This window comes from Stenella coeruleoalba (assembly GCF_951394435.1).
Source record: "Stenella coeruleoalba genome assembly, chromosome: 11".
Lineage (NCBI taxonomy): Eukaryota > Metazoa > Chordata > Mammalia > Artiodactyla > Delphinidae > Stenella > Stenella coeruleoalba.
Genome location: NC_137157.1, coordinates 21029117 through 21266131, shown reverse-complemented (window position 1 = coordinate 21266131; position 237015 = coordinate 21029117). Strand labels below are relative to the sequence as shown.

At 39.5% G+C, this 237015-nt stretch overlaps 3 protein-coding genes across 6 annotated transcripts; all 3 read left to right on the top strand.

Moving 5' to 3' along the window:
* The first annotated feature begins 13344 nt into the window (after window positions 1-13344).
* SLC17A8 (solute carrier family 17 member 8) lies at window positions 13345-64591 on the top strand. Its single transcript, XM_079935995.1, has 12 exons — window positions 13345-13962; window positions 31737-31989; window positions 39633-39751; window positions 41547-41661; window positions 43084-43171; window positions 48016-48102; window positions 48461-48600; window positions 48731-48880; window positions 49857-49989; window positions 56709-56819; window positions 61483-61610; window positions 63221-64591. The coding sequence occupies exons 1-12, from the start codon at window positions 13862-13864 to the stop codon at window positions 63563-63565; spliced, it is 1770 nt and encodes a 589-aa protein (XP_079792121.1). The 5' UTR covers window positions 13345-13861; the 3' UTR covers window positions 63566-64591.
* Window positions 64592-71880: 7289 nt separating this feature from the next.
* On the top strand, window positions 71881-191828 carry NR1H4 (nuclear receptor subfamily 1 group H member 4). Of its 4 annotated transcripts, XM_079937172.1 has the most exons (12): window positions 71881-72342; window positions 110790-110913; window positions 141755-141919; window positions 142581-142715; window positions 157572-157937; window positions 171657-171809; window positions 173740-173873; window positions 175372-175470; window positions 175796-175895; window positions 180709-180855; window positions 188292-188405; window positions 190362-191828. In XM_079937172.1, exons 4-12 carry the CDS (start codon window positions 142637-142639, stop codon window positions 190598-190600), a joined length of 1431 nt encoding a protein of 476 aa, XP_079793298.1. In that variant the 5' UTR covers window positions 71881-72342; window positions 110790-110913; window positions 141755-141919; window positions 142581-142636; the 3' UTR covers window positions 190601-191828. The 4 variants fall into 4 exon arrangements, with proteins under 4 accessions (XP_079793298.1, XP_079793297.1, XP_079793299.1 ...); XM_079937171.1 differs by lacking the exon at window positions 110790-110913; XM_079937173.1 differs by lacking the exons at window positions 71881-72342; window positions 110790-110913 and adding an exon at window positions 125949-126187 and having other exon boundaries at window positions 171657-171797.
* A 4968-nt stretch (window positions 191829-196796) lies between these two features.
* Window positions 196797-228419, top strand: GAS2L3 (growth arrest specific 2 like 3). Its single transcript, XM_079935994.1, has 9 exons — window positions 196797-196884; window positions 208229-208274; window positions 213221-213389; window positions 214549-214664; window positions 216934-217075; window positions 221141-221204; window positions 222127-222265; window positions 224692-224799; window positions 226325-228419. Exons 2-9 carry the CDS (start codon window positions 208251-208253, stop codon window positions 227648-227650), a joined length of 2088 nt encoding a protein of 695 aa, XP_079792120.1. The 5' UTR covers window positions 196797-196884; window positions 208229-208250; the 3' UTR covers window positions 227651-228419.
* The last annotated feature ends 8596 nt before the right edge of the window (window positions 228420-237015 follow it).

Genomic DNA, 237015 nt, shown 5'->3' with positions numbered 1-237015 from the left:
GTATGCACCAAATAAATTTCGGCTTTGACGAAACTTTCCACATTAAGTTGTGATTTCATGCTTTGTTATTTACTGGTCTTGAAATAATTTTAGAACAAAACAAATCTGTAAGAATTCAAACTGTATAGGATCTTAAGAGATTATTTATTTTGCTGGCTTTCAAGCTATAACTGTGACACTCAGTAAGAAATATATCTTACATTACAAACCCAGTATATGAAATTTATACCTGAAACAAAAGTTTCAGAAAATCTTTGATACATATAGTGTACTCTGTTTTTTTATTATATCCTACTAATTAAAAAAAAAAAAAACTGGTTACAATCCCTAACAAGACTTCATGATATAGTTTGAGTAAAACTGAAATAATTCAACACCATGCAGATGTAGAAACAGAGGGTCAGAGATTTACATGCCCTAACCCAAGAAAGTTAGAGCCAGGAATAGAAGCTAGATTTTTTTTTTTTTTTTTCTGATCTGCAATCCCATGCTTTCTACCATTATATCTTTTATTGTATGAATTCTGGAGTTGCTTTTGTCAAAATGGTTTAATATAGTAAGTATTATGTGTTCAGTACTTATTTGGTACCATAAATATATTTACATTGGAAAAATTGGCATTGAAGAGGAAGAGGGAGATGATAGAACGGAAATGTTCGTGGTCAAAATCAGCCTCTGGGCTGTTTCTCTGAATTGTGGATGAGATGGTTGAGCCAGGTTAGCAGTGCTTGCAGTACCCAGACATGTAGTAGAATTAAAGCATATAACCTTGAGGAGGGGGTGGCATAGTGGAAAAAGCCATTTCACCAAAATGGAGCTTGTTAGATATTAGAAACTTCTATCCAAAGCAGCCAAGTTGCTCTAGCCACTCAGAGAGGACTTAACTACCTGGAATGCAGAACACATACGTAATTTAAAATTTCCTAGTAACCACATTAAAAAATAAAAATGGGGCTTCCCGGTGGCGCAGTGGTTGAGAGTCTGCCTGCCGATGCAGGGGACGCGGGTTCATGCCCCGGTCCGGGAAGATCCCCCATGCCGCGGAGCAGCTGCGCCCGTGAGCCATGGCCGCTGAGTCTGCGCGTCCGGAGCCTGTTGTTCTGCAACGGGAGAGGCCACAACAGTGAGAGGCCCGCGTACTGCAAAAAAAAAAAAAAAAAAAAAAGTAAAAATGGATGAAATTAATTGTAATAATATATTTTGTTTAACTTAATAGAGCCAAAATATCTTTTCAACATGAATTGATACAAAATTTAATGATATATTTTACGTTCTTTTTTGTACTTAGTCTTGAGATCCAGTGTATATTTTACACTTAGGACATATCAATTCAGGCTGGTCACATTTTGAGTACTTGATAGCCACGTGTGGCCAGTAGCTCCTGTGTTAGATATGTAGGTATATATGGAAGGTCAGACGCCAAAAGAGTGAACTCTGGCAGTTATCAGTTTACTGTCTCCCAGCTCCAAATCCATCCTTCTCTGCCCTGCTTTGTGATACTCGAGCTGGATCCTGTAAACGCATCTCCCTTGCCAGCTTGGCAGAATGTTAGGCTTCGTCGGTAGAGGGTCCTGAAGTGGCACTGCAAAGCAATAGCAGTAAGAAGTCGCTTCTGGATTCTGCTTCTCCATTTTTGTTCACTGCAGGAGCCTGGCAGCCCCAGCAGAGGACCCCAGCTGTGCCTCAGTCACACTCCCCCACTTGGGAGCAGCTCCAGTGGGCTGCTTTCGGCCACTCCCTCAAGCAGCTGTCTCCCACTCTGGCCCTCTGACAAATGTCTTCACCACTGGTGGCTGAATGTACCTGTGGAAACCACGCCTTCGCCAAAGAAGGCGCTCAGCTTGAGGGATTGGAGTGGGGAAGAGAGCCTCTCCTAGTCTTTAGTTTCTTAATTTTCTTTTTACTTTCTCCTAGCCTAGAGGTAGTAGCTGCCTTTTTTTTTTTTTTTTTTTGCAACTGCTACTTCTGAACTCCTTAGAGTCCTTTTTTATGCCTTTTAAAGGCATAAAAGGACTAGTAACTTCTACTAGTTGACAATTCATTAAAATTTCCCTGTTCAAATGTCTGGTTTTGTCTCCTAAGCTTACCTGCACTGATAAGACTCCTCAGTCTATTAAGCCATTTAAAAATGGGGCCAATATGAAATAAGTCAGACAAAGACAAATACAAGTATGATTTCACTTTTATGTGGAACCTAAAAGACAAAGGAAAAAAGAAAACAAAACTCACAGAGAACAGATTGGTGGTTATCGGAGGGGAAGTGGATTGGGGTAGTTGGGCAAAATGGGTGAAGGTGGTCAATTGTAATGTGACACATATTAACTAGGCTTATTATTGTAATTATTTTTTAGTGCATACAATAATTGAATTATTAAGTTTTACACCTGAAACTGATATGTTATAAACCAATTTTACCTCAGTAAAAAATAAAAAGTTGTCCAAAAAAAAAAAAATGGGGCCATAGGATGGATATATGTGCTGCTAACAAAAGCTATAGGGAATTGTATATATGTAGCCTATATTAAAACTTTCCTTTCTAAAAGTTCTTTTGAAATGTGCCTTGAGTGGAAATATAATTTAGCTACTCTATACCTATTTGAGCAGTTCCAATTTTCATCTTTCTTTTTTTTTTCCTGTATTTTGGATATATGTTCTTTCTGTGGTGGCCTTGGCTTTCATATGAGAATGAGACTCTAATGTCCAGAGTTTGCATGTAGGAATCAGCATTCATGCAGGTCCCTTCCGAGTCCCTGCCAGTTTTACTAAATGCAATGATCAAACAAAAGTCAAATGTGGGGCTTGTCCACGGGCGTATTAGGAGCATAGAGTGCATGGACTTTGGAGCCAGATAAAGTTGGGGTTTGGTGGGGGGCATATTTTTTTGGAAATTTCAAGCTAAAATTATAGCATTTATGCTCTATGGAGGTGGGATGGGTTGCTTTACACGTTTGTTCAGTTGGAACAGATCCAAAATAGTTTTTAAGAAAATCTTGTCTCTAACAGTGGGTGCTCTTAAGATCACTTTTGTGGAGAGATGGAAAGGCCTCTCACTGAGTGGTATTCTCCTTAGACTGCTCCAGTGTCAGAAGGGGATGGCATCTTTATCCCCAGCTCCAGTGATCATACAGACCTGCCCCTAATCAGCAATGATATCTGTACCCAGATACTTGTCAGAGAACAACATTTAACTCTCTATTGCCCAACATTCAAAACCTCATTTTTGAGAAAGTTTTGTGGAGGAGGCCCAAAATTGAGTAATCCATCCATTTCTTTAGAAATTCTGAATGAAATTAAACCCACTGTGGAGACCTTTGTGCCTGGGTTGCGTTATTTTGGCCACACATCAGTTTCTGTTACTGCACTTGGCTTTGGGCTGTATTATGAAACATATTCATGCCAAGGATGACGCTAGTTCACTCTAACATAAAATAGTTTCTTTGAGGATCCACAGGAGAAACTTCAGGTTTCAGATCAGGAGTAAATGTGCTTCTAAGCAACTAGTTTGCCCTTATCTTTTAAAGTCTGAGTAATGGAGCAAATCACATATTAACAGCTTGGAGGTTCAGGCAAATTTGCAGTCCATCTGTAGCAAATATATAGGACATTAATAGTATGCATTGTTCAGTACTTCTGGCTTTATCTGATTTTTAAAATTCTTATTTCTCCTTTGCTCTGATTTCCATTTAAAAAAAAGTTTTGTATTATGTTCTTAGAAATTCTCATTTTGGAACAAGGTAAAGTGTAAATAAGTATATGGAATGAATGAGTTTAAATCTTGTCTCTTTCACCAACTGACCAGAATAAGTTTTCTCAGCTATAAAATGAGGATCACGTCTTACAGACTCATTGGGATTAAATGAAATAAACGTGTGTGAAGCACCTGACAAGGCTCCTGACATACTGTAAGTACTCGATAGATATCTTCACCTGGCTTATGATGGACATAGGCCTCTAAAATAATATCCACTTGAATGAAGAGCAGATACCTCACCGTGCGTGATTTGAATACGTTTATTCTTCAAAAAACAAGCCAAAAATAGGTTATAGGCTATGAGATTCTTGGGACACAAATAGTAATGAGATGTAGGCCATGTCATTAAGGAATTTGCACTGTGGTTATAAAAGGTAGCTGAGTAAGCTGACAATTACAGGACAGTGTGGTATATGCTGTGATAAATCTTAACATAGGGACGGCCAACCTAGGCTAGGGGAGTGGGGAAGACTTCTTTAGAGGAGATGGGCCCTGAGCTCAACCTTGCAGGGAGCCTTTTAAAAATTGTTTTTGATGCTATCAAATGATTAGTTAGGAATTACATTTTCCCAAATTAAGCTGGACACACTGGGGAAAGGATTAGGGTAGGTAACTCCCAAGGTCCTTTTGAATTCTGAGATTACATGAAAATTGCTTGAATTAAGGAAAGTCTGGTCAAATGACTTGATGACCAGGAAAAGTGGAATTAATGTTGGCTGAGTAAGCCAGGGATGACACCAACACAAGAAATAAAATAAGTGAGGAATATTGTTATTTTTAAAGTAATTTATGCTTCGTTGAACATTTCAGAAATTTAAGAATCCACACGTGTGAGTTTAATAAACCTACTTTAAAACAGTGGCTGGTGGATTCCCTAGCAGTCCAGTGGTTAGGACTCCGCTCTTTCACTGCCAGGGTTCGGGTTCAATCTGTGGCCAGGGAACAAAGATCCCGAAAAATAAAATAAAAACGTAAAACAGTGGCTGGCTTCTGGGGGAAAAAATGTCTGGCATAAATAAATTTAGTCTATAAACCACCAGGAGATGTCACTATCTCCCAAGTAATAGTCCATTACATTAGCTCCTTTTCATGTACATTTTTGAAAACTGACAGACTGTGATAGATTGATGTCTGGCTTGTAATATTGAGTCTATGAGAAGGATAGGACCTCACAGGAAATACTTGTCGAAGGTGTGTAGGTTTGTTCCATCTTGATTCTTGATGCCCTAGATATGTGAACCCTGTTCTCTACTTCATGTATTGAAATTATCTGGACACTCTGGATTTCATTTGTGCTTTCAAGAAAAATTAAGGTGGTGAAAAATCCTCCAAAATATACTCTCTGATCTTGACTTTCTCTCACATTTTCAGGTTTCTTTATTATTATCCAACTGCATTTATTAAATTATCAGATTTTCTGTGTTCTATCTTGGACACAATCTAAGATATCCTTGAATCTTTTTATTTTTAAGTCAACTTTCATGGTGTGTAAAGCAAAACTGGAACATATTTCCACACTGTAATAATACTGGATGAAATGAACCAGTAGTTCCCCAGTTACTCAGAAGTAAGGATTTCAGACTGTCTGAGCCAATATATACCAATATATAACAGGAAGTAACACATTAAAGAAAAATAAATTATCTTTATAGCAAGAAAACAGGCTCAAAAATTGATCATCAAGTGTCTTGTGCTGGGGGCTCTGGGAGTGGGATTCTCCAAGATAAAAGGTTAATAATTTGTTAAAGGCAGCCAGTGACAGCCAGAAGATGAGTAGATGGGTGTGATTTCTGCTTCAGTTCTGCCCCAAACCTCAAAAAAACTAAATACAACACTTGTCTTCTCCATGCCCGTTGGTTTCAACAGTAAAGTGGAATAGTCTGCCCAACCTCATTCTCTAGGTACTTATAACCTCAAAGGAGCAGTGAAGAGTGAAGTTAAAGTGTTTCATAAATATAAGGAATTCATGTAAATTCTTCTATGAAAAATACAAAATACTCAAATTATTCCATGCTGTGTAAAGACATCCTATATTTCCATATTTTGATTGTTTGACTTTATTTAAAGTTTTCATTAATAGGGAAAATTTGGGAAATGTTTTTCATTGGGAAAAATTTTAATTTTCATTAATTGGGAAAAATATTTAAGCAGTTACATTGATGAACTGAAAATAGAACTTGATATGTTTCTAGGGTGTCCATGTAGGCAACCTTATGTTTGCAAAGAATTATAGACACATTTATTTAATAATGGTATAAAATTATGTTCCTATAACTTAGGAACATAGAGCCAAATTAATTGAATTCCAGTACCCGGCTCACAGTGAGCTGAAATGTAATGGGACTAACTATGCTTTATTGTGGGCTGGAAACAGTGCTGTATAATGAAGTGAGCATTTGTAATTAATTGGTTTAAATCCTGGCTCCACCAAAAAACTATGTAACTTTGTAGTTATGTAACCAAAAACTATGTGACTGTGTAACTTCTTGAGTTTGAGCCTCAGTTTCCTAATATGTAAAATGGAGATAATATCTGTTTGGTCATTCTACTTTGTCATTTCTAGTTTTTCATTCTCCCTTGTGAGTATGAAATGAGATCAGGAAACTCAAGTCAGCAAGACAGATAAGGAAGCAATGACTGCAGAATGGGATAAAGGTACCCATTAGCCTCCCCTTAGAAGGGTGGTCTTATTATCAGCCTTGGGTGGATGGTGGCAATTTTAATCCAGGGGCTGGTACGTCAGTGTTATATGTTAAATTCTCTTTATTTTGCTATTGGTTTGCCCTATTTTTTGGTGGAACTTTTTAGTGAAAGCAAACAGATTAGTATGTAATCTCAAAAAACAGCGCCCTGTTTTATTTCTAAAAATTTCACTCTTACTATCACAAGCTTACCTATACAGTCACACCTCTGTATCTGTGTGTGTGGGGGTTCTAGCCATCCCCCCCCCAGTAACCCCCACAGGATGCCAAACTCTGGGACGCTCAAGTCCCTTATTGGCCCTCTGTGTCCACAGATGCAGAACCCATAGATACGGAGGGCCGACAGTAATTAGGTGCTCAGTGACATTTTTAAAGACACAAGGATTCTGAATACATCTTTCCTGAATTGTTATGTTAAAGGCAGTCTTTAGTACCCAAAGTGGGACTTATAGGATCACAATGTACTGTGTATTGTGGTGACACAAGCTCAGGAAATGGGTTTAAGGACCTAGTCCCCAATCTCCACATTCTACTGGCCAGGTTACCTTGGGCAAAATTGAGTCTTGGTTTCTCTACCTGATTATTTGTTACACAGGTGGTTGGGAGAATCAAATGAGATACTTGAACGTGCTGTATGCACATTTGACTATTAATAAAAGAATGTCAAAAATAGAAGTGCAGTGAAAAAAATCAAGTTTTATATACGTTCAGATTAGTACTAATGATAGTTATCAACAATATACAAATTTTAAAGGATTGGGAGAAATACTGGATAAAATAGAAAGTTTTATGTTGGTATTAGTATGTTCTGGGGACAGGGGGAGAGGAGTATGGAATTGGGGTGTAGAATGGGGCTCAGAAAAGCTGCCACAGAATTCAGGAGAGAAGGAGCCTCAGAAAGATTAATTTTCTTCATTACCTCTGTTTCCTTATGAAGTTTCTTATCCTAAAAGGTGAATAATTAGGTCATTAGCTTTGAGCCTGTTTAAAATTCTCCACCTAACACTTTGATTGGGTTTGATGAAACTATTTTCTTGAACAAATTATATATATATGTGTATATATATACATACACACACACACACACACACAGAAACACACACACATATATATATATATATATATATATATATATATATATATATATATTTTGTCTATGTAGATTAGAATGACTTGGCTAACAACCAGCTTATGAGATCCACTTTTTTCACTGTTGGGAGACTGGAGTCCTACCTAAAATTGAACTGGACGGTCAGGCTTGCCCTCATGGTGTTAGGTACAGGCACTATTGGCATTTCAGGATTTCAGGACTAAATATCAAATAAATGTTTTTATTTTACTTTAAATTTTTATTAGTATTTTCACTGGGTATATAATTTTAGGTTGACAATTTTTTCCCTATTTTTTAAAGAGATTATTCCATTGTCTTCTGACTTTCAATATTTCTAATAAGAGGTAAACTGTCATTCTTATCTTTATTTCTCATCTAATAGAGCCAGAGCAAAAACCTTTGGGCTTTTTATCTCTTGGGTTTTAAATCATTGATAAAGTCAAGATTATCAGTGAGGAGCAGAAACTATCTTAGCTAGAGTAAACTAAAAGGAGGGCAATTTGTTATAAGGTTGGGTAATTCATGAAACCCAAGGGTAGGACAGCTGGGTCTAGACAAACAGGAATTGGAAGGCAATTAGAAACAGACATCCTCAGCCTGCTAAAGTTTCATTGTGTTTCGTTCCTCTTACTCTTTGCCAGACCAGTGTTCTCTCCATCTCCAGTCCATAATGTGAATGTAACCCTCCCCCCGCCAGCTACAGTTCCAGGGTTCTGCAAGATTAACTAGCAGTCTTTCAATTCTAAAGTTAAATTACAGGAAAATTTGGCATCTGACTGGCTCAGCACAGTGCAGGTGCCCATCGCTGGTCCATCCAACAGTGGTCAGAGGAGATGGGAAACATTATAGTATATACAGGACTTTGGGGGGCCTGTCTCCATAAAAGAGGAGGGGGGGTGGTAGTGAGAGGGAAGTTCCCTGAGAATGAGGAATTGCTATGTTCTGGGCAATCACCTCTAAAGATGTCCTAGTCAATCTTATTTTCTCTAGGGAAGAGGCTCTTTCTGTACAGGATGATGGGAAGTCATCGAGTACATGCAATGGCTGGATTTTTTTTCTAATGCATATTCAGTCTACATATCCTAAGCATAGACCAAAGCTTTAGTTTCATGGCCCTCAGGGGTTTCTGTTCCATACATCATTTCATCTATCTTTGCTGTGTTTGTTACTTTGCGATGGGGAGCACATATTTTAATGCTCTTCTGTAACCACTAAATTATATAAAGCTCATGATCATTGTTCCAGTCTTGTTTTCTACCACATGGTAAACTCACCCAACTCTCTGAAACTATGCAAATTTCCCCCAGGCGCCATGCTCTCTCATGCAAGTTTTTGCTCCTACATTTTTTTTCTTTAGTTTGCCTCGCTCTTTCATCCCTGAAAGCTTATACTATCATCCCCTCTTCTAGGAAACCCTCTCCCACTCCCTTAGGAAGCTAATTTAGGTGTCCTTACCTTTGCTCCCACTACCACATGTGTCACTCACCACACCATATGGACTCATTCATTTTCTGGTTTGTTTCTTTAAGGGAAATATCACAGTTCAGCCTATACCACCAGTGTCTCAAAAAGGCCTGCCACATAGTAGGCCCTCATGAGAAGGAACAAATGAATAAAACGAGCCTCGGTTCTGGAAAGTCTGGCTTTATATTTTCTTGTGTCTATTATCCACAGCTCTAGTGTAGAAGTTAGGAGTTCAGGCTCTGATGCCAGACTTCCTGGGTCTGTATCCCGTCTCTGCCTAGTTTCCTAGTTGTGCGAACTTGAGTAAGTTGACTTAAACTCTCTGTGCCTCAGTTTCCTCATCTGTAGATGGTATAAAAACAGTACCTACCTGAGAGAGTCGTTGTGGGGATTAAATGAGTTAAGTGCATAAAGTTTGGCACCTAGAGGGTGTTCCATAAGTGTTAGTTATTATTATCATCAAACATCTAAATCACTGCCAAAAAAGCCTTTGCAGATTCAGGTGTGTGTCATGAGCAATACATTCTGCAGAAAAGGTTTGTGCTCCTAGCAGTCATTGACCCTTAAAAGAGATTCACATGGTCTTTGCCTAGTGGTGCTTCCATTGTGTGCTCTAAGAGATTAGTAACCTAAAGTTATCTGGGGATTGAGGAATGGGTTAGAAGCTTCACCAGGGGATGTTTTCTATAGCAAGAGAGTGTGTTTATCATATTTTATTTTGATTGTATTTGATGAATGATTGAGCTTTTTGGAGACAGGTGAAGACATTTTGGTGGAGTGATTAGATATGTGATTTCCTGGAGTCTTAGCATTCTCAGCCTTGAGGAGTTGTGGGTGGCAATGTTGGTGGCCTGAAAATATCCTTTTAAGAGCACAGGGCTGGATAGGGTTTTTTTTTGCAGAAACGGATAAACTGCCTCTGAAATTTGTATGGAAACACAAAAGACTTAGAATAGCCAAAACAATTTTAATAAAAGAACAAAGTTGGAGGACTTTCATTTCCCAATTTCAAAACTTACTCTATAAAGCTACAGTCAACAGAGTGTGATATTGGTAGAAGGATAGACATAAAGATCAATGGAACAGAATTGAGAGTCCAGAAATAATTTTTTATATTTATGTTCCATTGATTTTTGACAAGGGTGCTAAGGCAATTCATTGGAGAAAGGATAGCCTTTCTAACAAATGGTGCTGGGACAACTGGATATCCACATGGAAAAAAGATGAACTTAGGGCTTCCCTAGTGGCACAGTGGTTAAGAATCCACCTGCCAATGCAGGGGACACAGGTTCATTCCCTGGTCCAGGAAGATCCTACATGCTGCAGAGCAGCTAAGCCCATGTGCCACAACTACTGAAGCCTGCGTGCTCTAGGACCCGAGTGCTGCAGCTACTGAAGCCCATGTGCCAGCGCCCGTGCTCCACAACAAGAGAAGCCACCGCAATGAGAAGCCCACGCAATGCAATGAAGAGTAGCCCCCACTCACCACAACTAGAAAAAGCCTGTGCACAGCAACGAAGACCCAACGCAGCCAAAAAAAAAAAAGACGAACTTAGACGTTTACCTTATACCATACATAAAAATGAACTCAAAATGGATCGTAGACTTAAATGTCAGAGCTAAAACAATTAAACTTTTAGAAAACAAAAAAATTGGAGAAAATCTTCAGGACCTCAGTTTAGGCAAAGATTTCTTACAAGACACAGTCTATGTAAGAACAAAAACTGATACATTGGACCTCACCCCATCAAAATTTAAAATATTTGCACTTAAAAATGTAGCATAAAGAAAATGAAAAGACAAACAGTAGACTGGGAGACAATATTTGCAAGTCGTATTATCTGATAAAGAATTTGTATTGAGAATATACACTCATACACCTCAGTAATAAGGCAAAAAACTCATTTTAAAAATGGGCAATATATTTGAATAGAAATTTTACCAAAAAAGTTACACCAGTGACAAATAAGCACATGACAACATGGCCAATGCCATTAGTCATCAGAGAAATGCAAATTAAAACCACAATGAGATACCATTTTATACCCACTTGAATGGTTATACAAAAAAAAAAAAAAAACAGACAACAAATATTGGTGAAGATGTCAGAAATGGGAGTCCTCATATATGCCACTGGGAATGTAAAATAGTGCTGCCACTTTGGAAAATAATTTGGCCGTTTCTTAAAAGTTTAAACATATACTTGCCTTACAGTCCACCAATTCCACTCCTAGGTATTTCCCCAAGAGAAATGAAAAGATTTTTCCACAGAAAGATTTGCACACAAATGTTCTTAACAATTGTATTCATAATAGCCAGAGATTGGAAGCAACCTAAATGTCCATCAATGGATAGACACAATGTGGTATGTCCATACAATAAAATATACCACAGAAAGCAGAAAAGGAGGCACAAACTACTGACACAAGTTGTGACATGGACAAACCTGAAAATCATCATATTAAATGGAAGAAGCTAGACACAAGAGACAATATATTGTATGGTATAGAGTGTGTTGATGCCATTTATATGAAATGTCTAGTAAAGGCAAATCTATAGAGAGAGAAAGATTGATGGTTGCCTGGGGCAGTGTGGGGTATGGGAGATGGGGACTAACTGTGAATATGAGGGTTATTTTGGGGATGATAGAAATGTTCTACCTCCTTTGTGCTTTATGGTGATGCTTCCACAACATGGTAAATTTACTAAAAATCATTGATTGTCCACTTGAAATAGGTGAATTGTGTGATATGCAAAATATACCTCAGTAAAGTCAGAGGAGGTAGTTTGGGGTGGTGGGGGGGGAGGGGGTGGAAGAAAGGAGGAGGAGAGAGAGACAGAGACAGAGACAAAGACAGAGACAGAGAATGAGAATAGGACTGCATGGAGCCAGGCTGTGTGGATCTGAAATAGCAAGTCTAACCTCTCTTTGCCTCAGTTTCCTGTCAGTGAAGTTGGGGAGAATAACAATTAACTATCCACAAAGTAGTGTTGGAAAGATTGTGATAATATGTAAACAATGCTTAACACAAAGTTTGGACCATAAAGAGAGCTCAACAAATATTAGCCGTAATAATAATAATTATTATTATTGGTGGTAGTATTTAACCTACGGAGGATCCAGCTCTGATTTATATCAACTAAATTCAAATCCTGGAGAAGGATTTGGACTACGACTGCAGAGGGCAGTGACTCATCTTGTGGAAATGACTCTGGGGGAATCTGAGGGTCTAAAGCACAGGATTTGCCAGTCACCTGCAGGCTGGGGGTTGGAGCCCTGGAGCCTCACAGATGAAGGCTGTTTCTTCATGGCGGCATCATTTATGGAGGGGTCATCCTGCCGCCTATCAATGTGGGAGCAACACGTGCTATTTCTACTCCAACAATGATTTATGTTATACCACTACATTCCAGATCCTATTGGCTTGGAGGACAGGTGATTTGGGGGCACAGAGGAGGGATACCTAACTTTGTGTATGAGGGTTTCTAGAGGAAGAGATATCCCTGTGAGACTTAAGAATTCCTTGACATCGGGCTCCCCTGGTGGTGCAGTGGTTGGGAGTCTGCCTGCCAATGCAGGGGACACGGGTTCGTGCCCCGGTCCGGGAAGATCCCACATGCCGCGGAGTGGCTGGGCCCGTGAGCCATGGCCGCTGAGCCTGCGCGTCTAGAGCCTTTGCTCCGCAACGGGAGAGGCCACAGCAGTGAGAGTCCTGCGTACCACAAAAAAAAAAAGAATCCCTCGACATTTCCCAGATGAAGGGTGAGGAGAGTTATTCAGACAGAGGCTACAGTCTGAGTAAACCTCAGAGGTGATAGGGAGCTTGCTGAATTCAGTGAAAAGCTGACATAAAGAGCTGAGTGACAAGAAACAAGGCTGGAGCCCCACAGAGGGCCTTGTGTGCCATGGTAAAGAATTTAGACTTATCCTGAGGATGAAGAGCAGTAAGCAGGTTCTAGGACCTGCTCAGTCATCTTCAGTTCAGTGGTCCCAGTGGCACTCACACACCACAACTTGAGTGATCCTGCTGTTGATCAGGACCAGATAAATGCCCTCCTAGAGGTTTGTGGCCTGGGTTTTGCATTTAGCCTCCTCAAGTGCAAGTGTTCCTCCAAGGACCACATCCATACTGGTGTCTCACAGAAAAAGTGTTTCACGCCTCCCTCGAGAGGCATAAGAGGCCATAATGTGGTCGCTGAGAGCCTGTCTTAGGGGCCAGACCTCAGAAAAGCAGAGGACTTGTGAATGTTTCACACACTTCGCCCTGGGTGCCTGCTCTGGCTGAGAGCGCATTAAAAGCCCCAGCGACCGAGGGGCAGGTATTGTCCTGGTTACTATGGCATCACCTTGGAAAGGATCGCTCAGGGAAAGCCACAGCTGAGCCGAGTGAGCCAGGAGGGGAATGTGGTCTGAAGCAGCAGGAGGGGCTGGAGATAGGCTGCAGATGCTGTCGCTGGTCTCGGGACACCTCGTGGGCTGGAGCCCACTTTAGCTTCTCCAGCTGCAGCCCAGGGCAGGAGCCGGGCTGTGCTTAGCCTCAGAGTGGCTGCCTGAGACAGCACCACAGGCTGCTGCTGAGCTGGGAGCTGAGAGGGGCCGAATTCCCGGTCACACACCACTTGGCCTCTCCTTTTTTTGGCAGGGGGTATTGTCTCATCTTGAAAGATTTGGGCTGGGTTTCATCTTCTTTTTGATTTTTAGTAGTCACCTGTACGAGAACTGACTTCCAGGTGTTCATCGAGGAAAGCAGAGTGGTCCCCACGCTGGAAATGAGAAAGGATGACAATTTCCGAGACTGACTGTTGACGGCTTGGAGATACCCCCTTTTCAAAATGCCTTTTAAAGCATTTGATACCTTCAAAGAAAAATTTCTGAAACCTGGAAAGGAAGGAGTGAAGAATGCTGTGGGGGATTCGTTGGGGATTTTACAAAGGTAAAGTTTGAATGCAAACTTTAGGTTTCTTTCTGAGTAGCTTCACATTGCTGGTGTTTGAAAGAGTGTGCCTCATGTTTTTAAAGCCACATTTAAAAAAGGAGTGAGTGGGTCAGATTAAAGGGCTTCTGGAGCCCCTTCTTGCTCCAACAGACTATGTGCCTAGAGGAAAGGATGCATCAAAACGATAAGGTTGAATTAGGAAAACATCGAGACAAACATTCTGCTTATACAGTAGGATTAGCACTTATTGGAGATGGTAATATTGCATTATTGTGTGTTTGGCATTGAATTAGAAAAGATTTAGGGAGATAATGTTTCATGTTAATTCAATACTAATAACAAAATCAGGAACCACTTTATATGGTTATGCTCTGAGCTGAAAAAATTTTTAAGAAGTTTTCACTTCATTTTTCACTATAAATGAAAATTAGGTATTTGCAAATTGTGTAGCTTGTAATATAAACTATATAAAGTGGTTCTTGATTGGGTAGTTTTCAAAGAGAAAGATAATTACACAATGGTGTGAAGAAAGTAACTTAAAAAATTAGTATTTAAAGCAGAAAATCTTACATGATTAAGTGGGAAAGTGTTAAGTACTATCATTGAATTGAATGTTTTTGTCCAAACCAAAAAATAAATCTTTTTTTTAAAAAGTAAAATATATTACCATTGGAAGAGAGTTTGCCATAAATGAATGAAATGATGTGATATTTTAATTTGTGATTTTTAAAAGTAGACATAGTAAATGCCTTCCTAGGTCTTACAGATGAATTAATAAGCAGTCCTTATGTGCAAGGTAAAATGACTCCTTTAATCTCTCTGACATAAATAAATGTGAAAATATCCTTGATAGGTTTTTTATGATTATTTCTAATCCTGGTAAGTGAAAAATGCCACCTAGCATCTCCTTTTAACTTTTCTATCTATGTTTTCTGTTAAATTTAAAAACTAGCATTTGAAGGACTATTTCTAGGCACACTGAGATTCATTCCACTTCTTGTATTTTATAACACAAGGCCTCCTGTCAGTATTAAATTTTCCATTGTATCACTCTTGATGAGCTTAGCAGGAGAATTGGGTTGGGCACCTTATTATTTTGGTAATTAAAAACAAAAAACTTTCCATCAGAACTACACTGAATTATCATGTATAGATGAAAACCTACCTCAGTGACAGCAGGATAAACCAGCCAAACATAGGAAATGATTACAATAACCTATTCTTTTAAGAGTGTTTTATCCTTCCATTGAGCACTCCCAGGTAACGTTGTCTGGTGGTGTTCATTTGATTAAAAATGCAAAAGGAAGGCACAGTGGCTTAATTGGCATATTCAAGTGATGACAAAGGAATCTGACAAAGTCAGGAATAAAAACCACGACTTTGGACTAGTCACCATTACAATCACCAAACTCTGTGCCTTAGTTTATAAAATACTCAACCAAAAGTACTTAGGAGTGTTCTTCTCCAACTTTGTCTTTTAAAATTTAATCACTTTTTTCAGTAAGGGACTTATCCTAAATGCTGGTTTTACTGTGTTTGATTGGATGATCGCAAACTTGAAGATCCTTTTGTTTACCAGATTGGTTTACTTAGGGATATAACAAAATTAGTAATTTCCAAGTTGTGTGACCTCAACCCCAAATTAAGTTATATGTCTAGGACTCTGAAGAGTTTCCTCAGAACTGCATCATGGAACAATAAAAAAGCAGCTAGCCCAGTTCTGGAGACAGAGAATACACTAAATGAATGCTAGATACTATCATTGTTGTCATAATTGTAGAATGAATGTTTTTAGAATAAATAAAGCCAAATCGCACCTCTTCTTTCACTGATCCCTAGAGAGACACGATTGGCAAAGGAAGGGGAAAAAAAAGGCATTAATTGGCCGTCCATCTAAGTTGACGGATCCTCAGCTCTAGTGGTCTTTGAGCAACGCTCCAGAATTAGGGCTCCTCCAACAAAAACAGCTCTGCCACGCACTTGGTGTTAACCTCAAGTCTATAAGATAATTATATATAAAGTGCCTTGCCCAGAGCCTGGCTTGTAATGGACATTCCCTCCCCTCATTGATTTTTACATAAAACCAGTTGATGGAATCCAATGTGGAAAAAAAAAAAAAAAAAAAAAGACCTTAAAGAACTGTTTTCTGTTTTGTAAGGGGCAGGAATATTGGGAAGTTAGAAATCCTGACTTTCTAACTTAGCAATCAGTATAAATCATAAATGTCTAATAATGTTTAAGACTGAGATCATCATCTAGATGGCATTTTTAGATGTTTTTTGATCACAGAGTGTTCCTCTTGTTCAGGGGAGTGGCAGATGTACAGGAAAGCATCTGAAGTTTGCACATGGGGCTGATTAGAGCCAGGCATTATTAATCTTTCTAAAGACAGTCATTGATAAGAAGCAGCTGAACAATTCATCAGCTAAAGGTACAATAATATTTTTCAAATGTAGGAAGAAAGATGATGCATTCACTTACCGTCCAGTATTGGAACAGATAGACAGCATTACATTTGGAAATTCATGTCCAAAAACTGATATACAGATTTTTTTCAACTTAGATGATAATATGAGTACCCTCTAATTGCTTATGTGTAATAAATGATAATAATAAACACTTAGTATGTTCCAGGTACCGTGAAATTATTTAATTCTATTAACAATCCTGTGAGGTAGGGCTGATTATAATCACGGTTTTACAGATGAGAAAACTGAGGCACAGAGAGGTTAAGTAAATTGCCCACAGCTTATAAGTGGCAGAGCTGGGTTTCAGACCAGACATTTCTGCCCACCATTCTTAATCATTACACTATGCTGCACTCTAATCAACTGTCCGTTCTTCCCACTTGCTGTCTTGAAATTTAACCACTCACTTAGGCTTAGGGACTTACTTGGGCTGCAAAGTAGCCAGCAACATCTGGATCTTCAGGCAAGCATGCGCTTTTATCCTAATTAGTTATAGTATGGAAGGCTTTCCCCAAGGGAGACTGAGCGAGAGTCTGGTCTCCTTTTAGGTGTTCATATCTCCCCTTTAAAATGATGGTACCAATCCCTGTATTGTGTACATCTTCAGCATTCAGCGGTTGTGTATTGAATGTATGTACCAGCCGTGCACTGTCTGCTCCATAGACAAAGGCTAGTCTGTGAGACCAGGCTCTGAGATCAGGTGATCCTGGATTCCAATTGCCGTGACATCATTTACTTTCTGCCTGCACAACCTCAGGCAGCTTGCTCCCATGGTTGCAGTCAGGGTGATTCTATTAAAACAGATAGCATCTCTCCCCTGCTCACCACTAAGGCCTGCCCCTCACCCAGTTTCCCACCTCACTCAGAGTGAAAGCCAGTGTCCTTTCAATGGCCTTCAAGGTCCTACATGATCTGTAGGACTTTGAGAAATCTGACTTCATCTCTGACCTTCACTGCCTGCCTCACCCCACTCCAGCCACACTCTGTACTCTTACTGGAGCTCCCTGGACCCGTTGCTGTGCCAGCTTTTGGTTTTTCCTTTGAATTAATTTTTATGGGAGTATAGTTGCTTTACAATGTTGTGTTAGTTTATACTATACAGTGAAGTGAATCAGCTGTACGTATATATATATCCCCTCTTTTTTAGATTTCCTTCCCATTTAGGTCACCACATAGCATAGAGTAGAATTCCCTGTGCTTTACAGTAGGTTAGTTATCTATTTTATACATAGCATCAATAATGTGTATATGTCAATCCCAGTTCATGCCACCACCACCCCTTTCCCCTTGGTATCCATACGTTTGTACTCTACGTCTGTGTCTCTATTTCTGCTTTGCAAATAAGATCATCTATACCATTTTTCTAGATTCTACATATGTGTGTTAATATATGATATTTGTTTTTCTCCTTATGACTTACTTCACTCGGTATGACAGTCTCTAGGTCCATCCACGTCTCTACAAATGACCCACTTTTGTTCCTTTTCATGGCTGAGTAATATTCCATTGTATATATGTATCACATCTTCTTTATCCATTCCTCTGTTGATGGACATTTAGCTTGCTTCCATGACCTGGCTATTGTAAATAGTGCTGCAGTGAACATTGGGATGTGTGTGTCTGGATGTGATTTATTGAGGAGAGCTCTTCCTGGAAAAATTGGGAGAGAGGGAGTAAAGCAGGATAGGAAAGGAGAAAATGAAGCAGAGATGTGATCTCAGGTAACGCACAGGGACCAGGTCACAGTGGAAAGCTCTGGGGCATAACTGGCACTGGGTTGTCCCTTTGAGCAAAGGAACCAATCTTTTATGTCTCTGCATCAGTCAGTCATTGACTGTGGGTACCCCAGCAGGGATGGAGGTTTATAATGGAGGCCATGTAGTGGTGGGCAGTTCTCCTAAGAAGTGAGCAGCTGCAAGCGATTAGCAGCTGTAGAAGTGTGCTGGCTTGAGAAAAGGGACCTGGGCTGTGCGCTTATTGCACCATACAGATCCACTTGCTTCTCACATTCAGTTCACTCCATCCAGGTCCAGCTTCTCCAAGACCCTGTGGTCATAATTCCTGAGGAACCTTCAGGAGAAGAGTTGGTGGGATGCACTAGCTCTCTTTGCTCTGGCTGGTCCCTCCTTCCCACCCGTTCTCGAGTCCCCTCACTTCTGTTAACTTGCCTTGTGGGTTGATCCAGTCCTCAATCCCTGAGGGGTCTAATGCCCTGGTTAACATACCCTTACCAGTTATGGTTGCTGTATTTGAGTTACACTGGACAAGGCAATATCAGGAGACGTCTTAGTGCATGCCCTGAATGCCAAACATATGTCTTCTTGCTCCTGTGATGAAGCAACGGTCCTAACTCATCCTGCGGATCAGGACCAATTTCCCTTGCTACAGTGGTGACCCCTGGCCTTCCCTTTTGCTCTTGGTGTGAGGACCCCAACATGACTGGGCAGCAGTCATAGCCATATACTTAATGGGATTTTCATTGTATTCCCAAGTGGAAGAATTCTTCTTCGGGATTAGGACTTCTGGATCCACAGAGCCTAAAGTTGAAGAGATGAGGTAGCCCTCAAGTGGGTTACCAGGAATGATGGTTAGTGGGGCCACCCCTGCTTCTAACCCCTTGTTTCTCAGACCCATGTATTCTACCTATTGGGGGCAGAGTACCATACAATAATTGTTGGTTTATGGAATATACTGCACCCAGAAGGGTAGCACCCTATCCTCACAGAAATTTATCTCTAAGCTGATGCCTCAGCTGCTTCTTTAAAAGGCTTCCTCCGCTCTGGCAAGTAGCCAGCTCCTGGAAGGTGGGAGTTATGTGGTAGAGCCGGTGGATCCCATTGTCACGTACCTCTGAGATACCTCCTTTGCCATAAATTGGCTTCCTCGGGTTCTTGTTCACAGGGGGAATTCACTCATGGTCAGACTGAAAGGAGGAAGTCACTGATAGTCAAATCTACTTCAAAGATGTGCTCTGCTCAATTACTGAACCCCAAGAAGCTCTCAAGTTATTTAAAAAATCATAGCGGCCCTAATCTCTGACCACAATGCACTGATTACTAGAAATTAATGCACAATTATGTTTTTAAAGTCATCAGCCTCCTCTTGGCATCTCTACTTTGTCTAAGCTTCCGAGAGCCACACTAAGAGCTCATTAGAGTCATTTTCTTGGCCTTTGCCAGGATGTTAAATCCTGCGTCATGGGGGAATGCCCCCTGCATTAGTCTCCTAGGGCTGCTGTAACAAAACACCACAAACTTGGTGACTCCAAGTTATTCTCTCACAGTTCTGGAAGCCCAGGCTCAAGCTGTCAGCAGGGCCACGCTCTCTCCGAAGGCTCTGAAGGAGGATTCATCTTTGCCTCTTCCTCGCTTCTGGTGGTTGCTGGTGAATCCTTGGCCTTCCTCGGCTTGTAGACACATCACTCCAGTCTCTGCCTCTGTGGCCTTCTCCCCCTGGGTTTCTCTGTCTATGTGTTCAAAGCTCCCTCTTTTTATAGGGACACCAGTCATTGGATTAGGGTCTGCAGTAATCCAGTGTGGCCTTGTTTTAACTTGATTACATCTTCAAAGAACCCATTTCCAAGTAAGGTCGGGTTCACAGGTATCAGGAGTTAGGACTTGAACTTATCCTTTGAGGGCAACATAATTCAACCTAACCTTCGTATTGACAAACTCTTCCTTATCCAATTTTATTACCCCTACATCTCCCTCAGAGCCAGCATGTTCAGAAACCATCCCCAGGCATACTTTTCTGCTTCCTGCTGGTAAATGTTAGTCAGATCCTGCTTGTTTCTTGGTGTATAACCCCTCCCTTCATTGGCAGGCACACCCAATATTTGCCTAATCTTTTCCAGCCTGGAACTCGGGGCTAATTATCGGTCTGGTGGTCAGAAAGGGAGGTGGGAGCAGATCTTGAAGAGCATCAGCGTCATCTCATAAATCACCTGCTCCGTTTGAGGCTAGTTTTCAAGTAAAAGGAGGAGGGACATCTGTCTTCCAAAAAGAAGCATGGCTGCATCTGCAGATCCAGAGGGTTCAGAGGAATCTAGGGCTTTAGATGTTCAAGTGCATCTACCCTTTAACCCAGCACTCGGGTATCCTAGCATCCCAAGTTCTTAGGGTGCCATTTCTTATCAGGATCTCAGCTTGGGTGTAAGAGACCTCCCCAGCCTCAGAATTCTACCTTCTCTGGAGTTCTGCTATTTTTTTTTAAAACTAAGCTTTTGTTTTGGAATAATTTTAGATTCACAGGAAAGTTGCAAATATAGTACAGAACTTTTCTATTTACTCCTTACTTGGTTTCCTCTAATATTAACATCTTACATTATTATGGAACGGTTGTCAAAACTAAGACACCAACATTGGTGCATTACTAATTCAACTCCAACACTTCATTAAAATTTCATTAGTTTTTCCATTAATGTCTTTTTTCCTGTTCCAGGATCCAATCCAGGATACCACACTGCTCTTAGTCATCATGTCTCCTCTGATCTGTGACTCTCAGCCTTTTCTTGTTTTTCGTGACTTGAACGGTTTTGAGGAATACTGGTTGGGTATTTTGTTGAATGTTCCTCAATTTGAGCTGTCTGATATTTCTCTCATGATTAGACTAGGATTGTGAGTTTTTAGGAAGAATGCTACAAAGGCGAAATGCTTTTCTCATCACATCATATGGGGGAGGGGTACGTTGTATCAACATAACTTATCACTAGTGATGCTAACCTTGATTGCTTGGCTAAGGAAGTGTTTGCCGGGTATCTTCTCTTCCCGTGCTCTATTCTTTGGAAGCAAGTCACTAAGTCCAGCCCACACCCAGAGGGGATTCTGCCATTTTTACAATGAAGTCTTGTGCCTGATCTTCAACTTTGTTTGCCCTCCAACTGCAGGAGATGAGGGTCTCTTTAAAGGCTGACAAGGAAGTGACAGATGCTCACTTTTTCTTTTAAATTGGTAATTGATTGCCCCAATCCTGTTATTTTCTTTCTTCAGAGCATCAGTGGCATTTAACAATAGCCACTCAACTCTGTGGAGAAATTGCTATTTCTCCTATACCTCCCAAGTACCAGAGATATTGCGTGAACCACTGCATCCCCTTCCACCTGTATCCCAGCCCAGTTCACCACAGCTGAAAGTCTCAGCATTTGCACTGGTACCGCATACTGGGAACTATCAACACTCACCTACCACCAGTGTTGGGGTCCTCACTCCCAACCAGTTAGTGAGCTATCAAACTCTAAGATCTCATTCTTAGGGTTTGCTTCCTAGAACGACATTCTCTTAAGGACTCCCCACCTCAGGGGTCTTTCCAAGCAGCAGGACACAGGACCCTTCAGCTTTTAGACCCTTAGCCTCTCTCTTCTAACCACCTCTTATCTTCTCCTAGTCTGGCAGTAGATTTCCTTATCTAGGGCTTATTTTCTCTTTCCCCAATTTCCCACAAATATCTTTACAATAAGCAAGTCCTCTAAGTGCTTCTTCAAGGTTAGTGCTAGGACCATAGACTCAGTACCTATAGAGTGAAGCAGGCCACATTGTATTTTATGACAAAGACACATTTTAGATGCCAACACACAGAAATAGTCTCTACTTCCACAAAGAACTATGCGGTGTCATTCAAAGTTCTTCGTTGTAGTCAAGAGAATCCACTCTAGCTGAGGTGGAATGAAATTTAGTAAAGCGTGTTAGTAAGCTTTCAGATTCCTTGGGAGGACCAGATCTGGACACTCTACCTGCAGTAAAAAGGCAACAGAGAACATATTATGTCATATCACTAGAATGTTCTAGATAAAACAAAGCCACTACCAATGCTTGTCTCTAGGTACTAATTATGTTCCAGAATTCTGCCACAGAGTCACAGAGGAACCAGCTGCCTCCACCATTGCATGTGTCACCATTTGCATTGCCATTTCCCCTGCATACTGCATCCTCCTCTTGTTACTTCCTTTGGCACCTAAATCTCACACACACACTTCTGATTTGGCAGAGTCCGCGTCATAGCTAGCATCATAGCTGCAAGAGAGCATAGGAAAAGTAGTTTTCTCTGCTGGTAAGACAGAGCTCAAAATATCAAGTGGCAGTTAGACATTGGGCAACCATAAATGATGGTTGTCTACTTCTTATGATTGTTCATAGTCTAGTTTTTATTTTTCTTCTTCTGATAGAGATATGAGTACAAAACATGTTTTCCTTTCCTCTTAACTTTAAGGAAAGCAACAGTGCTGGTGTAATGTTAAATGGCAACTGAGCTCAGTGTTGGGGTGACAATAGAGAGTGGTGGGGGCTGTAGTTAAAAGGAGAGTCAATTATAGCCATGAGAGAATGTGGACCTAATAATTCCAGACTTTCAGTTTTCAAAATAAGCCAGAAATCCAAGCGTTTTTGTTTGTTTGTTTTTGGAGCAATCTCCTGACTTTTAAACTCTGGCAATTCATCCAAATACTGGAAAAAAAAACCCAAAACTCTATACATGCATCATACCATACAAAAAACATGTCTATGGGCCAGATGTGGCCATTGGGCTGTTGCTTCGTCACTGTAGCTTAGGCTTTTGGAATAAGCAAGCATAGAGTCTAAGTGTTTTTTCCCTGCTGTCCATTTTCCCACCGGACCTCCAACCAGCCAAGAAGACTTGTCTTCCCTGTGTTGGACTCCAGGACTGGGGCACCCAATATGTCTGCCTGTGTGATCTCCCTTTTCCTCTGAGTCCCCTCCCTGGGTCACAGGTCTTGACTTGATCACTTGTCTTCCCTTCCTACTCGATCCTATGTGGATCTTTCTTTCAGCCTTGGTTGTATAGGAGTCTTTCTGCCAGTTTCCTGTGAGAATTGTTCCACATGTAGATGTATTTATGACGTGTTCATGGGGTAAGGTGGGGGCGGGGGGTGAGTTCCACATCCTCCTGCCCCACCATCTTTATCCCCTTCTTATCATTCCCTGATTGGGTAAGGCGTACTGACTCTCTGCTTTTATGAGGGGACAGGAAAGGGTGAAACTCCAGGAGGAAAACAAAAACAGCAGAGGTTAACACCTCAAAATCTGTGGAACTATGCTGGGTACTAGGGATACTTGGTTCCTGACTTTATGAGTTTATAGTCTACTGGAAGAGGCAAATAATATCTTTAAAAAATATACCAAAACAGGTACTGTGAGAGTATTGGCTGGGTGGGAGTTGACCAGGTGCATTTTCTTGAGATCCTTTGGAATCTGGAGCACTGAAAGCCACACTGATGAGATCCCATTTCAAATCCTAACCTAGCTCTGGGAGTCAGACTTTAAGTCCCTCCTCCTTCCTTTGGAAGTTTCCATTTATCGATTATTTATCAAGTGCTTTATAAACTTTATCTTATTTAGTGCTCACAAGAGTTCTATCCTCCATTCATGGAACTGAGGCCCAGTTAGGTTAAGTAACTTGCTCAAGGTTACACAGCTAATAAACACCAGACTCAGCTTTGGACCAGGACTGCCTGACTACAGAGCATGTTCTGCCTCTTTTATTTTGTGGTATACAGGCCTCTCACTGTTGTGGTCTCTCCCATTGCGGAGCACAGTCTCCAGACGCACAGGCTCAGCGGCCATGGCTCACGGGCCTAGCCGCTCCGCGGCATGTGGGATCTTCCTGGACCGGGGCACGAGCCCGTGTTCCCTGCATCGGTAGGCGGGCTCTCAACCACTGCGCCACCAGGGAAGCCCCTGTCTCTTTTTTTTAATTGATTTTTTTAACTAAATGAAAAATTCTTTAAATTCTACTGTGCTTTATAATTTTCAAAAGTTTCACACACATGATTTCATATAATCCCATAATATCCCTTCTTTCCCTCTACCCCTATATTTCCCCTCCCCCTTTCCCTCTCCCCACTGGAACTACTAGTTTGTTCTCTGTATCCGTGAGTCTGCTGCTTCTTTGTTTTATTCACTAGTTTGTTGTATTTTTTAGATTCCACATGTAAGTGATATCATACAGTATTTCTCTTAATCCCTCTTCAGTACTGCTTCTCTAGAACCTTTAAAACACATCTATTTAGGTGACGCACTTAATATTTTTAAGGTGCTTTCTGATTAGTTCCTATGTAGGATCAGGCTTGATATCAAATCTGGATTATGTTTTCACCTCACCCACTGCCACTGCGTGACTCCTGGGCAAGGTTTTTTGTTTGTTTGTTTTTTGAGTTTTGGTCTTCTGGGCTGTAAGATGGGGATAAATCCTACTTCTCAAGATTGTTTTGAAGATCTCTCCCTCTCTCTCTCTTATGGGGTGCCTGCAGTGTAGAAGGTAGTCAATATCCTTCAACTTCCTTCTTCCAGTAGAGTAGCAGCTCGATGATTATGTGAAAAACAACCTAATGTAAATGTGAGCCTTTGGATCAAATTAGAATACTGTATTAATCTGCTCTGGTTGCCAAAACAAAGTGCCACAGACTGGGTAGAAACTTATTTTCTCACAGTTTTGGAAGCTGGAGCTCCAAAATCAAGGTGTTGGCAGGCTTGGTTTCCTCTGAGGCCTCTCCTCTTGGCTTGTAGATGGCTGCCTTCTTTCTGTGTCCTCACAGGACCTTTACTCTGGTGATGTGCTCTCCTGGTGTCTCTTTGTGTGTCCAGGTTTCCTCCTCTTGTAATGACACAAGTCATATTGGATTAGGGCCCACCCATATGGGCCCTTATTTAATGTTAATTACCTCTTTAAAGTCCCTTTCTCCAAATACAGTCACATTCTGAGATGCTGGGGGTTAGGATTTAAGTAAATAAAGGGACTTCCCTCCTGGTCCAGTGGTTGAGACTTCACCTTCCAAGACAGGGGTCCGGGTTTGATCCCTTGTCAGGGAGTTAAGATCCCACATGCCTTGTGGCCAAAAAACCAAAACATAAAACAGAAGCAATATTGTAACAAATTCAATAAAGACTTTAAAAATGATTCACATCAAAAAAAAAAACTTAAAAAAAAAAGAGTAAGTAAATAAACTTTTTAAAGTCATAAAATGATCTTTAGTTCTACTCAATTTGTGCTCCATATATAGAACTCATTACCTGCAAAACAAAACCAAATCTCAATGATTACTGGAACATTTGAATTGGAAGTATACTTCTGCAGGTACTTAAAGGCCAATTAGCATATCTTAAGCAATTATAATCCTGGGGCTTGATTGTTTACTGGACAGTTGTTTTTGTGAACCGTGGGCCTGTACTTGTCTAGTATATAAAGAGCTAGCAGCCCAGCCCACAGACTGCGCTATCTGTATTTGGAGAAACAGCAGCGATGAATGTCACCCTAGAAAGAATGAAGATTCTCTGATCTAAAAGACCAGCTGCAGGCAAACATCAATAGAAAACCAAATATGATAAGCAGCACTTATGCATGATTGAAGTCCTCTACTTCGTAAGAAGGGAGTTCCTTTTTCTCATTTATTCTTTTAACCCCAAACCCCTTTAAAAAAAATAGCTTGTCACTGGGCAGGGTTGAATAGATGCTCACCTCTGTCTGTAAAAGCTGTAAGTCAGGAGTGATGCCCAAAATTGATCCCTCAGTTTCATTCAGTTGACTAGGAATTCATGAGTCCAGGCACCATGCTGAGCCCTAGGAATAAAGATGAGGCAGAAATGGCTCCTGCCCTCAACATGCTCACAATCTATCGGAGAGAACTTCATTCATTCATGTTCTCAAATCAACACATACTTACTCCACACCTACTGTGCTGATGACAACAAATAACTAACTCCATGTGATAAGTGCACTAATAGAGGAAAGTATAAAACACTTAGGCAGGATCAGGGATGGTACAGTCCCTAACACTGAAGCAATACCTACCTGTTTACTGGTGGTAATATTTTCCTCTTGGTATTGTAGGCTCATTTAATCTGAACAACAGCTCTGTGAGATAAATATTATATTCATTTTACGGATGAGGAAATGTGAGATTCAGAAAGGCCAAGCTACTTGCCCAAAGTCACACAGCTAGTATATATGTGGCAGAGCTGCAACCAAACCTGGGTTAACTGACTGCCACAAAGTCTGGTTTGTTCTATTAAGCAGGGTGAGGTAGTTTGGAATCTTCCTCTCCGAGCAACTTGGCTGTACAAGTAATGTCTCACCATTTTTCTGTTTTTAAAACAAATCAAATCTAACTCTGGTGGAAGTGAAGTTTCAGTTGATATAGGGGTGCCCCTCCTGCCACACCCAGGATGTGCAAAGGAGTCACAAACAACTCTGGAGCTTCCTCTAGTTGTTGACCCATGCTCATTCCTGGTCCCATGGTCACGTGAAGCCTGGTGACTCAGCTGCCACTTCAGGCAAGAGAAACTGAAACTGAAGGAAATCTACTCCCATGCTGTTGTGTCCTCCCTCTGGAAGCTCTTAGGACATCCCAGGTGGCACCATGCACTCAGAGGGTGCTTGTGTTGGTTCCTCTAAGAAGCAGATGCTAAAACTGGAATAGATGCACAAGAGATTTATTGAGGGAAAAGGGGAAGGAGCTATGGGAGCCTGGGAGAGCATTCAGACCACCACACTATCTGCATAAGAGAGAGGGAAAGAAGAAAGTTTAGGCAGGAAGAGTCTCAGACTCCACCACGGTACTAGGAAGTTTTGGCAAGGCCACTGGGGAGTCCTGCCTCTTGCAGGAAAGGGTCTGCCTTAAATCACTGCTGTGCTCCGTGCTTGCTGGAGAGCAGCCTGTGACAGTGTGGTCCTCGAGCCAAAGCCCTGGTGTACTCAGAGCACAGCAGCTGGGTCTGTCTTCAGTTAAGCTCCTCAAGACCCCACAGTGCCTGAGAACGTTAGTCTGTATTACTTTTCATCCAAAGCATCTGCATGCATATAGAGAGATGCTAAGCTTGTGAATGGTAACAATTTTATTAATAGTAATAATAATACTACTCACCATGTATTAATAGAAAGCTCTTTTATGTACCAGGCACTGCACTAAATAATTTACATGCATCATATCATTTAATCATTAAAACAACCTTATGACATAGCTATGATCATTAGCCCATTTTAGAGATGGTGATTGTTATGAACTGAATTGTGTCCCCTCCAAATTTGTATGTTGAAGTCCTAATTCCTGGTACTTTTTTTGTGTGTGTATGCTGGAAAACAGTTTATTTATTTTTAATAAAGATAGGAAGGAATTACACTGAAGTATTGATACTTATCTCCATGTTATGCAATTATAGGCAGTTTTTCTGCTTCTTACTTTCAGATTAAACACAAAAGTATAAACTTATTTTTATAACCTGATAATTATTATAAAAACGGAAAAAGTGAACAAGTTGAATAGTCAGCTTCTAAAGGAGGAACTAGCTCATAAAACTTAAATGTTTAAACACACTACACAGTAAATAAGTTCTTACCATATATATAAAAACATCAGCAGATGAAATTTGTAGTATCCCAATAATTGCAGCCCCCAGCCTTCATCTAATCCCTGGTGAGGAATATGTATTTGGAGATAGGGTCTTTAAAGAGACAATTACATTAAAATGAGATAATTAGTTTGGACCCTAATCCACGTGACTGGTGTCCTTATAAGAAGAGGAAATTTGGACACAGAGAGACACAGATATACACAGAGGGAAGATGATGTGAAGATACAAGGAGAAGACAGACATCTACAAGCCAAGGAATGAAGCTTCAGAAGGAAGCTTGGCAATACCTTAATCTTGGACTTCTGGCCTCCAGAACAGTGAGAAAATAAAGTTTTGTTGTTTAAACCACTCAGTCTGTGGTACTTTGATATGGCAGCTCTGGCAAACTAATACCAGAATATTGTGGCTTAAAGTGGTCAAGTAACTTAGAGCCAAAGTCACAAAACTGGCACATGGGTGAAACAGCATTCAGCTTCTCTCATTCCAGAGCCCTTTCTCTTAAATATTCTCCTCTACTGGGTCATCCATGGTGACTGGGCTACAAAGTAAGAGATGACAAGGTGACTCAGGAAGATCTCTGAGACAGAACACAGCCTGGTGAGCTGGGAAACTCACATGAAAGGGAACTTGGCTGGACAGGCAGGAGAAAGGCTTCACATCTTGCCCCTACCCTTTACTGGCTCTGTGGTCTTGGCCAATCCACTCTTGCTTTCTGAACTACAGTTATAATTTGTGTCAAATGGAAGCATTAGATTTCCTGTCTCACTGAGCTGTTCTCACCATAGAATAAGATCATTATATGAAAGTGTAGGGAGAGGAAAGGGCAGAGGGAAAGAACTGAATTTGCTTCATACAAATATTAGTGTAGTTGTTATATATTATCCATGTTTTAGTGAATATTAATATTATTATAATGATGTATCAATATTAGATCATCAGTTTTCCATGCTATTCAAATTATATATGTTCTGATGCCAGAAATTCATGATGACCACTGGGGCTGCACATTATAAACAGTTCTATGATCCAAATAACTCTTAGACATCAATATAAATGGCAATGAATAGCATTAATGCTCAGCCCAGCAGAGTGGACTCATTGAATGGTTATGAAGATTAATGTAATAAAAATAGCTGGCATATATTGAGTTTTCACATGTGTCAAGTTCTGTTCTAAATGATCTAATATAATAATTCACTTATGGCAATCCTAAGAACAATCCCATGAAGAAGAAACTATTATTATAATTCTCAGGTTACAGATGAGAAAACTGAAGCCCAGAGAGGTTAACTAGACCAAAGTCACACAGCTAAGTAAAAAGAAGAGTAAAAATTAAAACTAAGGGACACTGGTTCCTAGACTGGACATAGATTGGAGAAGAAATGCATCCAGGATGTCACCAAGTTTTTTGCCTGAGCAACCAAAGGAACAAACTTGTCATTACCTGGGATGGGAAATTAATTCCTTTTAGGGGAACTCAGTTTGGATATGTTAAGTTTGAGATGCTGATCGTGTGTCCAAGAAGATGTCAAATAAGTCTAGATATGAAAATTGGGATCTGTCAGCATATGCATGGTATCTGTAGCCCAGAGGCAGAAAGTATAGATAGAAAACAAAAGAGATCTATGAACTGAGTCCTGGGTATCCAAGTGTTTACAGGTTGAGGAAGTAGGGAATCAGCTTAAGGGATAAAACAGAAGGAGTGGTCAGGGAATTAGGAGGAACACCAAGTGAGTGTGGTTTCTGTGAAGGAAACAAAGTAGTCAAGGAAGAAAGAATAATCAGTAGTGTCAAGTGATGCGGATAGGTTGAATAGGTGAGGACTGAAAATAGCCTTTGGGTTGAGCCACGTGGAGGGCATTGATGACCTTAAGAAGAACAGTTTTGGTGGACAGGTTGGGGGATACCTGGTTGGAGTGGGTCCAAGAGAGAATGGGACAAAGGGAAGTGAAGACAGTGACTTCCAAGTTTTCTTTTTTTATAAAAGGAAGGTGAGAAATAGGGGAGTAGCGGAAAGAGAAAGTGTTTTTACTTCAAATTTTAATGTGGGACAAATAAGAGCATATTTGTAGACAATAAGAATGATCTAGTAGAGAGGAAGAATAATTGATTAAGTATGGGGTAGGGATTTCCTTGAGTAGATGAGAGGCAATGAGATCTAGTGCCCAGGGAGAGAGGTTGGCCTTAGCTAGAAGCATGGACAACCATAGAACAAAGGAAGAACAAATTAGCATAAATACAGGTAGGTAGATAGGTACACAGGGAGGTTGCTGAAGTTCTCTTCTGATTACTTCCATATTCTTGCACATTTATTAAGCTACCACTCTGACCTCACACATTGAAAATGAAAGCTCTTTTTCCTGTTTTACTATTGCTCTTCACCTTGATTGCAACAAAACCTACATCATCCAGCAATTATAGCTGCTTGTGTATGTGTCTTTCTTTCCAAACAGCGTAAGAACTCAAGAAGGGCAAAGACCATGTCCCCTTCTTTATTGTTCCCTAACATTCAGCACAGTGCCTGACACACAGTAGGCACTCAATAAATATTTGATGAACTGAATTAAATCCAGTACATTTGCTTCTCTCTACATGTACTTTAACCTCATTTGCTTGAGTCATAAAAAGCTACCAAGATTATCTCTTCTGTGAATTGGTGGGCAAATTATTTGTGTTTCAGTCTGGTCTGTATTAGCTATTAGTGAATATGATACTCAGGAAAACGTATAAGCTTTGCTTATTTTTACAAAGACTTGGAACTTAATTGGGCGTCCTCAGAAGGGTTACAATATGTGAGAGGATGCATACAGCTCCTTTTATAATTGACAGATTGTGTTCAGTTTGCCCAATTACTCTTTTCTTTAAAGAAGGGAGTAAATTTACTGTAATAGATATACCATAATCTGAATTTATAGAACTCAGTGAGAAATCCTACCATCTGGTTAAAAATTGTCAGAGAATCACCTCCTTAGAAGAACCACCTAAGGAAGAAAGGATACACAACCAGTTTGTTGTGTGCTGTGATAGAAAATGTGTCTCCCTACCTCCATCTCGTATTTTATTAAGACTTAGAAAAAGAGGAAGAAAGAAAAACATCTGCATTAATTTTCTACTGTATATCTTTTTAGCAAGCTTCAAGTGACATTAAAATTAAGGTCAAACATAATAGTTAGCTGGGTCATGCAATGTGGATGAAGTCTATGGATACTCTTTCAGCAGGAAGTTCAGTAAAGCATATATATATTTTTTAATAAATTTATCTATTTTATTTATTTATTTTTGGCTGGGTTGGGTCTTCGTTGCTGTGTGTGGGCTTTCTCTAGTTGTGGTGAGTGAGGGCTACTCTTCATTGTGGTGCACGAGCTTCTCAATGTGGTGGCTTCTCTTTCTTGCTGAGCATGGGCTGTAGGTGCGTGGGCTTCAGTAGCTGTGGCATTCAGGCTCAGTAGTTGTGGTGCGTGGGCTCTAGAGCACAGGCTCAGTAGTTGTGGCACATGGGCTTAGTTGCTCCATGGCATGTGGGATCTTCCCGGTCCAGGGCTTGAACCCATGTCCCCTGCATTGGCAGGTGGATTCTTAACCACTGCATCACCAGGGAAGTCCCAAGCATATTGTTGAGGACACAAACTCTGGACTTGGGCTTGCATCCCACCATAGATGACTTAGCTTCCTCATGTAGAAAAGGACAAGATAACACGATCTACCTCATGTGGTTGTTATGAGATTAAAACAACTTAATGCCTATAAAGGTGGAATATGATATCCAGAATATCAGTAATTTTAGCCATTATAATTTATTTTAGTAATAATGATGATGATGATGTTAAAAAATGCAGGCTGCATCCTACTCTGGGTTTCCTATTTTCTTTCTTGGTACACTTTTTCTTCTTTTGTAGTACACTTTGTTTTTTTCCGTAATCCTGGTCTTTCTCTTTTTCCACTGTAGGAAAATTGATGGGACCAGTGAGGAAGAAGGTAACATTGAGCTGAATGAAGAAGGAAGGCCAGTGCAGACATCCAAGCAGAGCCCCCCACTCTGTGACTGCCACTGCTGTGGCCTCCCCAAGCGCTACATCATTGCCATCATGAGCGGGCTGGGATTCTGCATTTCCTTTGGGATTCGGTGCAACCTTGGAGTTGCCATTGTGGAAATGGTCAACAACAACACTATATACGTTGATGGAAAACCGGAAATTCAGGTCAGTGTCTGTCTATGGTGGGAGTTCTTTCAGCCATGGCTGTATTAATGTTTTAAATTCTTAAAATAAAACACATAGGATTATAAAGGAAACCCATCATTTTATTTATTTATTTATTTTTTTTGCTGTACGCGGGCCTCTCACTGTTGTGGCCTCTCCCGTTGCAGAGCACATGCTCTGGATGCGCAGGCTCAGCAGCCATGGCTTACGGGCCCAGCCGCTCTGCGGCATGTGGGATCTTCCCGGACCGGGGCACGAACCCGTGTCCCCTGCGTCGGCAGGCGGACTCTCAACAACTGCGCCACCAGGGAAGCCCAAAACCCATCATTTTAAAATACAGATATCGGTCTTCCCTGGTGGCGCAGTGGTTAAGAATCTGCCTGCCAATGCAGGGGACATGGGTTTGAGCCCTGGTCTGGGAAGATCCCGCATGCCATGGAGCAACTAAGCCATTGAGCCACAACTACTGAGCCTGCGCTCTAGAGCCTGCAAGCCACAACTACTGAGCCCGCATGCCACAACTACTGAAGCCCGTTCACATAGAGCCCGTGCTGTGCAACAAGAGAAGCCACCGCAATGAGAAGCCCACACATCACAATGAAGAGTAGCCCCCGCTCGCCACAACTAGAGAAAAGCCTGCGCGCAGCATCGAAGAACCAATGCAGCCAAAAATAAAATAAATAAATAAATAAAAATAAAGCAAAAAAATAAAATAAAATAAAGATACCAAAATATTTAAAAATCGAATTTGTGATATAGAAGCATATGGGCTTCTTTATGAAGATGACAAACTCTAGCAATGGGTCTAATAATTACTGTAATTTTGAAGTCTGAAGGAGAAGCAATAGTTTGAGATAGCAGCAACAACCATCATGTGATATGAACATATTTATAATTTCCACTAGTCACAGAATCACAGGTACTGATAAATGACTGGGGTTTGTTTCCTACATTCATAATTACAGGAAATGCTAAAGTTTAGTTAGTGGAAATAAAGATGCTGCTTTTTCCCCATTCGAGTTCATAGATCCTCATGGTTCCATCCACGGACTCCAGGTTAAGAAACCCCGGTAAAAAGGTAAAGCATGGGGTGAGCGTCAAGAGAAGGAGGCAGCAAGTAAAGTGGGGTTAGGTCTTGCAGAGCCTGGTAAGCCATGAGGGGAGATAGGGGTGGGCTTTAAGCAAAGAAGTGGTATGGCCAAATCCATGCTCCAGAATGATCACTGCCCAGCCAGTCATCTCCAGTGGATTGGGACTGGAGTGAGTGGAAGCAGAAGGCCCAGTTCAAAGGCTGTTGTAGTCATAAGCACTTAAATGCTTTAAACACTCTGATGTCACTTAAATAGTATTGATTTTATGAATCACTGGAAAGATAAAATCTGGTTTGTTTTCTAAATGGTAGGCCTAGAGAAGGATTGAAATTATGGGAAAATAAAATGAAAATGTATGCCCAGTGGATGCCCAACATATACGTGTTTCATTGTATTGAACACACACACAGGAGTGACGCATGTGGAAATCCATCTGTTTGCAGAGAGACATCTAATAGTTCTCTGGTCCCTGCCCATATTCGGGGAAACATTTATTTGTTTATTTATTTTTAAAATGTATTTATTTTATTTATTTTTGGCTGTGTTGGGTCTTCGTTGCTGCGTGCGGGGGCTTTCTCTAGTTGCGGCGAGCGGGGGCTACTCTTCGTTGCGGTGTGCAGGCTTCTCATTGCGGTGGCTTCTCTTGTTGCAGAGCACGGTCTCTAGGTGCATGGGCTTCAGTAATGTGGCACACAGGCTCAGTAGTTGTGGCTCACAGGCTCAGTAGTTGTGGCTCGTGGGCTCTAGAGCGCACACTCAGTAGTTGCAGTGCACATATTTAGCTGCTCCACAGCATGTGGGATCTTCCCGGACCAGGGCTTGAACCTGTGTCCCCTGCATTGGTAGGCAGATTCTTAACCACTGCCCCACCAGGGGAGCCCTGGGGAAACATTTAGATCAGAATTTTCCAAACTGGTGTCTGGAAATCATTGTTCTGTAGGCTGTGCTGTGAAGAAGGTGTCTTATGAACTGGGAGCCTTTACTGTGTCGTGTCCTATGAGAATCTCCAAGAGGGAGCTGTGGAGTGCATTGTTTCCTGGACTTGATTGCAGAATGCTTTCTTTCATGCCACATCTGTCTCTTGACAGAAACTGTTCCAGCATTACGTGGAACAGTTTCTGTCAAGCACCGGTTTGGGAAAATTTGATTTCAATTCATTAAAAAGAAGTCTTTAGTTGGCCGGCAGGTTTTTTGTTTATTGTTTTTTTTCCTTTTTCTTTTTAGCTAAGAGATTATTCTGCCAGAAGAAAAGGGTACCATGGAGATTCTTCTAACCATTCTCTTTTTGATGCCACAGCTGAATCTGTTTTAAAAGGATATCCTGGTTGTTTATTTTGAGGCGGGGAGGGAGGGCCGTAGAGGTGTGAGGGGGCATGTCATGTATTTTAAAAATAAAGAATGATGTATATTAGTGAGGTTGCAGATGTGTATCACATGCATTCTGGCCGCCCTTTGTGAGCAAGGGCAGCTAATTAAACTCGTCTGCTGAGGCCCGGATCAAAATGATATGCTGGTTTGCAGTTGTTTGTTGCCTGAAAAGATAGGCCTAGGTCAACAGAATTTGCTTGGAGGTATATGGAAAAGACATTTTGATAAACTTAAGGAACAATGCTGTGCGTGCTCTCTAGTTTCTATGGTTTTGCCTTCTGGAGTCTCAGAGAAACTGATTAAGATCTAAAATATGCTTTACATCATTTTCCCTGGCCTTATAACTAGGAGTTTAGTAGCATTTCAGAAGTTCCAATTTATAGCAGGCCATTTCTCTCTTATCCAAATAGAACAAAGCTTAGAAATCATCTGAGCATGTTCAACCCAAGGACAAAGATTTCACTAAGTATATTACAAAAGGCTCTCAATGGCTGGTATATTTGTTTGGTTGGTTTTATGGGAGAAAAACTAGGTATTTTGCACTGAGATATTTTAAAATCTTCGTTTTCAGCAGAGGGAGAGAAGTAAGCAGTGTGAATTGGTAGGTCTTGCAAATAAATGGCATATATTCTATTAGTGGTATAAAGGGTAGTTTTAGTTGATGTGTGAGTAATCATTTTTAGTTTAATAATTATGAGTTTTAAAACACGTGAATCACTTAGAACAGTGTCTGGCATGTGGTGAGCAATACATGACTAAAGTGTGAGCAACTTTGAGATTGGTTCCCATTACCCTCAGGAAAAACCCAAACTCCTTCTCATGAATCATGAGCCCTGTAGGGTTAAGAAGAATTGGGCTTTGGAATTGGCCAGGCGTGGTTTCACACTTGACTCTGTTGTTTATTAGCTCTGGGACCTTGAGCAAGCTGCCCTTCTGTCTTGGTCAGGGATTGCTGGTTGCAAAGAATAGAATTGCAGGGAAACCAGCTGAAGTTAAGAAGGAAATTACAGTGGGGCTATAGGGGATCTCACGAAAGTGAAGGGCAGAAAGCAAATCTGCTGTGTATGTTTGTGCAGTCTGCACCCTGGACAGGGGAGCCCAGCCTGAGGTGGGACTAAAATTCAGGCTGTACCCTACTGTGGGGAGGAAAAGGAGCCAGGAAGGGCAGAGTGGAGCTGGACCTCATGGGAGCTAGGAAATCCTTAGCTTAGTCTCCAACTTGCTTGCTGTGCAGTGTCTCGCATCTGCTTCTCTCTGAGTCTGCTCCATTCTCCCAGGTCTCTCCATGGACTGCTGTTTTTGTTTTTTCCTTTTCCTTTTTAAAAAAATATTTATTTTTGGCTGCTTCGGGTCTTAGTTGCTGCACACAGGCTCTTTGTTGCGGCCCACGGGCTTCTCTCTAGTTGCCGCGTGGGTTACCAAGCACGTGGGCTCAGTAGTTGCGTTGCATGGACTTAGTTATCCCATGGCACGTGGGATCTCAGTTCCCCGACCAGGGATTGAACCCGTGTCCCCTGCATTGGAAGGCGGATTCTTAACCACTGGACCACCAGGGGAGTTCTTTTTTTTTTCTTTTTCCATGGCTTCTCACTGCCCTCCAAAGCTGAAGTTCTTTGAGTCGTTGCCTTGCTGGGGAGCTGACTTACTTGGCCCTGACTCCAGCGGGACTTGTTTCAATTCAAGTGTTCAGTATTGTCTAACTAGAATCTCTGGGTTCAGATTAGAGAGAGAGAGAGAGAGACAGGTGGGCTGAGTCCATCCCATGCCTTGGCTCCCTCTACTCAGGTGTCCGGTCACAGGGGAGAGGCCCATGGCTCTGGGGGAGGAAGAGAATCCTCTTAGAAGGAAACATGTGTAGGGAGCCAGGAACTGGCATTTCTAGCAATTCTTTGCTAATCCTCATTGCCTTATTGTGAAATGGGAATAAAAGGCCTGCTCTACAGATCAAATGAGATAATCTGGCCCCAATATATTAAATACCTATATTACTTTCCTAAGGCTGCTGTAACAAATTACCACAAACATGGTGGCTTAAAACAATAGGAACTTAGTCTCTCATATCTGGGGAGACCAGAAGTCCGAATCTGTGTCAGCAGGTCCACACTTCCTCCAAAGTCTCTAGGGGAGGATCCTTCCTTGCTTTTTCCAGCTTCTGGTGGCTCCAGGCGTCCCTTGGCTTGTGGCAGCATCACTCCAATCTCTGCTTCCGTCTTCACATGGCCTTCTTCCTGTGTACCTTCTCTTAGGTCTCAAATCTCCCCCTGCCTTTCTCTTACAAGGACACATCATTGGATTTAGGGCCCAGCTAGATGATCCAGGAAAACTCATCTCAAGATCCTTGACTTTATCACATCAGCAAAACCCTTTTCTCGAATAAGGCAGCATTCATAGATTCTGGGGATTTTGTGCATATAGTGTTTGGGGACCTTTTTTTCAGCCTAACACAGTACCTGACACAGTGCTTGGCTTATAATAATAGTTCAGACATGAGGCCATTATGATTGTAGTGGGTTCAAGAGATAATGAAAGTCAGTTCTCAGCAGGCACAAGTGCTCTTCTTCAGGTATCATTTCTCAAATGGACAGAAGCACCATCTCATCAGAGAGAAAGACATGAGCAAGGGACCAGGTGATTGACAATTAGCTGCTGGTTGAAGTGGAGCTCTCTGTCTTGGATCCTTGGATTCTTGGGGCATTCTGTGACTCAAGGCAAAGAAGTCCAGTCGCTACTTCTCAGTGAGAAAGGCAAGTCTCCGCAGCAATGGAAAGAATACAGTTTTTTGGGGTCAAGTAGGTAAGAGGGCTTAGTCTTGGCTCTCTTTATAACTGGTTGTATGACCTTGGGCAAGTAAATTAATCTCTCTAAGCCTCAATTTCCTCTTCTATAAAAAATGAGATAATAATAGTTACCTCTACGTGTTGTAAGGATTAGAAGAGGAAAGACGTGGAAAGTGACTTAAAATCAGGTCCCTCTTCACTCAGTGCTTCCCTCTGTCTTTGAGTAAAAGCCAAGGTCCTTATGATGAGTTAAAGGGCCCTTCATCATTTGAACCTCTCTTATTTTAATGCCTATTATCCTCTTCCTCACGTTTACCCTCTAGCTCTACTGACATCTTGCCATTCCTCTAACACACAAGACGCATCCTTACCTCAGGGCCTTTGCACTTGCTATTTCTCTGCCTGGAAAGCTTTCTTTTCAGATAATGAACAGCATGCCTTGCTCCCTTTCTTCCTTTAGGACTTTACTCAACAATCATCTCCTCACTGAAGCCTTTCCTGGCCACTCTATCTAAAATTTCACCCTACTTCATTCCTACACAACATTTCTGTCCCCTTCTCTGCTTTATTTTTTTCTTCTTATCACTGATCACCATCTAACACAGTATGCACTTGTATACTTTCTGCCATCCCCACTGGCATCTTTGTGAAAGTAGCAATTGCTGTCATTGTTCACTGCTGTATCCCCAGTGCCTAGAGCAATGTGTGGCATGAAGTAGCATGAAATAAAAATTTGGTAAGCTGGTTTGAATGAATGATAGTTAGTCCCATTTTACTCTTGAGCTTCAACTTCCTAATCTGCAAAGTGGGAACTACAGTACAGAGCACAGGCCAATGTTACCTTGACTGTGATCTCCTCAAGGCAAAGGCAATACTTGTTTGAGTTTGTATTTATACTGTCTATCACCTGACCTGGCACACAGGAGGCATGAGGTACATGTTGAATAAATGAGCAAATTATTATATAACAATTTGTGGGAAAATAAACTGTGATGAAAATTTATGAGATGTTGGGGACATCCCTGGTGGTCCAGTGGTTAAGACTCCACACTCCCAATGCAGGGGGCCTGGGTTCGATCCCCGGTCAGGGAACTAGATCCCGCATGCATGCCGCAACTAAGTGTTTGCATGCTGCAACTAAGAGGCCTGCAGGCTGCAACTAAGATCCTGCATGCTGCAACGAAGACCCAGTGCAGCCTAAATAAATATATAAATAAATAAATATTTTTTTAAAAAAGAAAATTTATGAGATGTAGTATGTTGATAATTAAGAACCCTTACTCCATAATAGGAACATCTTGCATTTTGATATCAATGCTTTACAAAGCCATTCGTTTATTCATTCATTTGGCAAATCTTTACTTGCCTCTTCTACATTACAGGCATTTGTTTCAGGTACTAAGGCTATAAAGTCAAAAGGACATGGCTGCCACCTTAGAGTTACTCGCCACCCCATGTGGGAAGTGGACACGTGAATGGCAAGTTTGAGAACAGTGTGAGTGCCATGGCTGCAAGAACAGAGGTCTGTGGACCAAGCCTAGGAAAATGACCACTTCAGTTCAGGGCAGTTGAGGCGCTTCCTCAGAGGAGGGATATTTATAGGGAGTCTGAAAAGGATGAGTTACTATGCCTGGGGAAGAAAGTGAGGAAAGGCTCTCTAACCCTCAAGAATCATATTTTCAATGACCTCAGAGTTGTGGAAGGGTATTTTGTTGTTATCATCATCATCATCATAACAACAATAATGGCTGCTAACATTTATTGAGACTACACTATGTTCCAGGCATTATCCTAATGTGTTAAATGCAAAATCTCTAAGCAGAGGGATAACCTACTAGAAATATTTATGGTGTTTATCCCCACACATACTATAGGGAGGTAGAATAGGTTTTATTGTCCTCATTATGAAACGAGAGACTTAAGACTCTCATTCCCTTTGTGCTGTCACTAAACTGGTATCTGAATAACCTAGTAAATAGCCTAATAAACCTAGAATTTATTTTTTGTTTTCTTTGCAAGTTGTTTTATTTTCTTCCTAGCACTCATCATTATTCTGTGTGTATATATATACACACACATATATGTATATATATAATATATACACACATACATGTATATATGTACACACATATACATATATATATGCACATATACATGTATATCTATTTTTTTCTTTTTTTTAATTTGTACATAATCTCTCCTTTCTATCACTAGAACCTGAGCTCAGTGACAGCCAGGACTTTGTTTTGTCCTATATCCCAAGCACACAAGAGGCCCTCCATAAAATATTCTTTGAATAAAGGAGGGAAGGAAAGACCTCATGGGGTTATTGTGTAGGTTGATCAGTGAATAATTATGGTCAAGTGTTTTCTTCCAAACACAACTGTGTCTGATTTCTCATTTCCAGACAGCACAATTTAACTGGGATCCAGAGACGGTGGGCCTTATCCATGGATCTTTCTTCTGGGGCTATATTGTGACACAAATTCCAGGTGGTTTCATTTCAAATAAGTTTGCTGCTAACAGGTAAGATAAATTGATATAACATGAGTGCTGCACAGATCATAATATGGCTTTGTACTCTTATAAAATCTGCATAATTGGCTCTCAATTTAGGGGTACAGAATGAAAGATAGAAGCCGTTCCTAAAGATGTGATTCACAGACATTGATCTTATATGGTCCTGTTCTTAAGAGTCTCTTTTTGTTTACTTTTTTGTCTAATCTATTCTATCTTGCAATTCTTTAAATGATTATGTAATAAAAAGATCAATTGCAACCGAGTCAGGAGAAACAGTTCCTGGACCCTAAGTAACTCACTTGGTGACCTCTACTGGGTTCCTGTTTTCTCTGGGCCTCAGTTTCTTCATCTGTGAAATGAAACGGATTAGATCGTGTTTGAGTTGCCTTTGACCAATGACATTCTGTGATTCTCTGTACTATGTTAATATCGTCCTGTTCCATACAGGTTTTGTCATGTGAGTAGGAGGGGCTAGTCTCTAGATTGCAAGATGTCTTTAATGCCCTTGAGATTCTATGGTAGGTGTTTGAGCAATTAAAAGTGGGTCCAAGACAAAATGAGGTGCTTCAAGGAGTAGTAAGTTCTCTGTCACTAAAGGTATTCAAGCAGAAAGATGGCCACTTGGGGGAGATGTAGTACGTATATGTACCAGAAAAGGAGTGTACTAATTATTTCCAAGTCTCTTCTAATTGTAATTGACTTTACATATGTGGATTTTGTGAAGTGTATACTTTATAAAGCAGTGTTTTTCAAACTCTAAAACAGAACTCATTAGGTGGTAATAAAATCAATCGTGATTTACCAATGACCATTTTCTAAAAAAAAGAGGGAGAAATAGAAGAAAAGGTAATCAAATAGAATAAAATAGAATAGAAAATATCTTAGCTCATTGCACATTTAAGTATTGGTTTTTGAAACTTGTTTCGGTTACATTTGTGTGTATCAGTGTGTTGAGTTGCAATATAAAATATATTTTGTTTTATGGGTCAAGGACAAAAAAGTTTGAAGGTCATCTCGTATAAGCATGACTCATATTTACTTATGTTCTTGTGTAGTTTGTGTCCTTTATTGTCACTTACCTGTTGTATTCTTTTTAAAAAGTGATAAAATATTAGTTCTTATGGTCTCTGGGGTTACTACTTACACTTCTGCCCTAAGAAGAAATAACATATAAAGTGATTTCGCAGCATGTAAAAAGGGCTGAAGCATCACTAACATGTGTGAGAAAGGAAGAAAATGCTGCCAGCTCTCTTTTCCCAGGACACTCCTGTCCAGGTAGGGAGGAGAAGGCACACAGTACTTGGCAGAGAGTTGGGGGCTAAGACAGGTACACAGCCTGTCTTGTGCTTGGCTGGTCCCAGGACACAGCATGCTTCTCAGATAGTCAGTATCCCCGTCTGGTAAAGTGAGAGCAGAATTGGGAAGCAGGAGACACAACCCAAATGTGCAGAAGTCATGAGGTAATGGTCAGAATGGATCAGTTGGGTAGAACCAAGAAGAATGGTGGGTCTCCAGCAAGCTTACCTCATGCTGGTCAATCTCCAGCTTCAGGATCTCATCTAGGCAGGACATCCCTGTACTGCCCAAAACCTTCCCATGATTGGTCCAGGGACTGGAACTTGGGAATCAAAGCGGCCCAACAGTCTAGCTTGGAACACACCAGATCCTAACACATCTATTTCTCTTTCCATTAATTTCTATAGTGATCTTCCATAAACTGTTAGGTTTGTTCCTGATGTTTAACTAACATGCCACATCCATCAGTGGGCCTGCCCAATAACACAGTGTTTTGGTCCCTCAGGGTCTTTGGAGCTGCCATCTTCTTAACATCGACCTTGAACATGTTCATTCCTTCTGCAGCCAGAGTACATTACGGATGTGTCATGTGTGTCAGAATTTTGCAAGGTCTAGTGGAGGTAGGAGATTCTTAACACATTTTGATATCGCTGGAGACAACATGGTCCTTTAGAAATTTCAGCTTTTGAAGAAAACCTCCTTTACTCAGTTTTCCTATCTTCCACCTTGTCCTGCTATCTGAACTCTCTGGTTGTGATTATAATTATGAATCCTTTAATTAAAATGCCTTGTATGATTCCATATTTATACCCAATAAAGGACCATTTCATAGAGGGCAGAATTTCAGATGAGGCAGGAGTGATCTTAGAGATAATCCAACCCCTTTCATTTAATAAAATTTGAAACTGAAATACTCAAACTTACAGTCCACATAGCAAGGGCTCTTTCCACTAAAACAGTTTAAATGGACTTATTAATAAATCTGTAAATTTTCAAGGGTGTGGTCTTACACAGAGATTTAACTTGATGAAGGAGGTAGAATAATATAGAGCCAGAAAGTAAATATTTTGCACTTTGCTGGCCATACTATGGTCTGTTACAGTAACTCAACTCTGCCATTGTAATGCAAAAGCAGTCAGAGACAATATGTAAACATGTGGGCATGGCTACTTTCCAGTAAAACTTTCTGGACACTGATATTTGCATTTCATATGATTATCACATGCCAGGAAATATTCTTCTTCTTTCAATTTTTTTTTCTGCCCACTTAAAAATGTAAAAGCCATCTTTACTTGAGGGCTGAACAAAAACAGATGGTGGGGCCATATCAGGCTATAGTTTGCCAATACCTGATGTAGAGAAATGTTTCCCGAACTCAGTCATTCACCTCTAACCTTTGTCACTTTTGTCACATCCACACTACGATTTATACTATTATTTGCCTATAGTTTTTCCCTAGATCAATTCACTTCAAAACAAAACAAAATAAAAGAACCTATCATAAGCAACAATATCTTTGATATCATGGGCTTGATGTACTAGTTATATTTTATTTCTAAAGCATGTTATAATATATATGTAACAATTATAATAAAAAATGTAGGTTGTTGTAGCACCTTAAGTCCAACTTTAATCCTACTAGAGGGGCATATACCACACTTCAGAAAATACTAACATGGTAGAAAGAACATGATATTAGCAGCCGTGAAGACTAGAATCTAATCACTTAATGGCTCTGAGCCTCAGGTTCTGTATCTTGAAAATGACAGGATATCCCGGCTGGTTGTGGAAATCCCTTTCTACACTAATATTCTATAATAATATGAAATATAAAGACTCCTTCCCTATTCCCCACCATGCTTACGTTTGAACTAGTATTTGAATTTCAGCATCTGTGCCATGAGCCAAAATAGCTGACACATGTCATTTAGTATCTGTAAATTAGGCTTTGAATTGTAGTGTTAAAGAAGCAAAATCTGTGTTTTAAACACAAAAAGAAACTGGAGTCGAATCAAATAATCTATTTTCAACTGTTTTGCCAGGGTGTGACCTACCCAGCCTGCCATGGGATGTGGAGTAAGTGGGCACCGCCTTTGGAGAGAAGCCGACTGGCCACAACTTCTTTTTGCGGTAAGTGTATTAGAACCATAACAAGTTTCATTTAGGAATGCTTTGGCTTCAAGTGAAGGCCCTACTAAATAGAATTTATTTTTTTCACATAACAGAAGTCCAAAGGTAAATCGTTGCTAATACTGATCCTGCTGCTTCGTGATCTATCCAGGGACTACGCACATTCGGACTTTTTACTCCACTATCCTCAGAGTGATAACTTTTTACATTCATGCATGTTCCTCATGTTCACAAAATGGCTGTCACAGCTCCAGGTATCAAGTCCACATTAAAGGCAGAAAGAAGTGGGGATAGGTGTCCTAACCATGTCTGTTCCTTTCACTAGGAAAGCAAAAGCTTTCCCAAACTCCCTAGCAGGCTTCCATTTATATTTCCTTGGTTCTAATTGTGTCATATACTTTACTAACTGCAGAGAAGGCTAGAAAAGCAAGTGCCTAGTTTTTCTAGCATCTTTAATAGACAAAGGTAAGAAAGAAGGGGTTGGAGGTGTTTGTAGGATTAGCCAACAAATGATATTTTCCAAAGTTGAAAACAGAATATATATCAATAGAATCATCAAGGCCCCCACTCCTTTTCACAAATGAAGAAATTAAAACTAAAGTTTAGTTTCATTGAACTGAAACGAAAGTCCAACGACTTGCCCAAGGTCACACAGCTACTAAGTTAAGGAGCTGGATCTAGACCACCTGGTTCTTTTTTTTTTTTAGACCACCTGGTTCTTGATTCATAGAAGCTGTTTAATCCATTTTCACCATTATCTTCCAGATAAAAACAAAGTGGACACCATCCATCTTACCCGAAAGTAAATTAATGGCTCTTAAGTAGTGATGTGACTTAAATTCCTGGGTCTCCAAACTTCACCTTGCTAAGGTTGCCTCATTTGAAGCCATGTCTTTGGGACTGGCCCCTCTACGAATCTCTGAGAGTAATCAATGTTCAGAAGAGTCTACTAGGTATTGATTAACATTTGAACAAGAACAGCACATGTTGCCACCAATATTTTCAAATATTTTTTATGGGAGAAGGGGCCAAGAAAGACAAAAGTGCCTTAGGCCACGAAAGTCACAACGGGCCCATGTAGAATTAGGATCAGAATTTAGTTCTGCTTAGTTTTTCAGGCTAGCGTGTCTTTCCTAACCGTAGCTAATGTGTATTTCTTAGCTAAAGAGGAAGCTTTATTTCTCTGAATATCTTTATTTATTTCTCCCTCTGTCTCTCTCTCTTTACCTCCTTAAGTAGTAGTAGTAGTAGTAATAAAGGATCCCAGGGAATCTGGTGTGAAATATCCACCCAAAGTGTCTATTTTGTGCCTAGTTTGGAAATGCATGCACAGCAGAGATGTCTTTACTTCTTTAGCCTCTCTTGTCCTTAGAAAGTATTTCTGTCCTCTTGTTTGAAGTTCAAGATCATCTCTACCTCCACTACTGATCTTATACCACCTCTAGAAGAATATGATTCTGCCCCAGCTGACCTTGACCTATTGATATTGTCTTTTTAAATTTATTTATTTATTTTATTTTTGGCTGCATTGGGTCTTCATTGCTGCGCACAGGCTTTCTCTAGTTGCAGTGAGCTGGGGCTACTCTTCTTTGTGGTGCGTGGGCTTCTCATTGCGGTGGCTTCTCTTGTTGCAGAGCACAGGCTCTAGGTGCACAGGCTTCAGTAGTTGTGGCATGCAGGCTCAGTAGTTGTGGCTCGCGGGCTTCATTGCTCTGTGGCATGTGGGATCTTCCTGGACCAGGGCTCGAACCCGTGTCCCCTGCATTGGCAGGCGGATTCTTAACTACTGTGCCACCAGGGAAGTCCCCTGATATTGTCTTTGGATGATTTATTTGTAAGTCTTTTCATTTTGATTTGCCAGCAAAACAAGAATAACTAGCAGCTACTGCCCATTCTTAGTGTCTTTATAGACCTAGAAGGGCTAATTAAAGAAATGATTTGACTCTCAAGGAAAGTTACCTGATCAAGGTCACAGGCTTTATTACATTTCCCAGCTAAGGTGTGGCCTTGGTTTCAAAGAACAGCCAAGGGAAAATGTCATTAGAAGTAAGCCCAGGCTTAGGGATAATTGATTCTTACACTTCAAAAATATTGGAGTTGGAAGGGTCTTTAGAAAACATCTAGTCACATCCATTGTTTTATATTTTTTATTAATTTTAATTTTTTTAGAAGTAAAACTGGTTTTATTCAAAGACATAGATTTTTGTTTTTGGTTTTTTCCCCCTACTTTTATTGAGTTGTAAGAGACATGCAGACTACATAATTTTAAGGTGTTCATCATAATGATTCGACTTACATACATCATGAAATGTTTGCCCCCATAGGTTTAGTGAATGTCCATCCTCTCATACAGATACAACATCAAAGAAATAGGAAAAACATTTTTTTTCCTTGTGATGAGAACTCAGGATTTACTCTCTTAACTTTCTTTGACAACATACAGCAGTGTCAATTATCTTTATCGTGTTGTATGTTACATCCCTAGGACTTATTTATCTTATACCTGGAAATTTGTACCTTTTGACTGACTTCATCTAATTTCCCATCTCCCCACCCCTGCCTCTGATAGCCACAAATCTGATTTCTTTTTCTACCTCCATTATTTTATAGTGGAGGCTCAGGGAGGGAAAAAAGATATAAATTCCCATGGAGAGTGAGGACAGAACTGGGGACTCTCCCATCCCCCGTTCAGCCACTCCCCTCTCCCCACGCCAAGCAACAAGTATCGGAGGGCCTCCTCTGTCCTCCCTGGTGACCACACAGAGGCATCAAGGTGCAGTGAGGGCAATATGGGTGGAGAGCCCTGTTGGGGTGTGCTCAGGGTGTGATAGGAGATTACATTCAGCCATGTCTGGAAGGATGAGGAAGAGTTCATCTAAAAGACAGGGAAAGGCTTCCCTGGTGGCGCAGTGGTTGAGAGTCCGCCTGCCGATGCAGGGGACGCGGGTTCGTGCCCCGGTCCGGGAAGATCCCACGTGTCGCCGAGCGGCTGGGCCCGTGAGCCATGGCCACTGAGCCTGTGCGTCTGGAGCCTGTGCTCCGCAAGGGGAGAGGCCACAACAGTGAGAGGCCCGCGTAAGCAAAAATAAATAAATAAATAAAGACAAGGAAGGACAATTTCAAGCTGTAAAATTTCCTCAGTGAATGAATGTTTCTTACTGTGAGGAATTATTGGGTATGGTTGAGCGGAAGAAGCAGGACTGAATTATTAAGTAGTTAAGGTTAAAGGCTTTGGATTCCTGCAGACCTGGGGTCCTAGCACTCACACCTATGTGACCTCAGGAAATCTACCTCCCCTCCCCTCCCCTTCCTGTAAAATTGGGATGACACCGGTACCAATGTTACCAGGTTGAAAAAAGGGTTAAATAAAATCAGGGGTCCAGAATACTCAGCACAGTACTAGAGAGCACACAGAAAGCACCCAGTGGATCTTATAGATTGTTATCCCCCGACCCTCCCTGTTTGCATCATCTAAGCTGGAGGCCCCACACCCCCACTCCCAGGGTATTTGGTCCAGGAAAGAAGACCATCTTCTCCACACCCACAGAGGAATTAGGCCTGCAGCTCTTCTTTCTAATGATACATCCTGGAATGCTTGCCTTATTCGTTTGAGGAAGTCTGAGGTTAAAAAAAAAAAAAAAGTGCTCCGTCATTCTGTACATGACAGTAGCAGTAATAGTTGGTGTTTATGCAGCACTAATTAGAGCATCTTCATCTAATAATTTATTTGCTCCTCAAAACAACCCTGTGAGATAGAGATTTCACTTCCATCTTCTACCTAATGAAAATGATTTGGAGAGACTGAGAGACTTCTTCAGGTATTAAGATGTTCAGATTTGGGATTCCAGGTCAGGCCTTTCATAACCAGTCGGGCCCAGCTTGGAAAGATGGGATTTAATCTCTTTCACTGGAAGATCCCCGAGCTCCCATTTCCTGAAGGTTTTTCTTAGCATTGGATTCTGGGATACAGAATTTCCTTTTGTGGCTCACTTTTTCTGAAGCAAGAATTTTTTTTCATTCATACCCAGAGGGAATTTCAGATAGTAATTTTTTTTGATTTAGTTAATATTTATTGGGAGTTTGCAGGGCTCACGTTTCTCCAGCAGGTATCATGGAACTGCAGGAGATAGTGGAGGTGAGGTCACTGCCTCTAGCCCTCACTATCTTGTCTAGACAAGACAAACATCCACATATAGGTAAGTATTTACAAGGTTAGGTATTTACAAAGTAAGAAACTAAAAAATGTACATATTTAGGAGGTGGATGGAGACAGAAGCCATCCTGGTCATCCTGCCATCCTGAAATTTAACTGTTTCCTGGTATTAAAAAAAAAAAAAATCGAGACTCTAATAGCATGATCCTTTCATAGTTTGAAGTCCCTCTTTTAAAGACCTAGGTGAATTATATCTCAATAAAGCTGGAAGAAAAAACATTTTTAATAAATAAAGGCCACGGTGATAATCCTTCTGCTCTGTGAGCCCTGAGAGGTAGATACGTATGTTCCTTCACTTTCTGTCTTCTGCACCTAATATTGTGCCTGGTTGAATTTTTCAGAATTCTCTTAGATTTTTCTCATCTTTTCATTCCATTCTCTTGTAATTCCAAATCACGGTGCCTGAGCCATCTTTGTCTGATCCCTCCATGGTGTCTGGAGGAAGTTAAAGGGCATCCTGGTGAACTTTCTCTCCTGGAAGCCCTGTTTTGGGCACGGTGGGAGTTTGCCTGCTCCTCCTCGTGACTCCTGCACAGTTTGATTCATCCTCAGTTCGACCACAGAACTCTAAATGGTTTGAAAGGGCTCGCATGACGACTGGTAAGTTTCCCTCAACCTTTTCCCGTTCTAGGTTCCTACGCGGGGGCAGTGATTGCCATGCCGCTGGCCGGCGTGTTGGTACAGTACATGGGATGGGCCTCTGTCTTTTATATTTATGGTGAGTGATTTGATTTCACGAGTCCCCTTGGGTGACTCATAGAGGTGGTATTTTACTGTCTAATGGGGTTGGCTAAGAGTTTTCTGTATGAAAATAGAGATTACTAAGACAAGTTTATCATATAAATGGAATACTTGTCTAGCAATGATTCATTTAATGTTTATATGAAAGTTGAATTTAATGAGCAGAACATTATCTTTCTTTAAATACCAGTTAATAATATCAACAACGGAAAAATAAACCAAACACTTTCTCCTAGCTGAATATAGTGCCGTTTGAGAATACTTTGAAATTTGACAGATTTAGAGATGGAAGAAAATGAGACCGTATCATCAAGCCTTTTGTTTTTCAACTGCAGGTATATTTGGGATTATCTGGTACATGTTTTGGCTGTTGCAGGCCTATGAGTGTCCAGCAGTTCACCCAACAATATCCCATGAGGAAAGGACCTATATAGAGACAAGTATAGGAGAAGGAACCAACTTGGTTAGTCTCAGTGTAAGTAGAGCCGGATGGATGAAGACTTGCCTCTTTTTTATGAGTATTTCTCTCAGTGATTGTGTTATCCTCCTAAGAAAAATAATGTCAGTATATTCACTAAAAATCCCACGGTATTTTTACTCCCTAGAAATTTAATACACCATGGAAAAAATTTTTTACATCGTTGCCGGTTTACGCAATCATTGTGGCAAATTTTTGCAGAAGCTGGACCTTTTACTTGCTGTTAATAAGTCAGCCTGCTTATTTTGAAGAGGTCTTTGGATTTGCAATAAGTAAGGTAAACACACAGTTGCTTCAGATGTTCTTGAACTTTAAATCTCTTGCTTCTGAGAAAATCTTTGCATGATAAATAAGTAAATTGCTGATCAAAATTCATAACGGTTCTGTGACACCTAATACCCTGGAGGTCAGACAAGTTATACATTCTATGCACAGTGTACATAGCTATTTAATTTCTTCTTAGTAAGGATCAGAGCTGTATTAAGCTGCTTTTAAAGATTTGTATTATACCTGATCTCAAAGTGTTTTTGAAGCTGACTCAAGGACTGCATATTAGGCAAGGATCAAAAGATTTAAGGGTGAGAGATTTTTTTCGGTTTTTGTTTTGTTTTTTGTTTTTCCTGTAAATTATTCAGTGAGGAGCTGTAAGAACCTTAAAGCTCATTTTGCAGATCACGGTCATAGCGATAACGGCCAGAGCTTTGTATGGTTTAGAAAGAACTTTTTCAAAGTCCCCAGCCATTGCCATTAGGTTGTCTGTGTTTCAGGGAGGAAGAATGTGAATGGTAAAACATAAACTGTCATCATAAAAGAATTAAGCCTCCTTCCCGCAAGGGAAAGAACAGCAGCCTAGTAGAGGTAGATGTCTGCATGGCTACAGGTACTGTCAGAAGTGACCGTGGAAGAGCTAGCACAGCCCATGGTGCCTGCCATTGGAGAACACTCAGTCTGCGCCAAGTGTTTAACTACGATGTGCCGGGCACTCTGCTGCGTGCTGGGGCCTGCGATGAATAAAAGTCACCTCTGCCCTCAAGGAGCTTCCGATCTGATGGAGGAGACATTGGGTCTATCCTTAAAACCATTCATTCATTCATTGTTTATTTATTACAGAATTCAGGCCTACCTTGGTCCCGTATAATTAGATGATTAAATCTGATGGTGAGGGGTGCAGTGGAGATGGCAGGGGCAGGGAGTTAAGGAAGTACCTCTCTCAGAAGTAGCTAAAAATAGCTCATTGCTTCTTTTCATTCCAGGTGGGTCTCTTGTCAGCACTCCCACACATGGTGATGACAATCATTGTGCCTATTGGAGGACAACTGGCTGATCATTTAAGAAGCAGAAAAATTTTGACCACAACTGCTGTCAGAAAAATCATGAACTGTGGAGGTACTGTGGATTTCATAGGTGGCTTAAGCAGCTTTTATAGAATGAGATGAAACTGAATTGCAGACCATATTTTGGAGTTTATGTCTAATCACTGAGCAGGATCTTAAAGGCTCCTAAGTCCATCCCCCAGTTGAGTGTCCATCACACCCCTGCCTAGTGGTCATTCAGCCTGTACTTGTGCAACCTGAGATACGACAACTTGGGAATTCCCTGGCGGTTAGGACTCTGTGCTCTCACCGCCAAGGGCCCGGGTTCAATCCCTGGTTGGGGAACTAAGATCCCACAAGCCACGTGGCCAAAAAAGAAGAAGAAAAAGAAAAGAAATATTTTAAAAAAGAGAGAGATATGACAACTTATTTGATACATCAATATACACTGGCAACTGCAGAAATGCTTCTTTCATCTACTCTTAAGCCAAAGCAACATGATTTCCTGGTATCTATCTGTTTATTTTTTATCTTTCCCATATATCCTTCCACATATATAATCCTTTGCTTTTATAGTTTATTCCCTTATCTCTCCCTTCCCTTTCTACATATATACATGTTTTGGTAAGAAACATAAAAAAAGTATTTTCTCTGAATAGTTTTCTTTCTTCCCAACATATGTTTGTGCATGGGGTGTACACACACACACACACACACACACACACACATACATACACACACACCATCCTCTTCCCTGTGTTATTTAGTTCCTGTTTCATGTTTTGATTTTGCAAAGATAAAATATAAGTTGGGCCATTTTCCAAAAGAGGTAGGTAAAAGTAACACGAACCCTTACAATGCTTATGACAGCTCACCTTTTTAAAACCCTCCACTTTCTCCTTATCTTTTTTGTTTTGCTTTTAAAATTAGCATTTAATGAACACTTTCCATGCCAGCCACTAAGCTAAATTCTTTACACATATTATTTTATTTAATCCTCATAACCACCCTGTGGAGCAAGTGCTGTTATGTATTAAACCCAATTTACAGTGAGGAAACTGGGGTATAATAAAGTGACTTGCTCAAGTGGCAGATCCTGTGCAAGATCCCAGGTCTGTCTGAGCTCATTGCCAAGACTTACAGTCACTATTGCTATCTCTCCGGGGGACGGGGGCGGGGGGGTGTCAGGGTGGGCAGGTGGGAGGTAGAGGACAGCGCCATCTATGGGTGAAAGTTCATAACTGGGATATTAAGTTGAAAAGGAGGGAAGGGGGCACTGTGACTAGATTAGATGGGTCAGGGCCCTTTAGAAGTGAAGATCCTATGGAGGGATGCAAGAGCCAGCAGGCATGATCTCATCGCACAGCATCTCAGGAATAAAGTCTGATCAGGGAGATTGGGAATAACCTGTCAGCATCTGGGCTCCCAGGGGTTTGACTGCTGGCCCCAAGCAGGGATTTGGGGGCCTACCCTTGACTTGAACTTAAAGGTTGGCAGGTATGGGCTTGCTCTCTGATGGGCAGGAGGGGAAGCTCTGCGGCACTGCATTCATGATCCTCCCCAAGGCGGACGAGGTAGGCAGAATAATTATCAAAGATGCCTATGTCCTAATTCCCAGAACTAGTGAATGTGTTTCCCTACACAGTAAAAGGAATTTTGCAGATGTGATTAAATTAAGGATCTTGAGATGGAGAGGTTATTTTGGATTATCTGTGTGTGCTCAACATAATTGCAAGGGTCCTTATAAGAGGAGGCATGAGGGTCAGAGTCAGAGATGGAGATGTGACAGTGGAGGCAAAGGTCGGAATGATGCAGCCACAAGCCAAGGAATGCAAGCAGACTCTAGGAGCTCAGAAAGTAAGAAGAGAGTTTCCCCAGAGCCTCCAAAAGGAATGCAACTCGCTGACACCCCCATTTTAGCTCTGTAGGACCCATTTCAGACTTCTGACCTCTAGCACTGTACGATAAAAAAGTTGTGCTGTCTTAAGTCACTAAGGTTGTGGTCATTTGTTATAGTAGCAATCAGAAACTTAAATAGTAGTCAGAGTACCACTCCTCTAATTGTCAGATTCTGTTCCAGCTGAATAGCCCTCCATACCAGGCCTGAATATATCTTGCTGTCTCTGACTTTGCTCATGCCCTTTCCCTTTACTGTGAGCTCTGCTCACCTTCACCAATCAACCCAGTCCTCCCCACACAGCCTACTACATCAGCTCAAGTCTTTTCACTTGTGTTTTGTTAAGGCTACCTCAGCCTCCAGTGAATGCTCCTTCTGTCTATACACTTGGTTGACAACTCATCATGTACTGCCTTATTACAGCTCGCGCAGGAAAGTATTTTAGGCAGAGGGGATAGCATGTGCAACGGCCCTGAGGCAGACATGACTGTGACATATTAGAGAACAGAAGGAAGGAAAGTCAGAATGGTCGGTGCTTGATGAGTGAGGTGGAGCGTGACATTGAGGGGATCAGAGTGCACAGCTGGGGCCAGATCACGGGAGGCCTTGTAGACAGACCTACGTGGAGCTTGGGTTTTACTTGAGATGCATTGGGAAGCAAATGGAGGGTTTAAAGGAGGGAAAGGGACAAGATCTGATTTACGCTTTCAAATCAAAACAATAGAACTTAGAGTAAAAGAAGGGAAACTAGCTAAGAGGCTATTTCAGTCGTTCCATGGAAAGAAGATGGTGGCTTGACCTAAAGTAGTGTCAGTGGAGGTGGACACTGAAGTGGATGGATTTCTAAATTCCATGAGCCTTACTTTCTTCTTCTTTAATATCTGAATATAGTATTTACCTCAGATGATTGTTATGATTGTTATGATTGTAAATGGGACAACGTATGTATGCACCCAGCATGAGCTCAGCAAACAGAATGTTCTTGACATATTTTAGTGCCTTTTTCTTCTCTTGTGTTCAAGACACTGACAAAACAGAAATTTTCCAAAGGAAGCATTCAATAAGTATATGCTATTCAGTCATATTTCCCATGGCCAAAAATATGCAACTTCTAAACCTAGAACTTGAAAGAAAATTCTGTGTTTAAACTCTACCTGTACAACCTCTTCTAAAGACAGATGCCTTGAAGACCCTAACAACATTTTCATAGGAATGTCTTGTTCATATTTAATTTTTCCTCAATCACCTTTGCCATTGTTTCTTCATAATTAGTAGTTTAGGTGGTGGTGACAACTCTCAAATATTTTAAATCCTTGAGAGTAAATCCTTTTTTTTTCTTATTTCTTTTTTTTTTTTTTGGCAGAAACTAGAATGCATTCATAGAATCTCCCCAGCCTCTATCCCATCTTAAAAAGAAAAAAAATCTCTTCACATGTCTATTCATGTCATTTTATATTTTGACATAGCAGAACCAGTGGGATATACATAGAAAAAAATTTTTTAAAGACCATGCTTATCCCACCTTGCTTAAACACAGAGATGCTGCATTAGAGATAAACAGAGTTTTGTGCCATCACTGAATAAGCCAGATTGATTTGGATACAATGAAGCACTTACATGATCTTCTAGAGAATTTTAGTTGGTTTCATATTTTCTAAGCCAAAACACAGAGGACGTTTCTCATCTGAGAAAGATCACACATTGTGTGGAGTCTTCCGCCTCCTTCTTTTCTTTCCATAGACAAGAGATATTTGCTGCTAGAATCATTTAAAGCAAACAGATCACCTTAAGACATGATGCTCTAGTTCATTCTGAATCAGGGCACATTTCCAAGATCCTCAAAGACAGATGTCAAATCCTTATACCTCCCTCTGTATTACATGGAAAGCGTGAGTGAGGTCAAAAATTCTAGTCTGGCCTAATCAGTTGCCTGTGTGAACTTCAGGTGAGATGAAAAAATTTCTCAGGCCTTTTAATCCTTGTTCTATTTTTCTTGTCAGCTCTGAATAGGTTCACTTTCCAGGATCTCTTGATTACCCATGAAGTTCAAATTTTATCCTTCAGCTCCTGAAACGTACAGTTCTATCTTTAGCATTTTCACTGTAGATAGGAACCATTTAGGCTCTTAAATGGTTTTTCTTTCTTTGAAAGTCTACTATTTGGCAAAGGTCTTTTTTTTCCTTAGAGATGAATCAGTGTATCATTCGTAGCTTTTCTTCTTCACGTGTCTTTATTCTAATTCTTTGGGGGAATTAACTTTCTAGTACCACTTTGTTGAAAGTGTTAAAGGAAGTTTCAGCCATGTGCCTTGCTGCTTAAGACAGGCCACTTCTAAAACACAAATAGTTAGTATACAAAACACTAGTAGTTTTTCCTTATGTATAATTTAAACTGTTGAAACAAAATTAATAACAAGTAGTAATGGTATAAAGTCCACAGTTTTTTAAATTTTTATTTATTTATTAAAAATTTTAAAATGTTTTCATACAATTTTTAAAGGTTACTTTCCGTTTATAGTTGTTACAAAATATTGACTACTTTCCCCTTGTTGTATAATACATCCTTGAACCTATCTTACACCCAATAGTTTGCACCTTCTACTCCCCCATCCTTACATTGCCCCTCCCTCCCCACCCATTGGTAACCACTAGTTTGTTCTCTATATGAGTGAGTCTGTAAAGCCCACAGTTTAAAAAGCACCTCTGCACCCGTAATTGCATTGATTTTCTTTAGATGACCAAGTAAAACAATTATTGAGGCTTGCCCTATTTCTATGATAGTTTTGAAGAAATAGACTCAGACAGGTAAGCAAATTACCAAGGTTTACAAAAAGTGCTTTAGCTTGTGTTTTAACTTGTCTTGGTTTTCCTTTCTTTCCTTCACATTAATTCATCAAGCATTATTTATCGAGTTCCCACTACATACAGGCTCTGTGCTATATATATGGTACCTTCCCTGGATAATATCACAGTTTTGTCAGGGAGGCAGAAATACAAATGAAAAACTACAAGGCAATGTTGAAAAGCTCTATAAAATGAGTAAGAGTGAGATGTCAGCTTTACTGGTGGGTGAGCGGCAGGGTTATCAGGAAAGCTTCCTAAAGGAAGCAATATTTGAGCTGGACTTTAAAGAATAGTAAGATTTCTCCAGAAAAGAGAAGTGCTGGGAGGAGAGTACTGCAGGTGAAGGAACAGTCTGTGGAAATACATTATGGGCACAAAACAGTGCTGCGATCAGGAAACAGCGGATAGATCTGTGTGACAACAGGGGGCTTTCTACAGGCTACAGGTGGTGAGCAAGGAGGTGAGGATGGCTGAAGATGAAGCTGGAACCGCAGGAGGGATTTATTATACAGCATTGTACTCATAATACGTAACCATTGACAAGGGTTTTAAGCAAAGGGGCAACTGATCAGATTTGTGGTTTAGAAAGATAATCTAGAGAATGGATCAGAGGAAAAAGAGATGGGAAGACCAATACAGTAAAGAGGTTGTTGAAGTTGTCCAGGTGAGAGATAGTGGCGCCCAGAACTAAGACAATGGCAGAGGAGGGGAAAGCAGAGGTCGGATTTGACAGATATTTCTGAGGCCAAACCCATGGATTCTTATCTTATGTGAAAGCTGAGGAAGAGGAAGAAGTCCAAGATGATTCTGAGATTTCTGCATTGGACTTTTGGTTACCGTTTGTTGAGCTGTGCCCATGGCCGACGATCACGCTCAACACCTTATATACCCAATTTCACTTAACCTTCCAATGTTCCAAGGTTGTATTATGAGCTCCATTTGGCGGGGGAGATGAGGAATCTAAGAGGTGAGGTGACTTGTCCAAGATCACACAATTTGTGATTCTGAGATGGAATCTGAACCCAGGCCCGTCTGACAAAGTCTGGGTTCTAACCACAGGTGGATAGAGTTTAATTTAGAGAAGAAGAAAGAGTGTGGTGGTGGTTTGCTTTGTTTGTTTCCAAGTGAAAGTAGGGGAACAGAGACTTGATGTGGGCCTGTTGTCTTTGAGGTAACTCAAAGGACAAATGTGTGGTGATGTCTGGAATCAGCAGATGGTCCCCAGTATGAAGCATCATTTCATTGTCTTCTACCTCCCAGGGTACTTCATGTCCCTGGATATGGTATTCATATCATCTTTCGGTCTGCTATCGGCTGAATGTGTGTGTGTCTGTGTGTGTGTGTGTCTGTGTGTGTGTGTGTGTGTGTGTGTGTGTGTCTGTGTGTTAATGAGAAGGACCATCTTCATGATTTCCTTACTCTTTTTTATTGTGCTGGATTCACTTATTCTGAATGAAAGGAACAGAAAGTACTTTTGTCCTGCTGTATTTTCTGTGCAAATATCTCGTGGCGTTATACAGAGGCCTGAGAGCTTGGCAAACTTCTGAAAGGGAAGATTCTGGCTTATGCTTTGCAAGTGGTGAGACTCTGCTTTTTGTTTCAGATATTCACTACAGCTTTCTAGTCACCTTTGGCAATAATAATATTTTATTTTTTAATTTTATTTTTATTTCATTTTTCTGTGAGAGACCATCACTTATGTAATCAAAGGAGAGTCACTGATGGTTTTAGTATTTAGAAATGGCAGGGGGAACTACCCATGAACAACGGATAATAAACATCCCTCATCCCATGGGCATCATTGTACCTCCTGGGACCATTCAGTGTTCAAAGTCCACCAGGAAAATGTTGGAAGGCTCACAGAACACCCGGGTAATATTAGCATCGTCATGTAGTCAAGAAACACCCCAATAAGATTGTAGATATTGTGCCAGAATGTATGTACTAAAAACTTGGGTCCATGGAAATAAAAAGATTCTTATCTGATAAGTTCATGAACTTGGGCTGATTGACATGAAAATGACTTTTTCCCCCTGCTGTTTCCATTTGCAGGTTTTGGCATGGAGGCAACCTTACTCCTTGTGGTTGGCTTTTCACATACCAAAGGGGTCGCTATCTCCTTTCTGGTGCTTGCCGTAGGATTCAGTGGTTTTGCTATTTCAGGTAAAGTGTCTTTTGGGTTTCCCAATCTTTTCCATAGATCCAGCAAGACTTGGGAGGAAGGAAGGAAAAGATATTGTAGCATCCTCCTTTGGTAGCCAAGCCATTCCCAAGGGTCAGGGCCACTGGCTAGAGACTTTCACCTAGTGGGGATGATTTTGTCAGATCACTGAGAACCAGGCTTAGTAGCCCAGTCAAGCTGGAATTGTTGATACTTTCTCCGTCTTGGAAACAAACAACATGCAGGCGCTGCCTCTGGGGCATGGGCAGCACGTGTGTTGCTGGACGAAGTGACACCTTCATACTTCAGAACCAGGTCACCCTAACTAACGGAGGCTCTCGTGACCTTTTCAATCCTCACCTCCTATTGGAGAGCTGCTGATATTAACTCAAAAGTCAAACGATGTAGTCATTTGACATATAGTCATAGAATCAGAAGTTTTTAAGGGTGGAACTCTTCTTTAGATTTTTGTCTACTCGGAGGCTTTCATTTTCCAAACAAGGAAATTCAGGTCCAGAGAGGTGATGTGACTTTCTAAACAGGCGAGAGCAGGAAGTAAAAATAATAATGGTGATGATGAGAGCTAACATTGATCAGGCACAAACTCTGTGCCGGGGACTGTTCAAAGCCCACTCTGTGTATTAACCCCTGTCATTCTCACAGCTACCCTAAGGGCTATCAGTCTCCCATTTTACCGGGGCGGAAACCAGCCTACTGCGTGAGAGGTCACAGTGCTAGCATGTCATGTCTTACAGACTTCAGAAGCTCCCTGTGCAAAACTGGGTGAAAAAGTAAAACTCAGGGTTTTTTTCTAACTTTAAAAACATATGGTAGGACTAAAAAGTGTCATTTACAGAACACTTCACATATATTGCATCTATCTGACAAAATTATGAAGCAAATGATATTACCATTATTTTACTGAGGAGCAAATTAAAATTCAGGAAAACTGGGGACTTTCCTATTGTCACACAATTGGTAGCAAAGGAAGAACTAAGGTGCAGTCCTGCCAGCCTTCGTGTCTGTGCTCTTTCCACAATTCTGGGCTGTCTTAAAGATCAAACAGGGTGCTAACATCCCAGAACAGAAAAACATGGAACCTCTGGTCTAAACTAACATAAAACGGGGACTTGATCTTATCAAAATACAGTTGACCCTTGAACAATGTGGGGGTTAGGAGTGCTGACCCCCAGCACAGTTGAAAATCCGCCTATACCCTGTAGTCGGCCCTCTGTATAAGATGTTCCTCCGCATCCTGGGTTTTGCTGTATCCTCAGTTTCTCATCTGAGGATTCAATCAACCACAAGATCCCGTAGTCCTGTAGTATATACTACTGAAAAACGAATCCGCCTGTAAGTGGACCCATGCAGCCCAAACCTGCTTTGTTCAAGGGTCAACTGTAAATAGAGCTGATACATAGTTAAATTAGGAAAAAATGTCTGCATTAAAAGTAGCTTGCAGCTAACAACGGGTTTGGGGATGCAGAGACCTGGGTTTAAGGGCCCTCTTTACTACTTACTATTTATAAAAGAAAAAAAATGCTAAGTTATTTACATCCTCAAGCCTCAAGTTTCCTCATCTAGAGATTGGAGCAATGTAACGGCAACTTCATAGGGTTGTGGGAGATTGCAATGAGCTGAGATCATTCATTTATTCACTCACACTTCCCAAGAGACAGACGCTGTTCTTGGCACTGGGAATATTGCAGGGAAAAAAAAAAATTAAAGATTCTGTCCTCATAAAGTTTACATTCTAGTGGAAATAAAGCATTAGAAGATCTTAGCCCAGTACCAGATGCATAAGACAATTAATAAATATTCACTATTGTTGTTCAATTATTATTTAATCTAGTCCAGTGCTTCTCAAAATTTAGTGTGAATACGAATCACCTTAGGATCTCGCAAAATGCAGATTCTGATTTAGTAGGTCCAGAATGGTGCCTGAGATCCTGCATTTCTAACAAGTTCCCCAGTGATGTTGTTGCCGCTGATCAATAGTCCATACTTTGAGTAGCAAGGATAGAGCAGTAATGACTTGTTTCTAGTAGGATGTTAAGGAACACCTTTCTTTGATAGCCCTGTGATGCAAAAGAAATTCATATCCTCCTGTTCCCAGAGATACTGAAATATTCAGGCTCATATTGTCCCCAGATTGCCAATTAAGCCACAATCAGAAGGAGAGAAATCCAACAGCCCAAATCACAGCAGCTGCCACTTTTTTTTTTTTTCCCAGCACTTACTCAATGCTGGCCACTTTTTAGATATAATCTCATTTAATCTCTGTAGCAGCCTGATGAGAAGGGTATTGCTATGTTCATTTTGTCAGTGACAACACTGGTGCTTGGAAACGTGACTTAACTTACGCAGATAAATTAAGTAATTAGGATTGGAATAAAGGTTTATCTGATCCAACAGTGAGACTATGGGAGGGATTATGGTCATGGGGATGATGATTCCTTAGGATCTGCTATCTGCCAACTTTATAAGGAGTTAATAAGGATGCCAGGGAAGACTTGCTCAGCTTAGGAACTGATTCTGGACAAGAGAGCTGAGACCGGTGAGATTAGAAAGATACAAGGGATGGAAAGTGCTCAATATAAAATGTATAAATTTGTTGAAATCTTTTGGATGTGAATCTGTTATTTCAAGTGGCTTATATTAATATTTTCTCAGACGTACTTGGGTGTTAAGAGCAAACCCAAATGTGTATTTTTTGTTAAAGAGCTCTGCTTTATAACTTTGTAATAAAGTTTCAATATAGAAAAAAACAAAAACAAAAACGAAGGATGGGTGATGCCTGCTTTAGAAAATGTCATATGTAGAGAAGACTGACTCTCCCAACTTGTATGTAACTTACTTTGTGTGCCTGCTTCAAAAAAATCTATCAATGTCTCAGTTTCTCAACAATTTGCCCCCCAAACATCAGTATTGTGCAGCTAGAAACCTAAACGGCTTTTCTGACATTGTTTTTAGCTGAACGCAAATGCCTAGGCTTTGTATCAGAATATAATACTCGCCAATCATATTAATTGCTTCTTATCTCTGGGTTCTTTTCTAATAAAGTGTTTACCACATTCAAATCAACAGTAAGATTAATTAATCTTGCAGCTGTTTTATATTCTGATTTTCTGCCACTTTGACCTGAAAGAGAAGGTATGTTTATTCCAGAAAGGTTTTCTCAAAATTCTCTCTGAATGGAGGTAGGAAAAAAAAAACAACGAGCCAATGTGCCAGATTAGGAAAAATATTTTTTTTAATTCTGTTTTCAAGTTCTTTGCACAAAATAGAGAACTAAAAAGCAAGACCAAGGAAAATAAAAATATGAATAAACAAAACCTACAGCCCCCTGCTGTAATTTCAGAGCTCAAATTGGTAATTAATTAAACAACTATTTATTGAATGCCTACTATGTGCCAGACACTTTGCCAGCTCAGGGAAGATAGTGGTAAACAAGGCAGATGGATAACCAACCATAAAGAACCTATATGTTGGCTTTCACCTCTATGTATCTATATAATTAACATATATGATTTAACTTAATTCTTACAACAATTCTTTAAGACTGATTATCCCAGTTTATAGGTGAAGAATCTGAGGTTCAGAACGTTTAAATCCTTTGTCCAGGTTTGCATCTCAGTTAAGCTGCCAGGTTCGAGGTCTGTCTGACTCTAAAATGCACCCCTGGGCTATACTGGTAGAACTGGTTCCCAGTGCCTGATGCCTCCTCTTTCAAAGCCTTATTCCTCCTCTGCCTTCACTCCTCCTTCATCCCACTCATTCTTGTCTCCTGATAAGCAGATTAATAGTGAGGTGTTGGTGATTTATTATTTTACCGCTCCTAGCAGAGTTATCTATAGATAGAAGACCTCAAAGAGAGGGGCGTGCTTAGAAGTGGCGGCAACAGCAGAGGTAGTACTGGTATTGGTAATCATGAGACTAACCAGAGCCTAGCTGTCTGCCAAGAGCTCTCGCATACATATTTCCCCTGAGTCTCATCTCACAGCATCCTTATGAGTTAAGTAGTAACATTACCCCCAAATTAGAGATGAGGAAACAAAGTCCTAAAAAATGACTTGTTTAAGAGGTAGGAATAAGATTCGAATCCAGGTTTACAGACTCCAAATCAAGTATGTAAAAGTGTTTTGAAAATTGCAGAGGATTCTGCCAATGTTTGTGTAAATCTTTCTTATCAAAAAGGAGCCCTTTCCATTATGCCATGTAGCTACTAAGGCAGACCTACATATGGTGGCCTTTTGGGAGTGAGTTGAGAGCTAAGAGGGAGGATATTATGAGGCAGGGTTTGCTTCTAAGCACACTCTATGTGATCATGTGATTGTTTACTCTGAATAAATGTGATCCAGGCTTCGGGCTTTTCAGTATTGCCCCAAACACCATTATTTTGGGCTTCTAAGCCTAGAAGGTACAGGTGCCATAATTCTCCTCATGGAGAACCCATGGCAGTCATTGCTAGTCAATCATAGCATGTTTTTCTGCTATGTGCAGACACAGCCTGACAATCCTCAACCCAACCTTTCCAGTAAAGGTATCCATTAGTTACATGTAGAGGAAATAGATTGATGAGAGTTGGGGAAAGCTAGTATTTTCCAAAATGTATTTGGAATTCTGTTCTTGAGTCTGATTTTGAGGTGTTTGGCTTCACTGTAGGTTTTAATGTCAACCACTTGGACATTGCCCCCCGCTATGCCAGCATTCTCATGGGGATCTCAAACGGAGTGGGAACCCTCTCTGGAATGATCTGTCCCCTCATTGTGGGCGCGATGACCAAGCACAAGGTAATGTTTTCCTTTGGGGCTGTGGGTTACAGTATCAGGGGACTGAAGTACTGCACAAACTCTCAAGGCCCTACCCCAGTCTGTGTAAATGTGTATGTCCTTCACCTGGCTGAGTCACTTGAACTTCTTTTTTTTTAATTTCTTCTTCTTCTTTTAAAAAATTATTGTTTATTGATGGCAACAGGGCTGACTGACGTTTGGGTCTATGTTTCTTAAATTGAGAAATAAAAGGGGTCTGTGTGTGTGTGTGGAGGGGAGGTGTTAATACCATAGAATGTTTAGAGATACAAAGAAGAAACTGAGGTAATCAACTCAGGATAAATAAATTACCTGATTGCTTTGTAATCATAAGTAATTAAACTTTACAGCCCATTTCCATTTAGCATGTTCCAGCATGAAAATATTAGTGCAGTTATACTTCCTTATTATGAAGAAAATAAACAAGACATTAATGACCCTTCCTAAGAACCTAAGCGGGTGTGGCACCAAGTCGTTACTGAATATTTGTGTATTTAGACTAGGGTGGGTGGCACAGGAAGATCCCAGATCCATCCAGAGTTCAGCCACAGGCCACATGGTTTCTTAATCCCTGTCTTTGAAAGGGTTTTAGATGCTGCTGTCTGCAAATAAACATTTCTTGATACTATGGAGTTTTTACCCAACAATTTTTTGTTGTTGGATTGCCTATTGCAAATATGACTTCAGAAATTCTCCAGCTTCTTGGAGAGGAAAGTGTGGGATAACTTTTCTTATCTTTTGATAGAAAAGGAAGGTGGTCTTTGGGGATTTTATAGGCAGAGGATCCGCGCTTTGTCTGTTCATGAGATGAAAGGATTGGTAATATGATCATTAAATCTCAGATACTGTCTGCTCCTAACTTTAAACACAAATTCCCATTATTTTTGATACAGTATATTTTCATAGAAAATATGATTATAATTAAGCTATTGACAGTCAATACTGAGCATTTTCATGGCTCAAATTGTCATGTATCCAAAGCAAGAGGGAGACCTCTGAAATTTACAACGGTGGGTTCCTAAAGCAAGTTTAATTTAACCTATTATGTGAGTGGAAACCTCACTTGTATATTTAGAAGAGCTGTGAAGTGGTGCAGCAAGGAGTTTACAGGATGTTTATTTTGTAAATATTTTTCTAAATTAAAAAAATGCATATTCATTGTAGTCTTAACTTTCATGTTTTATTTATTTATTTATTCTTTTGTGTGTGTGGTATGTGGGCCTCTCACTGCTGTGGCCTCTCCCGTTGCGGAGCACAGGCTCCGGACGCGCAGTTTCAGCGGCCATGGCTCACGGGCCCAGCCACTCCGCGGCATGTGGGATCTTCCTGGATCGGGGCAGGAACCCGCATCCCTTGCATCGGCAGGCAGACTCTCAACCACTGCGCCACCAGGGAAGCCCCTTAACTTTCATTTTTAAACACTCAAATTCCATTTGGGTCCTGGGCATGCTTCTGCCGCATGTCTTCCGGAAAAGCACAGCATTTGCCTTTGGGGTGACCAAGTGCTTTTGTCCCAGTGGAGACCTCCAGAAGATACCGTTAATCTCTGTTTTTGGTTCAAATATTAATTGGTACCGTGTTTCCTTGTTTAGACCCGTGAGGAATGGCAGAATGTGTTCCTCATAGCTGCCCTGGTGCACTACAGTGGCGTGATCTTCTATGGGGTCTTTGCTTCTGGGGAGAAACAGGAGTGGGCTGACCCTGAGAACCTTTCTGAGGAGAAGTGCGGAATCATTGACAATGATGAATTAGCCGAGGAGATAGAACTCAACCATGAGAGTTTCACGAGTCCCAAAAAGAAGATGTCCTATGGAGCTACCACCCAGAATTGTGAAGCCCAGAGGAAGGAATGGAGCGGACAGAGAGGAGCGACTCTTGATGAGGAAGAGCCGGCATCCTACCAGAATGAAGACGGAAACTTCTCAGATACATCCTAATGTCTGAGGGGCACTTCTGGCTCCTCCTCACTTTAGAACCAGAAAGTATCCATACGTATTGCTTTCTATTGCCAGAGGGTCAACTCTAGGGACACTGGATGTGGGGTAGGGGAGAGGAGGTTTACCTAGCAATAGGGGAAAGATAGATATTTTCTTGCAATGACAACCTGCTCTAAGTTGATAAAATGGGTGGCTATAATGTTTTTGATTGGCAGTTGACTCTTCTCTCTAAGAACTAAACGTATCCAGGAAAGAATGACTAGAAATATAAGAAAGACAATACCATGTTTTTCAAAGAAAAATGGAAGGAAATGGGAATATTTGGCCTGGAGGAGAGAAAACAATAGTTGCCACTACATTTCTGAGAGCAGCCATGCAGAGGAGGGTTTCCTACTCCTAATAAAGGCCACGGCTTACAAAGGCCCTGTATTGTGCCAGGTACTTTATAACATTCTCATTTAATCTCCACACCACTATGACATACATTTTTTTTTTTTTTTTTTGCGGTACGCGGGCCTCTCACTGTTGTGGCCTCTCCTGTTGCGGAGCACAGGCTCCGGACGCACAGGCCCAGCGGCCATGGCTCACGGGCCCAGCCACTCCGCGGCATGTGGGATCTTCCCAGACCAGGGCACGAACCCGCGTCCCCTGCATCAGCAGGCGGACTCTCAACCACTGCGCCACCAGGGAAGCCCTGACATACATTTTTTATCCCCATTTTACAACTAAGGAAATGAAAGCAACAGGAGATTGACTTGCCCAAGGTCATTCTGCCACGGACAGTGCTGAGATTGGTGGAATCCAAAATAGGTGGCAGTTTTGGAGAAGAACGTTTCACTTCAGATTAGAGAAGACATTTTTAATAATGAAAACTGAAAATGGAGTGGGTTGTCATGTGGATAATTCCCTATTTTAGCAGGCATGGGGGATGGAAAACATTTGGGTTGATGTGTCGGAGAGCGCTCAAATATTGTGTGAGAGACTGGGTTCAAAGACCTTTGGGGCCCTAGGTGGTCTGAAGAGCCAAATGATTCTATGAATCCATAGTTTTTCTAAATAATAAGGGTTACAGACTGTATGAGAGATTCAAATAGGTTAAACAAAGAAAAATAAAAAGCTAAGCAACACAGCAAATTTCCAGGAATCTGATGGTCAGAATGGTGAGAAGAACTAAATTTCAACCCTTCATAATATCAAGAATGTGTTTAAATAACGTCCCAAATTACTTGTAAATCTTTAAGACGTTTACTAATTTAAGAAGTTGGTTCATGCATTTTATTAGGTAAAATTCTCTTAGAAGAGTCCTCTGTTTTAAAAAATGTATGTCTTTAGCCATTTCTGCTGGTGATATTAGGAAATTTGATCGAATTATACAAAATTATGATTGAAATATTCCTAATGACTCTACTTGGAATGATATTCAGTGAAACCACAATAATACAGCATTAGTTAAACAGTGAAATACTACAATGTAAACATCTGGGACAACTAGACTCATAGTGTTGAAAAATTAACCTTTGCATAAGGCAATAACATGGATACTCTCTAAATATATTTTAAAATTTAATGATATTTTAAAACTTAATGTTGGCATGTAAAAGGTTGTTTGCAAATAAAATTATTACCCTGCTCATTGTTTTTGAAAATTTTGTTTCTACTTTCAGAAGAAAAATATAATATTGCAGGAAAAGTTATAGATTTACTTGTAGTTTGTTATTGTAAAGTGGTTTTTTTCTCCTAATTTCTCTCATATATATATATTTCTGGTCCCTAACTGTATCAGCAGAATTGTAGTGTATTTTGTAAAAAGAATAATTTTGAAAAAAAGCCTGATTTTCCATTAAATAGTATTATTTATGTCATCAGTATATCATTTATGTTATATATCTTTAAATCTCTTTAATGAGTGAAACCATGTAAGTTCCTTTGAACAGTTCCTGTCATGTAGAAAATGCTCAATAAACATTAGTTATCATCATCATTATTATCTTTTAACCTTTTTGGGAACCTTGCAGTTGAAAAGAAAGCATGCTATGTCATTTTCACCCATTAGTCACAGGATTTATTGTGAAGGTTGTGTTGTTTTCTAAGTAAAAAAAAAAAAAAAAAAAAAAAAAAATTGAGAAATTTATGGTAGTCAGTGTTTTATTTTTTCTTCTGTTAATGAAGTCAAATAACTATTTGAAAAACTCATGGTAATCCTTAAGGTAATGTTGTAGATTGTGACACAAAGTTATATTTACTCCATATTTGACGTCAGGGTCATATGTAGAAATTCCACATTTCGATAAATCAAAGCACTTTTGACAGGGTGCCTGTCACTTGCCCTTATAGTATTAAAAAAATGGGGTCCATGGTGTTGAAAACTAGAAAACACAGTGTTTTGTTGTGATGGGTTTCGTGAAGGTCGCAATGAACAGATAATTACATTTGAACATCAGGCATATGTACTTTGCAAGTTATTGTACATTTGGCTGCAAATATCCGTTCAGCTCTTAGAGGCAAACCATGGATTCTAGCAAGAAGGGAAGGAAGCCTGAGGATGCTGGATTCTTGAGACAAGAAGTCTGGTGAAAATCCATAACTTAATTTCAGTTATTATAGTTTTAGTTCTAGGACTTTTAGTGGTTCTTTTTCAATTCTGCTATGTCTTTAAAAAAATATTTCCAGTTCTCTGCTGAGATTTTCAATCCTGTATTTTATTTCCTGTAATACAAGAAGTTAATTATTTTAAAGTCTGATCAGTGCCAATATCTGGAGACCATGTAACTCTGTATCTATTTCCTACTGGTTTTGCTGATTCTTATTCACATTATCTCAGTCTGTGCCTGGCTTTCTTTGATTGTATCCAAAATCGTATTTGAAGATTTGTTTGTAGAAATGATTTTAGGCTTAAAAAATGTGGGTTTTTTTCCTCTCCAGAAATGATTTTTGTTTGATTTTTCCAGGAACCTGAAGGCATTAGCATTCTGGGATCTCTTTAATCCAGTTGAAAGGGCTGAGATATTCTGGGCCACCCAGATGATGTGGGAGATCTGAACTAAGTTGTAGGGAGCAAATCGTGTATGGAAGGGATATGTGGGCCCCTTCCAGGAGAAACCACGAAGATTTATATCTTTATTAGAATTGAGAGTCATTAGAATACAATAGATTCTGGCCTGATTCAAACTTGGCATTAATAGCCACATGGACCAATTTGAAGGGCTAAGGAAGCTGAACTTTTCTTTGCATTTCATTTATTACTGGGTCCTGGACCTTATGCTAAGCCCTTTCCATGCATATCTCATTTAATTTTCATGGCAACTCAATGAGGAAAGTTCAACTATTTATTCCCAAGTATTTATTAATAAATAAATGGTGTTTAAGAGCAGAAGTTAAACTCAAGACTCTAATGGCTGTATTTTAATCTTAATTCTTTAAAAAAAATTTGAAGTATATTAATTTACAATATTATATTAATCAACTCAATTAAATATTAATCTTAATTCTTAATTTTTAATCTGTTCTCCACCTCTTTTCCTGGCTGCAGTAAATTCCAGGCAATGGTAATTCTCAAAGTCAGGAGAATGTCCCAGGAATTTCAGTGAGGTGTGAGGGAACTGATGGGATGACCTCTGGCAGTTTAGTCCAGACCCCGGTATGGGGACAGGTGAAAAACCAGATGAACAGCTGAGATCCTTCTTCTCACCAACGGCTGGCCTGGAGTAAGATGTAAGAACCAGGGGCCTCTATATTTTCCCTGGCTACCCAGATAGTAAGATAGGAAGGCTGAACCCAATGCTTATTGTGTGTGTGTGTGTTGGGGAGTTACAGGGGTGTTACCAGAGGCCTGAATCTCTCCGAGGCATCCTAGGAATGGAAACACAAACACCGTCCAGAATCTCAGTATATGCCCTGCACAGAATAGATGCTCAATGGATATATTCTTCAAAATCTGATGTGTTTAAGGAAGATTACACTGCAGGTGATGCTCAGGTTGGCTGATTAAACATGGCAGATTAATGTAGGTAGTTACCTACTTTCTAAGATTATAATAAAGGAATGAAAGAGCACATAAACTTTCCAGTACAAAGAGAAAGGAGAAGAAAATCACATTTAGGAAGCTGAATGAGGATACTTGAGCCTTAACTGACTTCAGCAGAACCAAGTGAAAAAAGAAGGAAGCTGTTTTTGTGTTACTACCCCTGGGGAAGCTGCAAAATTGAAGGCACCAGAGCCAGGTACCTCTGGAGGACAGAGTGAGTGGATAGAATGACATTTGAGGAGGGGGGGGGGGGGGGGCGCTGAAAACACAAGGACTGGCTGAAAGAATTGCCTGATTTAGCAACCCTACTGAAAGTGCATGGAAGGAGTAGTTATAACTCCAGAGCTCAACCAAGAAACTGCCCCTCCCCACACCTAGTGGAAAACAGGAGCTTTATTTTCTGGACAGGGCATCTCTGGATCCAAGAACACCTGTCATAGCTGAATATAAGCTCCAAAAAATAGAGATTTTAGTCTGTTTTTTTCACTGATGAATCTCAAGTATCTAAAGCAGTGTCTGGTATTTAATAGTCACTTGGTAAATATTTGTCAAATGAATGAATGAATTAACCTCATTAAACAAAGGGAAATTAATTAAAAGTTTGCACACTGAAAACATTCAGCCGCCTTCATGGGCTGAGCTTCCAAAATGCTGGTAGTCAAGCTCCTATCGTTTAGGCAGGAGACTGAAGGATTCATAGGGTGAGGGATGGGAACTCACTTTCTAAGAGAAAGGCTTACAGCCATTGACATTTAGGGGTTTCCCCACCAAAATAAGTAGATCCCTGCCCAATCACTTCCTGTGGAGGCCACCCACCAAGCCCTACCAATGAGAATAAAAATTCCATCATTCATTCATTCATTCAGCCATTCAACAATTATTTAGCATCTGTGATGAGCACTTCGATTATTGAGCACCTATAATGGTCCAGGCACTAGGGATAGAAAATAAATGAACAAAATAAGTCTCTGCTCTCATAGAGCTTACATTCCAGAGGACAGACACAGAAAATAAGCAGGTTGATGAGTAAGTTCAGTAGATAGTATGTCAGAGGGTGTTAAGTGCTAAAGACAAGCATAGAACAGGGTAAGGGGATAGGAAGTGTGGGGCTTGAGGTGTTATATTGAGTGTTCAGGGATGTAGTGGACTTTGAGCAGAGATGTAAAGGCAGTGAGGGAGCAAGTCAGGAGCCTATTTGGGCAAAGTGTTCCAGGAATTAAAAGAAAAGCAAGTACAAAGTCCCTGAAGTGGGAACACACTTGGCATATTTAAAGAACACCAAGTTTTTTAAAAGTGGTCAGGTTCTGGACATATTTTAAAGAAAGATGGAACATTTGCTGAGAGGTTAGAAGACTGGGGAGGGTCAGGATTGGTGGAGGAAGGAATCAAGAACCAGCAATTTTGGACATGTTTGATTTTGGAATTTTATTTGCCTATTGATAGCTAAGTGACAGTATCAGGCGGACCCTGGAATGCAGTCTAGGATCCAGGGCAGAAGTCAGAGCTGGAGCTGTTCATTTGTGAGTCATCATCTCATCACACAGATGGTAGTTAAAGCCACGAGACTGGATGAGATCATCAAGATGAACATGATTGAGCCCTGGGAGCCCTCCAGCACAGAGATATCAGGAAGATGAGAAGGAGTCAGCAGAAGAGATGGAAAAGTGAGGTGGCAGGGTAGGGAAAGGGGACCTGTAGAGGATGGCATCCTGTGGCCAAGTGAAGAAAGATTGGCTCGGAGGAGGGGTGATCATTAGGTTAAGGTTAAGATATGATCAGTTGTGTCAAAGCGGCAGCTAGATCAAGTAAGATGAAGACTGAGAATGGACCATTGGATTTGGCAGCACGAGTAGACAGCCAAAGATTGCTGAGAGTTCAGGAAAGTTTCCAACACCAAAGATACAGCTCAACACAGGCAGGGAGGAAGGTACTTGGAAGAAACCCAACATCACAGGGAGGTGAACAAAACTTAATCTGAAAGAAAAGATATTGCATGCATGACACAAAAATAGAATTCTATTTTTTAAAAAAGGAAGAAATAGGGCATTCCCTGGTGGTCCAGTGGTTAGGACTCTGCATTTTCACTGTCATTGTCTGGGTTCAACCCCTGGTTGGGGAACTAAGATCCCGCAAGCCATGCAGTGTGGCCAAAAAAATAAAAATTTAAAAAAATGAAAAAGGAAGAAACATCCAGAGATGTAGACTGAGATAGATAGAGAGAATCTTGAGTCTGGGAGGTCAGTTAGGAGACTATAATAAGTTAGAAATGAGGGCCAAGGACAGGATTGGAGCTCAAAATGGGGAAGAGTGCGTAATTAGAGAAAACGTTAAAAAATATTTTTTCTAAAAAATGTAGTATATGCTCCCTTGTAGAAAATTTCAAAATAGAGAAAAAGGTATTTATGGGAATAAAAATTAATATTGCAGCACATTTAACTACTCAACATTTCAGCACATGTGCCTCCAGTCTTTTCACATATATATTTTTGAACAACATGGGATCATACTGTAATATATAGTTTTATGTCCTTCTTTTTGCAGTTAACCTCATATAATAAATTCCCATGTTTTAAATATTCTTTGGGAGCTTGATTTTAAAATAATTACTGAGATATAATTTACATAAAGTAAATTAAAAAGTAATTTAATTTAAAAGTAAAAAGCACGAAGCTTAGGTTTATACATCAATTGATTTTTACTTGTGTGTGCATGTAGTTGCATACCTCTCCCTAATGGTAACCACTATTCTGATTTCTATTATGTGGATTAACTTTGCCCATTTTTGAGCTTCATATAAATGGAATCATACAGAACAAACTCTTTTGAATCCTACTTCTTTCCCTGAGTATAATATTTTAAAAATTGGTCTTTGCTATTGTGTTTATCCCTAGTTCCTTTTTTTTTTTTTTTTTTTTTTTCCGTACGCGGGCCTCTCACTGTTGTGGCCTCTCCCATTGCGGAGCACAGGCTCCGGACGCACAGGCCCAGGGGCCATGGCTCATGGGCCTCGCCGCTCCGCGGCATGTGGGATCTTCCCGGACCGGGGCAACGAACCCATGTCCCCTGCATTGGCAGGCGGACTCTCAACCACTGCGCCACCAGGTAAGCCCCCTAGTTCCTTTATTTATTGGTATGTAATATTACATTGTATGGCTGTGTCAAAATGTGTTCTCCTATTTATGGCCATTGGATTGTTTCCAATTTGGGGGGAGAGGACTATTGTGAATAAAGCTGCTGTAAACACTCTTGTCTTTTCGTGGACATATGTTTTTATTTCTCTAGAAGTAAATTGCTGGGTCATAGGGAAGGTGTACATGTACTTTTGTGAGAAGCTACCAAACACTTTTCCATAGTGGTTCTGCCACTTTACTTTCCCACTATCTATGAATATGAGTTCCCATTGCTCCATATTCAAACCAATGAGAATATGATTTTTTAAAATGGCTGAATGGTATTATTTCATATTATGTGCCTAGACCAGTTGTTAGACATTTTAGGCAATTTTTCATTTTTCACTATTATAAACAGGAGTTCTTGATTATAAATCCTTGACTTCATCTGTAAGAAATATTTTCAAGGGAAAATTCACCTGACTTACCATTTCTATATCATTTATCATTCAGTTAGTACCTGGTTAGTTAAATTCATTAGCAACAATAACAGAGCAGATAATGCAGAACTGTGGCCACATTTCAAGGTGGCTTTGAAATGCATTTCTTTAAAAGTTACATCTGAAGTGGATAGGTGACTACAATTCCACAACTTGAAAGCACTTCAAACACAGAACTAGCACAAAGTAATATTATCTTTCTTCTCTCTCTCCTTTTGTCCCTTCCCCTCTCCCCCTTCTCCCCCTCCCAACCCCCCATCAAATGACAAAACAAACAATTTAGTAACAACTTTGGTGTCCTTTATTCAAGGGAAAAACAACCCATGGATCGCGGGGGAGTTCAATGCTCGCTAGCAGCGAAGCAATCTTCCAAGGGATTTTGGGCAAGAGAGAATTTTACAGAATGTTAGAAGAGGCAACTGGGAAGCAGGGTGAGCTTGGCTAGCAGGTCGGGGATTTCCTAATAAGGCCTGCAGGTCCTATTTTCTAGAGTGAGGTGAGCTTGCTAAAGCTGAGTTGGAGGATTGCTTGGTGTTCGTTTTCTTTGACAGGTGTGTCCTGTTAAGTGCAGACTGACAGGTTTGCGTTTGTGGTATGGGTGGGGTCCCTGGGGTGGCCGCCATTTTGGGGTCCTGATAAATGAATTAACTTTATCACTCTACATATACATATCTACTCATAATGTCTGGATTCTGAAATAAAGTTCAAGTGAAGTCAAATAACTTAGATATACCGTGGATGTGAGAGACCTTTGACCCTTTCAGCCATCTGTAGAGTAACATTTGTAGAATCCGGGCAAACAAGCTGCAGGGCTGCTGCCAGGTGGATCCACTTCCCTTTCCTCCTCCACTTTCTCGGGTGGGGGTGGATGGAGCCACCTTTCAGTCAGGCTTGTGGCTGAGCAGAACTAAACTCCCGTATCAAAACCGGGACAGGAGGCCGAGTTTGCTGGTGAAGCTCTAACGTTGCCACAGACGCCATACGGAGAGAATGTTACAGGAAAGGAGGAGCGATTAAAGTCAGATCCTGAAGCCGGTAAAGCCATTACTGTTTTGGATTGTGTTGGTGTGGTGTAGCTACCCGAGACCTGCAGACTTCTCAGCTTGGGGTCCACAAACACGCCCAGAAAATATGAACTAAATGGTAAGTTGTATATGTTCACTTTCATCTGGAGAGAAGACTTATCTATAATCTTCTGTAACTCTTGTCATATTCTCAAAGGTGTCCGTGATCCAAGGGAGGCGAAGATTTGCCAGAATGGCCTACCGGTGCTAAATTGAAGGAACCCTCCTAATCTGTAGTCCTTGCCTGAAGTGCCCCTTGTAGAAGCCTAGTTCTCTAGCTCAAGCACCTGGCCTTCTCATAATCCCTTTTTTCCCTCATCTAACTTCTTTTGTTTATTTTCTATCATATTTCCCATCTCTCCCATCTCCTTCCTTCCTTTGGATTCTTCTCTCTTCTTTCTGGGCCTTTTCCATACCCACTTTCTTCTTCTTTCTCTTTTTCCCCACTGGGGAAGCTTGGCTTGGAGTGCTGGGGCAGTCATGTAGGCAGGAACGTCTCCAATTTATTTCTCTACCATCTTTTCCCACTGTTCCCAGTAGTGATTATAAGATATTGGCATTAAGTAGATAAACTCATTTTGAAAGTACTTGCTTAGTGTTCTTTCGAGCCATGTAACATTTGACCATGATATGTACTAAATCATGATGATGAGCACCCCAGGAAGATAATGTTGAGAAATTAATGGAAAATACTATGAGGTACTGTGAATAAATAGCCATAAAGGCTGGTTGAATATTATCACTTAAGGAACCATTAAAAATAATGCTATTTATATAACCAAAGTGAATCCCATTTCTCTGCAGATCAAATAATTATGCACAGCAAGAGCAAGCATCTTGGCTTTCACTAATTACAGAATTTTTTTTTTCACAAATAGCTTTTTATATTTTGACAGCGCTGGTTGTTTTAAAGTTGTTCCCAAGAATGCATGTTCAAAAATCATCTTTCAATCTTTCACATTTTTAAGAATGGTGTAATGCTTCCTTGATTATTTCAACATAACATGGAATTGAAACTCCGTGGTTTGGGGTTAGCAGATTCTTCCTTTTTAATCTTCTTTAGGAACACATTTCATAATGAGTTCTGGTCTAAAATGTGATCCTGGTTTTCATCAGAATTTCTCTCATTCTATTTTTGGCTGAAATGGGGTAAAGAATCAAATGACTTTTGGCTCTTTTTTGTCCAGTGTTTGTGGTTTCACATGGTTTTAATATGCTTGAGGATAAGATTTCATTTTGTCGAGAAGGGTTTAAGGTCCCAGTGGTCCAACATAGCCCTGTGAGCTGCACTCTCTCTCTAATGAAGGCCATAATATTTTTATCTCTTAGAGAGATTGAAGACCATAGCTTTTGTGGATGGATTCATCAGTGTATTTGGGATGAAACTGGTCTTTAAAACATACAAACGTTGGGCTTCCCTGGTGGCGCAGTGGTTGAGAGTCCGCCTGCTGATGCAGGGGACATGGGTTCGTGCCCCAGTCCAGGAAGATCCCACATGCCGCGGAGCGGCTGGACCTGTGAGCCATGGCCGCTGGGCCTGCACGTCCGGAGCCTGTGCTCCGCAACAGGAGAGGCCACAACAGTGAGATGCCCGCGTACCGCAAAAAAAAACCCCATACAAATGTTATTTCACTCCTTATTTAAAACTCCAGAGATTTCTGCATTACTTTTCTATCACTGCAGAACAAACCACCACTAAATTTTCATGATTTTGAAACACAAAACTATGTACTGGCTCACAGCTCTATGTGTCAGTGATTTTGGCTGGGCTCAGCCAGGCCGTTCTGTTGGTCTCCCCTGGGGTCACCCCTGTGACTACAGTCATCTTGTGCTTGACTTGGTTTGGATGACCTACATGGCCTTACTGGCCGTTGGTGCTAGCTGTTGCCTGTGGTGCCCAGGTTCTCCACCACATGGCCTCGCAACCTCCAGTTGGCTAGATCAGGCTTCTTTATACAGTGAGGCAGGGCAGCATTGTAAAAAGGAGAGAATGGAAGCCGTAGGGGTCTCTTGAGGCCAAGTCTCAGATACCCCACAATGTCACTTCCTCCAGATTCTCTTGGTTCCAGAGCCAGCCCCAGTTCAAGGAGAGGGAAGATAGCCTTCATGTCTTGATGGGAGGAGCCTCAAAATCACCTTGCAAAGGGACATCCATGTAGGGTTGCAAGGATTATAGTGATCATCTTTGCAGGCAACCTTATTATCACAATTAAATAAAAACAAAATTTTCACTATGGCCCTCAAGTCCCTACATCATCTGACTTCCTTTTCAATCTTGTATTGTTCCACGCTTCCCTTTGTTCCTTGCCCTCCTTTCTGTCACTCCAACAGCCTCACCTTGTTCTCTCTGTCTCAAGTGCTCCTTCCTCATATCTTGGCTCCTTGTTGTCACTCAAGTCTTAGTTAAATGTCACTAAGAATATATATTTTTAGAAAAATACTTTATTGAGGTATGATTGGCATATTAAAAAGATATACATATTTAATGTATACAGCTCTATGAGTCTGGGGAGAAGTACACACCCTTGAAACCATCACCAACATCAGTGTCACAGACACATCCATCACCTCCCAAAGTTTTCTCCCACCCCTATTATCATTATTAGTGTGTGGTGAGAACACCTAACATAAGATCTATACTTAGTAATTGTTGAGTATACAATACAATATAGTTGGCTAGGCACTATGCTGTATAGTAGATCTCCAGAATTTATCTTGCATAACTGAAATTTTGTATCCTTTAACCATCACCTGCTCACCCCCCTCCACCCCCTGCAATCAGCCCCTGGTAACCACCATTCCACTCTGCTTCTACGAGTTTGACTATTTTATATTCTGCATATGAGAACCCTCAGAATGTCTTAAGTTGCCTCTTCTACTTTCTTAGCAACTCTTTATTACTTATATGCTTTTATTTATTTTATTTATCACTCTCTGAAGTTACCTTATTTTTAAAAAATATGCTTATTGCTTATTTTCCCACTGGAGTATTAAGTTCTACGGGAGCTAAGTCTTTGTCTGTCTTGTTTATTCCTACATGTTTGGGGACGAGAATGTGTCTACCATAATGGTCCTCAACCTTGGCAACACTTTAGAACCACCTGGAGGTTGTGGGGTGATGCCCAGGCTGCACTCCAGACAACTGGAAAAGCCAAGGGATCCCACAGACCACTGGCCTAGCCAGAAAACCTCAGAGAAGAGCAGGAACCAGGGCTGGGTATTACAGAGAAGGCAAGATTTAGAGATGTGGAGGGAAGAAGACGACCTCCCAGTCAGAGTGGACCTAGGAGGTGCAAGAGGGAAAGGAAATGGGTGTTGCCGAATGAGTCATGCCAGGAATAGGCTTGTAAACTTGATTCGATAAGTGGTTGGTACATCGACCATTCTTCCTGAATTTTCCAAACTAGCTGATTTGAAATACTGTGTTCCATTTTCCATGTAAATCAGCAAGACATCTTCTAACATTTCAGCATCTAAAGTCCACATCTAAGGCAGAAGCAACACAATATCATAGTAAAATGATGAATCTTTTGTTTTTTTAATCAGCAAATATATACTCTGACATGGGAAATCTTATCATTTAAGAAAGCAACTTTATATTCTTAAGTGGGGCACAGGAGTGATAAAAGTGATGTCTTAGGATTGTTCTGTAAGAAAGGATTGGAGATTAGAGGCAGGAAAAGGAAAGAGATGGGTACCGTAGCCATGCTGGTGCATTTATCCAGGTGAAGTGGATAAGGGCCACGGTGATGGGAACATAAAGTCAAAGGTAGGTGTGGAAGGCATTTGGAAAAAAGAAGCAAGACACAACTCATGATGATGGGTCAATAGTGTCCCAGCTGGAAGAGAAGGGTGGCCTCACTCTCCTGGGTTAAATTATTCCGGTGAGCATTTATATTGACCAATTTCACAGAATTAAATTCCCATAGTGCTGTGTGTTGCCTGAGTGACAGGGAAAAGAGCAGAGAGAAAAAGACATTTACCTGGTACCAGTTTCCAAAAGCCTAAATCCTTTATTTTTTAAATTGAGATATAATTCATGTACTATAAAATTCACTCTTTTAATGTATACAATTCAGTGGCTTTTCATATATTCAAAAGGTTGTGGGACCAACATCACTGTCTAATCCAGAACATTTTTATCACTCCAAAACAACCCTGTACCCATTCAGTTACTCCTCATTCCCCCCTCCCCATCTCTTGGCAACCACTAATCTAGTTTCTGTCTCTATGGATTTGCGTATTGTGAACATTTCATATACATGGAGTCATATAATATATGGCTTTTTGTGATGGACCTCTTTCATTTCACATAAGTTTTTCAAGGTTTATCCATGTTGTAGCATATATCAGTACGTTATTCCTTTTCATGGTTGAATAATATTACATGGATATACCACATTTTGTTTATCTATTCATCAGTTATTTGGATTATTTCTACTTTCTGCCTTTTATGAATAGTGCCTAAGCCCTGCAGTATTGAGATTGCCTTTACTACGTTCATGAGCCATCTTCAATATCTCAAGGATACTACTGGAAACGTCCCTTTGGCTCACACAAATGTTAGAATGATGCCATCAAAATGGAAGACCAGGCCATTCCTTTTCTCAAAATGCTCCAGTGGCTCCCTTCTCACTCATAGTAAAAGACAATCCTGAGCACAAACTCTGAGACTTTCTTCAGTCTGTTCTGTGTCTCCTGGTTCCATCCTTTGTCTCAGCTGCCCTGCCTTCCAGTTGATATTCAACCATGCTGGGCATGCTGTCTCCTCGGGGCCTGTTCTCCTTGCTTGCCCCTCTTCTCCCAGGGATCTCAATGGATCACTCTGTCCCCTCCTCCAGATCTTTGCTCCAATATCAGCTTCTTGGGAAAAGAACACCCCTGTACCTACACTGTGCTTTTCACATCCCATCTCCCTCCTTGCTTTGTTTCCCTTAGAACTTATTCTATCTATATATTTTATTTATTTATCTTGCTTATTGTCTATCTTCATTAAAATGCAAACTCCAAGAGGGTAAGAACTTTGATGTGTTGTGTTCACTGCTATATCTCCAGCACCTAGAATTGCATCTGCCACATAATAGATGTTCATTAAATATATGCAGAATGAATATACTTCAAATTAGGCTGCTCAGGCTATCTGAAATATCAAATTTCTTTGTTTTTGACTGGAAGGATACCCATGCAGTATGAAAGTATGTCTAACTCATGCTGATCAAAAGTTCTAGTGAGCCTTAAGTCTTTGACTATACTTATTAGTTTGACTAATATAAAAAAATACAGGCATTATCACTTAGATGCATCAGTTTATTTGGTAGAAAAAAAATTCAGAAACTTTGGTTTATGTGGGGGCAGGTTATGGGGAAAGGGGGGTGCCTCGTGGTAAGAAGTTTGGGAACAACTACCCTAAACAGCTGTCTAAAAGGATCTTGGTTAATGCAGTTGGTTAATTACCGAGAAATTCCAGGAAAAAATAAAAGAGCTTCATTTTAAACAAATGTTTATCAGCACATACCATTTGACTGGACTACTGTTCAAAGGTTCCTGTTGCAACTCTTTTTGGCAGCACCTGTGTAAAACTGAGGCAGCAGTAAGTGACAAAGGTTTTATTTATCTCCTGTTATTATCTGTTGACTTTTAAAAGGCTCAGTAACGAACAGCGGCAGATTAGCTAACCCATCAGGAAGAGTGAAGCAATGTCTTGTGAGGCCCAATGTTCCCACCAGCCCCCTTGGAACTCTCCAAGCCAGTGAAAGAGAACATCTCAACGAACTTTTTATTACATAGTTGTGTGAAATGAGGCTCCAAAAGGGGAAGTAAGCCACGCTGTTAAATAAGAATCTGCCAGAGTAAAACAAAACTAGCACTAATTGGAGAGAGTTCACATTAATTGTACTCTGATTACACTGGACATTTTCTACACATATATTACATCGCTTCATCAGTAGTGTGACCTTTGAGATAGATATTATTTTTTCCTTCTACATTCAAGAGACCTGAGACTCACAGAGGCTAACTTGCCCCAAACTTTAAGTAAATGGCAGAGCTAGGATTCAAATCTCATTATCTGGACCATAAAAATCTTTGCTCTCTTTCTCTGAAGTCTAGTATCTCCAGGTGGGAAAACCTCTTTCTCTAAAAGTCTCTTAGTTCCTGCCCCTTGACATTCACAAATAATAATGATGATGATAATAATGATGATAAGGATAATGCATATTTACTGGGTGCCTACATTAGTCTAACCTCTGGGATATGTTTAAAAAAAGGAAGAAAAATTCCTGCCTTTGTGGGAGAAGAAAGACAATGAACATAATATAGAAACAATTTAAGTAGTTTTTTAAGAAAGTGATATTTGTGATGAGGAAAATAAATAGAACAAACTAAGGGGCAAGATCAAATAGAGTGGTCAGGGCAAGCTTCATTAAGGTAATACTTGAGCAAAGACTTGAAGGAGCTGAAGATGCAGATATCTGCGGTGAAATGTTTGAGGCAGAGAGAAGAGCTAGTTCAAAGGCTCCGAGGTGGAAACATGCCCTATGGGTTTGAGAGACAGTGAGAAGGTCAGTATGATGACAATGGCTAGAGTGACAGCAGAGAATGGTGGGAGGTGAGGTCAGGTGAAACAGGGGCCAGACTGTGCAGGGCCTTGTAGGTTACTGTAAAGACATTGGTTGGCTTTTACTCTCAGTGAAATGGGGGCGTCTTTGTAGGATTTGGGGTAGAGGAGTGACAGGATCAGATTTACACGTTAAAAGTATCCCTCTGGCTGTCGTGGTGAGGAAAGTGAAGGGGGAGAAGGATGGTCACCCCAGATAGGAGCCTTCTTCAATGATCTAGACAAGAGATGATGATGGCTTAGACCAGAGTGGTAGCAGTGGAGGGAGAGGGAAGTGACTGGGTTCTGGATAAGATTTGCTGAGGGATTTGATAGAGAGGAATCAAGGATGCCAGTGGCTTTGTAGTAGGCATTTCCCCATTAAATCTTCTAAGCAACACGGCCACAAGGGAATGCAGGGTTCAAGAATCTTCACAGTGTGCGTGCGACACATGGCAAAATATTTTACAGCCTGAGGAGGAACCAAAATACTTTAAACTATTTCATCAAAACAATCAAGATACAATATTTAAAATTCTAAGTATCAAGAATCAGAATCTAGTGCTATCTCTCCATTTGATCATGGTCAGAGTTACTTAATCTCTCTGAGCCCCAAGTTCTTTTTCTGTAACATGGGGATTACTGTTCTGCTGTCTCAGTTGTGAGACAATGTGATCTCCATGGGAGCAGTGACTTTGTTTGGATAACTGCTCTACTCAGGCACTTAGAATGGTGCCTGGCACATAGTAGGTGCTCAATAAACTCAAATGACTAAATGGAAGAGAATGTACTCAAGACTTTTTTGGGAAAAAACATAAGTATGTTAGGTTTATTATTAGTGAACTAAGACAACTGCCAAGACAAGCAGCTTTGGGGGAGGCCTAAATTAACAGGGTAATTACTTTGCTTTGACTTAGCCTGTCACTTCTAGTTGTTCATGTAATGGAATAATGAGGACATCCCTTCAGAGTTTCTAGCCTCTTGTGCTCATATGCACTTTCATAAGCCAGCAGCACCTGGACAACTTATGTAAGAACAGCTTTGATGAGCATCCTCCTTTTAATTAAGGACATCTGCTTTTTTAATTGGTCTCATTAGAGAGTTTCTTTGCAGCGTGAATCTGATCACTGGTGAAGCTGATAACGAAAATAGACGCGGTACATAAAGCCCGGGGGAATTGAATTCTAATCTCAAGTCAATGAATTAATACATGAAAGCACTTAGAATAGTACATGGTAAGAAAATGCTTCAGAAGTACTAGTTATTCTTATTGTTATCTGTTCGTTCGTTCATTCATTCATTTTCCTCCTCTCTCCCTCCCTCCCTCCCTCCCTCTCTTCCTTCCTTCCTTCCTTCCTTCCTTCCTTCATTCACAATTCACTTGTCCATTCATCTTATGGCTGTTTTCTGAGACCTGTTTTGTGGCAGGTCCTGTGAAAGGTGTAGGGCATATGAAGATGAATGAGATACTACCTCTACTTATGAGATATTCACATGAAGCCAATTAGAAAACAAAGCAGAAATGGCATCTGTCCAGCCCATCTTTTTCCTGACATTATATTAATGTAACATAAATGCCTGAGTGGGTGTCCTTAAGTTCCCCAGACTTTTGAGGTCCCCTTTTCTGTTCATTTAGGAATAAAATGTCTCCAGACCCCATTGCATGGGGTGTAGGAAGTTCAGCACCCTACCAAGCTTTCTGAGGATTCCTGTTGGTCACTTCTTACTCCAGTGTCTTCCCTGCTCTTCATTTGTCATCTTGTCTCCTACTTTTTCTCTGCTAGATCTGAATGGATTGACCACAAGCAACCCAAAGCACCACTACTCAAGGTTACTATGGATAAGAGATTTTTGCTATGTGTTTTGTGTGGATAATGGGAGATGGGGTGCGTAATTTAAGCAGAGTAGGACTATAACTTCATATGTGATGTCAGAGTGCCTTCAAATTATCAGTCTTTTCTACAATTCCCCCATTAGAAATGCTCCTCTTTTATACTTTAGCTTGTTGCTCTAAATGGACTCTGTTTTACTCCCTGTAATTTTCTCTTATAACCCCTCCTTCTGGTCCTTCTGGAGACTGGGGTGGGGGTGGGGGAGAAGTATGGAAACAGGAAGACCAGAAAGAAGGTTGTGGTAGAAATCCAGGCGGCCAATGATGATGATGTGGACCATCATAAGGGGAGGAGGTTAGTGAGCAAATAGATTCAGAACTTCTTTGAAGGTAGAGTTGACAGGTTTGCTGATGGATTGGATATGGGATTTTAGAGGGAAAAGGTCCATATGGCTCTAGGATCACTGGCTTGAGCAATAGGAAACTTGGAATTAGTAAAAGTAACTCATGTTTAATGCAGGCTATCTGGGAAATATCTAAAATATAAATAAGAAAATAATTATCCACAGTTTCTATTACCTAAAGATAATCATTTTTATCTTTAACATTTCCCTGTATTTCCATCTAGTCATTTTTTTCTTCCTTGTTCTAGGCTGTTTTTCTATGAGTGTCTATATGTACATACATACAAAAAATATAAATACTCATATAGAGCAATGTATATGTATACACACACACACATATATTGCTTTAACTGTACAGAATACATATTCTGCTTTTTTTTTTTTTTTTTCGGTACGCGGGCCTCTCACTGTTGTGGCCTCTCCCGTTGCGGAGCAATAGGCTCCGGACACGCAGGCTCAGCGGCCATGGCTCACGGGCCCAGCCCCTCCGCGGCATGTGGGATCTTCCCGGACCGGGGCACGAGCCCGCGTCCCCTGCATCGGCAGGCGGACTCTCAACCACTGCGCCACCAGGGAAGCCCCATATTCTGCTTTTTAAAAAAGCCTAACGTAATGATAATACCTCTGAGCTATTGATACCCAGCATTTCTCTGTTAGCAAGCAGCATAATACCACCAAACTTCCTTGTAGCATTATTTTTCTAATATTCTGAGTATTTCCCCATGTCATTAAATGGTTTTGGAAGGCATTTTTAATAGATGCATAATGTACCACAGTATAGCTGCAGCATAATGTCTTTAGTTATTGCTCTATTGTGTATATCATTTCTATTTTCATGCTATGAAAAATAATGCTGCAATCTTTGTACGTAAATATTTGTGTGTGACTGATGATTTCCTCAAGAGAAATCGCTAAACATGAAATCAGCAGGTCGGTATTTTTTAAAGGTTAAAAAAAATGACTTCTTGATTATTGATCATTTCTCAGCATTATACCTAACACATTATGATGATAAGCTGAGAGTTGAAGGTCCCCAACGGTGAGTCACTTAAGCACTCACTTATTCAGTTTCTCACCAGGCTTTTAAAACCTGTGCCTGCTTCTCTTCTAACTTTGATTAAACTGAAAGGGCTAACTATAATTAATCTGTGTTAATGAGCCTGAAGAGCATTTGAAAGTCATCTAGAAACTGATGATTATGAAATCTTTTCATCCACCTCAGTGCCCTTTATTTCGTAGGAGAAGAATTTCCTTTTCCACCAACCCTATGTCCGTCTCTTTCCTCCTCTGCCCCCAGTTTGGCAGGGCATGGTCCTGGGCCCAATAGTAGATAGTAGCTTCTCCAGATGCTAACTAAGGATGTCACTTAGGATGATTACAAATAACTGAAACCCAGTAAAACTATTGGAGGGCTCCAGGCATTCAGGCATAGAAAAGCAAGAGGCCAAAGTTAGGTCTCTGGCTAAAAGGCAGTCTTAGACTTGAACAGTAAATCCTTGCTGTATGGTTTGGATTCTGATTTGGCTTCACAGGGGTGCAGCAAGTGTGGCTATATTATTCACCTATAATACAGATTCACTTGTTACTATCGTATTCCATTTTGGGTCGCCCCCCCCCCCAACCACTGCCCCCCTGCTCTCATTCATACACTCATCTTATGATGAGTTGATGTTAATTGATTATTTTTGTCATATGAAACATTACTATGATTCTAAGAGTCAAGGCTGTCCAAAAGGTATGTCCTAAGATTCAAGGCTGTCCAAAGGAAGTATTACTACCTACCTCATCCCCACTATCCCAAACCCCTTCCCCCATTCTTTCCACCTCATCCCACCCACTCCTCACAGGTAACAATCTCATTAGTTCCTGGTTAATCTTTCCTGTATTTCTTTTGCACAGAGACATGTATGTTTTCTCATACACTTCTTTCTTACAGGAAAGGTAGCACACTATATACATTCTTTTGTAATTGGCTTCTTTTTCATTTAGCAATATATCCCGGAGACTACTCATAGTAGTATCAGCTCATAGAAACCTTCCCCTTCTTTTATATAGCAGCGTAACCTTTCGTTGTGTGAATGTGTCATAGTTCATCCAACTAGTCTCCTATATTTGAGCATTTAGGTTGTTCAGTATTTTGCGGTTGTAAACAACGATGGAATGGATAACCAAATGAGTATATGTATATATATATTTTTTATTGTTGAAGGTGTGTCTTCAAGGTAGATTTCTAGAATTGGGATTGTTGGTTCAAAAGATAAGCACATATATAGTTATTGTAATGTGTTGCCAAATTTTCTTCGTGAAGAATTTTACCATCTGTATCCCCACCAGCGGGTATGAGAGTGCCTGTTTTTCAACAGTCTTCTTAACAAAAAATGTGGTCATAATTTTTAATTTATATCAATCTGATAGCTGAGGAATAGTACCTCCCGAAACTCTGACTTCTGTCTCCTCAACTCAGCCAGATTGCCAAGTGAGCTCTGTTTGGCTATATCCTCCCTGCACTGTGGCCTGGAAACTGCCTCCCTGAAGAAGTTTGGCCAATCATAAGGCTCACCTCATTTCTTTCACTTTTCTCAGGGATGATAGTCCTGAATTCTATTATCCATGTCTAAAAAAAAACCAAACCTTTGTTTCATATATTTTGTCTAGTTTTCTAGTTGTTTAGGGCAAGAGCATATATTCAGTCTCTGTTACTCCATCAGTGGTGGTAGCAGAAGTTGATCCAATATTCATATGATAAGATTTCCAGACACAGAAGGGAAATTACCAAAGATTATTAAAGCAATTGGAAAAAAACTCTAAAACTGAATAAACACTTTGTCTTACACTGAAAGGGCCCAAAGAATTACAAGCAGAATGAATGCAACCAAATCCACTCTGTGAAAATTCTTAACTCTAAAAGAATAAAGAAAAAATGGAAAACTTCTACAAAGGGAGAAAAGAGAAAGGGAAGCTCTCTCTACAAAAGAAAGAGAAGCTGAGTAGTAACAGACTTCTCATTGGCAGAATGCTAAAAGACAGCTGACCAAATTTTCAGACACCTGAAAGAATTTTATTTTGAATCTAAAATTCTATAACCAGGCAAATTAGAATATGAGTGATAGTAAAATTTTAAGAGAATACTGTGAACAGCTTAATAGGAACAAATTTGAAAATAAAGTTGAAATGGATGATTTTCTTGGAAAATATAGATTAAGAGAATTGATTCAAGAAGATATAGAAAAATCAAATAGACCGATATTCATAGAAGAAATTGAAAGTTAACTTCAATATATACCTATTAAAAGGCACCAGGCCCAGAAGTACCTATAGGAAAGTTTTATTGAACTTCAAACTACAGATAGAAAAAATATGAAAAGCTTTCTAATTCATTCAAAGAGGCTACCAGACCCAAAGCCAGACAAGCATAGCGGACCAATGAAGGTCCAGCCAGAGACAGAAACCTTGCCGATTGTTGAAAATGATGGAAGGAATTGATAAGTAGATGTACAATTGTTACCCAGGTAACCAAAAGGATAGAAAGAGAAGTCTAAGGTATCAGAATTGTAGCAGCTGCAGAAAGCAGTTTACACACTAGGGTGTGAAGGAATAAAGAAAGGAAGTTGAATGTATTAAAATATAGAAGTATAGAGAAGGGTCCCCATGAATGGAAACTTGGACCTCTGAAGAGGGGCTGCTGTCACACCTATGCTGGTGTATCTGAGTGGTGGGGATGGCGGGGCGTGGTGGATACTGAGGCTGGTTCTGCAAGTGTTAGAAAAACAACAAACTGGATTCAGCTATTGGTATGGGAAGAAACTGCCCTGGCTGAGTGCAGAAGTGTTGCCAGGATACTGCACACAGGAAAAGGAAGCAGACAGGAAGATCACAGCAAGCTGTTGGAAGGAGCAAGTCCCTTCTTCCTCTCCTAGCCTTTGTTCGTCAGAGACTAAGAAGAAACCAGTTGGCAAAGCAGAAATGTGGTTTGTGGGGTTCCAGCCCCAGCATCACAAATCAAAGTATAGAAGAGTGGGTTTGGAGCTGAGAGAGCTCAGAGAGCATACACACAAAAGAAAATTTACACCCACCCCATTTATAAATGGATGAAAAAAAATCTTAACTAAAACATCAGCATATTAAATCTAGCAATGTAGAAAAAAGTATATATCACAACAAAGTAGGGTTTATCCCAGGAATACAAGGATGCTTCGACATTCAGAAAGCTATTTATTAGCAGATAGAAGTCGATAGATCCTGAAAAAACATTTGATGAAAGTCAATGCCTGTTCCTGATAAAATCTCTTAGCAAAACTAGAGTTAGAAAAAAATCATTATATGTAATGGTGATACATCAGAAGAATTCCTACCAAAGTCAGAAAAAAGACAAGGAGGCGTATTATCACTGCGTCATTTCAACATTAAACTGGAGGGCTTAAAAAATACAATTAAATGAGAAAAAGAAGAAGGTATAACTATCTGAGTGGAAGAGATGAAATTGTCATTTTTAGTAAAAAGCTGATGTACTATTTTTAAAAATCCAAGAAAAACTAGTAAGACTGATATAAAAATTCAGAAGGTCACATACATGAGCATACAAAAAGCTAGAAACCATGTCTTTCCTGTGTATCAGTGATGACCAATTAGAAAATATAAAACTCCTGTTTATCTTACAATAAAACTATAAAATGTGTACAAAAAAACTAACAAGATTTGTACAGAGCAATAAAAACTATAAAATATATGTGAATGAGCTTAACAAGAAATGTACAGAAAGCTCTATTAAAGGACACAAAAGAAGGTCTGAAAAAATAGATCTGGATGGGAAGGCTGAATTTCATAAAAATATCAAGTTAATTCAATCCCAATAACAACTACAGCTGGATGTTTTTAAAAGGAAGACTAATAAACTGATTTTAAAGTTCATCTGATTGAAAAAATTGGGCCAGAATAAAAAAGTTTTTAAGAAAGAAGAATAACGAGGTTCTCACTTCACTACATATCTAAACGTACTATAAAGCAATTTAATTAAAATAATGTGACACTTATGTGGAAATAGATTATTTGGTCAATGAAACAGAAGGCAACATTTGGAAAGAGAGGCATACATTTATGGAATTTAGTCTATGGTAAAATTATCATTTCAATAGTGTTGGAGGGCTTCCCTGGTGGCGCAGTGGTTGAGAGTCCGCCGATGCAGGGGACACGGGTTCGTGCCCCGGTCCGGGAAGATCCCACATGCTGCAGAGAGGCTGGGCCCATGAGCCATGGCCGCTGAGCCTGCGCGTCCGGAGCCTGTGCTCCACAACGGGAGAGGCCACAATGGTGAGAGGCCCACGTACCGCAAAAAAAAAAATAGTGTTGGAAAAGAGAGATTATTGAATATTGATTTGGAAAAAAATAAGAAGTTTAGATCATAATTTAACACCAAGTCTCAGATTAATGGGATATGTCTAAGAAATTATTAGGAAAAAATACATGACAACATATTTAAATCTTGAAAATTAGAACAGCTTTCCTAAGCAAAACATAAACACAGGAGCCATAAGGAGAAAGAATGGGTAGACTTGACTGCAGAAAAATGGAAATTATTTTACCCAAAGAAAGACACTATATTTAAGTTAAGAAACGTATGACTGCTTAGGAGAATGTTTTTGCAACGTAGTTAACAGATGTTTAGCCTCAATAACCTTTTCCAGTATTAAAAGCAATCTATTAAAGTACTGATTTAGAACTTTTAATTATTTATCAAAAATGTACTTACAAGCCAGGCACTGTGTTAGCTTTGCAGACATGATTTAGTCCTCAGAACAAGAGGACTAATTGGAGTTGATATTATTGTCCCCATCTGGCAGAGAGAAAACTGAGATTCGGAAAGTATAAGCAACTTGCTTCTCACAGTTTCTAAACTGTGGAGCCAAAATTTCCTACCAATCCTGTTTGACTTCAGAGCTCTTTCCCATGACCTTTTCTTTTCCTAGTGCTAACTTAGTTTACCTTTAACATTTCTAAAATTGCGCTATTATCTCATATGAAGTATTCTCTGACCTCATCTTTTATGCTATGGTCCTGCAGAGTCTTAGCCCCTTAAAGCACCCATAGCACAATGAAAGAATAAATGGAAAGTCAGAGAGTCTACAAATATTTATTCTAAGAGAAGGGAGAGGGATAACCTTATCATCTCCATTCACAATTAAAAACTTGGCAAAAACAGAAGCTAATAGGGAAATTTGAATTTGGCCCGTTCTCTGATTTGTTGTGTGGTGTTGTCAAAATTATTCATTAGCCTAGCTTCATGCTGACAAGCAATAATTTCTGCAGGGCCAAGTGAATTTCATGACCCAAACGCATAGGAGACTCTTAAGCATGGAATCTGAAGATGCTCGCTTTATCTATCAATGCATGACTCCAAACAAATTCTTGATTGGAATAATGTGGTGAAAAAAAGAATGAAGTTCCCAGAATTTGAAAAAAAAACTTTGTTTAGATAAAAACCTACAGCTCCCATTTTCTACCTTATCTTTGGCCAAATATTTGAACAGAGTTGCAATAAAGGAGCTAAACTGACAGTTTTCAGTTACATTTCTTTTCATCTATTTCCTTGTGGTGCTGCTAGATCATGACTACAGTTGTTACCTTTGTTCTATGGGACTATGAACATTTCCTGGGCTAATCTTTCTCACACCCCTTGGCAGCTTCCCTTCTTCTCTGTCTGTCCTTTTAACATTGGTATTTTTTAGACCTCTACCCAAGGCGTTTTCTGCTGGTCTCATCCACCCTATAGCTCCAGTTACCAGGATGTGCAGGTGATACCTGTATTATTTAGGGAGATTTTGGTGGCAAATATCAGAGGACGCAGTAATGACCTAATGATGATATTAAGTACCTCATAGAAGTGAAATCTGGAGATAGTGTGTTCCACGGGTGGTTCAGGGGTTCAGAGATGCCATCAGGTAGCAAGGTTCTTTACACCTTTCGGCTCTGGCATTCACAGAGCCATGTCACCAGTTTCTAGATGGCAGCTGAAGCTCCAAACCTCAGGTTCTCATATAACACATTTAAAGTGGGAAGGAAAGGGGTTTTGAAGGCAGAAGAGAGCTTTCTTCTCGTGTTGCTCTCTGCTTTATCAGGGAGGAAAATTTTTCCTAGAAGTTCCTCAGTGGATTTCACTTGCCTTAGAAATGAGTCACATATCATACCGATGACAAAGAGAAATGGAGTTACCAGGGTTGACTTAAATTTTTATTCATTCTTTTGTGAACTGGGTGCACCACTGCCTGAATAAAATTGGAGTTCTGTTAGCAAGGAAGATGGGAGGGTATGGTTGGTGGACGGTTAATAAATAATGTCAAGCATAGCACCCCAAAATCAATGTCTTCAACCCAGATCTTCTACATGAAGTTTAGCCCCATTTATGCAAATGCCTGCAAAACATCTCAGACTTCTCAGATTCCATAAACTTGTCACTTTCCCTGACAGTCCTCTGCCTAAACCCTGATATCCTGTCCTATTGCATGCACAGACCTCCTCCTGCTTTAATGAAATGAATGGCATTGCCGTTCATTCAGTTGTCCAGAACAGAAACTTAGGTGTAATCCTTAACATCTCTTATCCCTTAACCTTCACATTTTAGTCAACCACAGATTCCTATCCAATGTATCTTCTAAATATGGCTCAGATCTTGTATTTCTCTTTATCTTCCTTTCCATGGAAGCAAGCAAAATCACCAAATGATTGATCTGCCAACAAACCAGCTCATTATACAATAGTTACAAAATTTACAAATTGTGTTTTTAGCATTTTAATATACCTGTTTACCAGTTTTAATAAAAATTTTGAGTTTTAGTTACTGATGGATAACACATGTTTTTTTTAAAATTTTTAAGTAAACTCTGTTAGTTTACTTAGTAAACTAACAGTAAACTGCTGTTAGTTAGCAGAATGATGTGCATAAAATTTATTTCAAGTCTGAAAGCACACAGAAGAGTACTGTGTACCATTTGTGATTTGGTATATTATAAAAATGTAAAAATATGCATAGGAATGAGAATACACAAAGCTCATTTATAGTGGCAAACTTCAGAGAAGAAGGAAGGAGAATGGGATTGGGGGTTGACAGGGCCTTCAACTACATGTAAGGTTTTATTTCTTTCAAATAAAAAAATGAACCAAATGTGACAAAATCTAAAGATCTCTTGACTTTGATTGATTAGTGATTTCTAGGGGTTTTAAAAAAGATATTCTGTTTTTCTGTATGGTTGAAGACTTCATGCTAAAAACATTTATAAAAGATAAAAATCTAAAAGAAATTAAAATTGTAAGCTTATGAAATTTAAACAGAAAAATTTAATTTAAATGTAAACTAAATTTATATTCAGAAGCATTCATTGGAAATGGTTGGAAAAAATCTTACCCCATATAAAATGCTAAAATTTTTATTTATAATCCAAAAGAATAGAGATCCATCTGCTTGATAAGAGTCTGCAGAATGATTCTACATGAAAAAGGAAAACAAAAAAGCAATAGAAAGGAAATGAGCAGGGCTTACTCTAATGGATAATCTGATTAGAATGCCTGTCACAGTGTTTATTGATGCTGCTGATGCTGTTTGCCAGTATCTGTGTAAAGAGGAGTATTAGGCAGGATACAGTTTTAGTGGCTGACACAAAGAACCAAAATAAAAGTAGCTTAAACAAGGGAAAAGTCTGTTTCTCTCTCGTAAATAGTCTGGGTGTAAGTAGTTCAGGACTGAAACAGTAGCATGACAGTGTCAGGGACTTGGACCCCTTCTTTTTTTCTTTAATTTTATTTTTTAATAAATCACAAATACAGAGTCAAAGGGACATTCCATTATACCACAGTACAATACTTCTTTTATTTATTTATTTTTGGCTGCGCTGGGTCCTCATTGCTGCGTGTGGGCTTTCTCTAGTTGCGGCAAGCGGGGGCTACTCTTCGTTGCGGTGTGAGGGCCTCTCACTGCGGTGGCTTCTCTTGTTTTGGGGCACGGGCTCTAGGCACGCGGGCTTCAGTAGTTGTGGCACACGTGCCCAGTTGCTCCACGGCATGTGGGATCTTCCCAGACCAGGGCTCGAACCCGTGTCTCCTGTACTGGCAGTCAGATTTCTAACCACTGTGCCACCAGGGAAACCCATACCCCTTCTATCTTGTTACTCTGTCATTCTCAACACACAGCCTCCTCTTATGGTCCAAGATGGCTGCTCCAACTTTTACCATCAGGCCCACATTTCTCCAATAGGAAGAAGGTACAAAGAAAGTGGAGGGCATGCTCCTTCCTTGTAAGGACATGACTAATAAGTTACTCCATCAGTTCTGCTCTTATTCCATGGCTACACCTGGCAGCAAGGGAGGCTGAGAAAGACAGTCTTTTTCTGGGTGTCGTGTACACAGCTAAAAGTCAGGAGCTCTCATTCGTAGCACATAAAGGGAGAATGGATAGTAGGAAATAATTAGGAATCTCAGATCAAGTGGCAAAAATCATTCCTTAACAGCTGGTACAAAATTCTTCTTAGGGTGAGAAATGCCTTGTTTAGGGAAATATCTTTGAGTTGTTTGGGTGTGAAAATATATGCAGGGCAGAGACTAGGAAGAGAAGATAGAATAAAAGGAGGTTGGCTGTTTCTCTGCATAGGTAAATTGGATTTTTTTTCCTACAAAGAGAAGAGAGGGAGGGGTACCAAGTTACTTGACAGAAGTCTGGACTTCCCAGACTTTTATCAAGTCTGCCACTTAAAGAAAGGCTCTGTGAAGTTGGGTTTTATATATGGGTATGTGTGGAAATCCAGGAAGGAGCTGAGTTTCTGTATGAGCAAGTATCGTGCATGACAGGGAGACCACTTGAGAAAGTAAACAGTTCACGAATAGAAGTATTCAGACTCACCCCTCAGCTTTCCATTGGCTTGTTTTCCTTGAACCCGATTTTGGAAGAGTTATTTCCCAAGAGCCTTCTAGGTTTTCCTAGTGAATGAAGCCCTGGCAGTTCTCTTTCATGTCTCCAGATATGCCCGAGTTCCAGGAAGAGCACAGCAGAGGCTCCAGCTGCAGGCTTTGCTAATCTCAGTCTGATCTTGGGGGAGTCCATTCACCCCCTGCCCAAACTTCTCCTATCACTGAGAGACAACATGCAACATCAAGACTCCACATCAGAACTCTGTATGAACTCATTAAGATTTTTTTTTTACTTTCAACATATCCCCATTATTATTATTTTTTAATATGTTTATTGGAGTATAATTGCTTTACAATGGTGTGTTAGTTTCTGCTTTATAACAAAGTGAATCAGCTATACATATACATATATCCCCATATCTCCTCCCTCTTGTGTCTCTCTCCCACCCTCCCTATCCCACCCCTCTAGGTGGTCACAAAGCACCGAGCTGATCTCCCTGTGCTATGCGGCTGCTTCCCACTAGCTATCTATTTTACATTTTGAACTCATTAAGATTTGTTTGCGAATTTTGGTGAACATAGTCACAAAGAAGTCCAAACTCTTAAGTGCTGGCCATGACTTTGAAAGTTCTCTAAAAATTGACTCTGGTAATTTTAAAAAGTCAATATTTTGTGGTATAAAGTTAAAACTTGTATTTAAATTGTTATTATTTAAAAAGTTATTTGTATTCTAAGACTCAGCTAAACGATATTCATTCATTCATTCACCATGACAGGTGTTGTGGAAGATAGCACAATGTATTAAATATGGTCCTTGCCCCCATGTAGCCTTTCATGAATTGATTCATCAAATATTTATGGAGCATCTGCTATATGCCTGCCACTGGGTAAAACGTCCAGTGGGGAATGAGCTATATGGCCAACCCTCAAAGAGTTTCCTATGAGTGAGGCAGACAAGGAAATAAATAATTACATGATGGTGGGATGTATGCTATCAAAGAGGAAAGCTTAAGGTGCTGTGCTTGTCAATAGCAAATATACAACTTTTAAAGCCAGTCATTTGTGGGATCTTTAAGATGAAAAAAACCTGCAGATTGGGAGAGCCTTCCCAGTTTTCAAAGCATCTGTGATTTCTCTGATATTGTTTACAGAACAGACCCTGAGAAAATCTTTCCTGCTAACAAGCCAGAATTTAGTTTATAATTAGACAGGAGGGCTCAACAGCCAGGGGTGATGGAACATTGCCGAGAATCTTGGAGAGGACCAAGGGAAACAGCTTAAAATTATTTTAAATTTTGAGTTTTGAAAATGCCCATTTATTTCCCATGGAAACCAAGGTCAACCCACCTCAGAGTGGAATTATTAAGGGTGGAATGATTTGTTGTATCATTTACCTGCTTTAATCACAAGTAGTGATTATTAAACACTTACTATGTGCCAGGCAGTGCTGGATGCTTTATATACATCATTATCTTATTTTTTTTTCTAAGGAGGATAGAGGGAAAGAGGATGCAAGTGTGGGATTCAAGATTTTGCCTGAATCAGTCTCTGAGTAACCATCCCATCAGAAGGATTTGTGGTAACTTAAATGTATTGATTCGTAGCCCCACTGAGAAACAGCACTAACTGGCATCGTTTCCGTTATGTAATTAAGAATGCATTTGAACCAAACCTGCTTGCTGACCATCTATCTATGCAGAATGGAAACAACAGATAACTGTGGGAGAGAAATTGGCTATATAGGTATTTTTAAATCTAATCTGGGCTTTGTGAACTGTAGTCAAACAATTTATTAAAGAAACTGTTTACCTTGCTGTTCTTTCTTGTCAATCAAAAAATGGGAAAAAAGGTAGAAGAAATAGAAAGTAGCTTCTGGACTTAGAAGGGGATGAGAAAAAATATTTGTAGCTTTATTAAGGCTGTTGGAGCTATTTACTCTGCCACATTGTGTATTTTTTTGTAAATTCCCTCATCTTGCTCTCTTAGCTCATGAAACACAGTTATACTGCTGTCCTCGAGTCAACCTTTCTTGAGGAAATCCTTCTTTTATTTATTTTTAATTTCAATTTATGTCAACTAAAACCAAAAAAAAAAAAACCACAATTCACCCATTTCTCCTACTCCCTGCCCTCTGCCTCTGGCAAATACCAATATATTCTATGTGTCTATGAACTTGTGCCCCCCAGCAAGGTGTGTGTGTATGTATGTGTATGTGTGTGTGTGTGTGTGTGTGTGTGTATATATATATATATATATATATATATATTTATTTATTTATTTAATTTTTTATTGAGTTATGTTTGATTTATAATATTTACAATATTATATTGGTTTCACAACATAGTGATTCAAAAATTTTATAGATTATACTCCTCTGAATGTTACTATAAAATATTTGCTATATCCCCTGTGCTATACAATATATCATTGTATTTTATTTATTTTACAGACAGTAGTTTGTACCTCCTAATGATCTACTCCTATCTTGTCCCTCCCCACTTCCCTCTCCCCATTGGTAACCACTAGTATGTTCTCTATCTCTGTTTCATTTTTGTTACAGTCACTAGTTTGTTTTATTTTTAGGTTCCATATATAAGTGATAACATATACTATCTTTCTCTTTCTGACTTACTACCCTTAGCCTAACACCCTCCATCCATGTTGTCACAAATGGCAAAATTTCATTCTTTTTTATGGCAGAGTAATATTCCATTGTATATGTATACCACATATTCTTAATCCATTCATCCACTGATAAACACTTAGGTTGCCTCCATATTTTGGCTGTTGTAAAAAAAATGCTGCTATGAACATTGGGGTGCATATATCTTTTTGAATTCATATTTTCATTTTCTTCAGACATATACCTATGAGTGGAAGTGCTGGATCATATAATAGTTCTATTTTTAGTTTTTTTGAGGAACCTCCATACTATTTTCCACAGTGGTTGGACCCATTTACATTCCCACCAACAGCGTGTGAGTGTTCCCTTTTCTCCACATCCTTGCCAACACTTGTTATTTCCAGTCTTTTTGATAATAGCTATTCTAACTCGTGTAAGGTAATATCTCATAGTGGTTTTCATTTGCCTTTTCCTGATGATTAATGATGTAGAGCATCTTTTTTTTTTTTTTTTTTTTTTATTAACATCTTTATTGGGGTATAATTACTTTACAATGGTGTGTTAGTTTCTGCTTTATAACAAAGTGAATCAGTTATACATATACATATGTTCCCATATCTCTTCCCTCTTGCGTCTCCCTCCCTCCCACCCTCCCTAGAGCATCTTTTTTATGTACCTGTTGGTCATCTGTATGTCTTCTTTGGAAAAATGTCTATCCAGATCTCATATTTATTTTTTAATCAAATTATAGTTGATATAGTTGCACTTATTTATTTTTGCTTTTATTACTTTTGCATTTCATGTCAGATTCAAAATAATCATTGCCAAGACCTATGTCAAGGAGCTTACCACCTATGTTTTCTTCTAGGACTTTTATAGTTTCAGGTTTTACACTTAAGTCTTTAATCCATTTTGGTTAATTTTTGTGTGTGCTTTAAGAAAGTAGTCCAGTTTTGTTCTTTTGCATGTGGCTGTCCAATTTTCCCAACACCATTTATTGAAAAGACTGTCCTTTCCCCATTGTGTATTCTTGGCTCCTTTGTCAATATATTATTTGACCATATATGCATGGGTTTATTTCTGGGCTCTTTTTTCTGTTTCATGATGTATGTGTCTGTTTTAACACTGACATCACACTGTTTTAATTATTATAGCTTTGTAATATGGTTTGAAGTCAGGGAGTGTAATGCCTCCAGTTTTGTTGTTCTTTCTCAAGATTTCTTTGGCTATTCAGGATGTTTTATGGTTTCATACAAATTTTAGGACTGTTTGTTCTATTTCTGTGAAAAATTCCATTGGAATTTTGATACGGATTTCATTGAATTTGTCTATTGCTTTGGGTAAATGTACATTTTAACAATATTAATCTTCTAATCCATTAGCATAGACTATCCTTCCATTTATTTGTGTCTTCTTCAATTTCTTTCATTAACATCTTGTAGTTTTCAACATACAGGTCTTTTACCTCCTTGGTTAAATCTATTCCTAGGTATTTTATTCTTTTTGATGTAATTATAAATGAGATTGTTTTCTTAGCTTCTCTTTCTGATAGTTCATTATTAGTGTATAGAAACATAACAGATTTTTTATATTGATTTTGTATCCTGCAACTTTACTGAATTCGTTTATTAGTTCTAACAATTTCCTGATGGATTTTTGGGGTTTTCTATATATAATATCATGTCATCTTCAAATAATGACAGTTTTACCTCTTCCTTTCCTATTTTGATGCCTTTTATTATTTTTTTTTTTCTTGCCTAATTGCTCTGGTTAGGACTTCCAATACTATGTTAAATAAAAGTAGCAAGAGTGGGCATCCTTGTCTTGTTTCTGATCAAGCTTTCAGTTTTCCATTGATGAATATTACGTTAGCTTTATGTTTGTCATATATGGCATTTACTATGTTGGATATGTTCCCTCTATGCTCACTCTGTTGAGAGTTTTCTTAGATTATAAATGAATATTGAGTTTTGTCAAATGCTTTTTCTGCATGTATTGAGATGATCATATGATTTTTATTCTTCATTTTGTTAATGTGGTATATCTTATTTAATATTTATGAACGTATTGTGTGGGAATTCTTAGGTCCCATTTTACAAATGGATAAACTGAGGCTCAAAGTATAAATTGTCTCCATTTACACTGTGAGTGGGTAAAGCTGAGATTTAAACCCAGAATCTGTGAGATTCCAAGCCCTGTTCTCTTAGTCCCTAAGATGTAGTTTGTCCCAGATGCTATCAGTTTTTACAATAAAACATTTTCGTTGTCTCCCATTTATGTGTTATACTCTCCTACTTTTGAAAAACATATAATAAAAAATATAACAATAAACATATAATAGAAAAGCAGTTACAATAAACATAAAAAAGAAATCAAAAGCCCTTTGAGGCAGGGACAATATCACACTAAAATAATCACACTAAAGTAATCATTTTCCATAAATGTTTGTTGAATAAGCAAATAAATGAATTAAACTAAAATCAGAAATTTTAAGCTTAGAAATTCCTAGAAGCTAGAGCACAAGGAGAAACATGATGAGTTATGTGTCTAATATAAGAAAGCATATAACCTTAGTGAAACAAGTTATTGTGTGGACATTAATAACAGGGTGACATAAATGATGATATTGTTTACTGCAGTATTTCAGAAGAAGCAGAAATGATCTATATATTAAAGTTATTTTTCTAATGGTCATTAAAAAAACAGATGATTAATCCTTATGAAGCATTTCTATGAGGAGCTAAGCTAATATACTCTACATAGGTCTCCTTCTGTTAGCTAATGTGATGATTCTGATTCTTAGTTGGAAGGAAAAGCCCTCTTCCCAGAGATGTTCCAGTACAGAGCAAGAGTGTGGTGCTGGAAGGCTGATTAGTCTTGGTTCAAACCTCACTGCTTGAACTTTCTAGCCTTTGGCCTTAGGCAAGCCCCTTAACCAGCTTCAGCTTCCTCAGCTGTAAAAAGGAGAACAGGATCTACTTTGGAAAGTTTTTGTAAACATATTAGAGTAATTATATGCAAAATGGCAGGTCACAATATAATAAGAATGATGATGATTATCTAATTTTCTTTGATTCCTCTCTTTGCAGTCATGGAGATCTAAATTAAGATTTACTTCAGTTCTCTTCAGGTGCTTTTTACTTTTGAACATTTTTCCCCATTTTGTTTCATTTATGTGAGGTAGATTTGGAGTTTACTACATAATATGCTTCATAAAGGTAGAAAATGCATCAATCTTGCACACTGTTGTTCACCCAGTAACTGGTCCAGAGCAGGGGCTCAATAAATACGCATTAAGTGAAAGATTGAATGGATGAATGAATTAGGGTAAAGTGGGAGGGTTGTTGCTTAAAACTACACTCTTCCTCATCATACCATGTGCCAAATATTAGAAATATTTGAAAATATTAGGAGTACATTGTATCCAAGGATACAATGTCATTACATTGTAATATATTCTTCTAATATTATATTGCACCTGAGTATGAGATCTTCTATTTTTGAAGAGGCCGAAGGGTCTGGACCCTCCCCACACCCTCACTGGTCTGATTGATATTCACAGGCTCTATTTTCTGCAAGTGCTGAAAATCTGTTTGATTTTCACAATCTCCTTCTCCAGCTTACTTTCTTTTATATTTCAGGGGAAGAAGATAAACTCCAGATATGATTATAACTTTATACTTTATATGTTGTTGCTATAGCCACATTTTGCTCATTTTATCACATAGATAGTAGCTTTGCTTTTTCAGTATAGTTCACTCAGCAGTTAAGCCCAGAGAAGCCCACATTTGCAGATAGCTGGTTTGATATTATGCTAAAGAGCAATATTTTAACAAACTATCCATTAATGGATAAGCCCACAATTAGTTGTATTTAATCATTGGTGATGGATTCACAGAGACAATACTACCAGTGATTCATAGAGATTGGTGTTTAGAACTTCATTTTTTTAATCAATTGAGAAAAAATGTTAACAAAACAGGTATTCAGTACTCATAGACAGGGAATAATAAAATCACAAAGAATGGGAGAAATTTCCAAAAGTTTTTTTCAGAGGAAGAGAATGGAAGGAAGTGGCATTGATGAAATTAAACCCAGTAGTTAAAACCTAATGAGTAGGGAGTCAAGATGGCATACTAGTAGGACAGAGAATCCATGTCTCCTCACAACTAGGGCACCCACCAGGCACCTGTGGGGGACCACAGACACCTAAGGGGACAGGAGGAACCCCAAGTGACCGGGTAGGACATGGGACATGGGGGGATTGAAGGGGGAGGAAAAATGGAGGTGGGATGGGACTGGCGCCCCTGAGGGGCAGCTGGGGGAGGGGAAGGGATCCCATGCCTGAAGGGGGAAATTGGGGAACCATTGGGAGGGCAGAGGATCAAAAGGGAGCATGGCCAGGTTTCCCCTGGCCACTTGAGCCCCCAGGAACCTGTTGAGACCCTGGGCCTGATCCTCTGCCCACCTAGGCCCCCTCCAACCGCGCAGGTCCTGAGGGAGGGGGAGGGAGGGAAGGGGAAGCAAAAGTAATGGCCTGACCTATGGGACTGGCACCCCTGAGGGGTGGCTTGGGGAGGAGAGGAGTTCCAACACCCAGCGGGACCCACCCATGGTTAGGGGTCCAGAATCATCGGGGGAGACCATGGGGGAGACAGTCAGGGAGGAGCACAAAGGAAGGAAGGGAACAGAGCCAGTGCTTTCCCTGTACACTTAGGCACCGGGAAGCCTCGTGGGTGCCCGGGCCTAATCCTCTGCCCTTGGAGCCTCCCTCCTGCTGTGCAGAACCCAAGCCCCATCACTACAACCCCACCCAGGCCCCCACCTCGACACTCAGAGACCCACTCCAACTGCTCTGGGCCTAAACCCCACCCACACACCATCACCCAGGGCCCTACCTCTAAACTCCAGAACTCCACATTCCAGAGGCCCTCCTTTCGATGTGCTGCCTCTCCCCTACTGTGCAGGTCCTAAGCAGAGGCCTTGACCCATGCTTGAACATCTCTGTGCCTAGGCCCCGCCCCACACTCAGACGTCAACCCCCAACCCGTCTAGGTCCCACCCCACCCGAAACCCCACCCCTGCTTAAGTTCCACCCCGCCTAAACTCTGCCCCCATAGCCAAGACTTTTTTTCCTTTTCTTTTTTTCTTTTCTTTTCTCCTCTTTTAGATTGGGATTCTGTTCTACCTTGTTGATTCATTTTTGTTGATTCTTTATATTTTTATTTTTCCTATTCTTTTATTTTTCCAATTTTATTTTATTCTTTATACTTTGCTAGTGATTTCTCCTTTTGGCTTTTTGCCCCCCCACACCCATCCTGCCCTTTTATTTCTTTTTTCTAAAGTTTTTTTTTTTAACATCTTTATTGGAGTATAATTGCTTTACAATGTTAGTTTCTGCATTATAACAAAGTAAATCAGTTATACATATACATATATCCACATATCTCCTCCCTCTTGCATCTCCCTCCCTCCCACCCTCCCTATCCCACCCCTCTAGGTGGTCACAAAGCACCGAGCTGATATCCCTGTGCTATGTGGCTGCTTCCCACAAGCTGTCTATTTTACATTTGGTAGTATATATATGTCAATGCCAGTCTCTCACTTTGTGCCAGCTTACCCTTCCCCCTCCTTGTATCCTCAAGTCCATTCTCTAGTAGGTCTATGTCTTTATTCCCGTCTTGCCACTATGTTCTTCATGACCATTTTTTTGTCTGTTTTTTAGACTCCATATATATGTGTTAGCATAAGGTATTTGTCTTTCTCTCTCTGACTTACTTCACTCTGTATGACAGACTCCAGGTCCATCCACCTCACTACAAATAACTCAATTTCGTTTCTTTTTATGGCTGAGTAATATTCCATTATATATGTGTGCCACATCTTCTTTAGCCGTTCATCTCTTGACGGACACTTAGTTTGCTTCCATCTCCTGGCTATTGTAAATAGAGCTGCAATGAACATTGTGGTACATGACTATTTTTGAATTATGGTTTTCTCAGGGTATATGCCCAGTAGTGGGATTGCTGCATCCTGTGGTAGTTCTATTTTTAGTTTTTTAAGGAACCTCCATACTGTTCTCCAGAGTGGCTGTATCAATTTACATTCCCACCAACAGTGCAAGAGTGTTCCCTTTTCTCCACACCCTCTGCAGAATTTATTGTTTCTAGATTTTTTGATGATGGCCATTCTGACCGCTGTGAGGTGATACCTCATTGTAGTTTTGATTTGCATTTCTCTAATGATTAGTGATGTTGAGCATCCGTTCATGTGTTTGTTGGCAATCTGTATATCTTCTTTGGAGAAATGTCTATTTAGGTCTTCTGCCCATTTATGGATTGGGTTGTTTGTTTTTTTGATATTGAGCTGCATGAGCTGCTTGTAAATTTGGGAGATTAATCCTTCTTCAGTTGTTTCATTTTACCTTATTGCAATTGTTTCAATTACAGTTTTATTTTTCCTAACATACTTTTTATATTTCTAATTTTATATAGTTTTTTATTCTTTGATATTGTACTGCTCCTTTTTTTCTTTCTTTCTTCCTTTTTCTTCTTCTTACTGAGCCACAAAGCTTGCAGGATCTTGGTTCCCAGGCCAGAGGTTGGGCCCGAGCTACTGTGGTGGGAGTTCTGAATCAAAACCACTGGACTAACAGAGAACCTCAGACCCCAGGGAATATCAATTGGAGTGAAGCCTCCCAGAGGTTCTCATCTCAGCACCAAGACCCAGCTCTATCTAACTGCTTGCAAATTCCAGTGCTGGATATCTCAGGCCAAACAACCAATAAGACAGAAATACAGCAACACCCATCAAAAAAAAAAAAAAAAGAAACGACATAAAAACATGTTATAGATGAAGGAACCAGGTAAAAACCTACAAGACGAGATAAATGAAGATGAAATAGGCAACCTACCTGAAAAAGAAATCAGAGTAATGATAGTAAAGATGATCCAAAATCTTGGAAACAGAATGGAGAAAATACAAGAAACATTTAACAAGGATCTAGAAGAACTAAAGTGCAAAAAAACAGTGATCAACAACACAATAACTGAAATTAAAAATACTCTAGAAGGAATCAATAACAGAATAACTGAGGCAGAAGAATGGATAAGTGAGCTGGAAGATAAAATGGTGGAAATAACTTTCAGGGATCAGCATAAAGAAAAAAGAATGAAAAGAATTGAGGACAGTCTCAGAGACCTCTGGGACAACATTAAACGCACCAACATTCAAATTATAGAGGTCCCATAAGAAGAAGAGAAAAAGAAAGGGTCTGAGAAAATATTTGAAGAGATTGTAGTGGAAAATTTCCATAATATGGGAAAGGAAATAGTCAATCAAGTCCAGGAGGCACAGAGAGTACAATACAGGATAAACCCAAAGAAAAACACGCTGAGACACATATTAATCAAACTATCAAAAATTAAATACAAAGAAAACATATTAAAATCAGCAAGGGAAAAGCAACAAATAGCATACAAGGGAATCCCCATAAGGTTAACAGCTGATCTTTCAGCAGAAACTCTGCAAACCAGAAGGGAGTGGCAGGATATATTTAAAGTGATGAAAGGGAAAAACCTACAACCAAGATTACTCTACGCAGCAAGGATCTCATTCAGATTTGATGGAGAAATTAAAACATTTACAGACAAGCAAAACCTAAGAGAATTCAGCATCACCAAACCAGCTTTACAACTAAGGCTAAAGGAACTTCTCTAGGCAGGAAACACAAGAGAAGGAAAAGACCTACAGTAACAAACCCCAAACAGTTAAGAAAATGGTAATACGAACATATATATCAATAATTACCTTAAATGTAAATGGATTAAATGCTCCAACCAAAAGACATAGACTAGTAGAATGGATCCAAAAACAAGACCTATATATATGCTGTCTACAAGAGACCCACTTCAGACCTAGGGACACGTACAGACTGAGTGTGAGGGGATGGAAAAAGATATTCCATGCAAATGGAAATCAAAAGAAAGCTGGAGTAGCAATTCTCATATCAGACAAAATAGACTTTAAAATAAAGACTATTACAAGACACAAAGAAGGACACTACATAATGATCAAGGGATCAATCCAAGAAGAAGATATAACAATTGTAAATATTTACGTACCCAACACAGGAGCACCTCAATACATAAGGCAAATGCTAACAGCCATAAAAGGGGAAATCGACAGTACCACAATCTTAGTAGGGGACTTTAACACCCCACTTTCATCAATGGACAGATCATCCAAAATGAAAATAAATAAGGAAACACAAGCTTTAAATGATACATTAAACAAGATGGACTTAATTGATATTTATAGGACATTCCATCTGAAAACAACAGAATACACTTTCTTCTCAAGTGCTCATGGAACATTCTCCAGGTTGGATCATGTCTTGGGTCACAAATCAAGCCTAGGTAAAGTTAAGAAAATTGAAATTGTATCAGGTATATTTTCTGACCAGAACACTATGAGACTATGTATAAATAACAGGAAAAAATCTGTAAAAAATACAAACACATGGAGGCTAAACAATACACTACTAAATAACCAAGAGATCACTGAAGAAATCAAAGAGGAAATAAAAAAATACCTAGAAACAAATGACAATGAAAACACGATGACCCAAAAGCTATGTGATGCAGCAAAAGCAGTTCTAAGAGGGAAGTTTATAGCAATACAATCCAACCTCAAGAAACAAGAAACATCTCAAATAAACAACCTAACCTTACACCTAAAACAATTAGAGAAAGAAGAACAACCCTCCCCAAAGTTAGCAGAAGGAAAGAAATCATAAAGATCAGATCAGAAATAAATGAAAAAGAAATGAAGGAAACAATAGCAAACATCAATAAACCCAAAGCTGGTTCTTTGAGAAGATAAACAAAATTGATAAACCATTAGCCAGACTCTTCAAGGAAAAAGGGAGAAGACTCAAATCAACAGAATTAGAATGAAAAAGGAGAAGTAACAACTGACATTGCAGAAATACAAAGGATCATGAGAGGTTACTACAAGCAACTATATGCCAATAAAATGGACAACCTGGAAGAAATGGAGAAATTCTTAGAAAAACACAAGCTTCCAAGACTGAACCAGGAAGAAATAGAAAATATAAACAGTCCAATCACAATCACTGAAATTGAAACTGTGATTAAAAATCTTCCAACAAACAAAAGCCCAAGACCAGATGGCTTCACAGGCAACTTCTATCAAACATTTAGAGAAGAGCTAACACCTATCCTTCTCAAACTCTTCCAACACATAGCAGAGGGAGGAACACTCCCAAACTCATTCTACGAGGGCACCACCATCCTGATACCAAAACCAGACAAAGATGTCACAAAGAAAGAAAACTACAGGCCAATATCTCTGATGAACATAGATGCAAAAATCCTCATCAAAATACTAGCAAACAGAATCCAACAACACATTAAAAGGATCATACACCATGATCAAGTGGGGTTTATCCCAGGAATACAAAGATTCTTCAATATACACAAATCAATCAATGTGATACAACATATTAACAAATTGAAGGAGAAAAACCATATGATCATCTCAATAGATGCAGAAAAAGCTTTTGACAAAATTCAACACCCATTTATGATAAAAAACCCTCCAGAAACTAGGCATAGAGGAGCCTACCTCAACATAATAAAGGCCATATATGACAAACCCACAGCCAACATCGTTCTCAATGGTGAAAAACTGTCACCGTTTCCTCTAAGGTCAGGAACAAGGCAAGGTTGCCGACTCTCACCACTATTATTCAACATAGTTTTGGAAGTTTTAGCCACAGAAATCAGAGAAGAAAAAGAAATAAATGGAATCCAAATCAGAAAAGAAGAAGTAAAACTGTCACTGTTTGCAGATGACATGATACCTTACATAAAGAATCCTAAAGATGCTACCACAAAACTACTAGAGATAATCAATGAATTTGGTAAAGTAACAGGATACAAAATTAATGCACAGAAATCTCTGCCATTCCTATATAGTAATGTTGAAAAATCTGAAAGAAAAAGTAAGGAAACACTCCCATTTACCATTGCAACAAAAAGAATAAAATACTTAGGAATAAACCTACCTAAGGAGACAAAAAACCTGTATGTAGAAAACTATAAGACAGTGATGAAAGAAATTAAAGGTGATACAAACAGATGGAGAGCTATACCATGTTCTTGGATTGGAAGAATCAACATTGTGAAAATGACTATACTACCCAAGGCAATCTACAGATTCAATGCAATCCCTATCAAATTACCAATAGCATTTTTCTCAGAACGAGAACAAAAAATTTCACAATTTGTATGGAAACACAAAAGACCCCGAATAGCCAAAGCAATCTTGAGAAAGAAAAACAGAGCTGGAGGAATCAGGCTCCTGGACTTCAGACTCTGCCACAAAGCTACAGTAATCAAGACAGTATGGTACTGGCACAAAAACAGAAATATAGATCAGTGGAACAGGATAGAAAGCCCAGAGATAAACCCACACACATATGCTCAACTAATCTATGACAAAGGAGGCAAGAATATACAATGGAGAAAAGACAGCTTCTTCAATAAGTGGTGCTGGGAAAACTGGACAGCTACATGTAAACGAATGAAATTAGAACACTTCCTAACACCATAAACAAAAATAAACTCAAAATGGATTAAAGACCTATATGTAAGGTCAAACAGTATAAAACTCTTATAGGAAAACATAGGCAGAACACTCCATGACATAAATCACAGCAAGATCCTTTTTGACCCACCTCCTAGAGAAATGGAAATAAAAAGAAAAACAAAAAAATCAGACCTAATGAAACTTAAAAGGTTTTGCACAGCAAAGGAAACCATAAACAAGATGAAAAGATAACCCTCAGAATAGGAGAAAATATTTGCAAATGAGGCAACTGACAAAGGATTAATCTCCAAAGCATACAAGCAGCTCATGCAGCTCAATATCAAAAAAACAAACAACCCAATCCATAAACGGGCAGAAGACCTAAATGGACATTTCTCCAAAGAAGATGTACAGATTGCCAACCAACACATGAAAGGATGCTCAATGTCACTAATCATTAGAGAAATGCAAATCAAAACTACAATGAGGTATCACCTCACACCAGTCAGAATGGCCATCATCAAAAAATCTACAAACTATAAATGCTGGAGAGGGTGTGGAGAAAAGGGAACCCTCTTGCAGTGTTGATGGGAATGTAAATTAATACAGACACTATGGAGAACAATATGGAGGTTCCTTAAAAAAGTAAAACTAGAAGTGCCATATGACCCAGCAATCCCACTACTGGGCATATACCCTGAGAAAACCATAATTCAAAAAGAGTCATGTACCACAGGGTTTGTTGCAGCTCTAGTTACAATAGCCAGGACATACAAGCAACCTAAGTGTCCATCGACAGATGAATGGATAAAGAAGATGTGGCACATATATACAATGGAATATCACTCAGCCATAAAAAGAAACAAAATTGAGTTATTTGTAGTGAGGTGGGTGGACCTAGAGACAGTCATACAGAGTGAAGTAAGTCAGAAAGAGAAAAACAAATATCATATGCTAACACATATACATGGAATGTAAAAAAAAAACAAAAGGTTCTGACGAACCCAGGGGTAGGACTGAATAAAGACGCAGACGTAGAGAATGGACTTGAGGACATGGGGAGGGGGAAGGGTAAGCTGGGACGAAATGAGAGAGTAGCATTGACATACATACACTACCAAATGTAAAATATATAGCTAGTGGGAAGCAGCTGCATGGCACAGGGTGATCAGCTCAGTGCTTTGTGACCACATAGTGGGGTGGGTTAAGGAGGGTGGGAGGGAGACACAAGGAGGAGATATGGGGATATATGTATGCATATAGCTGATCACTTTGTTATACAGCAGAAACTAACACAACACTGTAAAACAATTGTACTCCAATAAAGATGTTTAAAAAAAAAAAACCTAGTGAGTAATGATCTAGCTTTCTCTTTAAAATAATACTGGACCTTGTTCTGATGATAATCTGATCTCTTTGATAAGCATAGGAGCAGAGAGGGATAACGCTTTGAAAATGGGCTTTGTTGAATAACAAAGCATTCACTGTTTTCAGCTTCATCTGTGATACCTGATCCCTAAATCTGATACAGACACACTGCCTTTGCCTGGAGACAGGAAAGAGGGGGCTGGGCTGACAACATCTTCCGTCTAAAGTAATTCATCATTCTGCAGTGAGATGTGTCTCCTCAATGTGTCACCTTGTCTTACATCCTCCCAATATAATAGATGATGATGAATCATTGTAGTAGGAGTAGGAGTTTATTTGTGAAACGTAAGCTCCAGAGATCAGTATAGCGAGTCTGCTCAACTTTTGTATATTGCCACAGTCCTGCTTTTAAGACACCAACCTGAGGGCTTATATCCAAGGGGTAGAGTCTGATTAGTTGGGCTGGACCAGGGGAGAAATTTGCCAGACATGTTAAAAGCAACGCTCTCAAAAGCTATAGGCTGCATGGTCCAGGAAGGAAGATTTCAGCCACAGCTGTAGACATACCACGGAGGTTTCATATCCAGAAATGAGCAGGTGTAAATCTCAGGCCAGAAACTCAAGTGTATGAAAAATAGTTCTGTTTTCCATTCTGCCCAATTGCCAAGAAGTTGAATTTTGGTCATTTACTGGGACTCTACCCCAGTGTTGTGTCAAGATCTCACACATAGTCAAAGCTTCACCAACCGTGGAACATCACCCGCAGTGTTCACCGTTGCGCTGCCCTTTGTTCCAGCCTGCAGGGAGCCTACAGCTCAGTTGCTTCTGTGCCATATTCAGGGTACCTGAATCTTTGGCAAGGTTTGCACTGCTGGGCCCAGAGCCCAAACTTTCTAGAAACCCCTTGAAGCTATACCTCAGTAGTCCTCCCCACTACCCAAGACCAAGTGGGACGTGAGTTCTCACTAATCTTCTCCCACTTTCCCTCGTAATAGCTTCCCTCGTAAGCACTAAGCACTAGAAGAACCCATAGGCGGAATAGCAGCCAGTCAGGGCACTAGCAGTGCAGGGGTGCACATGTGCACACCCCTACACACACACACACACACGCACACACACACACACACACACACAGAAACCTTGAAAAGAATTAATATTATTAAAAATCATTAATCAAAAGGAAAAATCCAAATTTAATTGGATTTCTTTGTTTCTGATGTTATGGATCAGTATTATTTCTATCTTGAATTATTTTCAGAAGATGGTGGTATTGGCACCATATTCCTCTCAGTGCGGGTCTCTAAAAGCCTTAATCTTATCTAGAAGGCACTTCTCTTCTTTCTCCATTCTCAGATTACCTTTAAAATCCCCTTGAAGAGGGCTATTCTCCAGCAGCTTCTGCTTTCTTCTCAGTTGGATGACGTGTGCGCGGCAAAGAAAGGAAACACACAACATCTACCTGCTGCTTAGAGTGGTGGCCTTTTTGGAGGGAAACTGGAGAGCAGGGGGACGACACGTGCAAATCATCATTCCATTAATATCCTGTTGCCCTGGTCATGGTTAGAAGTGATAAACATGATAGAAGTCAAATTTGAAAACCATTTGTATTTACTTCGTTCGGGACCAAGGGAAGGAATTATAACTGCCAGGTTAAAGGGGACCTGTGGGATACATGTTTATGGGCGAAATGCCCAACTATTTTTTCTGCCAGTTTATTTCAAACAACAGTGATATTTCTTTCGTTTGCCTTAATTATATAAAGAGCTCTGTCACTTTAACTTTTCAACAGCTAAGATATATTCCTTTAGGAAAAAAACATTTAGTTAAGTTTTGTATTTTTGCCACTTGGACCAGGTTTTTTTTTTCCTATAGATATATTCTGTTCTACCCTGCCTTTTAAATGGAGAATGCAAGACATAATTTACCTCTCTTTGCAGCTCTTGAACACAATTTCTTACCTGGGCTGTAACACTAATGCACTTTTCTCGTATTTTAAGGAGTGCTTTGGTCTCTCGCATTGCTGTTGCCTTTTACTTTGCGCTTACGTTCTTTTCCACTTTGCTGGTGAGTAGATGCTCTTAGTGGGAAAACCAAGTGACCACAACTGGTGAGGATACCTACCTAATAATAGTGAATAAAGCTCTGGCCTGGGACCTGTGCCCAGCTTTAGTGCAGGGGCTTTGTGGCAGCCATTTTAATGACATAATCAACTTTTACTGAGGACGAGCTATTAAATAAATCCTAGGCACAATGTACCTGGTGTCCTAATTGAAACTTCTTGAGACACTAGGAGATAGATACTCTAATCCCCTTTTTATTGATGAGCAAGTAGACCCCAGAGTAGTTAAGAAAGTTGCCCAGTGATGCCCAACGCAGTCAGGAGTCACAGATCTAAGACTCTACACAAGCTTTGAAAACTATGGGTCACAATCCACTTGTGGGTCATGAAATCAATCTAGTGGATCAAAAGCAGTATTTTTAAAAATTAGAGCAAAATGAGATAGAAGATATCAAAATAGATGCCACATAGAAAGCCTAAGAATTTTCCCACAAACTTCATTTCAGTTACACATCGATGAGTGTGTGTGTGAGAGTACTGTGTTGTGATATGAAATTTATTTACTACTGTGGGTCACAGTCCAAAAGATCTGAAAAACTCTGTTCTGTACAGCCCCCCTCCAGAGGAGATGCTGTTAGAAATGTGTTTTTGGGAACACGGCTGACAGTAGAACTCTTTACAATCGAAGCAGATAGGCTGAAGAGTCTAATATTTATTCCAGAAAAGTTAGCATTTCATTATAAAACGGTGTACATAAAACTATTGATGAAGCATCTGGGAAGTTTGCTTGAATCAAAGAGACCTTCAGGGACCGTGCCAAGTAACCATCTAAATCACTTAAGACCTTCATGTTTAATAAACACCAGTTTGCCGTAAAGGACAAGAGCTGCAATTTATTCAGAATTTACTATATGTTAGGCCCTGTTCTAGCTGCAGAGAACAGCTGGTCACCATCCCACTGACAACGATGCGTCGTCAAGGAGGGGACAGTAATTGTCCTCCTTCAGAACTGACAATCTCAGCTCCTTGAACTGTTTTCCCTTGGCCCTATTTTTCCCCAACCCTTCAATTACATCTTTGTTTCTTGTGGAGCGGACGGCTCCACAGCTCATCTCCTTACCCGCACTAGATGTGTGACAGGGCGAGGTTCAGGCACTTTGAGTTTATGTTCCTCTGAATTTCCTTAAAATGAGCACCACTGGGCTGACTTCTAATCTGCAGTCAGCCTCAGGGGCCCCTTACAGCCCCTCCCAGGTCCCTCCACACCCAAATCTTAGCTTCCTGTGCGTCTGCTCCCAACTGCAGAGGGCACACAGACCTCCAGTGAAACTTCCTCTCATTTCGTGTTGTCAAAGTCCCAGTCACAGTCTCCATATCTCTGCCTCTTCCCTTGGAATGCCCTTCCCCCACTCTCTAAATATCCTCACAACTTCCCCGTCTTCAAAGGCTCTGCTCAGAGGCTCAGCACTCCCTGATGACCAGGAGGATGGATTCTCTCCCACCTCCAGCCAGCTGCATACCTTTTCTATTTCTCTCTAAGCTCTTTTGACTTAGAATCTTTGTGTACATATCATTCATTCAAAAAATTAATTTGCAGTTTAATTTTTAAAATAGGCAGTATGTACACATAGTATTCAGTCCAGAAGGTACAAAAAGCACACACAGCAAACATTTTTCCTAATACCTTGTCCCCCTAGAGCCTGGCAACCTATGTTATCAGTCTCGTATGTATAATTCCAGACATAGCCTGTGTATCCAATTTGTGATTTTATATATATATATATATATATATATATATATATATTTAACAATGACACACATTTTTCTGTACTTTCTTTTCAATTAGTAATATAGCTTGGATACTATTCCATTGTGAGCTCATAAAGAGCTTCCTCATCTTCTTGGCTGTATAATATTCCATTTCATGGCTATACCCTAATTGATTTCACCAATCCCTACTAAAGGACATTTTGTTTTAAGAGGAGAGGCCTTAGAATCAGATTACCTTGATAGAATTCCTCTCATCACTTATTAGCTATATGACCTTGGGCAAATTACTTAACTTCTCTTTGCCTCTGTTTTTGCATCTGTAAAATGGAAATTACAATAATACCTCCTTCCTAGGGTTGTTGTGAGGATTAAATATGTTAATCAATGTAAAGTACTTAGAGTAATGTATGGCACATATTAAGCTCTTAATAAATGTTAGTTTTTGCTCGGGTTGTTTCCCAAGTTTTGCTATTGCATTCTATGCTACAGTGCATAACCTTGAACATAGGAGTGATATCCAAATATTTAACACTAACAGCACAGGAACCCACCAATCAGAATGAGGCTGGCCATAGTGCTGAGCATGATCCTGGGGCCCCTGCAATATCAAGCATTACCTCTTGAGTTGCCGGGTTGCAGCAAGGTCTGGGGATTTTGGGGTAGGGGCTGGATGACAGGGCACCAGTAGGATGCCAGGTGGACTCAGGTCAGCAGTATTTACCAATGAGCAGGTAACAATTTCAATATTTTAACAATTGGTACAGCAGTTCTGGAGCATACAGGTGAATTTAGCTGTGTTCACACATCATTTCACACATCTGTGCACATATCTTTTCAGTGTGCTTTTAATTTGCATTTCTTTTATTATGATTGAGTTTGAACGTCTTTTTATGTGTTTATTGGTCATTTGTATTTCCTTTTTTGTGTTTCATCTTTTTGTGTGCTTTACCCATTTTTCTTTTGTGTTGTTGATCCTTTTCTTATTGATTTGTAGGAGCTCTTCATATATCATGACATTTATTCTTTTACTTGACTGTAGAGATTCATTGGTCACCTACAGCAGGCTTGGTGCTGTGCTAGGACTAGGGATACAGAGATTAAAAACAATCACAGAACTTGTCTTCAAAGAGCTTACAGACTAGTGAAGGAAACAGATAAGGAAATAAACCATTGCAATAAAGAATAAAAAGTGCTTTGAGAGGGGTGAGCCTCAGATGCTTTGAGAGCGCAGAGGAGAGAGAACATTTATGTTGACCATGTCTGATTAGGAATTGCAAAGGATGTACAAAGCCTCTGAGTAACAAATGCTTAAATGCTGTCCCATGTGTAAAGACTAATGTTTTAAATGCTTGGTTGACTCCTCTGTTTCAGACCCATTTCTAAGAAAACCAGCATTATGATTTCATCATATCTGATTCTACTTCATGGTCATGACCTACATCCAGACCCTGAAACACAAAAGGAGTAGTGTAGATACATCTCCACTTTCCTGATGGTAAGTAGCTTTGTCTCCATTGAAGACAGATAGCTTACCATTGAACTATCATCTAAATTTCCTAAACAGGTAGAGGCATTTCCAAATAGAAAATGGGCCATGTCCCCAAATGTGGTTCTTTGTTCTATCTATTAATAATCTTTTTAGCAATCGTTGGGTTTTAAATGCAGGTTGGACATAATATAGCACTCAGACCCAGCACTGACCTTCATCTTTCTATTACATCTTTTATTTTCTTTATTGTGAACCTGCTGCGAATATTTCACATCTAATTAACCCGTATAGCAGCACATGGCATTAAATGGGTCATCCTATTTTAAGACCTTTTTTTTTTTTTTTAATCAGTTGAATGCAGTTTGGGCAATCTACTCCAGCTGGGGCTGGAACAATGGAACACGAGCCTTGGGCAGAACAAAAGTTCTAAACAGCTTCTCTTATGAGTTGTTCTAGTGCAGAGCAGAATTTTGAGATGCTGTGTGTCATAAACCCACTAGGCAGCTTGTCCTTCATCCACTGAGGTGGAGAGTCACTGCTTCAGCTCTCAGCAGTGCCAAAGAAAAGAATTTCACTTTCTTTTTTTAAATATCTTTATTGGAGCATAATTGCTTTACAATGGTGTGTTAGTTTCTGCTTTATAACAAAGTGAATCAGTTATACATATACATATGTTCCCATATCTCTTCCCTCTTGCGTCTCCCTCCCTCCCACCCTCCATATCCCACCCCTCTAGGTGGTAACAAAGCACCGAACTGATCTCCCTGTGCTATGCGGCTGCTTCCCAATAGCTGTCTATTTTACATTTGGTAGTGTGTATATATCCATGCCACTCTCTCACTTTGTCACAGCTTACCCTTCCCCCTCTCCATATCCTCAAGTCCATTCTCTAGTAGGTCTGTGTCTCTATTTCCCTCTTACCCCTAGGTACTTCATGACATTTTTTTTCTCAGATTCCATATATATGTATTAGCATACGGCATTTGTCTTTCTCTCTCTGACTCAATTCACTCTGTATGACAGACTCCAGGTCCATCCACCTCACTACAAATAACTCAATTTCGTTTCTTTTTATGGCTGAGTAATATTCCACTGCATATATGTGCCACATCTTCTTTATCCATCCATCCGATGATGGACACTTAGGTTGCTTCCATCTCCTGGCTATTGTAAATAGAGCTGCAATGAACATTGTGGTACATGACTCTTTTTGAATTATGGTTTTCTCAGGGTATATGCCCAGTAGTGGGATTCCTGGGTCATATGGTAGTTCTATTTGTAGTTTTTTAAGGAATCTCCATACTGTTCTCTATAGTGGCTGTACCAATTCACATTCCCACCAGCAGTGCAAGAGTGTTCCCTTTTCTCCACACCCTCTCCAGCATTTATTGTTTCTAGATTTTTTGATGATGGCCATTCTGACTGGTGTGGGATGATATCTCATTGTAGTTTTGATTTGCATTTCTCTAATGATAATTGATGTTGACCATTCTTTCATGTGTCTATTGACAATCTGTATACCTTCTTTGGAGAAATGTCTATTTAGGTCTTCTTCCCATTTTTGGATTGGGTTGTTTCTTTTTTTCTTATTGAGCTGCATGAGCTGCTTGTAAATTTTGGAGATTAATCCTCTGTCAGTTGCTTCATTTGCAAATATTTTCTCCCATTCTGAGGGTTGTCTTTTGGTCTTGTTTATGGTTTCCTTTGCTGTGCAAAAGGTTTTAAGTTTCGTTAGGTCCCGTTTGTTTATTTTTGGTTTTATTTCCATTTCTCTAGGAGGTGGGTCAAAAAGAATCTTGCTGTGATTTATGTCATAGAGTGTTCTGCCTATGTTTTCCTATAAGAGTTCTATAGTTTCTGGCCTTACATTTAGGTCTTTAATCCATTTTGAGCTTATTTTTGTGTATGGTGTTAGGGAGTGTTCTAATCTCATACTTTTAAATGTAACTGTCCAGTTTTCCCAGCACCACTTATTGAAGAGGCTGTCCTTTCTCCACTGTACATTCCTGCCTCCTTTATCAAAGATAAGGTGACCATATGTGCATGGGTTTATCTCTGGGCTTTCTATCCTGTTCCATTGATCTGTCTTTCTGTTTTTGTGCCAGTACCATACTGTCTTGACTACTGTAGTTTTGTAGTATAGTCTGAAGTCAGGGAGCCTGATTCCTCCAGCTCCGTTTTTCATTCTCAAGATTTCTTTGGCTATTCGGGGTCTTCTGCGTTTCCATACAAATTGTAAAATTTTTTGTTCTAGTTCTGTGACAAATGCCAGTGGTACTTTGATAGGGATTGCATTGAATCTGTAGATTGCTTTGGGTAGTAGAGTCATTTTCACAATGTTGATTCTTCCAATCCAAGAACATGGTATATCTCACCATCTATTTGTATCACCTTTAATTTCTTTCATCACTGTCTTATAGTTTTATACATACAGGTCTTTTGTCTCCTTAGGTAGGTTTATTCCTAGATATTTTTTTCTTTTTGTTGCAATGGTAAATGGGAGTGTTTTCTTAATTTCACTTTCAGATTTTTCATCATTAATGTATAGGAATGCCAGAGATTTCTCTGTATTAATTTTGTATCCTGCTACTTTACTAAATTCATTGATTAGCTCTAGTAGTTTTCTGGTAGCATCTTTAGGATTCTCTATGTATAGTATCATGTCATCTGCAAACAGTGACAGCTTTACTTCTTTTCCGATTTGGATTCCATTTATTTCTTTTTCTTCTCTGATTTCTGTGGCTAAAACTGCCAAAACTATGTTGAATAAGAGTGGTGAGAGTGGGCAACCTTGTCTTCTTCCTGATCTTAGTGGAAATGCTTTAAATTTTTCACGATTGAGGACGATGTTGGCTGTGGGTTTGTCATATATGGCCTTTATTATGTTGAGAAAAGTTCCCTCTATGCCTAGTTTCTGGAGGGTTTTTATCATAAATGGGTGTTGAATTTTGTCAAAAGCTTTTTCTGCATCTATTGAGATGATCATATGGTTTTTCTCCTCCCGTTTGTTAATATGGTGTATTACATTGATTGATTTGTGTATATTGAAGAATCCTCACATTACTCGAATAAACCCCACTTGATCATGGTGTATGATCCTTTTAATGTGCTGTTGGATTCTGTTTGCTAGTATTTTGATGAGGATTTTTGCATCTATGTTCATCAGAGATATTGACCTCTAGTTTTCTTTCTTTGTGACATCTTTGTCTGGTTTTGGTATCAGGATGGTGGTGCCCTCGTAGAATGAGTTTGGGAGTGTTTCTTCCTCTGCTATATTTTGGAAGAGTTTGAGAAGGATAGGTGTTAGCTCTTCTCTAAATGTTTGATAGAATTTGCCTGTGAAGCCATCTGGTCTTGGGCTTTTGTTTGTTGGAAGATTTTTAATCACAGTTTCAATTTCAGTGCTTGTGATTGGTCTGTTCATATTTTCTATTTCTTCCTGATTCAGTCTTGGCAGTTGTGCGTTTCTAAGAATTTGTCTGTTTCTTCCAGGTTGTCCATTTTATTGGCATAGAGTTGCTTGTAGTAATCTCTCATGATCCTTTGTATTTCTGCAGTGTCGGTTGTTACTTCTCCTTTTTCATTTCTAATTCTGTTGATTAGAGTCTTCCTCTTTTTTTTCTTGATGAGAAAAAAAGTGGTTTATCAACTTTGTTTACCTTCTCAAAGAACGAGCTTTTAGTTTTATTGATCTTTGTTATTGTTTTCTTCATTTCTTTTTCATTTATTTCTGATCTGATCTTTATGATTTCTTTCCTTCTACTAACTTGGGTTTTTTTGGTTGTTTCTCTAATTGCTTTAGGTGTAAGGTTAGGTTGTTTGAGATGTTTCTTGTTTCTTGAGGTAGGACTGTATTGCTATAAACTTCCCTCTTAGAACTGCTTTTCCTGCATCACATAGGTTTTGGGTCGTCGTGTTTTCATTGTCATTTGTTTCTAGGTATTTTTTGATTTCCTCTTTGATTTCTTCAGTGCACTTCGTTATTTAGTAGTGTATTGTTTAGCCTCCACGTGTTTGTATTTTTTACAGATTTTTTCCTGTAATTGATATCTAGTCTCATAGCGTTGTGGTCAGAAAAGATACTTGATACAATTTCAATTTTCTTAAATTTACCAAGGCTTGATTTGTGACCCAAGATATGATCTATCCTGGAGAATGTTCCATGAGCACTTGAGAAAAATGTGTATTCTGTTGTTTTTGGATGGAATGTCCTATAAATATCAATTAAGTCCATCTTGTTTAATGTATCATTTAAAGCTTCTGTTTCCTTATTTATTTTCATTTTGGATGATCTGTCCATTGGTGAAAGTGGGATGTTAAAGTTCCCTACTATGAATGTGTTACTGTTGATTTCCCCTTTTATGGCTGTTAGAATTTGCCTTATGTATTGAGGTGCTCCTGTGTTGGGTGCATAAATATTTACAATTGTTATATCTTCTTCTTGGATCGATCCCTTGATCATCATGTAGTGTCCTTCTTTGTGTCTTGTAATAGTCTTTATTTTAAAGTCTGTTTTGTCTGATATGAGAATTGCTACTCCAGCTTTCTTTTGATTTCCATTTGCATGGAATATCTTTTTCCATCCCCTTATACTCAGTCTGTACGTGTCCCTAGGTCTGAAGTGGGTCTCTTGTAGACAGCATATATACAGGTCTTGTTTTTGGATCCATTCTACTAGTCTATGTCTTTTGGTTGGAGCATTTAATCCATTTACATTTAAGGTAATTATTGATATATATGTTCCTATTACCATTTTCTTAACTGTTTTGCGTTCGTTATTGTAGGTCTTTTCCTTCTCTTGTGTTTCCTGCCTAGAGAAGTTCCTTTAGCCTTAGTTGTAAAGCTGGTTTGGTGGTGCTGAATTCTCTTAGGTTTTGCTTGTCTGTAAATGTTTTAATTTCTCCATCAAATCTGAATGAGATCCTTGCTGCGTAGAGTAATCTTGGTTGTAGGTTTTTCCCTTTCATCACTTTAAATATATCCTGCCACTCCCTTCTGGTTTGCAGAGTTTCTGCTGAAAGATCAGCTGTTAACCTTATGGGGATTCCCTTGTATGCTATTTGTTGCTTTTCCCTTGCTGCTTTTAATATGTTTTCTTTGTATTTAATTTTTGATAGTTTGATTAGTATATGTCTTGGCGTGTTTCTCCTCGATTTATCCTGTATGGGACTCTCTGTGATTCTTGGACTTGATTAACTATTTTCTTTCCCATATTAAGGAAGTTTTCAACAATAATCTCTTCAAATATTTTCTCAGTCCCTGTCTTTTTCTCTTCTTTTTCTGGAGCCCCTATAATTCGAATGTTGGTGCGTTTAATGTTGTTCCAGAGGTCTCTGAGACTGTCCTCAGTTCTTTTCATTCTTTTCTCTTTATTCTGCTCTGCAGTAGTTATTTCCACTATTTTATCTTCCCGGTCACCTATCCGTTCTTCTGCCTCAGTTATTCTGCTATTGATCCCTTGTAGAGTATTTTTAATTTCATTTATTGTGTTGTTCATCATTGCTTGTTTCATCTTTAGTTCTTCTAGGTCCTTGTTAAATGTTTCTTGCATTTTCTCTATTCTATTTCCACAATTTTGGATCATATTTACTGTCATTATTCTGAATTATTTTTCAGGTAGACTGCCTATTTCCTCTTCATTTGTTAGATCTGGTGGGTTTTTATCTTGCTCCTTCATCTGCTGTGTGTTTTTCTGTCTTCTCATTTTGCTTATCTTACTGTGTTTGGGGTCTCCTTTTTGCAGGCTGCAGGTTCGTAGTTCCCATTGTTTTTGGTGTCTGTCCCCAGTGGCTAAAGTTGGTTCAGTGAGTTGTGTAGGCTTCCTGTTGGAGGGGACTAGTGTCTGTGTTCTGGTGAATGAGGCTGGATCTTGTCTTTGTGGTGGGCATGTCCACGTCTGGTGGTGCGTTTTGGGGTGTCTGTGGACTTATTATGATTTTAGGCAGCCTCTCTGCTAATAGATGGGGTTGTGTTCCTGTCTTGCTATTTGTTTGGCATAGGGTGTCCAGCACTGTAGCTTGCTGGTCGTTGAGTGAAGTTGGGTGTTGGTGTCGAGATGGAGATCTCTGGGAGATTTTCACCATTTGATATTATGTGGAGCTGGGTGTTCTCTTGTGGACCAGTGTCCTGAAGTTGGCTCCCCTACCTCAGATGCACAGCACTGACTCCTGGCTGCTGCACCAAGAGCCTTTCATCCTCACAGCTCAGAATAGAAGGGAGAAAAAGAAGAAAGAAAGAAAGAAAGAAAGAAAGAAAGAAAGAAAGAAAGAAAGAAAGAAAGAAAGAAAGAAAGAAAGAGAGAAAGAAAGAGAGAGAGAGGGAGGGAGGGAGGGAGAGGGAGGGAGGGAGGGAGGGAGGAAGGAAGGAAGGAAGGAAGGAAGGAAGGAAGGAAGATAAAATAAAATAAAGTAAGGTAAAATAAAATAAAGTTATTAAAATAAAAAATAATTATTAAGAAAAAAGATTTTTTAAGTAAAAAAAATAAAACGGACGGACAGAACCCTAGGACAAATGGTGAAAGCAAAGCTATACAGACAAATTCTCACACAGAAGCATACACATACACACTCACAAAAAGAGGAAAAGGGGAAAAAATAATATATCTTGCTCTCAAAGTCCACCTCCTCAATTTGGGATGATTCGTTGTCTATTCATGTATTCCACAGATGCAGGGTACATCAAATTGATTGTGGAGATTTAATCCGCTGCTCCTGAGGCTGCTGGGAGAGATTTCCCTTTCTCTTCTTTGTTCGCACAGCTCCCGGGGTTCAGCTTTGGATTTGGCCCCGCCTCTGCGTGTAGGTCGCTGGAGGGCGTCTGTTCTTCGCTCAGACAGGACGGGGTTAAAGGAGCAGCTGATTCGGGGGCTCTGGCTCACTCAGGCCAGGAGGAGGGAGGGGCGGCGAACCTGCGGCTGCAGAAGCCGGCGTGACATTGCACCATCCTGAGGCGCGCTGTGTGTTCTCCCAGGGAAGTTGTCCCTGGATCCCGGGACCCTGGCAGTGGCAGGCTGCACAGGCTCCCGGGAGAGGAGGTGTGGAGAGTGACCTGTGCTCGCACACAGGCTTCTTGGTGGCGGCAGCAGCAGCCTTAGCGTCTCATGCCCGTCTCTGGGGCCCGCGCTGTTAGCCACGGCTTGCGCCCGTCTCTGGAGTTCCTTTAAGCAGCGCTCTTAATCCCCTCTCCTCGAGCACCAGGAAACAAAGAGCGAAGAAAAAGTCTCTTGCCTCTTCGGCAGGTCCAGACTTTTCCCCGGACTCCCTCCCGGCTAGCCGTGGCGCTCTAGCCCCTTCAGGCTGTGTTCACGCCGCCAACCCCAGTCCTCTCCCTGGGATCCAACCGAAGCCCAAGCCTCAGCTCCCAGCCCCGCCCGCCCCGGCAGGTGAGCAGACAAGCCTCTCGGGCTGGTGAATGCCGGTCGGCACCGATCCTCTGTGCGGGAATCTCACCACTTTGCCCTCCGCGCCCCTGTTGCTGCGCTCTCCTCCGCGGCTCTGAAGCTTCCCCCCTCCACCACCCGCAGTCTCCGCGCACGAAGGGGCTTCCTAGTGTGTGGAAACCTTTCCTCCTTCACAGCTCCCTCCCACTGGTGCAGGTCCCGTCCCTATTCTTTTGTCTCTGTTTATTCTTTTTTTTTTGCCCTACCCAGGTATGTGGGGAGTTTCTTGCCTTTTGGGAGGTCTGAATTCTTCTGCCAGTGTTCAATGGGTGTTCTGTAGGAGGTGTTCCACGTGTAGATGTATATCTGATTATCTGTGGGGAGGAAGGTGATCTCCGCGTCTTGCTCTTCTGCCATCTTTCTCCTCCAAGAATTCTGCTTTCTTATCAGGAAGACTTCATATTGTCTGAATTAGTACACTGGACCAACTATATACTGTGTGGGACTCAGTGGAAAATGAAAATATGGGGACCTTTGTTGAAAAATTAAGAATTTCAAAAGAATGACAGCAGAGTGTTAAATCAAACATAGGGTCTTCTAAGTGAGGGACCCTGTGTGACTGAACAGGTCACTTGCTCATGAAGCAGTCCTGTGAATGGGATGCAGGAAACTACAATGGATCAGCATAACACAGCTGATCCCTCCACCAGACCCTCGGCACCACGCATGGAAGGAACCTTGGCTATCATCTGGTTGAACATCCTCATCTTCCAGGTAGGGAAACTGAGGCTTAGAGAGATTGGGTTGATAAGTTCCAAACACAGCTGGGCAGAGGCAAAGTCAGAGCTATAACCATAGACATAATGTGACTAAAATATATGGAGAAGAGAGCTCCAGACTACCTGTTACACCCTGAAATTGATCATATCTCCTATTATATAACCATGACTTAGGTTTTATGTGCACCTTTGAGAGTTTTATCACATTTCTATCAACATTTTTCTACCGGAGAAAGTAAATGGGATGTGTGCCCTTTCTCTTTGCCCTTGGCTTCCTTCTCCACCTAATTACATCCAGAATCCAAGTCCATGGGCACTGATTCAATGATCTTTTGACTGATCCCATGCTTTTCAAACTTTCGCAACTTTGACCTTACAACTGTGTTATACTGAAATCTAGGTCGCATCAACACACACATATATAAGCGAAACAGCTCCATTAAGCAGTACTTACCTTTCTACTTGCAAAGGAAATATTTGCTATGCTATTTAAAAATACTATTTCATTGAAAACAAACAAATGCTGGTCATGACCCCCTAAATTGATTTTGGGAACCACAATGGGTTATATCACACAGTTCAAAAACCCTGCTTGAATGTCCATGTTGATTCTCTACTGGGAGGGGTAGGTGAGGACTGGAGGCATCTCACAAGAAAGCTCTTCTGGAAAAAAGAATCGCCAAGGCCCCCACGTGCTGGCAGAGGGGCAAGAAATAGACACATTTGGACCCTACGGGGGGGATATAAATTGGCACCACCTTTCTAAAGGCAGTTTACTATAGCATCTTAGAAACGTGTTCACTCTGACCAAGTAATTCTACCTCTAGAAAACAAGGCCAAGGTCATAATCACCGGTGTAGCCAAAGATTTAGCTACAAGGGATGACCAATGCAATATCATTTATAATAGAGGGATATTAGAAACAATTCGAAGGTTCAACAGTAGGGAATTGGTCAAATGAGGGCATCTCCCTGTGAATTCAATAGTATACCTCCATTAAATTATTTTGTATATGTAGTGAAATATTTAGTAATATCAAAATATTTATGATACATTAAATGAGAAAAGCAGATTCAGAGCCGTATATACCACATGATCCCATTTTCTTATGAAAAGAGAAGACTTGGGTGCATCTATTTTTCATTAAAAGTCTGGAAGAAAATATATCGCAGTTTTGATAGTGTATTCTATGAATATGTGGGTTGTAGGAATATAGGTGAATTTTATTTTCTTTAAGATTATCTATATTTTCTAATTTTTCTACATGACCATAACCACTTGTGTAATTAACAAAACAACAACAACAAAGGACTCCTCAAAAAAATAGAGGGGCAGGGAAGATACAGAAAGCAAAGTGCATTTGATCTAGGATGAGTGGAGAAACTCATTTGAATCTTCCTAAGTAAAATATAGTAATGTTTTCTCTTATGGGTTACATATTCCACAAAACAGGTTGTAAATATTTTCTTTTTAAAAAGTTTGAGCATTAGGACTGGCCATCCAGGTTCAGATGAAGGTTCAGCTGCATTCTTCAACATTTACAGGAGGGTTCTCTCTCCAGTGTAGACCCAGTGATTTCAATGGGTCACTTAGAAGCTTTTTTTTTTTTTTTGGGGCGTGCCATGTGGCATGTGGGATCTTAGTTCCCCAACCAGTGATCAAACCCATTCCCCCTGCAGTGGAAGCACGGAGTCCTAACCACCGGACCATCAGGGAATCCCCCAGTGAGTCATTTAGAATAGCTGAATACAGAAGTGGGTGGAGTCCCTATAGGGCTTCTAGTTTCTGGAAAATTTCACATCTAATGGGGCCTGCCAGATGCTTCCCTTTGATTTTTGTACCACACATTTTCATGTGACATTTCATGTTGATCTTCACAATAACCCTATGAGATAGGCATTCTTTTCTTGTTATTATTAGGGGTGGGGGAGAAAATTAATACCCAGAGACTGGCTTGCTCAAGGTCATATGGCAAGACCAGTCAAGGTCATATGGCAGGACCAGTCAGGACTCAAACACAAGCCCCTGACACTAACACCCATGCTTTCGGCACTGCCCCTACCTCGTTGCCCTACGTCTTGAAAACGTTTTCTGTTTCTGAAAGCACAGCTTCTTGAAGGTTGTGGTGCCTTACTAGGAAAAAGCCGTTACTCAAAGCTATAGTGTAAGGACCACTGCAGACACACTGATAGGTTCAAAGTTGGGGCAGAGATTCATGCTCACAGCCAGGTCTGAGCCAGTAGGAAAAGAGGCCAGCTTGATTATCCAAGCTCTCCCTCCTTTCCTTCCTCTGTGCATTTCAGTGTCCCCCTGTGGTCACCACCCTGTGAGGTTGAGTGCCCTGGCTCTGTTCTCTGTCTCTGGTGATTACTCAGACTTCCTAGGTGGGGTTGCACCCTCACTGCACCAATATCCAAAGTTCACCCATTCTACTTCCCTTTCGCTTCAGGATCTCTTACAGCCCCTGATCTGGGGTGACCTCATTCGTTAAGGTTGGGGGGAGAAATTTTCAAAAAAAGGAGGGATCCTGGAGAAGATAAGGAAGCCAACATATTAACCAAGAAATAACATTTATGAATGGAGATCTTTTTTTTTGGCAGAATGACTTTTCTACTATATACTCAATACCATTCCAGAGTTGGTCACTAACAATATGTTAATGACTTCCTTCATCTGTATTCTATTCAGCAATTAATTAAAATAAGCCAGTATTGAGAAGCATTTCATAGAATAAATATTTTGATCTCACTTTGCCTAGGTTGATAGTGGAACAAAATATAGAAGAAAATATAGCAGCTTTGGAGAAAACAAACTTAAATTTAAAGCCCAGCTTTCTTGCTTTGATGAGTTGTTGAACGTCTGAGTCTTACTTTCCTCATCTGAAAAATGGAGATAATACTTCGTAGCTCCTAACTTGGAAGGACAACACGTAAGAAGCCCTCATTCCCCCAATGGTGTGCTGAGTCAGCTTGCCCTGGCTCAGAGAACCCATGGTTAATTTAAATTTTCAGGTTTTTCTGAACTGGTTGTTAAACATAGTCACCATTAAAAGTTAAATTACATAAACTTATAATTAAATACATTTTAAATCAAAGGTAATAACTACTTAAAACTCATCACATTCTAACTATTTTACTATATTTCACAACTGTCTATGCTCTCATAGCTATTCACATCTATTGTATCTGAACAGTGGAAACCCTAAGTAACAGTGTGCCTCTGTACAGCTCTTCCCAAGTCTGTTCAGTGACATCACACTAATAGTTTGAAATTGGCCACAATGAGAATATTTACACCATGTGTATGAGCAAAATCCACAAGTCAGTACTCCATTTACTGCTTTGGTGATTGTCTAACACAGTGTTTCTCAACCTCAGCACTATCGACATTTGGGGCACAATAATTCCTTGTTCTAGAGGGATGTGCTGTACGTTGTAGGATTTTAGCAGCATCTCTGGTCTCTACCTACAAGTTGCCACTAGCATTCCCTCCAAGTTGTGACAATCACAACTGTCTCCAGATATTGCCAAATATCTCCTGGTGGGCAAGATTGCCCCCTCTTTTCCCCATCGAGAGCCACTGGTCTAAAGGGTTGGCAACCCAAGGCTGGTGGACAAAATTTGGCCTGTGGATGTTTTTGTATAGTCTGTAGGCTAAGAAGAGGTTTTAAATGTTTAATAGGTTGAAAAATATGACAGAGACCAGATGAGGCCACAAAGCCTATAATATTTACTTTTGGCGCTTTAGAGAAAAAGTTTGCTGACCTCTGGTCTAAGTTGTGGAGATGTTAATAATACAGATTATTTACATTGTGAAGAGCACACACAAAAAACTGAAGAAATGTTCTTCCAGTATTTGAAAACTGTTATTTAATTCAGCAAAGAAGCTGTTTATGTTTCTGATAAATGAGTGAATTTCCAACCTATGCAGTTTTGGAGCCGAAAGAGGGTCTGGTTTAATGAATGCAATTTGTATAAGACTAAGAGTTTAACAGTACATCACATGTGTGATTTCAGGAAAATAAGTGTATTGGGAAGGAATTAGTGGAATGGAGTGCAGTTCCATTTGTCAAATCATGCTTGAACTGCAGCCAGAAATTGGCTACCAATACAAGAGTTCAGCAAAACTCAATGAAAGCATTCTGTGAGAATCAGTTGGCCACCTGGAATTTATAATTCACAAAATTGTACATTTTATTATTATTTGTAAAGCGTGTGTTAAACATCTGTTATATCAGAAAATTTTTAAATAAGTGAGTGTATATGTATATGTAAGTGTGTGTGTGTGTGTGTGTGTGTGTGTGTGTGTGTGTCCCCAACTCTGAGAGCTCGTTGTTAAACACTTCCCAGCACATCACTGCCCCTACCTATCCTACCCCTATTTCTTCAAGGCTCCTCCATACTCTTAGTTGAGAAACATTGGCCTTCTCTTTGCTTCATGGGATCCTCTAAGCTACCTCCTGCCTCAGAGCCTTTCCTTAGCCTGAAATGCTCCCTTTTCTCCTCCTCAATACCTTTCACTCTAGATCTTTCAGATCTAGTGCAATCATGCAAATATGATTGTGTGAAATGCTCAGAGAAAACAATAACAGCTAATGCTTATGTAGCACTTCTGTGTATCAGATACTCTATATGTACCAGCACTTTGCATATATTCATTCATTTAATCCTTACAGTAACACCACGAAATGGGTAGTATTTATGTTACCATTTCACAGATGAGAAAATTGAGAGATGGAAATGTTAAGTAAAAGGTCTAAGGTCACAGAGCTCATCAGTGACAGAGCTGGGATTTGAACCCAGGTGGCAGGCTCCAGAGTCCGTGTCCTCAACCCATACTTTCCACTGCTGAAGAGAATGAGATCATAACACAGGCTCTCACCATCCAAGAAGAATTTGTCTGGGAGTCTTGCAGGAGCCTCTCGGGCAGCCCAGAGCTGCAGAGCCCAGTGAATGTCATGGCAAAGACTCTTCAAATGGGCAAGGGAGAGTTTACAAGGGCTGGGCTCCCCCTCCTCCTTGTGAGAAAGGGTGTGGGTGGTGTGCTCAGTCTAGAGGGAGCCCACGGTGGGTAGGGAGTCTGAGCCTGCAGGACCTATACATGCTATTTAATAAGAGAAGTAAAAAACAGCTTTCCTAACAAATTTGACCGTAGGCCTTCCACTAACTTTACAATAGGGAACATTGGCGTGCACACACACACACACCCCATGTGTGTGCACAGGCTCACTACTTTGGAAAGTTATCATTTTCTCAGCTCACTCATTGATTCAGTTAAAAAATAGTTATACGATACTTTGTCCATGAGAAGCACTGTGCTAAGACCAGAGATTGATACAGAGGCAAGTCTGCTACTGTGCTTGTCCTCCAGAATTTTATTCTTGTCAAAGAGCTAAGTAGGTAACTATAATGTACAAAGCCAGAGGAATTAAGGGACAATGAGAGAATTATAAATAAAGGATGAGGGCCGTTTGGTGGGCACCATAGGGGCAGATGAAAAACAGGGTTGGCTTCAGGGGGGACTCAGCATTTGAGATGGGTCTGTGGATATGAAAGGAAGGCTATTCAGGTAAAGGGAAGAGCATATGCAAAGGCATGGAGGGAGGAGAGCTTGGCATAGGTGGGTAAGAGGTTGGGGTCTCTGAAGAGACAGGATGTGAGAAAATGCTAGATAGATAGACTAGGGCTATCAGGGTGGAGGGGGTTCTATACGTCAGGCCATAGCATTTAGAATATATATATATATATATATATATATATATATATATATAATTTATTTATTTATTTATGGCTGTGTTGGGTCTTCATTTCTGTGCGAGGGCTTTCTCTAGTTGTGGCAAGCGGGGGCCACTCTTCATCGCGGTGCACGGGCCTCTCACTATCGCGGCCTCTCTTGTTGCGGAGCACAGGCTCCAGACGCGCAGGCTCAGTAGTTGTGGCTCACGGGCCTAGTTGCTCTGAGGCATGTGGGATATTCCCAGACCGGGGAACCTGTGTCCCCTGCATTGACAGGCAGATTCTCAACCACTGTGCCACCAGGGAAGCCCTAGAGTATATTTTTTAGACCACGGGAATCCATTGGAGATTTTTGATTAGGAGACTGTCTACCAAGGTGCTGGGTACCTAGTGTGCAGATAACCAGTATTTGTTCAATTGATAAACAATAGTGCCTAAAATTTATTGGGTGCTCGCTGTATGCCAGGCACTTTTCTAAGCATGTTATGTATTTTAAACTAGGCACGTAATTTTCGCCACAGCGTGTAAGATAGTTGCACTATTCCCATCTTATAGACAAAGAAACCAAGTCTCAGAGAGGCTGAGTGTCTTTCCCAAGGTTGCAACAAATGGGTAGGTATCTGACCAGAGCCCTACGCTTTACACTGCTGTGTAGTTTGGAAAACAGAAAAAGAAAAGGAGAGACGAGTTATGGGGCCAACCAACAGTGTTCTTTAGAAAGGAAGCTGCAGTAGGCCCAAATTAGCAGAGGAACACAGTGGGTTGGAAATAAGAGACAGTCCAAAGATAGAATCTACACGAATCTGTTATTACTTGTTATAGAAAGCCCGGGAGAGGGAAGGGTCAAAAAGGCTCAGAGTTGCTAACTTCAGTCCCTGGGAGGTGGTGGAGCTATTAAAAGCAATTGGAGAGAGGGAGGGAAGATGACGATTCAGTTTTAGATGATGTGTGTAGAAATCTGGGTGCTAAGGACCCTAAAAAGCAGCCTATGGAGAAGTGTTTTAAAAGGTGAGCTTCAGGGCTCCCCTGCTTTGTCACAGTCCCTACCCAGGGGCTCTGGGAGTTCGTCCTGGGAATCTCGAGGCTGTCCCAAGGTTCCTTTCTATGTTTATATCATTTAGCAGGGGAAGGATTGTTAATGACTAATCTCTGTCCATGAGGAACAGAGCCAAGGCAGAGATGCGGCTGCTGGGTGGGAAGGCCGCCTGTGATCGGCCACAGCTCCTGCTGGAACTCCCTCCTCCTCACCCCACTGTCTCCTGGACTCGCCCCAATGCAAAATCAGATTCTAAGGATTTGTAGCAAAGTCACTGGGTTTTGGAGAGGAAGACTGGACTCAGAATCCTCCCAGGGCTTTGAAAGTTCATCGCCAACCTAAGACAATCCGAGTGAGTATCTAATTCCTCTGGGCTACGGTATCCATCTCAGGGCAGCAGAGGAGAAGTTGTCATTGGAAGCTTCTCTTTAGCATCAGGAAGTTTGGTCGATGAATGAATTCTAAGTTGGTAGAGTTCGATGTAAATCCTGATAATTTTTTTAAAAGTAAAAGAAACTCTTCAAAACAAAGAAGCAGAAGTTCATGGGTCAAAATTAATTGAAAAATAAGCTGGTTTCCTTATTGAAAAATTACTTAGGAATATCTTTTTAACACTGTGGTTGCCCGGGAGAATCACTGGAGACCGTAAATTTCGGAAATGTCTCTGTTCTGATTCCATAGGCAATTTCACCTGTGTAGCGTGCTGTGATTTATCAAATCCTGATGTGAGTTGGGAAATATTACTAATGGCAGATGACTTCAGATCTAAGACTAGGATGACATTTAAGCTATGCTTTATTGAAATGAAATTCTTTCCTAGGAGGAGAGTAGGTTTAAAAAGCTTTCTCTTTTGACTTCTACTGTAAACGTTTCTATTGTTTTCCATTTCTTATATTAGTATCAGATGGAAATATTAAAATAAGATGGAAAATGTTAGGAGGAACTTTACTATTAAAATTGTCCAAGGTCTGAATGTCAGATTCAGATAAGGCATCTCTTTGTCTGCGTACTGCCAAGGAAGTAGACAACTATTAGGGAAGCCTGGGTCATTTCTCTTAACTGAGTTTTATTTAGAAGGAAGGGGCTGGGGAAGGGGATGCAAGTGACTCATGCTGGATTTTTTGTCTGAGAAACTCACCTGAGCTTTAAAGAAATCAGATAATGCCACTGATACTGCCTTAGAACCACTCAGTGGTATCCGACAAGAGAGATAGAGAAAGCCAACGCTGGGTTTTTAGCTGTGATTTTATAAAATGATAGACGTCTTTATCTCCCCCACCCTCCAAATGGTGGACTTGTGCCATTTGCACCGTGAACTTATCTGTTTTGCTGAGAATGTTGCAATATGTCTGATGCAACTCCGAGTTAGCTGATAAAGTACTGGCCAGACTCTCTTGTCCTGAGACCCTTCGTCAGGACCTGCAGCATTGTTTTCCACCACACACCTCTGCCTCTCCCCCAAGCTGGAGAAGGAAAGTAATGTAATCCCTGTCCTTCCTCTTATTTCCACACCTCCAAAATCTGGCCACATGTTCATGGAATACTCAATAGTTGTGCTTGGAAGGAAAAGAAAAGAACTCTGTATGTGCAGGAGTGTGTACCAACACGTCACAGGCTTTGCCTAAATAGCCTGTTTCCTTCTCACAATAACCCTGAATGGAAGTTCTTATACTCATTTTACAGATGAGGAAACTGAGGCTCAAAGAAAGCAAGTAACCTGTCTCCGGTCACACAGTTAGGAAGTAGCAGGACCTGAATATGAGGGCAGGTCTTTCTGATTCCAAAGTCTTCTCCTTGCTACCCCAATATTGTTGGAGGCTAGGAGAACTTGAAATCTAGAATGATGGGAGAGCAGGTGAACCAGTCCACAAATGTCTCAGCTTGACAGGGGCGATTTGTTAAGGGCCAGCACAATTGTGAAGATTCCCAAAAGCTCTTAGGGTATTGTCTAATAACTATACCGGGAGCAGAGGGAGTGGAGAGTTTTCAGCACTAACCCAAAGGTCAGTCTAGGAGAGCTGATTGGAGACTTCAGTTATCAGCATCTTAAAGACTTGGTGAGCCCTCCCTGGTTGTTGTGATTGGCCGCTTGTATTTCCCTTTTGGTGAATTTCCTCTTTATATCCTTTGCCAGTTTCTCCCTTGGATTGTTTATCTTTTCTGCTTTTATTTATAGGACTTATTTATATATTGTTTGTACTAATTTTTGGCTGTTATTTATGTTGTAAACATTTTCTCCCAGTTTGTTTCATATATTTAGTTTTGTTTATGGTGTCTTGATTTCTGTCTTCTTGATTTTAGTGTAGTCAAATTGATTCTTTTCCTATTTGTTTCTTGTTTAATGAGTCTTTCTCAGTCTCTAAATTCATAGAGATCATAAGGGTGTTTTCCTATATTTTCTCCCAATAATTTTTATCATTTTAAAAATCTTTGCTCCACTTGAGACTTATTTTTCAAGAATGATACAAGATAGGACCCTTTAATGTTTTTCCCCCAAAGGAATAGTCATTTTTCTTGACACTGTTTCTTGAATAGGCCATCCTTCCTCCACTGATTTGAGCTAAATCCACTCACTACAGCACAGAGGACAATGTATGGTCGCTCAGAACACAGCATGTTATTTTCCTCCCATAACCATCCCACTGCATGCCTTTTGCTTAGTCTAATGCCTACTCCTTTGAGATTAAATTCAAGAACCAGCCCTCCACCCCCAGGAAGATTTCCCTTATTCTCTTAGTCACATCCATGCTTAACAACCACCAGTGATTTCCACTGAGAACACACCAGAACTCCTTGCCATAGTTGACAGGCCCTAGAGAGCCGCTTACTCTCATACTTCATCTCCTACGCTGCCTCTTTGCTCACTCAGCTCCAACCTCATTGGGCTTTGGCTGTTCCTCCTGTGCCCCAAGCCCAGGCCCTTAGTGCTTGCTGACCACTCTGCCTGGACTTATTTCGCCCTTGTATGGCTCACTCCTCCTTCTCCTGCACATCTCTGGTCAAATGTCCACTCTTTAGAGAGCTCTTCTAGGATCACCCTCTCTGAAAGAGTATCCAGCCACATCACTTTATCCCTTATCTCCTTTATTTTCTTATTAGCACCACTGGAAGTCATATTACTTGTTTACGTGCAAATTATCCATCTCCCTCATTAGAATGTAATCCCCATGAAGACAGGATCTTTTTTTTTTTCTGTCTCATCCATCCCTCTATTTCCAAGACCTAGATCAAAGCCTGATACATAGTGGAGAATTAATGCATGTTCAATGAATGACTGCCCTTGCTCGTGCTCCTGAAGGGACTTGTGCTTACCTCTGTCATAGCAATCCCCATACCATTTTTTTAAAACATCTTTACTGGAGTATAATTGCTTTACATTATTGTGTTAGTTTCTGCCAAAGTGAATCAGCTGTACGTATACTTATATCCCCATATCCCCTCCCTCTTGCGTTTCCCTCCCACCCTCCCTAGCCCACCCCTCTAGGTGGTCACAGAGCACCGAGCTGATCTCCCTGTGCTATGCAGCAGCTTCCCACTAGCTATCTATTTTACATTTGGTAGTGTATATATGTCCGTGCCACTCTCTCACTTCCCATACCGTTTTAATTGGGTTGCCCTTACCTGACTTTTCTACTAAGCTTCTTGAAGGATCATGATTTTTTTTTTTGCCTTTATCTGTCCAGTACCTGACAGAGTCAATAAATGTATATTGACTGAATAAATAGGTGAGTGAATGAATTTACTTGGCATTGATATTGGAAATTGACATTGAAATGCCATTTTTTAAAGAGTAAATGTAGTATTCTTAAGCAAGTGCTCTCTTTTTGAGACCCAATAGGACAAAAGGCCACATGCCATACTGTTCATTTTGGGAGATGGTATCAGTTATCTAGTACTATGTAACAAGCCACCCCAAAAGTTAATGGCTTAAAATACAATGATTTATTATTTCTTATAATTCTGTGGGTTGGCTAGGTGGCTCTTTCCTGGTTTTTCCTGGGCTCATTCACATAACTGATGCCAAATGGAGGGTCAAGTAGGTCTCACACTCATGACTGGGGCCTTGATGCTGGCTGTCAGTGGGGCTAATGGGAACGGCCCAGTCTCTTTCTCCTAGAGTACTTCATTCCTGGCTTCTTCCTGGCATGGTGGTCTCAAGACATCATTCCAAGAGGGTGAAAGCAGATGTCACAAGATTCTCTTGAGGTTTACCCTCAGAAGGAGAAAAATTCTATTGGTCAAAGCAAGTCATCATAACAGCTCGTTCAAGGGTGGGAAAATAGACTTGACTGACTTATGAGAGGGATTGCAAAGTCCGCTTTTAGTTTGAGATGGCATTGCTCTCACTAAAGCAATTTGCTCAAACACTTTGTGGATTTCTTATGAGTCCTTCTGGGACTCACTCCATGCCTGGAAACTTATATCCATAATTTTTGTTTGTTTGTTTGAGATATACTTTCTACTCTGGACATGTTAAACTACTGCGAAACAATGCTGTGAGATAATGCCCCGACATTCTTAGAAGTTCTTTTACCTGGATGAGAGGGTCTCCTATGTACCTCCTTACTTTTTGTGAGCTCTTAGCAAAGGATCTTACAGCCGCACCCATGATTTGATATTTACCATGGAGTCATTTCTTACTTTGAGACTCTTATGCCAGATGGCGAGACCAAAAATGCAAAACAGTCTTATTTTTTGACCCAGCACATCCTGAACCTTTCATATTTACTCCAAATTCTGCTTTCAAAATGAACAGCTCCTTCCATAATCTCTCTCTCTCTTCATTACCTTATCATGAACTGCTAAAAATACCACCTGACGCATTCACCATACTACTTGGAAAGCTCCTTAATCTCAAACTGAGCCACAGAGGTAGCTGGAGTTCAGTCAGAAAGAGGCTCTGCCACTCCTGAAACCAAACCAAACCAGAGAAAAACAAACAAACAAAACCCACAGGTTCATTAGGAAATTTTGTATCTTCTACGTTACCACATGTTGGACAGTTTTGCCAATTGTTTTGTGACTGCAAAATATGACCCATTCCTTTTCCAGCTTCCTAGAGTGATTTCCTCACCACTCTTCCAATGTTCATTATCCGTGTTCTCACTGCCCTTCCAGGCTCTGCCCACCTCCCAATCCCCAAGCCAAAGCCATATGTTTTAGCTTCCTTTTTGTTTTTTTTAAACAGCATCCCCCTTCTAAGTGCCAATTTCTGTAGCAATTATTTACTTCTTTGTAACAGCTACCACAAAGCTTAGTGACTTAAAAGAGTAATGATTCATTAATTCTCATATTTCAGCAGATCAGCTGCTCTGCTGGTTTTGCCTGGACTCACTCATGGGACTCTTTCTGATGGACGATCAAATGGAACAGAAGGTCCAAGGTGGACTCACTCATGTCTGGAGTCTTGGTGTGGCTGTCAACTGGGACAGTTTGGGTAGCTGACTTCTCTCTCCATTAGGTTTTTTATCTGGGGCGTCTAGTTGTATTGATTTTTTTCCCCTAAATGTGTTATTTTAATAAATATCTCATGAATGAGTTTGAAGTTTCAAAAAAAAAAAAAAAATGCTGCCCTGAGACTGTCATGCTGCCCTGACATGACAGTCATGAGCGTGACAGTCTCAGGGCAGCATTCCTAGACTGAGAGAACAGAAGCTGCAAGGCCTCTTAAGGCCTAGCTCAGAAGTCTCACAACATCATTTCCACCATTCTATTGGTCAAGGAAGTCACCAGACCTGTTCAAGGGCTTGGGAAATAGCCTTCACCTATCGATGGGTAGTGGCAAACTCTCATTGCAAAAGGGCACATGGAATGGAAGAAGTTGTGGTGGCCGCTTTTGCAAATAACAAATAATTTATGTAAATAATAGTCATAAAATTTCAGAAGATCTAATGAATTATTTGAAAAAAGATGACAGGTCAGTCATGGGGAAAGTATAACATTTTCCAAATTCTTGACCATTTTGACTACAGCAGATAATGGGGAAAAACTTTCCCGACTATGAATGTTAAGAAGATAAAAAAACTATTCCTGGTAGTTCTCAAGGAAGAGAAATTAACAAAAGGAGATTTGGGAGGATTATTAAAACTATTTCCTGGGTGGTCAATTCATTTATAAAATGTGCGGGGCTCACTGCTTAAGAGATTTCCAACAAGAATAAATTTAGTTCACTAATTAGGGCTACATTGTGGGGAAGCAGCCTTAGTTGTCAGGTTTTTTGTGATTAAAAAAAATAATAAGTCCTTCTTCAGCTCTTAGGTGTGCTGTCCTTCTACATCTCTATTTACTATTGATCCTGTGGCTAAATAAGACTGATTCTAAAAATGGGTATCTAGTAAGGTATATTATTCATTCATTCATTCATTTATGTATTTAGTTATTCATTCATCCATTTATTCATTCAATCAATAAGTATGAACTCTGTATCTAATATGTACTTGGCAGTGGGCTAGGAACTGGAGATCCAGAGTGAGCTCTCCTGGAGCTGATGGTCCAATGGGGAGACAGACAGCCAAATCACCAAAAAAACAAAGGGAGAATTACAACCGGACACACACTCGAAGAGGTGCCCAGTGCTATGAGAGTCTTGCTGGAGTCTTGACTGCTAGTGCTAGCCAAGAAGACTGAGAAGCAAGGGGACTTGAGTGAGACAAATGAGTTGCCTAGGGTACAAAATGTAAGCAGCCCTTACTTTCAGGTTCGTGGCCCTGGGGACCTCTACTGCAAGTGCTTCTTTTACATCTAGTTAAAAATAAAGGTCAGCCACTCTTTGTGCCCCATTGTGTAATCTCCAGAGCACAGAAGCGCAAAAAGCTGTAGAGGTCTGTTGGGTTAAAAGCATTTTTATTGTACATCACCTGAAGGAAGTATACCTTTAAGTGGAGACTTCAGAAACAGCAAAAGAAGTTTGAAAAGAAACAAAATAACATAACAGGCAAACCCTGGAGAGTCTTACTTGATTGTGCATGCGATCAGCTAATGTTGAAATGCTTTAGGCAGACGTGACCTTGCAGAAATGCCAATTCACCCTCACTAGGCGTTGGTGAGCAGTTAGTGACAGTCTCAGTGGGAGCATTGTGTGAGAAAGCATGAATTTAGAGTGAGATGGTGGGTTTACATCCCTACTCTGCTTCTTACTAGTGGCGTGACCTTGGAAAAGTTGCTTAATCTCTTTGAGCCTCAGTTTTCTCATTTATAATGTGTGTATATTAATACCTGCTTAGTTTATTATAGATTAAAGGAGATAACATAGCATGAAAGCTGCCACATAGTAAGCACTCATAAAATGGTAGATATTATTTTAATCTATCTCCACAAAAAATGTAAAGTTTACTATGATAGCAGTAAAGGCCATCTAGTTCCTATAGGGCACCACCCTCAGAATAATGTGATCACAATGACCATATTGTTTGGAGGACATCATGTCTGACACGTGGTCACTACTGGCCACACGTTGTCCTTTAAATCTCTCTGCACTTCAGAAAGGATCTATTTTCTTAAATCTGTATTTTTGCCCTGTAAAAAATTATTGGGTTGGCCAAAAATTTCATAACGTCATACAGAAAACCCGAACGAACTTTTGGGCCATCCCGATACTTCGGTTTTATTGCTTCTGGGAAGACCAAATCCCTGGAAAGATAAAACCTTTTTTTCTAGAACTCCTTTCTCTTTTCCCTTAGGAGCATTCTTCCAGCCTTGGGCTGAATCCAGGGCTTCCCCTGGGCATGAAATTATGATGGCTAGAAAAAGTTTACTTTTCTCCTGCCCTTTATGAATGGACTACATAGATATCCAACAAAATGTATGCTTTGCCACCAACAACTGGGTTCATCTGAGAAAAATGTCACCAAGGATGGTGACTTTGGGCGTGGAGAGTTCATAGGGTACCAGCACAAGTAACTGGTTTTTATCTTCATCTTCTGAGAGCTGAGATTCTTCAAAATCAGAGTCAAGGCTATTTAATTGGAGCAGGGTCTTTCCAAGGTCTCTTGCAAATGGTTTGTGCTAAATCAGAGGAACTCCATACACCATGAACTCCCTGTGACACACAGTATCTAAACAAGTACAAATTGATAACCAGAGAGTAGGAGTCCAGGCTACCAGTCACTCTGTGTCTTATCACATTAAAAACAAACAGTGCTTACCACTTCTGAAATTAATCCTGGGTCTTAAGTTATAGCTTACATTACACCATAGTACAAATAAACAGAAGTAAAATAAACATTTTGTCCCTGCTTCCACGCATACTCAAGGCTTAAACTTCATATCATCAGCCTGCTTTCTCTCCTTCCTCCTCCTCTCTGTATACGGTACTCAGGTCTCTTCCTTTCCATCTCTACAGAAACCACCCGGCTATGCACCTAATCATCTCACTTCCTGAATGAGAATTTCCTGAATCTTCCTCCTCTTTCACCGCTTGCCCTCCTCATCCTGCCTTCTCGTAAGAGTAATCTTCTTGAACATAGATTTCATTGTGCCACTCAAAATTTCCAACAGCACCTCACTGACCACAGTTTGAGTCCCCAGACATTTTATGGGAAGGAAGTACTTCCTCTTCAAAGCCTCAAGAGTGTGTGTGTGTGTGTGTGTGTGTGTGTGTGTAAAAGTATGGAAGAAACAGAGAATCCCTGTAGGAGTTTGCATATCTTTATAGATGAGGAACATTTTCACATATAGAATTTCATTCAATCTTTTTTATTATGAAATATTTCCAACATGCAAAACTAAGTAATATCATCAGCTTCGTTGTAATTACCCCCTAGTTTAAGGAGAGCATTACAGATGCTATGGAAATTCCCTGTGTACCTGCCCAGTCATTCTGGACCAGTGTTCTGAATGTGGGTTCAACACTTCCATGCATGTCTCTATAGGTTAGACAGGGATCACAAGCTTTTTTTTTTTTTTTAAATTATTATTTATTTATTTATTTAATTTATTTTTGGCTGTGTCAGGATTTAGTTGCTGCACGCATGCAGGATCTTTCGTTGCGGTGCGCGGGCTTCTCTCTAGTTGTGGCGCACAGGTTTTCTTTAGTTGTGGCGCACAGGCTTCAGGGCGCATGGGCTCTGTAGCTGCGGTGCGCAGGCTTAGTTGCCCCGCGGCATGTGGGATCTTAGTTCCCTGGCCAGGGACCGAACCCCCGTCCCCTGCGTTGGAAGGCAGATTCTTTACCACTGGACCACCAGGGAAGTCCCACAAGCTTTTTCTATAAAGGCCACAGAGTGAACATTTTAGGCTTTGCAGACCACGTGGACTGTGTCGCAACTACCTAACTCTGCCATTGTTGTGTGAAAACAGCCATAGACGATATGTAAACAAAAGGGCAAATCTGGTTCTGGGTGGGCTGGATTTGGCCTGTGGATCATAGTTTGCTGACCCTTGCATTAGGGTATCAGTAGTAATATGTAGCATTGTTTTGCATATCTTTAAATTTATATACATTTTATCAAACTGTCTGTATTATTCTGCAACCTGATTCTTTTGCTCAATATGAAGTTTCTCAGTTTATCCATATGAATACTTAGTTCATTCATTTTAAGTGCTGTATAGCACTTACAAATATAATATACTTACAGCATAATGCATGTATTATTTCTTTATTGTACCCAACTTCTTGTTGATTGACATTTATGATGTTTCCAGCTTTTTACTATTGGAAACAATGCAGTAAAAATTTTGTACATGTCACCCTATATATATGAACAATTATGAAGTGTTACCTTTTAATCTTTACAGCAGTCCTATTATTTAGACTTTTAAACATGCAGCTGAGGCTCAGGGTGTAGTATGGGGGCAGGGTGTTAAGTGAATAGTTGCAGGTCATATGTGAAGCTATGAAAGGTCAACACTGGTTCTCCATTCTAATGTTCCTTGTTTAAAAAAAATTTTATTGAAGTATAGTTGATTTACAATGTTGTGTTAATTTCTTCTGTACAGCAAAGTGACTCAGTTACACACACACACACACACACACACACACACACACATACATATTCTTTTTCATATTCTTTTCCATTATGGTTTGTCACAGGATATTGAATATAGTTCCCTGTGCTGTATAGTAGGACCTTGTTGTTAATCCATTCTATATAAATAGTTTGCCTCTGCTAATCCCAAATTCCCATTCTTTCCCTCTCCTTTCTAATCTTCTCATTGCCTCCCCACACCGAATTTTTTTGGGCCGCGCCATGTGACATGTGGGATCCTAGTTCCCCGATCAGGGATTGAACCTGCACCTCCTGCATTGGAAATGCGGAGTCTTAACCACTGGACCACCAGGGAAGTCCCATGCTTCATCCCCCTTGACATCTGTACTAGATCACAGCTATTATTTCTGTGTATGCATAACACTGCTAGCTGTGATGGGGGGTACAAAAGTAATGTAAGCTATGATTCCTGCCTTCTAGGAGTTTACAATATAGTGGAGAAGACAACAGATGCAATTAAATCATTAATGACCACATGAGGAAGGGGAAGATAAATGACAGGGGATGCATCCATGGAGAAGTTGGGAAATAAATGGAAAAATAATCTACAAAATTGAGAGTTATAAAAATATATTCAAATAAATGGAGATATACCTTGCCCCTGAAAGGCAAAACTGAATGTTATAAAGATATAAATCTTCCTACCTAAATATATAGGGGTTTGGTACCATATCAAACTCCCAAAGAAACTTTTTTTTTTTAATGTGATACAAGATGTGATAGTTTATCACAGAGAATGAGAAGGTGAGAATACCTTAGAACATGTTGAAAAAGAATGAACAATAACAGGGAAACACGATGTTGAAACAGATGTAACTGTATGATCAATGGAAAACTAAATTCAGTCTCAATAAAAGAAAAATTATAAATCAATGGGAAAGGGGAAAAGTATTCAACAAGCAATTCTGACAAAATTCACCTTGTACTAAAAACTAAAAATAAGGGGCTTCCCTGGTGGCGCAGTGGTTGAGAGTCTGCCTGCCGATGCAGGGGACAGGGGTTCGTGCCCCGGTCTGGGAGGATCCCACATGCCGCAGAGCGGCTGAGCCCGTGAGCCCGTGAGCCATGGCCGCTGAGCCTGCGCGTCCGGAGCCTGTGCTCCGCAACGGGAGAGGCCACAGCAGTGAGAGGCCCGCGTACCGGAAAAAAAAAAAAAAAAAAACTAAAAATAAAAAGCAATAAAAGCTTTAAAAAAATCTAATATATTTAACTACATACAATGCAAATCTTTTCAAGTAAAGATAATTAAAAGACAAATGAAAATGTTTGTAGTAAATATACCAGAATGCTAATACATTCAATATACAAAGAACTCCTCTAAGTCAATTAAAGAAAAAGAACACTTCCATAGAAAAATGGCAAAGAACATAAAAAATGGAAAGAAACTATCACATCTAGACAATATAAATTTTTTTTCAATTTCACTCATATTCAAGGAAATGCAATTTAATACAGTGAGATAGGATTTGTCACTGGCAAATTAGAAAAGATTGTTGAAAGTGGGAGTAGGTAATGCCAATGAAGTTGTGATGAGACAGGCAGTCTTATCCACTGCTGGTGGGAGTGTAAATTGGAACGAAATTACAGAATGCCACCTGACATTTTGTAAATGCTTTTCTGTATTGTCTGAATTTTCTGCAATGACCCTTTTATTTAAAAAACACTTTCATTTGGAAAATAAATTTTAACAAATTTTCAGGAAAACAGTGCATGAAGTTAGAGAAGGTATTTTTCTTTATCTGTTCCGATTCCAAACTTAATTCTTTGTGTGTTAACACATACATGAATTCACCTGAATAGAAATGATGGCTTCCTGCTAGCTGGGCTTTTATTACTAACTCCAGAGAATTCTTAGGCTCTCTGTCTGCAGTTGCTCAAAGTTCATTATTTAATCGGAACCTTTACCCGTATTTCTAAGAAGGTGTTCTTCCCCTAGTGCGTGTGCTCTGTCAGTGCTGGCTAGGGCTGTTGCCCAACAATCCTGTCTTCTGTCTGCATGCTCTTTCCTCCATACCAAACTGCTTTCTCCACTCGTGCTGTGGCATGGGAGAGAGTGAACCACCCTATTTGCAGAGAAAGTCTAATAAGCATTAATAATAACAGCTAATAATAAACTTAATCCAGAAAAATTTTTATCTAAACACTTAAAATCTTGAAGTCATTAGAAATGTTTAAAATCCAAATTTATATACAAAATTTAGTCATAGAAAAGTATGATAGAATGATCAATAATAGACATTCAACCATTAAAATGTGCTACATTAGGGTAAAATTCTGCAGTGAAGTGGAATGAAATGGGGACTCAAAAAAGGACAGGAATGGTTAAAATTTTTTCCAAATTTTAAAGAACATTTTCTTGTATTTCTTAGAAGGATGAAGAAGGATATTAAGTTGCTGTGGTATTTAGATTTAATTGAATAGATCTGAGTAATGTAATGACATGTAAAAATGCCAATTTTTGCAATATGTCAGAAATTACATTTTTTGCAACTATTTTATTTTTCAGTGAAAAACTTTAGATGTCAACCCAAAAATGTGTTGAGGGAGCATAGTGTTTTTTAAAACTTCATTTAGGGGGGAAACAAAAAAAATTCAAAGGCCACTAGAGTACAGAATACCCATTGCTTATTCTGAACCTATAAAATGACTCCTTATATGAAAGGGAGGATTCAAAGGGGAAAAAAAGACTCCAGAGCTAAGATCTTCCTTAGAACTTGCAGGGCGTTATTCTCCTATTGCATTTCTTCCCCTAAAAAGAGGGTGAAGAGTATTAGAGAAAGGACACAGAAGTAACCCTCATGAAAGAAATAACATAAGTGGAAACGCTTACCAAATGCTTGGGACATAGTAGGTGCTCATTTAAATCACTTAAGGCAATTAAGGCTAAAGCTGCCAAACCCAGGAAGGAGCTGTTAAGAGGTAAAGAAGACCCTACTATCATGGGATGTATACAATTAAGTTGATTTATATCTCCAAGATACTCATTACAGTTATTCATAGTTTACCTATGATGTTACTTTGATCTTTTTAAAAATTTCTTCTGTTATTTGTTTAAGGCAGGAATTAAACTTTTTCTGCAAAGGCTAGATGGTAAATCTTGGCTTTATGGGTCATACAGTGTGTGTTGCAACTACTCAACTCTGCCACTGAGAAAGAAGCCATAGATAGTCCAGAAACAAATGGATGTGGCTGTGGGCCAATAAAACTTTATTTATAAACACTTAAATGTGAATTTCATGTCATTTTCACATGTCATGAAATATTTTTCTTCTGATTTTTTCCCAACTATTTGAAAATGTAAAACCATTCTTAGCTCACAGGCTTTACAAAACCAGGTGGCGGGCCAGCTTTGGCCTGCGGGCAATAGTGTGCCAGACTCCAGTTTAAGGTATGGGGCCCTTTATGGTAAGAGAGGGCATAGTATCAGAAGGATACACAAGAAACCAGCTATGGCGGTTGGTAAGGGAAATGCATGACAGAGCTAAAAGGAAGACTTATTTTTCAGTGTACTGTTTGAATTGCTTACCATGTGCTTGTGTTACCATTTCAAAAATGAAAGAGTTTCCTATTTATTAAGCCCCTTCAGGAATCATAAACCAACAGACCTGATTTGAGCAGACTCGGTCAACTGTCTGGATTCTGGAGGGCTTTTTGTTATTGGCTAATCAGGGGCACCCACGCAGGGGATCTCCAGCCAGGGGTAATAACCCAAATGATGCAGAATTAGGAGAATTGGACTTTCATTCAGGCGAGAAACTGGTACATTTTGTCCCTTTTGCCAATAGGAGAATGAAATCCTAGTCTTGTGCCATTTCTCCAGGAAGAGCATGCCGAGTGTCAGAGAGTTTGGCAGAACTAAGCAGTAGAAACAATTAATACAGATTATTTGATTGAGCCAACATTTCTTAGGGGCCTATTGTGTGCCAGGTACTTGAATTAAAGATGCCAAGTTTATATGAATATATATAGGAAAATATAAGAATCCAGAATGAAAATGAGCATACATGGAAAATACTAGAGAGTTGTAATGTGCTGTGGAAGTATGGGGGAGCTTGGTGACCAGGATGGAAAGTTAAAAAAGACAAATGTGAGAAAAAGCACAGAGGGAAACCCAAAGTAAGAGTCACAGAGCTGAAATCTCTTATTGTTTTTTAAAGACCAGAGCAAATATGTCTTAAATGACAGAGGGTAACTTTGGATTGAATATTAGGAAAAATTCCTGACTTTGCTCATTTGTGGATTCCTGGAAATTATTATTATGGGAAACTGTTGAATTTTCTACTCCAAAGATAAGGGTAACTATTTAAAACAATAATTGCCTAAATTTGGGGGGAGCTTTTCAACCTACTTATTATATGATATGCAGACACATACACAATTGTTATACATAATTCATATATATATTAAAATATACACATTGAATAGATACCTATACAATTCATATGCACATCGTGAAAGTTGCATTTCCCTAGTTCTCAGCTAGCTTATGAGTATGAATGAGGTCCCATCAATAGTGACAACTGAACTTTTACTGGCTTATTCCTCAGGGCCTCCAGTTCCCTATCAGAGGCCTCCTCCCCCTGCAGGTATTTCAGGAATGCCCTGAGGTCTCTTTATGTTTTTTCATAATCAAGTCTACTCTGGCCACTTCTTCCACTACTTTTGGTGTCCATGGGGGAGAGCAGTGCCCAACCAGTTGTCACGGTTCCTCTGCTGGGCACATCTCCACAGGTTATGGTGATACCTGGCGTGGTTCTGCTGTTTCACAATTGCCCCAGAAAGGCTTGGAGTCCTCTTGGAGTCAAAGCTCCACTGTGATACATGGCAGAGTTGTTTGAGGGTGAGGGTGGAGTTGAAATGAGCTCTCTCCTACTTGTTGCATTCTTTTGGAAGATCTATCCTACACTTCAGTACTTCCAGACTCATATTTATTTATAACCCTTTCCCTTCTCACCTCAGGGTGGCAAAAAGGCCTCTTGAATCTAGTTTGGGTTGGTCAAACACCGTGCCACATTGAGAATTACACATTCCTCTAAGGACTGAGGCTTTACTTTGAGGTGAAGATCATGGTTCCTGGTTCCTTCTGACTTTAGGATGGGTTTTCTCCTAAAAAGCCCCTTGGCTTACTGGACAGTAGACTTTGGTAGGGCCAGACCATTGGTTACCAGATGGACCCAGATGTGTCTGCATTCCCACAGTGGACACAGCTTGTATCATTTCACAGAAGCTCCTCTCTCTCTCATTTCTTCAACTTCTCTGGTGTATTCAGATGTGACCTAGTATTGCCTACCTTTAAAAACTGCCCTCAAAACCACATTTTCCTCTAGCTACTTCTCTACCTCAACTCCTTTTCACACTCAGCCTCTCCCCATCAGAGCATCCTCATCTTTACCTTCATCAACAGCTTTTAAGTTAATACGTAATCATCTATGTATTCCTGTGATTGTTTTTTAATGTCTTTATTCCTCATTAAGCTTGATGTCATAGATTTTGGATGATTTTTTTTTCCTTTAACCATTTTATTTCCAAAGATCCAACACAGAGGTTAGTTCAGAGTAAGTCCTCAATAAATATTTGTTGAAAACATGAATAAATGAATGAACGCAGCAAATGCAGTCTGGTGTACTACCTTACCAGCAGCCAGATGTCTGCTTGAGCTGTCGCTTCTGCTGGAGCTGGAACATTTTGCTGAGTGAGGGAGAAAGAAATAGAGACATGAATAGTAGGGAAGTTCTAATGAAATAAATATTTGTCCAACAAAAACCCTGTATTCTCTTTCTGAGTAGCAAGTATAAGTAGGTATTTGTAAACGAAATGATTTCTTGGTGGAGATAGGATGAAAGGTTTAGAAAATCATGCTCAGAAAACAGCCTTGGAGAAAAGTTCTGATAGCATACATTTTCATTATTCAACTTTTCTCATTACTTTTTCAGGGAGGTAGGAGACATTGGAAGGAAGGAAGAAAGGAAGGAAGGAAGGAAGGAAGGAAGGAAAGAAGAAAACAAGACCTAGAGATATAGCTAGAAGTGAACACTGCATATCTTGGAGTTTTGGATGCATTCTGGACATCTCCTCAGGATGAAACTTCAGACATTTTGGTGAGATTTACCACTTTTTTTTTTTTTACCATAACTTCTTTTACCCTAGTTAAATATATGACCAAGGTAGACCATGAGAGTGAAAATGCAAGCCCCTGAAATTTTCTCTAAAAGGCTAAATTAAAGATGATCTTGGGTGAACACTTTTTGAATTTTTTATCTGCTAATATGATGCCTACTCGACTTAAGAAAGAAGGAAGGAAGGAAGTTGTCTTGAACCACTTTTGTGCCTTTGCAAAGACCTGTTCAACTTTAGAATAAAATTTAAGATAATAAATCATCAATTCATCCCATTTTAATCAAGGCTTTTATATCTGTTTTTGTTTTTTCTACATGTAAAAGAAATAAAGACATAACTAAAATATCATCATATCTTGCCCAAATCTCCCAAGTGCTGAAACAAATGAAAACATATGGTGTTTTCCCAGATAAATTAGAGAGTATCTATTCTGAAAGCATATATCTTAGATATTTGTAAGTCCAAATGAGGTGTAAAAATGGTAAATGTTGAGGAAAGATATGTACAGAAAAGCTATGATAAAATGTCTGCAAAGGGAACCGTATGTGCTTTTTAAAATTAGCTTGCTCTCTCTCTCTCCCTCTCTTTCATAATCACCTCCCTACCCTTCCCAAACACTCTATGTATTTATTTACCTTTCAGGGGATTTTTTTGAAGACCACCATAACGAAGATACATTCTCAAACAGAAAAGTTTGGATGGGATCAAAAATGAATCTCATTGAACACTCCCACTTACCTGCCACAGATGAATTTTCTCTTTCTGACAATTTATTTGGTAAGTTGTCAAGTTCATTTGAATATTAGTAAAAACAAACTGCAATTTGGACATACATAAGAAAAAAAACCTGACTAAGTCCAACAGAGAGTCCAGAACATTTTTTTGTTCCTTCTAAGTACTCAATAGTACTTAGCTATTAATAGCTACTATGCAAGGTTAGAGGTAAATCGGACCTTGGATTCATTGAATCTAATGATCTTCTGTTTTATAGATGAGGACTGCAAGACTCAGGGAGCTTTGTGACTTGTCCAAGGCCATGAGGCTAGGTAATTAACAGAGCTGGGAGTAGAAATGCATTCTTGTTCTAGGGCTAATTCTAGTATTATTATAGCCTGTACTAAATTATGAAATCATGATTCTTATGGTTTAATATTATACCTATTAAAGTCTGAAATTACTTAGGTTATAGCTCTGTGATAAGGTTTCCTTTCCAGCATTCTTCTGGTGCTGGGGGAAATACGGCACCGTGTCAGGATTAGTCATTTAAGATGGATTGAGGACAAATTGTACTAAGTTGTTTTCAGTAGATCTGTAACTAGATGATACCATAAAATGATCTATTGCTCCACTTTATGCATTTATAAAATAACGTCTCATTATAAAGAGTCTGAATTGAGAACATCAGCAAAATGCCGGCAGGGGCAATATTTTGGGTGGGGCAGGGCAGCTTTCTGCCACGCTTAAAATAATTCCCTTCTGCATTATAACTCTGCTGGGAGGTTTGGATGCTCCAAGTTTTTCACTCTATATTAATATATCAACCATGATTGATGATGATAGTGAAAATGCAAACACTTGAAATTCACAAAATTCAATGTGTTAAGGCACGATCCCCTATTTGGTTGCAGAAAGCCCTGGGAGACATTAATCAATAGCTTATACGATTACCTACCAGTCATTAGCTTTAGTGTGCAATGATTTATCAGGTCATTTCCTGATAGGAGGGGTCATTATTTTATTATCTATTTACATGTCTACCAGCCGCCATTCAGTATAAGAGTATCTAAGGACAGTGACTGTATTTTATTAATCCTAGTATGTACTTGATAAATAAGAATCAAATAATAAATAATAGAGGGAAGGAGAAAAGAGGTTTAGGGGAAAAAGAGATGTTTATCAGTAACTCTCAGAGAGATCAAAGGCAGCAGTTATTATTTATGCAATGCTAGTTCTCAGACATACTTGCTACATCTTATTTCTTCCAGTTGGCTTCTCTTCATCCTGTGGTTACAGTCAAGGGCAGTGGGACACCTACCTCCATGTCTGGACACTTGACCATTTGCTCCTGGCCTACCCTTCTATGGGTCCTTAAAAAAATCAACGTATGGACATCTTTATAATTTGTGACCTACCCGTCAGAACTCATAGGATGATTAGGACTGTAGGTGCATATCACAGACTAAAGAAAATTACTCTTGAGATGATTTTTTTCACATATAAACTCCATTTTCTGCTCTGAAATTTTACAACTGCATCTTAAGATCTCCAAATCTAAACTCTGGTGTCATCATTATTAAACAAATCCATTCAGCTCTCATTTGTATATACATCAAGGGGAAAGGGTAAGATCTTTCTTACAAACTAGCCCACTTTAAGCAAGCCCATCAGGTTGAAAGTTGACCTCAGTTGTCATGAGGTGAAAAAGATGTAAGTAGATAGAGAAAAAATTGTGAAGGAGCTGTCAAGTTAGAAGCATCAGAAAATGATTGCTAAGGAAGCCCCGTGGTTCATGCTTTCTTTCAGTGGTGCTCTTCCCTCATCCCTCCTTTGCTGGACCACATTCTTATACAGTTTCCTAACACTTCTTTTAAGGCTTCTTAGAATATATAGCACAAGATGCGTAAGCGGCAATGCATAGCTGTTATTCCCAGCTGGAGCAGTTTCCTCAAATCTTCATCTGGTCCACCTCTCTTGGGAAACTAATCAGAGCCATGTGACCATTGGGACTCCTTTTCCTCTTCCCCATTAAGTTCTAGAGCCAGGTCGAAGCATTTTTTTCCCCACGCCTCTTTCCCCCAGGGGAAAACATACCTGCGCTAAAGGGGAGGACAAAGAGTATTTTGACCCCTTTATTCCTCCTGCCCATCTTCTTTTATGTCCTGATGACACTGATGGACTCTATGGACCTCCCACCCTGAGCTTAGGGTACAGAGCACCAGGGAAAGGACTGTGGCTCATGGATGAGTAGCCCACAGTGCCTAACTCACCACTCCTAGATCTTGAGATGTGCTCGAGATTCAGAAGTGTTAACTCATGGGCTCAATTAGCCAGAGAGCTGTACTCTTTTCCACTGGTGTAACTGTAATCAAAAACAGCCATCAGGGCTTCCCTGGTGGCGCAGTGGTTGAGAGTCCGCCTGCTGATGCAGGGGACGTGGGTTCGTGCCCCGGTCCGGGAAGATCCCACATGCCGCGGAGCGGCTGGGCCCATGAGCCATGGCCGCTGAGCCTGCGCGTCCGGAGCCTGTGCTCCGCAACGGGAGAGGCCACAACAGTGAGAGGCCCGCGTACGGAAAAAAAAAAAAAAAAAAAAAAACAGCCATCATGTTGTTATAACAAGGGCAAGTGAGGTTTACTCTATTGCATGTGGATGGCTATAATTTCTTCTAACCAAACATTGAACACTGACCATATGCTGGATGTTAGAATAAAGCAAGGAAGAAGACAGGAAAAGAAACAGGCAAAGGAATGAGTAAATGAAATAATATCAGGTAGTGGTAAGTGCTATGGAAACAACAAAACAGTGTGATGTCATAGTGACTGGAAGAATGAGGCTGCTCTAACCGGTGTGGTCGAGGCCTCTGGGGAGTTGACAATCGAGCTGAGAAAGACAGAGCCAAAGAGAACATTCTAGTTGGAAGAAATAGCAAATGCAAAGGCCCAACGTCTAGAATGACTTGGAAGGGCCTTGTCTTCTCGTTTTTAATTTAGGCAAGTCGAAAGAGTCTAGAGAACTGGCTCTGGACCCCATATTTCCATTAATTAGCACTGGTAAAAGGAGATTATTAGGCTGGGAATTCTAGGACAACCTAGGATTAGCATTTGAGTCGACAAATTGCTACAGTTTTCATGTCAGGAAGTGGTGACTTGGACCCAGTGATACTCACCTGACATGACATGACTTTCAAGGTGGTCCTGGGCATGGTCCTCCTTCCTGCAGGTTACTCTAAAGGCCATAATTAAATCCCAAGACACTGGGATTTAATTTAAGACATTGAGAAGGTGACATAAAGATTACTCAACAAATACTGATGGGCACTCACTAATGGGCAGTGGAGACACTAATGACCTCTTGAGTGAGGCCTTTCAGCTGCTTCTAGAGAGGGCTGTGGACCCCTCACTCTCTAAAGGCTTTGCTCAAGAAGGGGAAGCATCTCCACCCGTATAAATGGTTACCCTGAGAAGCAGAGTCTGAGGCAATGAATTGTGTGCAGACAGTTTATGTGAGAGGTCATCCCAGGGAGCAGAAGCAAAGGACTGGGGTGATGAGACAGGGAAGGAGGGAAAACCAAGACGAGATGAATTATGAAGATCGCTGCTGTGGGCGATTCCACTGGGAGAAGCCGAAAGAATTGTCCACTGAGGCACCGGGCATGGGGGCAGTTATTAACCGACCTCTGGCTCCCGTTGGTTGAGGGTCGCCCTTGGGGGCATTAACTTCCCTGCACTTCTGGGCTGTGCTTCTGCTGCTCCCAATGGAATCAAGCCGGGTGGTCTCCTGTGGCATTGGAGAAGCTCTGGGAAGAAAGCAAAGAGATGTGCAGCAGAGTGCCAATGTGAAGTGAGTCTGAGCTTGCACGTGATTACCTGCTACAGCTGCAGCTGAAATGAGAGGATGTGCATCATCACCAGCGGGGCTGCCACACAGTATTAGTGTGATTTCCCCCCAAAATCAATTGGAATGTTTAAAGGAAAGCTAAGGTGGTAGGTGAGGGGAAAAGGTGGAGATTTGCTCTATAGCTCTGTTTTCTTAGGCTGGCCCTTGTAGAAAAGAAGTAAAGAAACTTAGAATAGAATTACAGAGATGGGGCTGGAGTCACCTTGGGAGGTCCTTTAACTTATTCTGCTGCCACACATCCCTAACAAATCCAGATGGGAATCTAGCTCATTGGTAACTCAGTCCACACGCAGAACACAGGGTGGAAGGACGTGGTGACCTAAGAGAGACAAGTCTGCTTTCCTTTGGGAGATCCTGAGAGCCAGGAAACTTGGTCAAAGATTAATTTAGTGGGTTAATAAAGGCGTCTCTGATGAATGAAGAAGGCAGGGTCTTATGCAATTAGTGCATAATAAAAGGTAATAATGACAAAGTCCACAGCTTCCCATGGTTTAACGTAGTGAATAGGTAGAATGTGGCATGTTAATTAAAATCTGTGTATCCTTTTAGCAAATTGTGGTTTAAGAACTAAAGAAAAAAAATCACAGAATTTTAAAGACTCAGTAAGTAGAAAAGCATTCTAATAATAGCACAGAATAAGCAAGAAAAGTATAATCTTATGTTCCCGTACCAAATGTTTCCAGTACAATGGGTCCAGTTCCTTTAGATTGGTGAAACTGGGAAACGTTCAATGAATGTGAGTGGAAATAAACAATGAAATTGAAAGAAATAAAGTCTCAGAGGCAACTGAGACTCTGAACTTCAGTTTTCTCCTCTGTAAAATGGGAATAATAATGACATTCACTTCACAGTTTGTTGGAGGATTGAATGGCTGTGTGGAAAGTGTTCTGTAAATCTCAAGGCATCATAAAGCAGTATCGTTACTCCAGGGTTTGAAATGTAGTTGTTATTATTTAAGTTGTTAGAATAGTAAACACCCCTCTACTTATTAAAGAGAGGAATTTCTGTTAATCTTATCATTGTTGAGTGCTAAGAATTTTCAAGGAGCCAACAAAAACCAACAATATGGAACTAAATTTCTGGGTGCTCTAAGGAAAAAACACATGTTCTATCTCACCTTGGTATTACAGCATTGCTAACAACAGCTATGGAATCCACGTTTTTGTATAAATTTTATTTTTGTTTCTAGTAGTCTTTCCAAAGCCCCATTCTGAATAAGGCCTAGCAAGGGGCAGGAGGGCAGATTCTATATAATCCTATTCACTCGCGCTTCATTTCCTTTAGCTACTTCTCATAACGTTATGCTTTTCTCAGCTGTTGATACTCATTTTCTCTGGGTAGCTTTATTTTTATCGGAATCTGGTTCTTGCCTATGTCTTTTGCTTAAATTAAAAGAATCTTTCAGATGTTACAGGATCAGCTGGATGTTTTAAAATACAATGAAAGGTCTTGAGATGCAGGGTTGTGTAATATTTCTGACATTTGATTTCAAGTCTTTTTCCATCTCACTGAGTTTAACACAAGTGAATGTAGTTCTGACTTGATGGGTCAATCAAAGCCAAAAGTTTCCAGAAGATGGAAAGATACCACTGTCTCAGACAAAATGGAACGTTGCTTTAGCATAATTTAAATATTTTGTCACTACCATTTCTTATCCATATCTCTTCCACAGATTGAAGCAGCCTCTAAGATTTTTTACTAATTCCCTGTGGCTTTGGTTTTTGCTCTCCCAGGATTCTCAGATCTGGTGCTCTTGTTAGTGAGGTTAAGAAATGGGAGAAGGAAAAGAAATATCAGAAGAGCCTTTCCTTATGACAACATAAATTACTGCTTCTTTTAGATGGGGCATGCATAGTTTGGAAAATGCATGCAATGAGGTGCATGTTGGCCAGCTAGTGGGCAAATCCGTTGCTATCCAGAGCCTGGCTCTCAACCTTGCAGGCTAAGAAACAGGTCTCAGGGGCTCTCAGAATAACCAAACTGAGAAAGGTTGACTATGAAAACAGACTGCAAATTTATACATTTACAGTGATAAAAAAAATTGGGATCATAACAGCTACCATTTCTTGAGTGCTTTCTATATGTCAGGCGTCACGCTAAGCACATTTTCCATTTGTTAGTCGACTCTCATTCGATCCCATCTCTGCCATTTACTGGTATGTGGTCGTAGGCAAATTCTTTAACTTCATGCAAGTTACTTGTCTTATTTAATAGAATTCTCAGAAGAATGCCTGGCACATTGTAAGTACTCTGTAACTATTTGCCATTAATATTAATACTCATAACACTCCTATAAGGTAGATACCATTACTAGTCCCCTTTTACTGCTGAGAAAATGGAGATTTAAAGATGTTAAAGAATCTGCTGAATTTCCATAGATAGTAAGTAGGCAACCAAATTATGGTCAGCACAAGGAATCGGAATTGGATGATTACGGATTCAGGTTAAGAGAACACTCCTGTTCACCTTCTCAGTGGAGAAGGTCTTTCCAGTGAGATTATTTCACTCAAAGTCTGTTAGCCAAGTCTATTCTCAGGGATAGTTCTCAGAAAAGCATTGCCAGCATTTGCTCTGGGACTTCCCTGTTTTTTATAACATCATATCTAACGCCCCTCCTTGCCATGACTGACACTTTATTCACTTTGCCCCAAGTACCGTCTACAGCGATGCTGTCCAATAGAACTTTCTGTGGTGATAAAAATGTTCCAGATTTACTTTGTCTAATGCAGTAACCACTAATCACACGTGGCTACTGATCGCTTAAAATGGGACTAGGGTAACTGAGGAACTGATTCTAATTTTACATAATTTAAATTAACTTAAATTTAAGTAGCCATACATGGTTAGTGGCTACTGTTTCAAACAGCACAGACTTGTAGGGGAAAAATGTACCTTGGGAAAAAAAAATAGCACGAGGCAGTTGGTCCTCACTGCAAAAGAAGCAAAGGGATTCAATCAGTCTTATTATGAGAACATCCTGTGTGAATTTCACTCAGCAACAAGGGTCTCCTGGATCAGGTAAATTATCCTGCTCATTTCTTTTTTAGCATTGAAGTTTCTGAGGGCAACAGACAGGCTCATCTGTCTGACCAGTGAAAAACTCAGTAGAGACTTCTTGAAATATAAAATTCAGAGATAGTTTGTCCTGGTTCTTAGCCTTTGGGTAGCTCTTCCAACTTAGAGTCCCTCAAGGCAAGTATAGCTCTTGGGTTGTGAGGAGGGGAGAACGAGGTCAGAAGTAAACTGAGGATTGAGAACAGCTTTGCAAATGGTGATTCTTGGTTGAGCAATCAAAGCTGAAATACACCTAGGAACCATCACTCTTTCCTTTTTCTTGACAATTAGGGCAAGCGTGCTTTAGTTTTTCCACCACAAGGTTTTGAGTGAGAAGACCTTGGTTAAAGCCTTTGCTTCATCCCTTAATAGCTGGGTGACTTTAGACAAATCATTTAACTTCACTGAGTTGACCTTCCATGTCTGTAAAATAGGGTAAGAGATAGTGGGCGTCATAAATTATACCTTCCTCAAAGGGTGCAAGTAAGGATCAGATGAGATAATGCATGTAGAACCACCTTTTAAACCCGTAAAGACTGTAGAAATGGCTTAGCAGTGATTATCACGTTTATATAGATCACATTTGCCTTTTAAAACTGCTTTCACACTTATTATGTGATTTTATCTTCACAACGGGTCCATGAGGGAAGTAGAGCAGGAATTATTATCTCTGTTTTACCATCTGTTGATGTAGACAAATGAGGTCTGCAGAAGCTGAGAGACTGTCCTAAGGTGACACAGTGTATTTGGTTGCATTATCCCTAAGCTCAACCCTCGACCTACTGAGTCCTATTCTGAAGCCCTCCCTTCCAAAAAATACCCAACAGTCACAAACTTGGTATCCACAAGTTATGCTGCAGAAATTATTCCTGCTCGGGAAGCAAGCCACCCTACAACAAGAGTCCAAGGCTAAATAATTATAATATCAGTATGATGATGGTGGGTAACCACACACTCTGCTAAGCATTTAATAAATATTTTATTTAATCCTCATAATAACTCTATGAGGTTGCATGATTATCAGTCCCATTTTACAGATGAGGAAATTGAGGCATAAAAGGGTTCAGCTAGGGGCAGGACAGCAATAAAGACGCAGACATAGAGAATGGACTTGAGGACACGTGGAGGGGGAAGGGTAAGCTGAGACGAAGGGAGAGAGTGGCACGGACATATATACACTACCAAATGTAAAATAGACAGCTTGTGGGAAGAAGCTGCATAGCACAGGGAGATCAGCGTGTGCTTTGTGACCACCTAGAGGGGTGGGATAAGGAGGGTGGGACGGAGACACAAGAGGAAGGAGTTATGCGGATATATGTATATGTATAGCTGATTCACTTTGTTATATAGCAGCAACGAACACAACAGTGTAAAGCAATTATACTCCAATAAAGATGTTAAAAAAAGAAAAGAAAATGGTTCAGGAGTTTGTCCATGGTCTGCAGAACTAGTGAGTGCCAAGGGAGCCTACATGTATTAGTTTGCTAAGGCTGCTATAATAAAATACCACAGACTGGGTGGCTTAAATTGCAGAAATGTATTGTTTTACCATTCTGGAGGCTAGAAGTCCAAAATCAAGGTGTTAGCTGGGTGGGTTCTTTCTGAGGGCTGAGAGGGAAGGATCTGTTCCTGGCCTCTCTTCCTGGCTTGTAGATGACCTTTTCCTTGTGTATCTTCACATTGCCTTTTCTCTCTGAGTTTCTGTCTCTGAAATACAAATTTCCCATTTGTATAAGGACACCGGTCCTATGGGATTAGGAGGGGACACACTTCCACCCATAACACTGGATAGAAACCCAGATTAGTTTACCTCACGCCGTTAAGTATTATGCTTTAATGATTCCTGACATTACAAAATTATACCAATCTGTATCCTTTTGAGAGGAACGAATGTCAAGACATAGAACATGGCATTTGACCCCCAAATCGACTTTTAGAGCCACTGAACAAAAATCTGTCCTCTAAAAATTCCTAAATTGGAACGTGCTCCCCAAAAATGTTTATCTAAGAGACTGCTTTCCAGCTTACTAGGCAATTTGGCATCGAGGACTTTTCTCATAAACATTTACAAATATTCTGCTCAGTAATGAAGTTAATCAGTAAACCCCACAACCTCTGGCCTCTGTCACTCCTTACCTAGTCTCATTTTCAGTTGCTGTGAGTAAGCTAAGAATGGTAATGCAGTTTCCGGAGTTAGAAAATCCAGGTCAAATTAGTCCTTGTCACAGCTGCACGTCGTTGGGATTTGCCATGGAAATGATGAGCATGAAGCCTGCTAAAGGTAGGCGGAGGTTCTCAGATGCTGGCGGTGGGGCTTCTGCCACTGGACTGAGGAAACACGGGGCACTTTTGCTTGAGATTCCAGTAACAGATCTCTGTCAAAGATGGCTCAGTCAGAACCAGAAGACTGGGGTGAGAAGCTGGGGTGGTGTGATTTCTATAGGGCTCTAGGCAGGTGTGTATCTCATTGAGACTAAATCTAAGTGTGTTTTCCCTATAATTCTTCACTGGATAGTGTGTAAAATTAGCACCGTTCTTCCAAGTTAAACACTAGGCAGTTCTAGCATTAATGCCTTGGACACTTGAAAAAACATTTTAAAGTACATGATTTCATGCAGTGTTTTTAAAATGGCAAGTCTCAGATCCCAGTGGGTCATGATATCTATTTTGTGACTTGTGACCAGCATTAAAAATTTAGAAGAGAATAGAATAGGAATACAATAGAAATGTCAGAGTGCCCGTCAAGAGGTAAGGATAAGTGTTATTTCACGGAAATTTTGTTTCAATTATTTATACATATGTATAAGTGTGTATGGGGTAATGATATAAGATTTATTTCAAACTATGCGTTGTGATGAGAAAAATAAAAAGAGATTAAAAAAACATTAATTTACTGAACTAGTTTCACAGTAGATTTCTCCCAATAGTCAATGGAAAATCAGATAAGTAAAGAGTTTACCTTTAAGCCCGCTTTGTTTTCTCTGAAGTAAAATATAGATTATAATTAAAACATAAACAGTATAATATAATGTTGTCTGTTTTAATATTTTTTTCAGAATAGAATCTTACCTTTTGAATTTCCAGCTAAAAGTGAAACTCAAATCATTTTCATAATAATTACAATTTTGAACATATTTCTGGTTGTAGACTTGGCAGCACGTTATTTTGTTTAAATGTGTTGTTTAAAAATGGCTGACACTGTATTTTTTTTTAAATTAACTTATTCATTTATTTTGGCTGCGTTGGGTCTTTGTTGCTGCATGCAGGCTTTCTCTAGTTGTGGCGAGCCGGGGCTACTCTTCCTTATAGTGCGTGGGCTTCTCATTGCGGTGGCTTCTCTTGTTGCAGAGCACGGGCTCTAGGCGAGTGGGCTTCAGAAGTTGTGGCATGCAGGCTCAGTAGTTGTGACTCACGGGCTCTAGAGCGCCGGCTCTGTAGTTGTGGTGCATGGGCTTATTCACTGCACAGCATGTGGGATCTTCCTGGACCGGAGTTCGAACCCATGTCCCTTGCATTGGCAGGTGGATTCTTAACCGCTGCGCCACCAGGGAAGCCCCTGACACTGTATTTAGAGATGGAAATTAGTTGGAAGGCTGCGGAAGTAAATTTTCCATCGTTTCAATTTAATAAGCATTTATTAAAGATTTACACTGTGTCAGGCTTTTTGTAAGGTGCCAGGAATGAAGGAGAAAAGGGAATGTAATATATAGTAATCTAATGTATTCCCCAGGAGTTCACAGACTAACCACAACAACAAAAATGTATTGAGGAGCTTCCCTGGTGGCGCAGTGGTTGAGAGTCCGCCTGCCGATGCAGGGGACATGGGTTCGTGCCCCGGGCCGGGAAGATCCCACATGCCGCGGAGCGGCTGGGCCTGTGAGCCATGGCCACTGAGCCTGTGCGTCCGGAACCTGTGCTCCGCAACGGGAGAGGCCACAGCAGTGAGAGGCCCGTGTACTGCAAAAAAAAAAAAAAAAAAAAAATGTATTGAATGTTTATGCTTAGGCACTATGCAGTTTACATTCTTTGTCTTAGTTTATCTTTATTACAACCTTTCACCTAGATACTATATTTTGTTTCAATTACTATATTATCCCAGCTTTTCTTTAAAAAAATTTTATTGGAGTATAGCTGCTTTACAATGTTGTGTTAGTTTCTGCTGTACAGCAGTGAATCAGCTATAGGTGTGCATATAGCCCCTCTTTTTTGGATTTCCTTCCCATTTAGGTCACCACAGAGCACTGAGTAGAGTTCCCTGTGCTGTACAGTAGGTTCTCATTAGTTATCTATTTTATACATAGTAGTGTATTATATGATCCCGGCTTTATAGAGGAAGGAACAGAAGCTTAAAGAAGTTCAATGTCTTTCCCAAGTTCATACATCTAGCAAGTTGCAGGCGAACTGAATCCAGGTTTGTCTACACAGAAGCGCTTGTAACGAGTATGTCCTACCACCTCAAATGATATAGCATGAAAGATAAGCCTGTAAACCAACAAAAATGATGGTACATGCTTCTGAGTGCTGCAGTAGAGTGTGTACAGAGGGTAGGAGAGATTAATTCTGCCTAGGAAAACTGGGACAGGCCTCACAGAGGAGGTGATGGGTTGACAAACCAGGTGGGGAGAGGCACCAACATCACAAAGGCCTGGCACCAGGAACGGCGTACAACTTCATAAACCAAGTCATATCATCTGTTAAGAAACCATGGATTGGGAAATAAAGGAAGGCCGAGAAGGCAATTTTTCCATTCATGAAACATTTCGACAAACATTCATGAAACGTTTACTAGAAGCAGCGTTGTGCCAGGGATGAAAAACTGGACATAATCTGAACCCTTTATCGGGCTCATCAGAAACTAACTGTGGGTTTATGAAGAAGGGCCATCCCTTGTACGTGAACCTGATTCTCCCATTTGGGTTCACAGTGGTTCTGGTCACAAACTCCTTAGAGCTGCGCTGTCGGATATGGCAGTCATTAGCCACATGCAGCTATTTAATTTTAAGTTTTAATTATTTAAAGTTACATAAAATGAAAAATTCATTTCCTCATTATTACTAGCCGTGTTTCAAATGTTCAATATTCATATGGTTAGCGGCTACCATGTTGAAAGGTATAGAATGCTTGCATCTCAGAAGTTTCCCTTTGATGGTACTCCTTTAGAGAAATTGTTAAATGCTACCAAATGACCATCTACCCAGAAAAATGTTGCTTCCCTTTACAGGGGGTGTCAGCCTCTCCTGGAGTCCATTCAAGTGTTCGCATTTAAGAACTCTTCCCTAAACTCCCATGGAGAATTTGTGTTATAAAGAAATCCAAAATCTCTTCTTTCTTGATAAACTGATTCTTTAAAAAATCACTCATAAATTGCATTAAAATAGAAATGAATTTACCTTTTCCGAAAGTACACTCTAAAGTTGACTTACCTTTGCCCTCTCCACATCTTATGCTCTGTCAGAAAATTCTGTATTTGCTTACTTGGTTTTATCCCAGCCCTTGACATACTCCCACCTCTCCCCACCCCAAATACACAAACAAGAGAAAGTCTGGGGCCTCTTCTATCTGTTTTCTGTCTGTCTGTCACTGTTGTGTCCTCGGAACCTAGGACAGTGTCAGGCAAATTGTTCAATATATTTATGAGTGAAAGAAGTATCCTATAACTTATAGCATCAAAACAGACTGATGTGTATTAATATTTACTAATTAACTATCATACAATCAAGATTTTGCTAGGTTCTTTAGGAAACAAACATGTCTTTTTATGGCACTCCACTTATCAAAACTTTTTCTCAGAAACTGTATCTTACACTCAGAATTACCTTATGAGATAGCGAGCCTGGGTGTTAGTAGCCCCATTTTACAGAAGAAACAGAAAAATGTTAGGCAGTTGTTCAAGGTCTCACAGTCAGTTCATGGAAGTTATTCTTGTCCCACCATTTTGGAGGATGTTGTCCATGCTGGGGTTTTTTATTGTAAGTTGCCTGTATATTTATTGTCTCTACTCTGTGGAAATTTGGTGGGAACACCGTGAAATACTAGAAGTGGATGTGCTTTGGGAATAGAGGCATTATTTAATAATATTGTGTACTGATCTCATATTCTTACCCTGTTTTGTGTTGTTTTCATATAGTAGAATTGATGTCTTTGTGAAAGTGTTCCATTTTAACTGAGATGATTCCAGATATTGATAACATGATTTGACTTGAGTTGGGACTCCATTGTGTCTCTTGACTATTAAAAGATTTGTTGAAATAATGCTCAGAGATCTTGGAATTGTCTTATGAGGAGAAAACAACTACATATTTCCTTAGATTCTACGGAATCCAGATTCTGTCATTAATTGATTATGTGACTTCAGGCAAGTTGCTTGACTTTACTAGACCTGTAGGTGGAGAGAAACTGGGGCTGGGGGTGGGGATGGGAAGTTGAGTGAGGGTAAGATGGGTCGGAGGATAAAACCTAGATGAAACGAATGATTTTAATGCTTTTAGCTCTTTTCAGTTGTATTCACTCCAGAAATTTTAACCATATTTAGTTATTAAATAGATCAAGATTTTGCTCATATTTTAGCTTCTCTTTTTTCTGTAATAATTCCATATTTTTATATTTTTCCATTTTGCAGTCATAAGACAAAGCCCCATGGCCAAAATTTTTTGACTGTCAGATATACTGACTCAGTGCTGGTTTTATGTGGATAAGTTGGGCATGAAAGTAACAAAATTGATTTTGCACAGATATTGTATCCTTTGTGTTCCATCAGTGATTTCCTGTCTCAATGCAGAAAGCATTTTATTTTAAACAAACATTTAACATACATATTTTCCACTTTGCGTTGTAGAAAGGCCCTGAATTCTAATGCCCATAAACTGTTGGTCATACACTTATAGAGGTTTTAGACATAAAGAAGAACTATAACATCATGCAGCATGGAGTCTTCTCTTTACAGATAAGTAAAGGGAGGCCCATGAAGGGTAGGTAAGTACTATACAACTGGGTTCAGACACCCAGGGACCTAGGTTTAGGGAAGACTTCCCAAGAGAAGCTATACTTAAAGGGAAATTTAGAGGTAAGTGGAGAATGGTGAGATAACGTTCTTGGAGGGGATGGCTGTTGAGGAAAGTTCCAGGCTCAGGAAGCAGCATGTGGGAAAGGTCCTGAGTCTGGAAGCAGCAAGGCATATTTAAGGAATATGGAAGGCGGAACATGGGAAATGGCTGGAAAAGAAAGAAAGGGTAAGATCATGCAGAGTCTTGCAGGCCTAGCTATAGGTTACCTGAAAGCGGAGGCATTGAAGGGACTAACAAACTCAAGTACAGAGGGAGGAAGAGACAAGCTTTAAAGCATCACACATTTGAAATTATCGCAGAGAGGAGCAATTCAGCACATGGGCTTTGAAGTCAGGCTCAAAGTCCAAATCTCAGCTACTTAGGTGTGTAGGAATAAAGTTGCCTAATTACTCTGTGCCTCTGACTACTCAATTTTAAGTGGGGATAATACTGTTACCCACTTTATAGGATCTTGTAAGACAGAAATGACAAAAGATAGCATTTGTGTATATGCCTGTCCTTTATCTTTGTTTTCTGTGGATTGTTGAATGTTTTCCATGTTGAATAGTTTTTCTAACTTTCCTTTTTTCTTTTTCTTTTAAACATTCTTGTTTGTTTTCCTTTTCTCCATGTTGAATGTCTTCTTATTGGTTTGCAAAAGCTCTTTACATATGAATGATATGAGTGTTTTTGTCTGTCCTCTATGTTGCAGATATCTTTCTGAGCTTTTAATATTGTCATTTAACCTGTTAATAGTTCTTTTACTGTAAAAAAGTTAATTTTATATTAAAATTTTAATGTAAATATTCAAATATTTCAATCTTTCCTTAGAGCCTGTACTCCTAACCATATGCTAAACTGCCTCTCTTATTTATAGAATGATGACATTAATTCCAGTTTTGTTATCACTTTTGTTCAGGTGTACTAACAGAACAAGCAGCAGGTCCTCTGGGACAGAATCTAGAAGTGGAACCATACTCACAATACAACAACATTCAGTTTCCCCAAGTTCAACCACAGATTTCCTCATCTTCCTATTATTCCAACCTGGGTTTCTATCCCCAGCAGCCTGAAGAGTGGTACTCTCCTGGAATATATGAACTCAGGCGAATGCCTGCTGAGACTCTCTACCAGGGAGAGACTGAGGTAGTGGAGATTCCTGTGACAAAGAAGGCCCGACTGGGTGCATCAGCAGGGAGAATAAAAGGGGATGAGCTATGTGTTGTTTGTGGAGACAGAGCATCCGGTTACCACTATAATGCACTGACCTGTGAGGGGTGCAAAGGTAAGCCTCTTTTGATTGGCAGTTTTCTCCTTATTAAAGTTTTTCTCTACTGGTTGTTGAAATCCCTCAAACTGGATTCTTCCCTTTTCCCAAATAACTTCCCATTTTCTCCTCCTCTGCTCTTACTTCTTCCTACGTCTTCTCCTTCATTGGGATGTCATAGATTTCTAGGGAAATCTTATTAGAGTATTTAGCTTGGATGTAAGTAAACTTTTTCCTATTCACAACCTCACACATAGTTAGAAGGAATTTATGATTGTGGGTTTTGTTTGTTTGTGTTGTTTTTTGAAAAGAAAGAGAAATTGCTGAACTCATCTCTTTTAAAATTAAGGTCAAGGAGAATAAGATTTTATTCAATAAATATTTTAACATTCATTTTCACGTACTTTAGTTAATTGAGAAAGAGACAGAGGAAGAAAAGCAAACAAAAGAAAACAAAAAGGAAGTAATGATAGCCTATATTCAACAAATATTTCACTTAGCAGGAAAATAGATCTGTGAGCAATGCTGTAGGGGAAATCAATGAAATTGTAATCCATTTAGGATGGATAAGGTATAACACATGAAACATGAAAATGACTCAATATAAAGCCCTATGTGATCATTCTCCCAATAAGGACACAGATGATAAGTTTGTAAAATGTGAGAGGAAAGAACATAATGGACTAGTAGGTTCATCTATTTATTTTTGCATTTGTTCTTTCAACAAATATTCATGGGATGCCTACCATGTATTAGGCACTCTGTTAGCTTCCAGGACTTTGAAAGCTGATAAAGAACTGTCCCTGGAGCAGAATCTGTTGAATGGCGAGCCAGTTTGGTATTCCCAGATGCCAATGATTGCCATAAAAATAAACAGAGGACCCAGCCACGTAAGAATGGCTCTAGGACATTTCAGACCTTTGAAAGTTCAAGTGATCAGATTGTCTAAAATTATATTAGTCAGCTTTTTAAAACTTGGTGTGATTTCATTAGATTTTTAAAAAACAAAGTAGTATTTATGCCCCAAATCAAAAAATTAAAACAGATCTATAAAGAAAATTTCAAAGATCTCGTTTATGGCCTTTAAAATACTCTTATCCTTTTTGTGGAGAGCCAAGTCTATATGGGTAAAAGTTACATATAAGTTCTTTGAAGACAAAGATTGTGTCTTCCTCAGCTCTGTTACTCCTCATAGCGTCTAACACAGTGTCCGGTACAGAGTAGATGTGTAAATAAATAAGAGCATAGTAAATTTGGAATGCCATAATGAAAATCCATGCTCATCGCTTCCTAGCTAAGAAGGGGTGTAGCTTCAAATCTCCTGCTTCTAAATCTAACCCCAGAGACTCTATTATTAACCACCAAGTGATCATTCTGCTCTCTGAGCTATTGTTCAAGGCTAACATTGACTAACTTGGTGGCCAAAGGAAGAGAATCAAGTGCTCCATTTAGGTGTCGAGGTATCGGTATTATCCAAGCCAAGGGGATAAAACCTTAAAGTTAGTAACCTGGGCCAGCTCACCTCCTTACAGGTGAATGCTGGAGTGAAACCTGGTCCTCCTGAGAATTCTGGGGCATGGCCAGGTGAGTAGAGGGGGACCAGAGTGCCATGGACAACCCTAAGAAACAGCGACTCAAAGACAGGCAGAGGATGAGAAGCCCATAAAGGATAGAAAATAGAAGTCAAAGCTAGGAAGCTACTAGGCAAGTGCAGGGTCAGGAGACCAGGGGACAGAAAACTGGTCTAAGGAGAACCGGTCCTCTGGGGAGCTCAGGGAGGAAAAGCTGGATCTGAACGTAGGTATATTTTTAAAAGCAGAGAAAGGTAGGGCTTTTTCTTTGATTTTGATTTGAGACTTTGCCCCCATGATGACAGCAGAAGGACAAGAGTGCAAGAGCAGATGAGATACAGCCAGGCAGGGCCCATGTTCTACATCAGGGTTTGGCAATTGTTTTCTGTAAAGAGATGGATAGTAAATATTGTAGGCTTTGCACCATAGCGGCCTTGTTGCTATTACGCAACTCTGCAAACTCAGCCACGTAAGAGTGGCTTTACTTAGCCTACAAAAATAGGCAGGACAATAAAAAACAGGCAGTGGGCCAGATTGGGCCCAGGGCCTAGCTGTAATTTGCTGACCCCTGTTCTAGACCAATAACTCTCAGAATTAACTGGAAACTATGCAGTGAGAGAGCACAGCACTCAGGGTATATGTGCAAGAAAAAGAACCTTTTTTGTATAATTGGATTTAATCCAATTTCAAGCCCTGGTGGAAACTATTTCATCAGTTCAGAATGAATCTACTGAGTTTTCTGGGTCCTGGAGGTGGGGCTCTGGTTCTTGGTGCTGTTAACATAGTCCAGCGTCTGTTGAGGGCTGTTCTCTCTGGTCTTCGCTCACCAGTAGGAAAGGTCTCGGAGGTGCTATCCTGGCATCCTGAGCACACCCCTGCTTCCCATCTGGCCCCACCTGCTTCCCTGCTGCTCAGATGGGTGGGGTCCTGATGCTGCCGCACTGTCACCTGGAATGCCTGGCTGCCCAGGGAAACCACAAGGCCACGTTATCCGTTCCTGTGCCTTGTGGGGTGCAGGGAACCCCAAGGGCCTCCCCTGACTCTCCCCAGGAAAGAGCACAAGAATCCCTCTCTTCTAGGATTTCTCAATGATGTGGAGTTCCCATAAGCTTTCTGCACACCCAGTCCCAGGAGGGGTCTGGTGTGTGAGGATGAGGGGGTGGGAGGGACAGAGTTCAGGACCTTCTCGTGTACTTAACATGTCTTAACTCTTTGGTCGTCTGCCTCTCCCAATTTGGGGAAATTTTGTTAGTGTCTGGGATCTTGGGGCTTAGGCTTTGGTGACTGAAAAGCCAATAATTGGCTCCTTTGTGCTTTTTATTCATTTATTTTTATTTTTATTTTATTTTTTTGCGGTACGCGGGCCTCTCACTGCTGTGGCCTCTCCCGTTGCGGAGCACAGACTCCGCACGCGCAGGCTCAGCGGCCATGGCTCATGGGCCCAGCCGCTCCATGGCATGTGGGATCTTCCCGGACCGAGGCATGAACCCTCATCCCTTGCATCGGCAGGTGGACTCTCAACCACTTCGCCACCAGGGAAGCCCCCTTTGTGCTTTTTAGATGTTCTCTCGAGAAAACAAATGAAAATCATTCTGGCTTATTAAAGGGGAGGAAGTGCACAGAATAGGGTAGAGTTCAAGCCAAAGAACCAGTGCCTCTGGGCCAGGCAGGCCTAAAAGCTTGGCCACCTTCATCCCCCCGCCCCACACCCCTTGGATATCTGCGCCTACCAGATACAAAATGAATTTCACGCCATAACTTTCCATCAGAGGGAGTATGAGCTCTGGGATTTGACAGGCATGAATTGAATCTAGGCTCTATACCTCTTGGCTGACTAAGCAAGTTCCTTAATATATTGATTAGTCAAAGTTCAACAAAGTAAAGCAGAAACCAAATTTCAAGCAGAGAAGAATCAGTACAGGAGAACTTGGAAGGGCAGAGGAACAGGTTCTATGCTGAGTCTCCAAGCCACACTGCAGAACTGGTTTGCCGGGGCAGTTGTTATTCAAGAAGATGGGGGGTCAGGAAGCTAACATAAGAATTATTGACTCCAGGAAGACGGTACCTTAGTTGACCTTTAGGGATCAGGAAGTTGCCTTCACTGCAATTACTGGCTCCAGAGCCATGGTGCACCTGCTAAATCTGTACATACAGAAGATGAATACCCTGTGTCTAGTCTCTCAATGCCCTGGAAGCTAGCAACTGGAAAACAAGATGCTGCCACAGCAAAACCATGATCCTGCTTGCCAGCAGAAACAACAGAAGCACAGCTCTTTCTTCACTTCCACTTTTCAAATATCTTACAAGGGCATCTGTTTGGCAGAGCTTAAATTGTATCCACATTTAGCGGCAAGGGAGTCTGGGAGAGATTGTGTTCAACTGTCCTGCCTTCACAGTAGAGGACGCACGAATCCAACTAGCCAACCTCAGTTGACAGAATACGTAACTTCTCTGAGCCTCCAATCTGTGAATTAGGAATAATATCTATTTTTTACAGGGTTCTTGTGAGGATTAAATTAGATTTTTTTTATGTAAAGATCCTGGTAGCTCTCTTGCCTTAGGACTTCACTGCAGATCTTTCATGAATGTAATACTTTAAACACACACAGACACACTCATACATACCCACGAGAATTTTTTTCTTTTTTTGGTTGCTCTGTGTCTTAGTTGTGGCAGGCAGGCTCCTTAGTTGCGGCTGGCAGGTTCCTTAGTTGTGGCATGCAAACTCTTACTCGAGGCGTGCATGTGGTATCTAGCTCCCTGACCAGGGATTGAACCCGTGTCCCCTGCTTTGGGAGGCGGATTCTTAACCACTGTGCCACCAGGGAAGTCCCAATTTTTTAAAACTTAAAAATAAAACAAAGACCACGGTTAAACTTCCTGATTTCACTGGTCTCTGTTTCTGTTAGAAATACTTTAATTTTTTTTAAGGTTTTATTTGTTACAGGTATTCATGGCATCAATGAGATAAATTTTGACTTTTTAAAAAAACAACAACTGCAGAACATAAGCATAATGCCAAGTGACAATGAGAGCCATTTGCTCGGCACTAGATTAAATCGAGAGCTGTCCCTCCCCCTCGGTTATCAGTGTGGAGCATATGGAAATATGCTAAGGTCTGGATGAATTTTGACTCAAATCTCAAACCTCAACTGAAAAACTGATCTGCATCTGACTGGATATTTCAAATGGCTGCATTCCCAAATAGGTCAATGTCAATGCCACTCACAACCATCTCCATGCCAGGAAAGAATGGTAGAACGTTTAAAAGGCATTTTATATGAGCAAATGGGGGACTTTTCATCCTTTGGAACATATTTTTATATAAGATAGTGAACCAGCATTAGACTTAGTTCTGAAGTTTTAGAAAAGATTCTAGAATTATTGAAACAATTGTGACATGTAGGATAGATGTAGCGAGTTTCCAACAGGCCTTTGGTTTATGGGTTAGAGCTGAGGAGCCCTGACTTACTTATAAACTTACTGAAATCCTATTTGATTTTGAGGTCTGATTTTATAAAATTTAATAATGATCCCAATGAACTCTATAGGTCAAATTATCTTAGAGTGTGATTCAAGGGGTGGGGATTAAACGATTTCACTGCATTGGAAGACTTTTGTTATAAAAGTCTTGGGAAGAGTAGGACTCTGAAGGCAGATAACCTGGATTCCAACCCCAGCTGATTCTCTTCCAAGTTACTTAATGTCTCTGGGCTTCAGACTTCTTACCTGTAAAATGAGGATAATAATAAAGATGAGGAGGAGGAAGGTGAGATGATGGCAATGTGATGATGATAGACAGAGAAATAGCATACATCAAGTGATTATTTTGTGCAGGCTTTATCAGGAGACTTTACGTGTACTAACTCATTTCATCTTCAAGAAAACCCTTTGAGGTAGATTTAAATAAGGTAATGTGCGTAAAGCGATTATCATAGTCTTTGCCAGTAGGAAACCCTCAATAAATGTCTGCTATTATTACTATTATGATTGGGTTGTCATGAAGAAAAAATGAGACATTTGTGGGGGTTTTTTGTTGTTGTGGTTCTTTTATTTTTTTTAAGTTTCCTTTTGTTTTTTCACAACTCACACACACACACTGTATTTTATTTTTACAAGAGATAAATAAACTGACACCAAGCATTGTAAATGGATGACCACAACAAAAGCAATGATGATTGCAATTACCAAACACGAAACACACTCACGCTATGTCATAATATTGACATTCAGTCCAGTAATCCACCACTGTAACAGCTTCTTTACTTTGCAGTGAAAATTGATTTGTATATTTTTGCCTCTGAGTCCTTGTGGGATTTTTTTTTTATTCAAACAGAAAGTCACAAAAATTATAATCATCCTCAACAGTTCACTCAGTCCCATGTAATTAATTTTTTTTTCATCTTGATCTTTTGTTAGCACTTTTACGAATTCATCAGTTTTCCATTAGAGTTCTGAAAATGCTTATTCATTCACTTCAGCAGTATAGTCGGTTACCAGAAACCTGTACTTGTCAGAGTCTTTTCCATGAATTCCTTGAAGATGAAACCGTTTTGTAGGAACATTTTTGTGAAAGCGTCAGAGTACACCCAGAACTGTCTCTAAATGACAAACGACTTAAAAATGACCACGGTTAAAGATTTGATGAAAGTTCATAATAATGCAATTGACAAGGAAATTTAGTTATTTCTGAGATATACATTTTAAAGTAATAACTAGAATTATGACTTATAATATTATACCAGAACATATAAGATTTTTAGAAATTTCATGTGATATCTGAAACATTTATATTAACATATTTCCATATAAATAACCCAAAGAAAGTTTAGTATTAGTTGTTTTTTGTTTGTTTGTTTGTTTTTTTATACTGAAGGTTCTTATTAGTCATCAATTTTATACACATCAGTGTATACATGTCTGTCCCAATCGCCCAATTCAGCATACCACCATCCCCACCCCACTGTGGTTTTCCTCTCTTGGTGTCCATACGTTTGTTCTCTACATCTGTGTCTCAACTTCTGCCCTGCAAACCAGTTCATCTGTACCATTTTTCTAGGTTCCACATACATGCCTTAATATACGATATTTGTTTTTCTCTTTCTGATTTACTTCACTCTGTATGACAGTCTCTATATCCATCCACGTCTCAACAAATGACTCAATTTCGTTCCTTTTTATGGCTGAGTAATATTCCATTGTATATATGTACCACCTCTTCTTTATCCATTCGTCTGTCAATGGGCATTTAGGTTGCTTCCATGACCTGGCTATTATAAATAGTGCTGCAATGAACATTGGGGTGCATGTGTCTTTTTGAATTATGGTTTTCTCTGGGTATATGCCCAGTAGTGGGATTGCTGGATCATATGGTAATTCTATTTTTAGTTTTTTAAGGAACCTCCATACTGTTCTCCATAGTGGCTGTATCAATTTACATTCCCACCAACAGTGCAAGAGGGATCCCTTTTCTCCACACCCTCTCCAGCATTTGTTGTTCGCAGATTTTGTGGTGATGGCCATTCTGACTGGAGTGAGGTGATACCTCATTGTAGCATTTCTCTAATAATTAGTGATGTTGAGCAGCTTTTCATGTGCCTCTTGGCCATCTGTATGTCTTCTTTGGAGAAATGTCTATTTAGGTCTTCTGCCCATTTTTGGATTGGGTTGTTTGTTTCTTTAATATTGAGCTGCATGAGCTGTTTGTATATTTTGGAGATTAATCCTTTGTCCGTTGATTCATTTGTGAATAGAGACATTGTTTTTAAAACCTCCAGCTCTGTACCTGGCACACCTTGAGTGCTCATAAAACATTTGCTATTGTTGTTTTGTTGATGAATTCCTATTATTTTATCATCGTTATTCTTCTCTTCATCCAGCCCCCTTAATTTGGATCATACACTATTTTCAAAACTATCTCTCTTCCTATTAGTTAACTAATTAAGCCTCTAGCTGCTGGGAGTTTGAATTAATTAATTCAATTTTTTTCAGTAAATATTATTAAGTACCAACTATATGCCAGCCGCTATTCTAAGCCTACGCGATACAGTGGTGAACAAAACAAAATTCCTGCTCTCACTTTCACCATTTTAAAGCAAAGTAGGAAAACAGTTTACATAATTGAGCTAAAATAGAAAAAAAGAGAAACCAGTAAAACAAACAAACAAAAAAGATTAAAAATACAAAAGCAATAAAATGGTATCTAAAAGAACAAATAGAAAAAGGAAACGATAGAAGGGTGATTTCCAATGAATAAAAGTTGATATATCAAATAAATACAGAGCAATGATATAAGACAAACTGAAGACAATAGAAATTAGATTTAAATAAGAAAAAATATTTAAACTAAATATATAAGCAATATATAAATAGGAAAGTAGCGACTAGAGGCCACTAGTCAGTATAAGCCTCCAGCTCCTGGGAGTTTGCCTACCTGGGAGTTTAAACAGCTGTTAAGGGCCTGAAAAGCCCAACCCCTGCAGATGTTACCCTTGCCCTCAGTCTCCCAAGGATACCCAGTAGGGATGAGGGTGTCCACGGATTTTTGCTTTCAACTCCTTTAGACAACTTCGTCACTTGAACATTTTGTCAAAGCAATGAGTACATGTCATTCAAAAGTCAAACGGTAGAAAATCCCCTGCACAACCATTTCTGCCCCAAGCCCTGTTCCCCAGAGGCAACCACTGATAACCACTAGTGGTTTTGTGTTTTTGTGTTTTGCATTTTGTTGTTTGATCATTTGGATAGGCTTTATTTCCACAGAACCATCTCCCCTCCTTACAAACACAGAATTAAAGATATAGAGAAGGCATACAATTTTTAAAATAATATTCCTTTATTATGCTTTTCATATCCATGGAATTAGTAGTAATGGCTCTCTTTTATTTCTGATACTAGTAATTTGTGTCTTCTCTCTTTTTCTTGGTTAGCCTTGCTAGATATTTTTCAATTTTATTGATCTTTTCGGAGAACCAGCTTTGGTTTCATTGATTTTCTCTGTTGTATTCCTATTTTCTTTTTTTTTTTTTTTTGTGGTACGTGGGCCTCTCACTGTCGTGGCCTCTCCCGTTGCGGAGCACAGGCTTCGGATGCGCAGGCTCAGCGGCCATGGCTCACGGGCCCAGCCGCTCCGCGGCACGTGGGATCTTCCCGGACCGGGGCACGAAACCGTGTCCCCTGCATCGGCAGGCGGACTCTCAACCACTGCGCCACCAGGGAAGCCCAAACTATGTTATTTTAAGGAACTTTTATTTCACAGTATTTTTTTTTTTTCCAGAGGGAGTATAGAAGTTTTACGAATGCCCTTTGACTACTAGGTTGTTTGTTGATTTGCCTACTTTGGAGTGACATTAGGCAACTTCCAAAAGTAATTCAAAGTCAGTTCTTTTTAAACCTATTTAAGAAAAAAAAATTAGAAATTATAATGATAAAAGTAAGTGTTGGAAAATCAGGTAGACATTTTTTTGTGGCTCCCTAACAGATAAAGGGGGAAAAAAACCTTAAAAGCAACATTAACAAGAACTAAATAGTCAAGAATAATTTTTATCGACTGCATCTCAAAAGTTTGAGAGTTTGCTTTTTCAAAAACAACGACCTAAAACAGCTCCTGCCAGGCGATCAGGAGTCTATTACTGAGTTCTAAAAATTTCAGCAAACAACTCAAAGAGAGGAATTGAGATCCTAAAGCCTAAGAAACTGTGTGATGGAGACCAAAGCTTACCTGCTTCAGTATTGGCAGCTGTTCTGTCTAGTTTGTGCTACTTTGCAGTTTTCTACCAGTGAGACAGAGGTGGAGCAGACATCTGGAGTGGGGAGGGAGAACAGGATGTTTCTGAAGAAGCTTTGGAGATAGGGATGAAACTGTGGAGCACTTCACCTGCAAAATGGGATTTGGAGAGATTAATGTCAAAAGACAATTTTTAAGAATGTAATCTCCTAACTAGAAGGACAGCATAATATAGTGGTTAAGAGCATAGAGTACGGAACTGAGCCTATCAGCGTTCAAATCTGAGCTCTACCATTTACTATCTGTAGGACCTTGAGCAAATGACTTAATTTCTATGTAACTCAGTCTCCTTACCTATAAGAGAGAGATAAGACTAGGTCTACCTCATAGGATTGTTATTAGTGTTAAGTGAAACGCCATATGCAAAGTGTTTAAAAGCGCCTGCTACAGAATAAGTCCTGTACAAGTCGGTGGTGGAGTCCTTTTTATTCTATGGTCTGCTGAGGCAGAACTAAAAGCTGACTTTCTTTAGGCCGTATTGGATGTTAACATAACTAATTCCTCAGTCCTATGTGTCTGTTGCTGTTTAAAAAGTCAGGAGACCCTTAGAGGTTGAAACATCAACCAACATCTTATTGATTTCAAAGTAATGTGTGGCCTACTGTCAGTCCCTGGAGTCCAGTATGTGCATGTGTGTCTGTGTGGGCATGTATGTAAGTATGAGTTGGGAGTAGGGTATGGTATGGGTTCTATCTGTATAAAGAAGCAGAAAAGCAGGATGTCCAATATTCTGCGTAACTGAGGGATCCATTTTACCATCCTATAGCTTATTCGCCTGCCACCCCAGGAAGCCCCCTAGCGCTACACACTCCCCTGAGGGCAATGCCAGCCCTGTCTATTCATCTTCCTTTACCGGGGAGCCTCTGTTCCTCAGTGAATTTCCTTTCCATTCATTTTCATATGACTTTTCTGATATGGGCATTGTTGAATATGCACAAGAGAGAGGCAGAGGTATGTGTACGGATTGATTTGCATAAGTATAAATACAGTATATGTAGCCTTATTTAAATGATAGAATGATAACATTGTGTTGCCACCTCAGAGTGAAAGCTAATTAATTCAGCTATTGAGATGATAATGATTCCTTTCTCAGTTAATACCAGAGCAAAAAAAACCTGCAGAATTGTCCTAGCACTGTTCCTTTGACTCATCCTGGAATAAGGAATTTTATTTCAATTCATTATTGAGCTATCAATATCTATCATGGTTTTAGAGGGAATTGTGCCTGGGAGGGGCAGAAAATTAGTGGGAAGATTGACTCAAGTAAGCTAAAGTGGTCATTGAGATCAATCATTTGGTATCAGGAAAAAGTTCTTTTTTTCTTTTCTTTTCTTTCTTTCTTTTTTTGTCTGTAGTTTCTTTTGAATTGCACGACGTGGTGTTTGCACTCCCAATATCAACACTGATCTGAAGCACAGTCTTTTTTTAGACTCTATGTGGTTGGATTTGACATTTAGGAAAATGGTAATACCATTCCTACTGAAAGTTATACCAGCTCACAAATTCAAAAGCAAGTCTATGACTTTTTTAACCTTGACATCTCTAACTTTTTCTTCAGCTTGTTTTCATATTGAGTTAGTTATCAAGTCCTGAATGTTCCTCTGTTTCCTGCCCCCCCACTCCCCGCCCCATATAGGTCAGGCATCAGTCACCCTCTGGCCATAACAGTCTCTTGCCTCCAGTCTCTGATCTCCCTGTCCCACCTTTCTTGACCTTGCCCCAAGGAGTCTTCCCAACACGCAGGTTAGGTTAGACCCTCCCCTGCCAAAACCCTTTAAAGGCTTCTCTCTCTCTCTACTTGATATAAAGATTCAACTTCTTTGCTTGGAATTCAACGGCATTTAACCATATTCTGTCCCACTACATGCCCTCATCCAGCTCCCACTAATTCTCCCCACACTCTACCCTCCCATCAAGATGGATTATCTACCCTTCCTTGGAATTTCCATAACTCCGTGCACTTGCTCATTTCCCAGACTGTCCTTCCTCCCTCAAAGTCCATGTTTCAAAATCCTACTTATTCTCTGAGGTCCAGCTCAAATTCTACTTCCTTCATGAGGTCTTCTGTGGTTCCCCCTACTTGGAATTAATCAGGACCATTCCCAGCCCATATAATGCCTTTTCCTCGAGACACTAGACTTTTAGCTGATGGGAAATTGTCATATTATACTTATTTTACTAGGACAATTTTTATTGCCTTCTGCTTGGAAAATTGTCATAACAAATGTGCAAATCTCCAAGTCTGTGATGGAATTGCTGTCTCCCTTTAATGTGGCACATCCTTCACAAGCATTTAGTGTGGCCATGAAATGATCACTTTTTCATTTACCTTCCAATAATGTATTACTTAATTGGCTATCCTGTCACTCTGCATTTTTATTGTGTTGTGATTTTACTGCTTTGTCTTCCCCCTAAGTTGGAAGCTCTGAGGGACAAGGAATGTTTTCTTCATCTTGGTGTCTCCCTTGCATTCTCTGATGCAGCTTTCAGATAGTAGGTATTTAAGATTAAGTTATTCTACTCTCTTGTGATGCAAGGGGGGCAATTATAACATAGTGGTTAAGAGCGTGGGCTTTGGTGCATGACTGCCTGGATTTAAATTTTTTTAGTCCAATTATTAACCATGTTATCATGGCCAAATATTTAACCTCTCTGTACCATTTTTTTCATCTGTAACATGGGGACACATAATATTATCTTCATCATAACATTGATATGGAGATTAAATAACTAAATGCAGGTGAAGTGGTTAGAACAACAGAGTGGGTGCTTAGTAAATGTCAGCTATTATTCCAACAGGCTGTTAAAATAGGAAGGACACGGCTGTCTTAATTTTGGCAAAGGCGTGAAGACAATAGATGCTACATTCCAAAGTGAGCCCATCTTGCAGTGGGTAGTTAAGAACTAGTTAAATACCTCGCTTACTCTGAGGGTATGAAGTGAGCAGGAGTTGGAAGTTAGAGAGTGATCTTTAAAGCTTTTGGAACATGTGATTAGTGTGCTAGGAATCCCACATTCCCATTGCAAAGGGGTGGGGTGGGGTGTGGCTGTCTGCCCCTGGGGGCCACCACTGGAAAGTATGGGACTTTTGTGAGAATTAGAAAAAGGTGTCCCCCTTCTCCAGATAAAATCTGTACACTAAGGAGGCCCTGCTGCCTCAGGCCCAATGGAAGGGTCTTCAACAGGATCACTCAAGGAGATTGACATGTATTCCCTGCAGCTGAGGGACACTGAAGATTGGCGTCTGACTTTCACCTGAGAAGTTGAAAGGGCAAGGGAGTGGGTGGCTGACTGCTCATAGGTAGGTGGAAGCAATTTTCTCTGAGTTTGTTGGAGCAGAGAAAACTGGCACGGGGTTGAGTCCATGGAGTGGAGGGACCTCAGAAGAAAGAGGATGCAGGTGAATTGCCGAATTCCAAGAGGCTGAAGAATGAGATGCAAGCCATGGGCTACAAGAGAGACATATTTGCCCTCAACAAGGAACTGCAGAGGAAAGTATCCCAGTGATGGGAGGAGTTCTCAAAAGAACCCAAATCAAGGGAGAAAGAGTCAGTTTCCAAAACTTGCTAGATGCAAACCAGCTTCTAACAACACCAGGCAAGTAAGCTCTTTCCTGTCACTTCTTCCCCTGCCTCCCCCAGCCCAATCCTTATTCACCACTCCACCTCGACTCCAGAAGTGTCAGGAACCATGGTCATCCAGGTCTATGGGTGGAGGAGGAAGAGGAGAAGCAGAAAGGAGGCCAGTCAGTCCCCTCCCCACCTCCAGGCAGCTGAACTGTAGCAGCTGTAGCTGTGGCTGCATGCTCTCCGGGGAGATGTTTGTTTTAAAGCAAGGTTGGCATGTTTATTATTATACCAAGCTGCGTATATTAAGTACTGAATTGAAACCTCAAGCTCACTTTCGAGTCTGACCTCTGTAAACAGAACTGATCATTCAGTCAGCCTCTCTGCCTCAGCACAGCCCAGGAACACGGAATTTCGCTAGTTTGGTTGTTTGCCTCCCTTTGTTCTCAACCAACCCGTAAACTGTAAGAGGGCAGTGATAACTTATTCACCCCTGTACCACCAGCACCTAGAGCTCATTAGTACATAATGGTCTCCCAGTAAAGATACACTAATGAAAGTAATCTATCTTTTAAAACAAACCAAGATTTTTCCAAAGAGAGGCTATAATTCAAATGTGTCTTTATTTTTGAGAAATAAATCATTAACAACAGCAGCCGTCTGGACCGTGCAGCACAGCCAAAAGTACATTTGTCACCGATATGGTCAAGGATGGCCTGAGTGCCCCACGGGGGTTCATGAGAAAAATGCTGTGGCATCTCTCAATCCAGGTGTGTGGTTTGGAGCCTCTTACTTCTTTCCGTTTCTTCCCCAGGTTTCTTCAGGAGAAGCATTACCAAAAATGCCGTGTACAAGTGTAAAAACGGGGGCAACTGTGTGATGGACATGTACATGCGAAGGAAGTGCCAAGAGTGTCGACTAAGGAAATGCAAAGAGATGGGAATGTTGGCTGAATGTATGTATACAGGTATTCGCAACAAGCAATTAAATTCCACTAAAAATCTCTTAAGGAGGCAGATGTCAGGTAACTCACATGATTGGAATTGTACGTCACATATTAAAGCAGAGACTTACTAAGCCGTCTAAGTTCTTGAAAAGGGTAATGAACCACTGAAATTGTCGAAACTGTCATTTAAAGAGCATCTTATGCACCTGAAAGAAACAGCTGTGTTTTGGTGTCCATTGTTGCCATGAATTATACGTGAAGTGAAATGGCATTAACATACAGTCAAAGTAACATGTTTTAATAAGCTACAAAGAATGACAGTCTAAATGTTTCCTCCAAATATGATTTAATATCCTTCTTATTTATTGTTTAATCAGCATAAAAATTCACAGTTGTGGGAAAAATTAAGAATGTTCTATAAGGTGTAACTGCCTCTGAATTGTCTAAATAGAGTTTTAAACCTAGTCATTTTATTAAGACTCCTTTTTCTCTTAGTGCAGCTTTGAACCAATTTGTATAGGTTTACACAGGAAATTACTCCGAGTTTTAATATAATTCTGTCCTTCAATCAGATAAAGAGACACTGTATTAACTGCTGGCTTTGTGAGAAACCATAATCTTCATCAAAATTTGGAATGCATGCTCGTACATAACATATTAATTTTTCATTCTGCAAATTCTACAGACCACTCAGATTCTGAGATATGTCCTATTCCTGCTCAAAACACAAATAAACAAACAAACATCACCAAGGGGATGATAACACTCAGAGAGGGAATGCCACATGAAATAAAAGCCTTTGGAAGGTGACTCCAGTTCTATTGTTCCCCAACTGCAGGCAACTGGGATGGACCCAAAGAAATAACGCGTGCAGGAGGGGGGTAAAAATAGGTCAGTGTAAATAATCCAGCTCTGGATGGATGAAAATTTTATAGTGCCCGATCACAATCTCTTCTTAGCGTATATGAAACAAGAGACTGTGGTAGGGGCTGTGGCTGGAATCCAATCTTGCAGTGGAAACACTTACTTCGATCCTGGGTGGTTCATGTTCCTCATCACTTAAATATGAACCTGTTCCAGCAAAGTCCTGAGGACATTTTTCATGACTCTACCTACAAGAGTCTATAATGTTATTTGTGAAAACACAAACTTATCTAGTAACAGATATAAGAGCTTTTGTATGATCCTATAAAGTAAATGCCCTGGACAAAGAAACTCTTGGAACTTCATTTCGTTAACATTGAGAGAATAAGGAAGTTAAATAGGAACATGGGAGGTTGTTCTTCATTATTTTACTAGTTCTGTTTAAGTGTAAATTTATGGTGATATTGTATGATTATTCAAAAGAAAATTTCAAAGTCCCCTGGAGATATTTTCATCTGTAACTATATTCTTAATAATTTATACAGTTCTGAAAATTAACAGGACTTTAAAATTTTTCCCTAAAGGATGTTGACATCATTTTCCTCAACACATTCACTTTTGTGTTTAATGTGAAATTGGATCTACTTCTTACAGTACAGTTATGTAAACATCGATGGAAAACAATATTAATCCTATGTTTTGAAACACTAGCTTTCAAGGCCCCCTAGGCCAGGAAGAGGGTGAGTGTCATTCACCTTTTTTATTGAGTACCTTACATTTGTACAGTGCTCTGGTGTTACAAATTCTTTGCAGAAAGCTCATTTTAGAAAATGACCTAATGATATTTAATCTACAGATAACTCTGTGGGTTAAATATTATTCTCATTTTACCAAGGAAGAAACTCAGGCTCACAGGAGATACATTTCTTGTTCAAGACCAAGTCTTAAACTGTCAGTAGGGCCAGAATTAGCTCTGTGCTAAATGGCAAAGGAGACCTTTTGAGCTGACCACACCTCAGCTGCCTTGGGACCACAAACCCAACAGGACTTTCCTTGGATGGCGAAGACTCTCTGTTTATGTTTTCAGGCTTGTTAACTGACATTCAGTGTAAATCTAAAAGACTGAGGAAAAACGTGAAGCAGCACGCAGATCAGACCATTAATGAAGACGGTGAAGGACGTGACTTGCGACAAGTGACCTCGACAACTAAGTCATGCAGGGTAATGACGGGCCAGCGCGTCCACCATAGCCGGCGGCCACTGAGCTTCTAGGATGTTGTGACTTGGGCGGGGAGCTTTCACACCAGGGCCACAGCCACAAGCAGAATTTCATTTCAAGTGTGCATCAAGAGCTTTTTAGTCAAGAGAGTAATACATGCCTTCATGTAAAAATTCAAAGGATAGCAGTTACGTAAACATGGATGAAGTAAAATCAGTGAAAGTTCTCCATCTCCCTGATCCTATTCTCCTCCTGCTTCCCAGAGGTAACCGGTGGGAATGGTTCGGGCTTTAAAACGAGTGTCGATGACATTTCTTTCCCTGTCAGTGAGAAGGGAGGCTGAGACTGGAAAGGATGTGGACTCAATAGGGGTCTGTGGATTAGTCCTTATCGAGGGGTAAAACAGGGTGAATACACATCTGTGGGTCAATAGAGAAAGGCCCTTCTCCCTGAGGTCACAAATTACTCAAGAAATCCTTTGCGTGACTCAGGACAAAATAGAGGAACAGCATCTTGGATGCTTAGCCAAACATGCTGTGATAGTTCACAGAACATTTGGAGGAATTTTAATTTGCCATTAGTTGCAAAACCTATAATCCGTGATTGATTAAGTCACACTCTTCTCAATATTTATTATACTACTGACAAAGAAAATTTCACCCAAGTTTAGTTTTGCAAATATGTTATTTTGTGTTCATTGCAGAAAAAATAATCTTATGTAAAAAGTACAGTTGACCTTTGAACAACTTGGGGGGGTATTTAGGGATGTCCACCCTCGGGCAGTCGAAAATCCACATATAATTTCACAGTCCGGCCCTCCCGTAACCTCAGTTCTGCCCCTGTGAATTCAACCAACCACAGATTCTGTAGTACAGTAGAACATGTGTAGTAAAAGAAATCTGTGTATAAGTGGACCCATGCAGTTCAAACCTTGTGTTGTTCAAGGGTCAGCTGTATTACTTTGTCATAGTGCTTCACCAATAACACTTTGGTAAAGGAAGCAACAAGTCGACACTATTATTCACACTCATCAAAAGATGCTAATCAGGGGGAAAGAGGTGTTTGTGGTCTGAATTGTCCAGATTGATGACTTACTACTTTGGGGGTTGGCAACAGTTCTGTAAAGGGCCAGATATTTTAGGCCTGGCCACATGGTCTCTATGAGAACTACTCAACTCTGCTATGGTAGTAGGCCTGACAGGCTTCATATCCTGCTTATTATTTATTCACAAGAAATACATGAAAGGAATATTTTGTTATCCCTGTTTCATAGATAGGAAAATTACCCACTTGGGACACATTTAGTGAAATGTGATGTGGCTTGCCCAAGGAACTAGAGAAAGCAATTACACATTATAACAGAGTGCATGCACAGTTTCTGCCATATTTAGGGCTTTTTTCAACAATTTCTGCTAGTGGTTTACTCCAGATGAGAGTACACATGGGAAACATGCCTTATAACCAGCTTCCCTGACACCTTTCATTTTTTTGCCAGTGTAGGAGAAAACTGAGCTCACCCCAGATCAACAGAATCTTCTTCATTATATTATGGATTCATACAGCAAGCAGAGGATGCCTCAGGAAATAACAAATAAAATTGTATGTACAATATCTGAGGATTCATGGGTTTAAAGTTAATATTTTCTGGAGCTTTTACTACCTTGGGGGTCAAATTTATATATGAATATGTTAGTTAAAATGATTAGGGCTTAGAGTTTAAGTTGTACATTTAAACTTTTTGCAGCATTAAACAAAGAGTAAGAAGTCTCATACCTAGCTTGGTAATAGTAATTGTTCTCCAAGGATCTGAAAAATTTGAGCTGGGTCTTAAAATTTATTATCTAAATATGGTTCTATAGTATAACAATATTATATGGATTTCTCCTTCTATCTACTTATCATTTGCTTTTTTCTTAAAATTTAGTTAAAAGAAGAATTCAGTGCAGAAGAAAATTTTCTCATTTTAACTGAAATGGCTACCAGTCATGTACAGATTCTCGTAGAATTCACAAAAAAACTTCCAGGTATTTTTACATGTAGTTACTTTTCTACTACACTGTACAATATTCTTGTGACATTGAGAGGCAGTCTGTTCATCGTAAAAAGGGAATAATGCCACATCCGCTTTATAACTTTTTATTTATCTACTTATTTTTAAAATTCTATTTATTTATTTATTTAATTTTTGGCTGCGTTGGGTCTTCGTTACCGTGCGCAGGCTTTCTCTAGCTGTGGTGGTCCTGGGCTACTCTTCCGTGCGGTGCACGGGCTTCTCATTGCAGTGGCTTCTTTTGTTGTGGAGCAAGGGCTCTAGGCACGTGGACTTCAGTAGTTGTGGCGCACAGGTTTAGTTGCTCCGTGGCATGTGGGATCTTCCCTGACCAGGAACCCTTGAACCCGTGTCCCCTGCATTGGCAGGCGGATTCTTAACCACTGCGCCACCAGGGAAGTCCCCCACATCTGCTTTAAATTAATGTGTCTAATTACTATAGACATGAAATATTAGAGCCAGATGGGATATTTTAAATTATAATAATTCTCCAAATTGATAGATTAAAAAATTGAGACTTTCCAAAGTTGTCATTCATCCATTTATTCATTTAATAAGCATTTTTTGAAATGTACTCTATGCTAAGTACCTAGCAATTACCATCAAGGAGAGTGATTAAAGGCTAAAATTTTAAAGAACCCCAAAAAACCATGTATACAAAGTGCTGTTGAACAGAGAGAAAATGATTCCTAATTGTATCTGAGAAAGACAGGGAGGATTCAGAAAGAATCATATTTGAGTGTAAAAGAAAAAATGGTTTTTCCCAGTGGTATGAAAGAGAAGGGGCATTCCAAGTCGAGAGATCTGCTTGTGAAAAGGTAATGAGGCATGACCAAGAATAGGATTATTAGAAATGGAAGAGAAGATTCAGTGTAGCTATAGAATAATGTCTGTGGTGGGCTCCTTGGCTAGACATAAGGCAAGTTGGTACCAGACTGATAAGGATGCCCTGGATGGTAAGTTTTTGGTGGCTTTTTTTTTTTTTCTTTTTGAGAGGAACATAATGAGATTTATGTTATAAATATATGGATTTATTGGGTTTGTGTAAGATGGATTTGAATGAGGACGGACTGCAGGCAGGGAGGATCAGTTAGTATGCTACTGCACCAGTCCAGGTAGAGGGCTTGAAATAAAGCAATAGCAGTGGGAGAGAGAAGAGGAAACAAAATGAAGAGAGACTCAAAGATTGGTAGGGCTTGATGAACAAGTGTATGAATGGGATGAGGGAGAGGGACTTATCCATAGTCATTTAGATGGTGCCAGTACAGAATGTGGAATTCAAGGTTCTTGTCTCCCAGTGCCACTCCTCCCCCATTCTTTCAGCCACATTATCAATGCTCTATAAGCCAATAGGTTTAAGTTGTTTCAGTGTTTTTAAAATATTTTAGTACATTAGAATCCATGGTCTAGTAGAGTATAATAAATATCTTGCATAGCAGCATAACACTGTAATATTAAATTACAGAAGGTGACTTCTGATGTAGGATTTTAATTAGACAGTTTAATTTGCTTTCTTTTGTCAGCATTATGCTATTATTTTATTAAATGTGTCATGGATAGACATAAGCTTATATAAAAGTCATAAGATGTGGGGAGAAAGTTCTTGTTATCATTGAAACATTAATATTCTCTCATTTATTTATTAACAATGAAAGAGAAACTTAATTGTTATATGCTAATTTGGCTGAAGGCAATCATGATTAAAAAAAAGATTACACGAGAGTGATAACTGTGGGGGGAGAACTGGGAAAGGGAGAATATGATGTTCTTGGTTGTTTATGGGAAAAGGTTTTTCAGTTCAAATGGTCAGTTGGTATTGAATCAGGAAATAATTGAAGGCGAAAAAGTATCTTATTCATAAGAAGGTAACTTATCTGAAAGCAATGGCAATATCTTACACACTTCTTCATTTCCAGTGCCTAACCTATTTCCTGAGGGAGAGAAAGAGTGCAATTAATGCATGTTTAACGAGTAAAGTAGAAGGAAAAAAATTTAAATGCAGCAGGAAATAAAAGGCAAGAAAACCTTGAGACAGAAAAAATTGTCTTTTAACAATAATTATAGAAATGACAACATTATTATATATAGTAATAATAGTGATATATAATACCAATAGGAAAGGGTGTTTTGTGAAAGACCCAGGGGAGTCACTCCTTTCAGCAGTTCATTGAGCATAACCTGTGCCAGGCACTGTCCAGGGTGCTGGAGACTCAGCATGGCTCCTGCCCTCAAAGGAGCTCTTAGGTTCTGTAAGGTAGTGACTTTTTGAAGAGTCATAAAAAAAGACTCAAGTTCTCAGAACAGGGGAAGGTTATTCATTATCAACAGGAAAAGAGATGGTCAATGCAGAGCTGATACTTAGAGAAGATGTTCTGCTGCTCTCATTGATCAGGCATTTGTGACACTGAGGTGAAAATGAGACTTAGGACTGATTTAAGTTTCTAGGTTATATTTTAGGAAGAGAAACAAAGAGGCATACCTTCTAAGAGAGTGATTCAGAATCTTGGGTAGAGGGAGACAGGGAGTATAGATTGAAAAAGCCTGTTCTTTACTCTCACGATCTGATTTTACACTTGGGGAGAAATGCAAATTATAGAAAGGGACTTAAATATTTGCTTATCAACATAGGGGTTGAATTTAGAAGATCAATGGACTTTGATAAAAAGTCCTACCAGATACTGCTGAACTGAATGAATAAGCATTTTCAGAACTCTAATGAAAAACTGATGAATTCATAAAAGTGCTAACAAAAGATCAAGATAAAAAATTAATTACATGGGACTGAGTGAACTGATGAGGATGATTATAATTTTTGTGACTTTCTGTTTGAATTTAAAAAAAAAAAGTCCTACCAGAGACCTTTCCAAACATCCTTAAAATCATGCCTCAGAGAGCTGGACCATCTCAGAAGGCAGGCTCAGCAGGCAGGAAAAGAAGGACATTTTCACCCCATTTTTAAAGTTTTGTATACAAAAACTCCAAATAGATTGGTACCCATTGTAAGTAATTCAATCATGCAATTCAAACAATGCAGAAATTTATGGACCAGAAAGTTAAAGTCCCCTTCACAGCCATCCATATCATCTTTATTATAGGCAACTATTGACAGAAGTCTGGTTTGATTTCTTTCATATATTTTAATCTATACACACATACACATACATAGATTGTTGTTTTTAAACATGTAAGTGAGATTATATAGTACATATTTGTTTTGGGGTATCGTTTTTTCTTTAACATCTTCCCATATATATATACCAGCCTCATGCTTTTAACAGTTGCATAGTATTCCATTGTAATAATAATAGTTAACATTATTTAAGTATTTGCTGTATGTCAAGAACTGTACTAGGCATTTAATATGATTGCCTCATTAATACTTCTGCCAATCCTAAGGGGTGGGTGCTTTTATAATCCCTATTTTGGAGGTGAGGAAACTGAGACACTAAGAGAGTGAGTACGTTTCCCAAGACCACAAAGATAGTAAGTGTCAGAGACAGAATTTTCTTCTAGGCAATCTGATTTTAGAGACCTTATTTTATACTGCCCTCCTATGGATCCACCATAATTTATTTAAGTAATCACCATTAATGGACTCCTGCTATGTTTTCAGTTCTTCAATTCATTCATTTATTCATTGAGCAAGTATTTTTGAATGCCTACCATCAAGGTAGTGACTTTTAATCCTTAGCATTACTCTCTTCTCTGAACTCCATTGTTATTTAATTCTTGGATACCTATTATATGCCAGGCACTTGGGATACAGAAGTGAATAAAACAGGCAAAGTCTCTGTCCCCAAGAAGTTTATACTCCAGGAGAGGTGGCAGATAATTAACAAATAAGCAAATAAACTTATAGTATCATGTCAGGCAGTAGTAAGTTTTATGAATGAAAATAAAGCAGGTAGGGACTAGTGAGTGCTGGGGAGTGCTATTTTAGGTAGGGAGGCCTGCATACACTGAGGGAGTGGGGCATGGGGATAGCTGGGGAAGAGCATATGCCCTGAGGCAAAATCAGACTTGTGTGTTCACCACAGAGCCAGAGGTCTGTGTGGCTGGAGCACAATAACTGAGGAGGAGGTGATGAAGGAGAAAGTGAGGTCAGAGAGGCCACTGGGGACTATAGCATATAAGCCTGCATAAGGACTTTGGATTTTCTGGGCAGTGTTACATTTCTTCAGGTCATCAGTTTTTTCCTATATGTCTCTGATTTTCCCTACCCCACATGTGCAGTGCTGAGCTCAGAGCAGATACCTCAGCATGGCCCTGATTGGTTTTTTGGCGGGCGGGGTGGAATGCTACCCATTCTTCACATTGATTAAAGACTCATCGAGTTGGCCAAATATTCATTTAAACCTCTGAATACATGTAAAATGTTTTCTGGCTTGTGGATGCTTCCATTCTGCAGAGTTGACCCTCTCTGACCCTCTCTGATGTGACAAGATATGACTAAAATAATGGCTCAAAGAGAATCTACTTTATCTCCAATATTTCATCTGAATTAGCCTGTCTCTTCCATAGTATATAAGTATACGTATTTGGTATGGACTTGATATCCTCTTTAGTCTGGACTTGTTAAATAAATCCTGCTCGATGAAGATAAAAGTCAGCTTCTATTTGGGGGAGTACAATAGATACTTATTGACTCAGTTTAGCTGTTCAATCTTAAAACAATTACAAAATCACTTTCTGGAAAGGTTTTATCAATGGGGATGATGGTGATGATGAAATATTGTTATACAACATTCACAATTTTTGATACTGATTTGATTATCATCTTCACTCAGGGTTTCAGACATTGGACCATGAAGATCAGATTGCTTTGCTGAAAGGGTCTGCAGTTGAAGCTATGTTTCTCCGTTCAGCTGAGATTTTCAGTAAGAAACTTCCAGCTGGACATGCTGACCTATTGGAAGAGAGAATTCGAAAGAGCGGTAAGTAATTTGGCTAATGGTAAAAAGTCTGTTCCTGCAAGTAAGAATTTGTACATCCCATGAAGGCAGGCCTCTTGCCTATCTTATGCAGTTATGTGCCCACTGTGACTAGCAATGGCACTAAAAAGGACACTATCTTATGCAGTTATATGCCCATTGTGACTAGCATAGAGAACGATACTAAAAAGAATAGATGAGAATTTAGTGACTTGGTTCAAAAATTCTTGTTGTAATAGCAAAATACCAAAAATACTCTTTTCACTGCATTAAGATGAAGGACCAAAGGAGAAATTTTTTAAAGATTGGAATATTAGTCTGATTTTTAAAATAGCCTAAAGGAGCTGGGATTATTCAGTCTAGAAAAAGTTTCATTTATTCAAAATCTTCAGGTATGAATGACTATGTATCAAACTATTATCCATCTCGATGCAAAGCAAAATAAGAAATAATACTAATAGCAACACTTATACATAATTTATTAGGTTTCAGACACTGTTCTGAATACTTTATATGTATTAGTTCATCAAATCCTCATAAAAATCCTATAAGTTCTGGTATTATTCCCATTTTATAGATGAGAAAACTGAGACAGAGAGTGGTTAAATAACTTTTCCAGAGGCAGACATGAAGCCTGACTTCAGAAGCCATATATATTAACCACTATACTCTACTGCCTCTCAAGAGATAAAAATGAAATAATGAATGAATAACACAATTTAACTTATTATGGAGGAATACTGTGACAGGGAGGGTATGGAGATGACAATGTATGGTCTTTGTCCTCCAGGAACTCATAGACTAGTGGGGAAGGTGTACAAGCAAGTGATTCTAAATCAATGTGCAGTGTAATAGGAACTATAAGGAATGTGTATATAAAATGAAGCGTAAAGACGTGCCTGCCTTCCTGTGAATCTACTTGGTGAGCCACACAAAGTTGACAATTGAACCATGGAACTTGTCAAGAACAAGTTAAGAACTTGTCAAGCCACAAAAGTCTGAGAAAGGCATTCCAAGAGATATAGCCATTATAACATAATAATATAGAAATTGCAGGTACAAAGATGTGGAGAAATGAGAGAGCATCTGTGTATAGGACTCACAAATACCTTGATATTGCTGGAAAATAATATTTGTGGAGTTGAAAATGTAGTGAGTACTAGATTATTAAAGATGGCAAATACCACAAAAGGAGCTTTAGTTCTTATATAATGGGGATTCTTGGTAATATTCTGAGCAACTATGATACGACCATAGCAGTACTGTGGAAGATCTTTCTAGCAGTAATTTGAAGGAAGGTTTGGAGGAATTGAGACAAGAGGCACGTCTCTATAAAGAGACCAATGCAATAACTAGGTGAGAACACATGAGGGTCTTGCAGGTTAAAAATATGTAGTGATCAAAAAGAAAAAACCTTGCTTGAGAACATAAGTTTCAGAACTTGTGATACTGCAAGTTTCAGATGAGTTCAAGAATGAAGTTTTCCAGAACACAATCTGTATGAATAAAATGCATGCCTCCAGCTCATAATAAGATACTTTACCCAAACATCAACCACATATTGTGACAATAAAAACCATCCAAACTCACATGCTGCTTCGTATTTTATTATCTATAATGATGCTTCCATTTATTAATATTTATGAATTTGCTTCTCCCAGTGGATTTTCAGAACATTGCCTCTTCCCCACACCACAGAAAAACCTGATCTTGCAAGATGACCTTTCAGAATAACTTTTTATTTTTATATAACACATTCTTATTTCTACTGTACATTTAATTCCAGAATAACATAACATTTCAAAGTTACCCTGTTTAAGCCTATAGAACTCTTTAAAGAACATCATGTGAAATTTCTTTTCTTGTTCTTCAAATTCATACTCTTTTGTTTGCTTTTATCAAATCCCATCATATATACAAAGATACTGTCTCCTGAGACACATTTACTTAGTGAGGGTTACAGGGTTTATTTATATTAATTGAGGCTTCAGAACACATATCAACCTGTGGCTGAGTTGTCTCTACATAATTCTAGTGCATCAATTTCTTTATTCCTAATGTGGTATTATGCAAAATTCATTTATAAGCTGGAAGTTTTAATAAATATAGGAATAATCATACGAAAACATAAAATATGATAGAACTGGAAAGGGCTTTCTAACACTGAATGAGTTTACATTTTAGCATTAAGGAAGTTAGCAATAACTTCTCACAGACCTAACAGAACAACTTGTTCTATGTTCACGTCAAATACAAATAACCTCTGAAATTTATAGGATTTTTCGGCCTTTTTTGATTCCCCGCAACAGACATGAGTGAAATATTCAATTCAGTAAGTGTTTATCAGGATGAAAGTATACCTTGTGATCTTACAATGGTTTGCTTTTACATGCATCATCTCCTTAGTATTTCCAATGGCCCCTAAATGTGAGTGCTGTGTTCCTATTTTATAGATGGGGAAACAGGCTTAGATAGGCTAGGTGACCTGCCCAAGGTCATACAGCCAATCAGTAGACTACCAGGAGGTGAACACAGGTGTTCTACTCAAAGCCCAGTACCATTTCTGCACATTGCACCTGTCACTCACTAAGATATAATATTTGCCCAACTGTCAGCTGGTAGGGAATATTAAGACCCAGTAAGACATGGTTCCTGCCTTTTGGTTGAGTGAGAAAGCATAAGCAGCAGCTAGTAATTTGAAATTGCTTTTAAGCAAATGATAAAATGAATAAAGACAATGAGGTCAGAGGAAGGAGAGATGCTTATAAGAGTGATGAAGTTGTAGTAGATAGTAAAATATACTGTACATAGTATATTGTGCTTATTTTTTCTGCTCTTTAAATATATATGATTTTGCTGCTTTAACCTTGGCAACTTGTGCAAGATGAAAACAATAAGAACTAAATTCTCTGATGAAGCCCATATAAGCTGATTATCAGTTCATAGTCTTGGAAAGAAAGGTTGGAAATGTACAGAAACAAATGACAATATTTATGAGAAAGTTTAATTTAAGAATTAGAATTCTTACCAACTCTCATGTTGCTTTTTAAAGTTGTCACACAGTAATTTTGGCATGGACAAATTTGGGAGTCAAATTATAGGAAGAAACCTCTTCGAAGTAAAAGAGATTATTAAACTAATAAAAGCGTCGGTATTTCCATTGCCCCTCAGCAGTATTCCCCAAGCCTTCTGTACTTGCCCAGTTTAGGACATTATGTATTTATTTACGTATCTGCCTTCTCCATTAATCTGTAAACTGTTTGACGACTATTCCCAGCACCATCACAGTGCCTGGCACAGATGAGGCACACAAAAATTGGTGAATTTGGTTGAGATGAATCTGAAACTTGACAGTCCAAATCCTGGCAACTCTTAAGCATCGTTATCCTAAGATAAATTTTAGCCAGTAGGACTACTGGAAAGTATGTTATTTATTAAATATCTTAAATATTTTACATTGAAAGCAGTTATTTTTTGAATTGCTAATGTGACGGCAGCTTTTTACTCAAGGCCAACAGTATGGTACAAATGACTCACTGAGTGGAGGTTAGCAATTGAAACAGAGGCCAAGGTCCAATCTCTTAGCACCAAGAGAATGTTTCCATTGTCTGAGTGGCATCCTTTCCCCTAGCACATCTCACAGCTATGTAACCTTCATTGCTAGGCACAAACAAAACATAACATTGCCTAATTTAACAAGCATTTATTAATCTCCTACTCTGTCTCCAGCAGGACCCTAGTTACTAAGGATACAGAGAGGAATAAGAAACATCTTTATTGGTTAGGCAGTCTGCCAGGCATTGGGAATACCGCAGTTGACTCCTGCTCTCATAAACTGTATATGGTATTTCACACTCTAATGGGAGGGAGAGATATGAATTGTGAGAGGTGCAATAGAATTGAACATAGAGAAGGGAGCAACTAATTCTGCTTCACCGTGACAAGTAAAGCTCCACAGAGATAGCAAAATTTGAACTTGGCCCTGAAACATGGGTAGGGTGTCCTAGCCGAACAAGGATGCCTTGTATATGTGCACTTGTGTATAATACACACATACACACCTTGGCTTTATTTTTGTCCCCAATGAAAATAACTTAAAAGAGCATAGTGTTAATTCTATCACATGGTTATTCTCTCAGAGAATATTTCTTATCACTGGACAATTAATTTATCAATCACAGACCTCTTTTTTTTTTTTAAGGCAAACAAGAAACAGAGGAGCAGAAACAATGGTTTTTTACAACTGAACATTTCCATGGTAGTCTTTGTGATTAAGTTAGAAAATAGCCCCCTCTTGTGACCAAAAATCAACTAATTGGACTTGAGTAAGTTTCAGAAAGGAGTCAACAGGAAAACAGGAAAAGACTGCCCCTTCAGGACGATGCTATTGTTACATTTCTTATGTTAGAAATTGCTGGCTCATAAACACTTAAAACACCCTTTGTTTATGTTGGTGTGATTAATTCTGATTATTGACTCTAATTCCAAAAGCAGGTTTATATTTTATCTATCCTGTAAGAAAAATTTTTTTAAACTCTTCTATTATTTATTTTCTACATTTTCTCTATATTCACTGTTGTTCTTTACAAGGTGCACAAGACAAACAGTTGTAATAAACATTTTAACCTGTTTTTGTTTTTTTTTCCAAAAATTATCAATTGCAATTAGATAGCTAATGGAGGTATCATCTTTGGAGGGTGAGAGAGGATTTAGAAAAACAAATAAGATAGAAAATTAGGTAGTCAAAGATGATTTCATAAATATTTTCAAATCTGTTGCCTTTAATCTTATCTCCAAACCCTTATATACTATTTAAAATAATGACAGTCGTGAATTATTATTTTAGGTAACCACAATTAATGGGTGTAATACCCAACTATTGAAGACTGCCATCTTTTGAAGATGAAAAAGAATAGCTTTATTAACAAATACAGATCTTAGCTTAGCTTTAATACTTAGAAAAATACTAGGGCAAATCACTGATCAGCCAATTTGTATTCATCCCTAGCAAACTGCAGAATGCAAAAACAAAACAAAAACAAAAATGTAGCTTTGTAAACACAAAAGTACATGAGCTTAATCGAAGGTTGAGATGGAACTAATGTGTTGACCCAATTCTCCTGAATAACAACATTAATAGTTCTTTTTATGATTATTTGCTCTAACATTTATTGAGGGTTTACTATGAGCCAGGCTTGGTGCTAAGAACTCTACATATATTATCTCATATAATACTATTGATATAACTCACATTTCACAGATGAGGAAACTGAGGCTTAAAGAGTTTAAGTAATGTGCCCGAGATCAAGTCATAGGTCAGCTTTTAAACTCAGGCTTACTACCTCTTAACCACTATGTTTGTTGGAAACCGGGACTAGTAGTCCCAGCCTCGCATACTCCAACCCTCTGCATTTTAAGTTGTATCTAGTTTGGTCATGGGTATTCAGTTCAGTCTGTAACAGCTGGATAGAGGGCAATCTTCCACATGGTGTCATCCCCAAGTTGCTCAACAAAGACACTGTCGTTAAGAGAGCCAACTGGGGTTGATTAAACGTCAAAGGAGAAGAAAGTGTGCTACTTTGACTAAAGACAGAAAGGCCAAGGATTCTGTTTGTGAAGATTCTTTAGATTCATCTAAAGGTGAGGATTCAGGCTTTCTGATCCTGTGAAGTATAATATTAGATGATAATTATACTCTTTAGCATCTGGAATCCAACTTTATTCTGGTGTGTTTCAACTGAAGCTCTAAGGCTTTTAGGTCGGGTTTGGGATGGAATAGAGTAGTCTATTCTAGTGTGGACCAATTCTGGGAAACTCATCTTAATTCATCCATAAGTCACAACACACCTTTTTTTTTTTTTTTTTTTTTTTTTTTTTCTGTCTGCACAATTCCCCAGTCAGAGCTTTTCTGGAGTGGAGCCATGCACAGAACAGGCACCAAACTAATAGCTGTTGAATGATTGGAGGAAGTGGCACAAAGGAATCTTAAATTATGAAGAGGAGTAAGTTATAAAGGAGAAGGAAGATATTCCAAGTAGAGAGAACATGTACAAAACTGGGCAATAAGAATTGTTTAGGGAACTCCGAGTGCCTGAACATGGCTGGAGTATAGGCTGTGTGATAGAAAGATAGTACCCCTTAGTCACAACTAAGAGCCAGGACTCTGAAGCCTACTAGCTTTGGTTTGAATCCTGGTTCCACTTCTCACCAGCTGTGTGTCTTTGGTCAAGTTACATAACCTCTCTGTACCTATCTCATGGGGTGTTAGAAAGATTAAATGAGTTCTAGCATAAGAAGTGCTTAGAACAGTGCCTAGTACATAATGAGTACTCAGTAAATGTGAACTCCTATTGCTATCATGTGGGTGAGTATTGGGTGGTGGGAGAGGCAGGGGACGGGTCCAGGAGTTTCCTATGTAAAAAGGAAGAACATTTATGCCAAAAGCCATGGAGAGTTTTTGAAGGTTTGTAAGAACTGGGGAGACAGAGTGTGGTTTGAATTTTAGAAAGGTGATTCTAGAATGGTTTAAAGAGGACCACACTGAAGACAGGAAGACCAGTAAGGAGGCAATTGGAGTGATCCAGATGAAAAGAAAGAAAGACTTAAACTAGGTCAACCAGATGCAGTGAAGAGGGGAGAGAGCACCAAGTGAGAGTTAGCTGGTCAAATACGCAGGACTTGACTCAATCCAGGCACTGGACTGAGTTAGAGGAAGGCTGAATCTTGGTTGTCAGGTGGCGACAATTGGATGGGTGAGGATACCAATCACTGAAAATGGGAACATCAGGAAAGGAGTGGATTTGGAGGAAGATGGGGAATTTAGTTCTATACATGGTGTCTTTGATTTTGGACACACTGAGTTTGAAGAGAAGGGCCAAGTACCATTGCCTACTAGGCAATGGATAAACAGCTTTGGTACTTCAGAGAGAGATCAGAACTCTGATAAGAATTCTAGCCAATGTATTAAGTAGAGTTTATATTTCTGCACTGAAGAACAATAATTTTTTGTTGGTTAAGATGCTGTCTATGTCTTGATTATAGATAGTAATGTTAAAAAGATTAACTAAAGCCCATCGAGAGCATGGTGAAGTTCAGAGATTCTTTTGGCAATTCGAGAACATTATCATTTATTGTTACACAGTAGTGACTAAAACAAAGGCACTGCCAAAATCAAAGACATACAAATCGCTGATTAGGTTATATTTTGAGGATTTTAACTGATCTTCTTTGCAATGCCTCACCTTTGGCTGGGACATTTAATATATAGTCATTATTTAAATGTGGCTGGGACGTTTATCAAATATCTGCATATGGGTATATTAACATGTATGTGTATATATATATATATATATATATATATATAATGTTTGTAATTTTACACTTTTCAGTCATTCAAAAATTTTACTATGCCTCTGCAATTTTTCACCTTTCCCCCATAGGTATCTCTGATGAATATATAACACCTATGTTTAGCTTTTATAAAAGTGTTGCAGAATTGAAAATGACTCAAGAAGAGTATGCTCTGCTTACAGCAATTGTTATTCTCTCTCCAGGTAATTTCAATGTTACATTTTTATTTTTATGCCATTTGTTGGTTTTCCCCTCAAGTATAGTAGTAATATTAAAGAAAATCTTGGATAAAAAACATAAAGAGAAAGTAAAATGGCATATAATTCCACCAGTCAAATGGAACCATTGTTAACATTTCAGTGTAGTTGTTCTCAGCCTTTTTCTAAACATCATACTCATTCAGTAATTTCATTCTGAACACCTTATATGCACTAAACATGTTTCTAGACATTGTGGGATATAGCAGCAAAGAAACAGGCAGGATACAGCTACATGGAGCTTACATTCTAGTAGGGTGAGAAAGACAGTAAATAAAGAAATGAATACAAATAATTTTCAGGAGGTGGTAATACTACAAAAAATATAAAGATGTGGGTATAAGGAAAGAAAGCGGCAGCAAAATGCTGTTTTAATCAGTGGTCAGGGAAGGCTTTTTTAAGGGGTGGAAGTTTGAGCAAGGACATAAATTATATACTTTAAACATAATAAAGAACATACTGTCTGTAAGTGTACTTTTCCCATGTCATTAAATAATTATATTGGTAAAAGTCTGTTGTAATATGTACATCATATTCTATTGTATGATGTACAGTCATTTACTCAGTTTTACCATGTTTTGATATTCAGGATGTTTCCAGATTTGTTGTTGCTGTTGTTTTAAACAACGTTGAAATGAATACCTTTGTACATAAAATTTGTCTATATTTTTGATTAATTATTTGGGAATAAGTGATGCCATGTTCATGATTTGTAAAGCTTAATTACAATGATAGCGTTAAACCACTTTTTTTTTTTTGCGGTTCGCGGACCTCTCACTGTTGTGGCCTCTCCCGTTGCGGAGCACAGGCTCCGGACCCGCAGGCTCAGCGGCCATGGCTCACGGGCCCAGCCGCTCCGCGGCATGTGGGATCTTCCCGGACCGGGGCACGAACCCGCGTCCCCTGCATCGGCAGGCGGACTCTCAACCACTGCGCCACCAGGGAAGCCCTTAAACCACTTTTATACATGATACTGAGGCAGAAGCTAGTTGTTAGTTTTACCATAAGAAATTATAATTTAAAAAAGAAAAACTTTTCAGCGGTACATACTAAAGTTACACACATTTATACCCTATAACCCAGCAATTCCAGAATATACCCACCAGAAATGATACTTATGCCCATCATAGAGTTTACCTTGAGTGCGTTTATTACCTAGTCCAACCTCGTACTGCTCCCTGCATGATGGGCCAATAAATCAAGAGACGAGGTGTTGGGACAAGGAATAGTAACTTTATTTGGAAAGCCAGCAGACTAAGAAGATGGTGGACTAGTGTCCCAAAGAACCACCTTACCCGAGTTAGAATTCAGGCTTCTTTTCTACTAAAAGGGGAGAGGGTATGGCTGGTTGCTGCAAACTTCTTGATGCTGGAATCCTTTGTTCTTGCAGCTGTCCACGTATGTGCGGTCACAATGTTCCTATAAACCTCCAACAAGATAAATGTTATTCTCTGTTCTGCAACTTTTTATCTCTATATGAATGGAAAAGTGTTATACCTTTAAAGGTCAGAACCTTGAGAATGGGATATCGCGTATATTTCAGGCTCTAGGCAACATACTTTCACAAAAGGCACAGAGCCAGCATGACTAAGCACAAGCAACAGAGCACAAGGGTTAGAGCTAAAGGAATAGATTCAGTATGGAGTCTTTCTGGTACACATTGATTGGAAGGAGAATTTAGGGAGGCCTCTGGGGGGCAGTAAAGGTCTTATAGCTTGATCTAGTTGTGATTACATGAGTCTAAATAACATGTGTGTAAAAACTCATCAATTTGAATACTTAATTTCTACATTTTAAGTGTACATTTATAACTTACACTTCAAAAACGTTAACATTACTGTAATTATGCCAAATTATTACTTTTCCACTTTTTTTGTCATTTTATTTTAAACTTCTAAACAGACAGACAATACATAAAGGACAGAGAGGCAGTAGAGAAGCTTCAGGAACCACTGCTTGATGTGCTACAAAAGTTGTGTAAGATTCATCAGCCTGAAAATCCTCAACATTTTGCCTGTCTTCTGGGTCGCCTGACTGAGTTGCGGACATTCAACCATCACCACGCAGAGATGCTTATGTCATGGAGAGTGAATGACCACAAGTTTACCCCGCTTCTCTGTGAAATCTGGGATGTGCAGTGATGGGCATTGCAGGGGCAGGGTCTAGCTCTTCATTTTCCTCATAATATAAATTCTATATATAACTTTCCTTTATTTCATTTGTACCTGGTTTTATGCAAGAATTCTCATCAATATTTATGTGGTAGTTATATAACCTCCACAATTGTAAATGTGGGGCTAGGTTGAAATACTTTCTCTACATTGTATTCTACAAGGCTTCAGGGAACCTTTCACTCAAATTGGTATGCCCTGTTTGCCTAATTAAATTAATCATTACTTCAAGTCTATCTGTTGAAATAGGGAAAATCTCATTTTGCTCTTCATCTTACCTTACTGCATATATTTTATTAAAAGGCTGTGTTCAATTTGGGCAATAAACTGAACATAATGGCAACAGGCTTTTCTTTGGGAACAAAATTTGAAAAATATACAACTTATTTCTTTAAATGATGAATAGCATCCTATCGAATCTGAGGGGGTAATTTCCAAAAAGGTAAACTCTTAGGACATAAATTGTGCTTTTCTCATCCCTGGAAGCCCTGGTGAATATTCATTCATTTTCCATAGCCCCCTGATCATTTCATATTCTTTGAAGTTCAAAGAGAATAGCATACAGAAAAGTTAATTATTGTCACATGAAACATTCCCTCAAGCAATCTCTTCCTTAGTTAGGGTCTTGAGGCAGCAGATAACTCCAGTGATGGGACATTCCATTTAGTCTCTTAAAAAGTGCTCACTATTGGCTTTAGTGCATATAATTAATCATTTTTCGTTTGTTTGTTTTGTTTTTGGAAAACACTCCTTCAGCAGGGTGCACAGCTGTTGTATACTTCCCCCAAGGCAGGAATTAGTTCATTTCCTTCCTTCATTGTTATACTGTTGCATTCTTCTCCCCATTTTCCTTTGGTGAATACAATAAAACACCTATAAGTAATGGGCTTATATGTCCCTTTCTCCTGAAATCAGCCAAAACGGAGCTTGCTTAGCAAGCAAAGAGGTTTTCGTATTAAAATATTAGGGCAACCCTGAAGTCCTAAAAATGGCTAGTCAGTAGAAAATGGAGTGAGTTGGGGCTAACATTAGTTGGATTCCATTTGCTACAACAAAAAAGACTTGAGTCCCCACTAGGTAAGATATTGTTGCTAATCTCCATAGGAGATACAAAGACGATTAAGACACAGTAACTGCCTGGAGGGTCTTACAAAGAGCAAAGCGCTGTGGGCTCACCTGGGAAAACCTCAAGGAGGAGGTGGCATTTCCCCTGGGCTTGGAAGGATAGTCAGGACTCCATGGGTCAGGGTGGGAGGGGAGGGGATTCAAGGTGAAAGGGGTGGCAGGAGCAAAAGAAGGGAGAAAAGGGAGTTGTGCAGATGTTAAAAGACCACAAGTAACCTGGGCCAGAGAGGGAGGGTGCACAGTACCGTTGTAAGCCCCAGTTTCACCACTGCAAAATGAAGATCTCAGTACCCACCAACTAAAGGGATTTAGCTGATGAATGAAGAGCAAATGGGAAATTGCAGACCCACCAGGGAAGAGGGGGGTAAGGAAAGGACATTTAAGACAGAGAAGTAAATTTCTGAATGCCTGAGGGAGTAGGTCCAGTTTGGGGAATTGAGTGTATTTTGGGGTTTCCAGATCATAAGGCATCTGTGGGGAAGGTGGTGGGAAATGAGTGGGAACTAAGGGGGCACTGTAGACAGAGTTAGGAGTTAATCCTCTAGGTCTGGATTTATGCAAGTGGTTAAGACCTTATAATAGCAAGTAATAATGCTTCTTATGTGGAAAATGAATTGTGATATAATGAGAAATATATATTTGGTCTTTGTCCCCAGTTTCTGACAGAGAGCTTCTAAAACGCTTGGCATTTCCTGAGCAATAGGAGCATCTTTCATTATTCATAACAAGACCCTTTCAACCACACCTGAGTTTATGCTAATAAGGTGACTCTTGGGAATTCCCCATGGGTTTGATCCCTGGTTGGGGAACTAAGATACCACATGGCACTTAGCGCGGCCAGAAAAAAAAAAAACTGACTCCTGGTGGGCCCCTAGATGCTTCAGGATGGGACATGGCTGCCAGAGGAACCAACCATGTGATTAGAGGGTTAGAACTCTCAGTCCCATTCCTCAACCTCCAGAGAGGGGAGAGGACCCCAGAGATGGAGGTCAATTAGCAACGGCCGATGATTTAATCATTCATGTCTATGTAATGGAACTTCCAATTTTAAAAAAAAACCCTAAATGATGAGATTTGGAGAGCTTCTGGGTTCGTGAACACATCGAGGTACTAGGAGGGTGGTGTGCCAGAGCATGGAAGCTCCATGCCCCCCTCTCTATGCCCTATGTCTCTTCCATTTGATTGTTCCTGAGATGTAACCTTTATAATAAACTGGTAATGGTAAGTGAACTGCCTTCCTGAGTTCTGTGAGCCATACTAGCAAATTAACAAACCTGAAGAGGGAATCATCTGCAAATATCTTATTTCCAAATAAGGGCACATTCTGAGGTTCCAGGTGGACATGAAATTTGGAGGGAACACTATTCAACTCACTATATAGATATAATATTTTAGTATTGATCACAACTGTTGTTATCATACAATTTTATATCATTGAATTACTTACAGATATTTGTTAATGTAAATCAATAACATTCCTTTATAATAGAACTTAGTCTTGTTTTTAATGTAGTTGGCTCTCAGCTCATCTGCTGAATGAGTAGTTTGTGAATGAATCAAGATCTCTATTGTCCCAAAATTTCATACAGCAGTTCATACAAGGCACAATCTCTAGACTGATAGTCAATAATGTCAAAGCGTTAAAAACAACAGCAGAAACTACAAAATGCAGAACAAAACAACTAATAAACCAATAAAAAGAAAAAAAATTCTCCAACAACTACAGTAAACTTCAAGCAATAGAGAATTCTTGAAGAGCTGTGGGGAAAAAAAATCATGTTTCAATATTCAAAGGTTATATAAGAGACTCTTCTGTATTTGGTAGAGATGTTTAGTCAGATGAACAAATATCCCTAATGTAATAACTTGAAAATTTTAGATCTCCACGCATGGTGCTTTCTTAAAGCGGGCACATAATCACAATCTCAGGAAAGTCAGAACTAAAATACTTTATTATCCGATGGAAGCAAACTGATGAGTCTTGCCTTGCATGTTACAACCATGTCAATTTCAAGTGAGACCATCTAAAACATTGCTATTAACCTAACCACCAATTAGAAAATGTACACATGAAAGTAGATTGCAGCTCATCAGGTGAAACCCTCAATTACTAATTGCAGTGTTAAAATCAAGGTAGGTAAGTGTGCTTAGGGGGCAGGGTACTAACTGGGAATTCATGTAAAAGTGAGGTTGAGGGAGCAACAAGGGGAACTTTTCTCTTTTTCACACATAAGGGAAAAGCAACAAGAATCAAAAGAATCTAGAAGGGAACTCTTTACCCAATCCCCACATTTAACCAGGAAGTTAAATGTGGAAGTTAAATGTGAGGAAGATGGGCTTAGAGAAGTGATTTGCACAGATTTCCTGACTTCGGATTCACTTTCCATCACAATGTCCTGTATCTTTTAGAGGAGTTACCAAAACAAACCGAACAGACAATGAAAATAAAAAGAAAGCAACCATAAAGATACCCTGCTGCCAAACTTTCAGCAAATGTCTTAGAGAAATATTAAGTGGTGTGTGTGTGTATTTGAATGAGAATGTGTACATACTTCAACTAGCATAGTTTCCATTTTTAATAAGTGGTATTCAAATGTTTAGTTACATAGTATGTATGTAAGAAAAAATAAAAGACATGTTAACTACTGGCTCATCAAACAAGATCCGTGTGACACAATTTACTTATTCTTAAGGTTCTGTAGAGAAGTGTACATATTTTGATATTAGGGCTCAACAAATCCAATTTAAAACCAGAACTCCACTTGAAATTTGGCTAAATGAAATGGTATGGAAAATTGCCCTTTAGTTTTTGTTTCTTTTTTTTTTAATAATTTTTGGCTGCATTGGGTCTTTGTTGCTATGCGGGCTTTCTCTAGTTGTGGCGAGTGGGGGCTACTCTTCATTGCGGTGCATGAGCTTCTCATTGTGGTGGCTTCTCTTGTTGCAGAGCACAGGCTCTAGGTGTGCGGGCTCAGTAGTTGTGGCACGCGGGCTTAGTAGCTCCGCGGCATGTGGGATCTTCCCGGACCAGGGCTTGAACCCATGTCCCCTGCATTGGCAGGCGGATTCTTAACCACGGCACCACCAGGGAAGTCCTGCCCTTTAGTTTTAAATAGAAACACTATAAAACATAGGTTGATTTGAACAACAGGTCCTGTGAAAATGAATCTATAGCAGTCATGGGCAGCAAAGGGTTCTGGGATAGACATCAGTAAAAAATGGAGCAACCACTCTTGGGCATCAGGTTCAATGACCACTTAAATGTCAACTTTTGGATGACCATCTTCACTTGCTTAACCCAGAAGGTAAGCTCTGTGAGAGCAGGACCCCAGTGCTTAGGATGGAGTCTGGTGCAGAGAAAGTGTTTAACAGTATTTGTTGAATTGACTTCTCAAATCTGTTATCTCTTTCACAGACTAATTTAACCAGCTTCAGACCTAACTTTCCAACCATCTTCTGAACACCTCAACCTGCACGTTCCTCTCACATTTCAAAGTGAACACAACCCCACACCAAAATGCATTATTCTTCCCCCACAGTTGTTTTCCCTGTGCTCCTTAGAGCAGCATCGCTGTCACATAATACCAAGTCCAGATAAATCAGCCTCTTGAATATCTCCAGACACCTCTTTCTCACGCTCCCTTCTGAGCTAGTTTATGTAATTATCATCTTTTAATTTTTAGAATTGCTGCCAGTCTTACTCCTTTCTTCAAAAATCCTCAAAAATGAATTTTTTTCTTTTCCTGAAACACAAATCAATCACAATTGCCTGCAAGAAAGGATCTACATTCCTTAGTACCTATGAGGGTTTTCATCTGTGCCTACTCCTCCAGCCTGATCTACCTCCGAATCCCCAAACTTTAATCATTCAGAACTACTATTCCCAGAACAACTGCTCTCACATCCCTGGAAGCTTGTTTTTCTCTCTGCCTAGAAAGCACTCCTTACTCTAAATTATCCTCTCTCTTGACAGATCCTTATTCGTCCTTCAAAATTCAAGCCCTTTCAAACCTCTGACCATCACCCTACAAGATTGTTAGGTGTTCCATCTTTTCGCAGACTTCCACTGGTTTCCACTGAGTCATTACCACGCTGCTGGGCACTTGAAGGCAGGGGCTGTCGTTTTCACTTTTGTCTCTTCAGCAAGCAACAGTACCTCCTCATTGTTTTTGATAGGTGAATGAAGGAATAAATGCTGGGGAACATCATTCCAGGCAATTCCACTCTTTACAGATGGGAAACTGAGGCCCAGAAAGGCAACATGATGTGACAAAATAAAACTAAGAAGAGGGGAAAGGCCTGGCCTTCCAGGCTTTCGGCACCGATTTTGCCCCCATAATAAGCCACAATTAGTGATCACGGACCTACCTCTTGCTACATTCAAGACCAGTCTCCGTACTTCAACTCTGGGAGCTAGTACGCAGCTCTCATTGCGTTGAGGTTACTCCTTCTCCTCCCCTCCCCCAGACCCTGCTCCGGTGTTTCCTCAAGGAAAAGCCAACATCCTCTTTCCGCTTTCAGTTGTGGCCTGCAGCTACAGGATTTCTCTCCATCCCTCTCCCCACACCCCTCACAGGACTCCCATTCCTGCAGGGTGACAGTTTGTATCCGGAAACCTAGCGCCCTCAGTACAGCCAGATCGCGGGTGGATTTAGAATTGGGAGGGGCTCTTAACAGAACAGGATAAAACTCAGAGCAACTCTACCGCGCACTATTCCGGGATGCTTGGAGAAGTTGATTCACCTCTCCTGCTAATCGGGACAAAAAGGGTTTGTTGCTGTCGCTGAGGGGCCAGATGAGAGGAGGTACTCTGTGACCAAGCCATTTTCTGTGAGAAGAGGAGCTTAGCCCCCCAGAGTTGTGAGACGCCAGGCGGAGGAAGGCGAGGCGCCCCTCGACTCAGAGGCCCGCGGGTCTCCTGCTCCCCGGCGGCTTGGGGGCGGGGCCTCCAGCCAAGCCCCCTCTCCGTCTTCTGATTGGTTCCTTCGAAACAGGCGGCGGCGAACCGCTGCGAAGCTCGAGGCAGAGGCGGCGGCTGCGGCGGCGGTTGGGCAGGGGCGTGCCGGCCAGGCACAGATTGAGCGAAATGTCGCCCCACAGGGAGCAGTGACCCTCCTGCGCCTGGGCGGGTGAGTACTTCCCTGTTTGCCTTCTCTTTCCTCGCGAACTCTTACTTGCCTTCTCGGGGCTGCCGCGCCTCAGCTTGCGCTCGAGGAGCCCCCAGCGCTCCGCGCAGGGGAAAGCGGTGGTTCGGTTGGGGCCCCTAGCTACGGGATCCAAGACGCTGTCCGATTGGCCCGCTGCGGGAGTCCTGTGCTCTGATTGGTCCCCGGGGCCGTCAAGGTGAAGTTATGCCTGCCTTCCCATGCCCACCCGGGTGCGGTGCGAGGGGCCACAGGTGTGCTGGGGCGGGGGACGGCAGGTGTGGGTGTGCTAGTTAGGGGAGAGGTAGCGACCCGCTGCCGCTCTGCTTTAGACTCCAAGGAGGGATGAGAGCCTGAAGCTAGTTTAGGCTCTCCAGGGGCACCTTCATTTCCAAGCACCCAGCACATATAGGGTCGCTTGATTCCTTAGTGCCTCCCTCAGCAAGAAGTGATGAAGTCACTGACGTTGGAAGGAGAACGACACATAGTCATTTTGCACTCTGGCAGAGTTTACAGTTTCTTCCCTATTTGTTCCCTCCAGTCGTTGCAAGGCCCATGTCGCCGAATAACTGGAGGCTCTGTTCGATGCTTTCCCCACCCACACGTCTCGGTTTGAAAGGCTGCGTTACGGGGAGGTTTGTAGATTGCCTTGGAAGTAGGAGGAAAGTTTTGGAGGGATGCTTGACCATGCAGTCATTCCTGGTTCCTAACTTTTCGAACCACGGGATTGAGTCTTATGGATTTAGAGTGCTTTGTGGTACGTCTGGTGAAGTTGAGTCGTTATTAAGTGAAGAGATTTTTTTTTTTTTGCAGGCCCTGTCTAGGTCAGAGTTTGGGTTTTGCTTCATTTGTGTGGAGAGTGCGCATACCTACTCTCTCAGAAGATAAGCAGTTTGTGAACTGCTGTCTGATTACCTCACTTGGGACTTAAATAATTAGGAATTGGAAGTCTCACCACCTCAGATTCCCTTTGGGAGGAGATTGGAATGGATTTGAATGAAAAAGTGGAAACTGGTGATAGTCATCTGGTGTAGAATCCTGATACATGTTACCTGTCTGACTCATCTCTTTCAAAAACTCATTAAAAACCCACAGATTTTGAATAGTGAGTGTCTCTGCTATTTTTATATTAATGAATTATAAGTAATATTTCTTTTAATGTAGCAGAGTTTCTAAACATGGGGGCTCTGAAATCACACTTTACTATGTGTGACCTTAGGCAAGTTACTTAATCTTTCTAAGTCTAAGTTTCATACTGTGCAAACGAAGGTTAATAATAAATAGTTCCTACCTTATTGATGTGAAGGTTGTTGTGAAGATCAAGTGAAATAATCCATAGTACGGTGCCTGACACATAGCTTGTATTATTTCTATGCTGTTTAATTTGGATTAAAAGTTTCAAGCTATCCCCAAAGGGCAGGCAGAGAGGAGCAGAAGGTGAAGGCAGTGCCAGAGGTCATGGTAGCTGTCATTCGTTGATTAAGTTAGTCCATGTAAAGCACTTAAAATTATTTCTGGCACATACTAAACACTCACTACTGCTTATAACGCATTATTACCTAGAATGTGTCAGGTACTGTTGTAGGTGCTTTACTTATATTATTGTTAAACCTCTTAATAATCCTGCAGTCTCCTTGGTGTTTTCTCCATGTCATAGATTAAACTGAAGCTCAGAGAAAGAAATTAAGCTACTAAGGTCCACCCAGAATCCAGTCTAAACTGTCTCCAGTGTCCAGCCTCTTTTTTTTTTTTTAATCACACTACTCTTGCATTTATATTCCCAGCTATAAGCAACTTCTCTGCAGAGTTGTTTGTATGGCCCAGCTTCATTTCTGCTGTGGGTATCAGTTTATTTTGAATACTTCATTAAAAAATAGTGAGAAGTAACTTGTGATGGTAAATCAAAGTGTGTGATAAGGGAATAATGTCAACAGTATACCTGCTAATATACTAAAAAACTAAATGAGTCCAGTGATGTTTGGATGATTGGTCAGTTCAGAAGTAATGTTTCCTAATTTATATTTTCCCATTTAGTTTTTGCTCATTTACTGTACTTTTTACTAAGCAGCACTTTTTTTTCTTTCCTGTCAATCTCAATTTAAGTTTGGAGATAAGAATGAAAGTTCAGTTATTTCAATAAGTTTTTTCAATCTGGCTGTTGATGAGGAAAGTAAGGGATTAAGATTAATGTGTACTGTTATGTTTTGCTTTCTTACAGTAACATGGCTGTGTATGTATGTCTATGTATGTGTGTTTTACTTTCTTCCTATTATTCGTTGCTTCCTATACTTTGATATCAGATATACCTTTACATCCTTAATGAACCATGCAGTGTACATAGAATTTGAGAGACTAGGAAACTTGAGTCTGTCAGTCTGTTGTCTCATTTTGAATTTCCCTATTTTAGTTGAAATGTAACTGCCATAGAGAAATGCCTAAGAAGTAATGTTTATACGATGCAGGCAATAATTATAATTGTATCTCTTTAGTGTTTCTCCTTCTAAAAACTCATAAAGTTTTATCATGTTATTATGTTGTTACAGAGTAGGTGGTTTTAACAGAATGTTGCCATGTATTTCATAAGTGAATTACTAATGTACAAAGACCTAGAATGTACGAAATGTAGCAGAGACATTAAATGCAGTTTTGTTTTTGCTGCTGAAAGTGTCATGGGGATTTACAGTATTAAAACCATCAGTCATATGTTAGATATTGCTGAAGTGCTGATAGAGACTTCTGCCGACTCTCACAAAACATTAACTTTTTTGTAAGAAAGTATAAGCTATGGTGAAGGACTCACTTTATATGGAATTTTAAACATTATGACTTTTGTTTTCCCTTGATGGATGACTTGTTAATATTTTTGATCCCCAAAATAAAATTGGCTCTTGGGGCTTCCCTGGTGGCGCAGTGGTTGAGAGTCCGCCTGCCGATGCAGGGGACACGGGTTCGTGCCCCAGTCTGGGAAGATCCCACATGCCGCGGAGCGGCTGGGCTCGTGAGCCATGGCCGCTGAGCCTGCGCGTCCGGAGCCTGTGCTCCACAACGGGAGAGGCCACAACAGTGAGAGGCCCGCGTACCACACATACACACACAAAAATTGGCTCTTGAAAAAAATTATTTAACTTTGTTCAAGAGTTTTTCTTTTTCTCTCTCACACACACACACACACACACACACACATACACATACACACACACACACACACACACAGTTTAGAAAACACTGTGATCCTGGTAACATACTTAAAAACTGTACTGCAGATTGCTTTTGGCTGCATGACATATAATAGACATCTTTTCATATCAGTACTTACAGCTCTTATTCTTTTTTTAATGTTGCTTTTACATTTCTTTGTTACTGTATATGTATGTTTTCCAGAGTCTTTTAGTCTATCATATATAAAGGCAAATGGATTTTAAGTTTTTAAAATAATTTTTGTATCCCACAAAATTTTATGACAAACTAATAATTCTATCTAATACAAAATTAAATTCTTCAGGTTGGATCTCTGCCAAACATTGCAAAAGGAAATTTTCAAATAAAAAAGTAAAGACTCCCAACAAATGAAGAGCCTTTATATTTTGCAGATAACATGTGATGTTTTATTACGTAGTAAGAATCTTATTTCTTCCTCTTAAAAAATCTTCATCTGCTTTGGAAGCTACCTTTACCTTAAAGGAATATACCACAGATTTATTTCATTATTGTTTCATATTTCCTTTAGTAATAAATACAACACTTATTGTTTAGGAATAATTCCAGGGCTAAATTTAGCACTGAGTTCTACATACAAGTGGAAGAGATGGAGAAGGTTACCCCCTTACGAATCTTATTTTTTTTTAAGTATAGAGTACAGCAAAATAGAAGCCTATATTGCTATACAACTTAAACAGGGGAGGAGGTTCACGGAGGCTTTTTAGAGCAGTTGAATCTGAAGGGTAGGTAGGAGTGAGTCTGAAAGAGGGGAGGAAGGAGAGCGTTCCATGTAGATGGATCACAGAGATGAGAGAGCAGCGTGCTCCACGGGCCAAAAGAAGTTCAACATGGCTGGAGTGTAAGGGTCAGAGGTGGCCGAGGGGATCCTATAAGGCTTTGATGGCTTCCTTAAGGACTTTAGGCTTTATCCTGAAGGCAGTGGAGAGCCATTAAGGGTTTTTATTTGTTTATTATTTCTGGCTGCGTTGGGTCTTCGTTGCTGTACGCAGGCTTTCTCTAGTTGCGATGAGCAGGGCTACTCTTCTTTGGGGTGCGTGGGCTTCTCATTGTGGTGGTTTCTCTTGTTGTGGAGCACGGGCTCTAGGCACGCGGGCTTCAGTAGTTGTGGCTCACAGCCTCTAGAGTGCAGGCTCAGCAGTTGTGGCACACGGGCTTAGTTGCTCCGTGGCATGTGGGATCTTCCCGGACCAGGGCTTGAACCTGTGTTCCCTGCATTGGCAGGCGGATTCTTAACCACTGCGCCACCAGGGAAGCCCCCATTAAGGGTTTTAAGCAGGGAAGTAGTAACGTCCTGAGATGGGAGTTTGTGAAGGCTCACTCTGGCTGCAGTACAGGAACAGGTTGGAGGCATGAAAGGGTAGAGAGAGGGCGACTGGTTGGAGGCTGTTTCAGTAAACCTGGAAAAGGATGGTGGTGGCTTGAACTAAAGGAGTGGCCTTGGGTATTGAAGAGAAAATGTAAAGGTAGAAACAACGAGATATGGCCACTGATTGTTCTGGCTGAGGTAGGGTTGGAGCCTGGGGCGGAGCTGTGAGAGAGGAAGGAGTCCGCATGACCTGGAACTTGGTGAGTGTGGGTGCTGTTCCCTGAGACAGTAAACGCTAGGAGCCTTTGTAAATATTTAAATGAATGATCTCAGATGTACAAAGGCAGGGCCATTGTTGATGACGATAGCACACACACAGCACTCACAATGGCTTTTACCTGTAAATTTTGCATCTTTTTTTTTTTTAAGTGTACTATATACAGCTGGTGCCCTTTACTTGTTGCTTCAATGCATTGGCCTTGCTATGTCTTCTAACCACGTTTGGATACGTATCGCTTTCTCTAGGTCAAATGTCTTGACCCTTTGGGAATATCTTCCTTTCTTTGCTTAAGATGTGTATTAGTTTCCTATTACTGCTAGAACAAATAACCACAAACTTGGTCGTTTAAAACAACATAAATGTATTTTACAGTTGGGAGGTCAAAATTCTGAAATGAGCTAAAAAAAAGAAAAAGACGTTAGTAGGGCTGCATCCATTTTAAGGGTTGGGGGTGGGGGGGTAGCTCTTTTCTTCCCCTTTTCCAGCCTCTAGCAGGCACCTGCGTTTCCTGGCTGCTTCCTCTCCAAGCCGGCAGCGTAACAGCTCCAGCCTCTCTCTTTCTCTGCCTCTTGTGTCATGACATCTCTTTCTCTCTCTCTGCTTCTCTTGGCACATCCCCTTCTCTGGCTGTGACCTTTCTGCATCCCTCTTATAAGGACTCTGGTGATTACATTGGGCTCACCAGGATAATCTCGCATCTCCTTAGGCCCTTAATTTACTCAATCGTCAAGATCCATTTTGCCCACGAAGGCAGTATATTCACAGGTTTTGGGGTTTAGTACATAGACATCTTTGGGGACCATTATGTGGTCTACCACAATGGAATTAATTTAAAGCCGTAATAAAAATGTGCCTGTCCAGTAGGGCAACCCCATGAATTCCTGAGTAGCACATCGCTCCCGGAGTCCTTGTGCACTGGCACAGCTGTTCTGTCCCGTTCATTTGGACCCTCTGCCAAATACACCAGTTTTAGTCATTTTTTTCATAGTGATTCCTCTGGTATATCAGGCAGCTCACTTAACCTGCTGGTACCTTGACTAGTAACCACTTCACATATTTCACCTTGGACATGTTTGGTGAGAGGCAAAATTATTTATTGGGTCACATAATAAATAAAAGTGAAAAATAATAAATAATACCCAAAAAAAGTCTCCTGTCAGACATGTGTCTGCTGTATGGCTATTTCCAAGCTTTGCTGTCACATTTCACCTACCTGTTTTTTCCTAGAGATGTTCACATATCTCCCACCAGAAGTGTTTCCTAAACTTTCAGCTTGAATACTTCTCTCAACACTACTTCCGACAGCAATCCAGGAACTTAAAATATACTTGGTCAAGCAATGTGCAGAAACAACGAAAAAATAGTATAAAGCACTGTAAGGACAGGTAGTTGGGAGAAATGCCATGTGAATTCAAGAGCTACAGATATAGGCAGAATTAATTCAGGCCAATCAGGAAGGGCTCCTGGGAGGAGGTAAATCAGAAGAGTTGTAAACCTGGATTAGTCGAGGTAAGGACTCTATCTCCTTTGCTGACTCTTTCTCTCGTGTCTAAATGTTGGTTTTTTCCAGGACTTGTTCCTAGATCCTTGTCACTGCTTTCTCCATTTCTTTCTCGCATGATCTCATTCTTTCCAGTGGTTTTATCCCCCAAGGATTGCTGGCAATTTCTATCTCCTGAACTTTCTTCTTAGCTCTAGATTAGTATTTCCAACTGCCAACCTGACATTTCCGCTTGAATGTCTTTGAAGCCTTCTCAAATTAGACATGACCAAAACATAGCACTTTTGCCCTGTCTCTGCTGGGTTCCCCGCTTCAGTCTGTTCAGACTCCCATCATCTTCATCGCTGCAAACGCTGCAACTATCCATTTGCTCAGCTGCTTAAGCCAGAAACCCAAGAGTTGTTCCTCACGCTTCACTCTGCCCTTACCTCCCTCGCCTTCACCCTCCATCTCTAACCATTATCAAGTCTTGATTCTAACTCCAAAATAGATGTCAGACCCATCCACTTTTCTCCGGTGGATACTTTGTCAGCATCCCTGCCCAGGCACCATCACTGGTCACTGAACTGCTGCAGTGGATCCCCTCCTTTTCCCCTTCCGGGCTGCTCTCCAACTCACTTTCTGTGTGCTCAGTTTCCTTTGCTCTCACTGTTTCTACCCCTCTATGCTTCTCCTTCTCTCAATGTTTCCACTAATTCTTTCCCCCACATCTCTACCCACCTCTCCTTCTGTTTTCTTCCCCCTTTCTCTGTTAAACCCATCAGTATTTCACTCCCATGTTTCTCTCTCCCCCTCAGGGAGCTCTGTTAAACTATGAAATACATTATATCTCTCCCTTGGTTAAAGCTCTTCCATGACTTCCCACTGCAATTAGAATAAAATCTACTTTCCTCAGTATGGCGTCACGTGGTGGGGCTACTGCCTGACTTTCCAACCCTATCCTAAGCCGCACGTGCTCCACGCTTCAGCCATACTGGCTTCTTTCAGTTCTCGGAATGCGCCAAACTCTCTCCCCTTCTGTACAGAGTCTTTGCAAAAATTATTCTCTATGCATAGAACTCTTCCCTGTCTCTCTCCCTGGCTAATTGCCACCATTCTTCAAGTTCATGTTTTTCCTCCAGCAAAACCATTTCTAAATCACTCTATCAAAGTCTTAAAGTAGGCCCCTGCTGTCTCTCTCTCTGTTTTTTCTTTCAAAACAATTACCATGATTTAACCTTGTGTATTCACTACATACACAAAGGAATGTAGTAGCTCCATGAGAGCATCACGTCTGTTATGTTCATCACTGCGTCTGTTGCCTGCGGTGCCCAGTTTAATAAAGGGTGTGAATAAATGATTGTTTAATAAATGAAGGAGTGGACACTGCTTGGACAAACGTATAGCTTGAACAGTGATAGAGCCACAGAAATGAGTGAAACCAATAGAGTGGACGGTGAGGAGACAGCCTGAATGGAGCAAAGGGCCTATGTGTGACACAATCCTTAAGCCTTATTCTAGCAAGAGACTTCTATGTTACACATTCGTATTTGAGTATGGATGTTGGTATTAAAGTTTTTATGTTCACTTACAACCGTATTTATTTTTATGTTAGTAAAAGAAGCTTTCCAAATTACACTTCATGATTTCTCGTATTAGCTTTCCAAATTACACTTAATGATTTCTCGTATTAGCTTTCCAAATTACACTTAATGATTTCTCATATTAGCTTTGTTTTCTTACCTCTTTTTAATTTGATGAATTATGTTAAATGAACTATAATTATGTCCTATCATAGTATCATCATAACAAGGCATTTGTTAAGTGCTAGCTATATATCAGGTACTTTATTTGTATCACCTTATTTAATCTTTACAACAAGCATACACGAGAGGTGGTGGTACCCCATTTAGCAGATGGGTCTGCTACTTTCTACTACCCCGGTGGTGCCTTTATGGTGATTTATTTTAGTATACATTAAAAAATATGAAATATGTTTGGTATGGATACAGCATTTCTATTTTTTCTTCTAGGCACTTAGGAAATATTTAACTCAGAATTTTAAAGCTGAGAAAGTTGTTTTTTATTCCCCTGAACAAATCAGGATATCTTCTTTAACTATTTTTCTAAATGAAACATTAAAAATGATGAAATGTTTTTTTTGACACACAGAAGGGCGTACAGACCAGTATAATAATACCTGTGTTCTCACTGCTTATCTTGAACTGAAATCTTACCGGTACAGTTGAAAGGCCTCTGTGCATTCCGTCCTAATCTCATCTCCGTCTCCTCCTCAGCAGTAACCACTGCGCCAGCTTGGGCATTTACCGCATCCCTGCAGCTTATGTGTCTTGGCAGTAATCTGTCGGCTGGTGCCGAATGTATATGTGTTGCAGTGGCAGTTAATGTTACTATTTTTCTAAGGAAACTTACTTTATTTCTTTGCTTTTTTGCCATTCTTTTCCAAGTCGGCCCCCAATTTGTACCAGGATTGAGACATACCACCTTGTGCTCTCCCCACCACATTTTGTAATGTGAGTGAGGAATTAAAACATACTCAGTTTCAGAGCCTACAGCTGTGGAACAAAGGAGCAGCTCCACGGGCTGGCATTTTTTTCCTATCATGATCTGAAGTCAAACTGGTATGAAGAGCCTTACCGCCTTACCATAAATAATCTTGAGGACCTCATGGCTGAAACTGTTTCTAAGTGGGCCAGGCCCAAATTCTGTTTAAGTTTCAGGTGGATAAGTGCACTCTGTGCTTCTCACATTTTCTCCAGATTTAAAAAATTAAGTATAGTATTCACTCGTGATCTCTGCATAAGCTGTTTGTCTTGTTAAGGCAGGGTTAGCGAATAGTTTGGACTTGGTCATTTGAGAGCTCTTTTTTTTTTTTGCCCAAATCCGAGGGAAAAGACTTCCTCAAGACGGCACAGAATTAAAGTAGTCTTCTCCAAAAAGACAGACGAAAACAGAAACCAAAAAAAGCCAATAAATTGTTAATCAAGGTGCAGATCCAGAAATGAAGAGTTGCTGATTCGGTATAATTGGTTTATGTGGGGAAAAAAAATGTAGAGTCTGAGACTTTTAGGGAAAGATAGATAAGAGGAAAGCAGGTAATAAACTGAGTAAGAAGCAAGAATTGGGATTGTGATGCAGATTGGGGACTGGGCTAACGGTAGACAAGAATGAGACAAAAATGATTTGGAAAGAGAATAGTGAATGACTAGAAAGTATGAATAACTGGCTCTTAGGATCTGGAGCACAGTAAATACTCAGGAGTTAATGATGATTCACTGATACAGTCTCATCAGTTTATAAAAGTTTTCCAATAAAAGCATATCTTTGTGTACCTGATAGTTTTTCACATATGAAGATATATTATAACTTATCTGAGTACCATTTATTAAATAACTTCTTTTTAAAGGTAATCCAGATGGTTAATTTTGTTATCTTTAAAGTAGTTCTTTCTATTTCATAAGAATGATGTGGGGGAAGATATATATATATATATATATATATATATATATATATATATATATTAGACTCTGCTAAAGTTCAGTGATTGAAGGTTGTGCACAAATTCTTCATTTCTTTCATAAAACTAATTTTGAATTTTCCATAAAAACTGCAACTACTAAACATTCTTGTGATAGCTTCTTTGTGACTGTGTCACTGTTCTTGATTTGCACACGCCTTATAATTCAGGCCTTCTTTTGTTTGGGGTTGGCAGTTCCAGCTGTTCAAGCTCTTGTCTGATTATGTGGGACTCCTTATTTTAATGGGAGCAGCTTCTTTGCTGTATTTTTTAAAAAATGGTCTCGGAAGCTTCTTACTGTGGATCTTTGTTGGGGACAAAGGATTATTTATGCTAAAGGAAAACGTATTCCCCACTGAGTTAGCTCGTGGGAAGCATAACAAACTCATTAGTAATGCCCAATTGTACTTTGGCCTTTTGCTAGGGTAGAGAGAAGGAAAAATGACATCAAGGACATTCTGCTGTCCTTTGCCTTCTTGCAGAGACAATGTGATGTGTAACATCAGACTTTTCAGTTAGGTTTAGCTCCAGTTCAGCTTTGGTACTGGAAGAAATGTTCCTGAGAGGAAAGTGGGATGTGTAGTTGGCACATCTACACATCTGAGGTATGTTTGGTATAACTTAGGGGAGAAAGTAACTTTTCCTTGGAAATTGATAGCCTTATAAGCCATTTTCTATTTTTTCTTAGAATATTTTAATGGTGGTTTACAATAAAAAATAGACTAGTATGTTATGCTGCTATAAGCAGTATAAAATCCTAGGTTTTATATAGTCTGTTATTCTGAGTGTTTTCAAACTCTTCACTTTCTTTCTGAAAATACATTAAAGAATTGTATTAATCTAACTTAAAGTTGTGGGTTTTTTTCTTGTATGTTTCAAGAATGGTCCTTTAGAGTTCAAATTGCTTTTTTTTTTTTGGTCTTTAGCACCTCATGGAGAAAATAACTTATGGAAAATTATTAAGGAAAGGCATTGAGTATTGTTTCATAGTTAAAATTGATATTTTTCTTTATTACCTTGTCACCTGGTGGAAGAAGCTTATGGTTAAACTTGAGAATTTATACAAAGTTTGGATGAACTTATCTCTTTGTAAAGATCAGATGGGAGATACTTGACTTTCAGTATCAGTTGTTGTGATATTTGTATTTACATTATATTTACAGTGTGTTTACAGGGGAAAATTCTGGGGCAGTTTTAAGGTAAGCTAAGTTTTATTGTTAGTTTTATTTTACTAGTCAGATGCTTCAAGAATTACTTTGATATTAGTGCCAGAAACTACATATTAAAGTGTGTTTCAGATTTTCCTCTTTCAAATGAGGAGTACTTTTATGAAGTAAGAAACGAGGAGTATGATTGCCTTCTCCTATGGTCAAATTATTCCAAATAGAAAAGTATTAGGTTTTCAGTCAGATAGGAGAATAAAGCAGATTCCTTGTAATTTGAGGGTTTGGGGGAGTAGGAAAGCAACCATTGTCTGCATATTAATGTTTTGTTTTATTTTCATAGCAGCAGTATCATTTCAGCATAGATGACCATGCTGCCTGCAATTCAAGTAAGTGGTTTTCTTGGGAAAATATATATTTAAGTTAATGAGACTAATATAATAAGATTACAATAGTTAGAAAAAAACTAAAATTATCACAAAAATTTTCTATTTTACTGTTTTTTTAAGCATCAAATTTAATAACAGGAATACTATATTTTCACTTTCCAGTTCTGAAAAGACTTTAATATTAAGCTTTCATTTATACTGCATATTTGTAAGAATCAAAAATATCTTAGGATTGGTGGGTTCATCGTATTTGTACTACTCTGGGAAAAGAATTGGAATAGTTTGTGATTTTCTTCTCATTACAATTTAGTATATGTTTGTAGTTAAAAGAGCTTTCAGTGAAAACAAATATAAATTCTTAATTTTAGATAATTATACATGTGCCCTGTAATGCCTGTAAATAATGTGTCATTAAAACTTAAAATTTAGAGTGGTTTTTTTGGTTAGTTTTTTGGTGAGGGGAAGCAAGATGGAGGTAATAAGACAAACCAGAATGATCTTACATTTGAATGATTTCCAGAGTTGGTATTTATTCTTAGATTCTTTAAAAGTTTTCTTTCTTTTGGCATAAATAGAACATGACTGAATTTTAACTTAAAGATAAAAATCACCTTGAAGGTCTACCTAGGAAGATGTAAGCAGCTGATAATAAAATTTGCCTTTGAAAGTGAGAATTTTAGAGTCAGTCCGATTTTGTGTCTGATTTTTGTTCTGCCACTCTGCTTGTGAGATCCTGGCAAGTTATTTTACCTCTCTGAGTCCCCGCTCCCTTGCCTCTGAGGTGAGGATAACAGCGTGTATTTTTCAGGGTAGTTGTGAGGAATCAATGAGATAACATGAGCCAAGTGCCTCCTGGAATGTGTTGTTACCTAGTAGGCACTTCAGAACTTTGGTTGTATCATTGGTACAACGAAATTATCCGGATGTAAAGCTGGAGATTATAACTGTGTCGTGAAAGTTTTTTTTTTTTAATTAAGAAAGAAGGCTTATCAAGATAGCAGTGTGTGATAGCCTAGAGAAGATAACTTACTTATAAAATGGTTAAGAACAATTCTGAATGGGATGCTGCTTTCTCCCTCCTACGCTGTGCAGCTATATCCTCCTACTCTACTAATAAAGAGTTCTTTTGTACTGTTTTCCTTTGGGGACTTGGGAGTCCATGGCAGTCTCCCAAAAGGTCTTACTCTTCCCCTTTGGGGTCTTCTCTAATCCACATTGAGTATGCTCAGAACTCCTTATTTCTCAAAACCACTTTTTATCTGATTACTTCTATTCATCTCTTTTTATCCAAGTCTCAGAAATGTCATCAGTTTCATGTTGATTATATTTTCTCTATTCCTTATAAAGTGCTTTTTATCATTGCCACATTGACCATGTTTTTCTCATTTCTCTCCTAATGGCCATTAATACTTTCTTAAATTGGTGATTTTTTTTCATAGTGTTGTCTTATAGTTCCACGAACCCGTCTCTGACCTAGATTCCACAGATCTGTCCCTATTGATTCTTCTCCAGGAGTACCCTTGACATCCCTCACAGAAGTTTTTGCTTCTCTCCCTGGTGAATGTGAGAACTTCCTCGGATTTTCATCTCTTTGCTAATTAGGCTTCGTTTTTCATAAGTGCCTTGCAGAGAGGAGACACCCAGTAGATAGCTGGTTTCTTATTCATTTAATCCATGAAGGTCTTCCTTGCCCCTTTTTTATGTCCCTGATTCTGATTAGTAAATAAACTTACAGTCTAAAAATCAATGAACTAGATAGTTCCTAATCTCTTTTGGGTCACAGACCCTTTCCAGAATCTAACAGAAACTATGAACTCTCTCTCTCTGAGAAAAGGCCCATTTGTACGTAGACCTAAATTTTTGTCTAAATGTAAGTTAAGTTTATATACTGATTCAAGTTCTTCTGTAGACTGCCTATGGTTAGGAATCTCTGCAATGTGACAGCTTTCAGCATGATGGAGAACAATCTTTATACATGCAGGTTTTGTTCTTAACATCTAGCTTTTAACAACATTAATATGCTACTGACTAGCCCAGGTTTTCTGCTTGTAATAATAGGAAAATCCAAGTACTCTTCTCCCTAATGTGGCAAGAACTTAGAATGACTTTTGTTAATTTTAGCTTCTCCATTTTCATACATGATATTTTCAAAACCACGTTCCTAGATAATGTACATGTTTCCTTGACAAACATTTGCATCTTCTCTGCCTTTTGTCAGCTCAGCCAAATGGTTAAAGGACAAATAACATTCTGTTGACTGTAAAATACCATTTATTGTAAGATGCATCTTGATTTTGATGGTACAAAGAGTCATTTGCTAGTATCTGTTCCTCAAGTATTCAACTAATATTTTTGACTGCCTATCATGAGGTAGGTCTTATACTGAGTCCTGGGATTACAGAAGCAAGACATTCTTATGAAGGGAAGATTTAGATATTATATCTTTGCTATACTCCCTTTGAAGTAATTCTAAGAGAATTTGGGGAAATAACATCTTGTTTTTTTCCAAAAACGTTATGGGATCCTCATGTATTTAGGAGTTCATTCCCCAAATCTCTACCCTCAGTTTCTGAAATAATGCCCCTCGAATAACAATGTTTCTCTTAGTATTTGGGTATTTTTATTAAGTTTTGCTACTCCTGCTTGCCTCGTGTGGTATATATTCATTGTCTTCCTTTGCCTGTGAGATTTTTAAAGAACGTGTTTATTTCTCATCATAGGAGATTGGAAGCAGCTCTTTTTTTTTCCCTCTATGTTTGTCTGGGTTAACAATGGTGTTGTTATGGCTTTTGATTTGGTATAGTAACACTTGCCTCAAATAAACCTCAGTAAGTTTAATATATTGAAGGGGGGGAAATTATCTGCATTGAAAAATCAAGACAGAACTAGATTCACTTGGTATTACCTATACTTATGCCTCTTTTTAAAAAACTTTTTAAAATTTTATTTTAAAGCAATCACAAACTTGCAAAGTGGTTGTTAAGTGTAGAGCAGAGATATTTGTTTGCTGAACCATTTGAGAGTAGGTTGCAAATCTAATGTCCCGTTACCTCTGTTACTTTAGTGCATTTATCGCGTGCAAGGACTCCCTCCTATACAGCCACAATGAAATCATCAGAATCAGGATATTAGCGTTGGTACAGAACTACTATGTAATACTCAGACCACATTCAACTATTTGTCAGTTGTCCCAATAATGTCCAGTTCAGAATCACCTGTTGCGTTTAGTTGTCGTGCCCCTCAGTCTTTATTAGTATTTGCTTTCTTTAATGACCTTGACACTTTTGAGTATTACAGACCAATTATTTTGTAGAATGTCCCTCAATTTAGATTTGCCTGATGTTTTCTCATGATTAGATTCAGGTTATGCATCTTGGCAGGACTATTACAGAGGGATGTGTTGTCTCCTATCCTGTCAGGTGCATATGATTTTGATTTAGCCCGTTGTTGATCATGTTCACCTGTGTCACTCGGTTAAGTTGCTGCCTGGGTTAAGTTGCTGCCTGATGAGTTTCTCTACTGTGAAATTACTTTTTTTCTCTTTGTAGTAGGTATTTCTGGGGAAGTACTTTGAAAGTATATGGAAATCTCATTTCTCATCAAAATTCCAGTTTATTCATTTATTTATATCTATGTGAACTCAGAGTTGTCCATTTTATTCAGTGTGTTATAATCCACTTATATCATTATTTTGATGCTCAAATTCTTCTCGATTTAGCCAGCAGAAGTCCCTTCAAGCTGACTTCTGTGTCCTTTTGCATGTCCCTATCATTCTTTGAGCGCTTCTTTGCTTTCTGGTAAAACTTACTCGATTCCAACACCATGGGGTTCATTCTAGTTTTCTCAGTCCACAGTTGTACCTCTTTTCTTTGGCAGTGAGAAACCTGGCTCCCATTTGATAAATCCCCGTGTATGTAACCCGTGTCTCTTTGTTGCTGCCACCCCTCCCTGAGCTGATGCCCTTCTCAGCTCAGTTGGGCTCTGACACCCTGCACTGGGATGTTCCCCCGTTGTCCCCAGTGGACACCCTCTTTATCCTGCTCAGGGTCTGATGCTGCACAGGGCCGTTGCCATGCGTGGATGCCCTGTCACCTCACTCAAGCTCTGACTCTCCATTTCAAGCTGCCCTCCTGTGAGGACCCCTTTATCACTTCACTTGGGCTCTGATACCCCTTCCTGAGTTGAGATTTGACACAGTCTTTTCTCTAACTAATCTTATATTAAAAGTATATCTAGTTGTATTTCAAAATTTTGCAAGTGTTGGTTTGATAGCATATTTCTGTCAGTTTTTATTCTAAACCAGGGATTGACCAGGTAGTAAACATTTTTAGCTTAGTGAGTAAGTAGGCAGAATCAAAGCTATTATGTAGGTACTTACATAACTACCATTTTAAAATGTAAAAACCATTCTTAGCTTGTGGGCCATGCAAAATCAAGTGACAGACCACATTATTTAGAATTATTTTTAGATAACACTGTTATTATGATTTAAAGTTTATAAAATGCCAACTGTGCATTCATTCATTTATCCATTATTCAACAAATATTGTTAGGCCCAATGCTAGATTCTACAAAGATGTAGCTTATAAGGCAGGTATTATTAATTCATTTTACAGCCAAGATGCTGATACTCTGGTCAAGTAACTTGTTAAACTTACGCAGCTAAGAAGTGAAAGAAAAAAAATATTTGTTGACTTTCATCCCCTCAGTTTGATGGTAGAACCCATTCATTAATTACGGATTCACTTACATTTATCACAGAATTGAATACGGAAAGTGTCTCAAGTATCCAGGCTAATAGTTTGCTTCTAGTTTATTAACTTTCTGTGAGCTGCTGCAGCTCTGTATATTAAATATGGTCTGTAATTCATTATTTAAATATAAATGTTAGGCATGCTGACTTTTAACAGGGTTGCGTCCATTCAGTTGGTTGGTGTTTTCTCTAGGTGTGGTTTGGAGAAGACCTGCCTCTAAGTCCACGGAGTCCTCTGACCCCCAGACATGGGCCAGGTTTGGCTGACGTTTGTCAGTATGATGAGTGGATAGCTGTGAGGCACGAAGCTACCCTGTTGCCCATGCAGGAAGATCTGTCGATCTGGCTCTCTGGTTTATTAGGTAAGGCTTGCAAAGATGCTCAAAACTGTAATCTCTTATTCAGTAAATGTTTATTGAGAATCTTACTCTTTGTCAAGGAATGATAGTTCCAGAGGCTGGGGATCCTCTAGTGAAGGAAATATTTGATGTCCTTTTTCTCACCAAGCTTACATTCTGGTTGGGAAGATATTCTGATTCACCCTGACTCTCGGGGCTTGAATAGTAAGCAAGTTTGAGGCTTCATGGAAGAGGTCAGTAGTAAGAGCTGTGAATAATCAACATTTTAATTGTTAATGTTAAAAAAAATTTTAAGTGAATAGGTCTAATTTGGGAGTCTGTATTTTATTGATTTCTTTTTTCTCCTTAAACTTGTGTAAGGCATGAGATTCTGGGTGGAATATATGCTGTCGTTAAAATGATTCCTGTTTCTGAGGCTTGTAGGGGCAGAGGTATATGAAACCTAGGAGGAAATGTCAGCTTGGAGAATGCATGGCATCATATTTCTTTACTCAGTTAGAGGGACATGAGTGCTCTGAACTTTCTCCCTAGAAAAAAATTCTCTTTTAAATAACAGAATTTCATGTAGCATTGTAAGGTTTTCGTGAGGAGGAATATATACGTATAAAGCTCATCTATGGTCTTTGAAGAGAATTAAAAACGCACTAAACACTCACTCTTATATCAGTTTGAAGATTTGGATAATTTCTTAAAAGTTTATTATGTAATAATGCTTCCAAATAAGGGATTTTAGAGGTGAAAAGTTGGTATTTTCTGAGTGCTTGTTACATTGTTATCTTTAATTTTTAAATTGCAACAAAGACCATCTTACTTATAGAGAATCTTTCTTGTGCAAGCAGTTGTAATGTGCAGTGAATCAAAACTTAACCTTAATAGTGGATCTTGAAATATAAGACACTTTGGTGTTTTTCAGTGAAATAAAGTAGATGTCATTTATTTTTCCTGTGCTTCTACACCACAGATATTTTTGTTTCAGTTGACTTTCTCTTAATTTGATATTATCTGCCGTTTTAACTGTACCTTCTAAGAGTGAATGCTCGGAGTCTGATCTAATATTTGCCTAGTGTTTCAGCTATAATCCGATTACATTTAATTGAACTTTAACCATATTGTTTGAATTTACTGTTTCTAGAAGGCTCTTAGCTTTGAAATATGTTTTTAGGTATTGAAGTTAAGGCAGAAAGGTTATTGGAAGAACTTGATAATGGAGTACTGTTATGCCAACTGATTGATGTTCTTCAAAACACGGTGAAAACATGCAACTCTGAAGAACCAGTGGTAAGAAAATGTTTGACAGTAGTGATTTAATACCTTGGTACATATTGATTTGCTTATGTACATTTCTTATCATCTCTACAAGGTTGTAAACTTCCAACGCAACTATATGTAAAATCTTGGATAATTTACTTAATCTTTTTGAGCATCTGAAAAAATATTCTCACTTGTAAAATGGAGATATTAACCTTTACCTTGTAGGATATATTTTCGAGGATTCAGCAACATTAAATGAGATAATATATAGATAGTGGTTAGCTTATATAGATAATGCCTGGTGCATAGTAAATATCTAAATAGCTAGTTCTTCTTGAGAACAATAATAGTACCTTCCTTATAGGATTCCTGTGAGAGTTAAGTGAAAAAAGAGGTTGTGATGGTTCCTGGCACACAGTTAAGAGCTATTATCATCATCTTTTTATTCTTTATATATTGTCTTCATGGTAAATTCATAAATATTGGCTGAATGAATAATACTTTTTTTAGATACTTTTCTACCGTTGACCCTGAAGTTGGGATTTGAGGTAGATAAGGTTTCCTCTCTTTTCATCAAATATGGTTATTTTCACTCATGGGATCTGGTGTCTGTGAATGTGTATTCTAGATATTAACATAGTGCTGGTGGAAATATAAAGTAGTACCATCTTTCTTGGGAGACAATGGGTAACATATATCACATTGAAAATAAAGCACATCCTTTGATACGTAACATAATTCTAATTCCAGGAATTTATTCTAAGAAAATAACCACAAATTCACAAAAACGACTGTGCAAAAAAAATTAAGAACAACCTAAATGCTCATCAGTAGAGAAGTTGTTTAAAATTAATTATGGTACCTGAACAGAGTAGAATATTATCTATTCATTAGAAATGAGTATTTTAATTTTTGTGTTTTTTTTTACCTCAAAAGATGCCTGCAACCTATCATTAAGTGTGCATGCACACATACACAAATCAGATTGCAGAATAGCCTGTTTACGTAGCATTCTGTAGGTACGGATATACTTGTGTATGGAGATGTCTTACTGAAATGTGGATAAGAAGATTTCAATTGATACTAACCATCTTTGTATTTGGCTGTGTTGATTTTTTTTTCCTATATACAACTAGAAAAACTCACAAGGTTATTGTAATCCTAGAAAATAATAGCAACAGGAAGGAAACATAAGGAACTGGTAATAGTGTGGTTCTCTCCAAGGAGAGAAAGGAACTGAGGGGTAGTGGTAGGAGAAAGACTTATACTCTACTGTGCCCATTGCATTTAAAAAAAATCATATGCGTGAATTTCTTATTCAAGTAAAAATTTGAAACAAAACTAAAAACCCCTCAGCCGGGCTTCCCTGGTGGTGCAGTTGTTAAGAATGTGCCTGCCCCAGTGCAGGGGACGCAGGTTTGAGCCCTGGTCCGGGAAGATCCCACATGCCGCAGAGCAACTAAGCCTGTGTGCCACAACTACTGAGCCTGCGCTCTAGAGCCCGCAAGCCACAACTACTGAGCCCATGTGCCACAAGTACTGAAGCCTGCACGCCTAGAGCCCGTGCTCTGCAACAAGAGAAGCCACTGCAATGAGAAGCCCGCGCACCACAACGAAGAGTAGCCCCCGCTGGCCACAACTAGAGAAAGCCCGTGCACAGAAATGAAGACCCAATGCAGCCAAAAAAAAAGAGATGAATAATTTCTAAAAAAACCCCAAACCCTCAGCCTCAGCAGGATTATCTGAATACTCTTGGTCCAGGAAATAAAAATGAATTAGGATTCTGTAAAACTTAGCTTGTCAGTTTTTAAAGAACTTTAATTAAGAATGGGCTACTACTTCCTTGTTTGAAAGTCTCCTCAAGAAACTCAGAACCGTATTTATGAATCTGCAAATAAGGAAGTTAGCAAAATTGAGACTGTGTAAACCTTTAACATAGCAATAATTTTGTGTTTGTATTGAACTGTGTTTGGAGAGATAAACTATAAAGATGTGCTTTGGAATTATTAGACTGTCATTTTTTATCTTAACTAAGACTCTCATGTCATTTTAAAAAGAGAGGTTAGATATGCGTGATCCTGCTGCTAATTTTGACCTGTTTTCCTAGGAATCATTTTCTAGAATATGCTTAATGAAAAGCAAAATAAAATGATTTTTGAAGATGCCTTTTTCCTCTAGTGCTATGCACTTTTTAGTTACATTCAATGCACTGAACATTTATTTAGTAATATTAAAATGGATATTTAATGAAAATATCCTTGATGCATGTTTGAAATTATCCTTTTGTCTTTTTCAGAATTTTCCAATGAGAAAAGTGCCCTGTAAGAAAGATGCTGCATCAGGTTCGTTCTTTGCTAGAGACAATACTGCAAACTTCCTTCACTGGTGCAGGCACATCGGGGTTGATGAGACTTACCTCTTTGAATCTGAAGGTTTAGGTAGGTGTTGTTGTTGTGTTTAATGTTTATTAGGATATTTTTGTATGCCTCACTTCTAATTTTTCTTTCCAAGTAAGGACTCAAATGCCACATTTCATTTTACTAGAAACATTTATACTCTAGATATATGTAAACAATTGGAGAATCAGATTCCAGATCAAATGTATGATAAAAGCTTTTCATTTATGTTTTAGATCCTATATATCTAGAATGGCCTGGACATACTTTACTTCCTAAATGAGTTGGCTATGGGAAGGTTCTGGATTAAGGCTTAACTAATTAATGTTTTCGTCAAGAATTACTCTATCAAGTCTAAATTACTAGTAATTTATTTTTAACTAGATAATTACAGAAATAACAGAAGGCCAAATGATGTATGTTCATGGTGTAAACAGCAGGTGCCAATTTGGTTATCTAAATGGGCTAATGCTTTTAAAAAGTCATGCTGTATTGAAGAATTATTGATGTATTTTCTCATTTCATTTAAGTCAACAGAAACATCTGTGCAGTGACCAAAGTGAAAGCTATCTAAGTTTTAGACTATATATTTCCTCAAAGTATTTATGTGTGTGAGTGTGTGTGCGTGCACACGCAGACACACACACACACGCACACACACAGAATTGATAATGTTTTGATAAGAGCAGTAGCATACCAAGGGCGGGGGTCATGGGAATAGTATTCGGTCCTGGTAGAGAGAAGTATTTTGTCACTGACATTGCTTAGACTTGCCGGTTCATGGTGATAATAAAAAACAAACCAACTTTTTAGTTGGTTTCATTATTGTTTTAGGTTATTAATGTTGTAAATATTTCTATTGACCATGCACACCCTGTTGCCTGCAGACAGGTAGCTGTTCCCCACTGTTACCTGTTTAGTATGCCTCTGGATATTCTTATCCAGTGTAGAATTAAAACTAATGGATTGCTATTTTACCCCCCAGTTTGCACCCTGCTTTAATCCAGGTGTGCTGATCATTAAGCGTATTAGGTTTCTTTTTATTCATAGCATTTAAAAACATTGAGGTATGTTCACCTAACATAAAATGTATCATTTCAAAATGTAGACTTCAGTGGTTTTTAGTATACTCACGATTTGTGCAGATATCACCATTATTAATTCCAGAACATTTCCATCACTCCAAAAAGAAAACCCATACCTATTAGCAGTTGGACCCAGTTACTCCATATCTCCATCCTCTGGCAACCATCAGTCTACTTTCTTTCTCTATAGATTTGCTACTCTGGACTTTTCATATAAATAAAATCATGCAATATGTAGCTTTTGTGTCTGGCTATTTTCAATTAGCATTATGGGTCATTTATGTTGTAGCATCTAACAGTACTTCATTCCTTTTTATGGCTGAATGATATTTCGTTGTATGGATATACATTTTTTAATCTACTATCAGCTGATGGACATTTTGATTGTTTCTATTTTGGGGTTATTATTAATAATCCTGCTATGAACATTTGTATGTAAGTTTTTAAGTGAACATATGTTTTAAATTCAGGGATGTACCTGGGAGTGGAATTATTGGGTCATATGGTAATTCTGTGTTTATCTGTTTGGGGAACTACCAAACTGTTTTGACAGTGGCCACACCATTTTACATTCCCACTAGCAATGCACAAAGGTTCCAATTTCTTCACATAGTTGTCAACACTTGTTATTATTTTTTAAAATTACAGCTGACCCTTGAACAATCCAGGAGTTAGGGGCAGTGGTCCCCTAACCCTGCAGTCAAAAATCTGGATATAACTTTACAGTCAGCCCTTTGTATCCACGGTTCTGAATCCACAGATTCAACCAACCACAGATCTTATAGTACTGTAGTATGTATTTATTGAAAAAAATCCATGTGTAAGTGGACCCACACAGTTCAAACCATGTTGTTCAAGGGTCAACTGTATAACCATCCTAGTGGGTGTGAAGTGGTAACTCATTGTGGTTTTGATTTGCATTTCCCTAAAGACTAATGATGTTGAGCATCTTTACATGGGCTTATTGGCCATTTGTATATCTTCTTTACAGAAATGTCCATTCAAATCTTCTCCTCATTTTTGGGGGAGTCAATTGTCTTTTTTTTGTAGACTTGTAAGAGTTCTTTCTTTATTCTGGATATTAGGCCCTTATTAGATATATGATTTGCCAATATGTTCTTCTGGCCTTTGGGTTGCCTTTTCACTTTCTTGATAGTGTCCTTTGATGCACAGAAGTTTTTAATTTTGATGAAGTTCAGTTTATCTTTTCTTTGATTGCTTGTGCTTTTGGTGTCATATCTAAAAAACCATTGCCTAATCCAAGGTCACACAGATTTTCACCTATACTTCCTCCTAGGATTTTTGTAATGCATTTTGAGTTATTTTTTGTATACTGTGTGAAGGAGTCTAAATTCATTCTTTTGCATGTAGATATCGAGTTGTCTTAGCACCATTTGTTGAAAAGACTGTTTTTTCCCCTTTGAGTTGTCTTGGCACCCTTGTTGAAAATCAATTGAACATAAACATATGAGTTTATTTCTGGACACTGTTTCATTCCACTGGTCTGTATGTCTATCCTTAAGCCAGTAAACACTGTCCTGATTACTGTAGTTTTGAAATTGGGTAGTATGAGTCTTCCAACTTTGTGCTTTTTAAAAGTTGTTTTGGCTATTCTATATTTCTTACAGTTCTTTATGAATTTTATCATCAGCTTGTCCATTTCTGGAAAAAAAAAAGGCTCTTGGAATTTTGATAGGGATTGCACTGAATCTGTAGGTCAGTTTGGAGAGTATTACAATAACAATATATGTCTTCCAATCCATGAACATAGGATGTCTTTCAATTTATTTATATCTTATTTAATTTCTTTCAACAATATTTTATAGTTTTCAGTGTACAAGTCTTACAATTCTTTGGTTAAATTTATTCCTAAGTACTTTATTCTTCTTGAAGCTACTGTGAATGTAATCATTTCCTTAATTACATTTCAGATTGTTTATTGCTAATGTATAAAATGCAATGACTTTTGTATATTGATCTCATATCCTGCAACTTTGCTGAACTTGCTTATTAGCTCTATTAGTTTTTTTGTAGATTCTTTAGGGTTTTCTAAACAAAGGACCATATCACCTGTAAATATAGTTTTCCGTCTTCCTTTCCAATCTAGATGGTGTTTATTTATTTTTCTTGCCCAAATGCCCTGACTAGAACCTCAAGTACAATGTTGAATAGAATTGGTACGAGTGGACATCCTTCTTTTCCCTGGTCTTAGCCTCGAGGAAGACATTCAGTCTTTCACCATTAATAATGATGTTAGCTATGGGTTTTCCAGAGATGTCTGTTTTCATATTTATAAAGTTCTCTTCTGTTTCTACTTTGTTGAGTCTTTTTTTGTCATGAAAGGGTGTTTGATTTTGTCAAAAGCATTTTCTGTCTCTACTGAGATAGCTGTATGTTTCTTTTCCTTTATTTTATCAATATGGTGAATTATATTGATTGATTTTCATACGTTGAACCAACCTTGCATTTCTGGGATAAATCTCGCTTGCTGCTGGATTCAGTTTGCCAGTATTTCATTGAGAATTTTTTACATCTGTGTTCATAAAGGATATTTGTCTTTAGTTTTCTTGTGATGTCTTTTTCTGACTTTGATATCAGGGTAATATAGGCCTCATAGAATGAGTAGAGAAGTGCTCTCTCCTCTTCTATTTTTGGAAGAGTTGAAGAAGGCTGTTAACACATAGTCCTGTGCTAAAGATAGTTTAGAATAAAATTGAAGTGATAACGTTTCTTCAATAATATCTCCTATTAAGAGATCTGAAATATTAATAATTTAATGTTACTAAGCTCAGTTTTTTAGACTTAAAATACTACACAGGTAAGCATCCATGGTAAATTTTAATCTTCTGGTTGACCATTTTCTTTTTAATTTCAGGAAGATGATAATGTGTAGAAGAAATAAAAGTCTTTTCTGAGTCTCCAAATAAGTAATGCTACTGTCTTTTATTTTACTTCTTTCATGCCGTAAATATATTTGCCTATTTAATTTGCCCCCTAAAATATGTGGTCTTATTTTTCACAGTTTTGCACAAAGATCCGAGACAAGTGTATCTTTGTCTTCTTGAAATTGGTCGAATTGTGTCAAGGTATGTATTCCACAATATTTCAGAATTTCAATGTCACAAACATTTTTTAAGTTGCTTTATTTTATCGAGAACACTATTTTCTATAAATGAAAATAATTTTTGATTGGAATAAAGGTAACTTAATTTACTGTTTTCTCTTTCTTTTTGTTTCTTTATTAACTTTGTTCTGTTCACATGAGCCATGTCATGTGTCAACATCTGCTTGCTCATGTAGCTTGCCTTCATTTAGTATTAAACTGTAAAAGTGGATACTTACATTTTTCAGATCAAAAGTAGAGTAAGAGGGCTTCCCTGGTGGCGCAGTGGTTGAGAGTCCGCCTGCCGATGCAGGGGACATGGGTTCGTGCCCCGGTCCGGGAGGATCCCACATGCCGCGGAGCGGCTGGACCCGTGAGCCATGGCCGCTGAGCCTGCGCGTCCGGAGCCTGTGCTCCGCAACGGGAGAGGCCACAACAGTGAGAGGCCCGCGTACCGAAAAAAAAAAAAAAGAAGTAGAGTAAGAGCATGCAATCTTTAAGCAGTTCAAGGTGAAGCAAGTCCTTTGGACACAAAGAGGGTCTGATAAGAAGGCTGAGGCCTGGTATCCTCCATACCTAGCTCGACCCCATCTTCACTCACGAGATGACTTGTTTTTTGTTTTTTTTAACAAGCTGATTTTTAAAGGTACGTTTAGGATCCCTGATTGAATATTGGGAGCATCCAGTAACCCAAATATATATATACTATGATGTAAAGATGATAATCTGAATTTTTGGCAATCTGTGGGACATTATAAAGCATTTCCAGATGTCCCAGTGAAACAACTGGTAGAAGAGAGTCATACAGACTTCATTTAAAAATAAAAGGAAACTTATTGTGATATACATGGAAGTACTTGCCTCAGACTTCACTTGTTTGATGAGATCTCATGATTGGTTTTCAGCTATGGGGTTGAGCCACCAGTATTAGTAAAATTTGAGAAAGAAATTGAGCTAGAAGAGACCTTACTTAATACTTCTGGGGCCGAAGATTCCATCAGCATTCCAAAATCATGCTGTCAGCATGAAGAGCTGCACGAAGCTGTAAGTAATTGCACACTTTCTTTCAAATATGATGCGTCAGAATCTCATAGTTCGCCAAAAGTGTTCCTCTTTCATTTTTATTATACTTGAAGAGGGAAAAAAAAGTAGCATGAATGAAAGTATTTATTGCAGTATTACTTATAAGGCTGAAAAATTGGAAGCAATGTAAATACTCTCAAATTGGGCAATGGCTAGGTAAATTAGGATTTACTATTTTAGCAGAATAATCATTTTTTGTAATCATTATGAAGACTATATAGCAACAAGAAAAATGTTTACTTTGTGAAAAGTATGTATCAGAACAAGGAGAATGAAAATAATTGATATTAGGGTAGTACCTTTACAGATGATTTTAATTTCTTTAGCGTTTTCCTTTAATGTTAAAATGTTAATTACACAATAGCTAAAACCAGAAGAGAACATTTTTTATTCACAGCACTTACTCCTTTTAGGCTCACCAACTTATTTAGATTGTGGGTTAGTGCTGATTTGTACTGCTGAATATAAGTGGTATTTGGATATTTTAAACAAAGAAAATAAGTGACCTTTCATGCCTGCAAGCTTGTTATGAAAACTAAAAGGAACACATTTCTTTAAATATATATGTGCTATATGAATATATTCAGAGTCCACCTACACATATGTGACCTGCTGAGATCTTATGGTCATGTTTAAAATTAAGGAACAATTATCTGATTCATTATTTTGAGTGCTGTTAAGAAATACACAACTGCAGTTCTGTGTACCTAAGAAACCTTAATGGATAGAAAATAATGACTGAAATAATTACCTCCTTTCAAATTACTTTGTTATCTAACTTGTAAATGGTTCAAATAATTGTAAATTCTTTACCCAAGTTCAGAATATTTTTTAGCCATCTTATGCATGTGGTATGTATGTGTGTGTATGCATGTGTGTACCTATGTGCTCATATAACCAAACTAAACAAGATAAACTTCATTGAATCGCTTATGAAAATCAGTTCTATTTATGATCATGTTATTCTGTTAAATGAATGATGTAGGGAGATAAATCCGGATCCTTCTGATCAGGCCCGGGTGAATCCACATGTGTCCATTTTGTGTAGATAATTAAGACACTCATAAATTTCTGTTAGTGCTCAGGTAAGTTGGGTATATCTGAAGAGACTTTCTTTAACATCATGCCTAAGTGCAATTAAGTGTATTTGTTTAGATATACTCTGTGTGACAAGTAGTTGAGAAGAATATACTTTTTCAGAAATATAATTTTAGGAAAACAAAATGGTTTCCATAGTGGCTGATACGTGACTTTTTTTTTCAAATCAAACATATCTCAGCAAATATTTTCATTTAATCAATTTATATTAATTTCCATGTTTTAAATAAAGAATTCCTGAATTTTAATTTTTATTCCAGTTTTTACCTTTTTTTTTTTTTTTTTTTTTTTGCGGTATGCGGGCCTCTCACTGTTGTGGCCTCTCCCATTGCGGAGCACAGGCTCCGGACGTGCAGGCTCAGCGGCCATGGCTCACGGGCCCAGCCGCTCTGTGTCATGTGGGATCTTCCCGGACCGGGGCACGAAGCCGTGTCCCCTGCATCGGCAGGCGGACTCTCAACCACTGCGCCACCAGGGAGGCCCAGTTTTTACCATTTTTAAGATATTTACTGCAGTTAAAAATTCTGTAAGCCCCTCGAGGAGTAGAGGTAGGATTTTCTCCTCAGTTCTCATCTCTTTAGCAGACTATTGAAACAAAGTGAGTGCTTTTAGAAAAATGCCTCTTGAGTTGAAATTTTTAGAATTTACCTAGTCTTGGGTGAATATTGGATTGGCCAAAAAGTTTGCTTGGGTTTTTCGTAAGATGTTAGGGAAAAACCCGAATGTACTTTTTGCCCAGCCCAATAGCTATAAATGCATCTCTGCCTATTTTAACAGTAACTTTGGAACAAATCTGGATATTCCCCCATACATACAGTATTACTTTCACATGGTGGTAAGGGACAAGTGAAAATTCCTGGTTAAACTTTATCTAACGGGTCCATCTTTGATTTGACAGATATATTAATCCAAGTCTTAAAACAATTCAAACTTAGTAACGAACTGTTTCCTATGACTGAATGAATGTGTTTTGAATTGACTTCACTGTGTACACATTCACAGACCTTCTCCGGTGATCAGTGAGTACACGACGAGCCTGATTGCACTTGGGCAGAGAGAGAGAGAGAGACTCCAGACTTCCTCACTGTTAGGTTTTATTAGATTAGCTAATGTCTAATCTCAATATTTGACAACAAGTAAAAGGGAAGAGATAATAAATAGTTGAACTGTCTTTAAATTTTTTTCTTTGAGTTTGATTTTCCCAACTATCAAATAACCTTGCATTTTAACATTAAACAAAATAGTTTTTGTCACAAGCACTAAATCTTGTTGTTTATTTTTAATCTTAGGTTAAACACATTGCTGAAGACCCTCCTTGTAGTTGTTCTCATCGATTTTCTATTGAGTACTTATCTGAAGGACGGTATCGACTAGGAGATAAAATACTTTTTATAAGAGTAAGTCCACCGTTTACATCCTGTTTAGATCTTGTTTTGAAATTGAATTTATTGCTTTACCAGCCTTCTTTTGTTCCCCTTTTACTTTTTAAAAAATTGCAATAGAGGATGTTATTAATGGAAGAATTTCACTGTATAGGAGGAAATATATGGAATATTTTCAAGAGTATATAATGTGTTTAGGTAAATACGCTTAACACAGCAAACAACTAATTAAGCTAAGACTATTTGGACATTGAATATAATTGGGGGAAAAAATTTTTGAATACCTCAGGTAACTTATTCCATTTTTTAGATTTCCTAAAGAGGAATAATTTTCTATCATAAGAAGAAGAAAAAAGCAAAACCAGAACATCTAATAAGATTAAATGTCAGTAAGAAGAAAAAGAAGTAGAAACATTGCAGTTGATAATAATATAGACTTTGGGTCTTAAGTATGAAGCCTTTTTTTCACTGACACAGCATCAGCATCTATACTAATATGCTAATATACATGCTTATTTTCTTCCTTTGTCCCATTTGCAATCTGCAATTGATTAATTGTCCCCTTTGCTGATAAGGAGATTGAAGTTTACCTGTTCATCATTCTGTCCACTTATTGATACAAGAGCTGTTTTATTCCCAATTTAGGAATGTAATATAAAAGTATGTAAAAAATATAATTTTACCACCTATATTTTCTTTTATTTCATATATTATCATTAGTTCCCCATACCCTGTTCAACTCATACAGAAACAGGCATATGCATTTTGTCTTTTAATTAGATTTCTCTTCTTAAGCAGTATGATATAGTGATAGTGCACAGAGCATGGGATTTAGAGTGAAAATTTGCAGAGCAGTCTCATACAACTTTGCAGATTTGCCTGCTGAATGAATAGGGGCCTGAGTCCGTCCAGCTCGGGCTGTGCTGGCAGACCCAGGATATATCTTATCAACACAAAAGCACCTTTTGGGTTGGGCAGCCTGGTGCGTTTGAGGCCAGGCCAAGCTGTGTGGTTTGAGACAGTTTCCTTAATGTCTCAGAGCCATAATTTTCTCATCTGCAAAGAAGAACTAGTAATAAATTATATCAAAGTTTTTGAAAGATTAAATTGATATGATACATATGAAAGTAATTTGTTAAATTCTAACATACAAGTTTTGGTAGTTTTTATCTTTCTTCTGTAATTATGTTTTTCTTTAGTATGAGTCTTTTTTTCTCTCCTCCCCTCCTTTACTCTCCCTTTTCCTTTCTTCCATCAATATTCAGTCCTTGCAGTTTTGCGTATTAGTAATTTGGATTTTTAGGATGTGTAAATATCTTCCTGACAAACTGGAGGATTCTCTATTGTTAGTTGCATGATTCAATATGAATTAAATTTGTTACTTTAGTAACACAAGAAAGAGACTAGCAATTTATAGTGAAGCTGTTGGCAAATACACTGAATTTCATAGTCACAGACATCACAGACTGTGACTGCTAATGAACCGTAACTGCACCTTACAGTTTTACAGCTTTACTTTTTACTTTCTTTTGGGGGAAAGATGCTTCACGGAAAACATGTCATGGTCCGTGTCGGTGGAGGCTGGGATACTCTTCAAGGATTTTTGCTTAAATATGACCCCTGTCGAATATTACAGTTTGCTACACTAGAACAGAAAATTCTAGCATTTCAAAAAGGAGTTTCTAATGAAAGTGTGCCTGATTCGTCCGCCAGAGCACCTCAGCCTCCTGAAATGAATCCTTTGTCAGCAGTTAGCATGTTTCAGAAACAAAATTCAAAACCTGGCACACCAGTTGGTATTCCAAGGAGCAAAGAGAAGCAGGTACGTCGGCCAGGTGTGTCGCCACCAGCATCTTCCCTGAAAGGAGGCAATCTGGCCTGTGGGTCAGTCCGTTCTAAATTTCCAAATTCTCCAGCAGTGTCCTCTCATCTCAAACTCAGATCTTCAAAGGACGTAACAAAGAAACCGCAGCCTCCTTCAAACGATGCATCATCTGCATCTGCTTCTTTAAATCCAGTAGGTAAAAGCACTTTTTCACCAGCTTTATTAAGAACTGCACCTTGTGTATCTGAGTCGCTGAGAAAATGTATCTCATCACCCAGTACTCCTAAGGCCAAGCTTATTCCAGCCCAGAAGTCAAGAGATGTGCCTGAATCCACACTTTTGCCAAATAAGTGTTCTGGAAAAATTGAACCAAAGCATTTGAAACACCACCATGTGTCTTCCAGGGATTATGCAGTCTCTCACTCAGCTGCACGTTTAAATTCATCATCAAAGTGTCCAAAGCCACCTAAGGCAAATCTGCACGTAAGGCCTAACCCTTCTTCTTTCCAGTCTCCTGCAAAAGTGACAACATCCAGTTCCAAAACGATAACCACGGGTCTGAGAACACAGTCTCAGCCACGTGTTGGAGCTCCGCAAGCGGGGGCAATGCCAGCACAGAAACTTAAGTCAGCCTTGAATTTAAACCAGCCACTTTCTGTATCCTCAGTTGCTCCTGCAAAAGCTGCAGAGAAGTTGAAAGATAATATGGTTTCAGTTGCCAAAAAGCAGGCTCAGAGTAAAAGCACGTCCCAGAAGACAGGACCCAGCTCCTCCAGGTCCCCGGGCCGTACCCCGCTGTCCATTGTGAGTCTTCCCCAGTCTTCTGCCAAAGCACATCCTGAACCAAAGTCAGCACAGACTGCCACCAAGAGCCAGTGCTTAGCCAAAGGGCTTCCCAAAAGTGGCAAAGCCCCGGCTGCAACCAGGAAGCCACCCTCATCTGGCAAGGAGGCAGTTAGTGGAGATAAAAAACCTGCAAAGAAGAAGGAAGACAATGATCATTATTTTGTTATGACTGGAAGTAAGAAACCTAGAAAATAAACATAATGTGTCATTCTAAGAGAAGAGAGGAAAGAAAGAGAGTGAGTGTGTTAGCTGCACACCTTAAAAGTTTCTTCTATTTGTGTTTATCCAAATAGGTTCAGACATTAAGTACAATGAGATGGGGGTAGAGGTTGGGGCGAGGAGGGGCTCATCAGAATTCACACACCTGAATTCACCAGAAGGTACCCTTTTAAGGTGAACAGTGGTAAAATCACCGGGAGATTCTTATTCGTTACAGACATTTATATGATTTTCAGTCCATGACATCTTTGTTAATGTCTGCCCATTAATGGAAATGTAAAGTCAAATAACACTGCTAGGTTTATAACTGTAGTTGCTGTATTTTGAATATGTGTTAAATGTGGAGGTTATTACCTGCTAATAGGAACGGAGGTGCTCTTAATATAAGTTACTGCATTTTAGTTTAAAAGCAACGGTTTGGCACTTGTCTTACAAAAGACATCTTATTTTGTTTCCTGTTCAGGATTGCCTGATGGAACAATACTAAGTACCAGTAGCTGCTGCTGATTAGCTTACTGTTACTCTGGGTTTGGTAGAATTGCTATTATTTAAAATTTTTTTAAGCTTTCCAAATCAGAAGGAACTGATTTTTTTAACTGACTTCTATTAACCTTGGTAATATTTTGTTACCAGTATTTTTGGTAAAAAAAATAAAATTAAGGTATTGAAATATAAATTGAAACTTGGAAAAAAATTTTTTCACATATTATTTATAAGAACTTATACCTTATATTTTAGATGGACATTGTGCAATGTGAAAGGGGAAATGATTTAGTAGCTTTTAGCATATTAGAAATATTTTTTAATAGTGTAATTTTCTGTGAGTACAGATATCAATTTTTACATTAAAATAATGTTTAACATCAGAATTATGTTTTAACAATCTTAAAATTAAGGTGATATTAAAGAATATTAAAGTGGTGCTACATAAAAATTCTGTCATGTGATTACTATTTTTCTTTAGCACAATAATACAAGTTTTAATTAGAGGTTTCCAATTATGTTAATTTTCTTCAATGAAGTCATGCTGCCTTCAGCTTTCCAATGGCAAATGGACAGTATGTATGCAGCATTTTCTATTCTGTAGGCAGATTCTCCAAGGAACTTACCCAGATCATGCAGTGGCTATATAGACTCTCGATCTGGGATGATATTTGTAAATAATATGTTTTTTAATAGATTGTGACTATTTAAAAAATTGTTAATGTACTTTCAGAAGTTTTAGGGGTGTGTTTAATAACTTTACAGTATTATCAGCTATCACAGGTTATTTTCAGTATTGAGGTCTGTGTTTCCCTATTTTAAACTAAAATGTGTCTTCTAAAGAAAAATAACGGTTCACACAAATGTGCAATCGTAGAATAAGCATCTTAAGCTGACTACTGATGTTTGTAGATTTTAAAGCAAGAAACTTTTGTATAAAAGTAAGCTATCTTTTATCTGAGAAATACAGTTAAAATCAAAGCTGTGTGCAGGCTAGTTTTTGAAATAATTGATGCTTCTCTTCTTAAAAGAGACAGTCACCAAATATTTAGTTGAGTTCCACTGTTGATCTGGGCATTGAGGGAGATAATATTTACATCTTTGGAAAGTGAAGTCAGTGTTCAAGAAGTACCAGAAGGGGCTTCCCTGGTGGCGCAGTGGTTGAGAGTCCTCCTGCCAATGCAGGGGACACGGGTTCGGGCCCTGGTCTGGGAAGATCCCACATGCCGCGGAGCAACTAGGCCCATGAGCCACAACTACTGAGCCTGTGTGTCTGGAGCTTGTGCTCCGCAACAGGAGAAGCCGCGACAGTGAGAGGCCCGCGCACCACAATGAAGAGTGGCCCCTGCTTGCCACAACTAGAGAAAACCCACGCACAGAAACGAAGACCCAACACAGCCAAAATTAAATTAATAAATTAATTAATTTTAAAAAAAAAGAAGTAAAGCAAAACCAAGTAAAATTCATTAAAAAAAAAAAAACCAAGAAGTACCAGAAGCTTTACATTTTTAGTGATGAGAAATATTTAATGCATCTTTCAAAGAGGAAGAATTTTACCTTTAAGAAGGAGTTTATTCCTTTGTAAGACCAAACAATTCTGTATCAGTAACTTCTGGAATGAAAGTATCATCTGGCAGTTCCAAGAACTGGTTTTATTTTTTTGAAGAATTGTAAGTTAATTCATAAATAGCCCTATCTTCATCAGGCTACTGATGGTAGGAAGTTCCAACTCCTATAGTTCTGTTATAATTTCACACTTTGATACAGTGAGAATATTCTTGAAATACACATTTTATCCAGTATTCATGATCAGGGAATTTCTCCAATTATATTCACATTGGATGAATTTTTATTTATATATAGCTTACTCTTCCAAAATAAATTTTTTTTTAAAGTAAGCAGTGACTGAAAGATACTTTCTTCAAATATATTTTGAAATGCCCTTAAAGACCTAGTGTTTCTAATTGTTTTCACAATTTTAAAAGTACATTGTTGAAGTTAGAAAGAAATCATTTCTTCTTAATAATAGTGCAAGATTTTAAAAGTTTCTTTTTGTTTAACATTTAGTAAAATGAGTATTAAGCTTAAATTACTGATGTACCTGGAAGAAGAAATAATGTGTACTTTCAAAAAAGAATGAAATATTTAAATTTTTCGTTTCTATAATTTGTTAATGTGACTAACATCAAATAAATCTTCAGAGGAAAATGAAATGCTGATTATTTTTGCATTGTTTGAGCTTACACTAGGTGTTTAAGGCTTATATCTTTAAAATGCTTTGATAAATTAGATGATCTCTAACTTTCCTCTCCACACTGAGTTAACAGTTCTTAATGGATAAGGGAAATTTTTTGAGAAAAGAAATTACTGTTCCTTCTGCAATATATATCTGATACAAAAATCTGTTACTTCTTTAAAAGGCTTTGTTACAAGTTGTCATGATACAGTCATATCCAGGTTTACATACTGACTCCATTTGAATCCAAATTTGTGTATATTTTCTTGTGCCAGCAGTGTTTGTATCAGATTTTAACTGATATTTTCTCAAGTATTAAAGTTTAAACATATATACCAAGTCCTCAGTTTACATTTTTGTGTGTTGTGAATACATTCTGATCACTTGGTTCATGTCAGAAGTTGCATATATGAAGCATTCATAATTTGAGGATCGTTTTAATTTTATTGCTATTTAAAATGCCCTTCTGATACCTGTGGAATTTATTTCACTGCTCCTAGGAGATTATCAAGGTTTTGCCATTAATAACGGTATTTGTTCCGCAAGTTGTTGTATCTGCTAGAAGTTTGTCTCAGTAAGGCTAGACTCATATTTAATAATCTCTGATGACAGAAATAATTTATAAGTTATGAAAGCAGAATTCTATAGATCACATAAGTATTGTGTTCACAGAAGGCTACTGACAGTAGGAATTTCCAATTCCTGCAATTCTGTTTTAATTTCACACTTTGATACAGTGAGAATATTCCTGAAATATTCATTTTATCCTATATTCATGATAAGAGCAATTATAAAAAGCAGTTAATTAAATATGTATTTTCTGTGATGTTTCCAAATGAAAACAAAAACACCACTTAGACAAAATCAAAATTCTTATTATATTTTCCTAATCATTTGTGAATGTAAAAATTTTAAACAAGTTCATTTTATGAAATTTTGGGGAATATTAGGAAACTATTAATGAAACACTTGCCAGTAAATCTGAAAATATAAAGACACATATTTTATTCAATTAGCTATTTTCCTATAAATATACTGTTTTGTTCTTGTAGAAAAACACAATATGACTCGATCTTGAAAAAATAATACATGCAAAGATTTAGCTATAAGGATGTTAGTCATAACACATCATTAATATTGTTATGACCATAAAATAGAACACGATACAGACATTAAAAAATGATGTAGGTGTTGATTCTTTTTTTCTTTCCTTTTTTTTTTTTTAAACCTTTTGGTTTATTTATCTTCATGTAGATTACATAACAAAGTTTATTTCAGTAGTCACTTAAAACTAAATTCCTGAATTCTCACATTGTGTAGAAATATCACAGGAATCCTTTCTGGGTTGAGCAAGACGTTTGTATCAGTTCATGAGGTATAGTGATATATTCTTGAAGTTGGCTGTGGCTATAGCCAGTTTGCATATCTGAATATGATCACAGTACTTTTGATTAGTCACAGCCACTGGTGAGGATAATTGACTAATTTAAAAAATGCTCGGCAAACACTTGGGATTTATCTTAAAAGATGTATGTATGGTGATGAAGTGATTTGTTTTGAGAGATGGCAACGCTAAAACAATATATAATATTTCTGAATTGTCTGTGTTCTGCCAGGCACAATCCTTATTGCATGGTGTGTGAAAGGATTTTTTCCTGAGGAAATGTTGTGGTAGAGTTTGAAGAAGCCTGCAGATACGACCTGCTTATTTCTGGAGGGGAATGGACAGGAGAGGGGAAGAGGGCACTAATAAGAGAGGCCTTGAAGTTATGGATTTCTTCTATTACATTAAATAACAGAAAATGCTGCACTTTTACAGAAGAAAAATGTTAGGAACTTTCCAACTTACTATCCAGGTTTTTGTTTTAAAATATTTATTTTCGGGGTTTGAGAAGATACTCAGAGCATCATGTATAGACTTAGATTAGCAAGGGTCCTGCTACTGCCTTATTCAAACTCAGCCCAGGGAGTCTGTTGATAGAGCATGTTAACTACTGAAGTCACACCAACCTGTGAGCAGCAGAGGGAAGTCAAGGCAGTGGTCCCAGGGAGCTGTGTGAGTTACCCCGAGCCCTGGCCCCTTCAGTGGGTCCTAAATGCATGGGGTCTAGCCCAGCAGATTCCTTGTATTACCTGTATTGATGATTATTCCAAAGCAATCTACTCAACCACAAGGCACCGAAACACCAACTCACTCATTTGCTCATTTAGCAAACATTTTTTCTGAGTGTCTGTGGCAGACACTAAGCTAGATGCTAGGGATGCAGTAGTAAGAGCGGTCAGTGCTCTCCAGGAGAGGACAGTCTTCATTCAAGTGGTTAAAAAAAAAGAAAAAAAAAAGTATGATGTTCTTTTTGACTGTAGCCCACTCAGTTCTTTCTGGGATAAGATACCTTGGTGAAAACCGTCTGTCTTTTCTCATATTGCTTCCGATCAGGAGCCCATAGAAAAAAGTGAAAAACTTGTATTTGTATCTGAGCCTTGAGAACAAGAGTCATTCACCACCAACTGTTTCTCAGAAAATAGAGCAGAAAGAATCAAGTCCTAAACAAGGGATGGGAAACAAAGAAATCTGGGCTTTCTCTGGATAAGCCGTCAAGAAGCACACATCTCTAATACAAGGATGCTCTTCTAACTCTAGAATGTTTCCTGTGACAGTGGGGATTGATTCCCACCCTGACCCATCCACAAACTCCACCTTGGCCTTAACAAGTGTGCCACAGACCGAGGTGGGATCTCAAACCAGCTGCCTGTGGGAAGGCTGGTCTCCCTCCAGCCACCTCAGTTATGCTGGAGGAACACAGCTTCGAGCAGATGCTCCCTGTGATTTGACATCTCAGTGCCTCCTCCTACTGCCTCAGCAGGTGATAGGAAAATTGTCCTGTAAAATGCATTGCTGTGACTCACAGAACAGCACCTTCTGGGCCTTTGCAGCATCTTCCTGGCTGGCCTGTAGCCCCAAGGGACCCATAGGTGTCCTGGGAAGACCTGGTGTGTTAGGTCAGCTCTTTTGGTTGCAAGAAATAGATTTATTTCAGTTCTCTTTAGTACCGTGTTGTTTTATGGATACACAGAACCTAAAGGACGAGAGGAATCCAGCAGCAACCCAGAAATATCTGTTCAGTGAGCCTCACAGAAATTGGAACTGGAGTCGTTGAGAATGGGGAGCTCTAGAGACAGGTAATCTCATCTCCCTTCTGCAGCCCGAGTTCCCCCCCTTCACTGTGGTTCTCTGCCAGGAACATACTCTAGCCAGCCTCCAACCTTCTGATCCTCTTTGTGGGTTTTCTTGCATCTTTGAAAAAACCCAGCCAACCAACCAACCAACCAACCAACCAACCAACCAAACAAAACCTACCTGATACCATTTACCCGTTCAAAGTCTCAAGAGAGAATTTGATTGGTTTAGTTAATTACCGTTGTTCTATTTTGGGCAGGTTTTTGCTCCAGGCCACTGCACGGGTCACTAGTCAACCAATGAGTTGGCTGCCCTCCATATACCCATCCCCCTTGATGAACCAGCATGGTGAACAGATAGGTCACGTGGTCTAGAGCATGGCTACCTTGATGTAAGGAATAGCTTGGTTCACTTGTCTTAGCAGAAGCTGCAGCCAGTTTTCCTTAAAAGGCTAGGCATGACTGATTTGTCCAGTTCTCTTGGTAAAGAAGCCCAGAGTTGGGTTGAATTTGGCCTGAGCTACCTAGGGAGGTCTCTTTGCATCAAGGAGCCATCAATTTCCAGCACTGACCTTTTCTTTCAAGGTTATTGAGGCCAATATGACCTCCAAAATCCAAATCTGCACTTTTGATGGCTGGAAATGCTCAAGTACATGGATGTTACTGAGGACAAGTATAAATAATGTTCAGCAATGTTTGTTTTATCCCTGGATCTTGGAGACTCACCAGCTTTCCCTGAATTGGCCCACTCTGGGATATTTCAAAGCCTTTTTCTGAGTGGGAGAGAGAATGTTCTAGACCCTCGCTTCCCAATTTCTAAAGAAGCCTCTCCAACCCTTACACTACAGTGTCAAAACAATCAATTGATTTATCAATTTTTTAAAACCATCAGTGAAACCAGTGCTTGGGAATCATGTTATAAAACAATGGATCTTTTGACTTTTTCTGTTGATGGTTTTGGTATTTTATAGACACCGTCTGAGATGCCCAGAATGTATTTTATCAGCCAGAATCATTTCTAACCCTGAAATTCTGTCCCAGTATGATTTTCAATGACTCCTTGAAAGTATTCAAGGGCTTTTACCTGTGCTGAGTCTGATTGTTTTTTCCCTAAGAAATTCCTATTAGATGAAATGGCACAGCTGCATAAGATAAATTAAGATTGATTTTTATTTACTAACACTAGTTTTGAAGCTGGTAGAGATGTTAAATGTATTCATCAATGCCTGTTTGCCTCCTTGGAAACCAGAGCTTTGCTGTTCCTTACAGTTCTTCTTTGTTGTTTAAGTGATTGCAGGAAAAAAAAAAAAACTATTAGTAGATTTCACCACCATATTTAGAGCTTATCCTAAAACCTGAAGGGGTTCTGAAATCATACTTAAATAGAACTCACTTTGTGCCAGATGCTGTTCTAAATGCTTTATGTGTAGTAACTTATTTAATTTTTACAACTCTGTGAGGTAGACTCTATTACTATCCCCATTTTATAGATGAGAAAACTGAGGCGCTGAGGAGATGTTTCTTCCATTCTTCTGTGTGTTAAATTAGAAGGCCTGACAGTTAATCATCTCAGCAAATACTTGATCATCAGCTCTTTAGCTTTCTCCAGAAGTGATTCAGTGGGCAGAGAAGTGTGCTGGCCACAAATTGCGTGTCACAAGTGTCTCCTAGTTAGGTGTGTTGGCAGTGTATCCAGTGTGTCTGATCTGTGGTATGCTGGTGTACACAGCAGTAACACAGCCCTTGGCCTCCTCCAGAGCCGAGGCTAACCAGCTATACCTTCTCTTACATCCAATTTCTCTTTTCCCCAGCCTTTCCCCCTTAATCCTACAAACACGCTCAAGTCTCTAATCACACTTTCTCTCTTCTTTTTCTCCCACATCCCCAAGTGGCCACCACATGTTGGTCAGGATGGGCTAGGCTTTGCTGCAAAAAAGAAAACACTTTTCATGGCTTATAGCAACAAAGGTTTTACTCCTCAGACATGCTAGATGTCCATCAGGGACATCTAGGGCTCTGCTCATCTTAGTTGCTTGGGGACCCAGGTTGATGGAAGCTCCATCTTGACAAACACTAAAGGGATTACTGTGGCAGGGAGGAGGGGCATGGGAATGGCCAGCCCCTCCTTTCTGAAATTCCTCCCTTGGTCCTCGTGACGCGATTCTGATTTTTCTCATGATTCTCTGATCCCTCACTCCTGTGTTCTGACTTGTGTTCCGTCTCTGCCCTTTTCATGTAGCTACTCCCTAAGGACCATTTATTCCTTGGCCCTCTTCTAACAAAAAAATATTTCCCTCCTTCTCTTCCTTCCTTCCTTCTTTCCTTCCTTCCTTTTTCTTTCTTCCTTCCTTCCTCCCTCCCTCCCTTCCCTTCTCTTTCTTTCTTTTTCTTTCTTTCTTTCTCTTTCTTTCTTTCTTTCTTTCTTTCTTTCTTTCTTTCTTTCTTTCTTTCTTTCTTTCTTTCTTTCTTTCTTTCTTTCTCTTTCTTTCTCTTTCTCTCTTTCCCCTCCCTCCCTCCCTCCCTCCCTCCCTTTCTTTCTTTCTTTCTTTCTTTCTCTTTCCTCCTTTCTTCCTTTCTTCTTCCCTTCCTCCCTCCCCCCTCCCTCCCTCCCACCCTTCCTTCCAGTTCTGTGTGAATGATTTCCAGATCTTTATTTTCAGCCCAGTTTCCCTGAGTCCCACTTCCACTGTCAGTAGCCATCAGCCTTCTCCCATTACTAACTCAAAATCTCTTACCTAAAAAGAAAATTTCCATCTCCACCAAATCTACTCTTCCTCCCAACTCCCCTATTTCTGTTGACATCCCCTTCTCTCCTCATATTGAAACTTGCAAATAATTTTAGAATGTGTCTCAAATCCATCCCCCTCCCTGTGGTACTTCCCAAGTTCACGGCCTTCTCACCTCTCTCCTGGAAGACAATAGCCTCCCAATAGCTCTTTGACCACGCTTTCAGCCTCTCTGCATGGCTCAAGGCTGCACATTGTACAGCTCTAGGAGCATCATTCACGGTGTATTCTAGGTCAATGGCTCCCTCTGGAGTTGTGCAGTTGCCCTGCAGGTCCACACTGAGCCCACAGTAATCTGCCTACAGCTCAACTTGAATCCTGACACACCACTGCTCAAAAACCTTCCTGGGCTTCCATTCCAACCTGAATAAAGGCCAAATGCCTTGGCTCTATTCCCCCCACAGGCCCCAATGGGAGTCACCCTCTCTCTTCTGTCTCCTACAGCAAATGGCATTTTCTACCCTGCTTTATAGTGATTTAAGAATAGTTTTCTTCACTTACTCTATGAGTGAGAAGGTAAATTAATTGAGGGATTAAATTAGTAAATATTATTTGTTGCTAATGGTAGAAAAACTCAAGCCAAAATGGCTTAAGTTTTAAAAGAGAATATCTTGGCTCGCGTACATGAGAATTACAGCGGGTGTGTCTTACTGCTTCAG

Coding starts and splice junctions, on each gene's coding strand:
- SLC17A8 (XM_079935995.1), top strand. CDS start 13,862: ATGCCTTTTAAAGCATTTGATACCTTCAAAGAAAAATTTCTGAAACCT. Junction 48,601..48,730: donor CCAACTTGGTTAGTCTCAGT/GTAAGTAGAGCC, acceptor TTTACTCCCTAG/AAATTTAATACACCATGGAA. Junction 61,611..63,220: donor GCGCGATGACCAAGCACAAG/GTAATGTTTTCC, acceptor TTCCTTGTTTAG/ACCCGTGAGGAATGGCAGAA.
- NR1H4 (XM_079937171.1), top strand. CDS start 142,637: ATGGGATCAAAAATGAATCTCATTGAACACTCCCACTTACCTGCCACA. Junction 157,938..171,656: donor GACCTGTGAGGGGTGCAAAG/GTAAGCCTCTTT, acceptor TTTCTTCCCCAG/GTTTCTTCAGGAGAAGCATT. Junction 188,406..190,361: donor AATTGTTATTCTCTCTCCAG/GTAATTTCAATG, acceptor ACTTCTAAACAG/ACAGACAATACATAAAGGAC.
- GAS2L3 (XM_079935994.1), top strand. CDS start 208,251: ATGACCATGCTGCCTGCAATTCAA. Junction 213,390..214,548: donor CTGGCTCTCTGGTTTATTAG/GTAAGGCTTGCA, acceptor ATATGTTTTTAG/GTATTGAAGTTAAGGCAGAA. Junction 217,076..221,140: donor CTTTGAATCTGAAGGTTTAG/GTAGGTGTTGTT, acceptor TATTTTTCACAG/TTTTGCACAAAGATCCGAGA.